The sequence below is a fragment of the Choloepus didactylus genome, chromosome 1 (assembly GCF_015220235.1).
Source record: "Choloepus didactylus isolate mChoDid1 chromosome 1, mChoDid1.pri, whole genome shotgun sequence".
Lineage (NCBI taxonomy): Eukaryota > Metazoa > Chordata > Mammalia > Pilosa > Megalonychidae > Choloepus > Choloepus didactylus.
The window spans coordinates 106,756,533-107,044,890 of NC_051307.1; the positions used below are offsets into that span (position 1 = coordinate 106,756,533).

The 288,358-nt window shown below is 38.3% G+C and overlaps 3 protein-coding genes across 6 annotated transcripts; 2 read left to right on the forward strand and 1 right to left on the reverse strand.

Moving 5' to 3' along the window:
* The first annotated feature begins 656 nt into the window (after positions 1-656).
* Positions 657-51,300, forward strand: LIPH (lipase H). Its single transcript, XM_037839034.1, has 10 exons — positions 657-757; positions 24,361-24,728; positions 25,011-25,119; positions 29,446-29,547; positions 31,154-31,243; positions 33,497-33,664; positions 35,592-35,687; positions 37,959-38,070; positions 48,598-48,771; positions 49,891-51,300. Exons 1-10 carry the CDS (start codon positions 709-711, stop codon positions 49,976-49,978), a joined length of 1,356 nt encoding a protein of 451 aa, XP_037694962.1. The 5' UTR covers positions 657-708; the 3' UTR covers positions 49,979-51,300.
* A 7,490-nt stretch (positions 51,301-58,790) lies between these two features.
* On the forward strand, positions 58,791-67,195 carry TMEM41A (transmembrane protein 41A). The gene is made up of 5 exons (XM_037839046.1): positions 58,791-58,993; positions 60,567-60,720; positions 62,786-62,947; positions 63,337-63,475; positions 66,149-67,195. Exons 1-5 carry the CDS (start codon positions 58,875-58,877, stop codon positions 66,367-66,369), a joined length of 795 nt encoding a protein of 264 aa, XP_037694974.1. The 5' UTR covers positions 58,791-58,874; the 3' UTR covers positions 66,370-67,195.
* Positions 67,196-68,440: 1,245 nt separating this feature from the next.
* MAP3K13 (mitogen-activated protein kinase kinase kinase 13) lies at positions 68,441-242,865 on the reverse strand. 4 transcript variants are annotated; one of them, XM_037838998.1, is made up of 14 exons: positions 242,794-242,865; positions 123,114-123,673; positions 109,661-109,844; positions 105,244-105,435; positions 99,118-99,276; positions 96,377-96,535; positions 95,699-95,807; positions 85,986-86,095; positions 85,033-85,149; positions 84,223-84,360; positions 79,997-80,783; positions 77,449-77,519; positions 74,941-75,238; positions 68,441-74,105 (listed from the first exon to the last, which is right to left on the reverse strand). In XM_037838998.1, exons 2-14 carry the CDS (start codon positions 123,586-123,588, stop codon positions 74,004-74,006), a joined length of 2,901 nt encoding a protein of 966 aa, XP_037694926.1. In that variant the 5' UTR covers positions 123,589-123,673; positions 242,794-242,865; the 3' UTR covers positions 68,441-74,003. The 4 variants fall into 4 exon arrangements, with proteins under 4 accessions (XP_037694926.1, XP_037694935.1, XP_037694943.1 ...); XM_037839007.1 differs by lacking the exon at positions 242,794-242,865 and adding an exon at positions 175,844-176,005; XM_037839015.1 differs by lacking the exon at positions 242,794-242,865 and adding an exon at positions 175,536-175,691.
* Between the last annotated feature and the right edge of the window lie 45,493 nt (positions 242,866-288,358).

The window sequence follows — 288,358 nt, forward strand, 5'->3', positions numbered from 1 at the left end:
AGCCATGGAGCACAAGTTTAGTTACTTCCAACACTATGCTAACATAGTTCTCTATTTAAGTTTTTGCATTTACTTTTCCTTTAAAAATGAAAAAGAAATAATATACAGATGAAAACACTGTATAGGAAGAAGTAAAAACAGAGATATGTAATACCTCCCAAAGCATCCTTTAATCTGAAGCATAGCTATATTTTGACAAATACAGGTTTATGATTGGACTTGAAACATTCTTAATAACATCTAAAGACTCCCTATGAGGGATGAGTGTGTGAATTTAAAAAAAAACGGTTTTGTATACATGGGCCAACAGAATACTAACTGGGCTTGTTATTTTATTCACAAGAACAAGAGGGTAAAAGATCTCAGATCACACCTGATTTCAACACACCAAGCCAAACAACTAATAAACCGCCCACAGAGAATGAAACTATTTTGAACTCAGCATTTTGCAAATACAAATTATAATATTAAGATATGCATAAAATTGTGTAAGGTAGAAAGTCCCCGGCCTTTTATTGAAAGGGGAGGAGTCAAAGATCCTGAAAGGGGTTGGGACCCGCCTGCAAGGGGTTGGGAACTTCCTGTTGTCACCACACCTTTGGATTAGTTATCTGAGCTCTTTCTGAGCAAAGCCCGCAGTGAAAATTTCAAGACTGAGAAGCAAATCATTCTTCCTTGTGAATACGACACACACTCTCCAGTTTCCATATGCTGAGATTATACTTCTTCATCCTTTTGATGGGCTTGGTGAGGTCAGGTAGGTCATTAATTGAATGGTTTTCTCAATTCCTTTAAAAAATTATTAGTATTGCTGTCATTTTGCATTTTATCTTGCCAGTTCCTTCAATGGGCGCAGTAAATTTCATACAGTCATTCTTGAGGAAAGAAGATATGAGTTAAACAGGCTTTCTAATCTTGAAAAAAATTATTTTCTCACTAATAAAAGAAGCTATTATTTCTTTGAATTAACTTGTTCTTATGTATAAAAATGAAATATGCTAAATATCTAGAATAGTGCTATTTTCTTTCGCAGTTAAATTTGCTGTGCCTTTCTAACTCTATGAAATGAGATCATTTATTTAAAATAATATCTAATATATAGTGGGTGACTTTTTAGCTTTCATGCATTGGGTTTATTTAAATTACTCATATAGAAAATGATGATCTTATACATATAAACCCCTTAAAATAGTAACTGGCATATTGATAACTTAAAAATTACTATAATAAAGAAATAAAAATCAAAACAGTAATGCAAGTAGTACGGCAGCAAAAATAAAGTGAAAAGATTTTTTTTTTTTTTAATCTTGACACATCTCAATCTTCCTGGGTGTCCAGTTTTTTTTTTCACAGAGCTTGTGATAATGAAGACTGGAACAATTTCTTTGAAGGGCAAGGGGGAAATTTGTTATTTATTAGACCCCATAAAAATTTTCATGCCCTTCGAACTAGTAAAATCATTGCTGGTAATTTATTCTAAAGAAATATCTTTTAAAAGAAAAAAAAAAGCCTCTTGCAGAGAGGGTTCAAACTATGCTCCTTATAATAACTTGAAACTAGATACAATAGAAATATTCCTACATATAGGAATGGATAAGGTGCAGTGTATCAACTTAAAAAAAGGTATAGCCTTTAAAATAATTCTGAAGCTATGCAGAAATGTACAAACATTTTTATAAAATAATGCTAAGTAGAAAAAGTGTGGAATGCAAATTTATAGATAAACTAAAATTACAACTATGTTAAAATCATGTATTATGCCTGTAAATAAAGTTTAGAAGGGAAAAGGAAAAATTAAAATGGTTGTATTAGGATTTCAGGCCTACAAATACATTTTCCTTAATTTATGCTTTTAAAGTTGATTTAACAAGTTAAAATTATATCTATGATGACATTTTAAATTTAGAAGTCAACATTTTAAAGTGTATGTTTATTACCTTTTTTTAAATTTAAAAAACAAACATAAAATTAGAAATATAATCTTATTACCCAAACCCTAAAACCTACTGATGATCTATGGGTACTTTCTTCCACTCTCCCATTATCTATCTCTATTTATAAAGTTGAAATTATGACAACTTAATTTTTTGTGACTTGCCTTGTTTCTTAACATTGTCTTATAAGTGAAGTCGTCTTAAATGATTCCAGACTATCACTGCTGCATGATAGCATCTAAGCAGATGGAGATACATCAATAAATGCAAGCAGCTGGGCAGAAGAAACAATATAGCTGTAAGCTAAATCTAGATTTCTCAGTATTTTCAAAACCATTAACTTGGAACTTTCTTGGGGTGGGTGTTGCATGTGAGAGCAGAAATTATTAATTACAAATACATCAACTTTTTGTTTTTCCATTCTTTGGCTTGCAGTCCAAAAATTAGCAAATATTAAGACGTGATTCAGAAATCCCAAGGCTATTAGGCATTCAGTTTCTGAGATTTTTGTTTTATTGTTCTAACATTTGTGAAATTATGATAGGAATGTTCGCAGGAATGTTCGCTATAATCTTATCAGGGAAGAAAGCAATGGCTAGCAAACTTTAGTGTGCACCTAGAATCACTTGGGGAGTTTGTTAAAAATGTAGAGGTCTTATCTCTCCCCCAAGCCCCACTGCCACCCCCAACCTCCTACCCCAGATCCAGATTCTGTGGGTGTGGCATGAGATCTTGGACTCTGTATTTTTGACAAGCCATCAAGGTTTTTCAGCTGCAGGTGGTCCAAGGAACACACTTTGAGAAACACTTGTTTGTCGTAAGTATTTTTAAAAGTTACTCTGCTATTAATATTTTGGCTTGGCAACTTGTGTAAAATTAGGTAGATATTTTCCTAGAAACAATAATTTAGTGCCAACAACAAACAGAATTATTTCCTCAGATATTGGAAATCCCCTCTAGGTGATTTATAACTGGGTGTGTGTTTAATTGACTCATTTTTCTCCGATGTGGAGGCAAGGTGAGTGAGGGAGTGTGAATGTGCATATTTTTGCATATGATTTAGCACTGAGAGTGAGAAAACCTGACATCTCATTTGTCTTCTGTGTTGCATCCTGAAGAAATACAGCTGATGGTTAAAAGCAGCATATCCTACCAATCAAGAGGGGGTTTTGCCCACGTTTCTTGCTTTCTCTGCTCAAGGGTCAAAGGGGAACAAGAGATATCCCACTAGGTTTGGCCCTGGCCAACCGTGAATGCTTCAAAATCTGGCTCAGGGTGAGTTTTTTTTTTTTTTTTTTTTTATTTATTTTTTTTTAATCATCATTTTATTGAGATATATTCACATACCACGCAGTCATATAAAACAAATTGTACTTTCGATTGTTTACAGTACCATTACATAGTTGTACATTCATCACCTAAATCAATCCCTGACACCTTCATTAGCACACACACAAAAATAACAAGAATAATAATTAGAGTGAAAAAGAGCAATTGAAGTAAAAAAGAACACTGGGTACCTTTGTCTGTTTGTTTGCTTCCCCTACTTTTCTACACATCCATCCATAAACTAGACAAAGTGGAGTTTGGTCCTTATGGCATTCCCAATCCCACTGTCACCCCTCATAAGCTACATTTTTATACAACTGTCTTCGAGATTCATGGGTTCTGGGTTGTAGTTTAATAGTATCAGGTATCCACCACCAGCTACCCAAATTCTTTAGAACCTAAAAAAGGTTGTCTAAAGTGTGCGTAAGAGTGCCCACCAGAGTGATCTCTCGGCTCGTTTTGGAATCTCTCTGCCACTGAAGCTTATTTCATTTCCTTTCACATCCCCCTTTTGGTCAAGAAGATGTTCTCCGTCCCACGATGCTGGGTCTACATTCCTCCCCGGGAGTCATATTCCACGTTGCCAGGGAGATTCACTTCCCTGGGTGTCTGATCCCACGTAGGGGGGAGGGCAGTGATTTCACCTTTCAAGTTGGCTTAGCCAGAGAGAGAGGGCCACATCTGAGCAACAAAGAGGCATTCAGGAGGAGACTCTTAGGCACAAATACAGGGAGGCCTAGCCTCTCCTTTGCAGCAACCGTCTTCCCAAGGGTAAAACCCATGGTAGAGGGCTCAACCCATCAAACCACCAGTCCCCCATGTCTGTGGTCATGTCAGCAACCATGAAGGTGGGGTAGGCAAATACCCCTGCATTCTCCACAGGCTCCTCAAGGGGGCACTACATCTTTTTTTTTTTTTTTTTTCCTTGTTTGTCTTTTTTCTTTCTTTTTTTTTTTTTTTTAATTTTCCCTTCTTTTTTAAATCAACTGTATGAAAAAAAAAGTTAAAAAGAAAACAAACATACAATAAAAGAACATTTCAAAGAGACCCTAACAAGGGAGTAAGAAAAAGACAACTAACCTAAGATAACTGCTTAACTTCCAACATGTTCCTACTTTACCCCAAGAAAGTTACATAATATAGCAACATTTCAGTGAACTTGTTCCTACTACATCCATCAGAAATTAACAGACCATAGTCATTTCTGGGCATCCCCAGAACGTTAAATAGCTTATCTGTTCTTCTTGGATTATTGTTCCCCCTTCCTTAATTGCTCTCTACTGCTAGTTCCCCTACATTCTACATTATAAACCATTTGTTTTACATTTTTCAAAGTTCACATTAGTGGTAGCATATAATATTTCTCTTTTTGTGCCTGGCTTATTTCGCTCAGCATTATGTCTTCAAGGTTCATCCATGTTGTCATATGTTTCACCAGATCGTTCCTTCTTACTGCCGCGTAGTATTCCATCGTGTGTATATACCACATTTTATTTATCCACTCATCTGTTGAAGGACATTTGGGTTGTTTCCATCTCTTGGCAATTGTGAATAATGCTGCTATGAACATTGGCGTGCAGATATCTGTTCGTGTCACTGCTTTCCGATCTTCCGGGTATATACCGAGAAGTGCAATCGCTGGATCGAATGGTAGCTCTATATCTAGTTTTCTAAGGAACTGCCAGACTGACTTCCAGAGTGGCTGAACCATTATACAGTCCCACCAACAATGAATAAGAGTTCCAATTTCACCACATCCCCTCCAGCATTTGTAGTTTCCTGTTTGTTTAATGGCAGCCATTCTAACCGGTGTTAGATGGTATCTCATTGTGGTCTTAATTTGCATCTCTCTAATAGCTAGTGAAGCTGAACATTTTTTCATGTGTTTCTTGGCCATTTGTATTTCCTCTTCAGAGAACTGTCTTTTCATATCTTTTGCCCATTTTATAATTGGGCTGTCTGTACTCTTGTCATTGAGTTGTAGGATTTCTTTGTATATGCAAGATATCAGTCTTTTGTCAGATACATGGTTTCCAAAAATTTTTTCCCATTGAGTTGGCTGCCTCTTTACCTTTTTGAGAAATTCCTTTGAGGTGCAGAAACTTCTAAGCTTGAGGAGTTCCCATTTATCTATTTTCTCTTTTGTTGCTTGTGCTTTGGGTGTAAAGTCTAGGAAGTGGCCTCCTAATACAAGGTCTTGAAGATGTTTTCCTACATTATCTTCTAGGAGTTTTATGGTACTTTCTTTTATATTGAGATCTTTGGTCCATTTTGAGTTAATTTTTGTGTAGGGGGTGAGGTAGGGGTCCTCTTTCATTCTTTTGGATATGGATATCCAACTCTCCCAGCCCCATTTGTTGAAAAGACCATTATGGCTCAGTTCGGTGACTTTGGGGGCCTTATCAAAGATCAGTCGGCCATAGATCTGAGGGTCTATCTCTGAATTCTCAATTCGATTCCATTGATCTATATGTCTATCTTTGTGCCAGTACCATGCTGTTTTGGCAACTGTGGCTTTATAATAAGCTTCAAAGTCAGGGAGTGTAAGTCCTCCCACTTCGTTTTTCTTTTTTAGAGTGTCTTTAGCAATTCGAGGCATCTTCCCTTTCCAAATAAATTTGATAACTAGCTTTTCCAAGTCTGCAAAGTAGGTTGTTGGAATTTTGATTGGGATTGCATTGAATCTGTAGATGAGTTTGGGTAGAATTGACATCTTAATGACATTTAGCCTTCCTATCCATGAACATGGAATATTTTTCCATCTTTTAAGGTCCCCTTCTATTTCTTTTAGTAGAGTTATGTAGTTTTCTTTGTATAGGTCTTTTACATCTTTGGTTAAGTTTATTCCTAGGTACTTGATTTTTTTAGTTGCTATTGAAAATGGTATCTTTTTCTTGAGTGTCTCTTCAGTTTGTTCATTTCTAGCATATAGAAACATTACTGACTTATGTGCATTAATCTTGTATCCTGCTACTTTGCTAAATTTGTTTATTAGTTCTAGTAGCTGTATCGTCGATTTCTCAGGGTTTTCCAGATATAAGATCATATCATCTGCAAACAATGACAGTTTTACTTCTTCTTTTCCAATTTGGATGCCTTTTATTTCTTTGTCTTGCCGGATTGCCCTGGCTAGCACTTCCAGAACAATGTTGAATAACAGTGGTGACAGCGGGCATCCTTGTCTTGTTCCTGATCTTAGAGGGAAGGCTTTCAGTCTCTCACCATTGAGTACTATGCTGGCTGTGGGTTTTTCATATATGCTCTTTATCATGTTGAGGAAGTTTCCTTCAATTCCTACCTTTTGAAGTGTTTTTATCAAAAAGGGATGTTGGATTTTGTCAAATGCTTTTTCAGCATCTATTGAGATGATCAATTGATTTTTCCCTTTCGAGTTTTTAATGTGTTGTAATACATTGATTGTTTTTCTTATGTTGAACCATCCTTGCATGCCTGGAATGAACCCCACTTGGTCATGGTGTATGATTTTTTTAATGTGTCTTTGGATTCGATTTGCAAGTATTTTGTTGAGGATTTTTGCATCTATATTCATTAGGGAGATTGGCCGGTAGTTTTCCTTTTTTGTAGCATCTTTGCCTGGTTTTGGTATTAGATTGATGTTAGCTTCATAAAATGAGTTAGGTAGTGTTCCATTTTTTTCAATGTTTTGAAAGAGTTTGAGTAAGATTGGTGTCAGTTCTTTCTGGAAAGTTTGGTAGAATTCCCCTGTGAAGCCATCTGGCCCTGGGCATTTATTTGTGGGAAGATTTTTGATGACTGATTGGATCTCTTTGCTTGTGATGGGTTGGTTGAGGTCTTCTATTTCTTCTCTGGTCAGTCTAGGTTGTTCATATGTTTCCAGGAAATTGTCCATTTCTTCTACATTATCCAGTTTGTTGCCATACAGTTGTTCATAATATCCTCTTATAATTTTTTTAATTTCTTCAGGATCTGCAGTTATGTCACCTTTTTCATTCATTATTTTGTTTATATGGGTCTTCTCTCTTTTTGATTTTGTCAGTCTAGCTAGGGGCTTGTCAATCTTGTTGATCTTCTCAAAGAACCAACTTTTGGTGATATTTATCCTTTCTATTGTTTTTTTGTTCTCTATGTCATTTATTTCTGCTTTAATCCTTGTTATTTCTTTTCTTGTACTTGGTTTAGGATTGGTTTGCTGTTCATTTTCTAGCTTCTTAAGTTGATCCATTAGTTCTTTGATTTTGGCTCTTTCTTCCTTTTTAATATATGCGTTTAGTGCTATAAATTTCCCCCTTAGCACTGCTTTTGCTGCATCCCATAGGTTTTGGTATGTTGTGTTCTCATTTTCATTCGTCTCTATATATTTAGCAATTTCTCTTGCTATTTCTTCTTTAACCCACTGATTGTTTAGGAGTGTGTTGTTTAACCTCCAGGTATTTGTGAATTTTCTAAGTCTCTGATGGTTATTGACTTCTAATTGTATTCCATTGTGGTCAGAGAATGTGCTTTGAATAATTTCAATCTTTTTAAATTTATTGAGGCTTGTTTTATGTCCCAGCATATGATCTATTCTGGAGAAAGTTCCGTGAGCACTAGAAAAGTATGTGTATCCTGGTGATTTGGGATGTAATGTCCTGTAGATGTCTGTTAAATCTAATTCATTTATCAGATTGTTTAGGTTTTCAATTTCCTTATTGGTCTTCTGTCTGGTTGATCTATCTATAGGAGAGAGTGATGTGTTGAAGTCTCCCACAATTATTGTGGAAACATCAATTGCTTCCTTTAGTTTTGCCAATGTTTCTCTCATGTATTTTGTGGCACCTTGATTGGGTGCATAGACATTTACGATTGTTATTTCTTCTTGCTGAATTGCCCCTTTTATTAGTATGTAGTGGCCTTCTTTGTCTCTCAAAACATCCCTGCATTTGAAGTCTATTTTATCTGAGATTAATATTGCTACACCTGCTTTCTTTTGGCTGTAGCTTGCATGAAATATTTTTTTCCATCCTTTCACTTTCAGTTTCTTTGTGTCCCTGTGTCTAAGATGAGTCTCTTGTATGCAACATATTGTTGGTTCATTTTTTTGATCCATTCTGCGAATCTATATCTTTTAATTGGGGAGTTTAATCCATTTACATTCAACGTTAAAACCGTGAAGGCATTTCTTGAATCGGCCATCTTATCCTTTGGATTATGTTTGCCATATTTTTCCCTCTCTCTATTAATATCCTTTATTGTACCCATACCGAATCTCTTTAGTACTGAACCTTTCTCCAGGTCTCTCTGTCCTGTCTTTGTTTCTCTGTCTGTAGGGCTCCCTTTAGTATCTCCAGTAGGGCAGGTCTCTTGTTAGCAAATTCTCTCAGCATTTCTTTGTCTGTGAAAAATTTAAGCTCTCCCTCAAATTTGAAGGAGAGCTTTGCTGGATAAAGTATTCTTGGCTGGAAATTCCTCTCACTCAGAATTTTAAATATATCGTGCCACTGCCTTCTTGCCTCCATGGTGGCTGCTGAGTAGTCACTACTTAGTCTTATGCTGTTTCCTTTGTATGTGGTGACTTGCTTTTCTCTTGCTGCTTTCAGAACTTGCTCCTTCTCTTCTATGTTTGACAGTGTGATCAGTATATGTCTCGGAGTGGGTTTTTTTGGATTTATTCTATTTGGAGTTCGCTGAGCATTTATGATTTGTGTATTTATGTTGTTTAGAAGATTTGGGAAGTTTTCCCCAACAATTTCCTTGAATACTCTTCCTAGACCTTTACCCTTTTCTTCCCCTTCTGGGACACCAATGAGTCTTATATTCGGACGTTTCATATTATCTATCATATCCCTGAGGTCCATTTCGAGTTTTTCAATTTTTTTCCCCATTCTTTCTTTTATGCTTTCATTTTCCATTCTGTCATCTTCCAGGTCACTGATTCGTTGTTCAACTTCCTCTAGTCTTGTACTATGAGTGTCCAGAATCTTTTTAATTTGGTCAACAGTTTCTTTAATTTCCATAAGATCATCCATTTTTTTATTTAGTCTTGCAATGTCTTCTTTATGCTCTTCTAGGGTCTTCTTGATTTCCTTCATATCCCGTACTAGGGTCTCATTGTTCATCTTTAGTTCTTTGAGTAGCTGCTCTAGGTGGTGTGTCTCTTCTGGTCTTTTGATTTGGGTGCTTGGGCTTGGGTTATCCATATCGTCTGGTTTTTTCATATGCTTTATAATTTTCTGTTGTTTTTGGCTTCGTGGCATTTGCTGAACTTGATAGGGTTCTTTTAGGGTTTGTAGACCAGTTGAAGTCCTTATCTCTAATTTATCAGATCTACAGCTTCGTGGAGTACACTTTCTCTAACTAACCAGCAGGTGGCGTCCACGAGCCACCTGTTCTCCACAAGCCAGGTCTCCCCTGCTTAGCCTTTTTGGTGAGTGGGGAAGTGAGTCTTGTGGGGCCCAATTGGTGTACCAAGCTTGCGTGTGTAGTTGGTGTTGCCTGCCCTGTATGTGGGGCGTGTTTCTGGGCAGTCAGGGAGGGGGGGTGGCCCTAACAATGAAATCTCCCTGATGATCCTAGAGTTTTAAAGCTGCTGCAATAGTCTAATCCTTCAGTTCAGTCCTGCCACAGTTTGTCTCTGCCTCTGACCCACAAGTCTTTGGTATTGGCGTATGGCTCCTGAGACTTGCAAGTGGGCCCCTCTTCCAGGCTGTGCACCCCGGGTCCTCTGTTGAGGGATGACTGTGCTATGTCACAGGTGAGTGCCGTCCCCCCAGGGCAGTTCTGGGCTGCTGGGCTGTGTTGGGAGGCTCCCAGTCTGCTCAAATGATGGCTGAATGGGGCTCTGTTAATTCACACTGCTCCCCCTTCCCAGCTCTGGGACATTCAGCTGAGGTTGCAGGGAAGGCTGATGTCCACGCCCAGTTTTGTGGTGTGTGCCTGTTATTTGAAGCACTTCCGTCACACTGGGTTGTCTGGGGCAGCTCTGGGCTATGGGGCTGGCGATGGGCAGGAGTGTTTCCTGTCCACCAGGATGGTGGCTGTGAGCGGACACCCCCCTTTTCTTGGGAAGTTGTGTTGTTTAGTGAATTTTCTCAGCCACTGGATTATTGCCTTTTGTCTCAGAGCTCTCTTAGTTCTGCTCTTGACTTGACGTGCCCAAATTTCAATTCTTTGAAGCTTTCTGTATTGAGCTTCTTAGAGTAAGTGTTTTAGAAAAAGCAAAAAGGATTTAAAAAAAAAAAAAAAAAAAAAAAAAAAAAAAAACGGCCCTCCTCAGAGATCTAATGGGTTATTGAAATGCTAATAGACAAAGCAACCAGGGCCATTAAGGAAAGGTTCACAGGGTAGAGAGATCAGCCTTGCTTCGGGATTTGCATATGCGCCTCAAGGCCTGATCTCCGCCCTTCCCCTTTCTGTGTTCACCAGAACTCGAAAAATCCTCTGCTTTTATTTTGGAGTTTTTCGTGTTGTTTTTTTTCTATGTCTGTCTCCTCTCTGCTGGGCTGGCTGCTCTCAGAGTCTCTGGTGTCTGGTCTCAGTCTATCTATGGTTGGAGTTTGAATCAGTAGAATGAGTTTCCGATAAGAGCAGCCACTGCAATTCTCCCTTCTTCCCGGAGCTGACAGCCCCTCCTCCCCCGGGACTGAGCCTGGCAGGGAGGGGCGCGGGTCCCCTGGCCGCAAAAACTTACAGATTTCGCTGATCTCAGCAGTTCCACGTTTTCATGAGTGTTGTATGAAGTATGCCCAAAGACAGATTGCTCTGTGGTGTCCAGTCCACGCAGTTCCTGGCTTTTTACCTACTTTCCTGGAGGAGTAACTAAAACATACAGCTCACCAGTCTGCCATCTTGCCCCGCCTTCTCAGGGTGAGTTTTTAATACCAAATTCAGTGTGGTTGTCCACAATATAAAAATATAAATTTAGTTACTTTAAAAATTTAAAACATTTAATAGATTTTCAAGGAAGGAACACCCTTCCCTTTATAAACAGGTATCCAATTCATTTTCTAATCTCTCCAAGACAAGTTTTTTGGCCTAAAAAGATTTTTATTTCTCAGATTTTTGGAAACTCCTTCAGAATAGGATTTTCAGGTAAGCATGAGTATGTGCTCAAGCTTCGGTTACCGTAAACATTCTGGCGTCATCAGTGAGCATGTATTTAGCGTGTGTCCCAGAAATCGAACTAGGCTCAATTGCTGAGCATGGGGAATATTCAAACATGTATCTCTTATCTTGATCTGAATCTCAGTAAAAATTTTCAGCAGCATAGTGTCAGTAAACCTGACTTGGACTTCTGTGCTAAGAAAGACGCTGCTAACATGTAACTTTGTCATGTTGGAGGTGGGAAAACGATAGCTTGAGTGCTTCTTGGAGCTCCAAAATTGAAATAAAAGGAATATGAGTCAGGGCCATGCCTGTTTTACTCAGATTGGACACCATGCACCAAGGTTAAAGTAGGTGGAATTTCACATCCATCACTTGGATTTGGAAATTAGTAGACTAGTGGATGAAGGGTAAATGTCACCTGCTATGGGCCTTTAACACACTGATGCCTTCATTTTCAGCCACACAGAGAGGTTTAATGTGAACCTCACCTTTTGCTTATTGACTCTTATAAAATCTTGGAAAGTTTTCTCCTCTTCCCATACTCAAAATTTCTTCATCAGTGGGTTATTCTGCCATTCCATCTTCTCTTGTTCACTGACAACTCTTTGAATGTGAATAAGGTGGCTCCTCTCCTTGAAGAAGTTTTCCCCCAATCAGAAATGTGAGAAATGGAATCAGTTCCTCTAAAAGCAGGTAGAAACTAAAAGCCAGAACTGAGTGTGATGTCGAAACAGCATGGGCAGCTTTATGTGTCTTTAGGGCAGACATGGAGTAAAAGGATCATGAAAGTTTCATCAGAAAGGGAGATGGGCTGGCAGTCATCAGTCTTGTTTCAGGGATCATGCTTTTCTACATGACTGGGGCTTGTATAAATAAGACAATCTAGGGAAACAGAAGTCTATCCAACCCAGTTTTCTTTTGCAAAAATAAAACAAAATGGCAGCTATATTTAGTTCCTAGGTCTGGGAATAAGAAATAAGAGTGGTTTATTTTGCCAGAAGCAGCTACAAAAACTCCCTCAACAGACTGACCAAGGTAGGGGACTTGATTTAACCTTCACCGGTAGAACATGGAAGTCCATCAGCCTCAGCCTCTTAGAGGAAAGGAAACGAATTGGGAAACTTGGAGCCAGTCTGGAATTTGAAAGAAAAAGTGAAACTTCTGCCATCAGTCACCTCCAAAACACTTCCCATCTTTTCATTCTGGTCTTTCCGTGAAATTGTAAAATTATAGAAACCATGCTTGTTATCTAAAGAGAATTTAGTTAGCCAAACACAAAAATGCTTCACATAAAGGTGACAGAGCATTCTATTATCAGAGTAAAGTATGGTTATTGTCAGGCCATAAATATTTTCATTTCTTGCTATACTTATTTTTATAGGTTTGGGTTATCTTTGGTTAGTATGACTGGCCTACAAATTTGTTTTCCTGAAAGGATTCCTCTTGTCCTTTCAAATCACCTCACTCTCAGACCTTAGAATTTAGTGTCCAAAAGCAATGCTCAAGTTTAGCTAAATATCTCTGGAATGAGGAACCAACACCTCATTTTAGTATGAGAAAAATGGTGGCCCTAGATAAGTACTTTCTTTTTCAACCTTTTTAATGACAGAGCCAGGACCAAATCCAGATCCCTGACTCCTAACCCAGTGCCCTGGTCAGAGAGAAGCAGGGTCGCCTTTATTCTGGCTAATAGAGCTTGAGGTATCCTTACTGGATTAAAGGAATTAAAAAATGGAAAGGAAGAAATTAATATTTATTGAGCACTGCTATATAGCAAATCCCATGTGGATTTACTCACATTATTTCATTTAGTTTTCATAACAACTCTATGAGGTAGATACTATTATCCTCATTTATCGTCATCATCAACAATTACTAATTTTTTAGCACCTACTATGTACCGTAGTGTTTTAGAAACATTATAGACATTAGCTCTAATTTTTGTAACAATCCTGACAAGCAGGGCCAGAATTGGGGTGAGGTGAGTAAGGCATTCACCAGGCTTGAAATTTAAGTGGGGAGGGGCACTGACAGCTCAGTAATCAAAATATTTAATGCAGTATTTTAAAAAATCAAAATCAAAGCCAAAAAATCCACTAGGAACAGAGTATCAAAATTTAAATGAGTGAGCCATGGTTAGTTTGACAACCTTGCATTGTTATGCAATGGGAAAACTTGTTTCCAATTGGCCTGCAATTCCTGGGCCCTTGCTGCCTTCACTTCCTTGCTAGGCAGTTTATGAGGGTTGACAGTGAGGCATCAACAGACTGAACAATGCAAGGTTTTAAACATAGTCATGTGTTTTTTGTTTGTTTTTTTAACTGTAGAGGTTTTCTTAACTTTTTCCACTTGGTTCAGAATATGGGAGGATATTTTGATAAGTGCAAACAGGGGCACAGCTTTTCATTTTCCCTCAGGCTCACACACGGCTCCTGGTGGTACTGCCTGACAGGTCAGCATTATTATTAATATCCTTTTGCAGAGGCAGAACTGAGGCACAGAGAGTTTAGGTAATTGCTAGGGGTCACAGAGCTAGTAGGCAATGGAGGTAGACCTCAAAACTAGGGCTGACTCCAAAATCTGTGCTCTTTCCAAAACAGTATTGCATTTTTTTAAAGACGTTAGATCAGGGTTGGCAAACTTTTTTTTTTAGGGGCCCAGCAGTAAATATTTTCAGTTTTGTGGGCAATTAGTCTCTGTCAATTTAACAGATGGAAGGCAATAAATGATAATCAGGACTGTTCTACATAGGACTTTTAATTATTCATAAAAGGGTTTGGAGACATCAACCATTCAATAGTAATTTTCCAGTCAACAGGAATGGCATTTTGGAGTAATTGAATTTTAAAGTAGTCTGAAAAGGAAAGGCAAAGTTTCTCTTGTTTCAAATAAGCTCTAAGAGAAGAGGCTAAGCTTTAGAAACCAGTTTAACATGTTCTGTGGTTACTTGCTGTGCTCTGTTGATACTACCTATAAGCAACCTGGACTTTGTAACAAAACATCAAAAATAACCCCAAAGAAGTTTGCTTTCTGAAAGCATACAAGCAGTTGATTACTTCAGAAATACCAAAATAAGTTAGAACTTAAAGAACTATATTTGGATGAAGCCATTTAAAAATTTTGCTATTCACAAATACCTAGTGCTTGCATGTTCTCTAATTTTCTGAGAATTTATAGTCCAACAAGAAGACAAGTTCCTATGCTAGGTGCTGGAGAAACAGTATCGGACAAAACAGACATTGTGCCGGCCCTCAAGGAGTGCTCAGTCACCGGCTGGGAGCAGCCTAGGGGAGCTGTGGTGTCAGTGAGTACTGGGGGCAGCTGGAGGCCCTCAGTTAACTCAGCTGTGCTCCCTGTGGCAGGTTCTCTTGAAGGCAGACCTGAGGGGCACTTCCACGGTTGTCACGCTCATTATCTGTTACACCAATAAATATCAGTGAGATAAACTCACCTTTTAAGAAAAAAAAACAAAACTCTCAAATTAGGTCATAAAATAAAGCCCAGCTGGGTACTGTATATGAGACCCCTCTAAAACAAAGGGATTCAAAGGTTTGTAAAGTTCAAAAGACATGCTAGGCAAATGCTACCAAAAAGCCGAGTTATGGTAATAATATCATTTGGTGGACTTTCAAGACAAAAGCGGTACATTAAAATGAAAAAGGATATAACACCTGAAACATTAAGTATAGGAAATAAAAGGAAAAATCTATGAAACTAAAGTTCAGTGGTTTGAGGAACTTGAACTTGCCCCTCAATGTGATATTATACTTTGCAAAAGGAATCCTCCATGATTCACATTTAGACACATTGTTTCCAGTTGATGTAAGAGAAAGAAGATTCCTTGATCCCCAGACCAGGCCAAATCCCCTATTTAAGTTCTCATTTTACACAATATCTCTTTTACAGGGCACTATTCACAGATTGCAATTTTATACTTTGTTTGTGTTTTATTTAATTAACTCCCAACTCCTCCTCTAAAATGCCTCTTAACACAGAACCTAGAATAGAATAAATTCTTGTGGAATGAATTATAAATATTCTCTGAGGATGAGAGGTAATATGTGTAAACTTATATAGTACCGAGAGAGAGGAACAAGGAAACCTGTTTGCCATTCAAAACTTGCAATGGACTTCTCTCAGGCACAGTGCTTTTACAAAAATAACCAAGACATTTAAAAAACATCTAAAGTCAGAGTGGTTCTATCATACGAAAAAAAAAATATCATTTTTTATGCCCCTCATTGCCCATCAACAACAGATTCAAGGGCTTCTAATGAAGATTCAGCAAGTAAAAAGGAGGCTGGTTTAACCATTCCAAAGATGTTAAAATTGGCAGTTGCTGCTGAAAATAGCTCTCATCCAAAACATCATGACTCCTCTCTGAACCTTCCAAGGACTCAGAAATGTGACTTATGACACACTGGTCTAATATTACTCATTTGGCTCAAAATGAATAGTTTTAGCAATTAAATAGTCCCCTTTTTTTGGATAAGGATCCCTGACTTCCCCAGGAAGAGCCCATTCATAATTATTCTCTGCAACATTCCTCTCTTGGGCACGTAGGTGGCAGGTGAACCATGACATAATTTCCCCAGGCTGTCAGGTGAGTCAGTAGCACAACCCAGCTCTACTGATAGCTAAGAGTGAGAGGCTCAGCCCTACCCCACGATACCTCCTGTTCAATAAAATGACTAATTAAACAGTTATCTGCTCTCGGACTTGCTGTATGAGCAGCCAGACAAGTTTTAGTTTGTGTTCTTCAGGAGCATACAACCCACAGAGAGAGACACGAAAGGTGCCAACAGATGGAGAAAATATTTACAATGTGCACCCGCCTCATTGCCTGTGCTTCCTACATGGTAAAGAGTAAAAGGAGGAATGTGTGAGGTTGGAACGCGATCAATATTAACCACCTCTTATATGGGGTGAGGGATTTCAAGGTCTCCTTGAAATATTTTAATGCAATTTTATTGAGATATATTCACATACCATAAAATCATCCAAAGTGTACAATCAGTTGTTCACAGTATCATCGTATAGTTGTGCATTCATCACCACAATCGTTATTGAACATTTTCATTACTCCAAGAAACAAAAATAAGAACAAAAATAGAAATAAAAGTAAAAAAGAACACCCAAAACATCTCATAGTCCATTTTCCCCCCTGTTATTCATTTACTTTTTTGTCCCCCTTTTTTCTACTCATTTGTCCATACACCGGATAAAGGGAGTGTTGGCCACAAGGTTTTCACAATCACACAGTCACACCTTATAAGCTATATAGCTATACGATCATCTTGAAGAATCAAGGATACTGGATTGTAGTTCAACAGTTTCAGGTATTTCCTTCTAGCTATTCTTTTTTTAAATGACTTTTTAAATTGAAATATTATTCACATACCATACAAACATCCAAAGTGTAAAACAATTGTTCACAGTATCATCATATAGTGGTGTATTTATCACTGCAATCAATTTTTGAACATTTTCATTACTCCAAAAAATAAAAATAAGAATAAAAATAAAAGTAAAAAGCACACCTAAAACATGCCATACCCCTACTCCCACATATTATTCATTTACTTTTTACCCATCCTTCTACTCATTTGTCCATACACAGGGCAAAGGGAGTGCACGATCACACGGTCACATCATATAAGCTATACAGTTATATGCTCGCCTTCAAGAATCAAGGATACTAGACTGCAGTTCAACAGTTTCAGATATTTCCTTCTAACTATTCTAATAAACTAAAAACTAAAAAGGGATATCTATATAAGGCATATGAGTTACCTCCAGAATGACCTCTCAACTCCATTTGAAATCTCTCAGCCACTAAAACTTTATTTTGTTTCATTTTTCTTCCCCCTTTTGGTCAAGTAGTGGGGAGGGCAGTGAGTTTACCAACCAACTGGGCTTAGAGAGAGACAGGCCACATTTGAGCAACAAGAGGTTCTATGGGAGTGACTCTTAGGCACAATTATAAGTAGAATTAGCCTCTCCTTTGCAGTAACAAGCTTCATAAGGGCAAGCCCCAATATCAAGGGATTGTCCTACTACAATGGTAGTCCCCAAAGCTTGCAAGAATATCAGGAATTCCCCAGGTGGGGAAGCTTAATATTTCCACATTTTCCCCAGTCCCTCAAGGGGGCTTTGCAAATACATTTTTATTCTCTGCCCAAATTACTCTGCGATGTATCGGGGCTTCATGCTAACCTGTACCAACCAACAAGATTTCACCACCTATTCAAGGTTCCATGTAATTATGGTGTTTGAATAAACTGATCATATATGTTAAATTATATAGTGTGCTACAGAAAATATAGATTTTCCACCAAGTAAACATCTCTTCCTTTGGTTTCACATAGAAGTTGAAGTTTTAAAACATAGTCAACATCATCCTTTATCCTTTAGTCTGGTTTACCTTAGTCCTAACCAAGTCCATTTTGTTCCCATGTCTAATTAAAGTCTGATCTCTTTTTCAGCTTCTTTAACATTTGCTTTATGGGTTAATGCTGACATTCATATCTGCTGAACTCTGGCTCTGAGTCTCAGGTGTCACACACATACCCGAAGTTCCAGGGTCCGACTAGGTTATACACGAACAGCTCATCATCTCAGAATTTAGAAATAACCATTACAACTCTTGAATAGATATGACTGCTGTAAGAGCTTACAATCTAGGAACCTTTACCATAAGCCTTCCCCTGATAACCTATGCTCTCAGATTCAGTTCTCAGAGTTTACACATTATAGTTAGTCTGTATTAGTGAGGTATTATAACATGTATCTTTTCGATTCTGGCTTATTTCACTCAACATACTGTTCTCAAGGTCCAGTCACCTAATTGCATACCTCACAACTTCATTTCTTCTTTCTGCTGCTCAATATTCTATTGTATGTATACACCAAAGTTCACCATTCTGCTTATCGGTTGATACCCTCAGGCCACCTTCATCTGTTGCAAATCATGAATACTGCCTCCATAAACACCTGTGTGCAATGTCCATTCATGTCCCTGCTCTCAGTTCTTCCAAGTATATACCCATAATAGTGTTCCAGAACCATATGGTAACTCCATAGTTAGCTTCCTGTGGAACCACCACACTGCCTCCCAGATGGCCTGCCCCATTCTACTTTCCTACCAGCGGTGAATAGGTACATCCCTCTCTTCACATTTTCTCTAGCACTTGTATCCCTCTATTTATTTTTTAAACAGTTTTATTCACACACCATACAATTCATTCTAAGTAAACAATCAATGATTTCTGGTATAATCACATAATTATGCACTCATCACCACAATCTATATGAGGACATTTCCATTTCTTCTGCAAAGAAGGGGGAAAAGGAGAAAAAAAATGAGGAATAAAAATATAAAAGAAGAAAAAGAAAATAAAATACAATGGAAAGGTCAGACAACAACACCACCAAAAATCCCGTATCGCTCTCTTACATATCCCCCTTTTATAGACATTTAGCTTTGGTATATTGTCTTTGTTACAATTAATGGAAGCTTCTTACAATGTTACTATTAACTATAGACTCGAATTTGCATTGATTGTATTTTTTCCCCTATACCATCCAATTTTCAACACCTTGCAATGTTGATATTCATTTGTTCTCCCTCTTTTAAAAACATTCTTATATTTGTACATTTAATCTCCATCATTTACCATTCCAGGTTTCACTAAGTTATACAATCCCAGTCTTTATCTTCTATCTTTCCTTCTGGTGTCCTACATGCCTCTAGCCTTCCACTTTCAACTATATTCACACTCATCTTTAATCAGAGTACTTACAATATTGTGCTACCATCACAGAGTATTATGCTATTCATTTCTGGATCTATACAATCAATTCTGTTGAACCTTATATACTCCTTCAGCATCAAATGCTCATTTTCTAACTTCTTTCTATCTGCTGACAGTCTGTGTTCTCAACTTTAACTCTCAAATTTCACTCATCAATGTGAGTTCATATTAGTGAATCCATAGAGTATCTGTCCTTTTGTTTCTGGCTAATTTCACTCAATGTGATGTCTACTGTCTACCATTTTGTCTTTTGGATTTTATATGTCATTTCTTATTTTTAATTTTTCTCTCTCTCTCTTTTTAGACTTACTGATAGTCTTCATTTCTACTCTCTTCTCCAAACCTCTCTCTCCTGTCTTTTCCTATCTGCCTGTAGTGCTCCCTTTAGTATTTCTGTAGAGCAGGTATCTTTTTCACAAACTCTCTCAGTGTCTATTTTAAACTCTCTCTCATTTTTGAAGGACAGTTTTGCCAGATATAGAATTCTTGATTGGCAGGTTTGTTTTTTTTTTCTCTTTCAGTATCTTAAATATATCATACCACTGCCTTCTTGCCTCCACGGTTTTTACTGAGAAATCCACACATAGTCTTATCAAGCTTCCTTTGTACATGATGGATCACTTTTCTCTTGTTGCTTTCAGAATTCTCTCTTTGTCTCTGACATTTGATAATCTGATTATTATGTGTCTTGGAGTAGGTGTCTTCAGATCTATTCTGTTTGGGGTATGCTGCACTTCTTGGATCTGCAATTTTATGTCTTTCATAAGAGATGGGAAATTTTAAGTGATTATTTCCTCCATTATTGTTTCTGTCCCTTTTCCCTTCTCTTCTCCTTCTGGGGCACCCATGACATGTATATTCATGAGCGTCATGTTGTCATTCAATTCCCTGAGACATTGCTCATATTTTTCCTTTCTTTTCCCTATCTGCTCTTTTCTGTGTAGGATTTCAGAGGCTGTGTTCCTCTAGTTCTTGAATCCTTTCTTCTGCCTCTTCAAATCTGCTGTTGTATGTCTCCATTGTGTTTTTCATCTCTTCTATCATGACTTTCATTCCCATAAGTTCTGCCAATTGTTTTTTCAAACTTTCAAGTTCTTCCTTATGTTTTCCCAATGTCTTATTTACATCCTCTGCCATATCTTCCCTCAACTTGTTGATTTGATTTAGCATATTTTTTGAAGATCTTTAATTAGTTGTTTCAACTCCTGTATCTCATTTGAAGTGTAAATTTGTTCCTTTGACTGGGCCATATCTTTGTTTTTTTCTACTGTGATTCATAATTTTTTGTTGTCTAGGAATCTGGTTTCCTTGATTACCCCAATCAGATTTTCCCAGACCAGATGGACCAAGGTCGCAGGAAGAGGGTGTAATCAGTATCAGGTTTCCCTGAGGATGAGACCCAGAAAGTTGTCAGACTATAGCTCCCCAAAGGTGCAAAGAGGTGCATTGCCCTTAATTCTCAGTAGACCCTGTCCCTGAGAAGCCAAGCTTAAGCGGTTTCTGTTTTTTTTTTTTTGCCCCCCCCCCACAGGCCCCAGGATCTGAATTCTCTGAGGGAGGTCAGTGGCTTGAACTTCGCCCCACCTCCCCTTTTTCTTAGGGAAGATATGGCCTTTCTTAGGGAAGATAAGCCCTTTAGGGATTTATCTTGTACACTTGACTTCTTCCTTTGATTCTCTGCATATCTTAACTCCACCCTTGCCTGGGTCAACACTGACAATTGAAAATGCCTGAGGCTTTCTCTAATGAGCTACTTAGAATGAGAGGAAAAAAAAGAAAAAAGAAAGAAATCCACTTTTCAGAGCCAGTCCTAAGTCCCCCAGTTAACAACCAAGAACTGGAGTTGGTGCCCAGTTTTATGTGCCCCTTTTCTTGGGACACTGCCCTTTTCCAGTATTCTGAGCTCAGCCAATTCAAAAGCCTCTGTTTTTATTTTTTATGTATTTTTTTCCATCAGCCCTACCTTGTCTCTGCCAGAAGAAACCTCTGGGTTCCTTTCCTGCTTGCTCTGGATTTATCTGTGCTTGTAGATTGTAGATAGTAGTCCAGATTTGTTAATTAAAACTACAGTTGGAGCTTGGTTGAGCTACCTTCCCTTCCTCCTGGTAGACTGCTTCTTTTTCCCACAGGGAAGTCTTCCAACTCAGCCTGCCATGCCAGTGTGGGAGGGGCACCAGTGCCACAGTTTGGAGAGGTTTACTTACAGTTCTTATGCTGCAATTTCAGCTCTTCCAACCATTCCAGACTGGTGTATGATATTTGTCCGGTCACAGATGTCTCCCAACAGTTGTTCCAGACTAGTTTCCAGCTATATGCTAGTTGGTCCAGAGGAGTAACTAAATTCCACACCTCCCTATGTCACCATCTTGCCCTGCATCTGCTCTCTCCTTAAATTTTAACCTTCTATTTGGGCTTCTTTTTCTCATTCTATTTCAGAACGTCACTCACTCCTGAATATCAGAGGCTTTGCAAGAAGTTTTAAATAACTGCACACATGAATGTGCCCAGGTTACTAAGGATAGGCAAGGACCTCGGGATGAAGGCTTCTCTGAGGCCCAGAAAGAAGGAGGATCAATTCCAAGATGTGCAAGTGTGGATCCACCCAGGGTAAATGGTCCCTGAATTCCCACTAGAGGAATTCTAACAACAGAATTGACGTTTCCCAGGGCACTCTTGTCTTCTGTTGGCCCATTGCAAGTTATGAGTCTCCTCTTTCTTTTCCTCCCCCCTAAGAATGGCCAAGTCATTGTAGTCTTTGTCTCCTCTCTTGAATATCCCAAAGGATCATCTCCAGCTTGGGGTTAGGGATGGCTGATTGCTCCAGTTCACCTCATTTATTTGGCTTTTCTCTCAGCCAGGCAGGGTGAGGGACAGTGAGTCACAGCACAGTTTTAAATCATTCTCATAATTCAAAATTATGCAGTCTTCCCCATCATTATTAGTATGTGTCTGGATAACAATACTCATTTAGAGATTTACTTTTAGCTTTCATTTGGTCATGGTTCTTGATCAAGGCCTTCCATAACATTGCAAACATAACACTCTGCCTCAATACCCAAGGATGCAAAGTCCTCCGTCATTCCTACCCATTCCTACCTACTCCTTTATCTTATAAATTGACCTTTAGTTTATTTTAAATCCCTGTTCCCTTTTGAGCAGAAGTCTTGAGCAGTCCTATCTTCTTTCATTTCCTGATATCAGACTTACAGCCTCCCTTCCTCTCTGTCTATCACTGATGTGGCTCTGTCCCACCTTTCTTCTTTCTATTTGAACTTTTTTGGAAATAATTTAAAACTTGCAGAAAAGCTACAAGAGTAAAAACAATACATAGAACATATAAATCCTTTACACTGATGGTTATTAACATTTTGCCACATGTGCTTTATCATTTGCTATCTATCCATCTATCCATAATAATTTTTTTCTGAACCATTTGAGAATAAGTTGCATTCATCATGGCCCTTTATCTGTAAATACTTCTATTATATTTCCTAAGAATTCGGATTTTCTCTTATATAACCAAGGTACAGTTTTCAACTTCAATGTAATATTAATATAATACTTTTATCTAATTCAGTGTCCATATCTTGATTTTGTTAAATGACAAAGACATTAATGTCTTACATAGCATTTTTTTCGTTTACCATTCAGGATCCAGTTTAGGACCAGGTATTGCATTTATTTATTGTGTCTGTTTAGTCTCATTTAATCTAGAACATTTCCATGTTTAGAAGTTTATGACATTGTTTTTTCTTTGTTTATGACTAACCTCTTTTAGAATATAGGTTTCTTTTTTAATAGAATGTTCCTCATTCTGTGTTTGTCTGACTTTTTCCTCATTGTTAGATTCAGGTGGTGCATTCCCCACAGGAATACTACATGGGTGACATTGTGTCCTTCTTGGTGCATTACACCTGGAGGCACATGATGCCCATCTGCCCCTCATTGGTGATGTTCATTTTTATTTTTTATTTTTTATTGTTACAAACAAATACTCCTAGTGATGTTAATTTTGATAACCTGATCAAGATGTTGTCTAGTTTTTCTACTGTATAGTCATTATTTTTTTCCCTAGTCACTAATAAGCAATCTGTGGAGACAATTTAAGACCACATAAATATCATGTTCTTCATCAAGGTTCCCCCACCACCAAGATTTACCATCCATTGATGATTCTTTCCTGGCCAGTCTATAGGTTGCAAAATGATTAGTTTCAACACCAGCATTACTTCCACTTTTACCAGTTGGTATTCAACATTATACTGTAAGCAAAAGCCTCCTCTCTCCTCCATTCATTTATTTCTTTTTCTATTTATTTTGTTATGGAATCATAGACTCCTAGGTTTTTCCAAAGGCCCATAATTCATCACTATCCTTAATTATTTTGGTGCTCAAGTTGTCCCAGACCCAACAAGTGGGAGCCCCTTCAAGCTGCCACTTGTGCCCCTGTGATGTAATTTAAAGCATTCCCTTACTTTCTTGCATAGCAAAATACTCCAGGCTCATCTTATCGTCCCTCCTCCCCTTTCCCTAAGGTTATCCTTAGAGCCTACTCAGCAGGATGGATGTTTGAAGGTGGTGCTTGAAGAGCAAAGAAGAAGAGAGTCCAAGGAAGGCCACAGTAGTCAACAGTTTCATACTACAGAAAGGCTCAGGGCAGAACACATTACTTTCTCCATTGCTGACCCAGGCAGGTGCTCTAGACAGGGAAAGAGGTACCTGCACAATGCAGTCTCATCCCACTATAGATATTTACTGAGTCCTCTATCATGTGCTGGGCACTGTGAGGGATACATGAGATTATAAGACACCATTTCATGGAGATTATGGTCTAGAAGGATAGATATGAAGGTACATATATATCCATAATACAACCCTGGAAGTGTTTTAATTGTACTGTTAAGGAGTTTGGGGAGTTCTGGGATGAAGCTGGGAGGGTTGGAGAATGCTTCATTGAGGTGACTTTTGGGTTAGATTTTGAAGGAGGATAGCATTGGGAAGAACGGTTTTCCTGGTGAAGGTAACATGTGTATGAAATGTCAGGGGTCAATACTTATAAGCTCCAAATTAGATATGACCTTGCAACATCATTCAACTGGATCCAGCCTCCTGCTTCTAAGGAAGATTAAAAAAAAGTCCAGTGAGTGTAGGAAAGCATTCTTGCCTGATTCTCAACCAAGGAAATAACTGTCATCATGCCATCCAATTTTTATTTTCAGACACAGATGAAGCATGTTCTGAGTTCACCAGACTGGGCTTTCACAGTGCAGTGGTTGGCACAGGACTGAACGTGAAACTGATGCTTTACACAAGGAAAAACCTGACCTGTGCACAAGCCATCAACTCCACAGCTTTCGGGAACTTAAATGTGACCAAGAAAACCACCTTCATCATCCATGGATTCAGGCCAACGGGCTCTGCTCCAGTTTGGATGGGGGACTTAGTAGAGGGGTTGCTCTTTATAGAAGACATGAACGTGGTTGTGGTTGACTGGAATCGAGGAGCTACAACTTTAATATATACCCATGCCTCCAAGAAGACGAGAAAAGTGGCACAAGTCTTGAAGGAATTTATTGACCAAATGTTGGTAAGAGAGACATTCTCTTAGATGACTGTAGGCCAAATTGAAACTGGCGAGCCTGGAGATTTTACAGCCAAGTGGTTTCTGCAATGAGCAGGGGGACCATTTTGCAAGTCTGAATAAGCCCCAGGGAGGGTGGGAGGAAAGACCTTGCAGGGGGGTCGTGACATTTAAATAAGATAATGGATGAATGGTGCTAAGAAATGCTTCTCCAAAGTCAGCAGCTAGGATATTTCTCCAAATGTCAATTTCTTGGCCCCTCACAATTTATAATGCTTGAAATTCCAGGCAGACGGCACTTCTCTGGACAACATTTACATGGTTGGAGTAAGTCTAGGAGCCCACATATCTGGGTTTGTTGGAGAAATGTACAATGGGCAACTGGGGAGAATTACAGGTAAGGTTCCTGTGACTGAACACGAGGTAGCCAGCCTGGGCAGAGTGTTGACTGGGGGAGCACTAAGCAGGCACTCCGTGTCCTTGGGTCCAAAGCCAGCACTTCCAATTACTTAACCTCTCTGAATGTGTATTCTCTTGGGCATACGGAGGATCATAATAATACTGACCTTGGGTTTCAGAAAACAAAATATGTACAAAGCACTTTGTAAAATGCCAAAGAAAAGATTGGTGGTGACTTCGTTTCTCCTAAGGCTTGGAAAAACAGTTGTGTCGCATGGGGATTTGATCTCTGTGCCCCAAGCAGATGGTCTTCCTCCTTTCATTTAATCTAGGACAGCTTTAACTACATACCCCATACCCTTCAGTCCCCAGGAATAACTGGAGTCTCATAAAAGGAAAATGAGATGGGGTTTTTTATGGTTGGGCTTTATTCTCTAACTATCAGCTTTCGGGCCAAAACTGAATGAAAACACTCAGAAACACAGCAGGTCAAACGCCATACAAAAGTTTCCTTGCTGGGTTCTCTTGCCTAATGCTTTAGTAACTTTCCACAGCTACAAACAAAGGGCTGAAGAAGGCTTTCTCTTTCAGAGACTGAAGGCTTCTCCCATTGATATCTTCCCTGGAATCCATCCTCCTATTGAGGTAGCTATTTTAAACCCAGGGAATCTAGAAGGTAGAAATAGATGGAGGGATGGGTGAGGTAAATGATTCAAACCTACCATAGTTGGAAGGTAAGCTTTAGGGCCATAAGTCTGAACATGCTGCTTAATATGACAGGTAGCAATAGGCAAGTCATTTGCTTCTCTCTCTCTCTCTTACACATACACACACACACACTCACGCATGCACGCATGCACACACACACACTACATTAGCTGGCATCTCCTCTAGTCCTGATGATTTTTTCTTTCACCCCAAAGACCAAGGCTGCCCTCATCTTATTTACCTGCCTACTATTTACCTGCAAAGTTCCTTTTAATTTTTGAAAGTATTATTATTATGTTTTAGAAAGCAATGTGTCCTTACTAGTTAAAAATCTCGTTTTCCCTCAAGCTTAAAGGAAACATAGCTTGAATCTCCCTTCTGTATTGGGAGTTCCTCTTATGGCAGATGAAACTATTCCCAGTAGTGTGCTGGAAAGCCAACTTGCTATCTAAATAAAAGCCTGGATCTGTAGCATTTGCTGATTTCTATGGTATAAAAACTTCCACCATGGCTGATTTTAAGCTACTAACCTCACATCACTGGCCAAGGAGATGAGCAAGATCGGCTCTCCATTGCCAGTGCTGGCAGGCTCCAGTCCATCACCGCCTTATTCTATCTGTGCCCCACTTTCGCCCCTTCCACACAGCTACTTTGGATGTGAACTGCATTGTATCCTGCTCTCTGACCACAGGCATTCCCCAGGCCAGCCTTCCTTCTACTCTGGGCCCATGTGGCCCTGCTTGTGGCCTGGACTCAGCCAATGTGCCAAGGCCTCAATTTTCTGCCTCTACTGACTTCTGCATATTTTTCTGAGTCCTCGTCCTCTGTGAGGCCCATAGTTAACCTCAACTGTCTCCTAGAGCAGCTTCATGGGTAAAGCATTTCCCCTCCCCACTTGCCTTCCACTGCCTAGCCTAGGTGGGCTCAGTGAGCGTGCCACCTCAACTCCCAAGAATTAGATGGTTCTGCCTGTTAATTATCTAAGCCTTAATGGTTGCTTCTTCTTGTCTGTTTCCCTTGTTTCCTCTGCCCATTCTTTTGCTCTTCCTCTCCTGAAACCTCTTCTGGCTTTACTTCTCATTAACTTCTTCAACAGAAGATGATTGAGGAGGAATGAATGGAAAAATATTTTGAGTACCTTGATCATCTGATATTACACTAAAATTTGATTCTCAAACTTAAGTGTGTATAAAAGTCACCCTGGAGTGCTGGTTACAATGCCAACTTTCTGAATTGGAATCTCCAGGGATGGGGTTGAGGAGTCTATATTTTTAACCAGAAGATGCACATGGTCTTACACCACCCTTTAAGAAATTTTAGAGCCACATTGTCCAATACAGAAGCCACTGGCCACAAGTGATTACTGAGCACTTGAAATGTGGCTGGTCCCAATTGAGATGTGGTATAAGAGCAAAATACACATAGGATTTCAAAGATTAAGTGCAAAAACACAGTGTAAAATATCTCAAATTTTAAATATTGATTACATGATTAAATGAGGATATGTTGGATATAGTGAGTTAAATAAAATGTAGTATTAAAATTAATTTTTCCTGTTTCATTTTACTATCTAAAGTGGCTGCTAGAAAATTTTAAGTTACATATGTGGCTCATGTTATAATTCTACTGAACAGCACTGCCTTAGAGAGTTCCTGGTGACTGGGGGGATGGGAATTAAGAGGCCCCTGAAATTGCATGCAAAATGTTGGATGCCTGTCCTGGGGAGAAGTCCACAGTTTTCATCAAATTTTCAAACTAGTTAATGCTGCCAAAAGGCCAAGGATTACTCTCTAGACACTTCTCTGGTGATCTTAGAGCAATAAGAGAGAGCTCCATTTGTCTATTTTTATTCTGTAATAATCATAATTTTTTTTATTCAGATTCAGGTGTCATTTTATAAGCCTCCTGAAGTAGGTGTTAATCTATCTCTATTTAATGGATAATGAAACTGAGCTTCAGAGAAGTAAAATAAACTGCCTAAGGTCACATGGCTGGTTAATACCAGATGTGGGACTTCACACCACATCAGTCTATCTCCAATGTGCTCTGTCCACACAGAGTATCCAGCTTTTTAGGGCACCTTATATGTAATTTTTGGCTGATATTGTAAGCTGATCATTTGCTATGGCTTGTCACTAAGGTGGTCATACATCTAAGTCTGCCTGCCTGTGTCTTTTGTCCTGGTATAATTATTAGTAGCACCCCCGTTACACTCAAGGTGGCCCTGGTTTGCACATTATGTAGCAAGCTGATTTATTGGCCATGTTTCTAGAGGCTGCTATCAATTGGGGCTCTCACTGTTAATTTTCTTTGGCAGGAGTGGTACTGTCTCATGTGGGGAGACAGAGGCTAACTCAGCAAATTCTTTCTGAAATTGCGAGTTTCTCCTGTTGTGTTGAGAATATCCTGTGGGCTTAGGTACTGGGTGTTGATCCACCTCCTCACACATCAGTTTCAGTTGGAAGTAGACAGAAGAGGAAGAAAGGCTCAGGAGGACACAGAAAAAGAAAGGAGGCAGATAAAGAAATGCCCCTAAGGAGACAAAAGAGTGTTGGGAGAGAAGAAATGGAAAGATAGAAGTTAGAAGCAGTAAAGTAAAGACAAAGATGCTGTCTCTCATATATATGAAACCAGGGGATGGGAGCTATCATCTAAAATGACATTCATAGATAAAAACTTCATGGGAGCCATTCCTTGAAAACTTCTTCACTCCAGCTAGGTCTCCATCACGCAAGATCTTTTTGAGCTTGTGGCTTTTTCATTTTTATTTTTACTTTAAAATTATTACTTTGTGTTACAACATCATGGGAGCTGCTCATCTGTTTTTCCAGCTGTTTCACAGTGAGGGTGAAGAATACCCAGCTAACACTGACCAAGGATAAGAAATCAGTGCAGGCATTTACGGGGTGGGTTGATTCCACAGGGACTGACACCCACTCTATTTCCCTTTTCGAAATCTGGCCTGCCTGGTGAGTTTTGCCCTTTCCTGCCAAGCTTGCCAAACTCAGTGGAGTGAAACCAAGAGCTCAACAGTAGAGGCGGCTGCATCGCGAGGCTTGTGGCTCTGGTCAAGATATTTCTTCTCCCTGAACCTCAGCTCATTTGTAAAATGGGAATAATAATAGCTACCTTGCCTCCCTTATAGGCTTGTGATGAGGATCAAATGAACTAGTCCTAAGAATAAGATTTAAAACCATAAAATGCCAAATGAACATAAAGGAGTTTGATTGGCACTAAGAAGAAAGGGCTGAGTGGGTTTTCTGGATCATCTAAAACGGGATAAAGATGAGTATAGCACCTCATGCACCCTTGGCTGCCTTTTCCCTGAGGGTAGTGTCCGCTGTCCGTCCTGCTCCCATATGTGTGTGCACACCCTGCTGTTATGCTCACACTGATACGCATCCTTTTGGGGTCTGGAGGTAGTTCTTAGTGGGCACTGCCAGGGCAGCCATCTCCACTGTGGGAAAAGGCTGCAGGGCCGTGGAAAGGAATCTTGACAAAGCAGGATGGGAACGTGAGTGCAGCCTGGGAGCCAGCCTCGTGGGGAGAGATCACAAGCTTGGCTGCAGGTGACTCATGGCGTGGGGCTGCCAGGCCAACTCCGTTTTCCTTCCAGGTCTCGACCCTGCAGGCCCTTTATTCAACGGGAGACCTCCCCAGGACAGATTAGATCCCGGCGACGCGCAGTTCGTGGACGTCATCCATTCCGACACTGACGGTAACATTCCTGTCCTTGTGGGTCAGTGACCTCCCAGACTCTTCCCCTGGGGGCATCGTCATGTAGGGGCACATCAGGCTCCTCCGGATTTCCACTTTTCCTACCGGGCAGGGCTCCAAATCTACAGAATTGTTGAAAGGAAGCTGGTTTAATGCAGGCACCCAGGAGTTCTTTTTGGAATGGGGATGATTTTCCCATCATCTAGTCTTATTTTTAAAATGACCACTGTGCCCAATCAGAACACGTTGATTTACACACCATGTGGACAAATGTTTCCATATGTGCAAATAGGTTGGGATGTTTGCCTTCCTGTTTTTGTTGGTTCTTTCTCATAATTTCTTTAAACTGAAAGACATATTCAAGTGTGTCTCTCCACACAGAGAAATTCTAGACCACCTATAGCTCTCTCTAGCTTTCTGAGGGTCTTCCTGGCCTTTTCTATCTTTCATGGTGCTGATTTCATATCTGGGGTTAGGTATAGGTCACAAGGTTTGGGGTGATGTTCAAGATGTCTGGGAGAAGAGCTGGAATAGCAAATTGAGGGCTGGGGGGACAGAGCAGTCATTTAATTGTACATCCTCTTCCTGATACAAATACCTGGAAAATGCTTGGGCACCTATCATGGGCCCTCTGGTGTTGTATTCAGCAATTGTTGGCCTTAGAAAAAACTTTCCCATGTGAAACAGTTGCAGTCTTACAATAGAGTTTGCAAAGCAGTATATTACTTAAATGCAGAATTACAAAGCCATTTCAATGCTTGATGGAACTGAGCAACTTATTTTTTTATTCTTGGAGAGAAAGTCTTAGTTTTGCAGTCAGGAGAATCAGGTTTTGCTCTTTCTAGTGGTGTCTTGTGAGCTCCTTAACTTGTCTGAGCCTCAGTATCTTCATTTTTAAGTTACTTCATCTGAACTTCCTGAAGGGCATTTACAGACATTGTGAAAGTCAGAAGGTGGGTAAAGCACCTAAGAATGTGCCCACAGACACATGTAGGTTCTCAAGATATAATAGCTATTACCATAATGTCATATAGATATATATACACATGTGTATTATGTGTATATGTAAATCATTTTTAATCAAGCATTTTACTGATTGTTTCAGTGTTACATGGTGAAAGAAAATAAGGAGTTATAAAATATATCATACTTTTTTTTTTTGAGATTCCATTTTTCAGAAGTGTTTCCAGTCTGTTTACCATCATGGATCCCAACTTTTAAAGATTTTTGCCTCTTAAGTAATTTTTATTTAAGTAAGAATTCATTTTTCCTGTTTCTTATTCATTAAAGATGTATAGAAATGCAATAAAAGGTTCAGGAAGGATTCCAGCCAAACATAAAGAAACATATCATTTTCTCAGCCTTGTAATGAATGAGTGATCAATCTCCCTTAAGTTTTTGGAAATAAATTCCATTAAAATCTTCATGGTCATGTTGGAAAGCATTGCTTTATAGCTACTAACTAGCTACGTAACTTTGGGAAAAACATTTAGGTAGGTATAACTGGAACAATAATAATATAATCCCTGCCTATATCCTAACGGTAAATGAGCTGTGAGATATGAAGAGTCCAAAGCAGTATGAAAGCATAGTGTGTTCTCTTTTAGCACTGGGCTACAAAGAACCATTAGGAAATATAGACTTCTACCCAAATGGAGGATTGGATCAACCTGGTTGCCCCAAAACAATATTTGGCGGTAAGTGCAGATACTTTATATTCTGTAAAATAGTTGTTTAAAACATGGCATATTTTAAAAATCTGTTATTATTCTACATGGAATGGTTTTATAAATAGAAAACAAAATTTCCTGAGAAGATAGAAATGATAATATAAAATATAAATTAAGAATTGTAAGTCAAATATTAACTTTTAAAAGCCATAACTATACAGCTAAAAGCTATTATGAATTATCACTCTCTCTCAAAAAGGTATGTCTTTTACCTAGAAATTTCACTTCCGGGAATCTCCCCTAGAGAAATAATGGAAAGCGTGGACAAGACTAAGTGTGTAGAGATGTTCAACAAACCATTATTTATAAGAAAGTTTTAGAAATAATCTAAATGTCCAAAAATAGGAAAATTATTAAATGAATTATGGTACATCTACGTGAAGGAATCTAATTATTAATGATTGTATTCTGTGACTTCAGGTGACCCTTCTGACACTACTTTAACTCTTCAAAGACCCCTCCTCCTTCTCTGGCTCTCAGGTCACAGGTCTGATTTTCTCTTCACAGTCTTTCTTCTTTAAATATTTTATCTACTTTTCTGACTTCAAATATCACCCTGAGAATAGGAGGGGAGAACTGACACCAATTCTAACTGACCTCATATGCAGTGGATTACGTCAAACAGTCCATACTCATTTAGAGAGTTCCTCACCCTTGGAGGTATACTTTTTTATGCAGCTGCTGTAAGGAGAAAGCAAATTTGGGATACTTGATTTGCCAAGTAATGAGTTTTTTTTAAAAAACCACAAAAATACATTTGTTGTCACCATCATTTCATAAAATAAAGGACAATTTTAACAAATATACACATACCAAAGAAAGGATATAAAGCCAGAACAGGAATAGCTTGAAATTCAATATGCTTAGCTTAATGAAAAACTCACTATTTCATCCATGTTTTTCTCAGTTTGCTGCAAATCAGTAAAAACTTTGTCACAGACCAGCACCATCCAGAAACAGCATTTGGGAGCCACAGGGCAGTGGAACTTTCCAATGGTGCCCTACATCTAGCAATTATGCCCCACATCTCCCTTGGTTGCCTGCCTGAGCTCTGTCCTGCCCCATACCCTGCTTTGACATGCGTGAAAAATGTGGCAGGAATCAGAAATTCTCTCTCTCTCGACCTTTGGCAGTCATTGAGATTATCAGTGCTGAACAGTAATACATTGAGGAAGTGCATAGTAACTAGACTCCTAGTTAAAGTCACAAGCAGAAAAAAAGACAGAGGGGTTTCAGCATACAGCAGAACTGGCTAGGGGTTGAATTTATTCATTCATTCAACAACTATTTATTAATAATCTGCCATGTGCCTGGCATTGTTCTGGGACTTGGAGCCACAGCAGTGAACAAGATAGGCAAAAAGAGAGTCAAAGTTACTCTACTTAACATAGAAGATAGTACTTGATTAGATTTAATGGTGCTATTTAACAGAGAATGGATATTTTATAAAAACACAAAGCTAGGGGGCAGGTGAAATAAGAACCGTGAGGTTGATAATAATTGAAGCAGGAGTGATATGTACATGAGGGTTCTTTATATACCATTCTCTCAACTTTTGTGTCATAATAAAGAGGAGTTAATTAATGATTGTGCTTTGCCATGGTGATAAAGAGTTCTGTGCTCCCTCATGATCATCCATGCCCCAGGGAAGTGAACTGTTTGGCTCAGACACCATCACCCCACAGGTGGCTGTCCATCTGACCAGCAGGCATATCACCCACTCAGTCTGCAAAATTAGACTAGGGGCTTCCAGGCTTTTATATGCTTCAGAATAACATGGTGGTGAGCATTTATCAGAATGCTGATTCCTGAGTTCCCTCAGAACTAGTGAACCGAAAGTCTCTGGGGGTGGACCTGAACTCTATTTTTACAGGCCTGATTATGATGCAGGTGATCTGGGGATCAAACACACTGGATGGCAATGAAAGACGCCTCAACTGCTAAAGGAACAATCAAGGCCTTTAATTAAAATGCATTTGCTTTCCTTCTTGCCACAATCCTAATCTGATTTCATCTTTTCTCCTGTCACTTGCCAGCATGAATTCGTAGCTATGGGTTTTTATAAGGATTAAATGAATCAAGAACACTGAAGACGTTCGCACTGGAAGTAGTGCCCAGCATATAGCAGTGATGAATTGTGTATGTGTGTACAAATATATGATGTACTATTATTAAATTCTTCAAATGCTCTACTCTTTAATCCTTCCTTTTACAACTAAGGAATGCAGTATTTTAAATGTGACCACCAGAGGTCCGTGTACCTGTACCTTTCTTCCCTGAGAGAAAGCTGTGCTATCACTGCATACCCCTGTGATTCCTACCGGGATTACAGGAACGGCAAGTGTGTCAGCTGCGGCATACCACAAAAGGAGTCCTGCCCCCTTCTTGGTAAGCCAACCATGAATCTCCCCCATTGTTGACCAAAGAGCATCTCAGCACCATTTCACTGTCTAAAAATGGACCTGGGTATTGTATGCTTTTTAAAAAATCTGTTAAGTCAACTTTTGCTAGCCAATTTCTTCGGTGAACTACTCTGGCATCTCCTAATAATAAATAGTGTTAGAGAGCAATCTGAATAGCATTTCATCCTGAAGGTAGTGCAACCTCCCTGGATACTCTATTCTAGCACAAAAAAGAAGTTTCCAGAAGAGTTTCCAAGCCGAGCCAGGCCTGTCACCCAACCTAACTGCTTCCATGAAAACTCACCCCTCTATATACACAATCTCTCTGCTTAGGGAGGGGCCGCAGTGAGCCAGAGATCCTCCTGCCTCCTTGAGCCTTGCAGAGTGATTCCCTTCCATCAAGCCACGACTGCAAATGCCCTCACTCCACACTCTGGCTGTTGTGCACTTATGGATTTGGGTGTGTAATAGATATTGTGGAGGTGGCTTGGATGGTTGCTAAGGGTTAGCAGAAATAGTCTAGGTGTTGAGGACTTTGAAATTGGATGGCCATGGAATTTTCTAGTGATTCCCAAAAGGAAACTGTACATTAACATCAGAGTGTGTTATAGACTAGTGAATCTATCGTGCATTAGACTCTCCAGGGGAGTTTTAAAGAATACTGATGCCTTGGACCCCACCACAGAGCAATTATATCAGAATCTGGAGGCCACTGTTGGGGGTCGGGGGTGGGGGACACAGAGAATAGGGAGAGGCCCCATGGGAATGCATCCAACTACATTTCCTGCAGGCACAGACAGGAAGAATGACATTCACATGCTTGGTGACATAGTCACATGGCAAGTCAGGTTCTCTGCTATTTAGGGGCCCAATTGTGGTTCTTCAAAAAGCACCATGCTTTGCAAGACTAATTTTAGGTATAACCCTGATCTGTTATAATTTAGAAAATGAATGTATTACTGAAAAACATCAGCCTTATTTTTAGAACATACTAGCATGTGCCACCACCCACTATTCCACCCCTGCAACAGAGAACAAGGGCTGGGTGATGTAATGTTAGTGGAAAGGGGGAAAAGCCATGGTGGGACCTTTGGCAAGCACCAGCAGGTAGAGTCAGCCAGAGAGATGTGGTAGGTGCTGGGGGTACACCTGCCTTGGTGGCCCTGTTGTTAATAACAGTTAAAATGAATGAACTAAAGGTGCATGTATTGTCTTGCAATAACCTCTGTAACATTACATTGAATTAACAAGCAAATTGCAGAAGAACAGGTTCACTTACAGAAATTAATACTCTATATAGTTCACAAAGAGTATAACAACTGGATGGGAAAGATATGTACCGGCCTTCATAAGGAAAGTTGAACTGTACCTATGATATATTTCTTTTAAAAATCTAAAGCAAAAAATATTAATGTGTCCACTTGTTGGATTTTGGCTCACTCATTTTTGGTGACATAGTAAATCTGCTGGAACAGATTGTGTTTAGAGAGGTTGGTCCTTGATGATAGAAATGTCTTATCCTGGAGCAGGGGCAAGGCATGACTTAATGATTGGGATGGATCTAGTATGCTGGGTAAATCTGGTCATGCACAAATGGGTGTTATTACTGGAAGCATAAGCTTAAGGGCAGGGTATGGGCTGGGTCAGAGAGAAAAAGGGTACAATAAAAGAATACTAAAATGGACTTTAAGGATAGCAAAGCAGGCTTAAAGTCTTTTTAAAATATGGCCACAAACAAATAAGCTATCAATTAAGAAGGAACAGTGAAACATCGTGGAGGATTGTGAGGGAGGCAGGGCCAGTTGTCTCAGTGTTGGTGGTTGTAGTTAACCTCACAGTTGTCACTATCTCCCCAATTGCTTTTACATTTACATAATACATGTTAATATTATACTTTTCCTTTTGTTTTATAGGCTATTATGCTGATAACTGGAAAGACTATTTAAGAGAGAAAGACCCTCCTGTGACTAAAGCATTCTTTGACACAGCTGAGGAGAAACCATACTGCAGTGAGTGGTGAATGTGGCTGTTTGCTTTTGCCCAGCTCTTCCTTTTGGGATGGCTGAGTCTCAGCTTCCTGGCAACTTCTTGGCAAATGAGGGCCATAGTGAAGCAGGGGCTTTGGAGCCAGACAGGCCTTGGTCGAATCCCCATTTTACCACATAATAGCTGGATGACCTTGGTTAAGCCATTTAACTCTTGGAGTCTCAATGTCCTGACTGATGAAATGGGGATAATAATGCCTATCTACTGACTTGTAGGTATTATAATCTCAAGAAATCATAGTTGTTACATCACTGAAAGGCCAGCCAAATCACTAAAATCTTGTGGGAAACTAGCTTGATCCCTGTTTCAGTTTGCTAAAGTGACGAAAATGAAATATACCAGAAATGGGTCAGTTTTTAACAGTGGGGATTTATTAGCTTACAAGTTACAACTCTAAGGCCATGAAAATGTCCAAATTAAGGCATCAACAGGATGATACCTTCTCTGAAGAAAGGCCACTGGCGTCCAGGGTTCCTCTGTCAGATAGCAAGGCACAAGGCCGGCATCAGCTGATCCTTTGCTCCTGGGTTTCTTTGCTTTCAGCTCCTGGTTCCAGTGGCCTCTTCTCTAAGCTTCTGTGGGTCCTCTCTTAGCTCCTCTGGGGCTTTTCTCTCTGAGCTCTCTGGGCTTTTTCTGCCTTTTATCCTCTCATAAAGGACTCTAATAAAGGGATTAAGACCCACCTTGGATGGGTTGGGTCACATCTCAATTGAAATAATCTAACCAAAAGGTACCACCTACAATAGGTCTACACCACAGGAATGGATTAAAAGAACATGGCCTTTTCTGGGGTACATAACGGCTTCAAAACAGCATAATCCCTAACAGACATGAGATTGGAGCTGGGAAAAATCAGGTATCCGTCACATCTATGGGTCTGTTCCATCTCCAAAGCAACCATGCTGACTTTCTAAAGACATTGAGAGGTTGGTTATTCCAAATGGAAGCTAAATGGAGGCAGCAGAGGATTACATGCCCTGGAAACAACTAGTAATTTTCCTGGGCAGATGTCTGTGTTGAAATCTTGTCCCACTTTTCACTTTTCTTGGGAGCAATCCTTAGAGAAGAGGTGGCAGGTCACTGGGTTCCCTCCTTCTTTGGAACCATGTATGGCAGCTCAGGATTTCTACATGGGGGGAAAGCCCCTGAGCAATAATGGACAATGAAATGGCAACTCCAGAGCTGACCTTATTCCTCCATGGGACTGTCAGCTTTTCTTTCCCCTTCCCTGAAAGTCTGACCAAGAGATAGGGAATCTGTCTACCATGATGGGATTCCCATCTCCCCTAAGCATCCTTGACCTTGGAGTGCAAAGAGCAGGGAGGAAGATAGTTCTCTGAACAAATCATGTGCTCTCATTTATTTAATAAGAATTTACTGGGTGTCTACAAGGTACCAGTGCTGGGATTTGGGAAAGGAATAATTACCTCTTCCAGTTACAGCTGCAGTATAATTTAGGCTTTTCTTTTCTTTTTTTTTTTTTTAACCCCACAAGACGTTATTCAAGCAGTAGTTGTATTACCACATATTTACCCCTTTTTTGATTTATCATCCTTTCCTACATTTTGTAAATACAATACACTGTGTGTTAGTAATGATGGGGGAAGCCCAAGCATGACTGGAACTCCAAGAAGGGAGACCTGACAGTCCAAGGGTCAGCAGGGAAGGCCTCCTTCCCTTCTCCTGGAGGAAGTGGCATTAAGTTGAAACCTGAAGGATATATTGGCACAGGACACACAGTAAGAGTGTCCCAGGCAAGGGGAACAAACAGGAGCAAGAGAAAGCTTGGCATTGCAGGCAGTACAGCCATTTAGCATGACTGAGGAAGAGATGCAGGAGGCTGAGTAGGCTGGTGGGCAGCTCCCAGATTGCAGAGGACATTGTCAGTCATGGAGGGTCTCCACATGGCCACCTGGTTGGTATATTCTAAAATGGGTAGGGATTGAAGTGAACCAGTCAAACTCAGCAATAGTCCATGGGACCCCAGTCAATAAGGTAGAAACACCAATTCAACCATGATCCCTAAACTTGGCTACTGGACACCACTGAACTCCGCTGTCACTCATGCCATCTTTACCAAAGAAAAGGGAAGAGAATATTAGAAAAATCTGCCCTGGATCTTTGCAGAGAAATAAGAGAGGAAGAGAAAAAGAGACTCAATTATTAGGCACTGACCCTTTAGGGAAGAAGTTGGGAGTACCTCTTTCTTACCATGTCCTCTCCCTGTTTTCTAGTATATCATTACCTTGTGGATATTATAACTTGGAATAAGAATGTAAGAAGAGGGTCCATTACAATCAAATTGAAAGACAAAGCTGGAAACATCACCGAATCCAAAATTGATCAGTAAGTTGGGTTGGGATAGTTTGCGGTTTGTCATTTCCCTTTTTGCTCAGTGAAACTGAATCCCAAATGTATCAATTTTCTTCTTTATAAGTTTACACTTTTCCTTGTTCTAAAAAGCTATGAGGGACAGATTGCTTGGTTGCTTTCTCTGGCTCTTGATCTCCCAGGCTCTTTAAGGGTTTTCTTTCCTTCCCTTCTCTCCGTTCTTCCCTTACTCGATCCTTCTCTTCTTCCCTTCCTCAGTTCCTCCCTTACTTCCTTTGACTAAATTGCGAAAGTCATCTAGGTTTTTTGCAAAGGATTTAAAGAATAAAGGAGCATGTAAATAAAAGTTCAAATTCATGCCCCTTCCCCCCCCAATCCTACCTTCAAAGACACCTATTCCCCTACACGTTTCATTTCTTTTATGGGCTCATACTATATTTATATATATATAAATTATATAATTAATAAATATATATGTTTCTGAAACTCGGAAAATGTTATTTGCAATAATAAAAAATTAGAAATACCCTTGGGTGTGTATATAGCTGTTTTTCTTTTCAGCTTCTACTTACTTTTCAATTTTCTATAATGAATGAATTTTTTTAATTTAAAAATATTTAATTAACAAAATTTCATTTCTTAATTTTAATCAAGAAAAAGGAAAAAAAAATCTTTAAGAGAAGGAATTTGAAGTTCACCTTATTCACTTACCCAGGAAGTTCCTGGACCCTATTCTCTATTGGGCAGTTGGGTTGTTTCCTGGCCTCACCCCTATAAAGGGCTAAGTAGAATGTCATGTGAAACTGGCAATAACCTATAGGTTCACTGTGTAGATGAATAGAGGAGGGTGGGTGGGTTGTTTGGAAATGACCTTTTTAATGCATCCTTGGATAATAATAGCCTTCATTTAAGGCTATTATTAAGCACTTAACACACATCAGCTCATGCAATTTATCACTAAATCCCTATAGACAGTATTATCAGCCCTATAATATATAAGAGGAAACTGAGACTCAGAGAGGCCAAATAATTTGTTTAAAATGACTTACACTGTACATAAGAGCACCTGGCAAGGGCTCCTGGGATGGTACAAATCAACACAAGAAAGAAGAAAATGAAAGAAAAAAAGATAAGATTGTTTAAAGTGTACAATTTGGTAGTTTTTAATATATTCACAAAATTGTGCAATCATCGTCACTAATTCCAGAACATTTTCATCAACTCAAAAAAGAAACCTCAATACCCATTAGTAATAATTTTCCATTCCTCTTTCCTCCCAGTCCCTGGAAACCATTAATCTACTTTCTGTCTCTATGGATTTGCTCATTCTGGGCATTTCATATAAATGGAATCATACAATATGTCACCTTTTGTGTCTGGATTCTTTTGCTTAGCATATTGTTTTCAAGCTTCAACCATTATGTAGCATGTATTGGTACTTCATTCCTGTTTTGTTTTTTTTTTAACCAAATAATATGCCATTTTATGGCTATACAATACTTTATTTATTGATCCATCAGTTGATGGACATTTGAGCTGTTTCCACTTTTTGACTATTATGAATAATGCTGCTATGAACACACATATACAAGTTTCTGTGTGGATATATGCTTTCTTTTTTCTTAGGTTTTACCAAGAAATGGAATTGCTGGGTCAAATGGTAACTCTGGTTTAACATTTTGAGGAACTGCTAAATGATTTCGCAAAGTGCTGTACCATTTTACTTTCTCATCAGCTATATATGAGGGTTCTAATTTCTCCCCTTGCTCACCAACACTTATTATTATCTATCTTTTTGATTAGAGCCAGTCTAGTGAGTGTGAAGTGGTATCTCACCTTGGTTTTTATTTGAATTTCCCTAATGATTAATGATAGTTGAACATCTTTTGTGTACTTATTGGCAATTTGTATATCTTTTTTGGAGAAATGTCTTTTCTGATCTATTGCCCAGTTTTTAAATTGGGTTATCTTTTTTATTATTGAGTTGTAAGAGTTCTTTATATATTCTGGATACAGTTCCTTTATATGAATTGTGAATAGTTTCATAGTGGGTTGTCTTCACTTTCTTAATGATACCATTTATAGCACAAAACTTCTTAATTTTGATGAATTCAATTTATCTATTTTTTTCTTTGGTGCTTGTGCTTTTGGTGTTGTATCTAAGAAACCATCACCTAATCCAAGGTCATGAAGATTTACCTGTTTGTTTTCTTCTAGGAGTTTTTAGTTTTAGATCTTACATTTAGGTTTGAGATTCATTTTGAGTTAATTTTTATATGTGGTGTGATGTCAGAGGTCATACTCCATTTTTTTGCTTGTGGATGTCCAGTTTTCCAGGCACCAATTGCTGAAAGACTATTCTTTCCTCATGAATTGTTTTGGCATCTTGATGAAAATCAACTGATCATAAATATAGGGGCTTATTTCTGGATTCTCAATTCTATTCCGTTGTTCTATATGTCTATCCTTATGCCTGAACCATACTGTCTTGAATAATGTAGATTTGTAGTAAATTTTGAAATTGGGATGTGTAAATCCCAACTTTGTGTAAATCTTCCAACTTTGTGTAAATCTTCCAACTTTTTTTTTTTTTTCCCTGGGTCTTTTGCATTTCCATATGAATTTTAGGATCAACTTGTCAATTTCTGTTTTAAAAAGGTAGCTGGGATTCCGATAGGGATTGTGTTGAATTTGTAGATGAATTTGGGGAGTATTGTCATCTTGACAAATATTAAGTCTTCCAATCCATGAACTTAATCTTTCATTTATATAGGCCTTCATTACTTTCTTTCAACTATGTTACATAGTTTCTATATGTCTTGCACGTTTGTTAAATTTATTTCTAAATACATGTTCTTTTTGCTCTATTGTAAATGGAATTGTTTTCTTAATGTCATATTTGTATTACTCATTGATAGTGTATAGAAATACAACTGATTTTGTATATTGACCTGCAACCTTGCGGAACTCATTTATTAGTTCTAATAATTTTTAGAGGATTCCTTGAGGTTTTTAATACACAAGATCATATTATCTGCAAGTAAAGATAATTTTATTTCTTCTTTTCCAATCCAGATACCTTTCATTTCTTTTTCTTGCCTACATGGCCTAGCTAGAATCTCCAGTTAACATTGAATAGGAGTGATAGCAGACATCTTTTCTTGTTCCTGATCTTAGGAAGAAAGCATTCAGTCTTTCACTATTAAGTATGATGTTAACGTTGGGTTTTTGGCAGATGATCTTTATCAGGTTGAGGAAGTCCCCTTCTATTTTTAGTTGGTTGAGTGTTTTTATATTGAAGGGTGTTGGATTTTGTCACATGCTTTTTCTGTGTCTTTTGGGATGATTAACAGAAAGGTATTTGTCCTTTATTGTATTGATATGGCATATTATATTAATTGATTTTTATTTATTAAATCCACTGTGCTTTTCTGGGATAAATCTCTCTTGGTTAAGCCATAAAATCATTTTTATTTGTTGCAGGATTAAGTCTGCTAGCATTTTATTGAGGAATTTTGCATCTATTTGTAAGGAATATTGATCTTTAGTTTTTATTTCCTGTGATATCTTTGCCTGGTGGGTATCAGGATAATACTGGTCTCATAGAATGAATTGGGAACTATTTCCTCCTCTTGTATTTTTTGCAAGAGTTTGAGAAGGAGTGGCGTGAATTCTTCTTTAAACATTTGGTAGAATTTGCCTGTGAAGCCAACTGGGCCTGGGCTTTTGGGGTCAAGTTTTTTTTGATGACTAATTCAATCTCTTTATTGTTATAGTTTGGTTTTGATTTTTTATTTCTTCTTGAGTCAATTTCAGTATTTCGTATCTTTCTAAAAACTTGCTTATTTCATCTAGTTTATCTAATTTGTTGGCATACAATTGTCCATAGTATTCTTTTATAATCCTTTTTATTTCTGTAAGATATCCCCTCATTTATCCTCATTTTAGTAATTGAAGCCTTCTCTTTTCCCCTTGATCAGTTAGCTAAAGGTTTGTTGATTTTGTTAATAATTTCTAAGAATGAATTTGGTTTTGTTGATTTTCTCTATTTTTCTATTCTCTATTTCATTTATTTCTGCTCTAGCTTTTATTATTTCCTTTATTCTGATTGCTTTGGGCTTAGTTTTTCTTTTTTTTATTCTTAAGATAAAAGGTTAGTGTGCCAGTTTGATACTATTATGGACCCCAGAAGAACTATGATCTTTTAATTTAATCTTGCTGGGTGGAACCTTTTGATTGAGTGTTTCCATGGAGATGTGACTTACCCAACTGTGGATGAGAACTTCGATTAAACTATTTCCATAGAGATGTGCCCCCACCCATTCCAGGTGGGTCTGGATTAGTTCACTGGAGTACTTAAGAGAGCTCAAGAGCCAACACAGACACTGATGGTTGGAGATGCTTGGTAATGCAGACAGAAGGATGTTTGGAGATGCTAAGCCCAGAGTTTGCCCCAGAGAAGGCAAGATAGGACTACCAGATGCTTCGAGAGAAATGCCTCAGGAGAACCACGCAGAGAGCTGAGAGAAACTGAGAGAGACAGAAAGCCAGAGACATTTTGGAGAAAGTCATTTTGAAACACAACCCAGGAGCAAATGACCAGGCCTTTCTTCTGTGAAGGTATCATCTTGTTGATGCCTTAGTTTGGACACCTTTATGGCCTTAGGACTGTGCATTTGTAGCCAAATAAACCCACTTGATAAAAGCCAATCCATTTCTGGTATTTTGCATAATGGCAGCTTAAGCAAACTGAAACAGATTTTGGTACCAGAGACATGGGGTGCTGCTGAGTTTGCAAATACCAGATATGTTGGAACAGCTTTTTAAATGGATAAGGGGACGATTCTGAAAGAATTGTGAGGAACTTGATAGAAAAGGTCTAGACTGCTTTGAAGAGACTGATGGTAGAAATATGGACTCTAAAGACACTTCCAATGAGGGCTTGAACAGAAATGATGAATGTGTCGTTACAGACTGGAAGAAAGGAGATCCTTATTTTAAAGGGGCAGAGAATTTGGCAAAATTGAGTCCTAGTGTCAGATGGAAGGCAGAATTTGAAAGCAATGAGCTGGGATACTTATCTGAGGAGATCTCCAAACTAAATGTCAAAAAAGCAGCCTGGCTTCTCCTTGCAGCTTATAGTAAAATGCGAGAGGAGAGAAATAAGCTGAGAACTGGACTCTTGGGTACAAAGAAACCAGAAATTGATGGTCTGGAAAACTCTGGGCTTCCAGAAAGTGAAACCCTGGAGGCTACAGCTCCATGTGAAGATTTAACGAAACCTGGAACCAGCCAGCCATTTCAGTACAAGCCAGGGTTGGAGATGGAGTTATCCAGAAAGGATCTGTGGAAAGTCCTATTGTCTGATGGTTTTGACCACTGTATACTGCATGCCAAGTCAACACATTTTTGCGAGATCTGTATAAATGGAACCACTGCCAGTCTGAACTAAAAGGGACAGTAAAGGGACAGATTGAAGGAAAAATTTCTTCAGAGAAGGCAGAACCATGGAAGTCAAGGTCTAGAGCCAAGAAATCTCAGGCCAGGAGAGCTGACCTACCCATGCACTTGGAAAGGGTGAGTTGCCCTGGAGGCAGAGTGTGGGCCTCTCTCCCACGCTCAGGAAGAGTGCTGCCACCCCAGGCCTCAGAGAGGGTGGAGCACATTCCCCAGGGATTGGGGAGAGCTGGGCCACCATCCCACTGTTCACAGAGGGTAGAGCCTTTGCCCTGGAGATGCAGAGTCCGGGTAGCATCCCGATGCCTAAGGAGGGTGGGGCTGAGAAGAAGGTGGTCTCCCCATTGTGTGGATATGTTGGAGCAATCACCCCAGCATTTGGAGAGCAAGGCTGCTGCATGAGCCTTTGGAAAGTGTGGGACTGCCGCTCTCTCAAGCCCCGAGGATAAAATGTCATTCTATAAATGACTCTCAAACTTTTAAATCTAATGGAGTTTGCCCTGCTGGTTTTTGGAACTGTTTTGGTCCCATGAACCCTGTTTTCTTTTCAATTTCTCCCTATGGCAATGGGAACGTTTATCCTATGACTGTTGCTCCTTTGTATATTGGAAGCAGATAACTTGTTCTGAAGTTTCACAGGTCCACAGCCAGAGAAGAATGTTGCCTGAGGACAAACCACACCTGTAACTGATTTTGTTAAGACTTTGTACTTATCTATACTGTGATGGAATGAATGTATTTTTGCATTTGGAAAGAACATGTCTTTCTGGGGTCCAGGGGGTGGAATGTGCTGGTTTGAAACTGTTATGGACCCCATAAGAGCCATGATCTTTTAAACTAATCTTGTTGGGTGGAACCTTTTGATTGAGTGTTTCCGTGGAGATGTGACTCACCTAACTGTGGGGGAGAACTTCGATTAAATTATTTCCATGGAGATGTGCCCCCGCCCATTCCAGGTGGGTCTTGATTTGTCCACTGGAGTATTTGAGAGCTCAAGAGCCAACACAGATGCTGACATTTTGAGATGCTTGGTAATGCAGACAGAAGGATGTTTGGAGATGCTAAGCCCAGAGTTTGCCTCAGAGAAGGTAAGATAGGACTACCAGATGCTTCGAGAGAAATGCCTCAGGAGAACCACACAGAGAGCTGGGAGAAACTGAGAGAGACAGAAGGGCAGAGACATTTTGGAGAAAGTCATTTTGAAACACAACCCAGGAGCAAATGACCAGGCCTTTCTTCTGTGAAGGTATCATCTTGTTGATGCCTTAGTTTGGACACTTTTGTGGCCTTGGAACTGTAAATTTGTAAACTAATAAGCCTGCTTTATAAAAGCCAATCCATTTCTGGTATTTTGCATAGCAGCAGTTCTAGCAAACCAAAACAGTTAGGTTATATTGATTTGAGGTCTTCTGTTTTAATACAGGTGTTTACAGCTAAAGATTTCTCTCTATTGCTTTATCTTCTCATAAGATGTATTATGTTTTCTTTCTTTCTTTCGCTAATCTCAGTGTTTCTAATTTCCATTGTGAATTCTTTGACTCATTGGTTATTTAGGAGTGTGTTGTTTAATTTCCATATGTTTGTAAATTTCCCAAACTTACTCCTGTCACTGATTTCTACTATCATTCCATTGCTATACATCTTTTAAAAATCACTTTCCTGAGGGGTTTTATCCTGGTAGCTTTTATTGGCTGTTATTTCGATACTGGAACAGGAGGGTTCAGGTTGAGTGTCCCCCGAGAAAAGAGAAAATGTGTGAACTTTCCTCATCATCACACAGTTGTCTAACTGAAACAGCAAATGACTCTTGGGCTGCAGCATCAGGGTGACAGTCCGGATCTTCTTCTGGAGGACCCTGTAGGAAGCTAAGCTGCTCAGGTCACATGTGAGCGATTTCCCCCTTCCCTAGAACAGGAGTATGTAGACTTCATTATACTCTGCTTTCATGGGCCATTACATTTTTTTTGCCTGATCCTTGATGTTTTCCCATCACGTCTTCTGCAGTTTGAAATCTCACGGTGAACACTTGGTTGAGAGTGGGCAAGTACTTGCCAGCAGGTACATTGCTTGCATGCAATAATCCACACATCATTTTTTTTTTTTTTTTTTTTTTTTTACATTTAAGCACATATTTGTAGGCTCTTGGACAATTCTGAGCCTTATTTGGTAGGTTTTATACTTTCTTGTTTTGCATTTTCCCCTATGTTTCTTCCGGCGGTAGCAATCCGAGTCCCATCAGGGTTCCGGGAGTCGCGGAGAGATGGCTGCCAAGTCCCCTGCCGCAGAGCAGGAGTTACTTGGGGTCTGTCCCGGGCCCCAAGCTCCGCTAGGAGGTTCGCCAGGCCGGTTCAAAGCCCCCAGACGCTCAGTCCTGCCTGTCACCGGGGTTCGTGGGACTCTCCCGACGCTCAGTCCTGCCTGTCACCGGGGTTCGTGGGACTCTCCCGACGCTCAGTCCTGCCTCTCACTGGGGTCTGTGGGACTTCCTGCCCGCACACCCCACCCGGCCGTGGCCTGGCTCAGGCCCAGGTAGCTCCTCCCTGCAGCTGCAGCACGTCGGAGAGCGGCGCACGGGCGGCTGCACCGCAGGAGCACTGGAGGGGCCGGGCCTCGGCTCCCACCGCGGGGCGGATTCTGGAGCGCCCGGTCTTGGGCGCCGACTGCATTTTCCGACCGCAGGCCACAAAATCTGAACCTAGCAATTTTTGTTTTGTTTTATATTTTTAAAATGTATTTATTTTGTTCTTTATGTGCGGGAATTCTTTGGAGCGTTGAGTAAATGTAGGATTTTTCCAGAGAGGATTTGTATTTGCCTCTGTCAGGTTCCTGGGGACAAGATGAGTTTGGGACCATTTTAATTTCTAAATCTGAGATTCTTCGGACCCTGGGTAGTTCGAATTTGAGCTGTTGAACCACATGAAGGGCAGCCTGCGTTACAGTTTCTTAGTGCCAGGGCCAAGATTTTGGGCCAGCAATTTTTCCGCGACCCTCCTACCTCCTCGCCCCAGGCGGTGTATGTGTGTGTATGTGGGGAGGGCGGAGGGTGTTCACATCGAAATCATTTTCAGTTCACCCTTCCGCAGCGAGGTCCTATTCAACTCCCCCTGCAATCCCAATCCCCGCTTCTCCGCGCATTTGAGTGGCCCGTAGACTTTGTTTCCTGTCCCACTGAACGGCAAAGCCATGAAAATTGAAGCTCAAGGTTACCAAGTGTCAAAAAAGGCAGACAAAATGTGATTTAAATATTCCTCTTATGTATTTGAAATTTTGCTTCCACTTATTTATTTTTTTGGCTTCTCAGTAAACTTTATTTTTTCCTTAGTGCATTTTAAAACGTTTTAATTGTATCTGTCATTATAAGTCAGTCTCAGAGTGTTTAGTGCTGGTTGCATTTGGTTGTCATATCTCTTTAGGCTTCTTTTCTCTGGAATAGTTCTTCAGTCTTTCTTTGACTTTCTTGACCTTGGCAATGTTGGAGATTACAGTTGTTTTTGTTTTTTTTGTTGTTGTTGTTGTTTGTTTGTTTTAAGAATGTGGCTCAATTTGGGTTTATCTGCTGTTTCCTAATGACCAGATTCAGTAATTATGTATCTTTGGCAGGAATATCACAGAAGTTATGCTGTGTTCTTCTCAGTGCTCCCATCAGGAGGCTCGTAACTTTGATTTCTCTAATTACTGGTGGTTAACTGATTAAGGTGGCTTCTGCCAAGTTTCTCCCCTTTGTAATTAATAAGTATTTTGTGGGGATGTACTTTGAGACCATGTAAATATTCCATTCCTCATCAAACTTTTACCAACTAGTTTTGACATTTTGTGGTTCATCATTACTACACTGGTGGCCAAATGGTGGTTTTTCTAATTCTACATTTAGGAAAACCTCTGTTCTCCCATTTATTTATTTACTTTTATCAATGTGGACTCCCAGATTTTCATCTTATTAATGGGCTATTATAATTTGTTCATTCATTCATTCATTCATTCATTCATTCAAATGGTCCCAAATTTGTCCAATGGGAACCCTTCAAACTGGCTCCTATATCCTTTTGATGTCTCCATCATTCTTTGAATACTCCCGTACTTTCCGACACAACAAGATGTTCCCAGATCATTTTGCACTTTCCCTGCCCTAATGGAACCAGCCATTTCTCCAGGGAGCTCTTGTTCCTTCTGGTGGAGAATGGTATTTAGAATCCAAAATCTGGGAACCCTTCAGATAAGTTTTACTTGTAGCACTTCTGCTCTTCATGGGACTTAGAAACGATTCCAGTAGGCATCCCACCTCCAAACTAAGGATTTATTTCCAGAGCAAGCCTACTGTTCCTGAACCTGGGGGAGAAAAGAGGGGAGAAGGGGGCTCCTTGATTCCTTATGGGCCTCTCCCAGCAACCCAGAGAGACATGGATGCAGCTGAACCTCTCCAGTGGATACACTTTGGGCACAATTTGGGTTTCCAAATACAGAAAGCATCTCCATACACTTGGAAAAAGTATTGGAACCTGAGACTTTGTTATCTTAAGAGGTAGAACTGAAAGAATATACACCTAAGCACAACTTCTCATTTAATATCTAGTTTGGTTAAAAAGATGTAAATAAATTTACCCCAATCTGTATCAGGGTACAGAAAACATATATGTGCACACAGCAATGCAGTTTAATGGCAAGACCATAACCATGAATTCAGCCAGAAGTGGATTAGAATCCCTGAACTGCTACATATAAACCCAGTGACCTGGGTGAACTTGATCTCTGTGAGCATCTGTTTTCTTGTCTGTAAATGAGGATAATAATACCCACTAATCAGTATTTTTCAGGGCATTGTAGAGATTTGTCAAGAGACAGGGACACCATCTGGCATTTAGCAGGCAGTCAGTAACACCATGCCTCTCTAATGTCACAGCATTCCATCAATCCAGGGGTTAGCAGCTTCATCGCAGTCCTTTGGAACCTAGTGGACTTTGCCCATGAAAGTTGGCTAGCAGAGGCTATGGATCAAGTGGTTACCTGCTATCAGCAATTTATGGACTACAAAATTGTTTTTTCATTAGCAATTTATATCTATTTTTAAATACTGTTTCTTCTTTCCAGTGAACCTGCAACATTTCAGAAATACCACCAAGTGAGTCTGCTTGCAAGATTTAACCAAGATCTGGATAAAGTGGCAGCAATTTCCTTGGTGTTCTCTACAGGAGCTATAACAGGCCCAAAGTACAAGCTCAGGATTCTCCGAATGAAGTTAAGGTCACTAGTCCATCCAGAGAGGTGAGCAGTAGGCAGGGTTTGATAAGCTCCTGTTTTTCAAAGATATTGTTGGATACTGTCTAACCTATTTGGCCTGAAAATTTAACAGAACTCCATCAATCACTATAAAGGAAGTGGTTTTATAAAAACAAGTAGCCCAGTCAGTAATCTATGAAAATTATACTTGTATATGCTTAAAGATAAATGGCCCAGTAATACAAGAAAATAATGTCGCTATTGCTTGCTCCCTAATTACTCACACTTTTTACAAGTTGATAATTTGTTGTACAAAAGAAAGTCTCATTTTATTAGGTAAACAGAGGCTAGTATAAAAAAAGTACAGAAAAACTGAAATATTTTATTCCATTGACATAGTATAAAATAACTGAATCAATGTTAAATATATTAAATTTGATAACTGTACTGAGAAGATCCTTGTTCTTAGGAAATAAACACTTAAATAATAAGGGGTAAACAGTTTTCTATCTTAAGGATATAATTCAGTTTACTAGAATGTGGGATTTTAATTCTCAAATGGTTCTGAAAAAATAATGTGTGTGGGGGGGTGGTTAAAAGTACAGAGCTGTGTTGTATGTATGTTTTGTGACAAATTCCACTTGACAATGCAGTTTATAATCTATGAACAGAGTCAGGAAGTGATGTAAGGAGTTAGTACTTTATGTTTATGAAATTTGTTTTTCTTGAAAGTTTAGGATACCCTAAAATATTTAATAATACAAGTTTCTTTTAAGAGGATAGTCATTACATCTCTAGACTGTGGGACTTATTTTTTTCATGATTATCAAGAGAATACATGTCATTTTATAAAACTGGAAGGTATAGAAAGTGTTAAATATTACCGATAATATTCTTCAGAGGCAACCACTGTATGTATTTGGTTAGTTCTTTCTAGTCTTCTTTCTATTATACTTTATTTAAAAACTTAGTTGAAGTTGTGAGGTAAATAAAAGTTTAAATCTTGCTTTTTTGTTGTTGTTTTGCTTATTTACCATAAGCATTTTCCTATATCATGACAAATAATTGCTAAATAATTTTCTATCCTAAGGATATAATACAATTTACTACAGTGTGGTATTTTTATCATTTTATTGATAAGAATATTTTTTCTTATTTTCACAGGCCCCAGTTGTGTCGGTATGATCTTGTACTGAAGGAAAATGTGGAAACAGTCTTTCAACCTATTCTTTGCCCAAAGTTGCTAATGTGACTTGTCAGAATACCAGCACACCAGGAACATCAAGGAAGCTACGATGACAGGCTTTTTCAAAGCTTCACCTCACTTTTTTCTTACGGCACAAAAAGTACAGGAAAGCCAAGGATTTTTTCACTACTGTCCTATGGATGTCACATTACAAAACATCAAATGGCCTTGTGATTATAAAATCATCCTGGGAAGGGAGCAACTAACTAGGGCAAGTCAGAAATTGCCAGGCTCCTGAAGGCACAGAGCTTTGTTCAGCTACATCCTGAGGCCTCGTTTGTTCTGGTCTGTCGATCCCGCTGCTCATCACAGGGGCTCTTCTGCTCACTGCAGCTGCGGGGCAGGTGTCTTAGAGGGAAGGACTAGCTGGAGCCTACACTTTGGACTCGACTCCACATTCCCTGTGCCAAATTCCTCCAGGTCCCGCATGCAGGAGAGAAAGGAAACTGACCTACCTCCCAGAGCTGTTGGGTTCAAGAAGCGAGTCTGTGAAGGGTTCTTTGAAACCCCGTGAGTGCCGCATCTGTGAAATGTCTGATAAATGTGAATATGCTTTTATTTATTTTGATATAGCTTTTCTAATAGGCAATGAGAAGGCTTCTCCTTATCAACACCAGCTTCTCTCCCAGGCCATGCTCTGGGAAGGCCAGAAAGTTGCACCCCTGGCTTCCTGCCTCTCTAAAGTCGTGCTGGTGCCACGAGGAGGTGGGGATGGTGGGGATGGAAAGGAGGCAGCTGTTGGCACTAGATAGTAAGTGGATGAGGGCGGAAGGGCAGAGGAAGCAGTGGAGCAGCCTTACAGAAGAGTGACAAAAAAAGGACTGAGAGGCAGGAGAGAAAAAGCAGAGCTTATTTTTCACTTAAGATGGAGAAAGAATCACTTTACAGGCAAACCTCATTTTAAGAAATCCTTTAAAAACATTTTTCCTTATTACCAATGTAATCCATGATTATTGAATGAAATTTTTAAAATGTATAGATGCAAAACAAAAAAGTACCATATGTAATCCTACCTGTTGGAGGTAATTAGCATTTTTGAAAGTCGTGGAGTAATTTGCTTTGCTAATGTGAATTCAAAGCATAGACCAACTTGCTCTCGGAGAATCTGAAGCCTCCAGTTTCAGGAAGCCTCAGCCTTCCCCAGAAGTAGGTGTGATCTGTACAACTGGAATGACAAGAGCAGCTGAGCCAAGAGGCCCTGGAGGGCCAAGGCCAGAGGAACGCGTTCATCCGTCCCACAGCTGTGGCCACTGCAGGATGGTTCCTGAGATTCCTGAGTGCCATGGATCTCCTCATCTGAGTGACTCCTCTACTGCTTTCTGTGAGAACAGCCCTTAATTTACAGAAATTAATATACTTATTAAATTTATATTAATACATTTAACAGTATGTAATTAAAATTTATATACTCTATGTTACAAAGTATTTTAATCTGTAATACATTCTTGTGTGGCACATCCTCTTATAGATTTACCCACGTATTAAGTACAGAGTCTATTTCACATAAGTAGGGGATGTCTACAGCGAATGACCAAACCCAGAATGGAATAAGGCTCAGCGATGCTCCTGCCCGCTTGGACGTCATATCACCCTTCCCCCCTTCTTCCCGAGTTTCCTCAGCAATTGTGGAGAGAGAGATCAATGTGCTGATAGGACCTGATTTCTTTTTAGCATTTTACTGGCCCTGTATTTTGATTAGCACAACAGTAATTTCTTTGCTCTTTCCTTTGCCTGTTGAGCAGAGGGTCACAACAATGGCAAGAAAATACCAGGAATAGCATCATTATCAACTGATAAACTCCTTGGGCCAGTGAGTCTTTCTCAATATCTTCTCTTGGTTCCTCTTGTCATAGTACCTGGCTCACTGTGCCCCCCAGATAAATTTCTATGGAATGGGTGGATGGATAGATGGATGAAAGAATAAACAAAGCAAGGATGAAGAAGAAGGGGAGGAGAGGAAGGAAGGAAAGGAGGGAGGGAGGGACGCAGGCAGGCAGGAAGTTAGTTCACTTGAGTGCAGATGAATATCAAGTGAGTTTCATATAACAGTGATCAGGAGAAATGAAGGTAGTTACAGGTGTGGCCACTGTCTTTTCAGAATCTTTCCCCCAAGGCCCTTGAAGCTTTTGGCTCTGTCTTCTTATCCTTGATTTTACTCCCTTCTTTTGGTCAGTACATCTCCCTGCATCCCAAATGCAAAATGTAATTAAATTTTACTACCTTCTTCCATCTCCTCTTCACCTGTTTACTCCTCATTCTTTGCCTCTTCAGGGGAGCCTTCTTGGACCTTGTTTCCCCACACAGCACTTTTTTTTAAAGTTGTAATTTTCTTTTACATTTAGTTCTGTGACTATTTCATTAATTTGTATGTCTTCTTGACTAGACTGCCAGCTCTGTGAGGCAGGGGCTGTGCACCTAGTATGGTGCCTAGCAGACAGTCCTGAACATAAGACATATTTACTGAATGAAAGTCTCCAGTATCTTCTGAGCTCTGTGGAACCACATTTGGTTGTAAACAAAGACATCCTCCCTCCCCCAAGTCCAATTCCATGAGGGCACCTACCTTCTCTCCCTTGCTGGGAAGAGTCTCCCCCAGACTTCTTCATTCCTAATGTCTTCATTCATCTCTGGAGGTCAATTCCCCATTTCCTAGGCTTCCTGGAAAAAAAGAGAGGTTGGCCCTTTTTTTCCCCACTCCTTATTGCATCTTCTAGATAGTCCCAACACCATTCCCCAGCAACCATGTCTAACCTGGAGATTTTACCCTCCTCCCATTTTAGCACCACTGCTAAAACCCTCCAGGACCCTCTCACATTACTGGACAACTCCAAGCCGTGGTTCAAAGTCCTCTCTCATGCTTTTCCACAGTTCTTCCTTCCACCACCTCCTTCACCAACGATGTTGTACATGCTTCCATTACTGTTTTTATTATACCATATTATAGTTTATATTATAATATTATAATATATTATATTACAAGTCTGTGTGCTCCACAACAGCAGGTGCTGTTTTCTTATCTTTGCCTCACTAGCAGCTAGTACAATGCTGGGCACGAAGCAGGTGCTCAATTGATGCCTGTTGAACACAATGGAATGGACCTCATCCTTAGGGACTCTTAGGGACTTGAGGGAGTTATCTCCACTCTGATTCAGACATCAACACACGTAACTGTTATTTCCAAAATCCTGACCTTAGAACTTCTTACCCTTGGACATCTGCCCTATGCTCTCATTCCTGTACAACCCTATCTTAGCCAAGGAGACTTTGCATTCCAGAAACAGAAACCCAAACTTTATGAGAGAGCTTATTGAGGGATAGAGAGAAGACTTATGGAAACCCAAGAAGAGATGAGCCATCAGAACTCAGGAAGGGCAGGGATGGGGCAGCCCTAGAGCCTTCAGCAACAAGAGTTCATGGACCTTCATTAACCTTAGTGCTCTGCCATGAATCTCTTCAGCTCAGCTCAGCTCCCTCCACAGGGCTGCTTCATTGGGTCCTCAGCCACTCACTGACTCAGCCACTAGGTGGCTCAATTCCAAAGTCTCAGGAGAGAACCAGCCCTTGGATCCTCTTCTTGGGTTAGGTGTCCATCCTATTCCCTTCAGTTAGGGTTGAGATGGGGTAGGGAAGCAAAATCATACGGTCCTCAGAGCTACTCCTTTCATTTGCTCTGGGCAAGTCCAACTGAGCCAGAAGAGAAGGTTGAGCACTATTGACAAAGAGCAATAGCGAAGTCTGGCTAATTTGCCCTCTGCTTCTTCTTCAGTCCCCCTTTTCTAAGCCATGGACACCTTCCTGTTTCCCTGTCCAGTGTGTGCACCAGTAGGGGGTTGTTGTTGCCTTCTGCCAGGCTGCATAGGCAAGTGCCATAAATGAGTGGATTCAGTGCTGGTTGTGCAGCCTGCGGGAGATGTGTTGGCTGGTTAGTTGGCTCTGTAGGTGTTGGGTTTGGTGCCAGGAGGGTTGTAGAGACTGAGATCAGGGTGGAAGTGGTTGGGGGTGGGGAGCACAGTCCAGGACTTCTTCCCCAAGCAGACAAGGTGAGCACGAACAATCAGAACAGGAGTCCAGGGAGCAGATCAGGCAGATGTTTGGTAATAGGTCTGCGGGAAATCAGGTTGTATCTACTGAAAGGGCTCTATCAAAGGTCCCTTACTGCCAAGTGTTAGCCAAATCCCATGACCCTCAGGTCCTCCTGCTGGATTTCTCCATGGATTTTGATACTGTTCACTGGTTGCTTTTGGAACCACCTCTCTTGGGCTCTCAAGACACTTTGTTCTCCTTTTTCTCATCCCACAACTCTGTTTTGGCCATCTTGTTCTCCTTCATTGGTTCCACTATTTCCTCATCAGGTTTCTGACCTTGGTCTTCTCTCTCAAAAAGACAGTGGAGAGTAAGAGATGAGGCTTCAGTGGTTGCTAGGTGTGACCTCTGTTGACTGACTTAGCTCCTCCCAAAGCTGTTTCCAGAATTATAAAATGGAGACTAAGAGTCCCTACTTCTTGGGTCTGTTAAAATGGATTAAATAAAATCATGCATATAAAATGCTAACTATGGGTCTGGAGTGCCAGCTGCTGTTACTTTCTCTCTCATGGCCTCCCTAGGAGACCTTTCCCTATCCCCTAGTTTTAACTGTCTCCTCTAGACAGATGACCTCCAAATCTATATGTTCAATCTGAGCTGCTTGTTGAGAGACAGTGTGGACCTGAGGAAAAAGCATGGGCTCAGGAAACAGCAGACATGGTCTTGAGTCCTGCTCAGTATCCACAGCTGTGGACTTTGAGCAAGTGACTTCATCTGAACACCTGTTCAGCCACCCATCAATAAGTTAGACAATGATACTTGTTTCACTGGAGTGGAGTAAACTTTGCCATGTCTAATTCCTCCATGGCACTTTGCACTGTAATTATCTGCTTTATTTCTTTACCTGTTTATTATAGCTCTCTCCAGGCTTTTCCCCAACCAAAGGGAGAGTAAGGTCCTTGAGATCAGAGGCCTGACTTTCCTGTTCACTATTCTATTCAGAGTCCCAGCATAGGCTCAGTAATGTTAGTTCTTCATCGGCTCTCTCTCCTCCTATATTCCTTTGGCATCTCGAAGTCAACATGTACCAAACCAACCAACTAATCATTTTCTTCACTAATCCTGACCCATCAATTTAACAAGCATTTATTAGGTGCTAATTAGAAGCCAAGCACAGGGTTAAGGGTTGGAAAAGACAGGCAGATAGATGAGGCATTCTCTCAGTTATGGAAATGTTCACTATCTACTGGAGAGACAGATGACGACCCTGGATCAGAGTATTTGCAATAACAGGAACGCAGACAGTCCTCGGGAAGCACCAAGCAGGGACAGCTGTTCTCACTCTGGGAGCTGGAGAAGGCTTTTCAGAGGAGGTGACAATGGGCCTGAGTGTTTACAGGAGAATGAGAATTTGCCAGGCAGAGAAGATTGCCAGATGGAGGGAAGTGTGTTGTCAGAAGCATGAACCAACACAGTGTGTTCAGGTTCCAGCCACAGCTGGAATGGAGGGTTTGAAGAGAGAAAATGAGAAAGGAAAGTTGAGATCATTTTCCCCCATTAAAAAAAAAAATGGATTATTTCGAACATATACAGAAAGAGAAAATGCTATAAAATCTACCTCCATGTACCTATATCCATAACTACTTAACCCTTGTCCCATTATTTTTTTTCAGTTCAGTTTTACTGAGATATAGTCATATACCATACAATCATCCAGTGTACAATCAGTTGTTCACAGTACCATCATATAGTTGTACATTCATCACCAAAATCAATTTTTTGAATATTTTCATTACTCCAAAAAAATTAAAATAAGAATAAAAATACAAGTAAAGAAGAACACCCAAAACATCCCATTCCCCCATCCCCCCTATTCATTTAATTTTTGTTCCCATTTTTTGACTTATTTGTCCATATACTGGATAAAGGGAGTGTGAGCCACAAGGTTTTCACAAGCACACAGTCACAGCATGTGTCATATCAGTGGGATTGAGAAAGTCTTCCTGACCAAAAGGGGGAAGAGAAATGAAACAAAATAAAGTTTCAGTGGCTGAGATTCCAAGTGAAGTCGAGAGGTCACTTTGGTGGGCATTCTTACGCACTATATAGATAACCCATTTTAGGTTTTAATGCATTGGAATAGCTAAAAGTAAATACTTGAAACTATCAAACTGCAGTAGCCTTGACTCTTGAAGACGATTGTACAGCAAGGTAGTTTACAAGGGCTGACAGTGTGATTGTGAAAACCTTGTGGATCACACTCCCTTTATCCAGTGTATGGATGGAGGAGTAGAAAAATGGGGACAAAAACTAAATGAAAAATAGGATGGGAGTGGGCAAGGGATGATTTGGGTGTTATTTTTTACTTTTATTTTTTATTCCTATTTTTACTTTCTCTGGTATAAGGGAACTGTTCAAACAATAGATTGGGGTGACAAATGCACCACTATATGATGGCACTGTGAACAGTTGATTATATACCACGGATGACTGTATAATGTGTAACTATATCTCAGTAAAACTGATTTTTTTATAAAAAGGACTCATAGTATACTCTAACACTGTCCTGCAACTTATTTTTTTAATCCTAGTCATCCATGTGGTCATTGCATCATATCAGAATTTACAGTGTTGCTTCCCTCTTACTATCACAAACAAAGCTGACAGAATACCCTTGAACATACATCTTTGCTACATGTGGGCGTATCTGTAAGTTGAGTTCCCAGACATAGAATCTTGTACACTTCTAATTCTGACCACTGCTCCCTATTTGGTCAACAAGGCACTCTGAGTGATACAACAAGGATGCATTCTCTCTGGTGTCCAGGCTTGTGACACACTGGAGTCCTCTCTGTCCCTTCCTCCATTAAAGTCATGTGTCCTACTAACTCAACTCCCCCCAACCTGTTTGTCTTCCTCCTCCATTCTACTGCTATAGTCCTGGCTCAGACCTGCTTCTGTTCTTTTAATGCAATTTTATTGAGACATATTTACACACCATATAATCTATCCAAAGTATACAACCAGTGGCTCACAGTATCATCATATAGTTGTGCATTCATCGCCACAATCAATTTTAGAACATTTTCATTACTACAAAATAAAGAAAAAAATAAAAATAAAAAAAGAACACCCAAAACATCCCATACCCCTTATCCTCTCAGTATTATTTATTTATATATTTGCCTTTATTTTATTACTCATCTGCCCATACACTGGATAAAGGGAGTGTCAGTCAAAAGGTTTTCACAATCACACAGTCACATGATAAAAGCTATATAGTTATACTGTCATCACCAAGAATCAAGTCTACTAGATTACAGTTCAACAGATTCAGGCATTTTCTTCTAGTTATTCTAATACACCAGAAATTAAAAAGGAATATCTAAATAATGCATAAGAATAACCTCCAAAATGAGCTCTTGACTCTATTTGAAATCTCTTAGCCACTGAAACTTTATTTTGTGTCATTTCTTTTCCCCCTTTTGGTCAAGAAGGCATTTCAAACCCACAGTGCCAAGGCCAGGCTCATCCCTTGGAGTCATGTCCCATGTTGGGGGTAGGGAGGAAGGGTAGTCAGTTTACTTGCAGAGTTGGCTGAGAGAGAGAGAGAGACTGGTCACATCTGAGCAACTAAAGCAGTTCTCTGGGGTTGACTCAGGAATAATTATAAGTAGGTTTAGCTTCTCTTTGCAGGAATAAGTTTCATAAGGGCAAGCCCCAAAATCCAGGGCTTGGGTTATTAAACTTGGAGTCCCTAATGCTTGAGAGAATACCAGGAATTCCCCAGGTGAGGAAGTTTAATATTTTCACATTTTCCTCAAGTCCCTCAAGGGGACTTTCTTGTTCCTGCAACCAGGACAGTTGCAGCTATCAGTATAGAACGTGTGCCAGAGTGAACATCCTAAAACTGGAACTGAATTTAAACACCTCTGTTGGCATCTCAATACTAAAAGAATCCAACTCCTAAGCCCACCCTTCTACGTTTTCCAGCCGGTCGCCAGTTTCTCACTCATTTCTCATATACCTTAGGCTCTGGTTCATTACTTGGACCTCCTGGCTCACGTTCTACCTCCTTTCTCTGCTTGTGGAAATCTTGCTCATTCTTTAAGGTTTTCTCCAATCCCGCTTCCGCTTCTCACCCCCCCCACACACACACACACACACAGCAAGGACCTTTAGTTTTGGATCCAAATTGGCTTGGATTCTAATTCTGGCTCTCCTTTGGGGGCATCTAATTTCTCTGAGAGTCAGATTTTTCATCTGTTAAGTAAATACAAAAATATCTACCTCACAAGACTGTTGTGAAGATTAAGAATAACTGGCATACAGTGGGTGCTCAAAAGGTAATTCTGATTATTTCCGTGGTAACTATTACTGTGCCGGCCCTTGACCTCCACCGCCCATATTGCAACTCTTGGCTCTACAGTGGTTGCCTTTGCCCTGTGTTACAGCGGGTGGTGGACAAGGCCGTCTTACCCCTTAGACCCGAAGCTCGCTGTGGGCAGGGCTCGTGATTCACCCTTGGGTCTCCCAGCGCCTGGCACACAGCCTGGCACTGTGGGCGCTGAATGCTGAGTAGATGGAGAAACGGGCAGAGATGAACGCATTAAAAGATACAAAGACAGACGGAAAAAGGACAGAAGCAGGCATAGAGTTGCTGGGAAAATGGGTTCTTCTAGGAGTCTTCGCCCAGAGGCACAGAGGTCGGCGCCCCGCCCGGGAGGGGAGGGGAGGGGCTAGGGGCGGGGCTTGGACGCGGACCCCGCCCCTGGTCCGTCAGCCATCGTGCTCCGCTGGCGCAGCCGGCGCGTAGCGTGGTCCCGGCAGTGCCACCAGGCTCTTCAGCGGCCCCGCGGGCGGGGTTGCGAGCGTCGATATGCGCCCCCTGCTCGGCCTCCTCCTGGTCTTCGCCGGCTGCACCTTCGCCCTGTACTTGCTGTCGACGCGACTGCCTCGCGGGCCGAGACTGGGTTCCGCCGAGGAGACTGACGGCAGGTCCGGGGCAGAGCGGTGACAATCTGGGTTCGGTTGAGAGGAAAGGAGTCACGTCCGAGAATGGGGTCTGGGAATCGAGATTCGGGTTCCCGGATTGGAGGCGTCGGGGGTCGGAATTTGATGGAGTTCCGTTCCGGGACCGAGGATTGGGGTGTGGTATCCCGGCCCGTGTCTACGCCTCCTCGGGCAGGCCGGGTGGATGGGAGCCTAGCCCGGCCCCGAGTGGGACCTGCCGAGTCCTGGCCGCGCGGGGTGTGCTGTCGTGGCGCGCGGCGGGTGCCTTTGGGGTGGTGATTTGCGGAGGAAAACGGGGCGCATCACCCGGGACGTTGCCTGCCGGAGCACCTCAGCCCTCGAGTCGAGCTCCCCTCCTTTTCCCAGTTCCAGCCCTGACTCCCATTTCAGGCCGACCCTCGCCCCTGAGTAGATCCCCAGCCATTCTTCACGGCCGCTCTCAGCCTCCCTCGGACCCCCTTCCTCACCCCACCCCACTTCTGTCAGGCCCGCCCTTGGCACTTTAAGACTTTCGGTTCTCAGGAGAAATATTTAAACCGTTCACCAGTTATTTGTCGGGTCTGCGCATCCTCCCGACTATCCCGACCTATCCCTTCTCTTGAACGACCGGGCGTGGCTGGAGGCGTAACAATACCTACCGGGCCGGTTTGTGGTGAGTGCTGCGCACCGTGTATGTTAAGTGCTGCCGACCATATGTATTAAGTGCCTGCAAGTGTGCCTGGCACACAGCATTGCGCCATCAAGGGATGTTACAGATATTTCAATATTAGGACAACTGTTTTGTTATTATATTCTTTTGCTCTAGCCAAGAGGGGTCTTTGGGTGTCAGACATACTAGGAGAAGCATTCTGATGAGAACCAGGAGGGTTCGCTCATAATTGCTCTTTGATGAATTTAAGGGCAGTTTAGATTGCAGAGGCAATGCGGCCTTTATAAACTGGCCTTTATAAACTTTGTGAACAGGATTCGGGGTGCAGTGAAGACCAGATTAAGAGCAGGATGAGAAACTAAGCTCTTTGAATGGGTTAGTTTCCAGCCTGACATATTCTCAAGAATATTTATGATGTGGGACAGATATGCTTTCCCAAAGAATCTTTAATTGGCCTAATAGCGAGTGATAAAACAGTCATTTTACCTGGTAACTCAGGAGCAGTATTAAGTCCGAATTGCTCTTGGCCTAAAGCTTGGGGTAGGGGACCCGCCCTTACAGGACGGTAAGTAGGATGTTTAGTACTCGCCTGGAAATTAATATATTTGCTTCTTAAGGATAGTTCATAAAATCTGAGAGCTAAAACTCAGATACTGTCACTTAATGATAGTAGCAGAGTTGGGATGCTGAGTCAGGTCTCTTTCTTCCAGACCTGGGCTCTTTTGTCTGCCCCTACTGTATTGTATCAGGTCAGCCATCACGTTAGGTTCAGCTTATGTATATATTTCCAGCAGACCAGATAATGGGCATATTTATAAACCTTATGTGGAAAGAAGACACAGCGAGTGACTTTCTTAGGTACTAAGCTGATCTGGATTCATGTTTCCATCTGCTTTTCCAAACCCTCAGGTTGGTGTGGTTCCCTTCAGACTTGGCGGAGCTGCGGGAGCTCTCCGAGGTCCTTCGAGAGTACAGGAAGGAGCACCAGGCTTATGTGTTCCTGCTTTTCTGCAGTGCCTACCTCTACAAACAGGCCTTTGCTATCCCCGGCTCCAGCTTCCTGGTCAGTGCCCTGCCATGCTTCTGTGCTTGCCAGGAAACTATCTTTGTAGGCTGCAAATCATATAGACCAGAGGACAGACCACTATAGTGACCATTTGTTGACAACTTCCCCGTATCAGGCACTGTCCTGGTTGCTTTACCTGAATGATGTTATCTAATCCTCAAAACAATCTTATAATAAGGCCATTATTATCCCCATTTTACAGATAAGGAAACAGTTGGGGAGAGGTTAAGTAACTGTCCAGGGTAACATGGTGAGTAGGGCACAAGGCGGGGGTTTGAACCCATGGCTTCATGGCTCCAGAGTCTGCATTTCCTTTCAGTTCGTTGTGTTTGTTTCTAAGACATTGATAGCTTTGGAAAGCTGACTTTGATACACACACAGACACAGACACACACACACACACACACAACAGGGCTGGGTGAACTCTTCTTCCTAAGAGCTTCTAAAATATTCTACATTTTGGTGCTATTATATATAATTAGTTTTCTCCACCAGTCCATGAGTTCCTTGAGGGCAGGCTCTGTTCCTTATTCTCAGCCTTTGTATTCCTTTGCCTGGTACACAGAAGTACCTCAATAAATGTTCCATTAACAAATGAATATTGTTCATCGTGATATTAGGCTGAAGAGGATTAGGAAGACTCCCAGGTGCAGAGGGGAGGCATTCTCATTTCCTAGCAGCCCCCACTGGTTCTCAGGAGCTGCAGCGTTAGACCCGGGCTTGTGCTCTGGCTGTCACCTATTTCTCTTCAGCCATCATCTCAGGTTATGCAGGAGAATCTATGCTTTCCTCCCTGAACATTTTAAGCTGTTTCATATGTGTGTTTATGTAAGATTGGGGTTTGGAGTGGATTTGAATCCCAGCTATGTGACCATGGTTAAGGACACTTAACTTCTCTGACCTAGTTTCCTCATCTGTAAAATGTAGAAATTCCTCTGTAACCCCTTAGGATTGTTCATGGGAGGATTAAATGAAATAATGGGTGTAGAGGGCCTGGCCTCAGCCCTTGTTGAATGATTGAATGACATACTCAGAAACCCTGAAAGCTTCCCTCTGTCTTGCTTCCCTGTCCTGCCCCAGTATCTTTTCTCTACTCCAGGCTCGGGCTGGATCCACTTAAGCAGTTTTTATTGGAAACTGGAAAAAAAAAAAAAAAATGTCCATGCCAAGAGAGACAGGGGAGGTGTGTGGTGCTTGCAATAAAGGACTGACTTCTGCATGCTTTCTTCCCTCTTGGGCTGATCCTTCTCCAGGGCAAAGAGCCAGCTGCTTCTCGGTGGGGGTTAGACACAGAATAAGGAGTGAATCCTGGCTCTTCCTTGCACAAGTGATCTCGGGCAAGATACTTAATCTCTCACCTGTAAAATGGGGTAATGAGAGTATCTATGATACAGGGGTGTAGAGAGAGTTAAAGGAGACATGTAGTCAAGCACATAACACATAGTAGATGCTCAGCAGAACTCACCCCATTTCCAAGACCTCCTTTTCACTTTCTCTCTTGGATCCCATGTTTGGCAGGATGATGTCTGTGAGACAAACTGCATTGACAAAGTATTAGTTCATTTTCCTATTTTTGGAAATCTAAGGCTTTTTTTTAACTGTCAGTAGAGCTCTGGTCAATGTGGAACCCGGGAGTTAGCATACCATATAGATGTTATTCCAACAACAATAACAAAAGACATTTATATAGCTTTTGTAGTCTTACCAAGGGAGAAGTCATGATTTGTGTTCATCATTTGAAATAGTAAAAATAACTTGTGAGTTTCATTTCTACCTCTTGGAGCCCCAGTGATTGCAGGACCTCCTATAGCCAATACAGCTGGCTGTGCTTTACATGTATTCTACTTAATTCTCTCCTGCCCTATGTAAGGTGTAGGAATCTGAGGTCAAGGTTATAGCTCCCAGCCATTCCATCACTTTTCATCTACCTCTTTAAAATGTGAGTTAGTTCTTGGCCAGAAAAACCACTGAAGAAGGAGAGAACTTACAACTCTCAGGCTCTGGGGCATGGTAGCTGGTGGCTGCCACATGTTCCATGGCTGAGGGTTTGTTTTCTTCGCAGAATGTTTTAGCTGGTGCCTTGTTTGGTCCATGGCTGGGGCTCCTGCTGTGCTGTCTGTTGACTTCTGTGGGTGCCACATGTTGCTACCTGCTCTCCAGTATTTTTGGCAAACAATTGGTGGTCTCCTACTTTCCTGCTAAAGTGACCCTCCTGCAGAGGAAGGTAAGGGGAGGAGCACATTGGCCTCCTAGACCCCCAGATTGTCACCTCATGTCCCTGAGCAGGGATTTCCCATGGGGCTTCACCCTGCCTTGGGAGGTGTTTTACAGACCAAGAAGCTTGGGTTCTAGGGGTTCTTTTGATGCCTCCAGGAGGCACAGATACAGGATCAAGCCTCAGTTCCACCATAACCAGCTCTGTGACTTTAGGCAACTTCCTGGCTTCTCTGAGGCTCAGGTATGTCCATTTTTAAAATGGAAAAAACAGCCTCTACTTGGGAGGAATTGGGGACTGAATATGTGAAGTGTTTAGAACAGTGCTTAGAACCAGCAAGTTTTCAATACATGGTGACTCTTTCTGCTTCTTACCGGCCGTGTCCTCTTTGGCTACAGGTGGAGGAGAACCGGAACAGCTTGTTTTTCTTCTTACTGTTTTTGAGACTTTTCCCCATGACACCAAACTGGTTCTTAAACCTCTCAGCCCCAATTCTGAACATTCCTATTGTGCAGTTCTTCTTCTCCGTTCTTATCGGTAAGACACTGGTGGGGGATGAGTTTGAGTCTTCAGAGCTGTCATGTTGTTAGACAACTACATGGGTGTGTGCCTGCCTTGGAGAGAACAGGCTACGAAGAGCATCTTCGAGCCTTAAGACTTAAAGTAATTATGCCTGATTGCAAATTGAAGCAGGCCTGAACACGAACACCTATAAAAATGATTTTGGAAGAAACTAGCATTTTTTAATTGTACTCAGTAGGCAATGAGTACCTACTGTGTGCCAAGCACTGCTGGGTACTGGGATTAGAAGAGAGAATCCATGTAAAGCACATGGCTTGGCATGCAGTAAGTGCTCAGCAAACACTACCGGGAAGAGCAGGGGTGGAGTGAGGGTGTGTGGGCAGCTTTTTGGGTGGAGGGCCAAAGAAAGGAGCAGAGCAAGGGGACTTCCTGTCTGGTTTTGGCCGCTTTTCTGACTAAAGTCTGCTTTAGAAAGAACTGGGAACTGGCCAGGTTCATTCTTGTCGCTTGACAATTGTATGACCTTCAGCAAGCCACTTACTTTCATGGGCCCCTTGGCCAGATAGGGGCTGGAACTAGAGCAGAGTTTATCAAAGTATGGGCCTGGAACACCTTTATCAGAATGGGAAGGTCAGGAGGCTTGTTAAGAATGTGGATTCTGGGGTCTGCCCCATATCTGCTGAATCTTGGGAATGAGACCTGGGAATATGCTTTTTCTTTAACTTTTAATTTTGAAATAATTTCTAACTTATAGGACAGTTGCAAAAATGATACAAATCCCATACAGAAGAACTCCAACATACCATCCCCCCACCCCCCAGATACCCACATCTACCAATTTTAACATTTTGGCATCTTTGTGGTTTCTTTCCTACTTTCTTTCTTTCCTTCTTTCTTCCCTCTCTTTCTCCCTCTCTCCCCCTTCCTTCCGTCCTTTCATCATCTATCTATCTTTCTATCTACCTACCTATCTATCTATCTTCTGAACATTTGAGAGCAGGCTGTACACATCATACTCCTTGAACACAATACTTCCATGTACATTTCCTGCAAACAAGGATATTCACTTATGTGATTACCTTAAGTGCAGTTATCAAGGTCAAGAAATTTAACATTGATATAAAGCTTACATTCTATAGTCCAGTTTTTTCTTGTGTCCCAATAATGTCCTTTTGAGCTTTTTCTCCCCCATTCTTAGATCCCATCCAATGTTGTTTATTGCAAATTATCATTACTTTTAGTTTCTCTCTTTTTTTAAATTGTGGAAACATGGAATATGCTTTTAAATCTGGTATCTAGACAGTGGTTCTAAAACTTTGGCACCTATTAAGAATCTCCTGGAGAGCTTTTAAAAATCTCTACACACACCAAGGACTCAGAAATTAGTATGTTTTAAAACATTTCCCAGATAGTTCCAGTGTCCAGTCAGGTTTAAGTAGCAAGTCCTAAAGAGGGATTCTGCTATATCCTGAGGTTTTCAGACCACTGAATTAGATGATATCTAAAGTTTCTCCCATTGCTAACTTTGTGAAAACAAAATGAAACAAAACAAAAAAAACAACTAGTTACCATCACTTTCTCCATGCTGGCAGTAGACCACCCTCTTTGAAGGATTGCCTTCTCTTAAACCTTCCCTAGAGCAAGGAGGGAAAGACAATTGAAGGCTTCTAGGTCAGACAACAAATCTGTGGTTGAGCAGCTGCTATTAATAGGGAATGCCTGAGAGAACTGAGATCTTAAATTGAAGCAGGATTTACCACAGATAATTCTGATCATATCTGCTTTCAGACAAAGTGCCTCAGCACCTCAATTAATGGGGGTCATCAGCTTGTAATGACCTAGGTGGCACTGGGCTTCGAAAGCCTCTGGAGACTCGGGTTCCTTCCATTTTACAAGTTGCGTGACCTTGAGTCTTCTGTGATCTTGAGGCTGCGTCTACTATAGAAGAAGAATAGATTCTTAAGGGGTTCCAAACCAATCAGAATCTCCTGTTGGGGGAGCATTAGATGGGAACTTTAAAAATACAGGATCCTGGGCTCCACCTTAGGCCAAGTTAACCAGACCCTTAGAGGTGGAGCCCAAGAATCTGTTTTAACATGTTTACCAGGGGATTATTATGCAACCAGCTTGTCCAACCACCAGTCAGACTTTTGGGATCCAGTAGATTTGGTGACCTCTTAGAGAAGGGAAGGGGCAGTGAAGGTCATGAAAAGCAGTACGTCTTCTAAGAAACTGATTTTAATCTTATGCACACTGAAAATCTCATGATGATGGTGTTTTCCTCTTTACTTTTGCTGCTGAAATGCTCAGAGCCAAATCTGGGGCCCATTTCTAGCAAATGGGTGAACCTTATGCATTTTTGTGCTAACTTTCCTCTCTGACTTATTTTATTCTTCTGTACTCATTTTGCTTTTTTTTTCCTGTCTTAAAATTTTTATCTTATTGTAGGGTATACATTTTTGTATACATTTGTGTAAACCCTCTAAGTCCTTTTTTTGAACAAGTCAGGTTATCTGGGAAGTGAGGAAAGGAGGGGAAAAGGTGGGAAAGGAGGAGGAAAGAAAGGAAAGAGGGAATATGTTTAGGGGTAAAGAGTTGGGCAAAAAATTGGAGTCACTATTTTTAATTCCTGGTGACATTTCTGAAAGGTTATTTTTCTTAATTTTTGTTTCCCTTTTCTTCCCCCAGGTTTGATCCCATACAATTTCATCTGTGTACAGACAGGCTCCATCCTATCAACCCTCACCTCTCTGGATGCTCTCTTCTCCTGGGAAACTGTCCTTAAGTTACTGGCCATTGCCCTAGTGGCCTTAGTTCCTGGGACCCTCATTAAAAAATTTAGCCAGAAACACCTGCATTTGAATGAAACAAGCAACTCTAATCATCTAAATAGTAAAAAAGGCACGTGATTTAGATTTTCTGATTGCCACATCCCTGGACTCCATTGCTTCTTTAAGCAATGGTTGTGGTTCTCTAAAGCCCTACACTGTTTTCTAGTTACCCTAAACAGATGATCGTACACTGTCTGTGGGCAGTGTCTTGTCGTAGAGGACACTGTGTTCTAGATGGTGAATTATATCAGGTTTGTTCTCAAACCAGCCCTGGTTTAGTAGGACACTCTGAGAAATGGAGGGCTTCCTAGAATATCCTGTTTAAATTTTCCTGAGTAACAGGGGGAATTCAGGATAGGCTATTATTATACTTGTCTCTTGCCAACTCCTGAGCTGCCATGGGAGAGGATGCTGATTGTCCTTCTCCAGAGTGCCTCTTTTTGCAAAATGACAGGCTGTTGTGACAGGTGTTCTCCTATTACCTCCCTAGTGGATGTTATTAATGTAAATGATGACATGTGAATCCATGGCACTAACATCAGTCTTCATTGTCTGTTAGTCTCTTGAAGAGTGTTTCCTTTGTTATTTTTTGCTAATCACCTACCTCTTCTATAAGCCAAGGGAAACAAGCTGACGAACTGCGTGGGACTTCCACACAGAGCTGAAATGCACAGCAATTTCTGTGATGCTGTTTGTGTTCAGACACACTGATGTTACCATGTTTATCAAACCTCCTTATAGTTGCATGTCCTGACAATTCAGCTGATTGCAAACAGACTATTAAATATGAATAGAGCAAACTCTGTATGTTTTGGATATGTTCTGGATAAATTCTTACCCATGGATGGGGACAGGGCTCTTGACTCACCTGAATCAAATAAACATCATTACATTTTTAAATCTGTCCTGTCTGTATGGGAAATCCCTTCTACCTGTTCCTGCTAGGAGGAAAGACTCAGCACACTAGGATATCCGAGTCAGTGTACCCCCTGAATGTTTTTCATTTTGTCATTTGCCAAGAAGAACTGAGGAATGATTTTCTTTTAATTCAAAGAGAAAAACTTGGCTTCTGATTATACTATGTTGTATTTTAATTACCCATATAGTTCTCATTGTTTCCTGCAGCTGCAGTATTGAATTGGCACAGACCTGTGTTAATGCTTCCAAGGACAGAAGGACCTTGGCAGCAAAAGTGACCAGCTCTGTGATCCTATACCCTACAAGAGTAGTTCACCATTACTTATTAGAACTGTTGTCCTTGGGCATCTTGCTGGGTTTTCATCTTGCCAAGAGCTTTAATCTAGACCTCTTGTTCTACATCAGTTCTTGGGAATACTCACGTTCAGTAGGAAGAATGAATTCCCAGACTGTTTTTTGTTTTTTTGATATCTTATAATCTTTTCACACCAAGGACTTCATTTTTAAAATGTGTTTCTTTAAAAGAAGGCTTGATAGCAAAAGTGGGGTGAGATCTGGAGTAGGGGGAAGGAAGGAGAAACAAGGAAGTTTTGCACACTTGCAAGTGTGTGCCCTTTGCCCTTTAGCAGGACCCTTAAGTTTTTCACATCCCCTCCCCCTAATTTTACAACAGTGTGCCTTATCACTTGTGAGTTTATAGGCAATTTCCCAAATGAATACAAATGTTCTGTGTGGTGCCTGTTTGTACATGTTGCTAACTTCAACTACCCTTGCCAAAAGGAATTAGGATTGGTTGAAAATCAGACAATCCAAAAATGATGTTTTAGCTTTCCAATGTCAGTAAGCTTCTTACCAGAATTATTCATTGGAAACCATATTTTTCATTTTCATCTTTTACTGCCTTATGCTTACTTTATCTCTGGGTCACTAAGAAGGGTGGAATAACTACAAGAGAGCAGCAGGGAAACCATAGGGAAAAAGCAGAAAGCCTGTGTAGACTATGACAGAATAACCAAGTGGAGGCTATAACAAAAGAGAACCATGGTTGTCCCTTTTGTCATTTTGTCTGAGTCACAGAAACCAGCATTCCCCCTCACCTGTTTCCCTGGCTTCAGGAAACCTAGTCATGTGAAGTCTTCTTTCTCTAAAGTTCTGACAAATTGAGACTCCACTAGTTGTTACAGCAGCTTTCAGGACACAACAGGACCTTCAGGAAAAGACAGGACCCCAAAACAGTGAAGTATTCTGTTTAATTCCATGCATTTGTTTGCTTTGATAGTTATTCTTGTTCCCATTGCTGTACAATTGTTCAATACAAAGAGGGCGTCGGCATCAGAAAACACAGGGAGCAAGGGAACTGATAGTACGGGATAGCAGGGGAGACATGAGGGCATTCAATTTTAGACTTAATCATGTAAAACAAATTAGTTTCTCCAAATTGATAGGAACTCGAGTTATTGCAATAAAAAATCAAAGTGGGCATTCCCACTTCCAGAGTCTTAAGAGTGGTCACTCTGGAGGAGGAGAGCCATCCGGGGGTGATACGGCCAATGTGGGCATCTTCCTAATAGCACACATTCTGGCTTGGGTTCCCCCTGGCCTGTAACCATTGTAAGATTCTCTTCATCTGGACAGTAGTCTGGGGCCAGGAGCCAGTGTTCCCCTGAGTGCTGTGAAGTGGCTCGAGAGCAGGCCTGAAATTCTGCCGGAAGCTACCTTACAGTGGTCTTGGCTCTGTGTAAAATCCTGCCAGCATGCCCTGGGCACGTGACAGTTAACAAAAGCCTTAACACAACTCCTTTGGGATAATCCTGTTTCACAGAGCAGTGATTTCAGAACTCCCCTCTTCTGCCACCTGTCCCTGAGATGTGTTCCAGCTTCCAAAAGGGTCCTCCACTTGACAGCCTAGTTCTTTCCAGTATAAACAGGCTTTTGCAGTATCACTTGGTAACATAAAAAACAAGCAGACTAACGTGATTGTTAAGTAACAGGATGTGAGGCTGGTAACTGGTGATGTGAGTATAACTAGGGCATTTATTCTATGAAATCAGCTAAGAAGAAAAATCTTGCTGCCTGGAAAGGCACTAAATTCATACTGACAGTACAAGTCAAAGTCTTGAAAAGAATGTCACATTGTTTCAGTGCCATTAGTCTCACAGAGTCTAAGGAAAAAGCAGGTAACTGGGACTTACATTAACTTTGTTTAAGGACGGTGAGCGAGGAACATGCTCATGCAACACAATGAAATGATGTGAATGAAGAGACATTTTGGCATTTGACCCATCAGTGTGCTTGGTGATTATCCCTAGGTGGCATCCATAAGGAGAACACTTGAGTGATCCTGTCATTTTACCATCAGGACTAACTCAAGATCTCAAACCATCTTTAGGAAATCAATTATGAGCTTAAAGCTGGGATGGCAAACATTTCCCCTTTACATCAATTCCAATCAAGTGGTAGTTGTTCCAGTGCTGGGTTGTGAGGGGTTGTGAGGCTATGTCCAGGCTTAGTAGGAAAGAATATGGTGATCAATAAATAATGTAGGTCTTGGGTGTTTCAGGTAGAGATGGTGGATGGCTGTAAATGGAAGTGTTTCAGTTTCTGGTTTAGAGAATTACATGGAGGCTAAATGAAAAAACAAAACAAAACATCCCAGGATAGTAATTCCTTGTACTTCAAATATTATGTTCTATTCTGGAATATTCTGTTCCAGGAAATTCAAGTACGAATGTTTGAAGAAAAGGGGAGCAATTGAGATGTGAAGACATGAGAAAAAGGAGAGTAAATCATTGGATCAATAAGGAGGCATTCATGCTGAAAGGCTGCCAGTGCTCCACATGGAGGGGTGAGGGCATTTGAAATAGTCTGGGCTGGTACCAGGAGAAACCCAAACCATCTATTGCTTGGGGTGGGAGAGGGGAAAATTTTTGCTCAATGAGTTCCTGAAATGATGTCCAGTACTTATTTAAATCCTACTAAAAATGTCCTTAATTTTAAAAGGTTGGACTTGTTGATACTAAAGTTTTTTATTATCTGACCTTCAAGTAGGCCATTCAAAATCATCTTGCAACAGAGCTAACATCTTTATCTTTCTGAGTAGATCGAACTTTGAATTCCCCATGATCTTAGAAACAGACTTATACTTTAGTGGTGATAAGGTCCATTATAACTTCAAAGTGGATGCAGGCTTTTCTGTCCCCCTGCTAAGCAATTTTAAGAGGAACTGTTCTTCAGAGGACATGATCTAGAAATAGATGGAAATCAGAACCAAATGGTTATTTGCAACACAAGTTAAAACTCATTATAGCAGTCAGTCAAAAACAGATGCTGTATGTCACATGTGGACATTCATCTCAAGGGGATTACACTTTCAATCACTGATGAAGCTTGAAATCAGTCTGATGAGGTTCTTTGAAGTACTGTTTGCATAATGCGAAGGTATGGCCTGTTCCAAGTGACATTTTGTCAGAACTGAAGAATTAGCTGTTAAATTCCCTGAGCTCTTGATTCAACACTTTAGATGACTGTTGAGTTGTTCCCCCCAAAAAACACACATCAATTCAAGATTTTTCTGGTTATTACAAGGCAGGCAGTGAAGGGCAAGGCTGGGATAGAGAAGATATTTCCTTTCTTACCTCAACTAATGGCACTGTTCTTTTCTGAAGCCTCTAGTTAGTTCTACTCAAAAAAGTAAAAATGTTCATGTGGAATTTTATTCAACTCTTGACCATACTATGAATGACTGAAGATATAATACTATCTACTACCCTAACATGCTCATAACGGTTAATCTGGATAAGGTATATGGATGGCATCATCATGACAGAGAGCCAAGACAGGAATTCAAAAAAACTGATCAAAATTATGAGGTACCAGGTGTGGGTTTTCTAGGAAGACAGTCACAGGAAACATAATATAGAAGTTGACCCTCATTTTCCTCTGCTGCCACTGAAGGTGGGCAAAAAGAACCACACAAACTGAAGTGTCAATGTTTTATGTTGGACAGAAAGAGGATTTACAACTTAAAAAGTTGTAGCTTCTCCATTCCTAGAGTAATGAATCCAAGTGCAATGCGTCTGAAGGCAGAGGGTGGAATATATGGCTTTCAAGGTACTTTTCCAGCCCTATGACTCTCTAAGTGACTAAGTCTCATTCTAGAATTCTTCTGTCTTGTTATGGGATGACATCACAGACATTTTATGTGATGCTCATATGTATATTTTTTCTTTTTTTAAATCTCCCTTCTACTCCCAACTAAGTTAAAAAAAAAAGTTGGTTTTGTGGGATCTGGCAGGGATTTTATGTAATCTGTATGACTACAAATTATGCTGTCAATTCCTGAAACTATGTAACCCATGCATCCCATGCAAAAACTTTCTACATCTGTTTCTCTCAGGGCATTAAATAATTCTTTTTTCTTCTAACATAGTCCCATGATTTTATTTCACTTACACACTTACTAAGAAAGTGTACAGCTTTTGAACTCTTTGTCTGTTCACTCAGTTACCTGCCCACCCAGGAGCTTTCATGATCAAGTCAAAATCACAATGTTTCCACTGGGCTCTAGGACAGAATTCATATCTTCAGATGATTGTTGTACAAAAAAAATTAGGGAATACCAGGGAGCTCCCAGATGGCAGTTCCATTTTCATTCCTTCATAAAAATCACATAATCCATGGTTAGCAATCAACATAATCATTGTGCTACACCATAAACCACACCTTCTGATCAACAGAAAATGAGAATGATAATAATTATTATAAAATAAAATAACAATAATGCCATAACTTAAGATCTTTCATGTAGTCCAGCTACAGGATTTATACAAAATGGAATAATTTAATGCAAACAATACTGCTCTCTGTATAAGTTAAACATTTTCCTTCATCCTACCTAAAAGCTATAAATTATAGACACTAAATTTTAAATCAAATGTCTCAACACAAAGTGTAAACAAATGGAGGGATCAAACAAGCAAAAGAAACTGCTCTAAATTCCCCCCCCCCCCTTTCCTTTTTGGCTGATGCAATCAGTGAAACCCAGAGGAAGGGCAACATTTTCATCTGCATTGAAATGGTTTAATACCTCTTTGTGCAAGTCCTTCTCTGTGTCAAACATGATGCAATGCCAAAGAGTCTAGTGGTCTTTTTCTGGTCTTGAGCCCAGAGAGGTTGCTTGACATTAATCTATCTTGGAGACAGAGAATGGAACTAAGCCAACATGTTTGTATATAAAATTCTAGAAAAAAAATTCCTTAAAGCCAAGGCACCATGAAATACCTTGGGATGCTTTTCGAACCCATGGCACTGGAGACAGGAAGGACAACATGTCTTTGACAACATAAAATCTTTCCAAGCTCTGCTTAGCATCATTCTTTCCCCAAAGTTCCAAATTCAATTATTTTAAACTACACTGCTGCTATGCACTACATATTATAGTGATTCAAACTGAAGTAAAATACATTTTACAAACAGCATTTAATAAAAATGCTATTGCGGCAGGAGATGGGTTGCCTTATATAAGTTGCTTATTTTGCCTTTATTCTGACAGTGGTAGCCAGTCATTAAAGCTTCCAAGATAGAATGAGTTATTGAAAAAAACAAGGGGATGACTTGGGATTGAACATTGGACAGGCTCACACACATCATAGCTGCCTTCAAAGTCTGTCCTCCTGTCATTGAATCAAATGACTCTAGCAGACAGACACCTGGCTCCAAAGAGGGGTGATCCCATTTCTCCACGTAGCTCAACTGAGATGTTCTGAAAGTGACTTTTACAAATTCCACATTTGCTTTTCTAACACTGTTGTAGATTTTTTCTCTTATCCTTCTCTTTTCCTCAGTAACCACCCACCATTTTATCCTTAAAGAACGTGGTCAACAGGTGGAAAGGAAATACGCTACAAGAAAATGTCTGAAAAATCAACACATTGGTCAAGGTAACACATCTGTCAAGGTAATGATAATGACAGCATTAAAGAGGGAAGTATTTGTGAAGGACAAGGTTTGATGCTATCTGTAAGTCTCACTACCTAATGCTGCTTAAAGTTTTAAAAATGCAATCAGCTTCCACATATACAGGTTTGTTTGTTTGTTTCCTCCTAGAGGAAGCACATGACCACAAAAACCTTGGGTGCAAGGATCTGGTTACCAAATGTTTCTAGGTCATTTCCATCATCCATCTGGAAAAAAGCTGGTTGAATTTAAAGTGATTTGTTCACAAGTTATCTGGAATTGCTTTTCTTCTGCTGTAACTTGTTTTCTAAAATACTCATAATATGTCTTGCTCTGGCTCTTCTTCAGTCACTTATGGCCAAAAGACCTGGTCCCCTGTTCAAGCAGCAATAACACCTCCGGGCTCCACAAATTCCCAAGGATGTTGTTCCTGAATTCCATTCTTTTTCTCTCTTTCTCTCATTCTTTCATTTTCTTTATTTCTTTTGCAACAAGTTTTTGTCTCTATATATCATATATAGTTCACTCTTTACAGTACAAAGTGTTAAAATGTCAAACAAAAATAAATATCAATGTTACAGTAGCTAGAATATTCAATAAAATAGATCCCTGCCATTCTTGATTGAAATGTTTGGTGAGACTTACTTCCATTTGGATGTTTTTTCCAGAGATTTGCAAAGCCTCATGTCCCTGTTATTGCAGCTCATTTCTAGGGGTAGTAAAGACGGGGCAGCTCTCTTCCCAGACAAAAAAGCAGGGAGAGAGTAAGAAGAGTCTGGGAGTGGGGTGGATATGAAATGCCAGTATAATCATGAGATCTTCAGCATGGTATTCTTTCATTACCAAGTAGCAGAGTTGTAGTGTTTATTGGTCCTAACTGTGGCATCAGAACACTCCCCATCTGAAGAGTCACAGTCCGATTCTTCAAACTGCATAGGATTCTGCAAAGCCAAGACAAAACAAAACCTTAATTCATTTCTGCAGTAACTCAGTAAACATGAATTGAACACCTCCCATGCAACAGGCACTGTGCTAGGAAAGTGGGATACGAAGATAAATGGGTTCTGTCCTTGTGGGGCTTGGGAAGAAACAAGACATAAAAAGATGAGGATGATGACAATTGTAACAATACCACTGAAACCCATTTACATAGCGTTTACTTTGTGCCAGGCACTGTTATTAAGTGCTTTACATCAATTAACCCATTTAATCCTCACAACAACCCTAGGAGATAGATCTTGTACTATACCTGTTTTACAGATAAGCAAACTGACCTACAGAGAGGTTAAATGGTTTGCCCAAGGTTGTACAGCAAGTAAGTGGGAAGGCTGGGCTTTGAATCTCTAGGCAGTTTGAGTCCAGGGTGTCTACTTTCAACCACTATGCTATCCTGCCTCTGAAAAGGCGGTACTGTATATGAAACAGGGTTACATGTGCTATGACAGCATAGTCCAGGGGATGGTGGGACATGGAGGATGAGGCATCATATCCTTAACTGAGTTGGGACATGGGGCGGCAGGAGGTGATGTTTGAGTTAAACCTTGAAATGGAGGGTTTCCTGAGCAGTTTGTGGTTTGTGCCTCATTTCAAAGCAACTGCCATCATTTCTGAGAGCTCTGTTGATCTTTGTACTTCTATCTACTTCATGGAGGCAGTTGATGTATCTTACACACTAAATGACAGCTGTAATGGTCACAAGGACTTTGAACATTTTCTAACCCAGAAGAGCTCCAGGAAGGGAACAGGGAAGAGAGGAGAAGGGAGGAGAAGCCCCACCTCATAGTTCCGTTCCTCCATACACAGTTTGCCCAGAGACATCTGTGTCTTCACGCGGCGCACGGCACACTCCTTGTCAGACAGCCCGTCCGAGTGTGAGGAAATCTCAAGGGGGATCTCCGGCGTCTGGGACAGCAGGTCCTCCAGCTTCTCCATGAGGCAGTCTTCAAGTTTGTCAGCTAACTCATCAGGGCTGTGTGAGTGATCACTGGTATTTCCCTCCTCTCCATCGGACACAGAGAAATTCTCAGAGCTGAAGGTTGAATATGACTGGCAGCTGCTGATACAGCGATGGGGCCTAAAACCACAAAGAAGCAGACGTGCTTAATCACAGGAACAACTGCTTCCCTTTCCTTATCTGTCACTCACAGCCGTGGTGAGAAATCATCTAGTTTTTTTCTTTTTTTCTCCTGCCCTTGAGGGAGACTCAAATCCAGATAGGTAGAAGGTATTCAATTTTTTTTTTTTTCAGTTTACAGATATATTTTATTTAACATGCCCAAGTTAAAAAAAGTATAACAATTAAACAGTAAAATGCACAGATCTTTAGTGTGTATTTAATGAAGTTTACTTGTTGAACGTGTACCAGTGTAACCACCACCCAAAGCAAGATACAGAACATTTCCATCATCCCGGAAAGTTCCCTCATTCCCCTTTCTAGTCAATTCCACACCCCTACCCCACTCATAGGCAACCATTTGCTAACTTTTATCACCATTTAAAAAAATTTGGCCATTTGATTTTAAAGCAATAATGAGGGATATTTGAATGTCCCTTTTCATTTGGTTTGTATGTTTGACTAAACACTACACTCCAAAGCTGATGGCTACCCTGGTCTTTGAAAAAAAAATCAGCTGATCTAAACACACTGTATGGAAATGCTCAAATTGAAATCATGTTTCTTATTCACAGAGGCATAGATTCTCACAGGTGAAACAGACTTTAGAGATCCAGATCAGAAAACTGAAGCCAGAGGGCAAGTGACTTGTTCAAGGCCACACCATTAGAGAAGGCAGAACTGAGGCTTGGGCCAGGTCTGCTCACATTCTGCTCAGTGTCCTCCCCAACATTCCCCCCGACCCTATCCCAATTACAGTTCCAGAGCCCAATGCCCGGGGGCATGGCCAAGTGCTTTCCACCATCCCTGTAGACCAAATGCCAACAGAAATGAGCCTGGAAGGAACACTCACTCTGCTGCTGGCACAGCCCAGCCAGTTAGTGACCCATTCCAGTTAACATCGGGGTTTAGTGCTAATGAGGCAAAGCTTCTGAGGGGAGAATTTGCAAAGGTTCTTTTTTCTTTCCCATTGTTTACAGATAGGGTAGTAAATAAGAACTCTTATTTACACTAATTTAAAAATCAATATAAAACAAATAGTAAAAACAAGACTGCCCTTTCCTTCTGCTGTTGTCTGGTCTTTTTGTATTTTTTAGTACAAAGTATTTTTGATGGTCAGACAAAGGAAGACTATGTGGGAAAAGAAAGTTAAAGTAAGATTCACACAACTTCAAAAGGCTATTAATCCAGGCGGGGAGACAGAGAGAAGAATGTTATAATATAAAGAGCAAAACTGTGAGATAAAAACAAATATAATTTGCAGTATAGCTAAAACGGAAAGTGGGAAGCCTTCAGATGGGTTGAGCTCATGTTGTGTCACTGGAACAGAAGCTAGAAGTAACATAATTGTGATGTCAGCAGAATGAGTTCAGAGACATATTTTACTGAGGCTGAATCTCACTGCAGTGGAGAAACAAACTATCAAGGAGACAATAAGCTAGCAAAAGCAATGTGGCAGGAATAGATCAGGGGATGAGAACATTTGTGCACAGCGTGGAAACCCAAAATACAATTTACCAAAGGAATTCCTTGGGTTGGAGAGAATTTCTGTCTTTGGGCAGGTACACAAATCTTCCTGGGAGATCCCTAGAGTCTCTTCAAGAATCAAATCTCTATTAGCACAAAAGGCCTCCTGGAAGGAAAATTACCTTCCCTACTTCTGCTTAAGGGAAGCTCATATTTTAGAAGTAGGGAGAAGTGATCCTTCTTTAATCCTACCACCAACATTATTATCCTTGGCTAAGCAAGAAGTTATTTCTAAGGCAGGATTGAATGAGGATTCATCTAGTCATACTTCACTTGAATGATAAAATCCAAGACATAAGGAGGTACACTAGAAAACAGTAAAATTACCCATAAGACAGCATGGCCAGCTCTCACAAACTTCTCACTCTATTCCCAATTGTAACCTTAAATCTCTAATTATGCACCGCAGCTTGAAGTTCCTATGAAATGAATTCTGATGAACTAGGATCTGCTATTACATAGCCAGCTGCCAAAATGTGGCAATGAGAAAACATGAATACAGTGAGTTCAAATTTCCCCATAAGGTGGCTGTCAGAAAGTGACCTCTGATTGAACAAGGTGTGTGGAAACCCAGGACATTACCCGATGGAAAGCACTCGGTGTTTGAAACACTGAAAGCAATTGTGTGTATTTGTTGGTTTTACCTCTGCCTACGTGGAAATTCAACTTCACTATCTACTTCCCCTTCTTCCTCTTCTGAGGAGTCATCTCCACTCTGAGGAGAACAAGAAGAAAACAGTTCAATTTATTTTAGTCTCTCTCTTTTGCTGTGTCACATACCATGCTTGCTGAGTGTCTTCAAACGTATATATCCTCATTCACTCATTTAGCAACTTTTCCTGGGTACCCATGATGACAGGCCCTGTAGTAAATCTGGAAGACACACAGAACTGAGTAAAACTTTATCTTATCCTCAGGAAGGTGACAGCTTCATCAAAGTGTCCAGAAGTGAGTGATGGAGAAGGAAAATGGGAGAAAAGGTCTTGGAGTTCGGAACGGCCTCTCGTAATCACTGTCACTAGGGGTTTCAGGCTTTCTGTCCTAGAGACTCCACCAAGAAGTGATCTTTCAGTTCTTCAAAGTCCAACAACTACATTTTTCCCCCTTTATGCACCAATTACTTTTTCACTAACATCATAGTTATTATGCTATGTCATCTCTACTACTAAGACAGAAATTATTTGAAGTTCAGACCATGTCTTAGTTGAACTGTGTGTCTCACTCCACTTTTAACACAATGCTGCATACAAAATAGGTGCTTAATAAACTTTTATTGAGTCAGAATGTTGGAGGGAGTTCTGGTTGGAGAAACTGCCAGTACTATGTGGTTGATCCGGAAGACTGGACAAGTGTCCTGCCTGAGAAGATGGTCTTCCTTTACAGAGAAAGATCCCATCTTGCCTCAAGGGCTTAAGAACAGCCACACTTAAGATCAACCATTCTTAACCACAGCATCATGATACACAGGAATACCACAATCCTCTGGGAGGATTAATTGTATCACAATTAATTGTATCAAAGATTGAGGATAATTTATCTTTTTAAAAGTAAGTTCCAAAATATTATCACTCTCACCCATTTGCACTCCAATATGCTTTCTTGAGTATAAAGACAGGGATGGAGTTATACTGACATTACCCTAGGAACACCTGTGGGGTTGTAGCTCAGGGAGGAGAAAGGGAGCTGCTCTGTGAGAGTGCATTTCTAACGAGGCCAAATGTACCAGGTGTGTGCTCCATGGCCTGTGGAGTCAGAGATGGCATCCCAACCTTGAAGTGAGTTCAAAAATGTGAGAATTGCAGGGAAGGGGGTACTGCTAAAGGGTGGGGTTTTTGGGGGTTTTAGTATATTCACAAAACTGTGCAACCATCACCACATTCTAAAATAGTGTGGTGATGGTTGCACAGTTTTGTGAATATACTAAAAAACCACTGAACTGGACACTTTACATGGGTGAGTTGTGTAGTATGTGAATTATATCTCAATAAAGCTGTTACCAAAAAAATACACATTATTGATCATAGGGGTAGGGAGAGCAGAGAATGATTTAGCCCAAACTACTGCACCATCCAAAACACAATTTAATTTCTAGGAATGCTTAGCAAGTAGCAGCCTTATATGTAGATGAAGAAATACAATTTTCAGACAATAGCCCTCCCTTCAACTAAATGTTTAGTTGACCGAAATATACTCATTTGCATTTCAGACATTTTCATACCTTCAACTCCTGATAGATGATGGTGATGATGAGACAGAAACAATACATAGCACTGAATGGGTGTTTACTGTGTGCTAAACACTTTTCAAACATAATCTTATTTTTAACTCATCAGAAAGAAAAGCTAACATTTTGGGGGAAGCATGCTATGTGCCAGGCCCTATTCTAAGTGCTTTATATATAGTAACTCTTTAAATCCTCCAAACTACCAATGGGGCAGAGCCCATTATTAACCCCATTTTATAAATGAGGAAACCGAGGTTCATAGAAGTTAACCAATTGGCCCAAAGTCATACAGGTACTAAGTAGAAGAGCCTGGCTTTGAACTCAGGTCTGTCTGACTCCCAAGCTCCTGTTCTTAACCACTAGTGCAGACTACCTACCAGCTAATGAACTCCAGTCAGCCAGAGAAAGGAGAGAAACAGGCTTCAACAATTGAGAATTGGCTGGGTAGTGATGGCTATGAATTAAAGTAATGTTTTCCAAAGTGTATTCTGAAAAAAGACTAGTTCATTGGGGGAATATAAAAAGGTGCTATCGTCAAATAATCAGAGGGAAATGCTAGATTAAACAAATTTACTGCATGATTTTTCAAAGCCTATAATTTGCTAATGTGAACCAGGAATCTCCAAATGGGACAGAGGACCTGTTTTCCAAACTTGTTTTACAGCGGTACCCTTTCTTCTTGCAACATCTCTCAGGACTAGGGTTCGTGGGTAGTAGTTTCTGATCTATTTTGATTACATATGCCCAATATATAGTGGTTTATTTATTTGGAAATTATATACATTTGAATCAGTTCCCCTGGGTCAGTATTTACCAAAGTGTATTCCCTAACTTTTCCCTTAAGCAGTGTAGAAAGCAAGCACTCAAATTTCTATTTGTTTTTGTTATCTCATCCTTTTATAAAATATATATTTTTGTGTATCTTTTATAGTGCACCTAATATGAAAGGCTCTGACATTAAACTTTACCTTCTGAAGAGGCCTTGTTTTTCGAGGTAGCACTGGGGGGGTTATATGCTGGGGGGTGCCGAGGGACGATGCAGACCTACAGCTGTTGAATTCATTTTCTTCCATTTTCTCAGAACCCTGGGCATCTTCTGAGCGGGAATTGTGTGCTGGTGACTTGGAAAGGTCAGGGCTTCTCCCTGCTGGCTCAGCAGAGGGTGTGGCTACGGACCCATGCTGTTCTGGCCTGCACTGGAGGCAAGGGTCATAAGGGTCAGCCTGACAACAGCCCCAAAGGTCAGCCTGGTCCTTGTCAGGCTCAGAACTTCTCCAGCAATCTGCTGCCATGGCTGTAGAAATGAGGTCAGGGCTAGAGCCAGGCATCTGTCTTTGAGCATGGTTGCTGAGTGGGCTCCTCAGGGCTGCTGCTGGGCCAAAATACCTCAGGTTGTTGGCACAGGTTGCAATGTCCTGTCCATGCATATTGAGTCTGGGGTGGTGACTCTGAGACGTGGCGGGAGGGGGTTGCTGGTATTGCTGCTGCAGAGGATTATGGTGATGGGGAGGAGGGTACTGGGATTGAGCTTGGTGCAGATATGTGGGATGGGACAAATTTTCCTGGGCTGGCTGGTTTTTCAAGATTGCTGCAAAGTCACTATGGCTGCCTCTGCTGTTTCCCCGTCGGTGGCGTGGTTTGCTTCGATACCGGCTCTTGCTGCTTGAGGTGGACATTTTGGGGCTTCCAGACAAAGGGGATGCATTGGGAGCCATATCTATGTTGGGGATACCTTCAGATCTCAACAGATCTGGCCTGGGAGAAAAGAACAGATAGGGTTTTAAACACATGAAAACTTATTCGAATTTCAGTAAATGTATCCCAAGCCTTAAAATATATATACTCTTTGAATCAGCTGTCACATTTACAGGGATTTATCCAATGGAGATAATGGGTTTGCACAAATATGTATGTTTAAAGATGTCATGCTACAGTATTGTTTATGATAGCATAAAGTTGAAAACAACTCCCATGTTCACTAATAGAGGAGTCCCTTTATTCCTACTGGATTTTATTCTGTGCCTGGCTAGCCTAGGTACTAAATCCCCTTTCAATTCCAAGCCTATCTTACAGGTTTCTTAATATCTTCCTCATAATCCCAGCTACAAGCTTGGTGCCAATATGCCAAGGTATGGGCAAGGATGTTTGCCCATGATCAGAAATATGTCTGATGATGGATCTGGGCAGATTCTGCAAGGGATCGCAAAGGAAAGAGGCCTGGTAGCAGAGAAGGAAATCTTAGGTTAATTAGACAAGAGGCTACATTCAGGAAGTTTGGCCCAAGCATGGTGTCCTTAAGGACTGGAACTATGTCATATGCATCTGTGTATGTGAAGGACCCTAGAAAGAGTCTTGCTCATTGCAGGTACTCAATCAATGTGTAAGGAAGGAAACGGGGTAGGGTTGGGGGGCAGAGAGGGGGAAACAAGAGAGTTCAGGAATTTGAGCAGGGCCAGTAAGGGAAGGATTAGTGAGGAGTGACACTGGCTTTATACTTTTTCTAATAGCAGAATCCTTTTCTCAAATGAATTATTATGAGAAATTCAGTATCTGAAACAGAAATGGAACTGATTGAAGAGAGGTGGGAAAGCAGAGGTCCTTTCTTGAAGCCCCCCCCCCCCTCCATTCTCTCTAATCCTGCAGCAGCCCAAGACATCTCTGTGGAAGTCACAGACTGTCCTCCTTGGAAACAGATACAGTCCTGCCTCCACCAAACGTGATGATGAACCCAAAGCCCAGCCCAAGTGGCTCATGGTTTAACAGCGGGTTAGTGACAGAACCCAGACAAGAAGTCTCTCCTGATTTCCAGTCTGGTTTACTGGACAGTCAGAATACAAACCTGAAGGTACATACAAATCACCTGTGGAGCTTATTAAAATGAAGATTCTGATTCAGTAGGTCTGGGGTGGGGCCTATGATTCTGCATTTTTAACAAACTCCCAGACGATGCTGGACTGAGGACCATACTTTGAATAGCCAGGCCTTAGAAGAAATCAGTAGTCATCAGACAGTGGGAAATGGGTTTTTCTTCTCTTCCGGAAGAAGTACAGTTAAAGGCTTGTTTTGGCACAGAAGTTCCAGGTGTTACTGGTTTATGAAAAGGTGGATAGTGCATTGTGCTGCTATCAGCAGCTCCCTGTGCCAGAAGTCAAAGTTCTATGGTCATCTGACCAACTTTTGCCACAGAAGGTATCTGGATTGAGGACGTTCTGGGGCTCTTGCTGAGGCAAGAGAGCCCTCTATGTGCAGTTAGAGGCATTTACTTGCACAGTAAATGAATCTGATGGGGCCTAAAAGAGAGCTGAAGTGAAAGCATCCTAAGTCAAGTGAAAGTTACTTTTATTGAAGCTGACAGTGCAAAAATTATAGCACTTTACAGTTTAAAAAGCACTTTATAGTATATAAGTACTTGCTTACTACTATACAATATCCATTTTACAGATAAGGGCATCAAGGACCAGAGAGGTTAGCTGGCTTGTGTCTATCAGAAGGCTAGTAAACAGCAGAACTTATGACTTGAACCCAAGTCTTCAGGCTCTAAAGCATAGGTTCTTCTTTCCCTATTCCAAACTTCTCCTTTAAATGAGGTATTTAGACCATCTTAGTGGGCTATACTCACTTGTAACAGGCTTGGTGGAGCCATAACTGAACTTTGACTCTCTTCTTTTTAGTCCCTAACCAAACAAAAATGGAAACCTAGGCTAAAGGATGGTGAATGGTTTCTCCTTTCTGACCACCTTGAAGGTCTCTGGACTTCTGATTTGATAATCATTGGGCTGTTAACATAATCTGAAATTTAAATCCTTTAAGAGACAATCAATGGAAAACACAAATATTCCCAGCTTTAATATCCACTTTGGGATGATGTCTTTGTGTTCAGCTACACTGTTGACTAAGTATCTATTGGTGAAGTCACTCTTTCAAATCTATTACAGCCAAAATAAAGGTAAATACGAGATCATATTTCAAAAAGTTAAACAATAGTGTTTTCTACCCCGACCATGCTCTTAATTTCAAATGTTGGCAGAATGCAGGGAGGGGCCAGCAGGTGAACACTGTCCTTACTTAGTACACTAAAAGAGATGCTGGAATTGCCCTGAAGGTTTTGCCAAGTCCATCTGGAAAGAATTCCTCAGAACTTGACCAGAAGATGATCGGGTAAGTAAAAGCAAAATTGGAATTAATCCATGTAGTTCCTCATTAGTCGTTTAGATTTATATTATGCATGCTATGGTAGAATGACCACCATTTCTGATAGCCTTAAAATGCATTCTTGGTTTGTGTTTTCTCATTACTTGCATTCTTACTGTCTTTCACTGGAGTTTCACTGTTAAGGGACATTTCTTTCCTTTATATTAACTTAGCTAGAAAAGAGACAATTTTCTGTTATAGGGGAGGAATGAGGCTCTAGCAGACATTGGTAATAAAAACTGACTGGAAGAGTATTCTTAGATTAAACTAATATAAGGAAAATGTGTTGTAATTAAAGGAAAGAGCAGTCCCTAAGTATTCAAAAACTCATTTTTCGAGCACCTATTTTGCCAGGTGCTTTCACATGTTATCTTATTTAGATGTCACAAAAATCCTATGTGGGGGTGGAATGAAGGGAACCATATGGTGAGGTATAGGTAATTATCAATGCTCCTACTTTTGTTTTTGGTGGTGGGTTCACAAGAACTTATTACCTTACTAAAAATAACTACCTACCTGAATAATCAAAGTGGGCCATGCATGGACCAATGTGACACAAATCAAGAATTACGATTAATCCAATTCTCTGCACTAGAAGTCATAAAAAGACTTATGATATGGTTATGATATAACCATAGCATTTGACTGTATTGGGAATGGCAGTTGAAGAGTTAAAGTGACACCCCAAATCACACAGCTTATAATAGGCAGAGCTGGGTTTTGAATCAAGGTCTTTCTGGCCCCCAGTTTATTTCTCTTTCCACTATTTCATGCTAAGACACAATAAATATCTATGCCTCAGAAAAAACAAGATTCCTAGAATCCACAACACACACACTTTTTCACCTTCCCATTCTGTTTCATCTGGAGACAAGCATGCTAATAAGGAGCTATGGGAGTGGCCACATTGGCCATCGTCTGACAATGCATCCCTAGGGGTTACCCTCCCATTCTCTGATCTCTCCTGTATTTATCTGAATATCAAGTCATACACGTGTCTCACCGTTTGGTCTGCATCCCAGGTTTGTGAGGCACGCCTTTCCTTTTCATAAGTTTCTCCATGGCATTAGGGTGGATTATTGGACGGACAGGGTGTCGTTTGTAGGTCCCAGGATACTTCTTTTCCACTGCTTGCTCACGCCTACAGGTTGAAAAGAAAAAGCCACTTCTCAGTCACTGCAGACAGAAAGGATGGGCAGAATGTTATCATAGGCTAATTCTATCCCCAGATTCTGGCCACACTTAACAGATAGAGGCTATTTGAATAACAAGGATGGCTATTCAGGTTAAAAAGGGGGGAAAGGATACTAAATTCAAACTAACCTGACTTGATTCTGCTCTTCAATTCACAGATGGACTCAGAGGCTGACCTTCCCTTCCCCAACACACCTCATGAGAGACCCAATACAATGGCAGAGGTCCTTCTTATTTTCAGTAGCTGCTTTTTTGGTCAGGATCCCAGGGTTTTCTTGCCACCATCAGGAATACCTTAAACCATTTTCAGCAGTCATATTGCTTCCCCAGGGGGCAATAAGCTCCTGCTGTTGCCCTTCTCTGAGCTACCCAGCAAGGTGAAATTGCAAACCTATCAAATGCATGTTTCCCTATAACCAGCATCAGCTCTGGGGCAACTCCACTTAACTTTAAGCCTCATGAGGGGCAGAGAACCATGCACAGCACATCCTTTAAGTAATACTGGATAAAAGAATAAAATATCTGCTAGTTCTGATTAGCAGCAACATGGAAGAGTAATTTATTTCTGCTTATTGATAGACCGAAATCAATTAGGACAGCCACCGATCTGGATACATACTTAATAAGCTCCTTCTCTCGCATTTCTAGCTGCAGCATGATCGCACTCAGTTCCATGTATAAATTATTAGCTCGCTCAAGTTTTCTCTCATAGTGTTCACGAATATCCAAAGCATGTCTATCAACGAAAACACAGGATCAGTGAGGAAGACCAACTTGGGGGAGAACGTCAGCTCTAATGAAATAAGAAATAGTATGGTTGATCTCAAAAGATTTACTCAAAGGCTCTTGAGAGCTAAGTCTCCCTTGTCTGATACAACAGACAAGATAGAGTGGAAGTGGCAGATGGGAAATCCAAGCTCTCCGTTTGGTTTATCTTTAAGAGTCACATACAGCCATACAGACTAGCCAGGAGGGCCAAGGACTAAACCGCAAAGTGATTTGTGTATAATTTGTAGCCTTTATCTGTGTAGTGTTGACAGGATCCACACTAATATTTTCAGCCTTGTTCACCAACCAAAGTAAAAACTTGGTATCAATATTTTAATAAGAATACAGTATATTTTAATGAAAATGTACAGTTAAAGCTGACATCATGATCATTTATACTTAATTCATGGCACAAATAATACCCTGTGTAATAGTGTGGTAATCTGTGAACATATCTGTGTCCCTTGACAGGTTATAAGCCTCTTGATGTCAGGGACTAAATCTTACACATTTCTGTCCTTCTGTAGCATTGAGGACCTTCCCTAGTTGAGTGAACAAGCAGTATTGCTCAAGGAAACTTTGTTACATAAATATAACAAAGGAGGATAACAAAGTTGGGGAGTGAGCATAAGAGACAGATATAAAGAAAGGCAAACATTTAGTGCAACTATTAAAGAGCATAACAATAAAAAAAAGGAGAGAAAGATAAATAGAAGGTCAAATGGTGATTCACAAAGAGGATTCCTATCAATATCTGAAGACTTGGGAATGAGAAGAGGTGGATAAGGAGACAGGTAAGCTGACCTGAGCTCTTCTCTGCGCCTTCGAATCAATTCTTCATCTAATCGGTGTATACAAGTCCCTTCACTTTTGATCTTCTCGAAGTGTTTTTTCACTTCTTCTCTCCATTCAGCCTAGGCAAGGACAAATTAGATTTTATTAATATTTTAGGAGTTTCAATTCCTGGTCTAACCCTGGGATGATGTAAGAGAGTTTTTTCTTGCATGTTTCTACTGAAGAGCCTTATTCAGAATAGGTGTTCAATAAATATTTGTTGATTGATAGAGAATAATCTCATGCTAGTGTATCTGCAAACCCCATAACATTTTTGCATTTCTAGTCCAATATGCAATGCTGTCTCTTTTCCAATTTTCCTACAGCACTGGCCACCAGAAACATCACAGTAACACACTGAACACATTTCTGGGGAAAGAAACTCAATTTAAGTCAAGATGGTAGCTGAAATAGCCTGGCCCTAAAGAACAGCTCTGATAACTACATGCTGCACATGTGTATCTATGAGAATATGATCATCTTTATCATGGGTACCAGAATTCCTCCTGGCTTTTATTTAGCAAAATATCTTGAGAAAATATTTGGAGTAGAAACCCCAGGGACATGAACAGCAGGAGATGGGAATAAAAATACAGGCAACTACACAGGAATTTGGGGACAAGTAAAAGAACAAGAAAGAGAGGAGGAAAGAGAGGGTATGGCCAAGGAATTTAGTAGCCCAACAAATTTTTAAAGACAGAGATGGATACTAATATGCAACTTAGGTTGTTTAAAATTGAAACCTCTTCCAATTTCCTAAACATTGAGTAAAATGTCCGATATCTACGTTGGCTTTGCATGAGTGTTTTTGTGTTTGTTTTGTTTTGTTTTTTCAGAAATTGAAGAAAGGTGCTGAATTTCACATTTGGGTTAATGACAGGACAGATAAAGGAGCAACCATAAGACTGGAGCAGGGAGGGGAAAACAAGAATTTAGGAAGGCAGAGTCAAAGTGGCCATGAAATTGTAAATCTTCCAGGAATTCACAGAAGTGCTAGGGTGGGCACTAGAATTTCCACAGAACCTGGCAATTCAAGCCAATTTTACATAAATCATAGGAGGGAGAAAAACTTCTGCTGGAATATGGACAACAAACAGTGTCTAGGAAAAGAACTAAAAGAATTTTTGTCATATTATGATAGACTACCATTCCAAGAAGATAATGAGATTAAGATAATTTCCAGTGAAGGTTAAATGTGTAACTAAATGTTCCCCTAGAACTATTCCATTATCTTTAGATTCATGTTAAAGTATCTGTCTGGATCATGGAAGAATTTATTCTCAAGTAATTGTGGCACCATACTTCTATAGTTTCATTTATATTCTCCTGTTTTATCCAAATCAGCTATTTCTTATTTGTTTTTATAGAGGAAATTATATTGTTAATTAGAAAATGACTATCCTGCTTATTGTTCATAACATGCTAGATCTTCATTTATATATTGTTCATATGTTGATCATTGGAAGAAAAGTTTCTATCATTGACTTTTAGGCATCAAAGCTACACAACTGTCTTCAGAAAGCCAAGATTGGAATGCACTACCCCCTTTATTTGATAACAGCTTTTGACAGCACCTAAGCACTAAGTGCAGGTTTGGTTGAGCTCCAGGTAATGCTGCTCTCTCAATCATTAGATCATTGTTAAGGAGTAAGAATTTAGAGGATTTGAGTTTTAAGAGACCAAATAATGACAAGCAAGAGTTGTTATTCCAAAAAAAAAGGATAAGGAAAGGGTCAAATTTGGGCCTTAAAGGGTCCTATTTTGTGCAAAAACATGTCAGTGGATCCTAGTAGAATACTTAGGATAAAGGAAGCCCCCCCCCCCCCAAAAAAAGGATACCTCCCTCTGGTGGTAAAGAATACGATATTACAGATCAGATTTTTCTTTTCTTTTTTTTCAATTCTGGAGGAAATAAACCTCCTAGAATACAGCTTATGAGAATCTCTTGAAGACTGAAACCTATAAGGAAGTAGACTTTCCAAAAGAAGTTTGTGGAAACACAGAAGGTTCCCTGGCTAGATAGGCTATACAGCGGGGCCACTTCCTAGCCTCGGAAGCCTGAAGGCGGGCACCAGGCTGGGGGAAGGCCAAAAGCTTTGCATGCCTGAAGGCAGGCAGCAATTTAGGTAAGGGAATAGTCGCTGGGCTCCTGCCGGGCTCCTTCCGTGCCCCTGTCTCCTGCTCCTGCTGTCTCCTGTCTAGCCCCAAAGACATTGTCCCTTGAGATCAAAGACATGCAATCACACCTTATGGCTTTAGAAAAAATGCACCCTCCCTGAAATACCTGAGAACAGTCACATAGGAGTCTACCTTGTATGCTATAAAAACATGTAGAAATGAGTAGAATAAAACTTTCGTTTGCATGAACACAGAGACAGAGAAGGCTCCCTTCTTTCACAATTGGTGCCCCATGTGAGGCGTTCCAGTCCTGACCACAATGTTTGGCAGCTGCGCAGTAAGTACAAGTGAGTCATCTCGCAGTGGGTCAGAAGTTTCAGCCACTCAACAATATGGGTCAGTCTCTCAGTGTTCCCCAGCACCGGTATGTGTTAATTTTACAACGGCTGCTGCAGGCTAGTGAAGCTTCTGTTTCAGAAGACAATTTGTACTCTTTATTGCATAATGTTGTTCAACATAACCCTTGGTTTCCTGAGGAAGGCACATTAAACTTAAATGTGTGGGAGCACATTGGACGAAATTTAAAGTGCCACTTTAAGCAAGGACAAAAAGTTTCCTCTAAAACATTTACTACATGGGCTCTTATTCTCACTGCCTGGCTCCTCTTCATATTGCTGAAACTGAGGCTTTGGAAAGTAAGGTACCTGAGAAAGAGACCGCCGCTCTCTCGGATAAAGGTCTCCGCCTCCCAAGCCCTTGGTCCCCATACCGCCAGCCGATAAAGGCGGTGGGGAAATGACTATAGCCTTGCTCCCTGCCTTTCCTCCTTTATTGCCACCACCGCTGCCTTCCCTCCCTAAAAGTGCCGCACCAATTTTGCAACACTGTCTTCACAAGGCAACATTAGCCGGGAATCTTGTTTACCCCATTATGCTTAACCAGTTGCCCAGAAATTTTTCCTAGAGTACCGGGACTAGGAAGTCCAGATGAAAGTGCCTGCCACAAACAAACATCAAATGCATCTGAGTTAAGGTAGCTTTGCAATTCAAACTTTCCCTGTACTGGGTAAGTGTGTAATTTTTTTTATTGTGTTCACTTTGCTTTCTTTTGTTTCAATTAGTCTATTGTGTAGTAAAGCTAATTAAGTTAATCCAAGAGTCATACATGCAAACTCAGTGGGTTTCAGCCCCACTAACTATAACCCCAAATTTGTAGTTCTCCTTTTAAATTTTGTGCAGTTTGCACAGTTTGCATTTGTGTGAAAAACCAGTGTCATATAATAATATCTCTACTAAGGAATCTAATAATGAGGACTTTAACTCCCTCTCTCTATAAAAAATGTTTTGTTTTAAATATTTAGCATCATTCTAACAAGTTTAATTTTGGTACTAATAGTATGTTGTATAAAAGGTATAAAAAATGTTTTTCTAATTAAGAAGAAAAGGAAAGTAGCTTTGTCCCAAATGACTGAGAATGTGAAATAAAGCCTGGATGAATAGGAATGTGGGATAAAGCCTAGATAAATACAAAAAGCTGTAAAAAGTTTGTAAAAACAATTTTTTCTGTAGTCAAAGTTAAAAAATGGTAAAAACTAGTAATAACACTGTTTAACAATAGAACCTCAAAGCTTAAAGAAAAAAGTGATTTTATAAAACTAAAACAAAATAGCATTAAATATTTTAACCACCACCCAAAGCAGTAATTACTATTCAATGTTGTGGGTATGTGCCTAATAATTCATAAAAATAAAACATTCCTCACTGTACTGCAAGCTCCTCATGTTACGGTCTCCTGCTGTTTTTATTAAGAAAAGGTTTCCTTAAATTATTAAGGTGTTATTTCTTGATAAAAGGTTATAGAAGTGTTTTTCTAAATAATCAGTATAGGATGCAAAAGGTTTCTTTTATCAAAATAACTTCTTGCACTCAACATACGTTAAATTTATCATGTCCTTGGTTGTTTAAAAATATTGTCTTCTCACTTTTAAAAAAGCTAAGTCTTTTCCTTAACTTTAAATTAAAAATAAATAAACTACTAAAAATAATTAAATTCATGTAGTATGTTATAAATCGCAAAAAACAAAGTTTAGACAATGTTATAAAAATTAAAAACTTCTAACCTTCTTTTGGTTACTAATGTGCATAACATCAAACAACAATGTAATACTGCTAATTATAATTTCAGTTATTTTTAAAAGGTTATTTGTCACAAAACAGCCCAATGGAACCTTGAAGCCCACCGTCCTGTTTCCCAGAGGACCAACGATGCTGCGCTATAACAACTGTACAAAAAAATACCTCCCAAAGCTGACTCCAGTGCGAATGGAACAGCCTAAGAAGATGTGGCACCCGTTCCCGGAACCCCCATGATATCCCTATGAATAAGTTTTATGTCACTACACCAAATTGTAATCATAATAAAAAGGGGGGAGATGTGGAGACACGGAAGTTTCCCTGGCTTGATAGGCTATACAGTGGGGCCACTTCCTAGCCTCGGAATCCTGAAGGCGGGCACCAGGCTGGGGGAAGGCCAAAAGCTTTGCATGCCTGAAGGCAGGCAGCAATTTAGATAAGGGAATAGTTGCTGGGCTCCTGCCGGGCTCCTTCTGTGCTCCTGTCTCCTGCTCCTGCTGTCTCCTGTCTAGCCCCAAAGACATTGTCCCTTGAGATCAAAGACATGCAATCACACCTTATGGCTTTAGAAAAAATGCACCCTCCCTGAAATACCTGAAAACAGTCACATAGGAGACTACCTTGTATGCTATAAAAACATGTAGAAATGAGTAGAATAAAACTTTCTTTTGCATGAACACAGAGACAGAGTAGGCTCCCTTCTTTCACAGAAGTTCTCTTCTGTGAAGAAGGAATAGGATATGTGGGAAAACACCAGGTACTGATTTAATAATGTGTTTTCCCCCAGGTATTGTGTTCCTGGTAAATATTAATTTTGCAATTAATTAATTAAAATTAATTAATGAATTTTGCAATTCAGACAAGTCTGGGCATATCAGAAAAACTGGAAGGTTGGCAGGCCTGAAGCCAATTTTCAAAGAGACTGCAAACCTCTCTGGAGAGAAAACACCATGAAGGAAGGAGTAGTTCTGCATGGGTTTGACCTATAACAAAGCCTCAGTCATAAGAGCAAAGAGGTATTTGGACTGTTTCACTAAAAAGCCCATAAAGCATTGTACCATAACCAGCATTGTTCTGTTACTTCAACAAAGTATAACTCCGCAGGGGAAAGAAGAGTTAGTTGCATAAACAGAACACTTGGCAGCTTGGGAATCTTGGGAACTCCAGAGCTTTAGTTGTAGCCAGAGATAGCAATTCCTGGTACACAATGGCAGTGCCTTAAGGACACGGCAGCATCCAGCAGGTGCCAGCTGTGGACAGTCTTGCAGCAGAAATGATCGCTAACCAATAAAGCCACACCCAGTAGATGCTAGGCAGGAGACTGCAGTATCTAGCCAGAGTCAGTAGAAAGCAGAGCGTATGCTAGCATGAGGCTGTCTGAGATCCCCACTCCTTGTTGGAGAGTCCCAGAAACAGGCATTATGTGTGTGAAGTGGGGGTATAGGGAGGGGAGCACTTAACACAGCACTTCAGTCCTGTGTAAGCAGGTCAGGGAAAATTCCAGTGACATTTGGCTTATTACCATTAATGTGATCCCCTTTATGTCCCAGGTAAGGCCTGAGAAAGCCAGTAACATTTGAAAGGTTTCTGTCTTCTCTCCAGTCATTCTATCAGCAGAGTGAAGCTCTCATACCCAAACCCTGCATCTTACATCTCCTAAAATATCTCAAGAAATGAAATTGAGTCAGTTCTAGCCTAGCATGAGGAACAGAAAAGATGGTGGTGAGAAATCACAGACTCTGAGTCAGAACAGCCTTAAAAGTCATCAAGTCCAACTCTCAATTGTCTCCCAAGGTATGAGTATCCAGCCTCTTCCTAAGCAGCTACTAACTCGAGGATATTACTCTTAAGGCAGGACAGTCTCTCCCTAAAGGAGTTGATATGTCTTCTCACCTCACAACCCCTGGATTTCTGGATGGTCACAGTGGCACTCTCAAAAACACAAGAGGAAACTAGAATGGTGCAAAGACAGAGGGTACTGGAAGGGCTTAAAAGCAGGGCACATGCCCCATCTAGCAGCTGGGATCTGGGATGGGACCAAAATGTTCTCTAAAGACAAGTATTAAAGGTAATTGAATACCAGGAGCAATAATTGCCTATTTGGAGAAATGGGTTATGGTCTAGGAATGAAGCAATAGCTTTGGCAGAATCTAATATTATACTGAGATTGGTTGCTTTGTTCATCTGCTCTATATGTGCTGCATCTTTATACATGTGCCATTGATGAGAAACAGATGAAGCATTTTCTCTCAGGAAGAAGTCAGCTGGGTTCTTGGCAGCATTCTTAACTGACAGCTTTGGTGGAAGGGGAGCCCAAGGGCTAATAACCACTGATTGATAACTGACCCTTCGAGGATCTTGTCAGCAGGCAGGAGAAGGTGAGGCCTCAGGTACAAAGCTGCTGTAGAAAAAGCAAAACCATGTGTGTGCTAAGAACCAGTTATTCCTCACTGGGGGAGGAAAGAGTAGTAAAAATACAATTAATAGGAGTTCCCTGGCTACCATCTTATCCATCTCAGGAAAGGCACCCAGAAAGTAATAACCCAAAAGGAGGCTTTTAAGGTTTTGCAGTAGGGTAAATAACCACATTTACAATTGAACAGTTCTTTATAGTTTACAATGTTAATTTTATTTTTATCATCTAATTTGAAGCTCACGGAAACTCTATAAGGAAGGGAAGGTATGATTATCTTCATTGTTTAGAAAAGTTAGCTGAGGTTTAGAAAATTTAGTGATATTATCTAAGATCTATGTGATCAAATTCTATGTGATCAAATGACAGGACAGGGGTTTATACTCAAGGTCGGTTGCTTTTCTTAGTACCTCATTAGCTAGTTCATAAATACTTCATCATCTCTCTCCAGAGATAGTCTCAATTTCAAACCCAGAGACAAAACAACTTTTTAAATACCTGAAAAATTCCAAGAACTGGCAAGGAATGTTTGGGGCTATTTAAGGAGAAGTGAAATTTTATGTTGGGAGAAAAATGTGGAAGAATTAATGACGATTAAAAGATGCCAAATGAACAAAGCATTTTCCTTCCCCTCCCCTCCCCTCCCCTCCCCTTCCCTCCCCTTCCTTTTCTTACTCCAAAAGAACATTTTCTGCTTTCAATTTTACACTACATGTCATCGATACTTGATAATAAAAAGTGACTTTTTGCAGTTGAGGATACTGACTATGGGTGTGTGTTGCCCTAAACGGTGCCTTGCATAAGGTAAGTTCTCAGAAAATCTTGCAACTGGCTTCAGAAGCCATATTCTGAGAACACTCAAGTAAAATCTATTTAGAATTTGAGTTTTCCAAATATATATAGTTACACAGTCTCAATGGCATGTGACTTAGTACCTTCAGCAAAAGATTGCTTTTCAAGACTGTGGAATGGATGTTTTTATTATAAAGGAAGCAAAGCTGCGATTACAAGCATATCAAGGAGCTTGAAAAATTTCCTAGAGAGTAGTCACTGTTATTCTGTTTCACTTCACAAAAGGGCTTAAGTCTTTTCTGAATACTAAGAGAAGATACTTGCAAGTTTTTTTATCCAGTGCCCCATACCTACATGTACTTGAGTAGACAGGCAACTGTTTTTTTAGTTCTAAGGTAATTTATCTGAATGCAGGTCAAAGAAAATAGGAAATGTTATGAAGTCATGCAATAATACATCTTCTTATTTTCTCTAAAGCGAACACTTTACTTACATAATAATTTCTCAGAAACACTAAAAAACTATAGGGACAAGCCTGACTATAATTAAAGATGCAGTCATGGGGAAAGCTAAGTTTGTGAATAATACAGAATATGTTGGAGCTTTGGGCAACAAGGCTAGAGTCTCTGATTTATCATTCCTCAGAAATGGCACACAGAAAAATTGTGCCTTTATTAAGATATTCTTCAATGTCTGATAGGCAGAGCATCTCTGTTTATTAGACACCAGGAAAGCAAGTATTCTGAGGTTCTACTGGGGAAGGTGGTAAAGTCTATTGGAGGACTTGTTTAATTTCCAGGGGTGATATCCATCCCAGCACTCTTTCAGCAGACACTTTCTTTGTAGGTAAACTCATCACCATCGGGTTTGAGGAACTATGAAGAATATGTTGAGACACCAATTGGTAACAAAAAGCCTTTTGTATAATGAATCTTTGTAATGATACAGCAAGTCAGTGGGGAGATGAAATTTACTACACGAAAATTCATTTTAGAAATATAATAACATTGAGACAAAGCTATATGAGAAATTAGAAATTAAGTAATATTATAGTTAAATTCTGTAAGCATAAGCTGTAATTCAAAATCATTACATTTATCTCAAAAGCCTATTTTATTTCATCCTATTTTATTTCATCCTATTTTATTCCTTTGGATATTGGCTGGGTCTGGTTACAATGACTCATTTACCCCATCACTCCCCATCCATACTGGTAGTGATTAGACTACCAACTCATATGATATTTGTAGCATTTTAAATATCTACAAAGTTTTCTCCATTCTATCCAAGCCTTACAATGTGATGTTGCAGATCCTCTTATCAAGAGGTAAAGTCTATTTCTCAATCCCCAGAATTTGGGTGGAATGTAAGTTGCTTTGGCCAATGGGACATAAGCAGCATTATTCAGAGAGGTTTTAAAGTCACTTGTGCACTGGGGCTTGTTCTTTTGCTTCATTTTTTACTCTGAGAACACCAGGTGAATGAGCCCAAGCTAGCCTGCTGGAGAATTAGAGGCGACATAAAGGAGAACTGAGGTGCTCTAGGTAATATCTAGGTGACCACCAGACTTGAGAGTGAAGCCATCTGGGACAAGCCAACCTCCCACCTGACCTCCCAACTGAGTATTCAGTTACAGCGAGTAGAAAAACCACCTAGCCCCAAACCCACCTAACCCAAATACCAACCCACAGAATCAAGAGCTATGTAAATGCTTACTGTTTTAAGCCAATATGTTCTGAGATGGTTTGTAATGCAATAAAGGCTAATAAACACATGGGATTATATTTTATTTTGTACTACTAGGTGACAGATTTAAAGTTAGAGAACAGGTTCTCTCTGGACCTAATTCTACCATGGCATCTCTCTGGTATTTAACTCCCCTCCTCTGTATTTCAGCTTTTCTAATTCAAGGAAAACAATACTTTTATGAAGGTCAGCAGAATATTATTCAAATGTATGTACACTGTGGTTTTTACATCCTCTTTCCCTCTTTTTCTATTCAACAATTGCACCAAATCCCACAATGAGAATGATATTCTGATACATGATCTTTCCAAATGAGATAATAACTTATGTTAAGTGCTTAATAAACTCCAAAATGTCATAGAGCATGAATAGAGCTATATAATTAATGATCAGAATGGTTTTCTTTTAAGAGTTACTCTTTCTCATTGAGAGTTCCCTGTCTGGCAGTTCAGTATCATCTGGTATAAAATATCCCAACTTACCTGAGACTTGAAGTAAGTCTCTTGTGGGGTGGCAAGTACATCGGCAGATGCAATATCTAAATGCATGAGTGTCTGCCGAAAAGAAGGTCTATTGCGAGGTTTACTCTGCCTAAAAGTAAAAAAAGACAGCTTGTACATTTCAGAAGTTATATCCAGGAGGGTGAGGATTTTATACTACCTTATGAAAAACATTTTTTGGCTCCATGTACTCTCCATGCATGGCTATATCTCAGACAGATAGAGCAAAAGGAAAATGCAATTATGAGATACCTCAAATGATGAAAAGGAAATCTCCAGGATCAGTCATCTGTTTGATAATAGTCCCTTAGGACTGGTAAAATAATAATAGCTGTCATTTATTAAGGCCTACATACTTTGAGATATTATACCAAATGCTTTGTTTATAAATTTTAATTTCTTATCACAACATAACAACTCTGGATAGGTGTTAGCCTATTTTACAGGTGAGAAGGTGATATGCCCAAAATTATAAGATAGAAAAACACAGAGCTAGCATTTGAACCCAAATTCCTCAAACTCAAAAGCTTCTAGTCTTTCCACTACCAGGTGATTCACTCCATAATAATTAGAGATCTTCCCTGCTATTTTAGAGACGTTTTATTTATGGGTTTGAGGCAGGCGTTAAAAAAGGAATACTGGGGGAAATACATATCTTACCAGGTCTGTTTCATAAGGATTTTGAATCCATCTGGGCAAGTGGAAGGAACTGGAAGGTGTAGGCTATTGCTTCCAACACCCCAAATTATGGCTGAAGAGTCCACATCTTTGTAAGGGATCTCTCCTGTCAGAAGCTCCCAAAGCACCACTCCAAAAGACCTACGGTAGTACCAGTAACACATACAGAAGATATTTTCAGAAACACTGATTTCATATTTTCATTCTTTTTACATTTTTAATTAAGTTAAGATATATTCCCAGTTTTAAAGTATCTAATACTGCATAAGACAAACAGCCAGGAAAACTCTGAAAATGAAAATCAGTGAGGGGTATTTGGTACTACCAGATATGAAGACATGTTTTAAAACCTGAATAATGAACTCTAGTGTATGAACAGCCAGCCAGACTAATGGAATGGAATGGATATCCAGAAATAGATCAAATACACATGGGAATTGAATATATGATAGAAGTGACATCTCAAACCAGTGGGGAAAAATTTGCTTAGTCAATAAATGCCACTGGGACAACTGGGTAGCTAACTGGGGAACTGTAAACAGAATATATATTCCACCTAACATTAAGATAAATTCCAAATGAATAATGTGAAAAATGAAACCATAAAAATCCTAGAAGAAAACATGGGAACAATTTTTAAAAATAATTTGGGAGTGCAGGCCTTTCTAACTATGAGATCTAGAAGCTATAAATGGAAAGACTGATAAATTAAATGGTATTAAACAAAAAACAAAATGAAAAACCTTCAGCATGGACAAAAACCCTACCATAAGCAAAAATAACAATGTGAAAAATATTTGCAATTCATATATTCAAGAGGCTAATCTCCTTAATATATAAAATACTTCTATAAATTGATAAGAATAAAGACAGAAAAATGGGCAAAGGGTATGAACAGTTCACAGACAAGAAATTATAAATGACTCTTAAATATATGAAAAGATGCATAACCTCACTTATAATAAGATGCCTGCAAATTAAAACTGCACCCAAGATACCATTTTTTACCTGATAGGCAAAAATCCAAAATTTTGCCGGTGAGACTGAGAAAACACTCATGTACAATTTTGGTGGGAACATAAATTAGCATAATTCCTAAAGGAAGACACTTGGCCAGTAATTAACAAAACTACAAATGATCTGACACTTCTACTTTATCCTATTTTCTCTGGTGCTATATACAATTTTAACATAGGCTGTTATTTTGGTTTTAAGCCTAAAGTTACTAGAAGCCAATTTTAAGGGTGGAATAAAAACAACTAGGAATTATACTGGTTACTATAAAAGATTTATAACCTCAGAGAAAAAGTTTATAAAGATTTAAGAAAAAAAGTCGCTCCCCCCTCCTCAAAAAAAAGCCAAGCCTTTTAAAAAGAAGGCAAATAGCCCTACACACCTCAAATAAGTCTAGAGCACATAATTGTATCACAGTAAAGCACATTGCTGATACATATAAAGATGATCTGAGCCCCCTTGAGGAGCCTGTGGAGAATGCAGGGGTATTCGCCTACCCCACCTCCATGGTTGCTAACATGCCCACAGACATAGGGGACTGGTGGTTTGATGGATTGAGCCCTCTGCCATGGAATTTGCCCTTGGGAAGACTGTTGCTGCAAAGGAGAGGCTAGGCCTCCCTATAATTGTGCCTAAGAGCCTCCTCCCGAGTGCCTCTTTGTTGCTCGGATGTGGCCCTCTCTCTCTTGCTAAGCCAACTTGAAAGGTGAAATCACTGTCCTCTCCCCTACATGGGATCAGACACCCAGGGGAGTGAATCTCCCTGGCAACGTGGAATATGACTCCCGGGGAGGAATGTAGACCCGGCATCGTGGGATGGAGAACATCTTCTTGACCAAAAGGGGGATGTGAAAGGAAATGAAATAAGCTTCAGTGGCAGAGAGATTCCAAAAGGAGCCGAGAGATCACTCTGGTGGGCCCTCTTATGCACAATATAGACAACCCTTTTTAGGTTCTAATGAATTGGGGTAGCTGGTGGTGGATACCTGAAACTATCAAACTACAACCCAGAACCCATGAATCTTGAAGACAATTGTATAAAAATGTGGCTTATGAGGGGGGACAGTGGGATTGGGGGGGCCATAGGGATCACACTCCCGTTTGTCTAGTTTGTGGATGGATGAGTGGAAAGGTGGGGGAAGGAAACAAACAAACAAGCAAACAGACAGGGGCGCCCAGTGTTCTTTTTTACTTTAGTTGCTCTTTTTCACTTTAATTATTATTCTGGTTATTTTTGTGTGTGTGGTAATGAGGGTGTCGGGGATTGATTTTGGTAATGAATGTACAACTATGTAATGGTACTGTGAACAATCAAATATATGATTTGTTTTGTAAAAAAAAAAAAAGATGATCTGAGTCATCAAGAATTTTACTCAACAAGGTAAGAATTACGTAATACATTTTAGAAAGAAGGCTATACTAAACAATTATTTGAAGTAAATTTGCAGTTTTCCAGAAAGTTCAGGATATTCTCTAAGGGTCCCAAAAACTAATGATTTACTGAATGGATAATTACCCTAATTCCCCTTCCAATTCTTCTTACCATATATAGTCATATGGGACAGTACCTCAGACAATATGAGAAAAATCAACCAGAAGTGATCATCACTAAAGAATATTCTAGGAAAGTAGAAGTGTTGAAGAAGAAAAATGCTAGTAGGTTGAAAGTGAGAAAAGGTTTTCTAGTTGGCACAGATGATGCCACTCACCATATATCTACTTTTTCAGAGACAGGTTCATTCCTTATCACTTCTGGTGCCATCCATGCTACTGTGCCAGCGAAAGACATCTTAGTACTTTTATCACTGAGTTCCTTAGATGTACCGAAATCTGAAATTTTTACTGCATCTGTGTGAGTCACTAGAACACTTTAAAAAGAAAGAAGAAAACATCCAGGTCGTTAGTTCTAATGAAAACCATGACTCTAAAAGGCAACAGAAGATTTTGTTTGCTGCTTTCTATCCTGTAGAATTCAGCTTGCAATTTCCATTCGTATTTGGGCAAGAAATACATACTCTACACAGCATCATTCACACTTGTGAGGCAGCATAATACAGACTTTCTTGTTTTTAATTTTTTATTTTGAAGTACTTTCGAACTTTACAAAAACAATACAAACCTCATACAGAGAATGCCAACATAACTTCCCCTCCCCCAGATACCTAGATCCACCAAATTTAACATTTTGCCACATTTGCCATATCATCTTATCTATCTATCTGTCTATTCATTCATCCATCCATCAATCAATACATCTTCTGAACACTTGAGTATAGGCTGTATACAGCCTGTTCTTTGAACATTTACTGTCCCCCAAACAAGGATATTCCTAAAAACAAGAATATTCACTTATATAACCACCTTAAGTACAGCTATCAGTTCAAGAAATTTAACATAGATATAAAGCTTACAGCCTATATTCCAATTTTTCACATGTCCCAATAATGTCCCTTTGAGCCTTTTCTCCTCCTTTGTTAGATCCCATCCAGGACCATATATTGCATTTAACTGTCATTGTCTCTTTAGCTGCTGTCTCCTCTCTCTCTCTCTCTCTCTCTCTCTCTCTCTCTCTCTCTCTCTGTGTGTCTCTCTCTCTCTTTTAGATTGTGGGAACAGATATACAACACGAATTTTTCCATCTCAACCACTCCCAATCAGTGGAATTAATCACATTCACAATATTGTGGTACCCTTACCATTTTCTATTATTAAAACTTTCCAAACTCCCCAAACAGAAGCCCTACACCCATTATGTATTAAGTCCCCATTCCCCCCAATTGCCACCCCTAGCAATCTGTACTTCAATTTCTGTCTCTATGAGCTTGCATATTCCTCAATATTTTCTTTGTAGTTACCATGGGACTGAAATTTAACAACCTAAATCTATGACAATCTTATTTGCTTTGATACCAACTTAACTTCAGCAGTACACAACACTATGGCTCCTATAGCCTTCCTTCCCCTCACCTTTAAGTAGTTCTTGATACAAATTACATGTTCATACATTGTGAGTACAAAACCCCCTCACAGGAGATCTTTACTTTTCATGCGGCTTTGATCTATTGTCTATTGTCCTTTCCCTTCAACTTGCAGAACTTTTTTGCCATCTCTTGTAGGGCCACTCTGGTGGTAACGAACTCCCTCAGCTTTTGTTCAGCTGGGAATGTATTAATCTCTCATTTTTGAAAGACAGTTTTGCTGGATATGGAATTCTTGGTTGGCAGTTTTTTGCTTTCAGCACTTTAAGTATGTCATCCAATTGCCTTCCTGTCTCCATGGTTTCCATGAGAAATTGGCATCTAATCTTATTAAGGCCCCCTTGCATCTAACACATTGCTTCTCTCTTCTGGCTTTCAGAATTCTCTCCTTGGCATTTGACAGTTTGATTACAATAGGCTGTGGCCTGGGTCTATTGGGTTTATCTTGTTTGGCATTTGTTGAGCATCTTGGATGTGTATATTCATGTCTTTTATTAAATTTGGGACATTTTCAGCCATTATTTCTTCGAAAATTCTCTTTGCCCCTTCCTTTCTTTCTTCTTCTGGAACTCCCACAATGCGTATATTGGTATGCTTGATGATGTCCCACAGGTTCCTTAGGCTCTGCTCAGTTTTTTCCATTTTCTTCTTTCTGCTCCTCAGACAGAATGGTTTAAATTGTTTTGTCTTCAAGTTCTCTGATTCTTTCTTCTGCCAGCTCATATCTGTTACCGTCGTCTTCAGCTCTGTTTGGTTCCTTTTCAAATTTCCATATTTCTAGTGATACTGTCTTGATGTTCAATTGTCATCTTCCTGATTTCCTTTAGTACTTTGTCAATATTTTCCTTTAGCCCTTTGAGCAAATTTAGGACTGTTTTTTTTTTTTTTTTAATTCTTTGTTTGAAATGTCCCAGGTCTGATCTTCATCATTGATGGCTTTTAATGCTTTAATCATCTCCTTTGCCTAGGCTATCACTTCCTGTTTCTTTGTATGTTTTGTAATCTTTTGTTAAAATCTGGATATTTTGATATTTTAATTTGGTATCACTGGAATTTAGACTCTGAGGTGTCTGTTCCTTAAGCTTGTATCCATCTCATGCTATGACAGGGCTTTCCTTAAATGCCAGGAGCTAACAAAAAAAAAAAAGAAGAAGAAGAAGAAGAGGAAGAAGAGGAGAAGAAGAGGAGGAGGAGGAGGAAGAAGGAAGAGGAGGAAGGAGGAGGAAGAGGTAGCAAAAAAAAGAAAACACCTGCCTTAGCCTTTGTAGATTGATCTGTTTAAGTACTCTGGTTTGGGGCTTATCTATACGATGAGTATGAAGAATAACTTCAGGCCAAAGTGTAGGGACCTCACTGATCCTCTCTGTACATGCTTTTTGTCTTGAGTATGCATGTGGGCCTCGGAATTTCCGCTTATAGGGTTCCCAATGTCCCCCTTTTCCTAGGAAAGTTTCCTCATAGTCCCAGTACTGTACTTTATGTCCTACAGCCAGCAATCACTTACTTGCCCCAGGCAAAATGACTTGACTGCTCTTCCACAGCATTCTATAGGAGAGCTCCGTGAGCCCCCTTCTACATGCAGAGCAAGTTCTGGGATGGTAAGTTCCTCAGGCCACCACCAGACAGACTGGGCTAGACACACATGCTTCCAATAGGTGCACAAGGGTTTCTCTACTCTCTCTGGAACTGGGACCAGGTACCTGTACTGGAAGTGTGGGCAGGCTCTGTGCCAAGCTGGTGAGGGGCTGGGGAATGGCCAGCCAGGGTGCCACAAGATCTTACTGCTTTAAAGTAGCCTTTTTCTTGATTTTGCACTCACCCTGTTACCGGAGTCCTTTAAGTCTTTTCTGGAACTTTAAGGAAGATGTTTCTGCCAGTTTTTGCCAGTTTTCTTCCATGGGGAAATAGAGCCCTAAAGCATCTCATTTTGCCGTCTTGCTCCGGGTGTATCAAGCCATAGTGGACTTTTTAAACCTGTGTTTATCCTGCCTCCAGGATAACTGTGTGACCTCCACCAAGTTACTTAACTCTTCTGAGCTTCTTTTCTCAGGAGAAGGTATCTTATGCACAATTCAGAAATGCAAAAAGATCTGAAAAGGTTTATAAATGTTTTTTCATATGTATAAAGCAAACTCATTTTATTAATCTCACTTCATGTGACTATCATAGATTTCACTATAGATATATTAACATGGCTGGTTACAGGCGTTGTTCCAGACTTCACTGGAAGTATAAAAATAACTGATTTTTCTGAAAGTATCTGGCTCTATGAGTTTTGGATACAGGATTATGGATCTGTAATAACCACATTATAGGATTTTAGTTTGAATTAAATGAGGTAAGATGTAAAGCATCTGTGATCAATAAATATTGGTTTCCATCTTTGCCAGTCTCAGCACCAATCCACAAAGAATAACATGTCTTTTAAAATTCTGTTTTAAAATGGCCAACTAAAATCATGAATGGGACCCTGACACTAGGAAGTCATTACATTAAAAGGCTAATACGTATGCTGGAATTCTACTAATGTTAATAGAGAAAATCAGGAATAAATGTAAGCTTAAGTAGGCACCATACAAGTAGTATTTTGCTTTTCACAGTAGGTATCTGAAATGTTATCTGGGGCAAATTGCTTTTGCTAGTCTTAAAGATGATTACAATCTGATGCCAGTCAAATTCAAAGTATTAAAATCCTCACACATTAGACTGAACTCATTTGAAATAATCTGTTCACAACTTTATAATGTTAATGAGTTAAGAGTGTCAGAGCTTTTTTAATGATAAAGGATCTATTTTTAATAAGAAGTCTTGATACTCAAATAGTATTCAAATTCAGAAAACTTCTGAACCTAAGCTTCTTCTCTATTTGAACCAGGTACCTCATATCTGTACCCCCAATGCTTAATGGCTCTCTATTTACCAAACAACTCAGTGTTTACAATTGCTTTAGAATACTTCTATCCATATCCTACCCCAGGTTTTGCACCTGATATGGAAAATTGACATAACTTAGGAGTTTGATTTAATGATGTTAGACTTGATGAAAATGCATAAAGGCTTAAAATATCATGGGATATCTGAAATAACTGGAGAATTGATAGTATCATGTACCATGAGAGTCAGAAAAGGTTTTTCTTTTCTAGGGGCTTCACCCCAAGAAAAGACAAACACCTGAAGCTTCTCTTCCATCCCTTCTTTGCTGCTCGTTATGGGACATGTTGACAAGACAACAGGGAAAGGTCTTGGGAGGAGACTAGAGAAGATATAATGTTGAAACTTAAGTGAAATCTTCTCTGAGACAAAGTTGGGCGGTCCCTGGTTACAGCAAACCAGACTGATCTTTGTCTTCTCAAAGTTAGCTTGAAACCCAAAGAGGCCAAGGCTGCTGGGGGTTGGGGACTGGTTTTGATAACAGAGGGAAAAACTTACTGGGTCACCAACTTATTACCCTACTCTTTAAATGACGAGACTTAAAGACTGGCATGTGATTTTATATATTCCAAGATTTCCTAACTCCCTGTAAAGTTAATTCTCAAGAACAAGTTAGTTATAAAGGATGCCATTTAGGGAGACCTTCAGCAAAGAAATCATGTAGTTTGTGTGTGCGTAATGGATGGCAAGAGCAGCAGTTGTTTTAAGACTGTGGATAGAATGAATGAACACCATGCAATAAAATTTATTTGCAAGTAAATCAAAGAGGAGATTGTTCAGTGAGCTGATCACTGTAATAAACAATGTTGAGAATTATGGTGACAAATCAGTGTTGCTTGGAAGTATATTATCAAGAACTGATTTATATCTTCCATGGAGAAGAGGCAGGATTCAATGTGAATCCTTTACTTTCACATGATAAGGTAGGATACAGTGGTCCTTGGACCAAAAGTTTTCTGTTCAAGTCCTAACTCTATGACTTTTAGGCTCTGGGTCCTAGTTTCTCTTATATAAAATAAAAATAATGGTATTTGATCCATTTTGCCCACATAATTTTTGTCAGGATCAAAGTAGATGTGAAAGTAGATATTTAGGAACATTGTAAACCATGAGAGCATTAAGCAAATATGCTTTTAAAAAGAGATTAATCCTTCTCTGTGTCTCTAAACCAAAATGTGATGATAAATAAAAATACTGCTTAAAAATAGGAGTTATTTTATCAATTCTTTTCTTTCCTTTGTGCAGTTTGGGGAATCGAATAAACGCTGTTCTTCAAGCAGTCACTGGGAGCCAAGGAATCATTTGGAAAACAGAAATTACTAGAAACATCTCTGCTTCTATTAAATAATCAGTTTGTATTTTTCTTACGGTCACCATGAACCCTGTAACTGCTTTCTTCCTCCTTTGGTTACACTCTAGGAAGCTCAAGACAGATTTGTGATCTACCTCTAATATCCATACAGAATCATATGGCATGCATTGTGAACAAATTTCAGTTCTAACATATTTTCTTTTTGCCTCTGTTTCTTATTTTCATCTGTTGAATTGTATACATTTCTGAAACTCAGTTTTAAAAAACAAAATTTGGGGGGAACAAGGTAGGAAAACAACAGATCAAGACTTCAGGTGGGGAAGTTTGGTGTTAATTATGATGGAAGATGAATACTTCAGATAATAATGAAAGTTTTTTCATAATTGTACAATTTAAAAGCAACAAAAGGGATGCCTAGTGTCAGGTACTTGGACATATCTGCCATATTGGTAAAGAAGTAGATCAACAATAACCCAAAAGACACGCAAATAGAATTACCCACGATGCTGAATTTAACCTGAACTGAAAGATGTCTGAAAACTTCAACTATGATTGATAAAATCCTTATTTCAGACAAAAAAACAAAACAAATAAAGAATTATCCCACAACTCACTTAGGTGACTTGAGATCACGATGAATAATTTTATGGAGGTGCAAATAATTCATCCCACTTGCAATTCCTGTGGACCAGTCTACCAGCAGTCGAGGGGTGATCTTCCTGCCAGCACGCAAAACCTCATAGAGTTGTCCGTGTGCACAATATTCCATGATGATACAGTAACAAGGCGCCTGGGTACAAACACCCCTTCCAAGAAAACACAAGCATGTATATAAATACACACATACAAACAGACATATATACATGTTGATACTTTAAGGATACTTAATAAAGACCAATTCACTATCCAAATTATTTTTGACATGCCCATAGATAATCTTTCCTGATTCTTTAATGAGCATTAAAACCACTCTACCCTGCAGGTTTCTCTATTATGCATACAGAAAAATCCAGTTTGTTTTGTTCAGTCCAGATATCCATGCTATATTGTATCCATGCTTTTCTTGTATGATCATTCCATTCAGAGACAAAGAACACTCTTTCTTGAGGTTTATATAGGTGGGCTATTGTGTTGCTTTAGAGCCTCAAGAATAATTTAAAATATCTTCCTTTTAAATTTAGAGTGCTCTAAATATATGGTGTACAGAAAGAGAAAATGCAAATAAACTATTACTGTTTTTATCAGAGAATTTCAAATTACTCAAATTTTAAATTAATTAACTAGACTGAGGGCAAAAATGAGCCAATTTTCTATATTATATAGTCTTTGAAAAGCTTTTTTTTTTGTTTAGGATAAAAATAACATTACACAATGCATTATGCATCTATGAAGCCTATATTTCCATCAATCCTTATTTCCTCTATGAAGCCTTTCCTGATTAATCCTGTTCTCTCTCTTTCTTCTCTCTCTAAATTCCTGTCATACAGAGCAGTCATTGGTTTTTATATGCATTTTTTTTTCTCTCCCCATATAGATTATAGGATTCTTGAAGGGAGAGGTCCTCAAGATCTTTTCTCTCTAACACCAAGGCCAAGAAGTTCACAGCAAGTCCGTGACAATTATTTCTTAACTTCACCTAAACTTTCTTTGCTGAAAAAATACCTCCATAAAAACATGTGCAGAGGCAGCGGGTAGGAGGAAGGGTACTAACATAAAAGACACCTTCTATTTGTCAGACACATTTACATGCTTATTTAATTGTCTTATTTAATCTGTCTTTCCTACCCCCAAACATTATAACATAGATATTTCCTTTTCCAGAGTCAGACAGGGAAAGTGACTTGTCCTAGGAAATATAGCTAACACATGGCAGACCTAGGATTCAAATCCAGTCTGACTTCAAAGCCCATGCAATTTCCACTCACTATAAGACACTGCCTCCCTTTTAGCTTCTGTATAGACAAGCATCCTGGGGATTCCTATATTAACACTATCAACTCAAAAAGTGGGAATAATCATATTAACTCTACTTCACAGTTTTGCTCTGAGGGTGAAACAAGAGAAGAAATATTACCATACGTAATTTTCTGTGTCCTATCTCTTAAGGGTACGTATGCTTGCCTTTGAAACTTCTTAGAGACATTAATAGATTATCCTCTCAACAAGACACCCAGTGAAAGTCCTGGACTAGATACCAATCTGTATCCTATCTCTTAGACTGCTGTAGGTGATGAAAGAATTTAGGGGCCATGGCTTGAGGCACCAGATCATGTGAAGCTCTTATAACAATAGCAGGTCATGAAGAAGTATAATTAGTTTGCATTTTCCCTGCCTTGATGTGTCCGTCACATGTCACAAAGCTATTTCTATTACTCTCCCATCATCTTCTTAGATACCCAAAGTTCTTATCATGGTTTTTAATGAAAAAATTTTTTCAAGTTTCTGTTTAACTTTTAGAAAAGCTCAGCACAGCACAAGCTGCACAGCAAATACAAACATAATTTAATTTTCATTATGGAGAAATGGCAGGAATTCTGTAATATCATTAAGAATATAAAAATAAATATTTGTTTGAAGGTACTCAGTATCCTGTTCAACTATGCTTTAACTCATCACACAAACATAGAAAAGGTCTAAGAGTGATATGTTAATGCATTTTTCATCTCTCTTGATGGACAGATGAGAAGCAATCATTCCATCAGCACAAGGCTTCTTTGTGGCTATAAATAACAGCTCTATAATAACTTCTAATTGCTACCTTTTCTTCTCCCTTGGCAGTGAATTCCATTAGGAACAGTCAGGTTTTGTTTTCTTAAAAGATTATTTGAAAAAAAATTGGAAGAAAAAAGAATATAGTATTCTTATCTTGCACCTCCCCTTCTGTTCATGGTTCTTACTAATTTCAAAAGAAGCTGAAGCATAAAATCAGTATCTAGAGAAATGTATTAAAATCTAAGCATGCCCTTTTATCTTCCAGACAGTCCTGAATATGGTCCATCAGCCAAGCAACACTTGGTACAGATGACAGCAAATGTAACACTGCACAATGCCCCAAGAGCATGGTGTAATGGGCCAGGGACACAGACTCATTATTGTTTTCCATGTAGAGGTTGACACTAGTCAAGCACCTTCAGCCTAAAGAGTTGGCCACTAGCATGGCAATGTTCGTCCAAAATGAGGAAAACTGTTTATGCAGGTAGGAGGGTCAGAAGAGTGAGGTGGGAGAAAGTCTGGAAGGAAAAGGAAGAAACAAAAGAGAAGAAAAAATAAATCTTCTCATATCCCCATTGTCTTGGGATACATTGCTACCTTCAGTTACCTAGGGCATCCTGCTGGAAAGCCTTCTTAACTGGGACACAAAACTTTGTTCATTTCAGGAGGCCAAAAAGCGGTGGTAATCTATAGAATAATTCTGTCTTAAACCCAACATCCTAGTGGTCTAAGTTTAAAAGTTCTTGGTCCTTCCTTCCAATTAGGAGGGTGTAGCATACTGAAAGCAATGATCCTGTCAGTGAGGTAAAATGAAGGAAAGAAATGGGTCTCAGTTGTCTGTTTAAAAATAATCCTCCCATCGTCTTTTCAAATTTATCATTTTTGGAAAGTTTATCATTGGTTTCTATAGCAGTTTGTTTTAGTCTCTACTAAGGCAACCCACTAGAGCAAGCAATGATAGAAATCACAGAAATTGATGTTCTCTCCCATGTTCTCTGCATGAGTATTCCTTCCACAGTGAAATAAATCCAAGCACTCCATTCACTCTCTCAGCATCCCAGTTGAATGCTTCTCTTCTTTTCACACTTCTTTCCTTTTTCATTAGGGGTCTTGTTTGGGAATCAAAACAACAATACTTATTTAAACTCATCCTACAAAACCCATATCCAAGATTTCTATTCCATGCTTTGGAGATGTGGATCTAATTAAAATTTACCTTATGATACTTCCAGCTTTATAACAAGAGTTTTATCAAGAAAGGATCTTTTTTTTGTGCTGGGAGAAGTCCTTCCTAGGTTAGGGAAGGGGGATTTGCAAGTTATTCCACTTTTATCTGTAGCTTCATTGGTCATACTATTTCCCAGGAATAAAAAATATAACAAATATAACAAGAAGCTCCAATTTCTAAACTTTCATCCCACCTAAAGGCTACTTCTCCTATTTTTCAACTTATTGCATCTAATCCTCCTCTAAAGCCATTCACCGTTCACTTGTTCAAGAATAGCACAAAATTTAAAGGCTGACAAGGGAGGGAACTTGAGTGAAGGGTATAGGAGGAAAATATTGCACATATTTAGATCTCTGCACTTATGAGTTTGGTGACTTTCCTCAAATTTACCTTTAACTTTCCTCCTTCTACCAGGGATCCCAGCCAATAATATGAAAATAATGGTTTATACTAGGGAGATACATTTATATACTCTTGAAAACAACCACAACCACTTTGTAAAATGAATATAACATAACTTACAATCATCAATGACTCTACTATCATTAGATTTGGAAATCTAAGTGTTCAGCATTACTTGAAAAGATATAAAGCAAAACCTGAGACAGAGAAAAATATTCTGAAGGTACTTCTATTACAAGTTAATATTTAAGAAGGAAAGCTAATAGAAACTAATATAAATATATATATATTACACAGGTACTAATTATTTTCTGATCACTTCAGATATGTAAGCTTTGTTTTCTTAACCGGAGTGTAGGATGTTCATGTTATCTGGAAGTGACCTCTGTCACCCCAGTGATAAATGAGGATGAATAAGCAGATCTGACTGTTTGGTGGGAATCTGTTTCCTTCCTCCCTGTCCTAGTTGCATCCCTTCCAAGCAGTGCATACTCGAGCAAAAAGAACTATTATATATAAAATCCCTAAGGTCATGACTCAAATTTAATCTGTACCCTCCCAAAGCACCTAGCATAGTTCTAAGTCTATACAGTACTCTTGACATGTCTTCGAAAATTGGAACTAATATGTGTATATTAGGGGAAAGTCTCTCTATTTCTTTAAAATAAAAAAAAAAAGCCTTGACCTACTTGAAAGCGATGATGTTAGGGTGCTTCAACTTCCTCAAATGCTTGATATCCGTCTCATTCTGTTCTCTCACTTTCTTGATGGCCACTTCCTCTGCTCGGAACTTGCCCAAGAAGACAGCTCCTTGGGCTCCACTACCCAGCCACTGCAGCTCTGAGATCTCCTCAAATGGCACTTCCCAAGTATCTAGGCACACAAGTGAAAAACAAGCTTGAAGAGATCTCAGAATTTACTCAGGAACCATTCTACAAGACCACCCCAAAGGTACCAACTTCACCATCACTCAGAATGACCTCTATCTTCTGTCTTCTACCTGGTAACTCACCAAAAGATGTAACCTTTCTATGGGCTTTGATACTATTGATCAGCTATTCATATGTATTAATTTGTATCAATTTTCAACTACCTAAATCAAGAAGATTGCAGATCTCCAATATACTGTCCTAGAAACAAAGCACATCCTGACACTCCTTCAGCCCCACTTCCATAACTCAAAGCTTGCATATTCGGTCATTTCACCTATCTATCCCTATACCACTACCCCCACCCCATCACCCATGATTGGTGTTGTTTTATTTCTCTTCGGATTTTAGTGCAGATGCTCAGTGAATTCTTGCTGAATGAATCTTCAGTGATACTTTCCTAAGAACTTAATTGTGCATAATACTTATGTTGGTATTTACCTTTTACTGGGTACTCACTACACGCCAGATACTAGGATAGTGCTTTACATATATCAAATGTTTAATCCTTACAACAGCTCTACAAGTCTGGCCTTTTAATGGTTATTCTAAAATGAGAAAACTAAAGCATAGGGTAGTTATGTAACTTACCCACAATCATATATTTGCGAAGTGGCAGAACTGGACCTAGAACCCTAGATATGGCTGACTCCAAGGACAGGGCTTTCTCCACTATACCACAGTGTTGCACATGAAGTAACTGGGAAGGCCCTTCCATAAGTCATGATGTCTTTGCCTATATAGCTGCAGTCTTTTCAACTTAAAATGTTATTTCTCTTTTCTTAAGTGATTTTTTTTTTACCAAAATGTTAGCAGGGTCATTTCTAAGTATTTGGTGAGTCATATTATTATCTTATCCTTTTCAGTATAATTTTTTTTTTACCATAAGCCTATATTACTTTTATAATGAATAAAATACTATTTTTGAAATAAAGCACTTCAAAAATCAAAAAGTGCTTTAATTTCATGAAGCTTAAAAAGAAGATTGTAATCATTTGCTCCTTCTCCTTGTCCCCTTTTTAACCAGTGCATTACAATAGGTAAGAAACATACGTCAAAGAGGTAAGAACCCCATGGAGTGAGGAGAAAGATGATAACAATCTGAAAGGTTATGAGATATTCTTGTCAGACCATTGATCATTAAAAGGCCACTGTTGGAAAACAGTGGAGTAGAGAGCTTCAGGGTTCATTCCTTCTCCAAGGATAGCTAGTAAACAGGTGAAACTGTCTGAAACAACTGCTCTGGGGCTCCGGAGGCCAGGGCAGCACCATGCAGCATGCAGGAAAAAGCAGACACAGAGACTGAGAAACTTTTTTATGGTTATTCTAAAATGAGAAAACTAGGGCATAGGGTAGTTAAGTAACTTACCCACAATCATATTATCTGTTAAGTGGCAGAATTGGGCCCAGAAAAAATGTGCAGTGAAAAAGCGTGAGTAACATGCTCTGTTATGGCTGCAGGTGTTCATCACCCACTCTGGAGGCAAGCAGCCTCAGGTACAGTCCCTGGCTGGCTGGCTGCTGCAGACAGAGAAGAACGTGGAAGCCCTCCTCCTCAAGAATGTGGGGGGAGGGGGCATGGCTAAGTGCAGATCACAGTTTCTGGTACACAACTTGAAACTGCTAGGTCCCGCTGTTTTAGCCTGCCCTGGACAAGAGCTGCCACACCATTGTTTTGTCCCCACCTCTGACAGGGGTGGAGCTGGAGGATGACTAAAAATACACTGCCTTCTTAGGGTGCCATCTGCTGGCAGGCCAAGAAAGTATAGCCTTGGGGAGGTGACATAAAGGTGTTTTGGTGTCTCTCCTGATCCTCTTCCCATGGCCTTTTGCAACTGGCCTGCATCATTTGGCTGGGAAATACTGATGAATCAAATGTCAAAAATCCTTGACACAAAACCCATCAACAAAACCCTAGACAAGAGAGAAACTGACCTTCAGAAATATCTCAAGATGATCAGATGCCTAGCCATCAGCAAAAAGTTACAAGCCATACTAAGAAACAGGAAGACATGGCCCAGTCAAGGGAAGAAATTTAAAAGTTGAAGGAGATACAGAAGTTGGAAAAACTAATTAAAGAAGTTGAAACAAATTTCTTAAATCAAGGAGATGAAGGAAAATATGGCTAAAGAGATAAAGGATATTAAGAGGACACTATATGAACATAAAGAAGAATTTGAAAGTATGAATAGAAAAATAACAGAATTTATGGGAAAGAAAGGCACAATAGAAGGGATTAAAAATACACTAGAGGCATACAACAGCAGATCTGAACCGGCAGAAGAAAGAATCAATGAACTGGAAAATAGGACATTCAAAATCTCACAGACAGAATAACAGAAAAGCAATTTGTCACATACAAGGAAACTGCAGTAAGAATAAGTACTGATTTCTCAGCAGAAACCATGGAGGTGAGAAGACAGTGGTATGATATATTTAAGGTGCTAAAAGAGAAAAACTGCCAGCCTAGAATTCTTTATCCAGCCAAACTGTCCTTCAAAAATGAAGGACAGTTTGAAATATTCAGAGATAGGAGTTAATCAACAAGAGACCTGCCTTAAAAAAAAAAAATACTAAAGGGAGTTATGCAGGCTACAAGAAAAGACAAGAGAGAGAGGCTTAGAGGAGAGTGTACAAACGAAGAGTATCAATAAGGGTAACTAAAATGGAAAAAGAGAGAGAAAAATAGGATGTGACATACAAAAACCAAAGGGTAAAATGGTTGACGTAAGTACTGCCTTTACAGTAATAACACTGAATGTTAATGGATTAAATTCCACAATCAAAAGACAGAGATTGGAGGAATGGATAAAAAGTATGGTTCATCTATATGCTGTCTACAAGAAACTCAACTTAGACTGAAGTACACAAATCGGTTGAAAGGTAAAGGTTGGAAAAAGATATTTCATGCAAACAGTAAATAAAAAGAGTGGGGGTAACTATACCAATATTGGATAAAATAGACTTTAATATTGGATAAAATACACTAAAAAACTGTTATAAGAGACAAAGAAGGACACTATATATTATTAAAAGGGGAAATCTACAAAGAAGAAGCAACAATTATAAATATTTATGCACTTAACCAGGGTGCCCCAAAATACATGACGCAAACACTGGCAAATGGAATGGGAAAAGACACATCGCTACAATATTAGTTGGAGACTTCAATACACCACTCTCATCAATAAATAGAACATCTAGACAGAGGATCAATAAGGAAACAGAGAACTTGAATAATATGACAAATTACTTAGACCTAACAGACATACACAGAATATTGCACCCCAGAACAGTAGGCTATACATTCTTCCCAGTGCTCACATATCTTTCTCCAGTATAGACCACACATTGGGACACAAAATAAGTCTCAATAAATTTAAAAATATTGATAGTATACACAGAACTTTCTCTGACCATAATGGAATGCAGCTGGAAATCAATATGTGGAGAACTGAAAAATTTACAAATATATGGAGGTTAAACAACACACTTAAAAAAAATCAGTTTTATTGAAATATATTCATATATCATATAATCATCTGTGGTGTACAATGAACTTGTTCATAGTACTATCATATAGTTGTGCATTCATCATCCCAATCTATTTTTTGAACATTTTCTTTATACCAGAAAAAGTAAAAATAAGAATAAAAAATAAAAGTAAAAAAAGAACACCCAAATCACCCCCCACCCTATTTTTCATTTAGTTTTTCTCCCAATTTTTCTACTCATCCATCCATACACTGGGTAAAGGGAGTGATCCACAAGGCTTTCACAATCACCTTGTCACCCCTTGTAAGCTACAATCATCTTCAAGAGAACAACACACTTTTAAACAATCAGTGAGTCAAAGAAGAAACTGCAAGAGAAATCAATAAATATTTTGAGATAAACGAAAACAAGAACACAACATATCAAAACTTGCGGGAAGCAGCAAAGGCAGTGCTGAGAGGGAATAAGAAAGAGCTAAAATCAATGACTAACTACACACCAGGAAGAACTAAAGAAAGAACAGCAAAGTAATCCCAAAGCAAGCAGAAGGAAAGGAGCAATAAAGATTAGAGCAGAAATAAATGAAACTGAGAACAAAAGAACCATAGAGAAAATCAACAAAACTAAAAGTTGGTTCTTTGAGCTGATCAAAAAAATTGACAAACCCTTAGCTAGACTGGCAAAAATTAAAAAAAGAGAGAGGATGCAATTAAATAAAATCAGAAATGAGAGGCGGCCATTACTACTGACCCTACAGAAATAAAAAGGAGCATAAGCAGATATTATGAACAACTGTTTGCCAACAATTTAGGCAACTAAGATGAAATGGATAAATTCCTAGAAACACATGAACAACCTACACTGACTTTAGAAGAAATTGAAAACCTCAAGAGACCAATTACAAGTAAAGAGATTGAATCAGTCATCAAAAATCTCCCAAGAAAGAAAAGTCCTGGATCAGATGGCTTCACAGGTGAATTCTACCAAACATTCCAAGAAGAATTAATACCAATCCTGCTCAAACTCTTCCAAAAAGCTGAGAGGAGGAAACATTACCTAAACTCATTCTGTGAAGCCAATATCACTCTAATATCAAAGCCAGATAAAGATACTACAAGAAAAGAAAATTAAAGACCAACTTCTCTATTGAATATAGATGCAAAAATCCTCAACATAGTACTTGCAAATCGAATCCAAGAGCACATAAAAGAATTACACACCACGATCAACTGGATTTATCCCAGGTATGCAAGGGTGGTTCAATATAAGAAAATCAATTAATGTAATACACCACATTAACAAATCAAAGAGGAAAAACCACATGATCATCTTGATCGATGCAGAAAAGGCATTTGACAAAATCCAGCATACTTTTTTGATAAATACACTTCAAAAGGTAAGAAGAGAAGGAAATTTCCTCAACATGATAAAGGGTATATATGAAAAACCCACAGCTAACATTGTACTTAATGGTGAAAGAGTGAACGCTTTTTCTCTAAGACCTGGAACAAGACAAGAATACCCACTGTCACCACTGTTATTCAACATTGTGCTAGAAGTTTGAGCTAGAGCAATTAGGGCAGAAAAAGAAATAAAAGGTATCCAGATTGGAATGGAAGGCATAAAACTTTCACTATTTGCAGATGACCATGATCCTATATATCGAAAGTCTCAAAAAATCTCCAAGGAAGCTATTAGAGCTAATAAATGACTGCAGCAAAGTGACAGAATACAAGAGCAACATGCAAAAATCAGTAGTGTTTCTATACACTAGTAATGAACAATCTGAAGAGGAAATCAAGAAAAAAAATTCCATTTACAATAGCAACTAAAAGAATCAAATATCTAGGAATAAATTTAACCAAGGATATAAAGGACCTGTACACAGAAAACTACAAAACATTGCTAAAGGAAATCAAAGAAGACCTAAATAAATGGAAGGACATTCCATGTCCATGGATTGGAAGACTAAATAATGTTAAGATATCTACTCTACCCTAACTGATTTACAGATTCAATGAAATCCGAATAAAAATTCCAATATCCTAGTTTGCAGAAAAGCCAATGATCAAATTTATTTGGAAAGGTTAGGGGACCTGGATAACCAAAAACATCTTGAAAATGAAGAACAAAGTTGGAGGACTCACACTTCCTAACTTTAAAGCATATTACAAAGCTACAGTGGTCAAAACAGCATGATACTGGCATAAAGACAGATTTATTGACCAATGTAATTGACTTGAGAGTTCAGAAATAGACCGTCACATCTATGATCAATTGATTTTTGACAAGGCTGCCAAGACCACTCATCTGAGACATCTCTTCAACAAAGTGTTGGGAGAACTGGATATCCATATCCAAAAGAATGAAAAAGGACCCCTGTCTCACATCTTATACAAAAGTTAACTCAAAATGGATCAAAGATTAACTATAAGAGCCAGGACAATAAACCTCCTAGAAGATAATGTAAGGAAACATATTAAAGATGTTTCTTAGACTTTAAACCCAAAGCACAAGCAACGAAAGAAAAAATAGACAAATGGGACCTCCTCAAAATTGAAAAGTTTTGGGCTTCAAAGGACTTCCTCATGAAAGTGAAAAGGCAGCCTAATCAACAGGAGAAAATATTAGGAAACCACATATCTGATAAGGGTTTAAAATGCAGAATATATAAAGAAATCCTTTATATGAAAAGAGGAACAACTCATTAAAAATGGGCAAAAGACCTGAACAGACATTTTTCCAAAGAGGAAATAAAAATGGCTAAAAAGCACATGAAAAGATGTTCAACATCACTAGGTATTAGGGAAATGCAAATGAAAACTCCAATGAGATATCATTTCACACTTACTAGAATGGACACTATCAAGAAAACAAAACTACAAGTGTTGGAGAAGATGTGGAGAAATAGGAACACTCCTTCACTGCTGGTGGGAACGTAAAATGGTGTAGCCGCTGTGGAAGACAGTTTGGCGATTCCTCAGGAAGCTAAGTATAGAACTGCCATATGGTCAGGCAATCCTGCTACTCAGTATCTATCCAGAAGAACTGAAAGCAGCAATGCGAACAGACCTTTGCACACCAATGTTTGTAGCGATGTTATTCACAATTGCCAAAAGACATAAGCAACCCAAGTGTCCATTAACTGAGGAATGGATAAACAAAATGTGGTATATGCATACAATGGAATATTATTCAGCTGTAAGAAGGAATGAAGCCCTGATGCATGTGACAACATGGATGAATCTTAAGGACATTATGTTGAAATAAGCCAGGCACAAAAGGACAAATATTGTATGATCTCACTAATATGAAGTAATTATATTAAGAAAACTCATAGAATTAGAATCTAGAATAGATGTTATCAGGAGATACAATGAAGGTAGAGAATGGGGAGCTGATGTTTAATTTGTACAGAATTTCTAATAAGGTTGATTATAAACATTTGGAAGTGGATGGAGGTGATGTTAGCACATTATTGTGAGTATAGTTAACAGTGCTGAATTGCGTGTGAATGTGGTTGAAAGGGGAAGTTTAGGGCCATGTATGTCACTAGGAGGAAAGCTAGAGGATAAAACATAGGACTTTATAACACAGTGAAACCTGTTGTGGATGATGACTGTGGTTAATAGCAATTATAAGAATGTTCTTTCATGAACTAGAACAAATATACATGACTATTACAAGATGTTAATAAAAGGGTGGTATATGGAAAAAATATACCTAATGCAAACTATGGACTATAGTCAACAGTAATGTTTCAATATTCTTTCATCGACTGTAACAAGGGTGCCACCCCAATTCTAAGTTTAAATAATAGGGGGTATAGGGGATACAGAATTTTTCTTTTTGGAGTAATGAAAATGCTCTAAAATTGATTGCAGTGAAGAATGCACTACTGTGTGATTTTTCTGAGAGCCACTGAGTGTACACTTTGGATGGACTGCATGGAGTGTGAATATATCTCAATAAATTTGCTTTTTTTTTAAAAAAAAGAGCCACTGTTTTGCAGAATACTGAACAAGGTAGTGTTGTGTTAGCTTTGAATATATTCTGGTGTTGAAAGCATAGCGACTCACTGTTCACTGTATCAATGAAGCAAGAGCAGGAAGAGTTCAACAGTTATCTAGAAGAAAGCTAATTTCCCTTTTTTTTTTTTTTTTAAGTTTTCTCTACCTTAAGGGAAAGAGATTCTGGAGATTCTTAATAAGATGTGGTTTCTCATTACAACAGTTAAAACACAACCTTCAAAATATAGCTACATAAAGCAAAAAAAAATTATATTTAGGATGGTTTATAGCCAGGCATTCATCCCATTCTCCTGACATAAGCAATATTAAAGGTTTCTGCTTTATTGAAATTGAATGGATTTTATATTAATGCAAATCTCTCTAAAATTTAATTAGCTCATAAATATCAAATTATTAAAGGAACAAATTATACCAAGTAAGATTTGGGAGCAAGTTGCAATTTGACTACTTTCAATATCTTTAGGGCTTCTATGACTGACAAGTATTAAGTGCAAGCAATCTCGCTTTCACCCTCACAGGTTTACTGATGCATATGGTGCGCAGACTTTGATGGTATTCTGTAAGAGAATTTTACTCATTAGGGGATCAAGTAAAGAACCCAAGCCACTAAAAACTGCCATTTTGACTATTCTGGAGGTTTAATAAAGTACTATTACTAGATCTTGGGACAAGAACAAAACTGAGCAGTATTTCTTCGAGTACCTTTAATACGATAACTACAAAAATTAGACCAATCTTTGGTTGTCCTTTATTTGCTTTTTATTCAATCTTTATTTGCCATTAAGTATTAAAAAGATTAGAAAATATTAGAAAAATCAGAAAACATATTTTATCTGTTATCTGTTATCCCACACCATATTCACTTTCCTTCTGGAACATACTTCTTTGCATGTTTACAGTTACGCAAAAATTGCAAACGTGATATATTGTTTTCCTCCTTTTTTCATGTATTATATATTCTCCATGTGTTTATAGTTTTCATCACAAGTTTCAATCACTGTTTACTGTACCCTCTTACTTTCTGTACTTTCAAAGCATTTACATCCTTTTGTTTTGCTAAATTAAATTTCATACTTTTTTCTTTCTTCTTTTGTATTATTTCCTCAGACTTAGTCCCTAGGTTAAAAACAGTTTTCTGGCTCTTGGTATACATTCCAAATTGCTATCTAAAAGGATTTTTCTAGTTTTTGATATCAGCAATGTCTGAAAATGTCAATTTCACCAGAAATTTCCAGTACTGAGTATTATTGTTTTTTTTCCTAATTTCATTAGGTATAAAAGAGTATTTTTCTGTTTTAAGTTTGAACTACTTTAATAGCCAGTGATTTAGATTATCTTCTCCACATTTGTGTAATACTCTTATCTGCTTTGTGTAAATTGTCAACACCCTTTATTCATGTATCTATTAGGGTCTTGTAGTTCTCATTAATTTCAAAGAGCTTTCTCTCTCTCTTTCTCTATAATATACATATGAAGAGAGTATTTTTACAAACCCTTTTCTTTTAATTTTACTACTTTATAACAAAGTATTTTATATAGTCAGCTGTCATTTCTTTTGTAATTTCTTCCACTGTCTAGTCTATCTACTAAGATATTCATATAGTTGATTTTAAAAACTGACCCTTTACATCCATCTGGTGTTTAATTTCGTGTATGGTGTGAAGACGGATGTAAATGAATTTTTTTCTATCTTCCTATTTAGATATTTCAAAACAATTTGTAAAATAAGCCTTTCTTTTCATATTGTTTTATAATGCCTACATAGTAATTTAATACATTTTAATAAATAATGTCCATTAAGTTAAAATGAAAAATGATAAATACATTTGGCACTCAAATACCAGGGGTTCAGAGTATTATAATAAAGAATAAAATTCTCCTCTACCAACAGTAGCTCATGCCTGTGCTATTCATCCAAGCCTTAATTATTCATGGAAAAATAAAGGGGATAGCATTGGTAATTCAAGAACATGGAGCATAAAATAAAGACAGTAATACTTCAACCACCTTTCCATAGATATTTTTACTAGAACTGATTACCAGAAGTAAGACTGATTAATATGAATTTAGTCCTTCTCTGTTCTATCCCAACACCCCTGTCAGTGTCTAGTAGGGAGCCAAGGAGCAGGAAAAGGGCAGACTATGAAAGTTAGGTAAGGATGTGCAAAATTGGGAGACTAATTGAAATGCAAGATTACTAACCCAAAAGATTACAGAACTGGCTATGCTCTCTCCAGAGTCAGTCCCAGACTTTTTGCTGCTTTTAAATCTGTCCCACTGGTATTCTCCCCCAGCTTTTATCTTCTCTCTCACTTATCACTATGACTACTATCTTTATTCCAATGTCCACCAGGATCCCTAAGACTGAGAAAAAGCCCCAGGCCTACCCATTTTAAGGCAGCCGTCCTACTTTGTTTATTCAGACATGACCATGGTAATACCGGCTTTGAGAATGGAAACTATTTGGTAATAAAAGATTTCAATGAAATGTACTACCTTACTTGGGCTTCACTACAAACATGCTAAAAGGGAGACGCCAATGTCATTAAATTTTTTAAAAATCTGGTGAGATTTCCTCATAAGTACCAAATGCAGGGACATTTGTGTTATATGTGCTATCCTGTGGCCAACTGCAATCCAGGATTAAAAATCAGATCCCTGATCCCACAGCCGACAAGGAAAACATGACATTTAGTTTCTGGCTAGCAAATTTTTTTGTGGCTCACAGCAACAACCGCCCAAAGTAGGATATCCTGTCATCTGCCGAGGAGTTAGGCAGCTGCTGTGCCTTGTGAGAATCTTAAGTTGACCACATTATTTCTTATTTATTCATGAAATAAGCCTTCCTGAGAGTCACATAATCAGCTGGAAGACAAATTAAATACAAGTTTGTACAACAATAAAAAAAAAATGTAAAAGGCTCCTTTTAACAAACACATAGGATGTGTCTGTTGCATCTCTTTATGAGTTTGAATCACAATGATGCATTTTCGATCCTGGGACCTTCAAATTACCACCAAAATATTTCAGACTGTATGACTCCTGGGGAGGAATCTTGACCCAGCATCATGGGATGGAGAACATCTTCTTGACCAAAAGAGGGATGTGAAAGGAAATGAAATAAGCTACAATGGCAGAGAGATTCCAAAATGAGCCGAGAGGTCACTCTGGTGGGCACTCTTTATGCACAATATAAACAACCATTTTAGGTTCTAATGAATTGGAATAGCTAGCAGTAAATACCTGAAACTATCAAACTACAACCCAGAACCCATGAATCTTGAAGATGATTGTATAAAAATGTAGCTTATGAGGGGTGACAATGTGATTGGGGAAGCCACATGGACCACACTCCCCTTTGTCTAGTTTCTGGATGGATGAGTAGAAAAATGGGGGAAGAAACAAACAAACAAACAAACAAACAAAAAGGCACCCAGTGTTCTTTTTTACTTTAATTGCTCTTTCTCACTTTAATTTTTATTTTTGTTATTTTTGTGTGTGTGGTAATCAAAATGTCAAAAATTAATTTTGGTGATGAATGCACAACTATATAATGGCACTATAAACAACTGAATGTACGCTTTGTTTTGTATGACTGCATGGTATGTGAATATATCTCAACAAAATAAATAAAAAAATAATTCAGGCTGGATGGTTTTATATTGTAAATGAAGACCCTAGAAATCAAATATAGTCTTTTATATAAGCAGATACTGTAAGATTCCTATCTAAGCAGAAACAGGGAAATTTTAAAAAATAATAAATTAAATGGCTATCTCTGGATTGTGGGGTGACAAGTGATTTTTATTTTCCTCTTTGTACTTATATTTATTCATAATTTTTAAAGTAATAATATTTGTTTATCACAGGAATCCCCATCCTTTCCGTGTCAAGGAACATCTTCTTGAAACCTTAAGATCATGGAGGGGAAAAGGGAATGGAATGTGTAGGGCATGGGAGTATTTATGAAAGAAAGAGAAAAAGACAGGCAGATACAAACACACACACATACACAAACCAGGAACAAATGCTGTGGTTGACAAATCTGCAAAGTACACCTGGAATTGACACATTTACTACTCAATCACAATACACTTATGGGGAAGGGAGGATTGCAGGGAGAGGTTGGTATTTTAGTTTAAGAGAAAGTATTTCAGAAACAGGAAAAATAGAATGCATGAGCAAAGTGGCTAACAGTGACTGATGTTGACTGGCTGTTGTGGAAAAGCTGTCAACAGTCTTGACTAAAAGAGATACACACACACACACACACACACACACACACACACGAACAGTATGGGTCACAAAGTCCAAAATTCAGTTACAAAATAAAACAGAATCTCACTTCTGGTCTATAATGTTTCTTTCTAGAATTTCTTAATGAGAACTCATCAAATCAGAATCATTTATATAAAGCTTTAAAATATGTATCAAAAGTTTAAAAACAACAAACTGTTTGAACCCAAAAATTCCACTTCTTATCCTAAGGAGCAATCAAAGATGTGTGCAAAAATAAATGAATAGATAGATGTTCATTGCAGTGTAGATTATAATTACTGAAAACAGCAAACAAATTAAGTGTCCATTAATAGAGGAGTGCTTAAATAAATACCGGCATGTCCATAAAATTAAATATTATGCAGCCATTAAAAATGCTGATAAAGAAATATATTTAATGATATAGGAAATGTTCACAATATGAAGTGGAAAATGTTTAAAAAAAACAGTATGACTTTTAAAAAAACATATACACATACAAAATAGACTATAATATATGTCAAAAACATTAATGGTGGTTATTATCAGGAAGCTGGTATAATAGATTATTTTAATTTGGGGGCAGTACTTACCTGTATTTTCTAAATTTTCTATACCTATTACTTTTGTTATCAGAAAAGAAATGTTCTTTTAAAGATTATGAATGAAGTCATAAAGAACACTAGGGCCATGTATTCTCTTTACTTCAAAAGGATAACACTTTAATTGGAATACATGAATATACATGTTACACAATGATGTAAGTTAAAAAACTTAGCTTTAAAAAAGCTGGGTGTGGAAGCTAGAAATAATAATCTGATACAGTGCTTCTCAAGATTGATCAGATATTTTGTTCTTTCCTGAAATGTGAACTTTCCCTGCCTTGACTGTAAGAAAGTAATTCATTTTCATCACAACCTAAGGCAGGCCTGCAAGCTTCAAGGGCAGTATCAAGGGGCTTCTGTCTGGCTTTGAATTAGTGTAGTAGTTCTCAGAGTTTTTCATTGTGTAACCTAACAAAAATTTTTTTTCAACATGCACCCACTATGTCAATTATTTACAAATTATATATCTGTGCAACAATATTAAGACATCAGGCATACCTTAAAATATGCATGAAAGTTTCTATTTAAAATGATGAGATAAAATAAACAGACACTCTAATTTTCTTCCTTTATCCCATGGATCATACTGAAAATATTCTACTTTAAACACCACAGAACTTGACAACTACAAAAGATGGGCTTCTACCAAAAAAAGACCCACTGCTTGTGAATCTGTTCCATTTCAGAAGGTCTATAGGAAATTGAAATGGGGTATTCATATGACACTAGTTCTTTAATTTACCCACAGTTCAAAGGTTGCCCAGGTAATGGTGGTAGTGGTGGGGTTACACAGGCAATATCTTCCAGGTCCATCGTTTAGCTTACCCTGCTGCTGCAGCTTGTAATCTGTAGAATATGCCTTTCCAATGATATTCCATACAGGCCTTAAACATCCAAATAATCCTTCAAGAAATCCACCAGTGCCGCTGCCCGACCTGCTGAACTGAATCTTGATGTCTTCAGTTCCACTCGGGCTCTCTTCATCCATGGTGTTGCTGTTCCCTTGAGATACAACCATCTCCAACTCATCTTGTTCCCTTAGCTGAAGAACACTATTCTCAAACTGGTCCCTGGAATCCTCGCTTACACTTGTCAACACTGTTGTGGTGATGGGGCTATTGATGCTCTCAATTAGTTCTGTTCGAACTACCCCCTTTTCCTGCAGGTCCTCAAATTGCTTGGGTGAAGTGCGGTTCCCCATAGATGCGAGTTCATCTTGTAGTCCATTGAAGGTTTTGTTTTCACTCAAGGGTAAGTGTGGAGAAGAGGAGCAGGTCAGCTGCTCCTGAGAGTTGGCCATTGTGCCATGAGTGTGCCCAAGGTCTTGAGATGACACTTAGAGGATTATTAGAACAGAGTTCAGATGCAAGAGAAGGCTCCCAAACCTGGGAAAAACAGAAGGATACACGAAATTACCCTTTCTTTAGTTATCCACACTAATATTTATAATAATAAAAACCATCAAAACAATGAGGGATGGGTTACACTGTGGTATATATCACATGATGAAATACTGTGCAGTGATTAAAAATCACATTGTAGAAGACTATTTACCAACATAAGAAAATATTCATGATATATTAATATTAAAAAGCAGGCTAGAGATAGAAAGTAGAGCACAGGTTACCAAAGGTGGGGAAGAGGGTGGGGATGGGGAGTTAATGCTTAATGGATATAGGGTTTCTGTTAGGGGTGATGGGAAAGTTCTGGTAATGGATGGCGGTGAGGGCAGTGCAACATTGTGAATGTGATCCTGCTGTATGATATACTTGGGAGTGGTAAAGATGGGGAAGCTTATGTTGTATATATGTTTCCACAATTAAGAAAAAAAGAGCAACTAAAAGAGAGAAGACAATCAAATGCAATCCACAATCCTGGACTGAATCCAAGAATGGAAGAGAAAATGCCCAAAAAGACATTATTGGGACATACAAAAAAACTGGAATATAGTCTGTAAGTTTTGTATCAATGTTACATTGCTTGAACTTGGTAAATCTATTTAAGGTGGTTACATAAGCGAATATCCTAGTTCTTAGGAAATATGCATGGAAATATTAAGTGTTCAAAGAGTATGATGTCTATAACTTAGTCTCAAATGTTTAGAAAATAGATAAATAAAAGAGAGAAAGATGGTAGATGAATAGACAGATAGAATGATATGGAAAATACAGCAAAATGTTAGAAGTTGGTGGATCTGGGTGTCTAGGTGGGGGGTTTGTTGGGGTTCTCTGTATGAGTTTGTATTATTTTTGCAACTGTCTATAGCCTTAAATTATTTAAAAATAAAATATTTTTCTAAAAAAACAGGCTAGAACAATATATACAATATGAACATTGTTTTAAATTAAATTCAGTTTTATTGAAATATATTCACATACCATACAATCATCCATGGTGTACAATCAACTGTTCACAGTATGATCATATAGTTAAACATTCATCACCGCAATCTATTTCTGAACATTTTCCTTACATCAGAAAGAATCAGAATAAGAATAAAAAATAAAAGTAAAAAAGAACACCCAAATCATCCCCCCCATCCCACCCGATTTTTCATTTAGTTTTTGTCCCCATTTTCTACTCATCCATCCATACACTAGATAAAGGGAGTGTGATCCACAAGGTTTTCACAATCACACTGTCACCCCTTGTAGTCCACATTGTTATACAATTGTCTGGAGTACAGACTACTGGGTTGGAGTTTGATAGTTTCAAGTATTTACTTCTAGCTATTCCAATACATTAAAACCTAAGAGGTGTTATCTATATAGTGCATACGAATGTCCACCAGAGAGACCTCTCAACTCCGTTTGAAATCTCTCAGCCACTGAAGCTTTATTTTGTTTCATTTTGCATCCCCCTTTTGGTCAAGAAGATATTCTCAATCCCATGATGTCAGGTCCAGATTCATCCCTGGGAGTCATATTCTGCATTGCCTGTGAGATTTACAACCCTGGGAGTCGGGTCCCACGTAGGGGGAGGGCAGTGAGTTCACCTGCCGAGGTGGCTCAGTTGTGGGGGCAGGGGTCACATCTGAGCAACAAAGAGCTATGCAGGGGGAGACTCTTAGGCACAATTATATGCAAGTTTAGCCTCTCCTTTGCAGTTACGAGCTTCATAAGGGCAAGTTCCATGATAGAGGGCTCAGCACATCAAACCGCCAGTCCTAATGTTTGTGACAACATCAATATCAGTCCAGGTGAGGAAGTTCAAAACTTCCACACTTTCCCCCAGCTCCTCAGGGGGCCCTGTAAATATATTTTTATTCTTTGCCCATGTTACTTTGAGATGTGTCCCTATTTCACTCTAACCTACACTACCCTACCACATCTCACTGCCTGTTTCAAGTTCCATGTAATTGTGGTGTTTGAACAAACCGACCATAGAGTTATACTGTTTAGAAAATAAAGATTCTGCACCAAATAGACATCTCTTCCCTTGGTCTCACATGGAAGTTGAAGGTTTAAAACACAGTGAGCTTTGACCTTTACCCTTTGGCCCAGCTTGCCCCAGTCTTAACCAGATCTGCTTCATTCATGTCACTAATTGAAGTCTGGGCTCTTTCTCAGCTTTTTTTTTTTTTTTTTTTAACAGTTGCTGTATGTGCTAATACTGACATTCATATCTACCAAGCTCAATATGAACATTCTTAATTTAAAAGATACATAAACACATATACAACAAAAAAGACTGGAAGGGTATATGCAAAGAATTAACAATAGTTAATTCTAGGTGGTTCAATTTTTAGATGGTTAGATTTGGGTGGAGGTGATGGACTTTTCAAGGTATTCCGAGCATTCTGTATTAATATGCATTATTTTTATAATTAGAAAAAAACTTGTTTCCCTTCCCAAAAGGAAAATTACATTTTTTGGAGAGATATGTATATATACATATATATATATATTTTTTCATTAGAAACCACTTCTTAAGTTTATAAACTGCTGCTCATCTTTTCTCTTTACTTTAATGTCTTATCCACTGGGGTGCTACTTCACTTTCTAAGGCATTCATTAAGCCGCATTGATAAATGTCTTGTGTATGTGGTAAGACAAATTCCTGAGATACAAAATTTGCTTTTAATATATTCCACCAAATTAATGGCAACAGAACTAAGCCCCAGACAGTGAATTGCACCAACCCTTTAAACATGTTCTTTGCTTCTTATATGCCCACTAGCCAATTTCTCAGGGCCAGCTAACCTCTGAAAATAAAGATATAGAATTGTTCTAGATTGGAAAGAACATGCAACGCTAGTCTTAAATTTATTCAAGGTATGCCTCGTCAGAAATTTAGTTTCTTTACAAATCTCTATGTATTAGTCCTTCTTTCCTTCACTTTGTATTAACCATCTAGAATGTGCTAGAGACTAGGGCATGAAGATGTCCTTGCTTTGCAGAGAAGGCAAAAGACATACCAACAAAGACTGGCAGAATAGTGCAACCAAGTGTTCTGGGAGTATAGAAGAGAGGGAGGGTGAGTTTCATGCACAGCTGCCCAGAGGTGGTAACTTTTGATCAGTTTGAAGGAAATGTAGGAATTCATCAAGCTAGTAGACAAGGGGTGAATGAAAGAAGAGTGACAGGGTATTACAGATGTGGGAGAAAACATAAACAAGGACATGGAGGGAAGAAATACTATGGAATCGAGAAATGTGATGTATCCGTGATGTAGGTTATGTATATGTGCACAGAGAAAGATACGGATGGAAAGGCAATTAGAGGCAAGATTGTAAGAAGCTTTGTATGAGAGCTTAGGACCTTATCCTGAAGGTGCTGGGAGTCATGGTATCCTATACTGGGATTCACAGATAAAAATGGATAATCATATTTTATTAATTTCTATTTTCACTACTGAGACCCACGTTTTAAGCCTTTTTTTCACTGCCATATCCTATGAACAGTTTGTGTGAGTGAACCAATGAAAATACCCTATTGTCAGAACTCTCATTCATTCATTCAACCATTTATTGAGCTCGTTACATGCCATTCAATGGGCTAGGCATTAATGAATGGTATATCGTTCCTACTCTTTAGGAATTCACAGTCTAGAAGGAAAGACAGATAGATAATAACAACCACATGGTTAGTGTTATAACACAGGTATGACAAAGCACTATGGGAGTTCAGAAAAATAAACATCAAATATGTCCAGAGAATGTCGTAGAGTCGAGTCTTGAAGGGCAAATCAGGGGTCACTAGGAAAGAGCCTGTGGGCATTCCGGGCATTGTTGGGGAGCATCAGCAGATAACGTGTAGAAAAGGTAGGCAAAGGTCAGATTAAGTGGACCTATATGACAAGCTAAAGCTTTTGGATTTTATCAAGACAACAGAGAGTCATTAAGGAATTTTAAGCAGGGGAGTGATTTGGTCAGATTTGTAATTTAAAAATCTTGTTGCCTATACAAGTAGAGGTTGGATTGAAGGAAAAAAGGCTGAAGGCCAAGATACCAGTTTGGAAGAAGAATTCAAGTAAGAAATGATGAGGGCCTGAACCAAGGCAGTAACAATGGCAGTGAAGAGGAGGGGATGGATTCCTAAATCCTACCTTCTAAGGTACAACTGGTACCACCTGGTGATTTATTAGACATGGGGACAGATGAGAAAAGGGGTGTAGAAGACTTTCAGATAACTCACTCCGGACAATGGATAGATGGGCAATGTCATTAACTGACATGAAATACTAGAAGAAAAGGTTTGGAAAGAAGATAATTAGCTCATTTACGGACACTGAGAGTTTAAGGCCTACTATGTGCCATGCACTGAGCTAGGCTTTTATATATGTTGTCTGACTTTAAAAAGACACTTTGTAAAAAGGAATTCAATGAAAAAAGGTCACGATGGGGACTCATTCACCTCAGGAGCAGAAAAAAAATAATGCAAGAGTAGACCTAAGTCAAATTTTAAAATATTTTTAAAATAGATAATAGGAGTTATGACATGAACTAGGCTAGGTTCTAGGGATAAAGAACACTACTCTTACCATTACTTCTTTTAATGATAAATAAGATAAAGTGCTTTACAATTTACAGAACGCTGTTTACATAATCAGAGCTGGTAAACCAGCTCTCCAGAAAAAAACAACAATCTAATTTACAGTGTTTACCAATTTCTTTGTTATAAATATGCCCACCAAGGCATATTTCATGCTAATAGTTTAACAATCTGCTTGCAATGTCTCTAAATATTCAACAATTGGCTCTCGCAAGTTGGCAAAAGCCAGCTCCAGCATACCACTATACATTTCATTTAATCCTTACCAATATCCTTGTAATGGTATCATTCCCATTTTACAGAGAAGTAACAAACTTTTGTAAGGTCATGTACTGAGTAAGTGGTAAAGCAGAAATTAAAATCTAACTCAAAATTCAGATTTCCAAATTCCCTTGCATTTTTTACAACACAGTGTACCTCAATGATAACCTCTCATTTTCTTAGAGTGCCTTACAGGTTTAAACGTGCTTTTATCTGTGATCATTTGATCTGAATATTTGGTCCCCTGTGTAAAGAAGCCAGAACATGGGATCATTATTGCTGTTTTTCACAGAAGGAATCTAAGGCCTCCAGAGAAGTTACGTAACATGCCAAAGGTCACAGAGTCAGGATTGAATACCAGGTTATTTTTCTTGGTGCAAGAACTCCCTCCTGCACCATGCATCTAAGACACAGTTCCTATCCTTTCAAAGCTTACAAACTACTTAAGAAGTTAAAATTAAATCGAGGGTATAACTTGCTCCTCCCTCCACTCAGAATGACAAATGTTCCATATTCCATTATACAAAGCTTTGAGCAAAGGGAAACAATAATGAGGGCAGGAGTAGTTAACACAGGCTGAATGAGAGATGTAGGACTTGAGAAGGACCTTGAAGGGAAGATGTGTTTGAGACTGACAAAGGAAAGGAAGTCATAGAAGAGTAAGAATGTTAGCAGAGGCAGGGAACCAGGAATGACAAGGACCTGTGTGAGAGGGTTGGTAACCCAGAAATAATGAACTAGCTGGCCAAAGGCAACTGCTGCCCTCACACAAGGCCACTGATAGCTCAAGGAAAAATGCAGATTATTCTTCCCTTTAAACAAATCAGAGCGATCACTTTAATTGGATCAGGTTAGGTTAAGAGGGACTTAAATTCTAGAGCATGGAGAAATCCAGGGGCTGAGAAGCTGCCTGGGAACACAGAATGGAAAAAGAAAGAAAGAAAGAAAAAAAGGTGGAGCCCTTTTTAAAGCAAGAGCTCTTTGGTCAATTGAACCCCCAAACCCTATCCCCCATTTTCCTCACTCTTGCCCCTTTTATGCTCATCTCTAAGCTTTGAGATTACCGATCCCCATCTTTTTGCTTTTTTGCTGATCTTCTGCCACAAATTTGAGCTGTCTCTTGCCTTTGGCCTCCCTGACCTTGCTCTGTCTGTCTTTTAAGATTGCTGACTTCATACAGTCTGACCTGGCCACTGCCTCAGCAGTTATTTCCAGTCTGCCTTTGTTGTTGGGACTCCTGGTCATCCTATACTGCACAGGGCATACATTGTGCTATTGGCTCATATCAAATTTGAGGATAATGCAAATACCCAAATGTATATGTGAATTTCAGTCAACCACCTCTTTCTGCAATATATTTTTTTAATCAAACCACAGGGTATTATATTAATTCCTGGTAAATTTCCACTTTGTTAACCTTTGTCCTGAGTTTCTGCCTTATGACATCTTATTGGAATGAGCTCATATACAAAAAGTTAGAAACATATTCATTTTCTAATCTCTTCCCACCTCCGAGAGGTTAATGGTTGAATAAATAATGTGAAGTGGACCTGTTCACAACTGACACTGGGAATGAATCTAAGGAAAGGAACTCCAGCACAATCACCACATTCAGTTTGATAAAGAGGAGATGAAAGCATTACAGAACCTCAGGGTTGAACTGTATTTTGTTTTACATTGAGAAGATCAGACTTGCTCAACACAACTAGCTGATGGCAGAGCTGGAATGAGACCTCCTTCCTCATTCTATGCTCTTTCCATTAGTCCAGTTGTTTACTCAGACAAAGAGAAACAAATTGCAATGATATTATGACCACTGATGACAAAAATAACAATAATAATTCACACTAAATAATAATAATAATTATTATTATTATTATAATGCACTAAAGCTGCTCCCAGGGAAGCACAAGTATCCACCTAGAGTGGTGACCTGCACTTATCAACTGGGCAGTGGGAGGCTGACCAGCTATTATTGGTGATTCAACTGCTCTGGGAGTGGGGGGAGTGAGGTAAGTGTCAAGTTGTGCATAAAGAGGTATAGTCAGGCTTCCCTCTTGCTTACCAAGAATACCAAGGCCAATCAAAACCAACTAAGGCAGAGAAATTGGGAGGCACAAGAACAAAGGGCAAGAAAAATCATCATCCTGACTATATTCAAATACAATCAGAGCTGATTTTACATTTAAGAAGGGTGTAGGAAGATAAAAATATCTCCATTTTACCTGTGTTTGTATGTACACCCACATGCCACCACTGCACAGTTGAAGCTAGCAAGTGGAAATTGAAGGAACACAAGAAACCCCACTATCTCTGCCTCTGTCTTCTACCTTCTTAGTTTCTCTCTGTGTGTCCAGATTTTGCTCAGGTATCTCCCTCATGGGTACTGACTGATTCTTTTAATTCATGAGAAATCAAAGCTAGTCTTTGTTAGAAGGGGACGGAAAGAAAATAAGGCAAGACTTTTAAATATTGAGAGTAGAATGTAAAAACACAGGGACAGCAGCGAGGCTGGAATATCTGTAGGCGAAATGGTACTGCAGCTCCCCTTACAAGGGCTCCTGAATAGGTAAGGGGCACAGGGTGCTGCTCCCATAACTGTCCTTGAGACACACTTCACCTGCCCTGTGAATTTCTTAGCCCCAAGAGGAGAAAGTGGTTTGTGCAAAATTAGTAGGCAAGATGTGGAGAAAGCAGCAGCTGCCCGTTTACCAGGGCAATGCCAATTTCTGGAAATTACCTTGGTTTTGTGCCAAGATCCCAGGAGGTAGCACAGAGAAAAAGAGGGATGGAAGAAGCATCATGGCCTAATGGCCCTAGAACTCTTGTATTTTTATTACACAACAGAATTTTTCCCACTTTGCTAATTGAAGATAATTTTATAATGGTTAGATTTTGAATTTTGTGTCATAAATATGCATAAATAAAAGACTTTGGAAAACTCAGCCCCCAAATAAAGTTTTCAGTATGACTAAAATCAAATAAAAACTCTAAATTAGGCAGTACTGCTATGAGATTTATTTGTTTATTTATTGGTGCTGCGCTCTTCCCAAGCTGTCTTCCTTTCCTTGGCACTACCTTGCCTATTCTTAAAACAAATGCTACCCTGCCATTTGGCCTTCTGGTCATTTCTCTAAAATACATATGGCAGTCATTAGAGCCTAAGAAAGATTTCTGCTCTTAAGGGCATCATTTCCATTTTAAAACTGGGATTATGGTACTTGTTCATAGTAATACTGTAAAATGATCTTCCCAGCCTAGACATCTGTCACCCAGATCCTGATTTGAACTTCAAAAAAAATTAGGTAGCTTTTTCAACTGGAATTTTTAAATTGTGAGATTTTTTTATCTGAGATAAAATCAGATAAAAAGAGTAGCCTACAACTGCACATTTAGCTCCACTTGCTTTCTTAACTATGAACCATCTACAGGAAGCTCCTGTTTGAATGGACAATAATGATCTTTTATCAACCAAATCTACTGACCTACTTCATTCCATCTTCTTTATAACATTTCATTCAAAAATATTTATTCAGTTCCTATCACATACTCATCTTTTTGGTTAAGATTATGAATGTTTAGTAAAATTGAAGCCACCAAAAAGTTAAAATTACAAAAAGGCAAACCCTCCATGATGACAGTAGGGATTACCTACCAATACCTATCCATACAAGCATGATTAAAGTTGAAAGAAGTTTAGAATGTAGGCTTTGAAATGAATAAAGATATATGATTTTCAGAGTTGTATGCTATAAACATATCAAGAAATAGAAACTTGTGAGGTTTTAAAAATGCCTTACATCAAAGGCTAAATATAGTATTTCTTGACCAAAGGAAAGGTTTCTCTATAATCTCCATAAGTCTTTAAGTATTATAAGTATTAATATTCCTGAATAGAATCAACATTTTCTGAACTAAATTCTATCTGCCATGTGAGGAATAAAATCAGTAACTGCATAAATTCACTTAAAATGTCTTAAAAAAAGATATATATGTGTTTAAATATAAATATTAATAAGTATAAAAATCATTATATAATCATTTTAAGAAAATAGGAAATAGGTTAAAAAGGCCTACCATGGTTATTAATGTTGTTCTTTATAATTTTCTATATTTTCCCAAATTTCTATCATTAGCATGCACTGTTTGTTTACTCAGAAGTTTTCAATCTAAAGCTTTGTTGCTTTAAACACACAGACTAAAAAAGCCAACTTTAACACATTTGCAAATATGGGAAATGATATGGAATGTTAAGGACATTGTCAGGAAATCTAATTGTCAGTTTGCCCTAAAGCTTGAAAATGGGCTTAAGAAAATTGAGAATTTCAGAGCAAAAAGAAAAAAGGAGTAAAAGGTAACAGATGACAATGAGGAAACAAAAGTTCACAACACCTATTTTGTTTTTATGTCTCCCATGAGTGGGAATCATATTTAAGCTAGGAAAGGTAGATTAATCGTGACTAAAACAACTGAAACTCAGGACAGATGAAGAGACAAAAAGAGAATATCTAAATGTTTGGATTATTTCCAATTTCTAAGGTCCAAATGAATTACATGCTAGGGTACTACAAATCTTGCATTTAGGAGAATGAAAACAACACTTTGTAAAGAATGGGGACTATGAGCAAGACAGTTATTCAAAGAAGAGTAGAAGACAGAGGAATACCCTAATTGTCTCTTTCCCTGAGAAAAGCATCAAGTATACAGTAAGTACCTCAATAAATGTTAGCCCCTTTTCTTCTTTTCCTTTCCCCATATTTTGTGCCTTTTCCCTTTCGTTTTAGAATTCCTCCTTAAGACAGTATAGGAAAACCAGGATTGAAATGACAATTGAAATTATTTAAAAATTAGCATTTGAAATTAAAGTTATTTTTGAAATTTGGGCTAGAATGCATCCTTTAAACTGTTTTCCCAATCAATCAGAATCTTACAAGTATTTCATCATAGTGTAAGGGGATAAAGAGACAAAGTGCAAGAGGGAAGGTGCTGAGGAAAAGACACCTAGATTCAAATCCTAATCATTAATTTGACCTTACTCTCTCTAAGTCTCAATTTCATTACCTATAATTGGTGATGATAACAGAAACCACTTCATGGAATAGTTGAGATAATCACATGAGAAAACGCATACACACATATCTGGTATTTAAGAGGAAGTCTCAATGCTTTAGCCATCCAAATCTTTAATTAGAAAAACTAAAATAAATAGATATATGTCATATGCTTCATATATATGTGAGTTTAAAGGGGACAGAAGGAAGGGCAAGAGAAAGACAATTATGCTTTTCTTAAGGAAAGCAAAAAGATGAGAAAAGGGGGCTAAAAAAGAGGGACTGATCAATTTATATAGAAATTGAGGCTAGTTTAGCTTGCAACAACATTCACTTGAAATTATAAATCAAAGCACAAGGAATCAATAAATAAAGAGATACCAGGCTAAAAGGGCAAAGGTAAGATGGAAAATAGGAAAGAAAAATCCCAAATGTATGCAACTTCTTTTTCATATTTAATTTCCTTTGTCTTTAATTACAGCAGTTATTTTTACATTCCAGGTTTTAATTAAACTGCAAACAAAAAGAAAAAAGGAAGGCTCTATGGAGTCAATCCTATGTAGTTCTAATATTTGGTAGAAAATAAATCAAATACCTTTTTTTTAATTCATTTTATTGAGATACATTCATATACCATGCAGTCATACAAAACAAAGCGTACATTCAATTGTTCACAGTATCACCACATAGTTGTGCATTCATCACCAAAATCAATCCCTGACACCTTCATTACCACACACACACAAATAACAAGAATAAAAATAAAAGTAAAAAAGAGCAAGTCCATGTGGCTTTCCCAATCACATTGTCACCCCTCATAAGCTACATTTTTATACAATCATCTTCAAGATTCATGGGTTCTGGGATCCTTTGGTTTTTAACACTGCTATATTATATGAGAAGATTTTACTGATTCAGGAAAATATCTGTTCAAAAAGGTTGTTTATGTTTTAAGCAAAAGAGCAATAAGAGTAGGGGACCATTGCAGAACCGTGTTCCCAAGGGAGACTGTGGAATTTTCTTCCCTAGAAACCCACATTTCCACAAATGAATGATTTGTGGAGGGATGAAACCTAAGTGCAGGGTCCTGATAGGGAGGGAGCCAGGAGGAATTAATATTGAACCCCAACCTCACTCTCCTGCTTACTCTGAGCACTTGCAAGTATCTCCTATTGGTTGTTCCCAAAAGAAAACCAGAAGGCAGGGAGCCCACTGATGCAGTCCATACAAGTCAATTTCCAGAAGTACAGAACAGGGTGCTTTAAGAAGGGCAGAGAGTGGACCCATCATACCATGGAGATCCTGTGGCTAAAGGCAGAGGCATCTTGGCCAAAGCTGGAAATGCAACCCTCAGTGCTGAGCCCCTGCCACTAAGAGTTCTACCTGTGACTTCTGAATCTTTCAGTTTGGTGAGAAAACTCTAACCCTGGGGTCAGTCATTGGCTCTGACTGGGTATCTATTGTACAATATTTTTTTCTGCCTGGGCTTAGGCAGGGGAATATTTTTCTCTCTAAATACATAAAATATAATTTATTACATTCAGGTCATCCATGAGTCTCAGCACCATGCAGTATGTTCCAAAAAAGCACTTCATAATAAATACTACATGATATCCATACTGTGATTAAATACTTTTAGTAGAGGCAGCTTCCTACACACGGGTTCTTAAAAATGAGGACAATAACCTTCCTCATAGGATGTTGTGAGGATTAAATGAGATACTGGACATAAAAGTGCTTTGCAAGCTATGAGGCAGTATCCTAGTAGTTGCTATTAAAATATATTCTAGCCACAGGAAGGTGTTGCATGGTGTGCTGATTAGTGAGAATTGGTGGGCTCTGCAGTCAGGAGCGTCTGTTCATGTCTCTAAGCCAGTGAGAGAAGAGGGAAAATTTTTTGAATGAAATTATTTTATAAAATTTCTCTTTTCCCATCCCATTCACTATTAGAATTTGGATTGTTTAGTTGGACAGTAAAATACAACTGAAGTAGAAATATGAACATAACACATTCTCCACTTATTTTATACTATATAAAATTAAAATCAAATGCTTCATTGACAGTTTGGTATAATAGAGCTATTGGTGAGCATCAGTAACAGTAACATCCAGCATTTCCCATGAAGCTGCAGATCCCACACACAGTTCCTGGGCAAATCCTACATGTACCGGTAGGTAAAAAGTCGTCAAAGTTCCTACTGCCATCCTTGCGTTACTTTTTCAGGTTTTTCTCAGGAATGACAGAATCAGAGATTGTTGGAATTGGAGGGAGCAGTGAGTGGGTTGTGTCTTCTGTTTTCCAGGAGAAATTCATTAGTTTGTGAACTCACTGAGGGTAGAACCCAAGTAGTATTTATCTCTGTACCCTGCCCCTCTTCCTTTCCTTCCTATCTTATCCCAGCACCTACTACAGGATGTGATATAATATGATGAATTTCATTTTTTGGATGAGAGAACTATATACACACACAGAGTAATGTGATAATATATTAATAACAATAGTTTTCAACTATTAATAGTAAATTAATATTTACTGAGATTATGTACCACTCACTGTTCTAAACACCTTTCTTGTATGAACTTACCTAGTCCTCAAATCAATACTTTGATAAAGGTACTATTATTATCCCTTATAATAACTGATGAAGAAACTGGGGCATAGAGAGTTTAAATAGCACACCTACAGCCACTAAGTTGTGAAGAAAGGATTTGCACTCCTCTTCCAGACCCCAAGCCCTTAGTTAACAACACTGTACTATCATATTATATTGGCCTTCTATTTTACTAAGAAAGGTACAAGTCAGAAAAATATGGAACAGGTTCACAGCTTACTTGGAGGTTAGATTCTAAATTTAGAAGGAAAGATAAAAATTCCTATCAACAAATAAAGATTAAATGGAGAATTCTAAACTATCCGTTTTGTTTTCACATTAAACCTCTATACCCACACTGTCCAATATAGTAGCTTCTAATCACGTGTGCCTATTCAAATTTAATTAAAATTAAATACAGTTAAAATCCATTTCCACATTTTCCCTAGTCATATTTCAAGTGCTCAGTAGCTACATGTGGCTAGTAGCACCCATATTTGACAGCACAAAATAGAACACTTCCATCATTGCAGAGAGTTCTATTTGGCAGCACTGTTCTGTACACTATTCATATTAATAGATTTGTTTTTTGTAAGGATTAATCAAGATTGTGGCTTCCCTTCACACATGGGGATGTGGTAAATGTGTAGAACTCCACTACCTTCTTTAAAATAACAGATTTTCAATTAAATTTTAGTAATACCTGTAAATGAAATGATTTACATATAACCTGTAATTATGGTTCATTAGGATCAAAATAAAGCAGAGATCTTTTATAGGATTTGCCAAAGGACCAAAGCCAGATGTCTAAAATCATTAGGGGAGCCAAAGGGATCATTTTCAAATACCTAAGTAGATTGAACTGTCATCTGTGGAGAAATTTTAAATTGAAATTTGATTACTGCTATTCTCATTACCTTTGATTGAATATTTCCATGGAGATGTGACCCACTCAACTGTGGGTGAGAACTTTGATTAAATTATTTCCATGGAGGTGTGGACCGTGCCCATTCAGGGTGGGTCTTGATTAATTCACTGGACTACTTAAGAGAGCTCAAGAACCAACACAGATGCTGACGCTTAGAGATGCTTGGAGATGCAGACAGAAAGACATTTGGAGATGCTAAGCTAAGAGATAGTCTAGGTGAAAGGGGAAAGGCAGAAAACTAGGGAAGGGCTAACGAAGGGAAGGGAGAATAGGACCAGAAACAGAAGTTTTTACCATATCACCAACAGCTCTTGACACTTCTCAGAGAAGGCTGGATTACAGATAACCAGGACAAAAACTCCAGGATGAGCAAGAAACCCTAGACTCCGGATCCAATGTCCAATTTCAACAGAGAAGTAATTAAAACCATATTAAGGAGGCGGGGCAAGATGGCAGACTGGTGAGCTGTATGTTTTAGTTACTCCTCCAGTAAAGTAGGTAAAAAGCCAGGAACTGCGTGGACTGGACACCACAGAGCAATCTGTCTTTGGGCATACTTCATACAACACTCATGAAAACGTGGAACTGCTGAGATCAGCGAAATCTGTAAGTTTTTGCGGCCAGGGGACCCGCGCCCCTCCCTGCCAGGCTCAGTCCCGGGGGAGGAGGGGCTGTCAGCTCCAGGAAGGAGAAGGGAGAATTGCAGTGGCTGCTCTCATCGGAAACTCATTCTACTGATTCAAACTCCAACCATAGATAGACTGAGGCCAGACACCAGAGACTCTGAGAGCAGCCAGCCCAGCAGAGAGGAGACGGGCATAGAAGGAAAACAACACGAGAAGCTCCAAAGTAAAAGCAGAGGATTTTTGGAGTTCTGGTGAACACAGAAAGGGGAAGGGCGGAGATCAGGCCTTGAGGCGCATATGCAAATCCCGAAGCAAGGCTGATCTCTCTGCCCAGGGCACCTTTCCTTAATGGCCCTGGTTGCTTTGTCTATTAGCATTTCAATAACCCATTAGATCTCTGAGGAGGGCCGTTTTTTTTTTTTTTTTTTTTTTTTTTTTTTTTAAATCCTTTTTGCTTTTTCTAAAACAATTACTCTAAGAAGCTCAATACAGAAAGCTTCAAAGAATTGAAATTTGGGCACGTCAAGTCAAGAGCAGAAATAAGAGAGCTCTGAGACAAAAGGCAATAATCCAGTGGCTGAGAAAATTCACTAAACAACACAACTTCCCAAGAAAAGGGGGGTGTCCGCTCACAGCCACCATCCTGGTGGACAGGAAACACTCCGGCCCATCGCCAGCCCCATAGCCCAGAGCTGCCCCAGACAACCCAGTGTGACGGAAGTGCTTCAAATAACAGGCACACACCACAAAACTGGGCGTGGACATTAGCCTTCCCTGAAACCTCAGCTGAATGTCCCAGAGCTGGGAAGGGGGAGCAGTGTGAATTAACAGAGCCCCAGTCAGCCATCATTTGAGCAGACTGGGAGCCTCCCAACACAGCCCAGCAGCCCAGAACTGCCCTGGGGGGACGGCACTCACCTGTGACATAGCACAGTCATCCCTCAACAGAGGACCCGGGGTGCACAGCCTGGAAGAGGGGCCCACTTGCAAGTCTCAGGAGCCATACGCCAATACCAAAGACTTGTGGGTCAGTGGCAGAGACAAACTGTGGCAGGACTGAACTGAAGGATTAGACTATTGCAGTAGCTTTAAAACTCTAGGATCATCAGGGAGATTTGATTGTTAGGGCCACCCCCCCTCCCCGACTGCCCAGAAACACGCCCCACATACAGGGCAGGCAACACCAACTACACACGCAAGCTTGGGACACCAATTGGGCCCCACAAGACTCACTCCCCCACTCACCAAAAAGGCTAAGCAGGGGAGATCTGGCTTGTGGAGAACAGGTGGCTCGTGGACGCCACCTGCTGGTTAGTTAGAGAAAGTGTACTCCACGAAGCTGTAGATCTGATAAATTAGAGATAAGGACTTCAACTGGTCTACAAACCCTAAAAGAACCCTATCAAGGACAGCAAATGCCACGAGGCCAAAAACAACAGAAAATTATAAAGCATATGAAAAAACCAGACGATATGGATAACCCAAGCCCAAGCACCCAAATCAAAAGACCAGAAGAGACACACCTAGAGCAGCTACTCAAAGAACTAAAGATGAACAATGAGACCCTAGTACGGGATATGAAGGAAATCAAGAAGACCCTAGAAGAGCATAAAGAAGACATTGCAAGACTAAATAAAAAAATGGATGATCTTATGGAAATTAAAGAAACTGTTGACCAAATTAAAAAGATTCTGGACACTCATAGTACAAGACTAGAGGAAGTTGAACAACGAATCAGTGACCTGGAAGATGACAGAATGGAAAATGAAAGCATAAAAGAAAGAATGGGGAAAAAAATTGAAAAACTCGAAATGGACCTCAGGGATATGATAGATAATATGAAGCGTCCGAATATAAGACTCATTGGTGTCCCAGAAGGGGAAGAAAAGGGTAAAGGTCTAGGAAGAGTATTCAAAGAAATTGTTGGGGAAAACTTCCCAAATCTTCTAAACAACATAAATACACAAATCATAAATGCTCAGCGAACTCCAAATAGAATAAATCCAAAAAAAACCCACTCCGAGACATATACTGATCACACTGTCAAACATAGAAGAGAAGGAGCAAGTTCTGAAAGCAGCAAGAGAAAAGCAATTCACCACATACAAAGGAAACAGCATAAGACTAAGTAGTGACTACTCAGCAGCCACCATGGAGGCGAGAAGGCAATGGCACGATATATTTAAAATTCTGAGAGAGAGGAATTTCCAGCCAAGAATACTTTATCCAGCAAAGCTCTCCTTCAAATTTGAGGGAGAGCTTAAATTTTTCACAGACAAAGAAATGCTGAGAGAATTTGCTAACAAGAGACCTGCCCTACTGGAGATACTAAAGGGAGCCCTACAGACAGAGAAACAAAGACAGGACAGAGAGATTTGGAGAAAGGTTCAGTACTAAAGAGATTCGGTATGGGTACAATAAAGGATATTAATAGAGAGAGGGAAAAATATGGCAAACATAACCCAAAGGATAAGATGGCCGATTCAAGAAATGCCTTCACGGTTTTAACGTTGAATGTAAATGGATTAAACTCCCCAATTAAAAGATATAGATTCGCAGAATGGATCAAAAAAAATGAACCATCAATATGTTGCATACAAGAGACTCATCTTAGACACAGGGACACAAAGAAATTGAAAGTGAAAGGATGGAAAAAAATATTTCATGCAAGCTACAGCCAAAAGAAAGCAGGTGTAGCAATATTAATCTCAGATAAAATAGACTTCAAATGCAGGGATGTTTTGAGAGACAAAGAAGGCCACTACATACTAATAAAAGGGGCAATTCAGCAAGAAGAAATAACAATCGTAAATGTCTATGCACCCAATCAAGGTGCCACAAAATACATGAGAGAAACATTGGCAAAACTAAAGGAAGCAATTGATGTTTCCACAATAATTGTGGGAGACTTCAACACATCACTCTCTCCTATAGATAGATCAACCAGACAGAAGACCAATAAGGAAATTGAAAACCTAAACAATCTGATAAATGAATTAGATTTAACAGACATCTACAGGACATTACATCCCAAATCACCAGGATACACATACTTTTCTAGTGCTCACGGAACTTTCTCCAGAATAGATCATATGCTGGGACATAAAACAAGCCTCAATAAATTTAAAAAGATTGAAATTATTCAAAGCACATTCTCTGACCACAATGGAATACAATTAGAAGTCAATAACCATCAGAGACTTAGAAAATTCACAAATACCTGGAGGTTAAACAACACACTCCTAAACAATCAGTGGGTTAAAGAAGAAATAGCAAGAGAAATTGCTAATATATAGAGACGAATGAAAATGAGAACACAACATACCAAAACCTATGGGATGCAGCAAAAGCAGTGCTAAGGGGGAAATTTATAGCACTAAACGCATATATTAAAAAGGAAGAAAGAGCCAAAATCAAAGAACTAATGGATCAACTGAAGAAGCTAGAAAATGAACAGCAAACCAATCCTAAACCAAGTAGAAGAAAAGAAATAACAAGGATTAAAGCAGAAATAAATGACATAGAGAACAAAAAAACAATAGAAAGGATAAATATCACCAAAAGTTGGTTCTTTGAGAAGATCAACAAGATTGACAAGCCCCTAGCTAGACTGACAAAATCAAAAAGAGAGAAGACCCATATAAACAAAATAATGAATGAAAAAGGTGACATAACTGCAGATCCTGAAGAAATTAAAAAAATTATAAGAGGATATTATGAACAACTGTATGGCAACAAACTGGATAATGTAGAAGAAATGGACAATTTCCTGGAAACATATGAACAACCTAGACTGACCAGAGAAGAAATAGAAGACCTCAACCAACCCATCACAAGCAAAGAGATCCAATCAGTCATCAAAAATCTTCCCACAAATAAATGCCCAGGGCCAGATGGCTTCACAGGGGAATTCTACCAAACTTTCCAGAAAGAACTGACACCAATCTTACTCAAACTCTTTCAAAACATTGAAAAAAAATGGAACACTACCTAACTCATTTTATGAAGCTAACATCAATCTAATACCAAAACCAGGCAAAGATGCTACAAAAAAGGAAAACTACCGGCCAATCTCCCTAATGAATATAGATGCAAAAATCCTCAACAAAATACTTGCAAATCGAATCCAAAGACACATTAAAAAAATCATACACCATGACCAAGTGGGGTTCATTCCAGGCATGCAAGGATGGTTCAACATCAGAAAAACAATCAATGTATTACAACACATTAAAAACTCGAAAGGGAAAAATCAATTGATCATCTCAATAGATGCTGAAAAAGCATTTGACAAAATCCAACATCCCTTTTTGATAAAAACACTTCAAAAGGTAGGAATTGAAGGAAACTTCCTCAACATGATAAAGAGCATATATGAAAAAACCCACAGCCAGCATAGTACTCAATGGTGAGAGACTGAAAGCCTTCCCTCTAAGATCAGGAACAAGACAAGGATGCCCGCTGTCACCACTGTTATTCAACATTGTGCTGGAAGTGCTAGCCAGGGCAATCCGGCAAGACAAAGAAATAAAAGGCATCCAAATTGGAAAAGAAGAAGTAAAACTGTCATTGTTTGCAGATGATATGATCTTATATCTAGAAAACCCTGAGAAATCAACGATACACCTACTAGAGCTAATAAACAAATTTAGCAAAGTAGCGGGATACAAGATTAATGCACATAAGTCAGTAATGTTTCTATATGCTAGAAATGAACAAACTGAAGAGACACTCAAGAAAAAGATACCATTTTCAATAGCAACTAAAAAAATCAAGTACCTAGGAATCAACTTAACCAAAGATGTAAAAGACCTATACAAAGAAAACTACATAACTCTACTAAAAGAAATAGAAGGGGACCTTAAAAGATGGAAAAATATTCCATGTACATGGATAGGAAGGCTAAATGTCATTAAGATGTCAATTCTACCCAAACTCATCTACAGATTCAATGCAATCCCAATCAAAATTCCAACAACCTACTTTGCAGACTTGGAAAAGCTAGTTATCAAATTTATTTGGAAAGGGAAGATGCCTCGAATTGCTAAAGACACTCTAAAAAAGAAAAACGAAGTGGGAGGACTTACACTCCCTGACTTTGAAGCTTATTATAAAGCCACAGTTGCCAAGACAGCATGGTACTGGCACAAAGATAGACATATAGATCAATGGAATCGAATTGAGAATTCAGAGATAGACCCTCAGATCTATGGCCGACTGATCTTTGATAAGGCCCCCAAAGTCACCGAACTGAGCCATAATGGTCTTTTCAACAAATGGGGCTGGGAGAGTTGGATATCCATATCCAAAAGAATGAAAGAGGACCCCTACCTCACCCCCTACACAAAAATTAACTCAAAATGGACCAAAGATCTCAATATAAAAGAAAGTACCATAAAACTCCTAGAAGATAATGTAGGAAAACATCTTCAAGACCTTGTATTAGGAGGCCACTTCCTAGACTTTACACCCAAAGCACAAGCAACAAAAGAGAAAATAGATAAATGGGAACTCCTCAAGCTTAGAAGTTTCTGCACCTCAAAGGAATTTCTCAAAAAGGTAAAGAGGCAGCCAACTCAATGGGAAAAAATTTTTGGAAACCATGTATCTGACAAAAGACTGATATCTTGCATATACAAAGAAATCCTACAACTCAATGACAATAGTACAGACAGCCCAATTATAAAATGGGCAAAAGATATGAAAAGACAGTTCTCTGAAGAGGAAATACAAATGACCAAGAAACACATGAAAAAATGTTCAGCTTCACTAGCTATTAGAGAGATGCAAATTAAGACCACAATGAGATACCATCTAACACCGGTTAGAATGGCTGCCATTAAACAAACAGGAAACTACAAATGCTGGAGGGGATGTGGAGAAATTGGAACTCTTATTCATTGTTGGTGGGACTGTATAATGGTTCAGCCACTCTGGAAGTCAGTCTGGCAGTTCCTTAGAAAACTAGATATAGAGCTACCATTCGATCCAGCGATTGCACTCCTCGGTATATACCCGGAAGATCGGAAAGCAGTGACACGAACAGATATCTGCACGCCAATGTTCATAGCAGCATTATTCACAATTGCCAAGAGATGGAAACAACCCAAATGTCCTTCAACAGATGAGTGGATAAATAAAATGTGGTATATACACACGATGGAATACTACGCGGCAGTAAGAAGGAACGATCTGGTGAAACATATGACAACATGGATGAACCTTGAAGACATAATGCTGAGCGAAATAAGCCAGGCACAAAAAGAGAAATATTATATGCTACCACTAATGTGAACTTTGAAAAATGTAAAACAAATGGTTTATAATGTAGAATGTAGGGGATCTAGCAGTAGAGAGCAATTAAGGAAGGGGGAACAATAATCCAGGAAGAACAGATAAGCTATTTAACGTTCTGGGGATGCCCAGAAATGACTATGGTCTGTTAATTTCTGATGGTTGTAGTAGGAACAAGTTCACTGAAATGTTGCTATATTATGTAACTTTCTTGGGGTAAAGTAGGAACATGTTGGAAGTTAAGCAGTTATCTTAGGTTAGTTGTCTTTTTCTTACTCCCTTGCTATGGTCTCTTTGAAATGCTCTTTTATTGTATGTTTGTTTTTTTTTAACTATTTTTTTCATACAGGTGATTTGAAAAAAGAAGGGAAAGTTAAAAAAAAAAAAAAAAGAAAAAAGAAAAAAAAGGGGAAAAAAAAAAAAAAAAAAAGATGTAGTGCCCCCTTGAGGAGCCTGTGGAGAATGCAGGGGTATTCGCCTACCCCACCTCCATGGTTGCTAACATGACCACAGACATAGGGGACTGGTGGTTTGATGGGTTGAGCCCTCTACCATAAGTTTTACCCTTGGGAAGACGGTTGCTGCAAAGGAGAGGCTAGGCCTCCCTGTATTTGTGCCTAAGAGTCTCCTCCTGAATGCCTCTTTGTTGCTCAGATGTGGCCCTCTCTCCCTGGCTAAGCCAACTTGAAAGGTGAAAGCACTGCCCTCCCCCCTACGTGGGATCAGACACCCAGGGAAGTGAATCTCCCTGGCAACGTGGAATATGACTCCCAGGGAGGAATGTAGACCTGGCACCGTGGGACGGAGAACATCTTCTTGACCAAAAGGGGGATGTGAAAGGAAATGAAATAAGCTTCAGTGGCAGAGAGATTCCAAAAGGAGCCAAGAGGTCACTCTGGTGGGCACTCTTATGCACACTTTAGACAACCCTTTTTAGGTTCTAAAGAATTGGGGTAGCTGGTGGTGGATACCTGAAACTATCAAACTACAACCCAGAACCCATGAATCTCGAAGACAGTTGTATAAAAATGTAGCTTATGAGGGGTGACAATGGGATTGGGAAAGCCATAAGGACCAAACACCACTTTGTCTAGTTTATGGATGGATGTGTAGAAAAGTAGGGGAAGGAAACAAACAGACAAAGGTACCCAGTGTTCTTTTTTACTTCAATTGCTCTTTTTCACTCTAATTATTATTCTTGTTATTTTTGTGTGTGTGCTAATGAAGGTGTCAGGGATTGATTTAGGTGATGAATGTACAACTATGTAATGGTACTGTAAACAATCGAAAGTACAATTTGTTTTGTAGGACTGCGTGGTATGTGAATATATCTCAATAAAATGATGATTTAAAAAAAAAAAAAAAAAAAAAAAAAAAAAAACCATATTAGTGAGAGATCCTATTGCTTTAGACTTATACACTTCTCCTTATTTAACATTGTTTTTGCTCACAGAAGCAGTCCTGAGTTTTAATTTGTTAAGCTAATGTTTCAATCAAGATGATAACCTGGAAAATGTACTATAGGACATTTTGAGTTTTATCAAGAATAAAAATTTAAAATTGGCACAGAGCAATCATTTTTCTCCTCTCTCATGTCACTGTTTTGGAATGTGAATTTGCCTTTGTGCTAAAGAGTAAGCCATACCCATTATTCAATTATTCATTGGGGTAATTTCTATTTCCATTCCTAATACATAGGTGAAATGTGCAGACTACTAAAGGTTCCTTGATAAGTTGTATCTGTCCAAGGTAAGGATGACAAGAAAAAACATCAGTAAATATTAAATATTTATTCTAAGTGCTATATACATATATATGACACAGTTCTAATGGAAAGCAAAATAAATATAGAATAATGAAATACTTGTGACAGAAAACAGCATGTAGCCCCTCAATACAAAGATTATATTATATGTAAAAGATGGAATTTAAAGACCTATTTTGTTGCCTCCCGTCAGATATTACCATTTGAACTCACTACGAGTATTTGTGTTTTCGACATACATTGTTATGTATTGAATCATTCCCCCCACAAAGACACATTCAAGTCCTGTGGGTATGAACCATTTGTAAATAGGATCTTTGAAGACACTATTGGTTAAGGTGAGGCCAAACTAAATCAAGATGGGCCTTAAACCAATATGACTGGAGTCCTTATAAGCAGGGGAAATTTGGACACAGTTGGTGAAGAGAGAAAAGGCCACGTGACAGAGGCAGAGATTGAGTTACAGATTGCTGGTGAGCCTCCACTGGAAAGAGAGCTACAGAATTTTCCTCCCTCATTTTCTGGGTTTTAGCTGTGTTTTAAATAACTGATTGGAAATTCACGTGTATGTATGTGTGCCGGTTTGGATATATTACGTCTGCCACAAAAGCCATGATCTTTTAATCCAATTTTGTTGGGTGGAAACTTTTGATTGAATGTTTCCATGGAGATGTGACCCACTCAACTGTGGGTGAGAACTTTGATTAAATTATTTCAGTGGTGGTGTGGACCCCACCCATTCAGGGTGGGTCTTGATTAATTCACTGGACTACTTAAGAGAGCTCAAGAGCTGACACAGACGCTGACACTTAAAGATGCTTGGAGATGCAGACAGAAGGACATTTGGAGATGCTAAGCTAAGAGATGAAGCCCAAAGTTTGCCCCAGAGAAGCTAAGAGAGGACCCCCACACATTTAGAGAGAAACACCCTGGGAGGAAGAAGCAAAATGCACAGGGGCTGAGAAAGAGAAAGGAACTAAGACAGAAGCCCAGAAACATTTTTGAGAAAGCCATTTTGAAATACAACCCAGGAACAGAGAACCAACAGACACCAGCCACGTGCCTTCCCAGTTGACAGAGGTGTTCTGGACGCCATTGGCCATTCTTCAGTGAAGGTAAATGCCTTTGTTTGGACACTTTTATGGCCTTAGGACTGTAAATTTGTAACTAAATAACCCCCCTTTATAAAAGCCAATCCATTTCTGGTATTTTGCATAAAGGCAGCATTAGCAAACCGGAACAGTATGTTTAGCCATTTTCGAAGCATAGAATACCTGAGTATTCCCAGTGAGGACAAGAAAAGACAACTTTTCCCTGAAGAACCTAGGAAACACCCTTTTAGCCTAATACTGTGCTTCTGACAATATCTTTAAAGGGGTCATAGTTGGCTTTTCAAGACTTCAATTTCCAAAAGAAATAGATATAAATAACTCTTGTTTCCCTTAATAATCCATTAAAGAATCTTATTCATGTGCTGAACTTATTTTTATATTAAACGTCAATACTATTATTCTAGCACTAAACTTAATAAATGATTGCTTTACATATTTCTCTTACTAGAAGACAAGCTTGTTAAGGGTAAGGACTACCTTATTAGTATTTTTCCTAGCATCTAGCATGGAACCTGGCATTAAAAAAAAAAGTTTTTATGAATTAATGAATCAAGGTAAAAATGCCTTCTTAAAATTGAGAAGTAACACATTTTAAAACGTGTCCCAAAACTCTTTCAAGTTTTGGTGGCTGTTTTTGAAGTCTAGAATTCCAGAATTTGTGCACACCATGATTTTATAAATAGTAATCTTTGTTCTTCAATACTGAGGGATCTTGAAAGTTTCAGCTGCAGCTCTAAGGCAAAACACATACTCCGTGATTCATTTCAATTGCCCTTGTCTGATCCATCTCCAACTCTACTCCATCTTTCTTAAGATTGCTACCCAGAATTATGTTCTAGGTGTCACTGCCCCTTGGTTATGGATGAAAGGGAGGATACTGTTTTCTGTTTCATGGCTAAGCCCCTTCCCCTTTCTGATGATGCCCAACATATTAGCGAGTTGGCCATCAACAGCACAGTGAGCAAATTTCATCAGTAAATAACTTATCATTACTGCAAGGTTCTTCCCAACACTATAATGAACCAGACCATAATGAAGTCCAGGTTATTATAAATAGTTGCTTCCTCCATGCTCATTACATTATGTTTATGATATGCTGTAATAGGAAAGAAGGTGGGTTTTCAAGTCAGAAAGACTATATTTGAATCCTAGCCCTGCCACTAACCAGCTGTGAAGTCTTCAACATGTTTATATATAAATATTCTGAATACTAGCTGCCTCTTCTGTACACTAGGGAGGATAATAAGCCTCCCTTTTGGGTTTTTGTAGATGCAGATCAAACTAACAGGCATTTTATTGAGTGCCTATTATAGACAAGAGCCTGAAATCTTCAAATGATTTCTCTTGGTTGGCTTCGCATTTCTCATACCAGATAAACTTAATTGCAACTGCAAAATGGAAGATTTTATTCTATACTTCCACTTTCTGATTTTTTCTAACACTGTCAAAAAAGATTTCTTGTTAAATGTGGCAGATTGACATAAACATTTATCTTTGTCCTCCCCTCAAACACCACTAAGATGACAGTAAAGTAACTAAAAAAAAAAAGATGTAACATGCAACTACATGGAAGAATCTCAAAAGAACAATGCTGAGAGAAAGAAACCAAACACCAAAGGTTATATACACTACGATTTCATTTATATGGCAGTCTAGAAAGGACAAAACTAAAAGGACAGAAAACAGACCAGTGGTTGCCAGGGGGAAGATGAGGGGTAGAGGGAACTGACTTGAGCCTTCCTTCCCCCTAATTCAGTGCTGAGATCTACAAAAGGTATTCTGAAGGCAAAGTTTCCAAGCCACGAGCAATGGCAGAATTGTTAGACTGCATTAACAGGCTTCTATGGACACTGACACTTTTCCTGGCACTTTTACTGGGGTGCCTTTAACAAAGACAAAGTCCATTTAGTTGTCTAAATTATAGCAAGCTTTGCTAAAATGAAATCACACTGTGTTACTTTCTGTTTGTGTGTATATTAAAATTAATTTTTATTTAAAATCCTTTAACACCCTTTGAGATAAAAAGGTACCTCTGAGTGTTTCTAAATGAAAGTTAATGATCATGAGTCTAAAGAATAAAATGAGATAAGAATTATGAGGTTACATGTCATTAAAAAACTGAAAGCCATGGGTGGAGCTTAAAGGAAAAGATTTCCTAGAGTTTCCCACCCACAAATCAGCACTGGTTAAAGGTAGAGGTAAAGATCCAGGGTCTGGTGTCAAGAAACAGTTAAGGAGGGAGCCATTACAAACAAAACACATAATCACTCTTTTCCTCACGTACCAAGGCAAGTCAGAGTGTCCTTCCCCACTTCCTTTTAAGGAACTTTTGAGTGTCATGTGTCTACCATAAACAATCTTTTACAATTTTCTTTCCTTTCCAAGAATGCTTTTAATATTAGTTTTTTAACCTTATTTCACACCCCACATCTCTTTCCACCCTATGATTTCTTTCATTTAAAAGATCTTTCCCATGGAACCCGTTTTTCCTTTCCCAGCACAAAAACATGTAGGTTTATTAGTGAGAATGGCTATTACCATGAGGGCATCCATTCAACCTCACTAAACTAAAATAAATTGAGCACCGACTTAAAAATATGAACATAAATCATTATTAAATACTTTTGGGGAATCATGAAGTCCTTCAACCCAGGCTATTAAATGGCCTTCCCATAGCCACTGAAATCAACATAAGGCTGGGATGATCCACCTTTTCTACCAGTAACCTAGAAAATGACCCCATTTACAATGTTGAGCCCATTTGGACAATCAAGGCTTTGGGATTAGCAGCTTTTCCTTTACCTTACACATGTCTAATTCCATGGAACAAAATTAAAAGTCAAGATTGGTTATGGTAATAAAGAAGCTCAAGAGTGAGTCTGATTATTTTTTAACCTCAATAGATTCAGATTCTGATTTATTTTCTCTTTTTCTCCCCTTACTATCTAGGCAGAATCAAGATAAAAGGCTCAAAGTTCACAATAGCTAGGATTTAGTTGCAGAGTTAAAGTGGTAGAATAAAAATGTTTTTAACCTATTCCTAAGTATGCCTGCCATATTCGTGGATTTATTTCAAACTTTTTGTTGGCATGACAGTATAATTTAATCAAGGAAGGTGCTACAAAAAGAAAACTTGAGAACTAAATTGCTGGCTAGGAACGGCTAAATTGAGAGGCAAGTGGTACTCTGGGTTTCCTGTTGTTCAGACTTCAAACTGTTTTGGTAATCTTTCTTGACATCTCTGAGGCCTCCAATCTTTAAAAAATATTCTCTGCTCCTGGAGTCTCACTGTTCTTTGACCTGTAGTCACTACATTATAAAAGTTTAAAGATCTCATTCCCACGAACAGCCTTGCTTTTATTATTTCTCTCTTGCACAAGTAATTTTCAAAGTCAAAACTATTTCCGAGAAGATCAAACTGGTATCAATTGGCTGTTTCATTTTAGGACATTACAACCCGTGCTTCCAAAACACAAGATAATACTGTAAAGGAACTAGAGTAGTCCAACCAATTCACTCACTTAGTAAACACATGTTAAGCATGTGCCAGTGTGTTATGATGCTATGGATGGTGGAATAGAGACAAATCAGACAGTCCCACCCTCAGGAAGCATACAGCCTACTGTGTCAGATAGGCCCATAAACAAGTAACTAGACTGCAGGGCAGGATTAAATGAGCCTTTGAGAGCAGTATGAGCCATAACACAGCAGAGGAAGTAGCAATTAACTCTGATTGAGAGTATCAGGGGAAAACTTTATAGAGGAAGAGATATTTGAAAATGAAGCAGGATGTTGAAGGAGGAATAAGAGTCACAGCAGCGGGGAAGGGGAGAAGGAGGTGAGGGTGCTCTTTGGAAGAAGGCATACATTTTTGGCAAAGGGAATTTCATGAAGAAAAGAATGGAGCACAAGAAAATAAATGGCATTTTTCAGTATAAGCAAACAGTCTGTAACAGCCGGGATACAAGGTACATGGAGAACAGTGGTAGGCAGTGCTGTGACTATAGGGTTGTGCCACCACACCATGAAAGGTTCTGAATGCTCTGATCAGTAGAATTTGGCCTCATGAAAACATTACTCATTACTTATGCAGTAATCAGAAAGCTTTCATTCCAGACCCCAGTAATTGGAATGAGGAAAGTATGTAGTTTCTGAAATCATGCTATTATATTAAATAATATTTATATACCTTGTTAGCAAAATAGCATTGTTTGCAGGCATAAAATTGTGGCAGAGTTTCTCTTAAGTCATTCATTGGCACAAACACATTCTTCAAAGCTACTTCTAGATATCTAACAGTAGCCAGGCAGGAACAAGTATGCTGGCCTTTGAGCAAAAAGAGGAAGGGCACAGGAAATGTTTGGTGTACGAAGATTCATTATTAGTGAGAATACCATCTCAGGGCTTATGAAGATTGTATACATTGCTAATGGGATTGGATACATAATTTGAGAGGCCCCTTGTTCAAAACTTAAGAACTTCAAGATGTAGATGGCAGAGCATTCAACCAAGTACAGCGCCCTGTGTAATTTTGCCCATGAAGCTGAACTATGAAGCTGGCCCTGAACCCTAACTCATGACAATCCACTTGGTTTTCACAGCCTGATATGTGCAAAGCAGCTCTCACATTCAAGTGTGAAATTCTGCAGCCAAATTAGCCCCAGAAGTTATCCCCTCCCCACCAGTGTGCTTTCCTCCCTGCCTTTGCTAACAGTGGGGACTACAAGAGAGTCCTCCTTAGAGAAGTCTAACCTCTTCCCCTGTTCTTATAATGCCATTCTTCTGTTCACTGAAAACTCAGATGCTTTCTCCTTCATCTTTTGCATTTAAAATTTCACCTCTTCATAGAATCTTCCCTAATAAGAGGTAAGGTAATAAATTTTCAACAACATAAGGAAGGCATTTAGTCTTAAATGGATGTATTATTTAGGCTACTATTTACGCAGAGTAGCAGTAAGTATGGTTGCTGCCACCGCCACTGCTGCTGATAATGTTGATGGTGGTGCCAATGAGGACCACCACTTGCTGAATACCTAGGCACTGTGCTGAGCATGTGACAGTCCTGAAAAATTCATCAGTCAATGATTCCATTCTTATCTGGTTTCCTTGTTCTTTATATTTTAGTCCTACTCCTCAGCATATTAACACCTTCCCCAAAGGAAAAACACAGGAATGAGAAAAAAAAATACTCAGGTCAGACAATTTGATTTGGTGAGAAAAAAGTGTTAATAACTTAAAAAAAAAGATTTAAAACAATTCACTTAATAACAGCTCTTTTATTATCTGTACATTTCATTTATCCTCCCTGACTTTCCTTAATGGATATATTGGTTATTAGGTTTATCCGTAACAATAAGTTAGCCATTTTAGATAATAAAATCATAGCAAGAAGATACTATGCCTTTTTAAATTGTTTTAATACAAACTACACGTAGGCTTAATTGTCAGTGGAAAAAACTTAGACAATTTACTGTAAATGTAAATTCTACTCAACCAATTAATAAGTATATATACTATCCTGAGTCTGGTGCTGCATGTTATATTAAAAAGGTTCAAGTTTTCATAATTATTAGTGTACCATCACCACTAAAGAACCTCAGACAATCCATCTTGTCCTGAATCAATCAAGGACATGTATTTGGTTCAGAGTGCTAAGTAGGATTAATTTCTTTAGACTTCACCAATTTCAGAACAGCAGTAGATCCAAAGTCAGATATTCTCAAATGAACTAAAACTCTTTTGCTCGATTATTCCTATTTGCTTTAGCTAGAAAGGGAATTATTTCAGTCTACCAACAATTCCCAAAGCACCGTATACATAGCGGAAGTTTAGCATACAGTTTTTCTTTACTTCCATTTTGCCTTCTTATTTTTGATTTGGAAGACTGTAGCTGTAAATTCTACTCAACCAATTAACAAGTATATATATTATCCTGTTCTCTGAATATAGGAGGAAGGTTTTTCTTTTTACATGCAGAAGACATATCTGGTACTTCAGGACATTTTGCCTCCTGAGCCACAGCTTAACAGCATTAGCAAAAGCAGTTCAGCCAGAGGGAAATCGAACAGCAGCTGAGTCAGTCTAATAATTTACACTGGGGAAAGCCCTTGGAATTCAGAGGCACATTGCCCAGCTGGAGAGACAAATCTAATCTCTGCTAATGATGTTTCTCTCTGTCTTTCCTATCAGGGCTGGGCTTTTTACACATGCGCACATAATTACATATGCACACTCAAAGTCCAATGAAGCCGAACAACGCAGCACCCAGGATTAAATTACACAGTAAGACTTCCAGGTGTCATCTGGCCTCTACATCCTGTCTAATAAATGCTGTTCATAGTTCACATTGTGGAGCCGTTAAACATCTCAGAGTTCAAAAACATATAACACTAAAATTCAAAGGTGACAATATTATGGTTTTAGTATAAGACTGAATATAATAAACTTGACTTCTTAAATAAATGTAAATAAACAAATAGACATTAAGAGTCAGACACACTGACTTTGTTCCAAAAAGAACTTAAGGCTGTTAACAAAAATGCTCACAGTACAATAGGTAAAGAGGTGAAGAGAAAATAAGAATAAAATGTCAAAAAAAAAAAAAAAGCCAAGATAAAAAATCAGTAGACAAAAATCATTTGTATGCTAACAATATTACAGATGGTTCACAAATTTGACCCAGAGCTTTATGTGGATTGAAGTAAAGAGAAAGGCACAATTAATTATCCAAGTAAAATAAAAACACACCAATTGTCCAGGAGAAGCAGTTTTGACTTGCATTAAGGCCTCAGGAGGCCTTTCTTCCATTGATCCTCACAAAATGAGGAAAATAAAACAGCCTTAACAATATTCTTACAGCAAATGCAGTAACAGTTTTCCTAGGACAGTTTTTGGAATCTCTCCGTACAAGTTGGGATTCCCAAGTATTCCAGAAAAGCAATACTTAACATTAAGCTGCTTTTTGAAAGTGTGATTTAATTCAGAAGGGCATGAACTACATCTTCTTCAGGAAAACCTCCTTGACCATTATTTTTCACACTCAAGGTTTTTTTTTTTAAAAAAAAAAAGAGTAGCTAAGAATTATAGGTCATATTCTCTGGCAGGAAACAGAAATGCAAATATTCTGGGTTTCCATTTCAAGGGGGATCCATAAGCTTTAGCAAACAAAGAGAAGAGAGAGCTGACACCCTCCTATGAAAATTCAGGAGGATGACCAGAATGTGTGCCTCAAAACCTCATCTCCATAAGGAGGTGGGCTAAGAAAGATAAGCCTGGCAGTGTGGTTGCTTATCTTTTTAATTACAACTCATAATGTTGTTCACATTCTGATGAAACTTTATTTTCAATGTTTTTATAAGTACAATTATTTTTATACAAAGCTCTCTGCAAATAGTATCAATTATTTTTAAAAGAGGGAAGCAATTTAATAGTTAATATGTGTGCTGCTTTCCTGAAGTAAACAAGGAGTGATGGGGAAGTGAGCCACCATCTGGGGCTATAAATTATAATCCTGCTACATGGTATTGGATGGAGGGCTGATCCCTGAAGCTCCCCTAGGAGAATCCATCTATCAGTGTGCTCGTCTACAGAAGGGGCTAAAGAGAAGGGTAGCTGCTGAGCATGGACAAGCGACTGTCTGCTAGGGCAGAAGGATACAGTGATGTCAGATTTCAAAAGCAACTCTCTGATACAATCCCCCCTCCTCCCATATACCAAATTCCCAAATTCAGGAAATTATAGGGAAAATTCTCACCCTCTAAATAATGGCAATTACAAGGACAGCTATGGACAAAAAACAAAACAAACAAAAACCCTGCCCTCAAGTGTGAGACAACAATGATAGGTTTAGGGTTGCTTCACTTATTTTTAATCAACTTGTAAATATCTCTTGAAAAGAAAATGATGGCATTATTTACCATAAAATGAAAACCACTAATGAGAAGTTAATCTAGCAAGAAGCTACAAGATTTTGCATGCATGTGCTTGAAGAAACTTGCAGAGCTGCTCAGCAAGGTACCCTATTCTTTTCTGCCTCTTATTGCAAGCTAAGGGCTTAGCTGCTTTGAACTGTCTCCCCAAAATATGAGAATTTTAAAGATAGTATAAACAAGAAAAAAAGAAAGCAGAAGATAGGAACAATCCTAAACAAGAAAGGAACAGAGGAGCAAATCAAGTTTATCAAAATAATCACAAAATTACAAGTCAAAGAAAAACTCACAGGTCTCAAATTAAGCCTTAAAGGGCACCTAAGTTCACTCTTAGAAAGAGAATGTTAAAATAACTGGATTTTTGGCATGCTGGTTGAGCATATTAAAATAACTGGATTTTTGGCATGCTGCTTAAATACCTAAAACTTAGACGTGACATGTCTTCTAAGACTTCAAGGACTTTTACAGATTTCTCCACATCAGTTCTCACCACAGCCATCTAAGAAAGGCACTCCTTAGAATTGCCATCCAAATCACAAGACTACATACACCTGAATAACTCCCATATCTGGAAGAAAAATGGTTACTTACCAAATATTTTCTATTCAGCTCATTCATTGATTCAACAAATGTTCTGCTAATCACCTACTGTGACAGCTCCTTTGTTTGGCAGTAATGATCATGCAAAGATGAGCAATACAGTGGAACCCTGCTCTGGAGGAGTTTAAAGTCTATTAGAGGAGAAATACATGAATAAATTATTATATAGTGTGAGAAGCTTTCTAAGGGAGACAGGTACAGATTTTTGAAGTGCCAAGAATGGAAAAGTGACTTCCAGGATGAACAGACAGAGGCATAAAGAGCATCAGCCAGAGGGGGACAGGCATGCACAAAGGCATAGAGATGTGAAAGAAATCATATGGTTATTTGGGAAAAGGGGAAGAGTTCAGTACGCTGGTACAAAGTGATGAGAGACATAGAAGACAAGGCTAGAAAGGTAGATTTGAGGGTTTTTATTTTCCTGTGGGCAGAGACTATGGAGAGGTGAAGGGAGGTGGCACAATTAGATTGGAAAGATGATTCTGTTTAAGGGTAGAAGAACATGGAGTGTGGGGAAAAGGTAGTAAAGAGAGAATTGAATGAATTTGAGAAATATTTAGAAGACAGAGTTGATAGTAGATAGTGACCGGCTGGATGTGATGGTGAGAGAGGACTTTCCAGTGTGAAAATCTAATCAAGGCAGAAAATAAAGAATAAGTGCCAGTTTGGGATCTGAAGTTAGGGTTTATACTTTCACATATTCTATCAGGCAATACAGTTGGAAACAGGGAACAAGGAAGCAGCTAAACTAAAATGGGGACAAAGAACTACAGATATTGTTGGGAAGAAAAATATAAGGAAAATGTTTCACATAATTATTATCCTCAGGTCAGGAAAGCTATGAATTTTATGGACCCACTTTATCCTTAGCTTGGTAATCAGTATTATCCCTTTCTCAAGGATAATATTATGTTTCCTTTGTCTATTTTATGATCCTCCTGAATCTACCAAGCCTCACCCTCCCCACAAATACCCAAACACAAATAATCTCCTCTTATCCTATCTTCAAAACCCCATCTTCCATGAACCACTTTTTAGGTCTTCCCAATAAATCAGTGATGGCTAAAGGATGTAACCATGAACACAAATAGCAAACTCCCTCTATCAAAGGCCAAATGCATATTCCCATTAGCTACTTATACTTCTATTGTTTCATTGCTTTATTTAAACTTTACATTTTCTAAATAGAACACTAAGTATAGCTGAATTCTAGTGACTATCAACAATTAGGATAGTGGACACCACTGTTCCAAAAGCCTTTCAGGACAGCTACTAATTCCATGAATATCAGAGTATATTTGTTCTGTCCCTGAGAGCTTAGGTCCCCCAGAGAAAATTATTCTGATTCCACATAATCTGCAAGGGATAGAAAGGATGACTGTACAAGTATAAGAAGGAAATCAGTACGGCAAGTCAATAAACCTTGACTGAGTACCTGCTATATGCTAGGTACTGTGCTTTCTTAGAAGCCATGTGGGGATATAAAGGTGAGAAGACAGCATTCACTTATCTTTTAGTGTGCCTAACATATTTCATGATTTAATTTAAAAAAAAAAAGACATGGTCCCTGCTCTTCAGAACTCAAATCTAGGAGGGAAGATAGCCACAAACACAAATAGTTCTAAATCAAGGCAGCCTGTGGTAAGAGTTTATAATAAAAGTACAAAGAACAATGGGATAACAAGAGATAGAGAGCTTAATCTTCCTACTGCGGGAGAATACAAGTCTAGTTAACTGTCTTCACAGGAATATGAAATCAAAAGTTTGAAATTTGGGGGAAAATATCTTTCTTGCTGATGCATCTGAATATTTCTGCATTTATGCCTAAAAAGACTAACCCATTGAATCACAGGCCCAAAGCTGCTGTCAGGTCCTCTTTCTAAGTCTCTTGGTTATTTCTCGGAACAGATAGTATCGCTTGTCAGTTCTTAGCACAACACTGTTTCCAATGTTCCACCCACCCCAGCCTGCCCATATTCCTCAAAATCCTCTGAGATCTATGAGTTTCTCTCATCTAGCCAATCAGTGTACTGCCCTCTCCTCACCATCCCCAACCCCAAAAACTACTGGGCAAGTTCCAGTGAGTAGTTCCAGAGGACAAAAGGTTGCAGATTCCCTTTAAGTACAGTCCTTCCAGAAGGCAGGGAGAGACCAGGCCACCTTTCAAAGTCTCCCTGGTATATGGGCAGGCTCCACTCTAGTCTCATCTGCACTGCCACTGACAGGCCTGGACCAAAGCCGGACAGGAATATAAAAAAGCCCCTGGTTCCACTCTACTTCATAAGCCCAATGTCAGGCAGAGAAATGTGTTTTGTGCATTATTTTTGGTCATACAACATCTTAGATATATTACAAGGGTCAGATTGATGACCTCTTTTTCTTCCTCCTAAAAAAAATGTAAAGAAATAAAAAGTCCTGTTAAAAGTAGGGAGTTTCTGGTAAAAGCTTTAAGGAACTCTTTGACAAAATTAAAAGGAAATATTTAGACTTTTTTCATCCAAATAAAATAAGTTTTTCTACACTGCAACATAAATATTTGCTATGTTAAAACATGCTGCATACTAAAGCATTTACATACTGCATAATAGCATATAATACTACTCAGTAATTTTATTTACAACTTCAGTAAGTTTGCAGTTGATGATTTGGAAAGAAGCTACTAGGAGTCAGGGGTCCCAGCTGTGTCATAAATTAGTTGCTTGGCCTTGGATAAGTCACCCAACCTCTCTAGAACTCAATTTCCTCATTTGTAAACGGAAGGAATTGAACTAGAGGATCTCTAAGGCCCCTTTCAGCAATTAAAAAAAATTCTGTGAATATAAGGAATCAGACGGATCCAACAATGGAATACAGTATTTCAAAACTGATTAGCTCCCCATCACTGGAAATGCTCAATGTGGGGCACACCTATCAGAGGTACAAGAGATCATTCTCTTTTAAAGAGAATTGAACCAAATGATCTCCCCCATGTCTTTTAGTTGTAAGATTCTCTCATTTTATGGATTAGTTCTACAGACCATAAAACAAGTAGAGAATGAAATTAATTTAATGATAAAAGCGAGGGGAGACTCTGTCTTCTAGTTACAGTAAATGTTTGCTGTTAGCAGAGCAATGACAGGTATAGCAAGTCACTGTGTAGTTAGTAGGGAGTGTTTGTCTTGGGCCAGGTTGCTGGGTGGTGTAAGTAACTCTGCAAACATAATACCCAGCAATGAAAAGGTCTAAATGCCTTCAGCCACTCCAGACTAAGTACATAGGGTTTCTTCACACAAAGCTTTCTGAATGCTAATCAGAAAAATTAAGAGGAGGAAGGAGGAAGATCACAACCAGCTCTCATTTGTTTGGGGCAAACAAGCATTCCCTATAGTGGGTATGCTCTATTGGCCGATGCCCTTAGGAATAAATATCAAAAAGAATGGGAAACTCAGCAGGTGAACTCACTGCCTTCCTCCCTACATGGGACCTGACTCCCAGGGGTGTAAATCTCCCTGGCAACGCAGGATATGACTCCCAGGGATGAATCTGGACCCGGCACCGTGGGAGTGAGAACATCTTCTTGACCAAAAGGGGGATGTGAAATGAAACAAAATAAAGTTTCAGTGGCTGAGAGATTTCAAATGGAGTCGAGAGATCACTCTGGTGGGCATTCTTATGCACTATATAAATATCCCTTTTTAGGTTTTAATGTACTGGAATAGCTAGAAAGAAATACCTGAAATTATCAAACTGCAACCCAGTAGCCTTGACTCTTGAAGACGACTGTATAACTATGTAGCTTACAAGGGATGACAGTGTGATTGTGAAAACCTTGTGGCTCACAGTCCCTTTATCCAGTGCATGGATGGATGAGTAGAAAAATGGGGACAAAAACTAAATGAAAAATAGGGTGGGATGGAGGGAATGATTTGGGTGTTCTTTACTTTTATTTTTTATTCTGATTCTGATTCTTTCTGGTGTAAGGAAAATGTTCAAAAATAGATGAATGCACAACTATATGATGGTACTGTAAACACTTGATTGTACACCATGGATGATTGTGTGATATGTGAATATATCTCAATAAAACTGAATTTAAAAAAAGAATGAAAATAATAAAATAATCTCTGAGTTATCATACAATTTTATATTGAGTTGGGTTTCCAAATTTATTTCATATATTTTAATCTTATTTCAGCTCATAATAGTCATATGAGGTGGGTAGAGCAGTTATTATTGACCCTTCTCTGAAGAAAATTGAGGTGTAAAGTTTAGGAAAGTTTCCTTTCCTCAATAGAGGAAAACTAATCAAATCCTTAGTATATCACTTTCCACTCCTTTAAATGCTTTGGTCACCAGAGGTCTGGAAGGATATAAGTACCTGTTTTGATTTCATTTTATTTGTATATACTCAGTAAATGGCAGTGAAATAAATTATTGTTATAGAATTTCAGAGAATACATTTTAAAAATGAAACCAAAAACAACAATCCTGAATTCTAACGGAGTTTTAAAAAGCTTAATTAGAAATAGACATTGAATTAGAAATGTCTGCTGCACCTGAGAAATTATAAAAGGGGAACAAAAATATGATAACAAACCCTCTTTAAGTTATAATTCAGCAATGGATTCTGGCAACATGTAATAGAAAGCATAATATATTAGGAAGAAAGAGCAAAGTCAGCAGACTGGGAAAAAAGAGAAAAATAGGTGGTAAACATATCAAGAAACAAAGATCTTTCTACAAAAATAATATTGAAAAAAATTTAGATTGATCAAGAATTAAACAAAGGCACCCACATCCCAACAAAGGTTTGATATAAAGTAAGCTTGCAAAAGCTTTAAGCCTTAGAAACAAAAGATGTTAATTTCTGTTAAGGTATCTATTGTACCTACACTTTTTATACACCTTATCTCATTTAATCTTTATCTCTTCATAAAGGTCAATATTACCATCATTTTATGGATGAGAAAAGGGAGGTCCAGGGAGATTAAATAACTTGTCCAGGGTTATACAGTTAGCAGATGGCTTGTTAGGTCTAAATGATTTCAAAGCCAAGGCCCTTCTACCAATTTATCTCTCCTTAGAAAAAGTTATAACTAAATTTTGCAGTTTTATTTCATTACCGGAAACATAAGAAATCAAGAAAAAAAAGTACTTTTTTTTCATCTCTAATAATCTGTAGACTGAAAATTCCATGAGATATTATAATGTCACTCATCTATTGTAGTGATATGATCGTAGTGATATCATAGTGATTCTCACCTTTAAGTAAGAATCCTGGAATTCTTACTTAAAGCACCTATATGCTCAAGGGTAAGCCACTTGATGTCTTTAAGTCATAATCCAATTTTTAGTCTTTCATTCTATATATTTAAGAACTATAATTGGCAGATTCATGCTATGTATCTCAGGGATAAAAGATGTACAAGATGTGATTCTCTGGCTCAGAGTTTATTTTCATTAAACTAATTTGGTTAAATCAAAATCACTTTCTACATTCCTAATAAACATCATTCTTTTACTCTTCTACTCCAAGCAAGCAGGTACCTAGGGACAAGGGCCCAGAATGACATGGGATAAATGAATAGTCTGAGGTAAGAGGCCACTGACCCCACAGATCAGGAGAGTACTGGGAACAATTCTTCAAAAACCTTGCAGAGAAATTAAAAACAAAACACCATTTGCATTAGCACCAAAAAAAAGGTATAAATTGAACAAAAAGATATACAAGATCTATATGAGGAAAACTATAAAACTCTGATGAAAGAAATCAAAGAAGACCTAAATAAATAGAGAGATATTTCATCTTTATGGATAGGAAGAGTCAATATCAGTTTTCCCAACTTGATCTACATATTCAATGCAATCTCAATCAAAATCCTACCAAGTAATTTTGTGGATACTAACAAACTGATTCTAAAATTTATATGTAAAGGTTAAAGACCCAGAATAGCCAACCCACCACTGAAGAAGAACAAAGTCAGAGAACGGACACTACCTGACTTCAAAACTCACTATAAAGCTACAGTAATCAAGACACTGTGGTATTAGTGAAAGAGTAGATAAATAGATCATTGGAACAGAATAGAGAGTCCAGAAATAGACCCACACAAATATAGTCAACTGAACTTTAACAAAAGAACAAAGGCAATTCAATAAAGGACAGCCTTTTTAACAAATGGTGTCGCAACAAATGGACATCCATATGCAAAAAAAAAAAAAAAAATGAATCTAGACACAGACCTTATACTTTTCAAAAAATTTGCTAAAATGGATCACAGTCCTAAATGTAAAACACAAAACTATAAAATTTCTGGAAGATAACACAGGAGAATATCTAGGTGATCTTGAGTTTGGTGACTTGGATTTCATTAAAATTTAAAACTTCTGTTCTGCAAAGGACACTGTTAAGAGAATGAAAAGACAAGCTACAGAGTGGGAGAAAATATTTATAAAATATATATCCATTAAAGGACTTGTACCCAAAATATACAAAGAACTCTTAAAACTCAACAATAAGAAAACAAAACCTGACTAAGAAATGGACAAAAGATATGAACAGACATCTACCAAAGAAGACATGCAAATGGAAAATAAGCATATGGATTGAGGCTGCACACTATTTGCCACTAGGGAATTGCAAATTAAAATGAGATACTACTATACACCTATTATAATGGCTAAAATCTAAAACACTGACAGTACCAAGTGCTGATGAGGATGTGGACAACAGAACTCTCATTCCCTATTGGTGGGAAGGCAAAATTGTACAGCCACTTTGGAAGACAGTCTGGCAGTTTCTTACAAAGTTAAATATAGTCTTACCATAGGATCCAGTCTCCTGATCCTAGGTACCTATTTGCCCAAGTGAGGTGAAAACTTATGTCTATCCAAAAACCTGAACATGACTGTTTATAGCAGCTTTATTCATAATTTCCAGAACTGGGAAGCAACCAACATGTCTTCCAGTAGGTGAAATGATAAGCTACGGTAAATCCACACAATGGAATATTTTTCAGTGATAAAAAGAAATGCACTATCAATCCAGGAAAAGACATGAACTTTAAATGTGTATTGTTAAGTGCAAGAAGCTAGCCTGAAAAGGCTACATTCTGTATGATTCCAAACATATGACACTCTGGAAAAGGCAAAAATAGATCAGTGGCTGCCAGGGGTTCAAGGTGAGGGAAGGAGGAATGAATAGGTGGTGCACAGAGGATTTTTAAGGCAAAAGATTCTCTATGATACTCTAATGGCGGATACATGACATTATGCATTTGTCAATACCCATAGCAATGTACAACACAAAGAGGGAACACTAATGTAAACTAAAGACTTCAGTTAATAATAATGTATCAACATTGGTTCATCAATTGTAACAAATATACCACATGAATATTAATCATAAGAGAGATAGGGGGTGGGGTGGTATATGAGAACTCTCTATACTTTCTGCTTGATTTTTCTGTAAACCTGCTCTAAAAAAGAAAGTTTACTAATTAAAGAAAAAAAAACCCACAAAACTAAAATCCTTGTAGCCAGTTAATCTCATTTTGCATCATATTCCTATTCTCCTTTGTTACTGCCCAAAATGTAGGTCTCCCTGGTTTACAGTCTCAATCCTATGCCTCTCTGTGTATCCTCTTACCTAACCCTACCTCCCATTCCTCCTCTCCCTCCAAAACCCTCCCATTATACCCTTCTGTTCCATCTTCAACATCTTGGCTGGATGCTCCCTCAATTTCCTTGAATGAGTGATAACACTTGACTTTTCTTTTCTGCCCCACAAACCATCACCACATCCAACTAATCACCAAAATCCTGTCAATATACTTTCGTCAGGAAAAACTGTGAAAGACATTGAAATGAGCAAAAAAAGATTACTGAATTTCCTTTTTAGGGCACTATTCCAATTTATCCAAGTCTTTCATTGTTTTTGAAATATTTACAGCTCTGTAAATTGTAGTAAATGGAAAGTACTGCAAATGATTCTTGTTTATAGAAATGCAAATGAACAGTGTCTAGTGGAATGCAATTGATTATTGCCCTGTAGATATTGACTTGTTCTACAACTAACTTCAAGTTCATTTCAGCATTCCTAACTGCTTGTATGTGTGTCTTCTTTGAATTTTCATTAAAACATCTTACCAGTTAGCTCATTAATTAATAAAATAAAATAAAATATTTGCCATATGTTCATTATATGTGTGCATGAATCATTAACTCCTTAAAAAAGTACCCTTTATATGACCACATGGGTCATATCATTATCAAACTGTTGAATGTCAGAGAGAAACACAAAGTCTAAAAACCACAAAAGAGAACTCTATCTATTTCTAATTGGAAACCATGGAGGTGAGAAGGCAGTGGAATGACATATTTAAAGTACTGAAAGCAAAAAATTGTCAACCAAGGATTCTATATCTGGCAAAACTGTCTTTCAAAAATGAGAGATTAAGACACTCCCAGAAAAACAAAAGCTGAGGGAGTTCATCACCACTAGACTGACTCCAAGAAATTTTAAAGGGAGTTCCTCAGATTGAAAGTAAAGGACTCCGGATGACTGAAGCCACATGAAGAAATAAAGATCTCTGGTAAAGGAACAAATGACATGGGAAAATATAAATGCCAGTACTACTGTATATTTCGTTTGGCACTCCACTTTTTACTTCCTACAGGATCTAAAAGGCAAATGCATAAAAAGTAATGATAAATCAATGGTTTTGGACTCATGATCTATAAATATGTAATTTGTGATAAGAACTACATAGGTGGGAAGGGTGGAGAGGTACAGAAACATTGTGACTACTATTGAAGTTAAATTGGTATCAAACCAAGTGAAACTGTTATAGATTTAGGAAGTTAAATTTAAGCCAATGGTAACCACAAAGAAAATATCTGAAAAATAAGCAAGAAAGGCAATGAGAAAGGATTCTAAAGGTCAAATATAGGCAGAAATAGAAGAATTGAGAGACAAAGAAGGATTTATACAACTGGAAAAAAACAAAGAGTAAAATGGCCGAAGAAAGTCCTGCATTATCAGTACAGGCATACCACATTTTATTATCCTTTGCTTTCTTGTATTTTGCAGATATTGTGTTTTTTACAAATTGAAAGTTTGTGGTACCCCGGAATTGAGCAAGTCTTCAGTGCCATTTTTCTAACAGTTGGTGCTCACTTTGTATATCTGTGTCACACTTTGGTAATTCTCATAATATTTCAAACTTTTTCATTATTATTACATCTACTATGGTGATCTGTAATCAGCGATTTTTAATTTTACTACTGTAATTGTTTTGGGGCACCACAAACCGCACCCAGGTAAGACAGTAAACAATCAATAAACGTTATGTGTTCTGACTGCTCCACCGACCCACTGTCCCCCCATCTCTCCTGTCTCTCTCTCTCCTTGGGCTTCCTATTCCTTGAGACACAGCAATATTGAAATCAAGCCAATTAATAACCCTACAATGGCCTCTAAGTATTCAAGTGAAAGAAAGAGTCCCATGTCTTGCACTTTAAATCAAAAGCTACAAATGATTAAGCTAAGTGAGGAAGGCATGTTGAAAGTAGAGCTAGACTGAAAGCTAGGCCTTTTGGGTCAAATTATTAGCCATGTTGTAAATGCAAAGGAAAAGTTCTTGAAGGAAATTTAAAGTGTTACTCAAGTGAACATACGAATGATATACATATATATAAAAAAAAGGTAAAACAGCTTTATTGCTGATATGGAGAAAGTTTTAGTGGTCTGGATAGAAGATCAAACCAGCCACAACATTCCCTTAAACCAAAGCCTAACTTTCTTCAATTTTGTAAAGGCTGAGGGAAGTGGGGAAACTGCCAAAGAAAAGTTTCAAGCTAGCAGAGGTTGGTTCATGAATTTTAAGAAACTATCTCCATAACATAAAGTGCAAGGTGAAGCAGCAGGTACTGATGTAGAAGCTGCAGCAAGTTATCCAGAAGCTCTAGCTAAGATCATTGATGAAGGTCGCTACACTAAACAACAGATTTCCAATGTAGACAAAACAGCCTTCTATTGGAAGATGCCATTTAGGGCATTCATAGCTAGACAGGTGAAACCAAGACTTGGCTTCAAAGCTTCAAAGGACAGGCTAACTCTCTTGTTAGGGGCTAATGCAGCTGGGGGCTTTAAGTTGAAGCCAATGCTCATTTACCATTCTGAAATTCCTAGGGCCCGTAAGAATTATGCTAAATCTACTCTGCTTGTACTTTACGTGGGACAACAAAGGCTGGATGGCAGCACATCTGTTTACAACATGGTTTACTGAATATGTTAAATCCACTGTTGAGACCTGCTGCTCAGAAAAAAAGGATTCCTTTCAAAACATTACTGTTCATTGACAACATACCTGATCACCCTCTGATGGAGATGTACAAGATTAATAATGTTTTCATGCCCACATCCATTCTGTAGCATGTGGATCAAGGAGAAATTTCAACCTTCAAGTCTTATTATTTAAGAAATACATTTGAAAAGTTATAGCTGCCATAGATAGTAGTTCCTCTGATTCCTCTGGGGAAAGTATTTGAAAAACTTCTTGAAAGGATTTACAATTCTAGATGTCATTAAGAATATTTATGGTTCATGAAAGGAGGTAAAAATATCAACATTCACAGGAGTTTGGAAGAAGTTGATTCCAACCCTCATGGATGACTTTGTGGGGCTCAAGACTTCAGTGGAGGAAGTAACTTCATATGTGGTGGAAATAGCAAGAGAACCAAAATTAGAAATGCAGCCTGAAGAGGTGACTGAATTGCTGCAATTTCACGACAAAATTTCACGGATGAGAAGTTGCTTCTTATGGATGAGCAAAGAAAGTGGTTTCTCGAGATGGAATCTATTCCTGGTGAAGAACTGGTGAAATGACAAGAAAGCATTTAGAATATCACATTGACTTTGTCAATAAAGCAGCAGCAGGGTTTGAGAGGATTGACTCCATTTTTGAAAGAAATTCCACTGTGGATAAAATGCTATTAAACAGCATCCCATGCTATAGAAAAATCTTTCATGAAAGAAACAGCCAATCGATGTAGCAAACTTCATTACTGTCTTATTTTAAGAAATTCCCACAGCCACCCCAACCTTCAGCAACCACCACCCTGACCAGTCAGCAGCCATCCAAATTGGGCAAGACCCTCCACCAGCAAAAAGGTGATGACTCAATGAAGGTTCATATGATGGCTAGCATTTTTAACAATAAAGCATTTTAATGAAGTTATGTACATTGTTTTTTGGACTTAATGCTATCATATACTTAATAGACTATAGTATAGTGTAAACATAACTTTTATATACACTGGGAAACAAAAAAATTCATGTGACTCTTTATTGTGATATTCGCTTTATTGTAGTGGTCTGGAACCAAACCTGTAATAACTCCAAGGTATGCTTATAGTTACTATAAAGGTAAATGAATTAAACTTACCAATCCCAAGGCAGAGATTGGCAGAATGATAAAAAGGCATTACCCAACTATATAATATTTATAAGAGATGCACTTTAAATTCAAAGACACAAACAGGATGAAAGTGAAAGGATGGAAAAAATATATTCTATGTAAATAGTAACCAACAAAGAGTGAGTGTGTTTATATTAATATAAGATAAAATAGAGTTTTAATCAAAAACTGTTAAACGGGACAAAGAAGGACACTATGTACTGTAAAAAAGGGTCAATTCATCAAGAATATATAAATGATTATAAACATATATGCACCAGACAACAGAGCTCCAAATTATATGAAGCAAACACTGACAGATTTAAAGGGAGAAACAGACATTTCTACATTAATAGGAGAATTCAATACACTAATTTCTGTAATGGATATAACATCTAGACAGAAAATCAATAAGGAAATAGAGGACTTGAATAATACTATAAACCAACTAGACCTAGGGAAGTATATAGAACACTTCATCAATCAACAGCAGAATACACGTTCTTCTCAAGTGCACATAGATCATTCTCTAGAATAGAACACATATTAGGGAACAAAACAAATTTCAGTAAATTTAAAAAGATTGAAATCATAGAAAATATCTTCTCTGACCAAAATGATGAAGCTATATATCAATGACAGAGGGAGAACTGAAAATATGCAAATATGTGTAAATTAAGCAATATACTCTTAAATAACCAACAGATCAAAGAAGAAACCACAAGGGAAATTATGAACTATCTTGAGATGAATGAAAATGAGAACAAAACATACAACAACATATGGAATGCAGCCCTAATGCAAATAGGACTCAGTGAAATTTATACCTATAAATGCTTACATTAAAAAAAGAAGATATCAAATCAGTAACCTAAACTCACATCTAGAGGAACTCAAAAAAGAAGAGCAAATGAAATCCAAAGTGAACAGAAGGAAGGAAATAATAAAGATTAGAGTGGAGATAAACAAGATAGAGAATAAAAAAATATAGAGAGAATCAATGAAACCAAAAGTTGATTTTTTAAAAAGACCAATAAAATTGATGAACCTTTAGCCTGAAAGAGGAAGAAAAAAAGAGAGAGGACACAAGTAACTAACATCAGGAATCAAAGTGGGGGCATTACTACCAACCTTACAGAAATAATAAGGATTATGTGTACTATGAACAATTATATGCCCACAAATTAGAAAACCTAGATGAAATGGACAAATCCCTAGAAACATAAAAATTACCTAAATTGATGCAAGGAGAAATTGAAAATCTCAACAGACTAGTAAAAAATAAAACGAATCAGTAATCAAAAACCTTCCAATAAAGAAAAGTCCATGACCAGATGAAATTTTACCAAACAAAGGAGATCCTATTAATATTAATCCTTCCTAAACTCTTCCAAACAACTGAAGGGAGGGGAATACTTCCTAATTCATTCTATGAGGCCAGCATCATTCTAATACCAAAGCCAGATAGCAACATCACAAGAAGAGAAAATTATAGACCAATATCCCTCATGAATATAGATTAATAAGTTCTCAAAAATATACAAGCACACTGAACCCAACTGCACCTTAAAGGGATTATATACGATGATGAAGTGGGATTCATCCCAGAAAGACAAGGGGTGCTACAATATAAAAAAATCAATCAATGAATACACCATATTTATAGAAAGAAAGAAAAAAATCATGTGATCATCTCAATAGATACAGAAAAAGGTGTTTGACAAAGTCTAGCATCCTTTTTTGTTAAAAACTCTTATAAAACTAGGAATAGAAGGGAACGTCCTCAACATGATAAAGGGCATATATGAAAAAACCATAGCTAATACCATACTCAATGGTGAAAGACTGAAAACTTTCCCTCTAAAGATCAGGAACAAGACAACAATGCCCATTATCACCACTGCTATTCAAAACTGTTTTGGAATTGCTAGCCAGAGCAATTAGGCAAAAAAAAAAAAAAAGAAAGAAAGAAAGAAAGAAAGAAAGAAAGAAAGAAAGAAAAGAAAAAGGCATCCAATTGAAAAGGAAAAAAAGTAAAACTCCACCTATTTGCAGATCACATGATCCTATACATAGAAAATCCCAAAGAATCTACAAGAAAGCTACTAGAGCTAATAACATAATTCAGCAAAGTAGTGGTATACACAAATACCAATGCTGTTTCTATACACTAGTGAGGAATGATCCAAAAAGGAAATCAAGAAAACAATTCCATTTACAATTAGCAACTAATTGAATAAAATATTTTGGAATAATCTATGAGAATCCAGCTGTCTTATATTAAGTCAGTCATTAAAGAGATTTGCAAAATCTCTTCTCACTATGCCACTCTTTTCACAAAAAAGTTGGAGGTTTGGAAAATATATCTTTTTTGGGAAAATATGTTTTTTATGTTAAAGTGTAATGGGTTTTATTATTTTTTTAAAATAAGTTAATAAATATTAAAATTTTTTTTCTCAGTTTTAATTTGGTAAATATAAAAGATGTAACTCACATAAATAGGGAAACTCTCTTCATTTTGTATTCATCAGTATGGATTTTTTCTTATATCTTTTCCATTTTGTTTAATAGCCCAGCAGAGAGGACTAATGTCTAGTCCTGACAGCTATAATAATTTCATATGGTGGTTCCTTTTAGTAACAATACTTACATGTGTAGCGGTGTGGTAAAAACAGCTTGCAAAAAAGCAATTGTGAGTCATTGGATAACCCTAAGAGAATGTGCAGGAAGTATACAGTTTTAATCATGTAAAAGTTCAAGGAAAAACCATGAGGGACTTCTACTGACAGATGGTGATTGTCTTTAAGGTGTTAATTTTTATTGAGAATTCCTGGGTTAGGGAATCAAACAGTACTAGGAGTGCATTTTAGTAAAATACTGTTTTTAAAAAAGGCCAGAGAACTGAAGAATGAGTTGGTTGAGGGTGAAGGTCTGAGGAAATAGCCCAAGAGTAAAGATTGGAGAAAGGTGATAGAAAAAAAGAACTTCAGGGTACTGTCAATGAGCTGAAGAGATGGGTACCTGCAGGGATAGCAGTTTGCAGCTTAAACGGAAGGGAGTGGATCTGGACCCAGGCTTTTTTAGGGTCCTAAAGGGGGCTGTCACAGTTGCCATACACTAAAGAGGGCTCAATTTGCAAAAGAAGCTCTCAAAAGCATTTTATTTCCCCTGGGGCACTGTGCCTGCATTTCTAGAAATAGGCCCCGCCTGCCTTTAATGGGACTCATTAGGCTATCTGCAGGCGTGGAGAATCATGGATAATTGAGACTAGCGAAATAAAACTTACAAAATACATAGCCACGATTCCTCCCCCACCCCCACCCTATGGGAAAATAACCTTTTGATTAAAATGAGATTAAGCATTTTACTAATTACTCACCAATTATTTCCTCTCACATAACAAATTCAAATGCATATACACACTAAAAAGAAACAGATGCAACAAACCTTTGGATATTTTCAGTCACTTCTAGACCTAAATTACAGACTCTAAATCTATGCTAAGCATAGAAACTCTTGGGAAATACCCACCTGATATTGCAGCTGCTAGGGCTCAAGAGCCAATTTGGAATGAAATTTTATTACTTTGCCAGGTTCTCCCTTCCCCCTTTTTTTCTGGCCATTTTTTTTTAGCAGAACCCCTTCCATCTGTTTGTCTAATCAAAAATAAGTGAACATTTTCTTTATACCACTTGTATTAATGACTGAGGCTAGGCCCTAATATAGTCCTTAAGCATTCTCAGAGATCTGGAGACCAAGTAACAAGGTTTTTTTTTTCTGGAGAAAGAAAAACAATCACATAATCCTTTATATTTTCTGTAATGATTTCTTTCTTCTAATCAGGGCTTCTGCCACAACACCTTGAAACAGGGCATGCTCCATATCACCTGTTCTCTTTTGAGAACGGTTATCTACATTGATAAGGATTTCTTTTAACTAAAGCTCATAACTATAATACTAGCTTTTGTCAAACTGCTTTTGCCACAGATTGTTTTATAAATAGGCTTTGTCTTTTTCTTGCTAAGCATTTAAAATGCCATGGAATGAAAGACAAAGAACTGCCACATGGGTTCTAAAAATTTGGACCAGATCTGGGAAGTGAAGAGAGATGATCAAGAGAATCTTATTATTAACATAGGACAAAGGGGGACTATTAAACAAAATGAAAAAGGATATAAGAAAGAAATACAGACTGATGAACACAAAATGCAAAGGGAGTTTTCTGTTGTGTAATTTTTTTATTTACCTTTAACTTTGACAAAATCTGCAAATTCAAAACATCAATTCATCAACCAATTTATATTGGAGAATTCTGAAAAGAATAATTTTCAAAAGCTAGCAATTATCATACAAAATTAAAAATCTGTTTTTTCAAAGACTGGCCATGCCACTTATGAATTTAGTGGGTTTTCATTTTGTTATTTACGACGACTTTCCTCTGCTTCAGCCTAAATTTGAGGATAATAGGAGGTAGTGAGAAATGGGTCTGATGTGTATATACTACCTGGTATCTTTGGTTGAGTCAGCAACCTCTCTGAGCCTGTTTTCTCATTTGTAAAATGTGGATAATAGTAGCTACTTCACATCATGAGGATTATATTTTCATGAAATAAAGTATGTGAAAGCTCCTAGCAGATATATGGGTATGTAGAAAGTACATAATAAATTTAAGTTCCTCCTCTTCCTTTTATTCAACGTACTTCACTAATTTCCAAGGATACCCTCTCTCTTTACAGATCATTGACTCCTATTTCACCAAGAAAATTTATGCTATGTAGGTATGAATCCTTTTAATTTCCCTCTCTTTCCTCCTTTCCATCTGGAATTCAATGTTCTCACTCATTCTCTCTCCTGATTCAGTAGCATCTCTCTTCTAAGTTTTCCACTCTGGCTACACATGAGAATCATCTGGGGAACTTTTTAAAAATGCAAGTGTCTGGGCCTTAACACAGGCCAAATACATACATACACCTAAAAGCAGGGATATGGCATCAATATTTTTTTTGAGTTCCCAGGTAGGGTGCTAAGACAATTCAATGTGGGAAAGCATAGTCTTTACAACAAACAATGCTGGAACTGGATACCCTCATCCAAAAGAATGAAGTTGGACTTCTTCCTTATACCATAGGAAAAAAATTAACTCAAAATGGGTATAGACCTAAATATATGATCTGAAACTACAAAACTCTTAGAAGAAAATTTAGGGAAAAATCTTCAGTATCTTGGGTTAGGCAAAGCCTTATTAAATATACCACCAAAAGGACAAGCAACAAAAGAAGAAAAAGATAAATTGAAATTTATCAAAATTAAAAACTGTTGTGCTGAAAATGATACCATTAAAAAAATAGACAACCTGCAGAATGAGAGAAAATATTTGCAAATCCTATATCTGCTAAAGGACTTGTATCCAGAATATAAAGAGAACTTACTCAAAAATAAAAATAAACTAAGTTTAAAAAGTGCAAAGGATATGAATAGACATTTCTCCAAAGAGATGGCCAATAAGCACATGAAATGACAGTCAACATCTTAGCCATTAGGGAAATGTAAATCAAAACCAAAATGAGATACCCTTTCATACCCACTAGTATGTCTAGAAACAAAAAATAGGCCCCGCCTGCCTTTAATGGGACTCATTAGGCTATCTGCAGGTGTGGAGAATCATGGATAATTGAGACTAACGAAATATAACTTACAAAATACATAGCCATAATTCCTCCCCATCTTGGGCTATTTCCTCAGACCTTCACCCTCAAGTAACTCATTCTTCAGTTCTCTAGCGGGGCCTTGACAAGGATGTGGAGAAACTAGAACCTTACATATTGCCAATGGGAATGTAAAATGATACGGCCACTTCAGGAAAAGGTTTGGCATTTCCTCAAAATGTTAAACACAGAGCTGCCATATGACCCAGCAATTCCACTCCTAGGTATATAACCAAGAGAAATGAAAACATATGTCCACACAAAAACTTGTACATGAATGTTCATAGCAGCATTATTCACAACAGTCAAAAAGTGGCAACAACCCAAATGTTCATCAACTGAAGACTGGGTAAGTAAAATGTGGTATATCCATACAATGGAATATTATTCAACAATAAAAATGAAGTGCTGATACATGTTACAATTTGGATAAACATTGAGAATATTATGCTAAGGGAAAGAAGCCAATCCTATAAGACCATATATTGTATGATTTTATCTATATGAAATGTCCAGAATAGGTAAATCTACACAGAGAGAAAGAAAATTAGTGGTTCCCTAAGACTGGGGGCATTGAGGAAAAATGAGGAGTGACTACTAATGGGCATGATGTTTGTTTTGCAGATGATGCAAATGTTCTAAAATTGATTGGAGTGATGGTTAACAACTCTGACTACACTAAAATCCACTGAATAATTTTAAACAGGAAAGAAAATGTTCCCCAAGTAATTCTAATGTTAAAGTCTATTCTAGAGACCAATTTCTGAACCACAACACCACATGTGCATCAACTTCTAGATTCCTTGAGAGGGCGGGGGTGGCGGAGGAGGGAACGCATCTTCTAAATCTTTGTCTCCTCCATATCCTTATGGCATAATAACCAATACAGAAAGAAGTGTACTATGTTTTGAGTGCCTTTTTTTTTTTAAAGTAGCAGAGTATTCTTAGGGAATGTTCTTTATTTTATTTAAAATTTCAAGAGTCAGCCTACCACCTGGCAGAATTGGTTATTTTTACTATCTTGATTCATTTGTACTCCCCAAGCAATTAATTCAGCTATAGCACATAGGGAGAGGGTAGATATACCGTGCAAACCAATCCAACCGGTTCTGCCATCTAAAGTATGGTTGTTGGGTCATATACCAGTGGATGTGGCCTCTGGCCCTTAGGAACCATTCTTTTTACAGTTTCCCCAGGACACAGCTCTGGTTCGACTGACTTTGTTTTCTAAATAAATTAATTCCTACTTCTGGAGTAGCTTCAAGTTTAAACAGAAAGCCATCTATTGACAGTCACTAATACACACGATTTTATTGTTTAATATTAAACAATTAAGAGTTATTGTTTTTTTTCCTACAAGTATCCTATACATGAAAATAAATATAATCTAGAATACAGCTACAGGGAGTGAGGAGAGAGAGGTATTCTATAGCCACTTTGTGCCTTAAAGGGATAGTTTTACTTTAATAAATTCAATGCCTAATACATCTCTTCCATGAAATAAAACTCTCGGCAAAATGTACATAAAAGACAGTCTGATGAACATTTCTTAAGATGAGTTTGATTATGCAAACACGGTTTTTTTTTTTAATTCCTAACAATTCAGTCTTTTGATCTATTAGACTACAATGATTTAAAATAACTTTGAAATTGCTACTTACAACAAAGTCTCTGAAGGTACATTAAAGAAGAAAATGCTGAAATAACTCAAGATGTTTATAAATATAGGGAATGGTGTCTAAAATGTTATCTCATTTGATCAACCCAGCAAATAAAAAAATAGTAAAATATGAAACCACAGTCATCTGAGTATAGGACAAAGATCTGATTTAGCAGAGGTTTTCACTTCTCGTATAACTTTAGTGAGTTCAAATGTGTTCAGAAAAACAAAATGAAAGCTAAGTGAGGGCAATCCAAGATGAGAGACATAAGAAAATTCCAAATCCTCAAGCATGATGATTTTGAAATTAAATATGAGTTTACAGTTGGAAGATTCATTAAAAATAATAATTCAAAAGATATTGCTTGATCCACAATTTAGAAGCCTTGCTTCATGAAAAAAAATTATACTATGAACTTTTCAGAACTAAATATTCATTATACAAGGTAAACATGACAAGAATGAATGATAAGAAATAATATGTATTTCGCTTTTTCTCTCACTGGAAAGAACAACCAGGTGCATGCTGTGGACTCATATGCAAATTACTCAAAGTAAGGCAGGTGGAAAATGATTAGATTATTTGGGTTAAGGAGTTGCCCCAGGGACAGAACATGTCACAGTGTCACATCCCTCTTCATTACTATCACAACTTTCATCAAAAGACACCAGAGCTTGGAAAACAAATTCAATCACAAATACTAGCTTTTGTTAAAAGCTACAAACTAACTATCAAACCAATTTAATACATAGAGCATATAAGAACTTATTCATGCTTCCCAAACACAGTGGAATAAACTGTTTTCAGTTGAAAGAATACCTCAGAAAAATACTCGGGTGCATTTCTATGCAATATAATTGTAGAACATAGTAAGAAATCACTTAGTTCTCATTAAAGGATACTTCAGAAGAATTAGAATTTTAAGGATAATTCCCCTTTGCCTCTGGTATAGACTTTCAGGTTTTTCCAGACACTGTAAGCAAAATGCATAGTGACATAAGGAAGAGCTACAAATGAGCATAAATATACCACTATAGCCATCATAATAAAAGCTTTTGGGAAAAAAAAAAAAAGGATTTAACAAGTATTCGTCTTCCCCAAATTGCAATCACAATATATTGATTATTACACAATTATGAAACAAAGGCAAGGTGAAGGGTGAGAAACGACAGAAAGGACAGCAGAAAGGAATACAAGTGCTCCGCGGGCTAGAACCTGCTCTGTCTAGCTGGCCCCGCTTTCCCCAGCACCTTTCTGGTCTTCTGGGCTTTTCCTTTGAAACCATCTTCCTCACCTCTCAGAGAAACGAGTCTCCCTTTAAGTAATGCCAAGCCAGCATCCGGAGGTAACGTGCAGACCCGTAAATGAAAAATGTCCACGTCTAGCAGGCAGACAAGCAAAGGAAAACCAGCTGTCAGTTTCAGAGGCTCCTAGCTGTAACGGGGTTTCGGGTTTCTCTCTGCCTCTGTCTCTGTCTGTCTGTCTCACTGTGTCTGCCTCAGTAATATCAGTTTTCTAATCACCTCAAATCACAAATACATTTTTCATCTGTCCTTGTGAAATAAATGCTGGTGAAACAGAAAAACAGAGTGCAATACTCACAACAATGAAGAATTCCTACACATGCTGTTCCATTTTCTTGCTTTAGAAGATGGAAGGTTAATTTAAAATTTAAAAAAAAAAAAAAAAAAAAGCCTTGCGGAATTAGAAAAATAAGGGGAAGGTGGATTCCACCCACATAATCCTCCAGCCCCACTGCAAAGGAGCCCAAACGCTTCCTGACGTCACAGATTCATGAATGGATGTAAACTGGGCTGGTTTAGGATTCCGCACAGACTTCGCTGTCGTGTGTGCCATGAAAAAGAAAGGGAGGGTCCAGAGAAGGCCTGGCCAATAGGCTTCAAGCAATCATGGCCTGCCTTCTTTTAGAAGGAATCTGGTAACAGAATAAACAGAGGCTGCTAATCAGGCATCTGCCCCTGTTTAAGACAGACGGGCAGCTTGAGGAGGGCGTGTGTGTGTGTGTGTGTGTGTGTGTGTGTGTGTGTGTGTGTGTGTGTGTGTTGTGTGTGTGTGTGTGTGTGTGTGTGTGTGTGTGGCAGTGATAGTCATGAAAACATTATTATTGCAATTGAATGACAGAATCAAAATAGAATTCCAGTGGAATCAATGCTATAAAAATGCATATAGAAGAAATCACATAATCTTTTATTCATTGGAGCTATTTTCTTTAACTCTTTGCTTGCTGTTCAGCAATGTGCCTGATGTGTCAAAAACAGTTAAGAAAATAGTTTCTAAAAGTGGTGACCTGTGGACATGCACACCCTAACATCAAGACTTATAAAAGCAAAATTGTATGGAAAGGGTGCATGGAAATAATGATCTAGTGACTAAGGAAATATAAATAAATAAATATAAGATGCTATTACATAAATGTAATTGTTTTGTGTATCAATAACATCTTGCTTATCTTTGTGATGCATCAAAACTGGGTGTGACATCCTAAAGTAATTTGGGTGGAGAATAAAAATATATTTTCAGGGCCCCCCTGAAGAGCTGGGGGAGAATGCAAAGGTGTTGGACTTCCTCACCTGGATTATTGCTGATGTTCTCACAAACATTGGGGAATGACAGCTTGATGTGCTGCACTCTCTGTCTTGGGCCTGGCCCCTATGAAGCTTGTTGCTGCAAGGAGAGGCTAAACCTGCTTATAATTGTGCCTAAGAGTCTCCCCTGAGTGCCTCTTTGTTGCTCAGATGTGGCCCTCTCTCTCTAACTAAGCCACCTTGGCAGGTGATCTCACTGCCCTCCCCACTACGTGGGACCTGACTCCCAGGGATGTAAATCTCCCTGGTAATGCAGGATACGACTCCCAGGGATAAATCTGGACCCAGCATTGTGGGATTAAGAACATCTTTGTGACCAAAAGGGGGATGCAAAATGAAACAAAATAAAAGCTTCAGTGGCTGAGAGATTTCAAATGGAGTCGAGAGGTCACTCTGGTGGACATTCTTATGCACTATATAGATAACACTTTTTAGGTTTTAATATATTAGAATAGCTAGAAGTAAATACCTGAATCTACCAAACTCCAACCCAGTAGCCTTGTCTCTTGAAGATGATTATATAACAATGTAGCTTACAAGGGGTGACAGTGTGATTGTGAAAACCCTGTGGATCGCATTCCCTTTATCCAGTGTATGGATGGATGAGTAGAAAAATGGGGACAAAACCCAAATGAAAAATAGGGTGGGATGGGGGGAGAGGTGATTTTGAGTGTTCTTTTTTAATTTTTTAATTTTTTATTTTTTATTCTGATTCTTTCTGGTGTATGGAAAATGTTCAAAAATAGATTGGGGTGATGAATGCACAACTATAAGACGGTACTGTGAACAGCTGATTGTACACCATGGATGATTGTATGGTACATGAGTATATCTCAATAAAACTGAATTTTAAAAAAACTGGGTTTGAAAGTGTAATTGACTGCTACATTTAAATAAGGTAGAACATTTCCTCGTTGGTTTATTTAACTTCTGACATTCGATTAAGACACAGCTCCAAAAGGGCTCTTAATTTGCTAAAGCAAATTTTCAAAGCTATGCAAAAGTGAAAGTTAATATAATTTACTGCCTCTGTACCTCAACATTTTGCTTCACAATAACCAATATTGTATTAATACTGATCACAACCTTTTTTAACTTGGGAAATGGTCTCAAATCCTTGAAATTAGCACAAAGTGGTTAATATAAGTCCTCAGTTATGAGGTGACAAATGACAGAGAACATTCTGAAAAGAAATCTGCTCTCTTTCAATCAGATTATTTTGTACAGTGAGAGAAGAAAAATGGTAGCCTGTTTCTTTGTGATTATAGAAGGTCCAAACCAGAGACTAATAGGTGCTACACATTGCTTAGCTCATTTGAAAAAATAAAACTTTCCAGGACATTTTACACACAGCAAAGACAAGTGCAATTTTCTATATACTCAAGCAATACAATATCATCAACAAACAACATATTCAACAAATTTCTCTAAAGGAGAATATTACTACAGAAAAGATAGACCCAAATAGGTTTTCCCAGGTAAGGTGGCAGTGCTCAAGACTTTGTAGTATTGATTCATTCTTAATATGCCTGAGAGTTCCACATACACCTGTATCAACATGTTCACATACCAAGATTATTTTAGAACCCACTGGAAAGAAGATGAAGAAAGTACATAGCTGTATCTTTTAACAGCAATCAATGCCATCCATAAAGACACACTAAAAGAATCATTTATAGAAAACATTTTTTCGTCCAAAATAATGTACTTTAACTAACAGAACCTCTTTGTAGAACATATTAATAAGACGGCAAAATCTGTTATAGAAGCTAACAAGTTTGCTGTAAGGTCAGACAGCAACATCATTACTAACAATAAGTCTATCTGGGGTGGAGGTCATCTCTGAAGCTATTCAACAAAACAGTACCTATAAATGCCCCTAATAATGGCCACCTAGATTGGCAAATAAAAGCTAGCGGGCTCTACGGACTTGCCAATTAAGTAAGATGAACTTGGTCTGGGTTAGCATGCTTCCCTGTACCATAGAAGTACCAACTGGGTGAACAAAAATTTCTCCATGTCAAGTATCACGGGAAATCTTTGGGAAGATAAATTATCTCCCCCAAACTCGAGAAGGTGTAGAGGTCATCCTCAGAGGAAGCCATTGTTGTTGGGGGACAGAGGGAAGTAGGGAGAGGAAGGGAATGAAAAATGTACATTCCAGAGCAGAAGAGCTCAAGAGACCTCTTGCGATGATGGGAATGTTCTATAATCTGCATTAATACAGTAGCCACATGTGGCTATTGAACATCTGCCATGTGGTTAGTGTGACTGAGATACTGAATTTTAAATTTTATTTAATTTTAATGAATTTAAATTTAAAAATAAATAACCATATGTGACTGGTGCCTACGGTATGGGATACTGCCACTCTGGAGATATCAAGCCAAGTTCCATCCTCACTAGTTATTTTTTATTTCAGCATTTGGGCATGCTCAGTATAGAGAACCAAAAGCCATTATCAAGGTGAGTAAGGTCTTTTAAGAAACAAGTGAAACACTTCAAATTTCAATAATGATTTGAAGATGACCTCGGTCTCATTACACAAGAAGAAATTCACAACTCATTATTAGATAAAAATCTAAGAATAGAAATTAAGGAAAAATTATTCTGCTATAAACATATGCACTATTCTTGTTTATGGTTTTTGGAAAAAAAATGTGGGTTTTTTCTCTTTTTTTAAGGGAAAATGACTCATTTGAGCCAGAACCTAAGAGAAGTCCAAAGTACCAGGACCCAGGGGCAATCTCTGACAGAAATGTCAGGAAAAAAAAACTGAGTATAGTGATATTATCCCTATAATGCTTTCTGAGTAACTGACCACAAATGCTAATGCATGAAGACTCATATTTCATTTATAGGCAACAGAGTGTAGCAGTGTAGCACACATCTATGGCCAATAGATTTTTAATGCAATTTTATTGAGATATAATCACATAACATACAATCATTCAAAGTGTACAATCAGTTGTTCATGGTGTCGTCATATAGTTGTGCTTTCATCACCACAATCAAACTTTGAAAATCATTACTCCAAAAAATAAAATAAAAATTAAAATAAAGAAGAACATCCAAAACATCCCAATCCCCTTCTCTTCCCATTGTTCATTTACTTTTTTTTAAATACAGTTTAATTGAGATCTATTCACACACCCTACAGTCAACCACAGTGTACCATCAATTATTCATAGCACCATCATACAGTTGTGCGTTCATCACCAGAATCAATTTTTGAACCTTTTCATTATTCCAAAATAAAAATAAAACCAAAAAAAGAACACCTAAATCTTTCCACCCCCTTCATCCCACCCTATTCTTCATCTAATTTTTGTCCCCATTTTCCCACTCATCTGTCCATACACTAGATAAAGGGAGTGCAAGCCACACAGTTTTCACAGTCACACAGTCACACTGTGCAAGCTACATAGTTACACAATCGTCTTCAAGAATCAAGGTCACTGGGTTGCAGTTTGACAGCTTCAGGTTATTTCCCTATAGCCATTCCAACACACTAAAACTAAAAAGTGATATCTATATAGTGCATAAGAATACACTCCAGAGTGACCTCTCGACTCCATTAGAAATCTCTCAGCCACTGGAACCTTATTTTGTTTCATCTCTTTTCCCCTTTTGGCAAGAAGATAGTCTCAATCCCACAGTCCTGGGTCTAGGCTCATCTCCAGGAGTCATTTCCCGTGTTGTCAGGGGGATTCACACCCCTGGGAGTCATGTCCCATGTCGGAGGGAGGGTAGTGAGTTCACCTGCCGAGTAGGCTTAGAGAGAGAGGGAGTCACATCTGAGCAACAAAGAGGATCTCTGGGGGGGACTCCCAGGCACAATTATAAGTGGGCTTAGTCTCTCCCTTGCAGCAATTAGCCTCACGGGGAAAGCCCCCAGATTGAGGGCTTGGCCCACTAAATTGGCAGTCCTCAATGTTTGCAGGAAAATCAGCAATAGCCCAGGTGGGGAAGTACAACATTTCCGCATTTCTCCCCAGTTCCTCAGGGGGCCCTGCAAATACACTTCTACTCTCAGATGTATCAGGATTTCACTCCAGCCTGTACAAACTCACCAAATCCCACTTCCCATTCACCACTCCCTGCATCTATGGTGTTCAAATAAACTGACCGTACAAGTTAAATTATCTAGTGTGCCACAGAAAATATAGATCCTGCACCAGATAAACATCTCCTCCCTTGGTCTCACACAAAAGTTGTAGTTTTAAAACACAGTCAGTATCATCCTTTACCCTTGGGCCTGATTTGCATTAGTCCTAACCAGATCCTCTTCATTCATGTCTCTAATTAAAGTCTGAATTTTTTTCCAGCTCTTTCAGCAGTTGCCATAAGATGTAATACTGACATTCGTAACTGCCAGGTTCTAGCTCCAAGTCTCATGTGTCACACAGATACTGAAAGTTCCAGAGACTGACCAGGTTATACACAAGGAGCTCAGCATCTCAGGATTTAGAGATAACCATTACAACTCAGGAATAGATGTGACTGCTTGCTGTAAGACCTTACAATCTAGGGACCATTACAATAAGTGTTCCTCTGATAAGCTGTGCCCTAAGATTCAGTTCTCAGAGTTTACACATTATAGTTAGTCCATATTAGTGAGGCATTATAATGTTTGTCCTCTCGTTTCCAGTGTACTTCACTCAAAATGCTGTACTCAAGATCCATTCACCTGGTTGTGTGTCACAGCTTCATTCCTTCTTGTAGCTGCTCAATGTTCTACTGTATACATACACCACCGTTCACCATTCTGTTCATCAGTCAATGTACTCTTAGGCCACCTCTGTTCATTGCAAATAGTGAACACTGCCACCATATATACCAATGAGTAAATGTCCACTCGTGTCCCTGCTCTGCGATCTTCCAAGTATATGCCCCATACTGAGGTTGCAGGACCTTGAAACCCCCACATACCTAGCTTCTTGTGGAACTACCATACTGTCCTTCAGAAAGGCTACATGATTTTACTTCCCCCCCAACAGTGAATACATATATCTCTCTCTCCAGCACTTGTTTTTTTTTCCCTGCAATTTTATAAGGATATATTCAAATACCATACAATCATCCACAGTGTACAATCGTTTACAGTATCATCATATGGTTGTGCATTTGTCACCACAATTGGCACTTACATATGTTCATTACTCAAAAAAAAAGAACTGAAACAAATGAATAATAAAAAGGATAAAAGGAAAAATAAAAATAAAATAAAATACAGCAATAAGGTGAGTCAACAACACCACTACCAAGAATCCCGTACCCCTCCCCTACACCCATCCCTCCTAGACATTCAGCTCTGGTATATTGTCCCTGTCACATTTAATGAGAGCATACTACAATGTTACTGTTAGCCTCTGACTCCAGTGGCATTGGTTATACTCTTTCTCCCCAATACCAACCCCTTTTCAACATCCTGCAAAGTTACCATTCATCTGTTCTCCCACATGTAAAAACATTTTTACATTTGTGTATTTAGTCACCATCACTGACCACTCTAGGTTTCACCAAGATACACAGTCCCAGTCTCTATTGTCCATCCTTCCCTCTGCTATCAGACATGCCCCAGCCCTCCTCCCTCAACCCTACTCACAGACATCCTTGGTCAGTGCACTTATAATACTATGCTATCATCACAGAGCACTGCACTCGCCATTTGTAGATCTACACAGTCAATCCTGTTGAACATTCTATAATCCTTCAGCATGAAGTACCTGATCTCTACCAACTTTCTATCTCCTGATAACCTGCGTTCTCAGCCTTAACTCTCAAAGTTTGTTCATTAATGTTAGTTCATATTAGTGAGACCATACAGTATTTGTCCTTTTGTTTCTGGCTAACTTTGCTCAACATAACGTCCTCAAGGTTCATCCACATTATTATATGTTCTGTGACTTTGTTCTGTCTTACAGCTGTGTAATACTCCATTGTGTATATATACCACAGTTTGTTTACCCACTCGTCCGTTGATGGACATCTGGGCTGTTTCCATCTCTTGGCAATCGTGAATAATGCTGCTATAAAAATCAGTTTACAAATGTCTGTTCATGTCTTAGCTTTCAGTTCCTCTGGGTATATACCTAGTAACGTAATTGCTGGCAATTCTATATTTAGCTTCCTGAGGTACCACCACACTGCCTTCCAGAGTGGCTGCACTATTCTACATTCCCACCAACAGTGAATAAGTGTGTATGGCCAACTGATTTTTGACAAGGTGCCAAGTCCACTCAGTGGGGAAAGAATAGTATCTTCAACAAAAGGTGCTGGGAAAACTAGATAGCTGCATGCAAAAGAATAAAAGTGGACCCCTACCCCACACCATATGTAAAAATGGGCTCAAAATGGATGAACGGACTAAAAATAAGAGCAAAAAAGCATACAACTTTTAGAAGAAAACATAGGGAAAAACAAAACAAAAGAAAAAACAGAAAAATTGGACTTCAACAAAATTAAAACTTCTGTGCATTATAAAGAAAGTGAAAAGTCAACCAACAGAATGGGAGAAAATAGGCAGAAACCATATATTTGATAAGGGTTTAAAATCCAAAATACATAAAAATCTCCTACAACTCAACAACAAAAAGACAAACAACCCAATTAAAAAATGGGCAAAGGGGAGAGGATCTAAGATGGCAGATTAGGAGACACAGAGCAAAATACTTCTCTGTGAAAAACACTAGATAAAAGACAGAAAGTGCTCCAGAATACCACTTCCAGGGTTGTACCAGCTTGACAAGGTCTGCTGCATCCACAGTAACTGTGCACTTGGTGAAACCGAAAATCTGCATTAGGAAATGAGTGAGTGAGGCTGCGGGGGAAATGTCAGCCACCCCACAGTGGGGAGAAAATTGGGGTTGGTGTTTGGAGACAGATGAGTTTAAAAACGCCAAAAGTGGCTGCAGATCCGGCAGTGAGAGCCACACAGTCAAGCGAGGTGGGGAATGCCTTCCACACCCCAGGCACCTGCCTCAGTATCCGGCATGAACAATAGCCTTTTACATACCCACAGCCAATTGTCCTGGAGCTAGGAAGGTGGAGGTCTGCAGAAGTGGGAAATTACTATGTCCCATACAGCCATCTTTTCAGTGGGCTGAGAATGCCCCTGCATGGCACCATGGCCAAGAGCTTCCCTTGGGGATTCCACTCACCTGTGATATTGCGCAGTCTTCCTTCACAGAGGCCCACGGAGGGCATGACTTGAAGGCGGGTTCCTGCACAGAAGACCAAAGGGCCCTACAGCAATCCCAGGGACTTGTGGGTCTGCAGCAGAGAGAGACTGGAGGGAGTCTGAGCTGAAGGGTTGGACTCGTGCAACAGCTTTAATTCTCCAGGAACGGTCAGGAGATTTGAGTCTTAAAGCCGTCTTCCCTCTCTAACTGCACAGGGCACAACCCCTCCCTTCAGGGCGGGCTGCACCAACTACACACGGAAATTTGGTGCACTGATTGGACCCCCACAAGATTTGAACCTCCACTTGCCACATAGATGAAGTTGGGGAGAACTGGCTTGAGGGTAATAGGTGGCTTGGGGTCACCATCTGCTGTTAAGTCAGGGAAAGTGCACTCCACAAAGCTGTAGCTCTGACAAATTATAGATAATTGTTCAAATAAGTCTGCATATCCTAAGAGAACACTGTCAAGATAAGCAAATGTGAAGAGACTAAAAACAACAGAAAATTTTAAAGCATATGAAGAAACCAGAAGATATGGATAACCCAAACCCAAACACCCAAATCAAAAAATCAGAGGAGACATAGTACATGAGGCAATTAATCAAAGAAGTAATCACAAACAACAAGATCATGGCACAGGACATAAAGGACATGAAGAAGACCCTAGAAAAACATAAAGAAAAATTTGCAAGAGTAAATTAAAAAAACAGACAATCTTACGGAAATAAAAGAAACTGTTGATCAAATTAAGAAGATTCTGGGTACACACAGTACTAGATCAGAGGAAGCTGAGGAAAGAATAAGTGAACTGGAAGAGTGTAGGCTGGAAAGTGTAAGTACAAAATAAAGAATGGAGAAAAAAATAAAATAAATAAAAATGGATCTCAAGGATATGATGGACAATATAAAGTGCACAAATATAAGAATCATTGGTGTTCTAGAAGGGGAAGCAAAGGGTAAAGGTCTAGGAAGAGTATTCAAAGATATTGTTAGGGAAAATTTCCCAGCCATTCTAAAGAGCATAAATACACAAATCATACATGCCCAACAAATTCCAAACAGAATAAATCCAAATAAACCCACTCTGAGACATATTCTGATCAAATTGTCAAATGCTAAAGAGAAGTAGCAAGTTCTGAAAGCAGCAAGAGAGAAGCAATTCACCACATACAAGGGAAAAAACATAAGACTAAGCAGTGACTACTCAGCAGCCACCATGGAGGCGAGAAGACGGTGTTATGAAATATTTAAAATTCTAAAAAAGAAAAATTGCTAACCAAAAATTTTTTATCCAGCAAAACTCTCCCTCAAATTTGAGGGAGAGCTTAAAATCTTCACAAACAAATGCTGAGAGAATTTGCTAACAAGAGACCTGCCCTACTTGAGATACTAAAGGGAGCCCTACGAGAAGAGAAACAAAGAAAGGAGAGAGAGGTATGGAGAAGGGTTCAGAACAAAAGAGAGTTAGTAAGGGTACGTTAAAATAAATAAAAAGAGAGAGGGAAAAATATATGTGACAAACAAAAACCAAAGGATAGGATGGCTGATTCAAGAAATGTCTCTACAGTAATAACATTGAATGTGAATGGATTAAACTTCACAATTAAAAGATATAGATTGGCAGAATGGATTAAAAAATATGAACCATCAATATGTTGCTTACAAGAGATTCATCTTAGATACAGAGACACAAAGAAATTGAAAGTGAAAGGATGGAAAAAAACTATTCCATGCAAGCTACAGCCAAAAGAAAGCAGGAGTAGCAATATTAATCTCAGATAAAATAGACTTTAAATGCCAGGATGTTATAAGAGACAAAGAAGGTCACTATACACTAATAAAAGGGACAATTCAACAAGAAAAAATAACAATCATACATGTCTATGCACCCAATCAAGGAGCCCCAAAATACATGAGACAAACATTGGCAAAACTGAAGGAAGCAATAGATGTTTCCACAATAATTGTGGGAGACTTCAGTACATCACTCCCTCCTATAGATAGATCAACCAGACAGAGGACCAATAAGGAAATTGAAAACCTAAACTATGTGTTAAATGAATTTCATTTAACAGACATATAAAGAGCATTTCATCCCAAATCACCAGGATGCACATTCTTCTCTAGTGCTCATGGGATTTTCTCCATGATAGATAATATGCTGGGGCATATAACAAGCCTTAATGTATTTAGAAAGACTGAAATTAGTCAATGCACATTCTTTGATCACAATGGAGTACAACTAGAAGCCAATAACCATCAAAGTTCTAGAACATTCACAAATATCTGGAGGTTAAATAACACACTCCTAAATAATCAGTGGGTTAAAGAAGAAATTGCAGGAGAAATTGCTAATTATATAGAGATGAATGAAAATGAGAACACAACATATCAACACTTATGGGATGCAGCAAAGGCGGTATTGAGGGGGAAATTTATAGCTCTAAATGCAAACATTAAAAAAGAAGAAAGAGCTAAAAACAAAGAACTAATGGAACAACCGAAGAAGCTAGAAAATGAACAGCAAACTAATCCTAAAACAAGTAGAAGAAAAGAAATGACAAGGATTAAAGCAGAAATAAATGACATAGAGAAAAAAAAAAGAGAGAGAGAGAATAAATAACACCAAAAGTTGGTTCTTTGAGAAGATCAACAAGATTGACAAGCCCCTAGCTAGACTGATAAAATAAAAGAAGACCAAAATAAACAAAATAATGAATGAGAGAGGTGAAATTACTGCAGATCCCAAAGAAATTTAAAAAATTATAAGAGGATACTATGAACAATTGTATGGCAACAAACTGGATGATGTGGAGGAAATGGACAATTTTCTGAAAACACATGAACAACCTAGACTGACCAGAGAAGAAATAGAAGACCTCAACCAACCAATCACAAGCAAAGAGATCTAATCAGTCATCAAAAAGCTTTCCACAAATAAATGCCCAGGGCCAGATGGCTTCACAGGGGAATTCTACCAAACTTTCCAAAAAGAACTGACACCAATTTTACTTAAACTCTTTCAAAACATTGAAGAAAATGGAACACTACCTAACTCATTTTATGAAGCTAACATCACTGTAATACCAAAACCAGCTAAAGTTGCTACAAGAAAGGAAAACTACAGGCCAATCTCCCCGATGTATATAGATGCAAAAATTTTCAACAAAATATTTGCAAAATCAAATCCAAAGACACATTGGAAAAATCATACACCATGACCAAGTGGGGTTCATTCCAGGCATGCAAGGATGGTTCAACATAAGAAAATCAACACTGTAATACAACACTTTAACAAATCAAAAGGGAAAAATCAAATGATCCTCTCAATAGATGCTGAAAAAGCATTTGACAAAATCCAGCATCCTTTTTGTATAAAAACACTTCAAAAGGTAGGAATTGAAGGAAACTTCCTCAATATGTTAAAGGGCATATATGAAAAACCCACAGCCAGCATAGTACTCAATGGCAAGAGACTGAAAGCCTTCCCTCTAAGATCAGGAATGAGACAAGGATGTCCGCTGTCACCACTATTATTCAACATTGTGCTAGAAGTGCTGGCCAGAGTAATCTGGCAAGACAAAGAAATAAAAGGCATCCAAATTGGAAAGGAAGAAGTAAAACTGTCATTATTTGCAGATGATATGATCTTATATCTGGAAAACCCTGAGAAATCAATGACACAGTTACTTGAGGTTATAAACAAATTTATCAGAGTGGGATACAAGATTAATGCACATAAGTCAGTAATGTTCCTATACACTAGAAATGACCTAACTAAAGAGACACTCAACAAAAAGATACCATTCTCAATAGCAACTAAGAAAATCAAGTATCTAGTAATAAACTTAACCAAGGATGTAAAAGTACTATATACAGAAAGCAACATAACTTCACTAAAAGAAATAGAAGGTAACCAGAAAAAAAAAATGGAAAAATATTCCTTGTCGTGGATAGGAAGGCTAAATGCCATTAAGATGTCAATTCTACCCAAACTCATCTACAGATTCAATGCAATTCCTATCAAAATTTCAACAACATACTTTGCAGACTTGGAAAAGCTAGCTATCAAATTTATTTGGAAGGGGAAGATGCCTCAAATTGCTAAAAACATTCTAAAAAGGAAAAACAAAGTGGGAGGACTTACACTCCCTGACTTTGAAGCTTATTATAAAGCCACAGTAGCCAAAACAGCATGGTACTGGCACAAAGATAGAAATATTGATCAATGGAATTGAATTGAGAATTTGGACCCCCAGATCTAAGGTCAATTGATCTTTGATAAGGCCCCCAAAACCACTGAACTGGTGGGACATAACAGTCAATTTAACAAATGGGCTGGGAGAGCTAGATATCCATATCCAGAAGAAGGAAAGAGGACCCCTACCTCACATCCTACATAAAAATTAACTCAAAATGGATTAAAGACCTCAGTATAGGAAACAGTACCATAAAACTCCTAGAATATAATGTAGGGAAACATCCTCAAGACTTTGTATTAGGAGGTCACTTCCCAGACCTTACACCCAAAGCATAAGCAACAAAAGAAAAAATAGATAAATGGGAACTCCTCAAACTTAAAATCTTCTGCACCTCAAAGGAATTTGTCAAAAAGGTGAAGAGGCAGACAACTCAATTGGAAAAAATATTTGGAAACCATGTATCTGACAAAAGACTGAGATCTTGCATATACAAAGAAATCCTACAACTCAACGACAATAGTACAGACAACCCAATTATAAAATCGGCAAAAGATATGAAAAGACAGTTCTCTGAAGAGGAAATACAAATGGCCAAAAAACATGAAAAATGTTCAGCTTCACTACCTATTAGGGAGATGCAAATTAAGACCACAACGAGGTATCTCACACCAATTAGATTGGCTGTCATTAAACAAAGAGGAAACTACAAATGCTGGAGAGGATGTGGAGAAATTGGAACTCTTATTCATTGTTGGTGGGACTGTATAATGGTACAGCCACTCTGGAAGACAGTCTGGCAGTTCCTTAGAAAACTAGATACAGAGTTACCCTTCGATCCAGCAATTGCACTTCTCAGTATATACAGAGAAGATCTGAAAGCAGTGACATGAACAGATATCTGCACGCCAATGTTCATAGCAGCAATATTCACAATTGCCAAGAGATGGAAACAACCCAAATGTCCTTCAACAGATGAGTGGATAAACAAAATGTGGTATATACACATGATGGACAGTAAGAAGGAACAATATCATGAAACATGACAACGTGGATGAACCTCGAAGACATAATGCTGAGCAAAATAAGCCAGGCAGAAAAAGAGAAATATTGTATGTTACTACTAATGTGTACACTGTGAAAAATGTAAAATAAATGGCTTATATTGTAGAATGTAAGGGACTTAGTGATAGACAGCAAACAGTGAAGGGGGAACAATAATCTAATAAGAACAGATAAGTTATGGAGGGTAAACTTAATGTTCTGGGAATGCTCAGAAATGACTACAGTCTGTTAATTTCTGGGAGGAACAAGTTTGCTGAAATGTAGTTATTTTAGGTTATTTGTTTTTCTTATTCCTTTTTTTGGTTATAGGCTGTTTATTTTCTTGGGGTAGGGTAGGAACATGTTGGAAGCAATGTAGTTATTTTAGGTTATTTGTTTTTTCTTATTCTTTTGTTTTGGTTTTGTTTGAAATGTTTTTTATTGTTTTTTTTTTTACTTTTTTGATAAGTTAAAAAAACAATGAATGAGTGTGAAAAAAAGTAAATGAACAATTGGGGGAGGAGGGGAATGGAATGTTTTGGATGTTCTTTTTTATTCTAATTTTTACTTTTTTGGAGTAATGAAAACGTTCAAAGATTGATTGTGGTGATCAATGCACAACTATGAACAACTGTACACTTTGAAGAATTGTATGTTATGCAAATATATCTCAATAAAATTGCAAAAAAATAGTGAAAAGGAGTTGAATAGACATTTCTCTAAAGAAGATATATAAATGGCCAATATGTACATGAAAAGACACTCAACATCATTATCTATTAGGGAAATGTTAAGCAAAACCACAAGAAGACACCACTTCAACACCCACTAGGGTAGCTATTATTAAAACAAAACAAAACAAAATAAAAAACAAAAAATAAGTATCAGCCAGTGTTTTAGTTTGCCAGAGCTGCTATGATACATACCACACAATAGGTTGGTTTAAGCAACAGGAATTTATTGTCTCACAGTTTTGGAGACTAGAAGTCCAACATCATCTGCTCAGTGACCCGAATTTCCTCAGGTCATAAGAATTTTAGCCATATTGGATTGAGGCCCACCCTCTTTCAGTTTGGTCTCATCTTAACAAATAGCATCTTCAAATGTCCTATTTACAATTGGGCTCACATCCACACCCTGACAAACCTTAACTTAACATATTCAAAGATAAAATTTACAAATGGTTTCACACCCACAGGACCAGGGGTTAGGATTTAAACACATCATTATGGGGGACATGATTCAATCCCTAATAGCAAAGATGCAGAGAAATAGGAACCATTGTACATTGTTGGTGCGGATGTAAAATGGACCTGTGGGAAACAGTTGGTGGGTCCTTAAACAGTTAAACAGAATTATCATATGACCCGGCAATTCCACTTCTAGGTATATACCCTAAAGAATTGAAAGCTGGGACTCAAAGAGCTATTTGTACACCAACATTCTAAGAAATTATTCACAATAGCCAAAAGGTAGAAACAACAGAAGTGTCCAACAACAGTTGAATGGATAAACAAAATGTGATGGACACACACACACACACACACACACACACACACACACAAAAACACACAATGGAATATTATTCAGCCATAAAAAAGAATGAAGTTCTGATACATGTTATAAAATGAATGAGTCTTGAAGATGTCATATTGAATGAAATAAGCCAGATACTAAAGGAAAAATATTGTATGACTTCACTTATATAAATACCTAGAATGAGCAAATTCCTAGAGAAATTACAGGTTATAGGGGTGGGGGTGAGAGGAGGAGAGAATGGAAAATTATTGCTAGGATAATGAAAACGTTTTGGTAATGGATGGTCATGATGGTAGCGATATTGTGAATGTAATTAATATCAGTGAATTGTAGACATGACAGGTTAAAATGGGAAATTTGGCATTGTATATAGGTTACCACAATAAAAATTTCTTTTTAAATGCTGGTAAAGTAATCTGGGTTCAAATACTGGCTCTGCCACTTTTTAGTTATGTAAGTTCAAGTAAACATGAGTTACAGTTTTTTCATTATTAAAATGGAGATTGTGCCAGTTTGTATATTTATGTCCCCCAGAAAAAGCCATATTCTTTAATGCATTCTTGTGTGGGCAGACATATTAGTATGGATTGGGTTGGAACCTATTAGTTCAGTGTCCATGGAGATGTGACCCACCCAAATGTAGGTGATAACTCTGATTGGATAATTTCCACAGAGGCATGGCCCTGCCCATTCAGCTCTGGCCTTGTTTAGTTTATTGAAGCACTATATAAGCTCAGACAGAAGGAGCTCACAGCTAGCTGGAGCTGAGACAAACATTTTGAAGATGGCCGTTGGAAGCTGATGCAGATATTGTGGAGAACACCATTTTGAAACGCAACCTGGGATCAAGCAGACACCAGCCACGTGCCTTCCCAGCTAACAGAAGCTTTCCAGATGCCATTGGCCATCCTCCAGTGAAAGTACCCTCTGTTCATGGACACTTTATGGCCTTAAGAATGTAACTGTGTAACCAAATAAACCCCCTTTTATAAAAGCCAATCCATTTCTGGTGTTTTACATTCCAGCAGCATTAGCAAACTAGAACAGAGATAATAATAGGCTCTTCCTACTATACAAAAGTGAAACAGTATAATGCATATAAAGAGTTTAGCACAGTACCTGCATATAAAAGTGCTCACTAAATGATAACAGTAGCTGTTTGTGCTTGCTTTGTGGTTGTTGTTGCTGTTATTCAAATACAATGGACCCTTTTACTCTCTCAAAAGGAAATTTCAATAACTGTGCAGAACCAGGAATCAAAACTTTAGGAAAGCCTTAACACACCATATACAAAAATCAACTTACAAATGGATCATAGACCTAAGCATAAGAACTAGAACTATCAAATTCCTAGAAAAAAATGTAGGGAAGCATCTTCAGGACTTTGTGTTAGGCAATTGTTTCTTACAGTTTACACCCAAAGCACAAGCAATAAAAGAAAAAAAATAGATAAATGGGACCTCATCTAAATTAAATATTTGGGGCCTTGTATTAGTCAGGGTTCTCTAGGGAACCAGAACCAACAGAAGATATCTGTAAACATGAGATTTATAAACGTGTCTCACACAACTATGGAGATGCATGAGTCCAAATTCTGTAGGGCAGAATGCATGAGTCCAAATATCGTAGGGCAGGCTGCAAGCTGGCAACTCTGATGAAGGTCTTTGATAAACTCCCCAGGAGAGGCTGGCTGGCTGAAGAAGAAATGAAAGTTCTCTCTTCTCCCTTAAAAGTCTTCAACAGATTGGACTAAATCCAACTGATTGTATTCTCTCATTGTGGAAGACATTCCTTTAGTTGATCAAAGATGTAATCAGCCACAGATGAAATCAATTGATTGAGGATTTAATAAACCAGTCTGCTGGTTTATTAACCAGCCATGAAATGCCTTGCAGTAAACACTTGGGCAAGTGTTTGCTGACAGCTCACCTGGGGCACCATCACTTTGCCAAGTTGACACATGGAACCTAACCATCACAGTCCCACCCCTTGTCAACTTGGCAGCTATACACATCACCTTAAACCATAACTAATCTCTAAATAGAACACAATAACAGACATATGTTTCACCTAACAATACTCAGCTGTCTGCCCTGCATACAACCAGAAATGCACTACATCTCTCCAGAATAGGGTCCAAGTCCTTGGATAATATTCACTCTTAATCTTGATATCCTATAAATTAAACATTATAATATGAACAATACAACTTATGTCATATGATAAGGGGATGAGACAGAGAAGAAAGTAAAGATATTTGCTTTATGTACAAATACAAACATACTCATAACAAAACAAGAAGGAAATATTCATACCCTTACAGTCTTCATTTCTATAACTGGTGATGTGGTTGTAGTTCACATTTATGACTACCTTCTTCCACTACCCATTCCATGTTCCCTTTACCCTCAGCAAACACTTCAGCTGGCCATGGTTCTATCCCTGGTGGGGTGACCCAAAACTTCATTCCTGAATTTTCTGGGCCATTGGTAGCCCTGCTGGATTGGGTTATTGCAGTTTTCCATCGACTTTAATCACAGAGCATGGTAGTACTAAGAGACACCCTAGGGGATCTCCCATATTCCAGGAAAACTCTTCTTTACCTTCATTGTATAGTTGCAGTCCTATTTCCCATTGATAGTCACGATCAGTCACCCCAGCTAGTACAGTAATCCCCTTCCTTGCCTGTTGATTCAAAGGCATGAAAAGCCAAAAGTGGCCAGGTGGCAGTCTTATTTTCCAGTTCAATGGAATTATTGTTGTGTATACTGGTGGGAGAACTGCTCCTTTTGGAACTAAGACCTGTTGACAAACAAAGCTTAAGGTTGCAGGGACGGGAAGCAAAAATTTTCCTAGTGGATCACTAGGGACGATAGCGAGTGGTGCCACTCCCATTTCCACCCCTTGATTCCTGGGCCTGTGAATCATGGCTGTGGGAGAAACAGCACCACAGAGTGGATGCTGAATCAGAGCATACACAGCTTCCTGGAGAACACTGCCCCAGTCCTGCAAGGTATTGACACCAAGTTGGCACTATAATCAAGTCTTCAAAAGGCCATTCCAACGTTCTATCAACCCAGCTGCTCTGGACGATGGGGAATATGGTAGGGCCAGACAATTCCATGAGCATGTGCCCATTCCTGAACTTCATTTGCAGTGAAGTAGGTTCCTTGATAAGAAATAATGCTGTGTTGAATACCATGATGGTGGATAAGGCATTCCATAAGTCCATGGAGAGTAGTTTTGGCAGAAGCATTGCAAGCAGGGAAGGCAAACCCATATCTGGAGTATGTGTCTATTCCAATTAGAAAAAATCATTGTTCCTTCTATGAGGGAAGTGGTCCAATGTAATCAACCTGCCACCAGGTAGCAGGCTGATCACCTCAGGGAATGGTGCCATATTGAGGACTGAGTGTGGGTCTCTGATACTGGCAGAATGGGCACTCAGTAGTGGCTGTAGCTAGGTTGGCCTTGATGAGTGGAAGTCCATGTTGCTGAGCCCATGTAACATCCATCCTACCACCATGACCACTTTGTTCATGAGCCCATTGGGCAACAACAGGAGTGGCTGGAGAAAGAGGCCAACTGGTATACATAGAACAGGTCATCTTATCCACTTGATTATTAAAACATTCCTCTGCTGAAGTCATCCTCTGGTGAGCATTCATATAGGACACAAATATCTTCACGTTTTTTGCTCATTCAGAAAGGTCTACCAACATACCTCTTCCCCAGACTTCTTTGTCACCAATTTTCCAATTATGCACCTTCCAAGCCCTGACCATCCAGCTAAACCATTAGCAACAGCCCATGAATCAGTATAGAAATGCAACTCTGGCGAGATCTTCTAAGCAAACTGAACAACCAGGTGAGCTGTTCAAAGTTCTGCCCACTGGGAGGATTTTGCCTCACTACTGTTCTTCAGGGACATCCTAGAAAGGGGCTGCCATGCAGCAGCTGTCTACTTTTGGGTGGTACCTGCATATTGTGCAGAACCACCTGTAAACCAGGTCTGAGTTTTCTCTTCATCAGTCAACTGATTATAAGGAAATCCCCAAGAGGTCATATCTCTGCTGGGAAAGAGAAGGTAATGTGGCAGGAGTGGAGGCCATGGGCCTTTGAGCCACTTCCTCAAGTAACTTACTTGTGCCTTCAGGACCCCTCAAGCCCTATCTCGTATATACCATTTCCGTTTTAAGATGGAATGCTGCTGTGCACACCCAACTTTGTGACTTGGAGGGTCAGAAAACACTCAGCTCATGATAGGCGACTCAGGTCTCATGGTAACTTGGTGGCTCATGGATAAGTGGTCTGTCTCTACTAAGACCCATAGCAGGCCAAAAGCTGTTACTCAATAGGAGAGTAGTTATCTGCAGAGAATGGCGAGGCTTTGCTCCAAAATCCTAAGGGTCTTCATTGTGATTCTCCTTTAGGGTCCTGTCCAAGGCTCCAAACAGCATCTTTATTTGCCACTGACACTTCCAGCACCATTGGGTTAGCTGAATCATATGTCCAAGTGGCAGAGCAGCTTGCATAGCAGCCTGGACATATCACAGAGCCTCCTCTTTCTCTAGTCCTGAATCAAAACAAGAAGCTTTTCCAGTCACTTGGTAAATGGATCAGAGTAGCACACCTAAATTAGGAATATGTTGTCTTGAAAGTCCAAAGAGGCCAACTAGGCATTGTGCCTTTTTTTGGTTATAGCAGGAGTCAGATACAACAGCTTATCCTTCACCTTAGAAGGGATATCTTGCCATGCCCCACACCCTGGACACCTAGAAATTTTACTGAGGTGGAAGGCCCCTGTTTTTTTGTTGGATTTATTTCCCATCCTCTGACATGCTAATGCCTTACCAATAAGTCTAAAGTAGTTGCTACTTCTTGCTCACTACATCTAATCAATATCACCAACATAATAGACCAGTGTGATGTCTTGTAGGAGGAAGAAATGATCAAGGTGTCTGTGGACATACGCATAAGCTTGGAGAGCTGATATAACCCTGAGGTACATCAGTGAAAGTATACTGCTGGCTTTGCCAGCTGAATGCAAACTGTTTCTGGTGGTCTTCACTAACAGCTAAGAAAAAAGCATTTTCCAGATCAATAGCTGCATGCCAGGTACCAGAGGATGTGTTGACTTGCTCAAGCAATGATACCACATCTGGAACAGCAGCTGCAATTGAAGTCACCACCTGAGTAGGTTGATGATAATCCACTGTCATCCTCCAAGACCCATCTGTTTTCTGCACAGGCCAAATAGGAGAGTTGAATGGAGATACGGTGGGAATCACCACCCCTGCATCCTTCAAGTCCCTAAAAGTGGCATTAATTTCTGCAGTCCCTCCAGGAATCTGGTAGAGCTTCTGGTTTACTATTTTGCTAGGCAGGGGCAGTTCTAGTGGCTTCCACTTGGCCTTTCCTACCCTAATACCCTTTACTCCATGAGCCAGGGAACCAATGTGGGGATCCTGCCAGTTGCTGTGTATGTCTATTCCAAGTATGCATTTTGGAACTTGGGAAATAACCACAGAGTGGGTCTAGGGACCTACTAGACACACTGTGAGATGGACCTGAGCTAAAACACCATTGATCATCTGACCTCCATAAGCCCCTTCTCTGACTGGTGGACAAAAGTGACATTTTGGGTCTCTTGGAATTAATGTCACTTCTGAGCCAGGGCCTAATAATCCCCCAAATATCTGATCATTTCCTTTTCCCCAATGCATGGTTACCCTGGTAAAAGGCCACAGGTACCCCTGAGGAAGGCTGGGAGGAAGAATAACAGTATAAATTTTTGGCAGTGTAACAGGGTCCTTCCCCAAGGGAACCCGGCCTTGCCCTCATCAAGGGGCTCTGGGTCTGTAAACTGTCTCAAGTTTGGAAATTATTAAGGGGCCATGTCTCTCTGTTTTGTAATTCAAGTTAGACTTTTGTTCACTTGACCTAGAATTCTGCTTATACAGATCAAACAAAAATTTAGTAGACTGTCTGTCTATTTTGCTTCTAGGTAACCCATAATCTACTAGCCAACACCATAAGTCTCTGCAAGTCAGATTATTTTGACTGCTGCTTTGAGTCTGCTGTCCATTATGGTAGCCATGCCCACCTTGTCTTTGGTGATTAACTGCTGCCACGTGGCTTCTGCCAACTCAGGATCTAATTATCCCCTGATTCCAGCTCAGTGACAGCAGTTCCCACAGTAATATCTGACCTATAGAGAAGGGTGACTACAGAGCAGTTCAGGGATGATGGAGCTAGTCTCGCAAATTTATTCCTCACAGTCCTGGTAAAAGTTGTGTCCTTTGGACATTCCTGGGGTGTGTGAGCAGGTCTTCCATGATAAATGCACTCCAGAGTTCCAATTTCTCTAAGTCTTTGGATCCTGCCTTCTACATTACACCAGGGAGATCTGGCATTTTGACCTCAGGTGATGTTGGCCAACTTTTGATCCATGTTTCAGCCAACCACCCAAACAGTTAATGCCCTTTCTAACATCTTGAGCTACAATAATGAATGCAGAATCTCTGTTTAGTGGGCCCATATCAATAAATTCAGCCTGATCCATCATTATACTCCTTCCACCATTATCCCACACCCATAATATCCATTCCAACATATATTCCCCTGATTTCTGTCTACATAAACTGGAAAACTCATGCTGTTATTTTAGAGTATAGAATACTTCCTCATGGGTCACACTTTGTACCTCACTTTTAGGGGCCTGTTGGGACTTTGGTCTAGTTATAGGTTTTAAAGAAAAGAGCAGTGGTGGGGGTGGGTCATGAAAAGAATTAGAAGTATCCTTCAAGCCAATTACCTCAGGGCATTCTGTTGCCATTTCATCTGATGAAACAGGATTAATCTCTCCAGAAAGAGGAGTGACGCCTGTCCCCAGGAGATGTGATTACAGGTTTAGCAGGTACTGAGGGTTAATCTCTTTAGGTGGAGGTTGGATGGCAGGCTCCTTAGGGCAGACTGGAGGTCAGGAAGCTGTTTCCTCAAGTCAGGTTGGAGATTGGGTAGCTGTCTCCTCAGGACAGGCTGGAGATTGGGTGACTCTTTCCTCAGTGCAGGCTGTTTCCTCAGGGCAGACCGTTACAGGTATCTAGCAAAAGCTCAGCAGAAACAAGAGTTCCAATGTCCCCACTGCCATCATTATTAACCCATATGTCTCATTCCAATTTTCAGGATCCCATTCTTTTCCATTCAATGCCTTCACTTTAACAGCAGACACCCTGTGAGTTTGAGATTTTAGTTTACGTTGTAAATCTGCTACTCACACAATGAGACTCTGGGTCTGGTTTTCAGAGATTTCAAGTCTGTAGCCACAGGAAATAAGATTTTCTTTTAGGGCACACACAGAAATCTTTACATCTTTCATACAGCATTTAAGTTGCAAATTTGAAGTCTTCAGGACATCCTTTTCTCTTGTAACTGTATCCAGCATTTCTAAGAACAACTAGCCACATCATTATACCTCTTAACTCCACAAAACTCTGTTAAGGTATCAAAAACACTTTCACCCAGAGCCTTGCCTCATGCAAGAGTATGATTAGGAGAATCAAATGGTGATATTTTGCATATCTCTACTGCCAACTCACATCATGGACTGTCAGGGCCAGCTTGATTATTGAAAATAGAGTCATTAATACATTTGAATCTAATCAGAGTAGAAAACCAATTGTAAAAGCCCATTTTAAAATTGTTTCTCAAGAACCACTCCTGATACCAAGCTGTATTAGTCAGGGTTCTATAGGGAAACAGAACCAACAGAAGATATCTGTAAATATAAGATTTATAAATGTGTCTCACACAACTGTGGAGATGCACAAGTCAAAATTCTGTAGCAGGATGCACAATTCCAAATTCTGTAGGGCAGGCTGCAAGCTAGCAACTCTGAAGGTCTTTGATGAATTCCCCAGGAGGCTGGCTGGTTGAAGAAATTAAAGGTCTCTCTTCTCCCTTAAAAGTCTTCAACTCATTGGATTAACTCCAACTCATTGTATTCTCTCATTGCAGAAGACAATCCTTCAGTTGATCATAGATGTAATCAGCCACAGATGCAATCAATTGACTGAGGATTTAATAAACCAGCCTGCTAGTTTATTAATCAGCCATGAAATGTTCTTGCAGTAATGGTTAGTGAGTATTTGCTTGACCAGAAAACTGTGCACCATCACCTTGTCAAGTTGACACATGGAATCTAACCATCCCAGGCCTCAAAGGACTTTTTGATGAAAGATTAAAGAAAAATACTCAATGGGAGAAAATATTTGGAAACCACATATCTGATAAGGGTTTAATATCCAGAACATATGAAGAAATACTACAACTCAAAAATAAAAAGGAAAAAGAACCCATTTTAAAAATGGTAAAAGCCAAATCTGCAAATAAATCCATTACCCTCCCCTATGTGGGACATGACTTCCAGGGATATAGGCCTCCTGGCAACATGGGACATACTTCCCAGGGATGAGCTTGGACCTAGCTTCATGGGATTGACAATTTCTTCCTGACCAAAATGGGGAAAATAAATGTAATAAAATAAGGTTTCAGCAGCTAAGAGATTTCAAATAGAGTTGAGAGGCTATTCTGGATGTTATCCTCATGCAAGCTTCAGCTAGATATTGCAAATTGCCAGGGTATGCCAAACCCCAACAAATAGTATTCCTGAAAACCCTAAAGAATACCCAGGGTTCTATCTAAGGCTCTATAAAAATGACACTCATCAGTTTATTTTTCAGAAACTTAAGACCCCCAGATTTTTCCTATGCCAGATAAGCCCTGAAACCCAGAGGCACCAGTCTCCAACTAGTTGCATCCCCTTACCCCATAATGTCCACACCCCTTTTCAATGTGAAGAAGTTAGAATGGTCATTGCCTAAATATCCATGAAGATGGAGAGAGGGATCAAATGAGAGGGAAGAGTTGTATAGAGAAGATAGGATTAACAAATGATTGCTACTACTGAATCATTATATTGATATTTCTTGTTAGTTTCTAGAATATTAGAACAGCTAGAAGGAAATATATAAAATTGTGGAACTTTAACCCATAACTTTGAAATTTGCTCTATAACTACTTGTTAAACTGTACTTTGAAATTTATTGCTTTTCTGCATATATGTTATATTTCACAATAAAAAATGATAAAAAAAAAAGGAGGGGGCAAAGGGACAAAGAACACATTTTAAAAAGAGGCAAAGACTTGCACAGACATTTCTCCAAAGAAGATATACAAGTGGCCAAAAGGCACATGAAAAGATGCTCAACATCATTAGCCATTAGGGAAAAGCAAATCAAAACCACACTGAAATACTATTTCATACCCACTAGAGTGGGTATTATATTTAAAATGGAAAATTACAAGTGTTTGAGAGAATGTGGAGAAATAGGAATATTCATTCATTGATTGTGGGAATGTAAAATGGTGCAACCACTGCAGAAGACAGTTTGGCAGCTCCTCAGAACTTAAGTATAGAGTTACCATATGATGCAGCAATTCCACTGCTAGGTATATACCCAAAAGAATTTAAGGCAGATAACTGAACAGATATTTGCATACCAATGTTCACTGTGACATTATTCACAATTGCCAAAAGTTGGAAGCAACCCAAGTGTCGATCAACCAATGAATGGATAAATAAAATGTGATACACATATAATAGAATATTATTCAGCCACAAAAAGGAATGAAGTCCTAACACACGCAACAACATGGGTGAACCTTGAAGACATCAGTTTGAATGAAACAAGCCAGACACAAAAGAATAAATATATGACCTCACTGATATGAAATAATTAGAATAAACAAACTCATAGAGATAGAATCTAGAATATAGGTACCAGGGGACAGGGTTGGGGGTAGAGAATGGGGAGTTACTGCTTAAATTGTACAGTTTCAATTTGGGTTAATCGTAAAGTTTTAAAGATGGATGATGGTGATGGTAACACAGCAGCACTGAATTATATACCTGAAAGTGGTTAAAACGGGAAATTTTAGATTGAATATATGTTACTAGAGTAAAAATTAAAAAAAACAAAAAGACATAGGGCTGTACAACAAACAGTTAACCCTGTTGTAAATGATGGATGTGCTGGTTTGGGTGTATTATGTCCCCATGTCACATTCTTTAATGCAATCTTAATAGCATTAATTAGGGTGGATCTTAATTAAATCACTGGAGCCATAAAAAAGAGCTGACAAAAAGAAGGAACTTAGTGCTGCAGCTAAGACAGACATTTTGGAAGACGGCCATTGAAAGCTGACATTTTGGAGAATGCCATTTTGAAACGCAGCGTGGGAGCAAGCAGACACCAGCCACATGCCTTCCCAGCTAACAGAGGTTTTCCAGATGCCAATGGCCTTTCTCCAGTGAAGGTACACTATTGTTGATGCCTTACCTTGGATACTTTATGGCCTTAAGACTGTGACTTTGTAACAAAATAAACCCCCTTTATAAAAGCCAATACATTTCTGGTATTTTGCATAACAGCAGTATTAGTAAACTGGAACAATGGACCACAGTTATTCATAAAATTATAAAAATGTTATTTCATAAATTGTAACAAGTGTGCCACACTAATGCAAACTGTTAATAATAGGGTAGTATATGGGAACTCTGTTTGATGCATGATGTTTCTGTATATCTTCAACTTCTCCAAAAAAAAAAAAAAAGAACCCCTCAGAAAAGAATACATGTTCCTCAGTTTGCTTATAAAAAAGCTTGAAAAGATCTTTTTGGGAAATTTTATAAATGTGTATTAATGACACATCTTCTAAAGAAAAGCTCAAGCAAATAATCTTCCTTCAAGAAGTTGGGAAATACTTTCTGAGGTTCTGAGTCTGAGGGGGAAAAGCCTCTCAGCTAGTTAACCCAGTTAAGCAAGAACTATCTTCACACACACACACACACACAAAAAGCTAAATTTTATACATACAGATGTAGTTTGAATAAAATGGCATGAACTAATATAGAAAACAATCTGTTAGGTGATAATATTGATCAGAATTCTTCACTTCCATATCAGAATTTTAACTCTAATTTGGCTTATTTCCAAAGCATATGGATCCTCAGTCAACAACTGAATGTTAATATTCAAAGACCTCAGCAGAATATTACTATAATTTTTTTTTTGTGCCCCAGCTCCCATTAAAAACCCATCTGAGTCCGACACCCAGGGGGTAAATCTCCCTGGCAACGTGGAATATGACTCCTGGGGAGGAATCTAGACCTGGCATCATGGGATGGAGAACATCTTCTTGACCAAAAGGGGGATGTGAAAGGAAAAGAAATAAGCTTCAGTGGCAGAGAGATTCCAAAAGGAACTGAGAGGTCACTCTGGTGGGAACTCTTACACACAATATAGACAACCCTTTTAGGTTCTAATGAATTGGAATAGCTAGAAGTAAATACCTGAAACTATCAAACTACAACCCAGAACCCATGAATCTTGAAGACGAGTGTACAAAAATGTAGCTTATGAGAGGTGACAATGTGATTGGGAAAGTCATATGGACCACACTCCCCTTTGTCCAGTGTATGGATGGATGAGTAGAAAAATGGGGGCAAAAAAAAAGAGGCACCCAGTGTTCTTTTTTACTTTAATTGTTCTTTTCCACTTTAATTTTTATTCTTATTATTTTTGTGTGTGGTAACGAAAATGTTCAAAAATTAATTTTGGTGATGAACGCACAACTATATAATGGTACTGTGAACAATTGAATGTATGCCTTGTATGATTGCATGGTATGTGAATATATCTCAATAAAATCGAATTTAAAAAACCCCATCTGAGGAAGATGGCAGCATAGAGAGGAGTGGAAGCTAGTTAGTCCCCCTGGAACAACTAATAAACAACCAGAAACAATTAGTAAATAATCTGGAATAACTGCTGGGGGACAAACGTGACTGTCCACACATCATACACTAACCTGGATTGGGAAGAATGCCTGAGATCACAGCATAAAATCTATAAGTAAAAACTGTGGACCCAAGCCAAGAGCCCCTCCCCCACAGCAGCAAAAACTGCAAAGTCTCACTGTGCTAGAGAGCAGCACTCTCTGAACAAGTGAATATACTTCAGCCCAGCTCAAAGTGAAGTTTTAATTAACAAATGTTGACTGTTCAATACAAGCTACAAATCCCCAACAAGCAGACAGAGGCTTTTGGTGACGACTGACCTTGGAGAGCTGGAGGACCTCTCTGGGAGGGAGGGGGAGTCAAGAGGACCAGGTGCTATCTCTGGCCGATGGGTGAAACTGAGGGTGGCCTCGAACTGGCCCTGAAGGAGGGCTTTCTGTCCCTTTTTTAGCTCAGTGGAGAAAACCTCAGCCATTTTCAGTTCCCAGTGCTCTGATCCAGAGAAGGGTGGAGATAGCAGAGTCAGAGAGACTATTCGAATGCAAATGATCTCTCCGCAGGGGGTGTATCTTCCCTAAGAGGAAAGAGGTGGTGCCAAGCTCTCCTACCTGCCTTTCATTTAGAACCAGACCCCAGAGCCTGGGGAAAACAGCCATGGGCCACACCTCCTTACACAAGTCTGGAGTGACAGGCTGACAGGCGCCACCTGCTGGGGAGAAAAGCAAGGTGGCTTGAGGCCTTAAAGTGTATATCAATCTTCTAAGACACATTGTCAGGGAGACCTGATACTATTGCCTCCTTCTGAAACCTGAGCCCATTCAGGTCTGGGAAAACCTGACTGGGGTAACCAAGAAAACCAAATGCCTAGACAATAAAAAACTATAACCTACACTAAGAAAAATGAAGTTATGGCCCAGTCAAAGGCACAAACTTACACTTCAACTGAGATACAGGAATTGAAACAACTAATGCTAAATCAATTGAAAAAGTTTAGGGAATATATGGTAAAAGAGAGGAAGTATATACTGAAAACACTGGGCGTACATAAGGTAGAAATCAAAACTTCAAAAAACAATTGGCAGAATCTATGGAAATGAAAGGCACAACACAAGAGATGAAAGACACAATGGAGACATACAATAGCAGATCTCAAGAGGCAGAAGAAAACTCCCAGGAACTGGACAACAAGGCATCTGAAAGCCTACACAAAAAAGAACAGATAGAGAAAAGAATGGAAAAATATGAGCAACATCTCCGGGAATTGAATGACAACATGAAATGCAGGAATGTATGTGTCCTTGGTGTCCCAGAAGGAGAAGAGAAGGGAAAAGGGGCAGAAGCAATAATAGAGGAAATAATCAATGAAAATTTCCCTTCTCTCATGAAAGACATAAATTACAGATCCAAGAAGCACAGCGTACCCCAAACAGAATAGATCTGAATAGGCCTATGCCAAGACACTTAATCAGATTATCAAACTCCAGAGATAGCCAGAAGAGAAAAGTGATCCACCAGACAGAAAGGAAGCTTGATAAGACCGTGCAGATTTCTCAATAGAAAACATGGAGGCAAGAAGGAAGTGGGGTGATATATTTAAGATACTGAAAGAGAAAAACCACCAACCAAGAATCCTATATCTAGCAAAACTGTTTTTAAAATATTCTCTGACAAACAGACAATGACAGAGATTGTGAACAAGATACTTGCTCTCCAGGAGACACTAAAAGGAGCAATGCAGACAGAAAGAAAAAGACAGGGGTGAGAGGTTTGGAACACAATTTTGGGAGATAGTAGCACAGCAATGTAAGCACACTGAACAAAGATGACTGTGAGTATGGTTGAAAGAGGAAGGTTAGGAGCATGTGGGACACCAAAAGGAAAGAGGAAAGATAAAGACTGGGACTGTATAACTCAATGAAACCTTGGGTGCTCAACGATTGTGATAAAAGGTACAAATATGTTTTTACATGCGGTAGAACAAATGAATGTCAACATTACAAGGTGTTAAAAATAGGGTGGGATTGGGGGGAAAACACAATCAATGCAAACTGGAGACTGTAATTAACAGAAACATTGTATTATGCTTCCTTTAATGTAACAAAGGCAATATACCAAAGCTAAATGCATATGGAGGGCATAGAGGAGGGGTATGGGACTCTTTGCATTGGTGATGTTGTCTGACTTTTTATTCTAATTTGGTTTCATGCTATCTTTCCTTTTGTTGCTTCCTAGTTGTCATGTTTTTTTTTCTCTTTCTTTCTTTTCTTTTGTCTCTCTACCTTCTTTGACTCTTCCTCCTGCTTTGTGGAAGAAATGGAGATGTCCTTATATAGATAGTGCTGATGGTGGCAAATACATAATATGTGACTATACAGGGAACCATAGATTGTTTACTTAGGACAAATGTATGGTGTGTGAACAAAACTGTCAAAAAAATGGGTTGATGAAGAAACTTGGGGGGCATTATATTGAGTGAAATAAGACAGACACATTGGGACAAATATTGCAGGGTCTCCCTGATATGAACTAGTTACAATATGTAAACTCATAAACATGAAATATAAGTTACCAGGATATTGTATGGGGCTAAAGAATGGGGAGTGGTTGCTTAGTATGAGCAGAATGTTCAACTAGGGTGAACTTAAACGTTTGTAAGTGGACAGAGGTGAGGTAGCATGTTGTGAGAATGACTAACAGTGCTGAATGGTCTATGAATGTGGTGGAAAGTGTAAGCTCAGAGTCATGTATGTCACCAGAAGGAAAGTTGGAGGTTAAAAGATGGGAATATATAAAACAGTGAATCTCGTGGTAGACAATGCCCGTGATTAACTGTACAAATATTAGAAATCTCTCTCGTGAACTGGAGCAAATATATGACACTATAACTAGAAGTTAATAATAGAGAGGCATATAGGAAAAAATATATACCTATTACGAACTATATACTACAGTTAGTAGTATTTTAACATTCTTCCGTCAATGGTAACAAATGTACTGTACTAATACTATGAATCACTAATGGAGGGGGGGTGGTTAGGGGTGTGGGAGGATTTGAGTTTCCTTTTTTTGTCTTTATTTATTTTCTGGAGTAATGAATATTTTCTAAAAATTGAAAAAAAATTAATTGTGGTAATGGATGCACAGCTATAAGATGGTACCATGGGCGATTGATTGTACACTTTGGATCATTGGATAATTGTATGGTTTGTGAACAATCTCAATTAAAAAAAACCACCATCTGAGCAAATAACTTTTAAGAAGTATCTAAAGAAAAACATACTTACTTAAGTATCAATGATCTCTATTATCTTATCAAGAGAGATCATCAGAAAGCCACACACCATCTAAGTATCATTAGTCTAGTGACCCTTAGCAGAACCATGATCATTGAGTTACAGTTTTATATTATTATAAAATAATTATATATTTTATATAATATAAATTACATTAAGAATATATAATATATATTCTTGCTTTTATCAATAATTATTATAAGGAACAGCCATACTGCTTTTGTGTGGTTCATCACCATGCTCTATGTCTCCCATGTAAGGAATTCACATAAGGAATGCATTTTAGAATTTAATATGAGGGAAAAGTTTTCTCTTCTTGGAGAATTATTAAGCATCCACCTTTAGATGATAACAATCTAATCCATTGTATTTCCTTTTTGTTTGTTGGGTTTGTTTGTTTGTTTGTTTTTCCTCTTGCTGCTGGAGCACTCAAAGCTAACTTTTATGTTCAACTATATATATTTTAGCTTATGTGGTTAGCATATTTGCTTTGTCTTCCATGTTTTGGCTTTGATATCCCTTTTGTTAACCTTATTGTATAAACATATTTCTTTCATGACAAGCTCTTAAATCCTTTTTGAAAAGGTAGAGTATAAATTAAAATTTATACTAAATACATATCTATTAACTTTAAAAAAGATGAAGGTTTCATGTTGGTAAATTCTAAAATCATCTTCATGATAAAAACCAGTAAAGGTACACACAATTATGGCAGACTTGGTAGTGTATTGCAAGTTAATTAGATTTGAAATCTTCAATATTTTTAATCAAAGAATAATAAAACATCTAGCCGGCTGGAGAAAAGTAATTGTTTAGAGATTTTATACGCTATTTAGAATAAATCTTAACAGTTTAATGGAGTTTTAATGTATTATCCCTGCCAAAAGGATGACTACAATAAGGGCTGTAAAAATTCTTTTCTGATTGATAATGCAAGTGCACTGAAATGAATCAAAAGCAAATGGATTTCTCAATTAATAAAATATTTAACATACCCAAAATATACCATTCTATAATTCACAAATTCTGGCAGGATTCCATAAATCAAACCTCTGTGGGACCTAAAAACAATATCTTGAGTTTTTAAAGGCACTTTACACATCAAAAGAGCAAAAGGAAACTTTATACATTACTCATTCACATAGAATTCAACTACTTGCTGAGAGCTCATGTGAAAAAATAAACCACATAACCATCTAACTTCTATTCTTCTGATCCTGTTTACTGTCCAAACCATTTTTTAGCTAGATACAAGTTTGTGTTTCTACTTTAATATCATAACACAGGCGGTGTAATTGAAGATCAAAATGTGAGAGTAGTGTACATCTCTTTCTCTCTCTCTTTTTTTTTAAGTTTGCCCTGCACTTTCTCCATTTGAGGGAGTTCTTTTTTCCCCCACTCTCAGTCCATTTGGTTCAAATGCGGCTGACCCACCTCAAGCTAGGGCTCCAAGAATGAACACGTGACCCAAGGCTGTTCAGTTCATCTCCTGGATTGTAATGATTAGTGGAATGTTAGATCTGTCACCCAAGTCAGCCAATGAGAGTCATTGAGTCATCCTCAGAATGTCTGCTACAGATGCCAGGAGGAAAAGGCACATTTGTTTCATCGGGATACCGATAATAAGGACAATGTAAGCAGAGAGCTGTCATCTTTGTTCATGAATAGCACAGAGGTAAGCAGACCTGAGAGATGAAGGGAAGACAGATTCCTGACAACAGTGCCTGAGCAGCTAGCCCCAGTCATGCCTGAACCCAGTTGCTCTGCTGGACCTCGCAATTACATAAGCCAACAAATCCCTTCTCACTGCCCACAACCCCTCCTCCTTTTTTTTTTTTTAGCTTAAACCAGTTTTATATGTCACTTGTAGCCAAAACAGTCCTCACTAATACAATATCATTAATTGATTTTCTTCAGTCAAACTCAAGAAACCCCAATTAATATCAGCTTCCCTGTACCATGAGATTTCTTTTTTTCTGGCACTAATAACTTCAGTACTTTGGTAAATTAACTTTTAACTTCTAACTCTCACATAGTGTTTGCACTTTCTCAACTGTACAACATTCTTAAGACCCAACATTTCCTCTCAATAGCAAACTCTTTGTCTTGATTTTTTTTTTATCTTCATTTTATTGAGATATATTCACATACCACGCAGTCATACAAAACAAATCGTACTTTCGATTGTTTACAGCACCATTACATAGTGGTACATTCATCACCTAAATCAATCCCTGACACCTTCATTAGCACACACACAAAAATAACAAGAATAATAATTAGAGTGAAAAAGAGCAATTGAAGTAAAAAGGAACACTGGGTACCTTTGTCTGTTTGTTTCCTTCCCCTATTTTTCTACTCATTCATCCATAAACTAGACAAAGTGGAGTGTGGTCCTTATGGCTTTCCCAATCCCATTGTCACCCCTCATAAGCTACATTTTTATACAACTGTCTTCGAGATTCATGGGTTCTGGGTTGTAGTTTGATAGTTTCATGTATCCACCACCAGCTACCCCAATTCTTTAGAACCTAAAAAGGGTTGTCTAAAGTGTGCGTAAGAGTGCCCACCAGAGTGACCTCTCGGCTCCTTTTGGGATCTCTCTGCCACTGAAGCTTATTTCATTTCCTTTCACATCCCCCTTTTGGTCAAGAAGATGTTCTCCGTCCCACGATGCCAGGTCTACATTCCTCCCCTGGAGTCATATTCCACGTTGCCAGGGAGATTCACTCCCCTGGGTGTCTGATCCCACGTAGGGGGGAGGGCAGTGATTTCACCTTTCAAGTTGGCTTAGCTAGAGAGACAGGGCCACATCCGAGCAACAAAGAGGCATTTGGGAGGAGGCTCTTAGGCACAACCATAGGGAAGCCTAGCCTCTCCTTTGCAGCAACCGTCTTCCCAAGGGTAAAACCTGTGGTAGAGGGCTCAACCCATCAAACCACCAGATCCCTATGTCTGTGGTCATGTTAGCAACCATGGAGGTGGGGTAGGCGAATACCCCTGCATTCTCCACAGGCTCCTCAAGGGGGCACTACATCTTTTTTTTTTCCTTGTTTTTCTTTCTTTTTTTTTTTTTTTTATCTTTCCCTTTTTTAAATCAACTGTATGAAAAAAAAGTTAAAAAGAAAACAAACATACAATAAAAGAACATTTTAAAGAGACCATAACAAGGGAGTAAGAAAAAGACAACTAACCTAAGATAACTGCTTAACTTCCAACATGTTCCTACTTTACCCCAAGAAAGTTACCTAATATAGCATTTCTGTGAACTTGCTCCTACTATATCCATCAGAAATTAACAGACCATAGTCATTCCTGGGCATCCCCAGAACGTTAAATAGCTTATCTGTTCTTCTTGGATTATTGTTTCCCCTTCCTTAATTGCTCTCTATTGCTAGTTCCCCTACCTTCTACATTATAAATCATTTGTTTTACATTTTTCAAAGTTCACATTAGTGGTAGCATATAATATTTCTCTTTTTGTGCCTGGCTTATTTCGCTCAGCATTATGTCTTCAAGGTTCATCCGTGTTGTCATATGTTTCACGAGATCGTTCCTTCTTAGTGCCGCGTAGTATTCCATCGTGTGTATATACCACGTTTTATTTATCCACTCATCTGTTGAAGGACATTTGGGTTGTTTCCATCTCTTGGCAATTGTGAATAATGCTGCTATGAACATTGGCGTGCAGATATCTGTTCGTGTCACTGCTTTCCGATCTTCCGGGTATATACCGAGAAGTGCAATCACTGGATCGAATGGTAACTCTATTTCTAGTTTTTTAAGGAACTGCCAGACTGACTTCCAGAGTGGCTGAACCATTATACAGTCCCACCAACAATGAATAAGAGTTCCAATTTCTCCACATCCCCTCCAGCATTTGTAGTTTCCTGTTTGTTTAATGGCAGCCATTCTAACCGGTGTTAGATGGTATCTCATTGTGGTCTTAATTTGCATCTCTCTAATAGCTAGTGAAGCTGAACATTTTTTCATGTGTTTCTTGGCCATTTGTATTTACTCTTCAGAGAACTGTCTTTTCATATCTTTTGCCCATTTTATAATTGGGCCGACTGTACTATTGTCATTGAGTTGTAGGATTTCTTTATATATGCAAGATATCAGTCTTTTGTCAGATACATGGTTTCCAAAAATTTTTTCCCATTGAGTTGGCTGCCTCTTTACCTTTTTGAGAAATTCCTTTGAGGTGCAGAAACTTCTAAGCTTGAGGAGTTCCCATTTATCTATTTTCTCTTTTGTTGCTTGTGCTTTGGGTGTAAAGTCTAGGAAGTGGCCGCCTAATACAAGGTCTTGAAGATGTTTTCCTACATTATCTTCTAGGAGTTTTATGGTACTTTCTTTTATATTGAGATCTTTGGTCCATTTTGAGTTAATTTTTGTGTAGGGGGTGAGGTAGGGGTCCTCTTTCATTCTTTTGGATATGGATATCCAACTCTCCCAGCCCCATTTGTTGAAAAGACCATTATGACTCAGTTCAGTGACTTTGGGGGCCTTATCAAAGATCAGTCAGCCATAGATCTGAGGGTCTATCTCTGAATTCTCAATTCGATTCCATTGATCTATATGTCTATCTTTGTGCCAGTACCATGCTGTTTTGGCAACTGTGGCTTTATAATAAGCTTCAAAGTCAGGGAGTGTAAGTCCTCCCACTTCGTTTTTCTTTTTTAGAGTGTCTTTAGCAATTCGAGGCATCTTCCCTTTCCAAATAAATTTGATAACTAGCTTTTCCAAGTCTGTAAAGTAGGTTGTTGGAATTTTGATTGGGATTGCATTGAATCTGTAGATGAGTTTGGGTAGAATTGACATCTTAATGACATTTAGTCTTCCTATCCATGAACATGGAATATTTTTCCATCTTTTAAGGTCCCCTTCTATTTCTTTTAGTAGAGTTATGAAGTTTTCTTTGTATAGGTCTTTTACATCTTTGGTTAAGTTTATTCCTAGGTACTTGATTTTTTTAGTTGCTATTGAAAATGGTATCTTTTTCTTGAGTGTCTCTTCAGTTTGTTCATTTCTAGCATATAGAAACATTACTGACTTATGTGCATTAATCTTGTATCCCGCTACTTTGCTAAATTTGTTTATTAGCTCTAGTAGCTGTATCGTCGATTTCTCAGGGTTTTCTAGATATAAGATCATATCATCTGCAAACAATGACAGTTTTACTTCTTCTTTTCCAATTTGGATGCCTTTTATTTCTTTGTCTTGCTGGATTGCCCTGGCTAGCACTTCCAGCACAATGTTGAATAACAGTGGTGACAGCGGGCATCCTTGTCTTGTTCCTGATCTTAGAGGGAAGGCTTTCAGTCTCTCACCATTGAGTACTATGCTGGCTGTGGGTTTTTCATATATGCTCTTTATCATGTTGAGGAAGTTTCCTTCAATTCCTACCTTTTGAAGTGTTTTTATCAAAAACGGATGTTGGATTTTGTCAAATGCTTTTTCAGCATCTATTGAGATGATCAATTGATTTTTCCCTTTTGACTTGTTAATGTGTTGTAATACATTGATTGATTTTCTTATGTTGAACCATCCTTGCATGCCTGGAATAAACCCCACTTGGTCATGGTGTATGATTTTTTTAATGTGTCTTTGGATTCGATTTGCAAGTATTTTGTTGAGGATTTTTGCATCTATATTCATTAGGGAGATTGGCCGGTAGTTTTCCTTTTTTGTAGCATCTTTGCCTGGTTTTGGTATTAGATTGATGTTAGCTTCATCAAATGAGTTAGGTAGTGTTCCATTTTCTTCAATGTTTTGAAAGAGTTTGAGTAAGATTGGTGTCAGTTCTTTCTGGAAAGTTTGGTAGAATTCCCCTGTGAAGCCATCTGGCCCTGGGCATTTATTTGTGGGAAGATTTTTGATGACTGATTGGATCTCTTTGCTTGTGATGGGTTGGTTGAGGTCTTCTATTTCTTCTCTGGTCAGTCTAGGTTGTTCATATCTTTCTAGGAAATTGTCCATTTCCTCTACATTATCCAGTTTGTTGCCATACAGCTGTTCATAGTATCCTCTTATAATTTTTTTAATTTCTTCAGGATCTGCAGTTATGTCACCTTTTTCATTCATTATTTTGTTTATATGGGTCTTCTCTCTTTTTGATTTTGTCAGTCTAGCTAGGGGCTTGTCAATCTTGTTGATCTTCTCAAACAACCAACTTTTGGTGATATTTATCCTCTCTTGTTTTTTTGTTCTCTATGTCATTTATTTCTGCTTTAATCCTTGTTATTTCTTTTCTTCTACTTGGTTTAGCATTGGTTTGCTGTTCATTTTCTAGCTTCTTCAGTTGATCCATTAGTTCTTTGATTTTGGCTCTTTCTTCCTTTTTAATATATGCGTTTAGTGCTATAAATTTCCCCCTTAGCACTGCTTTTGCTGCATCCCATAGGTTTTGGTATGTTGTGTTCTCATTTTCATTCGTCTCTATATATTTAGCAATTTCTCTTGCTATTTCTTCTTTAACCCACTGATTGTTTAGGAGTGTGTTGTTTAACCTCCAGGTATTTGTGAATTTTCTAAGTCTCTGATGGTTATTGACTTCTAATTGTATTCCATTGTGGTCAGAGAATGTGCTTTGAATAATTTCAATCTTTTTAAATTTATTGAGGCTTGTTTTATGTCCCAGCATATGATCTATTCTGGAGAAAGTTCCATGGGCACTAGAAAAGTATGTGTATCCTGGTGATTTGGGATGTAATGTCCTGTATATGTCTGTTAAATATAATTCATTTATCAGATTGTTTAGGTTTTCAATTTCCTTATTGGTCTTCTGTCTGGTTGATCTATCTATAGGAGAGAGTGATGTGTTGAAGTCTCCCACAATTATTGTGGAAACATCAATTGCTTCCTTTAGTTTTGCCAGTGTTTCTCTCATATATTTTGTGGCACCTTGATTGGGTGCATAGACATTTACGATTGTTATTTCTTCTTGCTGAATTGCCCCTTTTATTAGTATGTACTGGCCTTCTTTGTCTCTCAAAACATCCCTGCATTTGAAGTCTATTTTATCTGAGATTAATATTGCTACACCTGCTTTCTTTTGGCTGTAGCTTGCATGAAATATTTTTTTTCCATCCTTCACTTTCAGTTTCTTTGTGTCCCTGTTCTAAGATGAGTCTCTTGTATGCAACATATTGATGGTTCATTTTTTTTGATCCATTCTGCGAATCTATATCTTTTAATTGGGGAGTTTAATCCATTTACATTCAACGTTATAACCGTGAAGGCATTTCTTGAATCAGCCATCTTATCCTTTGGTTTATGTTTGTCATATTTTTCCCCTCTCTCTATTAATATCCTTTATTGTACCCATACCGAATCTCTTTAGTACTGAACCTTTCTCCAAGTCTCTCTGTCCTGTCTTTGTTTCTCTGTCTGTAGGGCTCCCTTGAGTATCTCCAGTAGGGCAGGTCTCTTGTTAGCAAATTCTCTCAGCATTTGTTTGTCTGTGAAAAATTTAAGCTCTCCCTCAAATTTGAAGGAGAGCTTTGCTGGATAAAGTATTCTTGGCTGGAAATTTTTCTCACTCAGAATTTTAAATATATCGTGCCACTGCCTTCTTGCCTCCATGGTGGCTGCTGAGTCGTCACTACTTAGTCTTATGCTGTTTCCTTTGTATGTGGTGAATTGCTTTTCTCTTGCTGCTTTCAGAACTTGCTCCTTCTCTTCTGTGTTTGACAGTGTGATCAGTATATGTCTCGGAGTGGGTTTATTTGGATTTATTCTATTTGGAGTTCGCTGAGCATTTATGATTTGTGTATTTATGTTGTTTAGAAGATTTGGGAAGTTTTCCCCAACAATTTCTTTGAATACTCTTCCTAGACCTTTACCCTTTTCTTCCCCTTCTGGGACACCAATGAGTCTTATATTTGGACGTTTCATATTATCTATCATATCCCTGAGGTCCATTTCAATTTTTTCAATTTTTTCCCCATTCTTTCTTTTATGCTTTCATTTTCCATTCTGTCATCTTCAAGGTCACTGATTCGTTGTTCAACTTCCTCTAGTCTTGTACTATGAGTGTCCAGAATCTTTTTAATTTGGTCAACAGTTTCTTTAATTTCCATAAGATCATCCATTTTTTTATTTAGTCTTGCAATGTCTTCTTTATGCTCTTCTAGGGTCTTCTTGATTTCCTTTGTCTCCCGTACTATGGTCTCATTGTTCATCTTTAGTTCTTTGAGTAGCTGCTCTAGGTGCTGTGTCTCTTCTGGTCTTTTGATTTGGGTGCTTGGGCTTGGGTTATCCATATCGTCTAGTTTTTTCATATGCTTTATAATTTTCTGTTGTTTTTGGCCTCGTGGCATTTGCTGAACTTGATAGGGTTCTTTTAGGATTTATAGACCAATTGAAGTCCTTATCTCTACTTTATCAGATCTACAGCTTCGTGGAGTACACTTTCTCTAACTAACCAGCAGGTGGCGTCCACGAGCCACCTGTTCTCCACAAGCCAGTTCTCCCCTGCTTAGCCTTTTTGGTGAGTGGGGGAGTGAGTCTTGTGGGGTCCAATTGGTGTACCAAGCTTGCGTGTGTAGTTGGTGTTGCCTGCCCTGTATATGGGGCGTGTTTCTGGGCAGTCAGGGAGGGGGGGGGTGGCTCTAACAATTAAATCTCCCTGGTGATCGTAGAGTTTTAAAGCTGCTGCAATAGTCTAATCTTTCAGTTCAGTCCTGCCACAGTTTGTCTCTGCCACTGACCCACAAGTCCTTGGTATTGGCGTATGGCTCCTGAGACTTGCAAGTGGGCCCCTCTTCCAGGCCGTGCACCCCGGGTCCTCTGTTGAGGGATGACTGTGCTATGTCACAGGTGAGTGCCGTCCCCCCAGGGCAGTTCTGGGCTGCTGGGCTGTGTAGGGAGGCTCCCAGTCTGCTGAAATGATGGCTGAATGGGGCTTTGTTAGTTCACACTGCTCTACCTTCCCAACTCTGGGACAATCAGCTGAGTTTGCAGGGAAGGCTAATGTCCACGCCCAGTTTTGTGGTGTGTGCCTGTTATTTGAAGCACTTCCATCACACTGGGTTGTCTGGGGCAGTTCTGGGCTAAGGGGCTGGCGATGGGCAGGAGGAGTGTTTCCTGTCCACCAGGATGATGGCTGTGAGCGGACACCCCCCTTTTCTTGGGAAGTTGTGGTGTTTAGTGAATTTTCTCAGCCACTGGATTATTGCGTTTTGTCTCAGAGCTCTCCTAGTTCTGCTCTTGACTTGACCTGCCCAAATTGTAAGTCTTTGAAGCTTTCTGTATTGGGCTTCTTAGAGTAATTGTTTTAGAAAAAGAAAAAAGGATTATAAAAAAAAAAAAAAAAAAAAAGGGCCCTCCTCAGAGATCTAATGGGTTATTGAAATGCTAAGAGACAAAGCAACCAGGGCCATTAAGGAAAGGTCCACAGGGCAGAGTGATCAGCTTTTCTTCGGGATTTGCATATGTGCCTCAGGGCCTGAGCTCTCTGCCCTTCCCCTTTCTATGTTCACCAGAACTCCAAAAATCCTCCGCTTCTATTTTGGAGTTTTTCGTGTTGTTTTTTTTCTATGCCTGTCTCCTCTCTGCTGGGCTGGCTGCTCTCAGATTCTCTGGTGTCTGGTCTCAGTCTATCTATGGTTGGAGTTTGGATCAGTAGAATGAGTTTCCGATAAGGGCTGCCACTGCAGTTCTCCCTTCTCCTTCCCAGAGCTGACAGCCCTTCCTCCCACGGGACTGAGCCTGACAGGGAGGGGCGCGGGTCCCCTGGCCGCAAAACTTACAGATTTCGCTGATCTCAGCAGTTCCACGTTTTCATGAGTGTTGTATGAAGTATGCCCAAAGTCAGATTGCTCTGTGGTGTCCAGTCCACGCAGTTCCTGGCTTTCTACCTACTTTCCTGGAGGAGTAACTAAAACATACAGCTCACCAGTCTGCCATCTTGCCCCGCCCTTGTCTTGATATTTTAAAGCCAATGACTTTCACAGAAATCTTATATACTGTTCAGGCTCTACTTAATCCAGGTTCTAAAATACATTAACTCTGAAACCCTGAGAAAGATACTTAATGCTCTGTGCCTCACTGTAAAATGGAGGTAATTGTAAGTTTAGCATAACAACACAATGTGGTAAATGGTCAGTGTTAGCTATATTACTCAACAACCTAAAAATCAAAGTCAGAACTAAACTTATCTTTTATATCTCTAACCTGCATACATATCCTCATTGGTTATTGCTATACATTGGTAGACAGAGTATAACTGAATCTCTTAAAGTACTTAGTATTTCTCTCTATTCAGAGATTATAAACACTTACTTTTCCTATGATCTACGCTTTTCCTGAATTTCATTTTAAAGTCAATTCTCAACTACTCTGTCTGAATATCCACTTTATGGGCTTCCTCCTTCTCTGATTAGTCTGTGTGTGTTGAAGGAATTTAAGCCCAAGCAAAAATATAAATAGAATGGAAAAGCTTCTGCCAAAGAACTTTTTTCCATGTGAAAAATTATTTTATCATTTACTAATTTGAATTATCTTTGTAATTAGTATTTCCATTAATGAAGATAAGCATCATTGTTGAGTACAATAATATATCTACAAATTATCAATACGTATTACATGTCAAACATTGTGCAAAGAGCCCCACAAAAACACCTCATTTAATCCATATAATGATATGAGAGAGGTACCTTAATCCTCATTTTAAAATGAGGAATGGTGAGGCATTGAAAGGCTAAATAATTTGCCAAGGTCACAAAGCCAATTAAAAAAAAAGTGACAGACTTCAGAATATATGCTCTTATTATGCTAAATGTTCTGTAAGACAAGATAGTTTAACTTAGGAGCCTCACACCAGAAGCATCCAAAAAATTGGATATGTTTTAGGGGAAATTTGTGTAACATCCATTTAAAAAGTTATACTATAGTAATTATTGAAGAAGCATGGTGAATTTTAAGGGTGTGACCCACAGGCCTGTAACTACCCAATAGGGGTATGTGGCAGTTGGCTCTATGTTAGCAGTAAGGATGGCAAATAGGCAAATGGGAAAGCAATCTTTAGAGCCTACTTAATGAAGTGAACTGTTCAGAACAACCCAGGTAGTCTATTCAAAAAACAAACAAACAAACAAAAAAGGCACCAAAGATATTTCTTTTGGATAAACTTTGATATTTGATATACTTGTTTTAAAGAATCAAAGTTGTCATTGTAGGGAAAATCAAGATGTTATGGAACTTCATTATCTATATACAGTTACTATCATGTTATCATTGTTATGATGATTTTTTTTCACTTTTTATTTTGAAATGATTTCAAATTGACAGGACAGTTGTAAAAATAATACAAAACCTACACAGAGAATTCCAACATATCCCTTCACCCAAATACCCAGGTCCACGAACTTTTAATATTTTGCCACATTTGCCATAACGTTTTATCTGCCTACCTACCTACCTGTCTGTCTGCACATTTGTCTGTCTGCCTATATATCTATTTTCTAAATATCTGAGAGTAGGTTTTTATACATCATGCTCCTTATATGCGTATTTCTGTATACATTTCCTAAGAACACAGATATTCACTTATTGTTTAGATAATTTTATCTTAATGTCTGGGTGACAGGAAATTTTTTTTTTTTTATAGTGTTTGGGGCCTGTAAAGGTCTTAATTCAATCTTAGATTTTTAAAAGTAATAATCTCATAAATTTATAGTACAAAAGCCATTGTCTCCTGAGCAGAAAGATAGACAGTCTGAAAGAGCAAAGCTCCGAAAGAGCCAGTTTCTTAAAATGTTAAAGATATACTAGCCACATAACCCAGCCATTTCACTCCTAAGTATTTATGCAAGGGAAATGAAAATATATATCCATACAAAACTGGACAAAAATGTTCATAGTTGCTTTATTAGTAATAGCCCCCAAATGAAAACAACCCAAAAATAAATCAAAAGGTGAATGAAAAACAAATCCTGAGTATAACAGTACAATGGAATACTAATCAGAAATAAAAAGAAATGTACTATTAATACATACAACAACATGGATGAATCTCAAAGTAATTATATTGAATAAAAGAACCCAGATTAAAGAGTACATACTCTGTGATTTCATTTATGTAAAATTCTAAGAAATGCAATACAATGTATTGTCACAGAAAGCAGATCAATGGTTGTCAGGTGCGGTGAAGGGTTGGCAGAAAGATATTACAAAGGGGCCTAAGGAAGCTTTTGGGGGAGCTGGATATGTTCATTATCTTCGATTGTATTGATGAGTTCAGGGGTACGTATCACGTCAAAACTTACCAAATTGTATTCTTTAAATCTGTGTAGTTTCTTTTATGTCAATTTTACCTCAATAAAGCTGTTTTTAAAATAGTTAAAAAAAAAAAACATGCAGATACACAGCCAAAAAGTAATTCTGCCACATACCCACCTGAGTGGCCACAGAGATCTCCCAATAAATTAAAATTTCATGCATTTCAAAAGTATTGCATGATGCTTTTTTGATATTTTTAAAAGAGTAAGCACTACAAATTCTAATTTTCAAGGTGACTAATAAGTAAAATAAGAGTTGTGTTCATATCCCTAAATATTTAGGGTTTATATAATATGCCTTTTCCATTCTAAAATGAACAAATTTTTGATAGATTAAAAAAGATGACAGAAAATACATTTAACTGACTCACATGATATATTTATATGAAATAAAGGGATTTTTTAAAAAAGTATTTTTCTAATTGCAGTTGCACTCCATTAACAGACTATGAAATCAATTTAGTGGATTATGATCAGCATTTTAAAAATGAAATAAAATAGAACAGAATAGAAAATAGTATATCCCATATGGTCAGGTAAAGTACATTGTTTCAGGAAACATCTGTTATAGATGTGTGTATACTTGGTCACTATGTAAATTGTATTTCATACTGTGGATTGTGGTACAAAAGTTAAAAAAAAAACACTGTTCTTTGATATATACATTTAATACATATCTATTTCTTTTTATTCTTTATGTCCCATATTATATACCAAGACTTCTATGCTAAAAGATGTATTTTTAAATATAATTGTGCTCTTTTGGAGTTTCAGATATCTAACTTAGAGAAATAACCTTAATCTGGAACAAATCTAGTCCTAGATATTCTTCATAAACAATCTTCGACTGCACTTTCCAGTTAACAGTTAAAGTAGGGTAGGTGTTAGTCCCATTTCATACGTGAAAAAATTAAGGCCCAGGTTGATTGGCTTATCTCATCTATCTCTATCTAAACTCTTAATCTATTGAAAACTGACTATACTTTTAAATTAATCCATTACCCTTGTTCCCCTCCCTTAAAGACCTGTGTTCAACAATCTACTGATTTAAAAATGATTCAAATGAATGTCAACCATGTCGAGTGTTGAAAGAGGGATGGTATTTGGGAAAAAACATTATCAAAGCAAACTGGAGTCTATGGTCAACAGTAACATTGTAATATATCTCCATTAAATGTAACAAAAGCAATACGTCAATTTCTAAGTGTATATGAGAGGGGGATACAGGGGAGGAATATGGGATTCTTGGTAGTGGTGTTATTTTCTGTCCTTACTATTATATTGTATTGTATGGCATGTTATTTTTCTTTTTATCATCTTTTTTATTATTGCTAAAAAAAAAAACAATTTTTCTTGTAGTAATCAGTATGTTCAAGTGCTGATTGTGGTGATAAATGTACAACTTTATGATGATACCATGAACAACTGATTGTACACTGTGGATGAATGTATGGTATGTGAATATAACTCTATAAAATTGTAGGAAAAATATATATATAGGAGTAAAAGTGTTGGAGAAAATATGGTGAGAGGGATGTACCTATTTACTGTTGATGAGCAGGTAGAATGGTGTAGCCTTTCTGAAGCTCAGTGTGGTGGTTCCACAAAAAGTTAAGTATGTAGGGTCCATAAGGTCCTGCAACCTCATTATGGGGTATGTCATTTGAAGATCTGAGAGCAGAGACATGAATGGACATTTGCAAACTGGTGTCCATGGAGGCAGTAATCATGATTTGCAATGGGTGGAGGGGACCTAAGGATACATAGACTGAGGAACAGAATGGTGAACTGTGGCATATGCATACAATAGAATATTGAGCAACTACGAGAAGGAGTGAAGCTGTGAGACACACAACGAGGTGAATGGATCCTGTACACAGTATTTGAGTGAAGTACACCAGAAGTAAAGACAAACACTATAATGCCTCATCAATATGAACTATCCACAATGTGAAAATTCAGATTGAATGTTAGAACATAGCCTAACATGTACATGATTATTGTAATGGTCCCTAGATTGTAAGCTCTTACAGCAGTCAACTCTATTCCTGAATTGCAATGCCTATCTCTAAAAAAAAAAAACAAAAAACAAAAAACAAAAAAAATGATTAAAAGGTGAATTTTTTTTTTAAGTGGCACCGCAAAGATGAAAAAGGAGCTTTAGTGAAATGAGTAACAACACAAAACAATATAAGTGCTAAATTAGTGAAGTAGACAGGTATGGTTTACTTGAAGTCGGAGGAGAACCACACCAGAAGGACACTGAGGGTGAGAATATTTTTCCATGAATGGGATTGTCCTGCACACAGCAAAATGTTTAGCAAACTTCTCTGCACCCATGCCCAAAATGGCCTAAGTGTTTGACAAAGCACTAGGGGATGGGAAAGCCCCACTTTGAGACGGACAGGCTAGGCTACAGCGTGGTGCTCTTTGCTGCCCTCTGTTGACGTAAAAAAGTAAGAGCAGGCCTTTAGCAGAAAAACTTAGGTCTTTCAGGGAAAAATACAAGACCCTTGGAGAAAAATTTACCAAGGATGAAAATGCCTGGCGTTGGGCCCAGGAATAGCACTCGAAATTGCAGGGCGAGGCTGAATAAAGCCTGCGAGCCTTTCTTCCTGATCTATACCTGCACCTGTAGCCAGTGTTTGCTGTTTGCTTGTCTTTGGCAAGCGTGCATGTTTGTAAAGGGAACACACCCTGTTCTTAAGCTGAAGTTTGCCCCACCATTCCAGGTTTGCACTATACCCTTTTACCCAGGGCTTGAATTAAGTCCTTCTTCTCTTTCTGATGGAATATGATCATTCTTTGCTGGGTGGTTACAGTCAGTTACAATAAGAAGGTAGACTGGACCTGGAGCTTGAAGAAGAAAGATCTAGGGAAACTGGATATGAGAGAACAGAGACAATTCTTCCAACGTAGTCCATATCAAACATAACATTGGTCACGTCCATACTAGTACTTTACATTCCAATATAAGATTACAGTATCAAAGTACAACAGATGAAGAACTGGAGGTCTGAGTGGATACGATGTTAATGATGAGTCAGTAAATTGTGGCCTCAGTTTTTAAAATTAGCCCCATACTAATAACCATAAACAGGCTCACACTATGTAGATACACACTCAGCACTATAGTCAGCTCTTTATTATCCACACTGATGAAAGGAACAGAGAAGACAAAACACAAAAATCTTTCAGGGAGAGAGCTGTTTTAGTTTATTCCTTAATATATGTAATGTTCAGGGAATACACTTAAAACTAAATAAAGAAGTTCTCAGTTTTCCATTACATGTAATCACCCCAGCTATGAATCAGTTTCTTCCGTGCAGACAACAATGCCCCACATTAGCTACAAAGTAATAAAACAGAAGGAGCCTTGGTCTTTCAATGTCTTAGAAGATCAGGGCTATCTCCTTTTCCTAGAATACCTGCCTATTTTAGGATCGTTAATAAAAAGAGAAATAGAAATTCTTCCCTTTTCGAGGAACCCAATTTTTTAAAACGCTCCCTTACTGTTGCTTAGAATGTATCCCAATTAATATATCCTGTTACTAGGTGGTATGTGGCTATGTTCTAAATGATTTTATTAAGTTATGATTGTTCTAGACATTTTGAAGAGAGATACTGACTCAGAGAATCAAGGAGCCGGAAGAAACCTTAAACTCAGTCTCTCTGTCTCCTTTTTCTTTTACATATGAAGAAACTGAGGCTCAGAGATTTGTCCAGTGTCTTGCAATTTGTGGCTGAGCCTGGAATTGATCCCAGATCTCTTGAGAGGTTTTTTGCATTAAATCCTGCCTATCTGTGAGTGACCACTAATGCTGCCTCTTTTTTAACTTGGCACAGTCAGTTAAGATTCACTCAGTAGTCCTGGGACACAAAACATTGCCCTTGGTTCTAAAGGAAAGCCAACAAGAATTTTAAAAATCATGTTTTGTCTCAAAGATATCTGCAGTCTAACAAAAGAGAATATACTAGCATAATTATATGGTATACACCTACCAAAACAAGGACAAACAAGAAATGTAGACCCAAGCAAATAAAGTTAGAGATCCAACAAGATATAGACATTCATAAAAGTGTTAGAGAAGCAGTATAGAGAAGCAGTATGTCTCCTGATAATGAAAGTGCTTTGGAAATACAGAAAACATGATTCAAGAATTCTTGAATCAATTCACAAATTCTATGTTGAAGCCTAATTGAACAAACCAGAGTGTGGAAGTATATTTTCAGTTCAAATAAAAATTCCTTCTTTTTCCTTAGCTTGGAAAGTTTTATACTTCAATCTCTAAAACCACCCCTGAATCCTTCAGCCAGGGGATCACTTTTGTATTTCTTCATCAGAAATCTCTCTTGCAGGCCATGTCCTTTCTAACCATATTGTACGCACACAGCCTGTTATAGAGTGCATGAAGAAAGGGACAATTTTAGGGAGACATGAAAGAAGACAATGAGAGAACAGGGTCACTATGAGGTGGTTAAATTCATTTTATTCATTAAAAAAAAAAAAAAAAAAAAAAAAAAAAAAAAAAAAACCAACTCTCTTAGCAGCCAGCATGTCAGAATGCAGTGACAAAGACTTAGTCTTTGCCCTGAACAAGCTTACAGTCTAGAGTTAGAAACTTCCCTTTCTTAATATATATTCACGTATATGGTTTGAGACGAGATGGAATTAAAAGGCGAAAGAATGCTTTACACACACACAAAAACTTAATCTCTGGAGTAGGGAAAAGCATTCCAGACCGCCTTCACTTTGTCCCTAAATCCCAATCTGTTTTTTCATTGTGAAGCAGTCTTAAGAAAGGGTAGATAAGAAGCCATTTCTTACAGTTCTGTATTTCTTACAGCCTCTGTTGCTCCTGGTTCAGAACAACCTGGTCTTTTCCCCACCAAAATCATCATTCATTTTCAATTGGCCATAGTAGCAACCCCCTTCCCGTCACCAGACCTGTCTTACAGCTAGCCCTCCTGGCCCAGGGGATGTGCTTTCCACCTGCCACTGTAGTTTGGAATAAAAGGCAGGTACATCCTAAGATACCCTGTGGTGGCACTGCTTGTCTCTGTCATGAATGGACCACAGACTGATTATATAACTTCAGTGGGAATATTATGATCCAAAGACAGCTATTACAAATAAATTTGTCCTGAATTTTAAAATCTGGAAAATGAAGCCCTATTGAAGACCATCCATATTGGAAGCAGTAGCATAAAAAGGCCACATTTTCTTAACATGTATTTCTGGTCTATTAAATTACTCAAAGCTCTAGTGTCCAATAATCATGTGGGAGCTACATTTCTGAAGTAGCCTCCATCACAAAACTCTTCACATTTAGCTCAAGTTTCTTTATATTGTCCCCCACAAAATGCCTGATTACATTGTGAACTGCATGCCTTCTGCTGCTGCCACCTACCGCAAACTCGAAAAATACGTTTGGGAAAAAAAAGAGAAAACTCAACACGCTAATATTCCTGAGGAATAATTTATAAGTCAGACAAGTGGACTAAGATAAATGTCATTATGCTTTCCTTTTAATTAAACTACTAATAATTCCAGAACCCTGAATGATCAATAGATTATATTGCATCAAGAAATAGGGTAGATAAGATACCCAGAACAGTATTCAGCGACTTTGTCAAGCTACAGTTGTTATATGATATTTATATATCATATATATATGTAGGATATATTTACATAAAATCTCTAGTCTATATTATATGCAAAAACCTCACTATCTTTCCTTCTGTTAAGAAAAACCTGACTCAGAGCTATCAGAAAAAGGAAGTACAGAGGAGGCGGGGCAAGATGGCAGACTGGTGAGCTGTATGTTTTAGTTACTCCTCCAGGAAAGTAGGTAAAAAGCCAGGAACTGCGTGGACTGGACACCACAGAGCAATCTGTCTTTGGGCATACTTCATACAACACTCATGAAAACGTGGAACTGCTGAGGTCAGTGAAATCTGTAAGTTTTTGCGGCCAGGGGACCCGCGCCCCTCCCTGCCAGGCTCAGTCCCAGGGGACGAAGGGCTGTCAGCTCCAGGAAGGAGAAGGGAGAATTGCAGTGGCTGCTCTTATCGGAAACTCATTCTACTGATTGAAACTCCAACCATAGATAGACTGAGACCAGACACCAGAGACTCTGAGAGCAGCCAGCCCAGCAGAGAGGAGACAGGCATAGAAAAAAAACAACACGAAAAACTCCAAAATAAAAGCAGAGGATTTTTGGAGTTCTGGTGAACACAGAAAGGGGAAGGGCGGAGATCAGGCCTTGAGGCGCATATGCAAATCCCGAAGCAAGGCTGATCTCTCTGCCCTGTGCACCTTTCCTTAATGGCCCTGGTTGCTTTGTCTATTAGCATTTCAATAACCCATTAGATCTCTGAGGAGGGCCGTTTTTTTTTTTTTTTTTTTTTTTAAATCCTTTTTGCTTTTTCTAAAACAATTACTCTAAGAAGCTCAATACAGAAAGCTTCAAAGAATTGAAATTTGGGCACGTCAAGTCAAGAGCAGAACTAAGAGAGCTCTGAGACAAAAGGCAATAATCCAGTGGCTGAGAAAATTCACTAAACAACACAACTTCCCAAGAAAAGGGGAGTGTCCGCTCACAGCCACCATCCTGGTGGACAGGAAACACTCCTGCCCCTCGCCAGCCCCATAGCCCAGAGCTGCCCCAGACAACCCAGTGTGACGGAAGTGCTTCAAATAACAGGCACACACCACAAAACTGGGCGTGGACATTAGCCTTCCCTGCAACCTCAGCTGAATGTCCCAGAGCTGGGAAGGGGGAGCAGTGTGAATTAACAGAGCCCCATTCAGCCATCATTTGAGCAGACTGGGAGCCTCCCAACACAGCCCAGCAGCCCAGAACTGCCCTGGGGGGATGGCACTCACCTGTGACATAGCACAGTCATCCCTCAACAGAGGACCCGGGGTGCACAGCCTGGAAGAGGGGCCCACTTGCAAGTCTCAGGAGCCATATGCCAATACCAAAGACTTGTGGGTCAGTGGCAGAGACAAACTGTGGCAGGACTGAACTGAAGGATTAGACTATTGCAGTAGCTTTAAAACTCTAGGATCATCAGGGAGATTTGATTGTTAGGGCCACCCCCCCTCCCCGACTGCCCAGAAACACGCCCCACATACAGGGCAGGCAACACCAACTACACACGCAAGCTTGGGACACCAATTGGGCCCCACAAGACTCACTCCCCCACTCACCAAAAAGGCTAAGCAGGGGAGATCTGGCTTGTGGAGAACAGGTGGCTCGTGGACGCCACCTGCTGGTTAGTTAGAGAAAGTGTACTCCAAGAAGCTGTAGATCTGATAAATTAGAGATAAGGACTTCAACCGGTCTACAAACCCTAAAAGAACCCTATCAAGTTCAGCAAATGCCACGAGGCCAAAAACAACAGAAAATTATAAAGCATATGAAAAAAACAGACGATATGGATAACCCAAGCCCAAGCACCCAAATCAAAAGACCAGAAGAGACACACCTAGAGCAGCTACTCAAAGAACTAAAGATGAACAATGAGACCATAGTACGGGATATGAAGGAAATCAAGAAGACCTAGAAGAGCATAAAGAAGACATTGCAAGACTAAATAAAAAAATGGATGATCTTATGGAAATTAAAGAAACTGTTGACCAAATTAAAAAGATTCTGGACACTCATAGTACAAGACTAGAGGAAGTTGAACAACGAATCAGTGACCTGGAAGATGACAGAATGGAAAATGAAAGCATAAAAGAAAGAATGGGGAAAAAAATTGAAAAAACTCGAAATGGACCTCAGGGATATGATAGATAATATGAAACGTCCGAATATAAGACTCATTGGTGTCCCAGAAGGGGAAGAAAAGGGTAAAGGTCTAGGAAGAGTATTCAAAGAAATTGTTGGGGAAAACTTCCCAAATCTTCTAAACAACATAAATACACAAATCATAAATGCTCAGCGAACTCCAAATAGAATAAATCCAAAAAAACCCACTCCGAGACATATACTGATCACACTGTCAAACATAGAAGAGAAGGAGCAAGTTCTGAAAGCAGCAAGAGAAAAGCAATTCACCACATACAAAGGAAACAGCATAAGACTAAGTAGTGACTACTCAGCAGCCACCATGGAGGCAAGAAGGCAGTGGCACGATATATTTAAAATTCTGAGTGAGAGGAATTTCCAGCCAAGAATACTTTATCCAGCAAAGCTCTCCTTCAAATTTGAGGGAGAGCTTAAATTTTTCACAGACAAAGAAATGCTGAGAGAATTTGCTAACAAGAGACCTGCCCTACTGGAGATACTAAAGGGAGCCCTAAAGACAGAGAAACAAAGACAGGACAGAGAGACTTGGAGAAAGGTTCAGTACTAAAGAGATTCGGTATGGGTACAATAAAGGATATTAATAGAGAGAGGGAAAAATATGGCAAACATAATCCAAAGGATAAGATGGCCGATTCAAGAAATGCCTTCACGGTTTTAATGTTGAATGTAAATGGATTAAACTCCCCAATTAAAAGATATAGATTCGCAGAATGGATCAAAAAAAATGAACCATCAATATGTTGCATACAAGAGACTCATCTTAGACACAGGGACACAAAGAAACTGAAAGTGAAAGGATGGAAAAAAATATTTCATGCAAGCTACAGCCAAAAGAAAGCAGGTGTAGCAATATTAATCTCAGATAAAATAGACTTCAAATGCAGGGATGTTTTGAGAGACAAAGAAGGCCACTACATACTAATAAAAGGGGAAATTCAGCAAGAAGAAATAACAATCGTAAATGTCTATGCACCCAATCAAGGTGCCACAAAATACATGAGAGAAACATTGGCAAAACTAAAGGAAGCAATTGATGTTTCCACAATAATTGTGGGAGACTTCAACACATCACTCTCTCCTATAGATAGATCAACCAGACAGAAGACCAATAAGGAAATTGAAAACCTAAACAATCTGATAAATGAATTAGATTTAACAGACATCTACAGGACATTACATCCCAAATCACCAGGATACACATACTTTTCTAGTGCTCACGGAACTTTCTCCAGAATAGATCATATGCTGGGACATAAAACAAGCCTCAATAAATTTAAAAAGATTGAAATTATTCAAAGCACATTCTCTGACCACAATGGAATACAATTAGAAGTCAATAACCATCAGAGACTTAGAAAATTCACAAATACCTGGAGGTTAAACAACACACTCCTAAACAATCAGTGGGTTAAAGAAGAAATAGCAAGAGAAATTGCTAAATATATAGAGACGAATGAAAATGAGAACACAACATACCAAAACCTATGGGATGCAGCAAAAGCAGTGCTAAGGGGGAAATTTATAGCACTAAACGCATATATTAAAAAGGAAGAAAGAGCCAAAATCAAAGAACTAATGGATCAACTGAAGAAGCTAGAAAATGAACAGCAAACCAATCCTAAACCAAGTACAAGAAAAGAAATAACAAGGATTAAAGCAGAAATAAATGACATAGAGAACAAAAAAACAATAGAAAGGATAAATATCACCAAAAGTTGGTTCTTTGAGAAGATCAACAAGATTGACAAGCCCCTAGCTAGACTGACAAAATCAAAAAGAGAGAAGACCCATATAAACAAAATAATGAATGAAAAAGGTGACATAACTGCAGATCCTGAAGAAATTAAAAAAATTATAAGAGGATATTATGAACAACTATATGGCAACAAACTGGATAATGTAGAAGAAATGGACAATTTCCTGGAAACATATGAACAACCTAGACTGACCAGAGAAGAAATAGAAGACCTCAACCAACCCATCACAAGCAAAGAGATCCAATCAGTCATCAAAAATCTTCCCACAAATAAATGCCCAGGGCCAGATGGCTTCACAGGGGAATTCTACCAAACTTTCCAGAAAGAACTGACACCAATCTTACTCAAACTCTTTCAAAACATTGAAGAAAATGGAACACTACCTAACTCATTTTATGAAGCTAACATCAATCTAATACCAAAACCAGGCAAAGATGCTACAAAAAAGGAAAACTACCGGCCAATCTCCCTAATGAATATAGATGCAAAAATCCTCAACAAAATACTTGCAAATCGAATCCAAAGACACATTAAAAAAATCATACACCATGACCAAGTGGGGTTCATTCCAGGCATGCAAGGATGGTTCAACATAAGAAAAACAATCAATGTATTACAACACATTAAAAACTCGAAAGGGAAAAATCAATTGATCATCTCAATAGATGCTGAAAAAGCATTTGACAAAATCCAACATCCGTTTTTGATAAAAACACTTCAAAAGGTAGGAATTGAAGGAAACTTCCTCAACATGATAAAGAGCATATATGAAAAACCCACAGCCAGCATAGTACTCAATGGTGAGAGACTGAAAGCCTTCCCTCAAAGATCAGGAACAAGACAAGAATGCCCGCTGTCACCACTGTTATTCAACATTGTGCTGGAAGTGCTAGCCAGGGCAATCCGGCAAGACAAAGATAAAAGGCATCCAAATTGGAAAAGAAGAAGTAAAACTGTCATTGTTTGCAGATGATATGATCTTATATCTAGAAAACCCTGAGAAATCAACGATACACCTACTAGAGCTAATAAACAAATTTAGCAAAGTAGCGGGATACAAGATTAATGCACATAAGTCAGTAATGTTTCTATATGCTAGAAATGAACAAACTGAAGAGACACTCAAGAAAAAGATACCATTTTCAATAGCAACTAAAAAAATCAAGTACCTAGGAATAAACTTAACCAAAGATGTAAAAGACCTATACAAAGAAAACTACATAACTCTACTAAAAGAAATAGAAGGGGACCTTAAAAGATGGAAAAATATTCCATGTTCATGGATAGGAAGGCTAAATGTCATTAAGATGTCAATTCTACCCAAACTCATCTACAGATTCAATGCAATCCCAATCAAAATTCCAACAACCTACTTTGCAGACTTGGAAAAGCTAGTTATCAAATTTATTTGGAAAGGGAAGATGCCTCGAATTGCTAAAGACACTCTAAAAAAGAAAAACGAAGTGGGAGGACTTACACTCCCTGACTTTGAAGCTTATTATAAAGCCACAGTTGCCAAGACAGCATGGTACTGGCACAAAGATAGACATATAGATCAATGGAATCGAATTGAGAATTCAGAGATAGACCCTCAGATCTATGGCCGACTGATCTTTGATAAGGCCCCCAAAGTCACCGAACTGAGCCATAATGGTCTTTTCAACAAATGGGGCTGGGAGAGTTGGATATCCATATCCAAAAGAATGAAAGAGGACCCCTACCTCACCCCCTACACAAAAATTAACTCAAAATGGACCAAAGATCTCAATATAAAAGAAAGTACCATAAAACTCCTAGAAGATAATGTAGGAAAACATCTTCAAGACCTTGTATTAGGAGGCCACTTCCTAGACTTTACACCCAAAGCACAAGCAACAAAAGAGAAAATAGATAAATGGGAACTCCTCAAGCTTAGAAGTTTCTGCACCTCAAAGGAATTTCTCAAAAAGGTAAAGAGGCAGCCAACTCAATGGGAAAAAATTTTTGGAAACCATGTATCTGACAAAAGACTGATATCTTGCATATACAAAGAAATCCTACAACTCAATGACAATAGTACAGACAGCCCAAGTATAAAATGGGCAAAAGATATGAAAAGACAGTTCTCTGAAGAGGAAATACAAATGGCCAAGAAACACATGAAAAAATGTTCAGCTTCACTAGCTATTAGAGAGATGCAAATTAAGACCACAATGAGATACCATCTAACACCGGTTAGAATGGCTGCCATTAAACAAACAGGAAACTACAAATGCTGGAGGGGATGTGGAGAAATTGGAACTCTTATTCATTGTTGGTGGGTCTGTATAATGGTTCAGCCACTCTGGAAGTCAGTCTGGCAGTTCCTTAGAAAACTAGATATAGAGCTACCATTCGATCCAGCGGTTGCACTTCTTGGTATATACCCGGAAGATCGGAAAGCAGTGACACGAACAGATATCTGCACGCCAATGTTCATAGCAGCACTATTCACAATTGCCAAGAGATGGAAACAACCCAAATGTCCTTCAACAGATGAGTGGATAAATAAAATGTGGTATATACACACGATGGAATACTACGCGGCAGTAAGAAGGAACGATCTGGTGAAACATATGACAACATGGATGAACCTTGAAGACATAATGCTGAGCGAAATAAGCCAGGCACAAAAAGAGAAATATTATATGCTACCGCTAATGTGAACTTTGAAAAATGTAAAACAAATGGTTTATAATGTAGAATGTAGGGGAACTAGCAGTAGAGAGCAATTAAGGAAGGGGGAACAATAATCCAAGAAGAACAGATAAGCTATTTAACGTTCTGGGGATGCCCAGAAATGACTATGGTCTGTTAATTTCTGATGGATGTAGTAGGAACAAGTTCACTGAAATGTTGCTATATTATGTAACTTTCTTGGGGTAAAGTAGGAACATGTTGGAAGTTAAGCAGTTATCTTAGGTTAGTTGTCTTTTTCTTACTCCCTTGCTATGGTCTCTTTGAAATGTTCTTTTATTGTATGTTTGTTTTCTTTTTAACTTTTTTTTTCATACAGTTGATTTGAAAAAAGAAGGGAAAGTTTAAAAAAAAAAAAAAAGAAAAGAAAAAAGACAAACAAGGAAAAAAAAAAAAAAAGATGTAGTGCCCCCTTGAGGAGCCTGTGGAGAATGCAGGGGTATTCGCCTACCCCACCTCCATGGTTGCTAACATGACCACAGACATAGGGGACTGGTGGTTTGATGGGTTGAGCCCTCTACCATAAGTTTTACCCTTGGGAAGACGGTTGCTGCAAAGGAGAGGCTAGGCCTCCCTGTATTTGTGCCTAAGAGTCTCCTCCTGAATGCCTCTTTGTTGCTCAGATGTGGCCCTCTCTCTCTGGCTAAGCCAACTTGAAAGGTGAAATCACTGCCCTCCCCCCTACGTGGGATCAGATACCCAGGGAAGTGAATCTCCCTGGCAACGTGGAATATGACTCCCGGGGAGGAATGTAGACCCGGCATCGTGGGATGGAGAACATCTTCTTGACCAAAAGGGGGATGTGAAAGGAAATGAAATAAGCTTCAGTGGCAGAGAGATTCCAAAACGAGCCGAGAGATCACTCTGGTGGGCACTCTTACGCACACTTTAGACAACCTTTTTTAGGTTCTAAAGAATTGGGGTAGCTGGTGGTGGATACCTGAAACTATTAAACTACAACCCAGAACCCATGAATCTCGAAGACAGTTGTATAAAAATGTAGCTTATGAGGGGTGACAGTGGGATTGGGAAAGCCATAAGGACCAAACTCCACTTTGTCTAGTTTATGGATGGATGTGTAGAAAAGTAGGGGAAGCAAACAAACAGACAAAGGTACCTAGTGTTCTTTTTTACTTCAATTGCTCTTTTTCACTCTAATTATTATTCTTGTTATTTTTGTGTGTGTGCTAATGAAGGTGTCAGGGATTGATTTAGGTGATGAATGTACAACTATGTAATGGTACTGTAAACAATCGAAAGTACAATTTGTTTTGTATGACTGCGTGGTATGTGAATATATCTCAATAAAATGATGATTAAAAAAATAAAAAAAAAATAAAAAAATAAAAAAAAAATAAAAAAAATAAATAAAAAAGGTTAACTTTAGTCCCTCCGTCCTTTCCTCCATTACTTCCTTCCTTTTGGCAATTACTTTTGCTGCTTTTATTTTATTTCACCTCTGGTTTTTATAATATTAGTCTTAGTCTTATGTGCTTATTGCTGATTTTCAATTTCTGAGCTCTTAAAAATTTTTACTTAGGTGATATATATTTTACCCTTTTCTTTTTGAGGAACTTAGTGTAATACAGTCTTCCCTATTAGTGCTTTTGAGGCTTTTCATATGTTATTAAATTCAAGCTCTGGTTTATAATATTTCTCAAGGTTATGTCTATTCATTTTCTTAATGTTATTTTTTGATGTTCAAAATTTTAAAAATTTGATGCAATCTAATTTATCAACTTTTATGTTTAGTGCTGCTGAGAAATCATTACATGCACCAGGGTCATGAAAATGTTCTCCTCTGTTTTCTTCTAGAAGCTTTGTTTCTGAGTTTTATTTTTAAATCTATGATACATCTTGAATTAATTTTTGTGCATAAAGTGAATTGGGTCAAGGTTCATTTTTTCCCCATCTAGATATCTAGTTGTTTCAGTAACGTTTGTTTAAAAAAACTTTTTTTCCGTTTGGATTGACTTGCCATGTGATCATAAATCAATTGGCCTTATATGTGTGGGCCCATTTCTATTCTACTCCACTGATCTATTTGTTTATCTTTACATCAATACACTGCCTTGATAACTGTAGCTTTATATTAAGTCCAGAAGATCTATTTGTTTATCTTTACATCAATACACTGACTTGATAACTGTAGCTTTATATTAAGTTCAAAGGTCAGATATTACAGTTTATTCAACTTTGTTGTTTTTCAAGTTTCTTCTCACTATTTCAGATCCTTTGCATTTCCATATATATTTCAGAATCAGATTGTCAACTCTTCAATAAAACCTGTTGGTATTTTTGATAGAGATTGTTGAATCTATAAATCAACTTGGGGAAAATAAATATTTTAATAATATTGAGCTTTCCAATACAAGTGCAACATATACATCTTTGTTTTTCTAGATCTTCTTTAATTTTCTAAGCAGGGTTTTGTAGTTTTCAGTATAGTTTTATACTATTTATTTATAGTTTAATTTCACTGTGGTCATTCAGCATACTCTGTAAGATTTCAGTCTATTGAGATTTCTTAAGAATTATTTTATAGTCCAGAATATGATCTATCTTGGTGAATGTTCCATGTAGTACTTAAGAATCTGTATTTTGTAAATGTTGGGAGGTGCATTCTATAAATGACAATTAAGTGAAAGTAGTTAATAGTGTTGTACAAATCTCTCTGCTAACTAGGTAGATATTTTATCTAGTTGTTCTATTTATTATTCAGAAACGGATATTAAAACCTCCAACTATGATTTTGATTTATCTATTTGTCCCTTTAGGGCCATCAGTTTTTGTTTCATGTGTTTTGAAGCTCTATTATTAGGTGCATACACATTGTAACATTTTCTTGAATAATTAAGCATTTCATCATTGTGAAATCTCCCTTTTTTTCTCTGGCAAAAGGCTTTGTTTTGAAGCCTACTTTGCATGTTGTTAATACAGTTATGCCAGCTTTCTTATGCTTAGTGTTGGCATGATGTGTTTATTTTCACCCTTTTAGTTCAAAACTTGTCTCTGTCTTTATATTTGAAGAGTGGTTCTTGCAAAACAGAGTATGTTAGGGCATAAGGGTCTTGCTTTTTTATTTGATCTGACAATCTCTGCTTTTTAATGGAGTGTTTAGACCATTTACATTTAACACAAATATTAATATGTTTGGTTTTAAGCCTACCAGCTTAGTATTTGTTTTCTATTTTCCCCATCAGTTTGTTTTCCCATTTGCTTCTCCTACTCTACTTGTGGTAAATTGAGTATAGGCAACTCTCACTGCATGGTTCCACAATCCCTCAACAAAACTACTATAACTAACAAATTTAAGTTACCATAGTATGTTAACTATGAATAATTACATAAAGTCCACATTTTGCTGCTAGCTCTTCATTGCACAAATCACCTATAAAATAACAAATGTGTGAAAATCATATCCCCTTTTTCAATGTCTGTCAGTGACTGGTCACTGTGCATCTATTATTCATTAAACAAAGAGACAGCAAAGCATGTAATTGTGTTGTTTCCTTGCCTCTCAGTGATAAATCCACATTACATTTTACAAAAATTGGCCACCAAAGGTAAAAGTGAAGAAAAGAAACAAAAAGTTTCTGCTGGAAGTGAAATATGAATCAGTGTAATAACAACAGTTGGCTGGTTGACCATAGGATATGGAGTGGGAAAATCACAGCACTTTGGGCAGAAGGATTTTCTTTTTTCTTGTTGTTGAAAGGAAACAGATTCAATTACATCAATTCACATCAAAGAGGGAGAAACTGATTAGTAACTTATCATAGCTCTCAAAAATAGAATGTTTTGAGAAGAGAACCAAAGCAACATTTCTCCATAGAGTATTCTGTGGCATACTCACTCCTGCATTTTAGTTCAATGTTCAAGATGAAAACAGGATTCTGTGGTCAAATGCTTTGGGAAATGCTGTCTGACCCTCTTACTAAAAACATTAACATATTAAAGGCCCTGAGAAGTTTTGCAGTAAGTTCATAAGCTCGTTTAATTTTAGTCAAGACAGAATTGCTCAAATTTACCTGGCCATAGAATCCTTTATAAGACATTTATTTATTTATTGCCAAACAGACTTTGGAAAATATCAAGCCAAAGGAATTATCATTTAATGGTGATATATATGTGACAGACTGGTAAAGAGATAATTCTGAGCCGATGCTATTTCTGGTTCTTCTTAAGTCCTGTTATATTAATGATCATATATGTCACCTATTACATCTGTCTTTGAACATATATTTAGTATCCACTACATGCTAGGTGGTTGTTTCTCAAAATACGACCTGGCAACACCTGTGGCTACCCACATTAGAATCTCCTGGAGGTGCTAATTAAAAATCTAGATACTCAGGCACTGCCCCCCCCCACCACCAGGTGTACATAATCCGTAACTTTGGAAACTGTTTTTGAGAAAGACCCCCACTAATTCCTGTAATGTAAATGGGATCACGTAATGTGTGCTCTTCTGTGCCTGGCCCTTTTGCTTAATAAAATGACTATGAAATTAGTCTATATTGCCCCAGGTAATAGGAGTTCATTCTTTGTTATTACTGAGTAGTATTACATTGTAGGAATATACCACAATTTGTTTATACATTCTTCTGTTGATAAGCATCTGGGTTGTTTCCAGTTTAGAGCTTTCATAAAAAAGGAGGCTATAAACATTTTTGTCTTTGTGTGTGAACATATCTTTTCATTTCTTTATAATAAATACCTAAGAGTGGAATTGCTTGGTCGTATGGTGAGTATATGCTTAACTTCATAATAATTTGCCAAACTGTGTTCCAATGTAGTTCAAACCATTTTACATTCCCATCTGCAACTATGAGAGTTCCAGAAGTGCCATGTCCTTGCCAATAGTTGTTGCTGGTGGTGTTTTTAGCCATTCTAGTAGGTGTGTTGTAGCATCTCATTATGGTGTGAATTCAGATTTACTTGATGATAGAGATATTAAACGTTTTCAGGTGCATATCATATCATATCATATCATATCATATCATCTCTTGTGAAGTGACTTACTCAAATCTTTCCCCATTTTAAAAATCAAGTTGCTTTTCTTATTACTGAGTTGTAAGAATTGTTTATTCTGGACACAGATCCTTTGTTGGCAAAAATGTAGGGTGAATATTTCTTGGTCAGTGGCTTGTCTTTTCATTTTCTTATCAAGGTCTTTCAAACAGAAGTTTTCAATTTTGATGAAATCTAATTTATCATTTGTTCCAGTTTGCTAATGCTGCCATTATGCAAAATACAAGAAATGGATTTGGCTTTTATAAAGAGGGTTTATTTGGTTACAAACTTACAGTCTGAAGGCCATGAACATGTCCAAAGGAAGGCATCAATACAAGCATACCTTCGCCAAAGGAAGGCCAATGGCATCTGGAAAACCTCTTTTAGCTGTGAAGGCACATGGCTGGCATCTGCTGATCCCAGGTTGTGTTCCAGCTCCTCTCTCAGCTCCTGTGCATTCTCCAAAATTTCTCTCTTTGCTGCAGCAGCAAGCTCCTTCTGTCTGTGTGTACTTTTAGGACCCCAGTGATTAAATCAAGACCACCCTGAATGGGTGGGGCCCATATCTCCATGGAAATAATCCAATCAAGCAGGTTGCCCACAGTTGATTGAGTCACATCTCCATGGAAACACTCAAAGGATTCCAACCTAATCAACACTAATACATCTGCCCCCACAAGACTGCATTAAAGAACATGGCATTTTGGCAGACATAATACATCCAAACCAGCACATCATTTTTCTCCTTTTTATGGCTTATGCATTCAGGGAAATCATTGCCTATCTCTAAATTTACAAAAATATTAAAGTATGTTTTCTTCTAGAAGCTTTATAGTTTCAGCTTTAACAGGTCTATAATCCATCTTAAATCAATTTTTATATACGGAATCAGAAAGGGTTGAATTTCAGGAACATTTATGGAAGAGACTTTTCCCATTGAATTGCCTTTGTGTCCCTGTTAAAAATTAATTCCACATATATTTGTGTGGGTCTATTTCTGGACTCTCTATTCTGTTCTACTGAACTACTTACCTTCCATGACTCTAAGTTCACACTGTCTTGAAATCAGGTGGCATATTCCTCCAACTTTTATCTCCTTTTTCTATTGTATTGGCTATTTTAGGGCCTTTGCTTTTAGACAGAAAGTTTTCAGTCAACATGTCAACTTCTATAAACAACTTGTTGAGATTTTACTGAGATTTCTTGAAGCTATGGATCAATTTGAGAAGATCTAATATCTTAACAACACTGAGGTTCCCAATCCACATATTTTGTAGTTTTCAATGTAAAAGTCTTGCTATTATAAATGGAATTAATAATTAATTCTCTAATTGTTTGCCGCTAGTATATAAAAACACAAGTGAATCTTGTATATTGACCTTGTAACCTCTGCAACCTTGCTAAATTCACTTATTAGTTCTAGTTGTTTCATAAATTCATCAGGGTGTTATACATCAACAAGTATGTCATCTGCAAATAAACACAGTTTTACTTTTTCTTTCCAATTTGTATGCCCTTTTCCTTGTCTCATTGTACTGGCTAGGATCTCCAGTACAGTTTTGTATAGAAGATTAGAAGTGGTAAGAATGAAAATCCTTGTCTTATTCCTGAAATCATTTAATACTCACCCTTAAGGGTATAGCTTTAGGGCTTTCATAGATGCTCTTCATCAGAATTAAGAAGTTTCCTCCTATTCCTAGTTGGCAGAGAGATTTTATCATGATGGATGTTGACTTTTGTCAAATCCTTATTCTCCTTCTATTGAGATTATCATATTTTTTTCCTTTTTATTCTGTTAATATAGTAAAATACACTGATTTTTGAACTTTAAATCAACCCTTTATTCCTTGGGCAAACCCCACTTGTTTATGACTGATCTATTTATATATATATATATATATATATATATTTATTTATTTATTTATTTCAGGATTTGATTTGCCAACTTAAGGATTTCGCATTCAAGTTCATGAGATACATTAGTTTATAGTTTTCTTTTCTTGCAATATTCTTGTCAGATTGTGATAGCAGGTTTATGCTTGCCTTGGAAAAAGAGTTGGGAAATGTCCTACCCTATTTCTGAAACAGCTTGAAAATAATTTGTATTATTTTTCCCTAAATATTTGATAGAAGTTATCAGTGAAATAATCTGGGCCTGTAGTTTTATCTGTGGGAAAGTTTTTGGTTTTAATTTTAGTTTTAGTTTTGACAATTTAATACTCCTGTGTAAACCCTCTCTCAAAACATTTTCATCACAACAGAATTAAACATGTTCATCAACAGAAAGTTCTCTCAGGTCCCTTTCTAATCAATTCTCCTTCTCTTCCCCAGAGCAACCACCTTAACATTTCTCTTACTATAGTTAAAGTTTGCCTGTTCTTTGACTTCATAAAGACACACACATGTATACACACATATATACACATACATAGTATATACTCTGAGTTTGATTTCTTTTACCTAAAACAATGTTTTTAAATTTCAGCCACCATGCTGCATGTATTGGTAGTTCTTTTTTATTGCTGAGTAGTATTTCATTGTATGAATATTCCACAGTTTGTTTATCCATCATCCTGTTGTTAGACACTTGTGTTGTTTCCAGCTTGGGGCTGTTACAAATAATGCTATGAAGATTTTTGTACATGTCTTTTGTGGAGATATGTTTTTGTTTCTCTTGGGAAATACTTTGGAGTATAATAGCTAAATTACAGGATAGGTATAGATTTACCTTTATAAGAAACTGCCAAACAGTAATAGTTCCACCAAGCAATGTAAGAGAGTTTCAGTTGCTCTGGAACTCCTCTGTCAGCTGGGAAGGCACGTGGCTGGCATCTGCTGTTCCTTTGCTCCCAGGTTGCATTTCAAAATGGCTTTGTCCAAAATGTCTCCGGGCTTGTCTCTCTTAGCTTCTTCAGTTTCTGTGCATCTAAGCATTGGGGTCCTCTCTTAGCTTCTCCAGAGCAAACTCTGGACTAGCAACTCCAAATGTCTCCAAACATCTCAAAGCATCAGCAAGCATCTCTCTAAAAGTCTCTCTCAGCTGCTATGAGCTCCTTCTGTTTGTGAGCTCTTTCATTTTTTTTTTATTAATCAATTCATTTTTAATACAATTTTATTGAGATATATTTACATACCATATAATCATCCAAAGTGTACAATCAATTGTTCACATTACCATCATATAGTTGTTCATTCATCACCCCGATCTATTTTTTGAACATTTTCCTTGTACCAGAAAAAGTAAAAATAAGAATTAAAAAAAAATAAGAGTAAAAAAAGAACACCCAAATCGTGCCCCTCGCCTCCTCCCTATTTTTCCTTTAGTTTTTTGTCCCCATTTTTCTACTCATCCATCCATTTACTGGATAAAGAGGAGCATGATCCACAAGGCTTTCACAATCACATTGTCACCCCTTGTAAGCTACATTGTTATACAATCATCTTCAAAAGTCAAGGCTACTGGGTGGGAGTTTGATAGTTTCAGGTATTTACTTCTAGGTATACCAATACATTAAAACCTAAAAAGGATTATCTATATAGTACATAACAGTGCCCACCAGAATGACCTCTCGACTCCATTTGGAATCTCTCAGCCACTGAAACTTTATTTCGTTTCATTTTGCATCCCCCTTTTGGTCAAGATGTTCTCAATCCTACGATGTTGAGTCCAGATTCATCCCCGGGAGTCATATCCCATGTTGTCAGGGAGATTTACACCCTGGGTGTCAGATCCCACATAGGAGGGAAGGCAGTGATTTCATCCGCCAAGTTGGCTTAGCTAGAGAGAGAGGGCCACAATCAAGCAACAAAGAGGTATTCAGGGAGAGACTCTGAGGCACAATTATAACCAGGTTTAGCCTCTCCTTTGCAGTAACAATGTGAGCTCTTTTATAGGACTCCAGTGATTAAATCAAGACCCACCCTGAATGGGTGGGGTCCACATCTCCATGGATAAAATTTAATCAAATGTTTCACCCATGGCTGATTGAGTTACGCCTCCATGGAAACACTCAATCAAAAGTTTCCAACCTAATCAACACTAATAGGCCTGCCCTCACAGGATTGCATTAAAGAATATGGTTTGGGGGGGGAACATGATATATCCAAACTGGCACATTCCTATTTTACAGATTAAAGAAGAAACTGAGGCTCAGCAAATTTCAATAACTTGCCCAATCAAGACTGCAAGGCTCTAATAGACCTAGAATTCAAATTCAGGCAGTCTTATTCTAGAGTTGGTACCTATAACCACTAGCTTATAAATTTGGAAAACTCAAAAGCACAAGAACAAAAAATCCATCAAATTAGTAATAGAAACAATCCCATTAACAGCAAAGAATATGGACAGTTCACAGGAAAAAAGCCAAGTTTCTCTTAAATATGAAAAGATGCTCAACCCCACTAAAATGAGAGAAATGCAAATACACAAATTAAAACTACACTGAAACCATTTTTAACCTATCAGACTGGCAAAAATTCAAAAGTCTGATAACACTCTCAATTGGCAAGGATATGGGCAACAGTACATCGTTGGGACAGTATAAATTGGTGCAATCCCTATGGAAGGCAATTAGGCAATATCTAGGATACTTTTTGATCCAGTAATTGTTACTTTGGGAATTTATCAAATAGATATACTGTAAGTATGTGTGAAAGGACATATATAAAATGTTATGAACTTCATGTTGACAACAGCAAGATACTGTAAACAACCAAAATGCCCATCACTAGGTGACTATTTAAATAAATTATAGCCAATCAATACAATGGAATACTATGCAGCTATTTTAAAATTTAGAAGATCTCTATGTACTGATATGGAAAAAGCTTCTATAGATATTATACCATAGAAGCAAAAAATTTAGAAGAGTATATACAACAACATGTGAAAAGAGGGGCAAAATAAGAATCTACTTACATGTTTATATTTTCGTACATATACTCCTTACAAGAAACTCCAGAAGGACACATGGAAAATAATAAATGTTGGGGGACACTGCACAGGAACTGAATAGATAGGGTACTGATGAGATGTGAAGACTTTCCATGTATACCCTTTGGTCTTTGAAAAATGTGAATATATCACCTATTCAAAAAATTGAATTAAAAATTTCTATGCTTAAAAATAAATTTTAATGGCACCACTTGACAATAATTTATTTATAAAATAAATGTTTACCAAGTGCCCACTAAATATCAAGTAGGCACCATTCTGGGCCTTGGTAATACAGCAATATAGAACTTTCATTCTAGTGGGGAAGACCAAATAAATACTATATGTGTATAATTTATTTATAAAAATAAATTAAATAATGAATAATCCCAGATAGCTATTTACAAAACGGTAAATCAGAATAAAGGGAAAAGTAGCGATGTGGTGGAAGTGGGGTAGTATGCTATTTTAGATGAGTAGTCTGGGAAGGCATCTCTGAGGAGAAGGCCTATGAGTAGAGACCCAAATGAGGTGAGGGAGGAAACAATGTAGGGGAAGAGCTTTCCAGGAAGCAAAGGCCCCAAGGCAGAACAAGCTTGATGCAATCCAGAAACAGCAGAAACACTTACATAGCTAAAGCAAAATGAGTGAGGAGAACAATGGAAGGCAACGGTATAAAACAAATGTCAGATGCCAGATCATGTGGGCTTTGTAGGACATTGGCAAGGATTTGAATGTAAGAAGCTATTGGAGGTTTAAAAAAAAAATATCCTAAAGGGTCTTGGTTAAAAATTGGCCAGTACAAACACCTGTTTGGCCTTCCACGTTGTCAGAAGACTGAAATATTGCAAATCTGGTTACCAAATAGCTGTTTCCCTGGTAAATAGTGTCACCTGCCATACTGATTCCTTTCCCAGCACCCCAGCACCAACACCACCTCTGTATTCCCACCCCACAAACTAACAACTAAATAAATAAGCTGACCCAGCAGAGGCTACTGAGTTGGGGAAATTAATCAGCTTAAGGACCTAGAACCATTGAAATTCAGCAATCTACAGGGTGAATAAAGGTTTTCCCTTTGTTACAATCCTAGAGCCTGCATAGGACTGCACGTCCTGGGCTTCCATCCCACCAAGAGTCAGTTGGGACCTAATAACCAGTGTCTGCACTCATGTTTGGTAAAGTACAAATAAGAAGCAAGTTAGCGAAATAGACTGGGTGTCCCTGAGGTCTGACATAAAGATAGAGGAAAGGGAAAATCCAATGAACTTCTACATAAATAATCTCTCTCCTCAGCATTCCCCAAGTGATTTTGAACTTTTGCATAAAATTTTAACACATCAAACTTTGTTTCTATGCTCAAACTCCGTAAAATATTTATTACCAAGGTTGTTTTTTTAAAAAAACATACATTAGAGCAATAGGGAAATAGAAAATAATCTTCCTAATACCAAATGCAACCTTACCATTCTCATAGTTGTGTTCAATATAATCAGTATGTTTGTGTAATAATGTGTATGCAGTTTCTGGGATCCTAATCTCCACATAGAACTACAATAGTGGAAACACAGCAACTCTAATTTCATATATGAAACTTGTCTTACACACTATATACTGGGAGCTCAATGTGGGATGACGTCAAAATCTTAACAGATTTCTCCAAAGTGGCATGAAATTTCTGATGCTATTTGCCACTTTGAACCATTTCACAAAGTTCCTGCTCTTTGAAAACACATTCTGCTGCTCTGAAATCTAGGATGCCAACATCTTATTACACCATATTTAGTTCTACTTCATTCTCATTCATTTAATTTCTTTGAACATCAAAATCTCCAGTTTAATTACCTAAATACTAAATATTTGTTAACATAAATTTGTAACATGAACCAAAACTAAAGGAAAAGCAACTGAAAAGAACATTGAGTAGAAATCCAAGCACTACTTAGAAACAATCAATCTCTGGGCACCAGATATACATTCACTCACGTTTATTTTCTGATTGTAAATACCTTCACTCAACAAAAGACAAGAGATTAAAAACCATTTAACGCAAGCAGGACCTGTTTTAGCAAGCAGGACCTGTTTTTCCGTGCTGGAAAAGTCATGGCTTTCTTTTTCATTCCTTTTAATAAAATTATTTATGAAATGTTGAAACTTTCTGTCAAGTAGGTCTAGTACACATGATTTAAGTCAGGTAGGACTGTGATTTCATATTAGATGGAAATTATTCTTCATCCTTTTTATATTAAAATGTCATAATATTTCAAGGAAAGAAAAAAAAGAAACCTACTACTTACACCACAGCAAGCCAAGATCCGGACAGACGGCATGAAACTACCAGCAGCCGCCTATTTCCTCACAGACTAAACTTTGTTCCCTTCCTGGCTGTTTTTGGATCTGATTCACACTGATACACATTTCAATGGCCTTGGAAGCTACCACCCAACAGAGCAAGGTGGGAGGGTTTGTTAATTTAACTCCGCTTGGTAACAGCTTATCAGTAACTTCTCAAAGGGCAAGTTAACATGTTTAAAGACACAAATTTAAGGAAGATTATAGAGAAAGCCTGAAAAATGTCATAATCTCTGTTGGCTGGACTTTGGTTTCAGAGGGGATTTCCCTCTCATATATTTCTCCTGAAGAAAACAAAACAAAACAAAAATGATAGTTATCTGAGCTTCCAAAATCTTACTTTCTTCCTTTTATAAAAGTTTTCCTTCCTCCTCAGAATCAGTACATTGTGCAATCATGGCAGAAAGAGACCAGAAATGTGCTTCTCTCTTACTGTCCCATCACCTCCATTCCTCCAAAATCTTACACTAGTTAGAGAAATAAAGTAGAGTTCTTGGTAAATGTATTGCTTTCTGATATTATTACCACCTATTGAGCTAATGTGGAGTGAGAATTTGGATCCCAAATTCTGTTCTTTGCAACGTAAAATGTTATCTTGTGTCATCTTTTTCCACATCCTAAGCATCTTCCCTTCTCAACCACTAAATTTCTGTAACTTGTACCATTAGCCTTTGAAGCAGCAAACCCTTATTATATATTTAATGTGCTAATCTCTTTATAAGCATTATCTCATTCTCTCCGAGTAATACATTTTGAGATCAATCATTTTTCAATTCTTCTTAGCTTGATTCACTGTATCCAATTTAGCTCCTTCAGCATCCAGTGATGTTTCACAATAGGCACTATGGTAGGCATAATAATGGCCCACCAAAGATGTCCATGCCCTAATCCCCAGAACCTGTGACCACATTATTGTACATGACAAAAGGAAATTTGCAGATATCATTAAGGTTAAAGACCTTGAGATGGAGAGATTATCCTAGAGTCACATGAACCCTTAAAAGGGGAGAACCTTTTCCAGCTGTGGTCAGAGAGAACTTCACCAGCTCTTGCTGGATGGCTTTTAAGATGGAAAGAGGGTGGCTATGAGTCAAGAAATGAACATAGCCTCTCAAAGTTGGAAAGGAAACAGATTCTCCTCTAGAGCCTCCAGAAAGGAATGTAGCCCTGCTGAATCCTTGGTTTTAGCCCAATGAAACCCTTGTTGGACTTTTGACCTACAGAACTGTAAGATAATAAATGTGTGTTAAATTTATGATAATTGGTTATGGCAGCCATAGAAAAGAAATAAAGGTACTTTAATTTCACAATGTTCCTTTTAAAATATTATACTCAGAGCTGAAGAGAATACTCCATATGAGATCTGATGAAAAGAATAGTAATGGTGTAACTAACCAACTATTAATCTGGATGATATACTCTTATAAATGTTTTAGATTTTTAGTTGCATTTTATTTGTCCCTTAGTGGACTCCCAAGTCTTTTTCACACAAACTGCCATCAATCCAGGTGCCCCACTGTACACCCTAAATCTCTTTTCAACTAATTTTGGAGTTGAAATGCAGACCTTTACATATAACCCTGTTAAATTTCACCTTACTAGTTTTAGCCCATCTTGTTAAAATCATTTTGAATTATGCCTCTATCCTCTGTTAGCGGAAGTATCCCTTTTAGCCTAACTGAATGTACTGAACTCCCATGATTTTATCAAAGTTATTAGTAAATAAACATTGAATAGTCAATATCAAGAACCTGTTATTAGAGACTTTTCTTCAGTATGACACCAATCCAGGGATCAATACTTTAGGGCACACGTGTTTGACCAGCTACAAAACCACCCACTCTCATACAGTTTATATTCTGTGGGCTCCTCAAACACATCAGGATAATAAGATGCCTGAATAAATAAAGATATGTCTACAGCATAACAATCCACTAGAACCCTACTGGAAATGGGAATATGGTTAGTTTGATATGAACAGGTTTTGGTTTGGTTTGGTTTGGTGTTGGTAATTTAGTGCTGGCTCTTAATGATTATCATTTTCTTTTAAGAGTTTAAAACTACCAGTTAATTATTCTTTCTAGAATTCTACTTGAGATTAAAGGGAAGTTTATATAATTGTACACAGTGACACTGATCTCTGTCTCAAAAGAGGAGATATAGGTGGAGGGGAAAAGAAGGGAAACACTATGAATGAAGGCATGGCAGAAGGAATCAGCACTGTGTGCCCGTGAGAGAGTGAGGAGACCAGACTAATTGGAGTGGTAGTGGTCTGTTGGAAAGGAGTATAAAACCAGAGTTGAATCCTATGATGTCAAGTGTTGAATGGGGGACTAAGACTTCAACTTAATTTATCAGGAAAGTAGGAAGAATTAGAAGATTTTAAAGCAAGAGAATAACATAATAAAAGGAATGTTTTAATAATAAAAAACATCACTGAAAAATGGGTAAAAGATATCAACACATAGTTCACAGAAGAAAAATTTAAATGGCTCTGAAATATGAAGACACTCAACCTCATCATTATAGGACAAATGCAAATTAAAAGTACAACAACCTTGTTTTAACCTATATTTTAGTTTATAAAATTGGCAAAGTTAAAAAAGCCACATAAGACAATGTTGATGAGGTTGTGGAGAAATAATGGGAGGATGGGCAGAACCTCTCTGAAGAACAAATAGGCAATCAAAGTTATAAATGTATATATTCTTTCACCTAGTGATAAAAAAAACACACACATGTAAATTTATATTAAATGAAAAAAGCAAGGTACAGAGTAGAATATTTAGAATGCAACTATTTGTGCGTGTGTGTGTGTGTTTAAAGAATGTGTGTGTGCTATCAGAGACCCTCTCTGGAAGAATACCCAAAAAACCAGTTAACAGAGGGTTGCTAGTAGGGAAAGAGACTGGACAGCTAGGGCTCAGGGGTAAGAAAAAGACATATATCATTTTGTCCTTTTTGAATTTTTACCAAGGCTTGGATTACCTATTTAAAAATAAATAAACATGCTAAGTGCCATGTGGTACCATGAATTAGATCCTTAAAGAGAAAAAGGACAGTAGTGGAAAAATGGTGAGAAGCAAATAAAGTCTGGAGTTTGCTTACTAGTCAAGTATTAATGTTAATTTATTAGTTTTGACAACTGAATCACAGTATATGAGATGTTAACATTAGGTGAAACTAGATGAAGGATACATAGGAACTTCCTTTACTATCTTTGTGACTTTTCTGTAAGTCAAAGATTTTTTTTATTTACAGTTTATTCAAAAAATAGAAAGTTATTAAAATGAATAAATAGACATTTGAAAAGTTATTAGGGCAGCTGGGAGAAAAATGGCTCAGGGAACGGAGAGATTAGAACCAAAGAGGGCAGATGGGAAACCATGGGCATAATCTTGGCATGAGGTGTGGAGGGCCTACATTAGGATAAAGGTCATGAAGATACAAAGAAAATAACTAATAAGGATATAAGATACACTTCAAAAGAAAAATATCAACAAAATGTTTGCAGTATTGGAGAGAGAAAAGAATTGTGGTACCAATTACAAACAGTGGCAATTAGAGGAAGGAGCTGGTTTGAAGTGAAATGAGATTCATTTAAGTCATTCATTCAACAAATATTTATTGGTACCTAGTATGGCAGGCACTTTGCAAGGGAATAAGGATGCAACGGGGAGTTTATAATGCGAAGTATGAAGTGACCCTGAAATGTCCTAGTAGATTTGTCCAAAAGCATCGAGATATACAAAAAGAGTTCCTATGAGAAGACAGAAGTGGGATAGCTGAGGTGATATGGAGTAAGGAGAGGCCAAAACTGAACTGTGGGACAATTAGGGGAAGAGAATAGTAGCAAAGAAGGCAAGGAAATAATGGCCAAAGATTTATGAAAAGGATATTATAAATTCCTAGAAACTAAGATAAAAGCAAGACCTAAGAAGAAAGGTTCTATCAAATGCACTGTCCAAGAAAATGAGGATATAAAAAAGACCACAAGACAGCTGGTTAAAAGAGAGATAGAGAAATCACTGATGGTAAAAGGGAGTCACACAAGAGACTCTTTGACTTTTGGTAAAGCCTAAATGGAACATGAATTACAGAAGTAAAAAATGTCTTTCAAGAAAGCATTTGGGAAATGGGATTCCATTTATTACCATGCTTCTCACACTGGGGTACTGAAGCCACAGGATGGGTCTTTTTGTGGTATCATCTTTATTTGGTGGAAAACAGTGAAACAGAGATACAACGCAAAATTTGCATAAGCTTTGAAGACAAATCCTGAGATTTTAAGCACATGGTTTCTTTAAGCCACCTCAGGTTTACCTCCCAACTTTTAGGGCTACAAATTCACTTTCTACATCCATAAGGGGATTCTTGGGTGGAAATTTGAGATTCGCTGACATAATTTAGGCTGGCTTTGTTGAAATATGTGTATGCTATTAAAATTCAGGATACTTATAATTTACAAAATAATTTTATGAACTATGGTCTCACACGGCAAATTACAAAAAGTACTTCACATACAAAGAAGAAAAGTAATGAACAAAGTATCTTGAATTTATTGTATTCATTTACCACTATTTGGCTATTGTGTCCCATTTATATAACCATATATCATTTATCCTATTATGTCTGTAGCTGGTGCTTAGCCTAACAAAGGAAAATCACAGACAATGTCAACTAAACTCATATGCTAAATCAATGAAATTTGATGATGAATATAAACTGAGTACTACCCAATATTATATACATACATGCAAATGTATATGTGTGTATGTGTGTATAAAAATATATACATACATACTGTAGACACAGATGCTAATACAAGAGTTAGTGCCTGTACTTCAAATTCTAATTTGTAAAAAAAATCTGAAACCTTGACTTACACATTGTACACAGTATACCAGTAAAATGGAAAAGCAATTTTCATCTGCAATTCTCTGCCAAGTAAATTAAAATAGTACTTTGGCATCAGATCTTCATAAACCAGGCTAAGCATAAGCTTGAAAGCTTTGCTCTGGGATTTTTCATTGAATTTTTAAAAAATAAATAAATTATTTATTTTTAGTTGTGGGAAAATATACAGAACATAAAAATCATTTTAACCATTTTAAGTGGACAACTGTTTGACATTAAGTACACTGACAATACACTGTCAACTTTCACCACTATCTATTTCCAGACTATTTTCATCATCCCAAACTAAAACTCAAACTCATTTAGTGATAACTCCCCAGTCCCTGCCACCCCCCATACCTGGTAGCCACTCTTGTGCTTTCTGTCTCTATGAATTTGCTTATTCTAAGTATTTCATATAAGATAAATCATACAATATTTGTCTTTTTGTGCCACTCAACATGATGTCTTCAAGGTTCATCCATGTGTAGCATGTACCAGCACTTGACTTCTTTTTACATCTAAATAATATTCCATTGTATGGAACAGGCTCTATCTAAAAGCCACAAGGCAAAACTGACATGAAATAAAGGTTTCTTTAAATCTCTTGTGTGAGAAAGCCATTAGAGCGGAAACAATGTAATACGTGGGAGCGTCTTAAAAATGCTATGGGAAAACTATGCAGGGCTAGGGATTTTTCTATAATCAACTGGCTAATCTGATGTCATTTGAATAGAGAAAATGTACCATCATTCATTACTCTAATATATTTTTGATACTTAGAGACTTTTACCATTTAAAAGAAAATCAATTTTAATTATAGTCCAAATAAATCAGCTTCTTGTCCAAATGTTTGGATTTCTAAGCTAAAACTCTTGAGACTAAGAAACAAAAAGCTAACGAGTACTAAACCTGGAAGACAGAATTATAGCTCTCATATCTAATTCATTCAGCTCAGGCTGTTGGCTTTCACAATAACAACTCTGGAGGTAAGTTGTCACTTTTTAATATCATCTAATGCCTACAGCTCTCTGCTGTCAAATTTCCAAGGAATTCTTAAGTCATCATATTTTAAGAAAGCAAATTTGAGCTGATATCCTAGGGAACAATGGATTATTTTCTTTTCCTACTTGACCATAATCATGATATTGGTAGAATTCTCAACGATTCCATTTTTGTTTTAAACATATATTCAGGGAATGTGAATTGATATAAGTAGTTGGATGTCTGTTAAATGGAGTAAGTAATACTAACATGCAATTAGGCATTACCTAGAAAAGTTGAAGAAGCATATACTTACAAACAGCAACTCAACTCCCAGACACATACCCTAGCAGAGCTTCCCAATTGCTATGCCAAAGCATCCTAGCATATAATGAACGGATTACAGGTGTGCCCAGATATGTATCCCCTCAGCCCTCCAGCCAAGTAAGAGCACCCTGGCCAGAGGCACAGCTTCATTCCTTTAACCCGTGTGTTGTACAAATATTATCTATCATTTTCTATGTGTGCTATGACATGAAAAAGTTGGTAAATATCATTAGAGAAGTTCTTACACATGTACCAGACACATAAATGTTCATAGGAGCAATGTTTGTAGTAAGTAAAAACTGGAACATCCCAAATGTCCATCAATAAATTCACCTATTAATAAATGCTGGAATACTCATAAAACAGAAAATTATACAGCAGTGAAAACTAAAGAGCAAAAGCTATACGCATTGACATGGATACAAATATGGACGTAATATTGAGTAAAAAAAGCAAGTTCTAGAAAAATACATTATGACATAATTCCATTTTTTCTAATATTCAAAAACATGCAAAATTAATCAATATACCATCTAAGGATATACAAATATTTAATAAAACCATTGAAAAAAAGTAAGAGAATTATTAACACAAAATTCATAACTTTGGTTACCTCTGAGGGAGCAAAATAAAAATAAGTATGAGATCAAGGAGCAGCACACGGGAGATATTAGAAGTACCAGTGATATCACTTTTCTTAAACTGGGCTATAGAAACACATATATTCTCTATATATTTATTCCATAAGCCTCACAGATGTCTTATAAATATTCTATATCAATATTTAATAAACATCTTTTCAAAAAGCTCTACTTTGTCCAAAGGTAGACAGCAAATGCATCTGCCATCTCTGCAACAGTATGAGGTACATGGACTAGGAGAGACAGAAAGCACCAAATTATACAGAACACTGCAGGTTAAACAATGAAACTTTCACAAAGACCCTACAGACTCATATATACAACTCCAACAATAAAGGATTTGAAAGCTACAAAATAATTCAAATTAAAACTCAATTCAACATTCCATCATTTTTTGATAACATTAACATCAAATGGAATACGGATTTTAAAAATCGGGACTGAATAAACTGCCAACCTATGAATGAAAACTTCTCTTGCTATTTCCTAAAAGTCAACATTTCATTTGGATTTAGACCACACAAAAGACATTTACAGAATGACAATACTTGAATTCATCATGTCTATCTAGCAATGTTTGCTTAGTCAAATGGCTATCTCTTGGTCAATGTCATTTAAGGACAGCTTTATAAAGCTTCAAGAGCAAGAACTGGGTCTGTTTCAACTGATGGAACTAACAAGGGAAAAAACAATGAAAACATTTTAAGTGTCCCTGCCTGTAATCTGTCTCTTTATATTTTATGGGCTAGACAGTGGAAAGCTATTTTTCTAAGCATTAGATATTCTGCCAATCCAGGAGAGCTATAATAGACCCAAGAAAATGAACTTAACTTCCAAATTAATTACATTTATTATTTTTAATTTAAAATGTAAAAGACATACATTTTTAGCTTTCCCTTTAATATTAAAAAAAAGCCACTGAAAACAGACGGGTTAATGTTTACACAAAGGCAAATTTTCCTTTGTTTTTTTTTCTTTAACTTTTCAATGGGTGAGTGACCTTGCTGGAATTCCCCTGTCAGTTCTGGAGTATCTATCTGGAAGTTTCAAACAGAAACTACTTTCACATGATACATCAGAATGATATGCCAAGTGGTTTCTGCCTCTGTACCTTGAACTTAGATATAATATCACAGATGAATCAGTAAACTTTACACAAAAAAAGAAAGGCTTTCTTTTCTTCTCAGGCCATTTAAGAAAAGATCAAATTTAAAAGTATTTGTTTCTGTTTGAAGTCATGGAAAAGTCTTGATAACAGGTGGTGGTAATGGTAGCACAACATTGTGATTGTAATTGATTTCATGGAAATGTACACTTAAGCATGGTTAAGACAGAAAATTTTGTGTATATCTACATTACCACAATAAAAAAAGAAACGCAAATGTACTTGACATTATATATTTATAGGGTCAATTTTACACAGAAAAACTTCACATACCCAGTTCAAGAAATTTATCCTTGATACAGCTTCAAACTATCAAAGACAGACCCATTTTGGAGTATGTCAAGACCTGAATATACCATGCAAAAGTGAGAATCTGAGCCCATATTTAATTCCTGTTACAATAGCATAACTATCTAAAAACTCAGATAATATAAAGGCTTCATTGTTTTGCTTTATTTCATAATTTCTAAATTATCTATTTTGATTGAGAGGAACTTACTTCAGGTTTACTGTGAAAAAGCTTATGGGTAACCTGTCCTTTCCAGTGGGAGGCAGTTACGGAATTAACCCTAAACCACTGAAAATCAATACAGTCATAAGTAACAGTGGGAATGATTTAGAGTAGAAACAAAATATTTTCCCGATCAAGGCCACACCTCCAGTTTCACCCTTGGCACTTCTCTCCCTCATTTTTAGAAGGTGAAAGTACAATAAGTATTGCACTGGAATTTTAGCAAAGTCATCTATCTTGCTTTCAAAAGCTGTTTTCTGGGCAGAAAAAAATTAACATTTCACAATCTGAGTTTCTCAAACAACAGGATACAGCATATATTGGGGTTTTAGAAGTTGAGAAGCAGGGGTCATAAGAGTAAATAGGGAAAGATTAGAATATCAGCAGAAGGAGCACTACTTTTCAAAATTTTTCCTTGAATTCCTCAACACACTGTTTTATAATAGTAGCTGGAATCTTCTTGAATATTATAGGTCTTTTAAACAAAATTGTTAAACCATTAGTGTGACATCACACAAATTGCAGGATAGAATTAAAGGCCTGGCTATTGTCCTCCATGCCTATGCTCATGATGCGTCCAGTTCCTATTGCCTTCAATATTCCATACATCATTGCAATCTGGATTTTTCAAATAAAGCTGGAATAAAAATGCAAAGGTTGGGGCAAGGGATAGAGGAAAATTAGATAATCAAGGTGCTTTCCTCAAAGAATTCCTTCTCCCTTCCATCCCCACCTCCCAACCACTATCCAGTCAGCACAAGGGAAAAAAAAACTTTTGATATGATTTTGGAAATACTAATAAAATATTTAACATAAAGAATTCATAATCATTTTCTGCCCTTTAGTTCTCCAAATACTTTCTTTAAAAGCTATGCTAACAGAAGCTTTGAACAACCAGCAAGAACTGACAGAAACATCTTTCAAAAAGTTCCAGAAAACAGGTAAGAGACTAGTAACAAGGCAAGCACCAAATAAAGAAAAAGGCTTCTTAAAAGAGATAGGATCCACACTAATAAAAAATGTTAAAAACGGAGACAGGTATATGGGAACTTGGTATTTTGTGCATGATCTTTCTGTTAATCTACAACTTCTCTAATGAAAAAAAAAGTGGTAGAATTTCTGGTGACCTGGCTGGCCCCTCACTTACCCCTCGGCAGCTTGGTAAGGAGCCAGCCCACACTACCAGTGTGGATCCCTGGTCCTGGTTCCAGAGGGAGCAGAGCGGTGCTCATGCACATATGGGGAGCATGTATGTCTGGCCCAATCTGCCTGGTGGTGGCCTGAGGGACTAGCTACTCCAGAATGTGCCCCGTTTACAGAAAGCAGCTCTGAGAACTCTCCTACAGAATACTGAGGGAAAGCAGTCAAGTCATGCTGCCTGGGGCAAGGGATTGCTGGCTGTAGGAAATATAGCACAGTGTCCAGGACAATAAGGAAACTATTTCCTAGGGAGGAGACATTTGTAAACAAATAAATGGGGGAATTTCTAGGGCCACATATGCATGCCCAGACAAGACAAGTGCAGAAAGGTCCAGGGAGGCCCTTATACTTAGGCCTGGAGCTATTCTCCAAACTTATTATATGGATAAGCCCTAAAGGAGAGCACTTGTTCAGGACATCTGCAAAGACTGGGAAATGTGTTTTTTGTTTGTTTGTTTGTTTTATTTTGTTTTGTTTTGTTGGGCCTTCTTTTTTTGTGTTAGCTCCTGGCATTTAAGGAAAACTCACTCATAACGCTAGATACAAACTTCAAGAATGATGCCACAGAGTTTCAATTTCTGTAGTAATGCATTAAAATATCAATATGTCCAGGTTTCAATAAAATGTCTCAAAATATACAAACAAACAGGAAGTGAAGACCTAGGCAAAGGAGAAGATTAAAGCCTTAGAAGCATCAACAGGGAGGACCAGATCTGAGGCAGACCAGACAAAAACTTTGAAAAAACCATCCTAAATATGCTCAACGAGCTAAAGGAAAACATGGATGAACAACTAAAGAAAATCAGGAAAATGACAGGTGAACATAAAGAGAACATCAATAGAGAGATGGAAATTATGAAAAGGAACCAAACAGAGCTGAAGACCACAGTAACAGAAATTAAAACTTCCCTAGAGTGGTTCAACAGCAGATTGGAGCTGGCAGAAGAAAGAATCAGAGAAATTGAAGATAACACAATTGAAATCATTCAGTCTAAGGATCAGAAAGAAGAAAGAATGAAGAAAAGTGAGCAGAGCCTAAGGAATCTGTTGGGCACCATAAAGCTTAACAGTATATGCATTGTGGGAGTTCCAGAAGGAGAAGAAAGAGAGAAAGGGATAGGGAGAATATTCAAAGAAATAATGGCTGAAAACTTCACAAATTTAATGAAAAACATGAGTAAATACATCCAAGATGCTCAATGAACTCCAAATAGCATAAAACCAGATAGACGCACACTATGGCATATTATAATCAGACCACCAAATGTCAAAGATAAAGAGAGAATTTTGAAAGCCACAAGAGTAGCAAATATCATGTACAAGGGAGCCTCAATATGATTATGTTCCAATTTCTTAGAAACCATGGAGACAAGCAGGCAGTGGGATTACATATGTAAAGTGTCAAGAGCAAAAACACGACATCCAAAAATTCTAGATCTGGAAAAACTCTCCTTCAAAACTGAGGAAAAGATTAAGACATTCTCAGGTAAATAAAAGAGAATTCCGTAGGTTGAAAGCAAAGGACAATAGATAATAGACTGAAGCTGCATGAAGAAATAAAGATCTGCAGTAACAATAATGACAAGGCAAATATAAATGCCAGTACTATTGTATTTTTGATTTGTAACACTACTTTTTACTTCTTACAGGATCTAAAGGGCAAATGAATAAAATGTAATGATTAATCAGTGGTTTTGGACTCATAATGGATAAATATGTAATTTGTGACAAGATTTACTTAAAGGTGGGGGCGGAAGAGAAATCAACATTCAGAATAAACCCATTAAGATAATCAGGTGACCAGATAACAGTAAAAAATCACAAGTCATACTAAAACTCAATAAGAAATGGCTCAGTCAAAGGAACAGGTCAAAAAGTCAGAGGAGACACAGAATCTGGGACAACTAATCAAAGATGTGCAAATAAGTCTCCTGAATCAATTCAAAGAAATGAAGAGAAAAGTGTATAAAGAGATAAAGGCTATTCAGTAGACACTAGATGAGCATAAAGAAGAATTTGGAAGAATACATAGAAAAATAACAGACATTATGGAAATAAAAGATACCATAGATGAAATTTCTTAAAAACTGGAAAAACACAACAGCAGATTTGAAGAGGCAGAAGACAGAATCAGTAACCTAGAAGACAGATGAACCAAATTTGAACAGACAAAAGAACAAATGGAGAAAAAAATGGAAAAACTTGAGCAGGGTCTCAGGGAAACAATTAACAACATAAAGGACACACAAATATGTGTATTACGGATGTCCCAGGAGGATAAGAGAAGGAAAAGGGCCAGGAAGAATATTCAAAGAAATAATGGCTGAAATTTTCCCAGCCCTTAAAAAAGACGTAAATATGCAAATCCAAGAAGCCCAACATACTTCAAACAGAATAAATCTGAATAGACCCACTCCAAGACAGCAATCAGATTATCAAACGCTGAATAGAAGGAGAAGCTTCTGAAAGCAGCAAGAGAAAAGTGATTAATCACAAACAAGGAAAGCAAAATAAGACTAAGTACTGAATTCTCTTCAGACACCATGGAAGTGAGAAGGCAGTGGTACAATATATTTAAGGCACTGAAAGAGAAAAAAAGTGGCTAAGAATTTTCAATGGAGCAAAGCTATCCTTCAAAAATGAGAGTAAGCTTAAAATATTCAAAGATAAACAGAAGCTGAGAGAGTCTGTAAATAAGAGATCAGCCCTACGAGAACTACTAAAGGGAGTTCTGCTAGCTGAAAAGAAAAAACATGGGAGAGAGGTCTAGAGGAAGGTAAAGAATTAAAGAATATGTAACTTAAAGGATAAAATGAGAGAGAAAAAATAGATTTGACAAATCTAAACCAAAGGATAAGATGGTTGAATCAAGAACTGTCTTTATAGTAATAACTTTGAATGTTAATGGATTAAACTCCCCAGTCAAAAGAAACAGACTGGCAGAATGGATTAAAAAATATGATCTACCTGGGAAACACCTGTGCGCTGTGCACATACAGACCAAGCAGGGCAGTGACCATTCAAGAGGGGCCAGAGTATGCCCGGGACCATGGTTTCAGAGGGTGAGCAGTGGAAACATGGCACCTTGAAGGATGGGGTGAATTTGTTTGGCTGGGACCAAACAGGGCAGGCAGCGGCAAGACGGCTGCTGGGCAAGGGAATGAGCAGTGATTCTCCACTCCTGTGCACCCATCTTAACAATTAACTGGTGACATAATCCTACACAGCTACATGGCTGAGAATTTCTGTGAGGGAACCCAGGAGGCAGCGGACAACTATTGACTGCATATAACTCTCCCCCAATGGAAGACTGGGGGCTGCATGACCAAGAAGCTGGGATAGGAGAGGGCTCCACACAGAAGCACCAGGAGCTCCTTCCATACCCCATAGGCTCATGGGTGCATGGCAGACAGGGAGTGGGGCATGTCTGAGTTGGAGGGTGCCCTTGACCAGATTCCCTACTGAACCACACAGGGCCCACATTGCACCCCCAGTGCATGCAGTCCCCAGTGCACATGGAGAACTAGTACACTGATAGGATTCCCACCCACTTTGGACCCCACCCAGTGAACAGGTGAAGTTGGGGGAAACCTGGCTTGAGAGTAAGAGGTGGTTCAAGAGCTCCATCTGTTGGTAGGACAGGGAAAGTGCACTCCAGCAAGCTGTAGCTCTGCCAAATTATATACAAATGCTCAAATAATTCTGAATTTCACAAAACAATCTTACCACAATAAACAAATGCCCCAAAGCCAAAAGAAAATCATAAAGCACTTGAAAAACCAAGAATATATGGACAAGCTGAAGGAACAAATTAAAAAATCAGAAAAGACACAAAATTCAGAGCAATTAAAGAAGTACACACAACTTCCAAAACAACTTCATCAAGATGGCTAAAGACATAGAGGAAATCAAGAAGACTCTAGAAGAGCACAGAGAAGAATTTGAAAGAGCCAATTAAAAATAGCAGATCTTATAGAAAAAAAAGATACTGTTGAACAAATTAAAAATATACTAGAGATACACAATAGCAGATTTGAAGAGGCAGAAGAAAGGACAAGTGAACAAGCAGACAGGGCAACTGAATGCGAATACACAAAATAAAAATATGGGAAAAATTGAAAAATATAAAATAGACCTCAGGGAAATTATGGACAACATGAAGCACACAAATATAAGCATAACTGTTCAAGAAGGAGAAGAGTAAAGGGCTAGGAAGAATGTTTCAACACATAGTTGAGGAAAACATCCCAACCCTTCTAAACAATATAAATATGCAAATCAAAGATGCCCGATGAACTCCAAATAGAATAAATCCAAATAAACCCACTCTGAGACATATTGATCAGATTGTCAAATGCTGAGGAGAAGGAGAAAGCAAGAGAGAAGCAATTCACCACAAACAATGAAAAAACATAAGACTAAGCACTGACTACTCAGCAGCCACCATGAAGGCAAGAAGGAAGTGGTATGGCATATTTCAGATTCTGAAAGAAAAAAAATTGCAAGCCAAGAATTCTGTATCCTGCAAAGCTCTCCTTCAAACTTGAAGAAGAGCCGAGAGAATTGTTAACAAGAGACCTGCTCTGCAAGAAGTACTAAAGAGAGCCCTACCAGCTGAGAAAAAAAGAAAGGAGACAGAGGTCTGGAAAAGGGCACAGAACTGAAGAGTCTTAGTAAGGGAAACAAAGGAAAAAAGAGAGAGGGGGGGAAATAGATCTGACAACTGAAAACCAAAGGATAAGATGGTTGGTTCAGAACTCCCTTCAAAGTAATAACTTTGAAAATGAATGGATTAAACTCTCCAATTAAAAATATATAGACTGGTAAAATCGATTAAAAAGTATGACCCGACTCCCAGGGCTGTAAATCTCCCTAGCAATGCAGAATATGACTCCCAGGGATGAATGTGGACCTGGCATCGTGGGACTGAGAGTATCTTCTTGACCAAAAGGGGGATGCAAAATGAGACGAAATAGTTTAAGAGGCTGAGAGATTTCAAATGGAGTCGAGAGGTCACTCTGGTGGACATTCTTATGCACTATATAGATGACACCTCTTAGGTTTTAATGTATTGGAATAGCTAGAAGTAAATACCTGAAACTACCAAACTCCAACCCAGCAGTCTGGACTCCTGAAGACAATTATATAATAATGTAGATTACAAGGGGTGACAGTGTGATTGTGAAGACCTTGTGGATCACACACCCCTTTGTCTAGTGTATGGATGAGTAGAAAAATGGGGATAAAAACTAAAGGACAAATGGGGTGGGATGGGGGGATGATTTGGGTGTTCTTTTTTCACTTTTATTTTTTATTCTTGTTCTGGTTCTTTCTGATGTAAGGAAAATGTTCAGAGATAGATTGTGGTGATGAACGCATAACTATGCTATCATACTGTGGACAGTGGATTGTATACCATGGATGATTGTATGGTGTGTGAATGTATTTCAATAAAACTGAATTTAATAAAAAAAAAAAGTATGACCCATCAACAGACTGTTTACAAGAGACTCATCTTAAACCCTGCAAAACAAAGAGACTGAAAGTGAAAGAAGAATGAAAAAAAATATTCTACACAAGCTACAAACAAAAGAAAGCAGGGTAGCTATATTAATATCAGAAAAAAATAGACTTTAAACACAAAAAGGTCATAAGAGACAAAGAAGGACACTATATATGAATAAGAAGGACAATTCACCAAGAAGAAATGACAATCATGAATGTTTATGCACCCAATCAAGTTGCTCCAAAGGACATGAGACAAATATTGGCTAAACTGAACGGAGATTGAAATTATTCAAAGCACATTCTCTGACCATAATGGAATGCAACCAGAAATCAACAATCACCAAAGAACCAGATCTTACACAAATATATGGAGGTTAAACAACAAACTCCTTACAACAAGTGGGTTAAAGAAGAAATTGCAAAATTCAGCATCCCTTTTGGATAAAAACACTTCAAAGTAGGAATTGAAGGAAGCTTCCTCAATATGATAAAGGGCATATATGAAAAACCCACAGCCAACATAGTACTCAATGATAAGAGACTGAGAGCCTTCCCCCTAAGATTAGGAACAAGACAAGGATGCCCACTGTCACCACTATTATTCAAGACTGTGCTAGAAGTTCTAGCTAGAGCAATTTGCCAAAATAAGGAAATGAAAGGTATCCAAATTGGAAAGGAAGTAAAACTGTCATTATTTGCAGATGACATGATCTTATACTTGGAAAATCCTGAGAAACTGACGACAAAGCTACTTGAGCTAATAACCAAATTCATCAGAGTGCTGGGATACAAGATTAATGCACATAAGTCAATAATATTCCTATACACTAGTAATGACCTAACTGAAGAGGCAATTTTTTTAAAATTCCATTCACAATAGCAAATAAAAACATTAAGTACTGAGGACTTATCTAAGATAGCAGCATAGAGAGGAGTAGAAGCTAGTTAGTCCCCCAGGAACAACCAATAAACTACCAGGAACAACTAGCAACTAATCCAGAATAACTGCGGGGGGACAAACGTGACTGTCCACTCATCATACACCAGCATGAATCTGGAGGAACGCCCAAGATTGCAGCATAAAATCTGTAAGTAAAAACTGTGGATCCAAGCTGGGAGCCCCTTCCCCCCATGGCCGGAGCTGCAAAGCCTCATGGTGCTAGAGAGCAGCTCTCTCTGAGCAAGTGAATACAGCTCAGCTGAGCTCCAACTGGGGTTTTAATTAACAAAAGTGGACTGCTCAGTACAAGCTACGAATCTCCAAGAAGCAGAAAGAGGCTTTGGGTGATGACTGACCTTGGAGAGCTGGAGGGTGGCCGCAGACTGATCCTGAAGGGGGCTTTCTGTCCCTGTTTTGGCTCAGTGAAGAAAGCCTCAGCAATTTTCAATTCCCAGCTCTCTGACCCAGACAAGGGTGGAGACTGTACCGGCAGAGAGAGTCTATTCAAATGCTAATGACCTCTCCCTAGGGGGTCTACCTTCCCTAAGAGGGAAGAGGTGAGGCCCAGCTCTATTACCTGCCTTCCATTCAGAACCAGACCCCAAAGTCTGGGGGAAACAGCCATGGGCCATACCTCCTTACATGAGCCTAACGTTACAGGCTGACCAGCACCACCTGCTGGGCAGAAAAGCACAGTGACCTGAGGCCTCACAGGCTGTACCAATTTTCTAAGACACACCCTCTGGGAAACTGGATACTGAATAGTTTCCTATTCTGGTCTGGGAAAACCTGATTGCAGTAACCAAGGAAACCATGTCTAGACAACAGAAAATTACAACCTACACTAAGAAAAACAAAGTTATGGCCCAGTCAAAGAACAAATTTACACTTCAGCTGAGATACAGGAATTTAAACAACTAATACTAAGTCAACCCAAAAAGTTTAGTGGGGGAGAACCCAAGATGGCAGCTAGGTAAGACAGGGTAAAAAAACACCTCCATGAAAAATACTAGATAAAAGCCAGAAAGTGACCCAGAACACCAGTTCCAGAGATGCACCAGCCAGACAAGGTCTGCTAAATCCACAGGGACAGTGCATTTGGTGAAACTGGGACTCTGCATTCTGAAAGGAGTGAGTGAGCCAGCTGAAAGTCTGCCGGCCATGCGAAACCATGGGTTGGCGTTTGGAGACAGACTAGTTCTTTAAAAAAAAAAAAATAACTGGGACTGACTGGTGAGAACCGTGCAGTGAAGCATGACAGGAGCGGACTCTCCCAATGCCTCAGTGTCTGGCATGGAGGATACCACTACCCACACCCGCTGCTGAATGTCTTGGGGCCAGGGGGGCAGAGGATAGCCAAAAGGAGAAAGAAACTACACCCCTTGCAACCATCTCCCCAGCGGGCTGGGGACGCTCCCACCCGGGGCCAGACCCACAGCCCGGAGCCGCGCCAAGAAACCCAGTGTGACGGGAAGTGTTTCCCGCAGCTCTGCGCACATGCCACAATATTGGCAGTGGACAGTGGCCTTTACGGCACCCACAGCTAATTGTCCCAGAGCTGGGAAGGCGGAGCTGTGCAAAGAGGGGGAACTTAACACGCCCCATTCAACCATCTTTACAGCAGGCTGGGAATGCCCCTGGATGGCCCAGTGGCCCAGGGCTTCCCTGGAGGGCTGGCGCAAACTTGTGACATGGAGCAGCCTTCCCTAGGCAGGGGTCCTGGAAGAGCACAGCAGAGAAGGGGGACCCACTCAGAAATCCCAGGGACCCTACGCCAGTGCCAGGGACTTGTGGGTCAGCAGCAGAGACAATCTGTGGTGGGACTGAGGTGAAGGCTTGGGCTCTTGCAACAGCCTTAAATCTCCAGGAACACCTAGGAGGTTTGATTATTAAAGCTGCCCTGCCTCTCTAACTGCTCAGAAACAAGCCCCACATTCAGGACAGACAACACCAACAATACACCCAAACTTGGTGCAACAATTGAACCCCACAAGAATCAGACCCCCACACAACACAAAGACAAAGTTGGGGAGAACTGACTTGAGGGGAAAGGTGACTCGCAGACACCATCTGCTGGTTAGTTAGAGAAAGTGTACGCCACCAAGCTGTAGATCTGATAAATTAGAGATTGGTATTTTATAGACCCTGAAAGAACCCTGTCAAGAAAAGCAAATGCCAAGAGGCAAAAACAACAGAAAATCTTAAAGCATATGATAAAACCAGACGATATGGAAAACCCAAACCCAAACACCCAAATCATAAGATCAGAAGAGACACAGTACTTGGAGCAATTAATCAAAGAACTAAAGTCAAACAATGAGAGCATGGTACAGGATTTAAAGGACATAAAGAAGACCCTAGAAGAGCATAAAGAAGAAATTGCAAGAATAAATAAAAAAATAGACGATCTTATGGAAATAAAAGAAACTGTTGGCCAAATTAAAAAGACATTGGATATTCATAATACAAGATTAGAGGAAGATGAACAATGACTCAGCATCCTTGAGGACCACAGAATGGAAAATGAAAGAACAAAAGAAAGAATGGGAAAAAAAATAGAAAAAAATTGAAATGGATCTCAGGGATAAGATAGATAAAATAAAACATCCAAATTTAAGACTCATTGGTGTCCCAGAAGGGGAAGAGAAGGGTAAAGGTCTAGAAAGAATATTCCAAGAAATTGTTGGGGAAAACTTCCCCAACCTTCTACACAATATAAATACACAAAGCATAAATGCCCAGCGAACTCCAAATAGAATAAATCCAAATAAACCCACTCTGAGACATATTCTGATCCGACTGTCAAATACTGAAGAGAAGGAGCAAGTTCTGAAAGCAGCAAGAGAAAAGCAATTCACCACATACAAAGGAAACAACATAAGACTAAGTAGTGACTACTCAGTGGCCACCATGGAGGTGAGAAGGCAGTGGCATGACACATTTAAAATTCTGAGAGAGAAAAATTTCCAACCAAGAATACTTTATCCAGCAAAACTCTCCTTCAAATTTGAGGGAGAGCTTAAATTTTTCACAAACAAATGCTGAGAGATTTGGCTAATAAAAGACCTGCCCTACAGATACTAAAGGGAGCTCTACTGACAGAGAAACAGAGAAAGGAGAGACAGAGATAGAGAAATTTAACAGACATATATGGAACATTACATCCCAAATCACCAGGAGACACATTCTTCTATAGTGATCATGGATCTTTCTCCAGAATAGACCATATGCTGGGACATAAAACAAGCCTCAATAAATTTAAAAAAAAATTGAATTTATTCAAATCACATTCAATAACTATCGGAGACTTAGAAAATTCAAAAACACCTGGAGTGTAAAAATGAGGGGGATATGAAAACATTCCCGGACAATCAAAAGCTGAGGGACTTCATCACCAGTAGATCAGTCCTATAAGAAATGCTAAAGGGAATTGAGCAGGCTGAAAGGAAGGGACAGTAAACAATTGACTGAAACCACATGAAGAAATAAAGATTTTCAGTAAAGATCACATGGTAAATATAAATACCAATACTACTGTATTTTTGATTTGTAGCTCCACTATTTACTTCTTACAGGATCTAAAATACATAAACTGTAATGATAAATCAGTGGTTTTGGACTCAATGTAAAATATGTAATTTTTGACAAGAACTCCATAAAGGTGGGGGAATGGAGGAGTAAAGGAACATAGTTTATGTGTCCTATTGAAGTTAAGTTGGTATCAAAGAAAAACAAGATTGTTATCGACTTAAGAGGTTAAATTTAAGCCCCACAGTAAACACAAAGAAAGTATCAGAGAATATGACCATAGATATGAAAAATGGAGTATGAGTTATGAGAAGTGGGGGAAAGGGCAATGGGGAGTTAAGAAAGGAGTGTAGCGTTTCTGTTTGGGGTGAAGGGAAATTTCTAGTAATGGATGGTGGGAAGGTGATATCATTGCAACATTCTAAATGTGGTTAATCCCACTAATGGAATGCTAGGGAGGGGTTGGAATGGGAAGATTTAGGCCGTATATATGTTTCTGCAAGTGAAAAAAAAGAAAAAGACAGTCTAAATAGATAATGACAATTAAATGCCAAGGATGATCCTGGATGGGATCTGAGGATGGAGGAGAGGAGGCTCAAAGGGACACAGCTGGGACATAAGAAAAAAAAAAGGAAATATAGAATATAAGCTTTGTAACAATGTTGAATTTCTTGAACTTCTTAGCTGCGCTTAATGGGAATGCATAAAAGAATGTTCTTGTTCATGGGAAATGTATATGTGAATTATATTGTTTGTTCAAGGATGTGTGCAGCCTGCTCTCATATGTTCAGAAGACAGAGCAATAGATGATGGATGATAGATAAGGAGGGAGGGAGGGAACGAAAGAAAGAAATGGTGGTGTGACAGGATGTTAAAGCTGGTGGATCCGGGTATCGGGGGAGGGGGTCGGGGTATGCTGGAGTTCTGTGTATGGGGTTTGTATTGTTTTTGAAACTCTTCCTGTAAGTTTGAATTTATTTCAAAAAAAAAAAAAAAAAAAAAAGAATCACTGGTAGATTGTCCCAAACCTCCCAGATATTAAAAAAAAATTAAAAAAAAAGTTTAGGGAAGATATGGCGAAAGAGATGAACCATATAATGAAAACACTGGGCATACATAAGGTAGAAATTGAAAGTTCGAAAAACCAACTGGCAGAATCTATGGAAATGAAAGGCACAACACAGGAGATGAAAGTCACAATGGAAACATACAACAGCAGATGTCAAGAGGCAGAAGAAAACATTCAGGAACTGGAGAACAAGGCACCTGAAAGCCTACACACAAAAGAACAGATAGAGAAAAGAATGGAAAAATATGAACAATGTCTCCAGGAACTTAAGGACAAAAAGAAAAGCAGGATGTATGTGTCATTGGTGTCCCAGAAGAGAAGAGAAAAGGGGCAGAAACAGTAATAGAGGAAATAATCAATGAAAATCCCATCTCTTATGAAAGACATAAAATTACGGATCCAAGAAGTGCAGTGTACCCCAAACAGAATAGATCTGAATAGGCCTATGCCAAGACACTTAATAATCAGATTATCAAACATCAAAGATAAAGAGAGAGTCCTGAAAGCAGCAAGAGAAAAGCAATCCATCACATACAAAGGAAGCTTGATAAGACTGTGTGTGGATTTCTCAATAGAAACCATGGAGGCAAGAAGGAAGTGGGTGATATATTTAAGACAATGAAAGAGAAAAATCACCAAGAATCCTATATCTGGCAAAACTGTCCTTCAAATATGAGGGAGAGCTTAAACTATTCTTTGACAAACAGACAATGACAGAGTTCGTGGACAAGATACCTGTTCTACAGGAAACACTAAAGGAAGCACTGCAGACAGAAAGGAAAAGACAGGAATGAGAGGTTTGGAAAACAATTTGGGGAGATAGTAGCACAGCAATGTAAGTACACTGAACAAAGATGACCGTGAGCAAGGTTGAAAGAGGAAGTTTAGGAACATGTGGGACACCAGAACAAATGATGATGGATAAAGACTGGGACTGTGTCACTCAGGGAAACCTAGGGTGCTCAACGATTGTGATAAAAGGCACAAATATGTTTCGACATGAGGTAGAACAAATGAATGTCAACATTGCAAGGTGTTAAAAATAGGGTAGGATTGGGGGGAAAATACAATCAATGTAAACTACAGACTATAATTAGTGGAAATATTACATTATGCTTCCATTAATGTAACAAAGGCAATATACCAAAGTTAATGCATATGGGGTGGGGGAATAGGGAAAGGATATGCAACTCCTGGCATTGATGATGTTGTCTTACTCAATTCTACTTTAGGTTAATGCTATATTTCCTTTTGTTGCTTTCTAGCTGTCATGTTTTTTTTTCTCTCTCTCTCTCTTTATTTTTCTTTTGTCTCTCTGCCTTCTTTGACTCTTCCTCCTTTGTGGAAGAAATGGAGATGTCCTTATACAGATAGCAGCACTGGTGCTGAATACATAAGTATGTGACTATACAAGGAACCAATGATTGTTTATTTAGGATGGAATGCATGGTGTGTGAACAAAACCATCTTAAAAGAAATGGGTTGATGAAGAAAACTTGAGGGCACTATATTGAGTGAAATAAGACAGAAACATAAAGGCAAATATTGCAGGGTCTCACTGATATGAACTAATTATAATATGTAAACTTATAGACATGAAATATAAGTTACCAGGATATAGAATGAGGCTAAAGAATGGGGAGCGGTTGCTTATTATGAGCAGAATGTTCAACTAGGGTGAACTTAAACATTTGGAAATGGACAGAGGTGATTGTAGCATGTTGCAAGAATAACAGTGCTGAAAGGTATGAAGGTGGTGGAACGGGTAAGCTCAGAGTCACATATGTCACCAGAAGGAAAGTTGGAGGTTAAAATATGGGAATGTATAAAGCAGTGAATCTTGTGGTGGACAATATCCATGATTAACTATACAAATATTAGAAATCTCTCCCACCAACTAGAACAAATGTATGGTACTATAACTAGAAGTTAATAATAGAGAGGCATATAGGAAAAAAATATATACCTACTGCAAACTATATACTACAGTTAGCAGTATTTTAACATTCTTTTATCAACATTAACACATGTACTATACCAATACTATGAATCAATAATGGAGGGGGGGTGGTTAGGGGTATAGGAGGATTTGAGTTTCCTTTTTTTGTCTTTATTTCTTTTCTGGAGTAATGAAAATGTTCTAAAAATTGAAAAAAAATTAATTGTGGTGATGGATGCACAGCTGTATGATGGTACCATGGGCAACTGATTGTACGCTTTGGATCTTTGGATAGTTGTATGGTATGTGAACAATCTCAATTGAAAAAAAATATATATATATATATAATTAACTCAAAATGGATAAAAAACCTAAATGTAAGAGCTAAAAGTATAAAAATCTTAGAAGAAAACAGTTGTAATTCTTCATGACCTTGGATTAAGCAATGGTTTCTTAGGTAAGACACCAAAAGCACAAATGACCAAAAAAAATAGATAAATTGGACTTCATCAAAATTCAAAATGTTTGTACTACAAGCAATACCTTCAAGAAAGTGAAAAGGAAACCTAAAGAATGAGAGAAAATGTTTCAAAATTATATATCTGATAAGGGACTTGTACCTAGAATATATAAATAACTACTATTACAACTCAGTAATAAAAAGCAAATAGCTCAATTAAAAAATGGACCAAGGACTTGAATAGGTATTTCTCCACAGATGCTATGCAAATGGCCAATAAGCTCAAAAAAATATTTAACATCATTAGCCCCCGGGGAAATGCAAATCAAAAGCACAATGAGATACAACTTCACATCCTCCGAGAAAGGGTATAACAGAAAAGGTACAGAACAAATGTGGGTGAGGATGTGGAAAAATAAGAACCTTCATATATGGCTGGTGGAGATGTAAGATGGCACAGTCTCTACAGAAAACAGTCTGACAGTTCCTCAAAAGGTTAAACTTGAGTTACCATGTCTCTCAGCAATTCTACTCCTAAAGAGAACTTAAAACATTAGCCACACAAAAACTTTTACATGAGTGTTCAGAGCAGCATTATTTATAATAGCCAAAAAGTGGAAATAACCCAAATGTCCATCATCTGAGGAATGAGTAAATAAAATGTGGTCTATCCATACAATGCAGTATTATTTTGCAATTAAAAAAAATGAAGTACTCACTGAAGTGTATACTTAAAAATGGTTAAAATGGCAAGTTTCATGTTTTATATAGATATGTATTTTTTACAATTTTTTAAAAATGATGTATTGATACATGTTACAACATGGATGAATCTTGAAAACATTATGCTAAGTGAAAGAAGCCAGTCTCAAAGAACCACATATTGTATGATTCCATTTACATGAAGTATCTTAGAATAGGCAAATCCATAGAAAAAGGAAGTAGATTAGTGGTTGCCTAGAGCTGGGGGCTGAGGGTATTGAGAGTTGATGGCTTAGAGGTGTGGGGTTTCTTGGGGTAATGAAAATGTTCTAAAATTGATTGTGTGATGGATGCACAGTTCTGTGACTATACTAAAAGCCACTGAATTGTGTGCATTAATTGAAAGGTGAATTTGTATGGTGTGTGAATTATATCTCAATAAAGCTATTTAAGAAAGAAAAAACATTAAGTACCTAGGAATAGATTTAACCAAGGATGTAAAAGACCTCTACAGAGAAAATTACAAATTTTTATTAAAAGAAATCAAAGGGGACCTAAAGAGGTGGAAAGATATTCCGTGTTCATGGACAGGAAAGCTAAACGTCATTAAGATGTCAATTCTACCCAAACTGATCTACAGATTCAACGTAATTCCAATCAAAATTCCAACAACCACTTGCAGACCTGGAAAAACTAGTTATCAAATTCATTTGGAAGGGAAAGGGGCCTTGAATTGTTAAAAACAAAGTAGGTGGACTTACACTTCCAGACTTTGAAGACTACTACAAAGCCACAGTGGTCAAAACAGCAGAGTATTGGCACAAAGATAGACATATTGATCACAGGAATCAAATTGAGAGATCAGAAATAGATACCCAGATCTACGATCGACTGATTTTTGATAAGGCCCCCAAATCCACTGAACTGGGACAGAATAGTCTCTTCAACAAATGGGGCTGGGAGAACTGGATATCCATATCCAAAAGAATGAGAGAGGAACCCTATTTCACACCCTACATAAAATTAACTCAAAGTGGATCAAAGACCTCAATATAATAGACAACAAAATAAAACTCCTATAAGATAATATAGGGAAACATCTTCAAGACCTATTAATAGGAGGTAGCTTCTTAGACCTTACACCCAAATCACAAGCAACAACAAAAAAAAATAGATAAATGGGAACTCTTCAAAATCAAAAACTTCTGTGCCTCAAAAGACTGTGTCGAAAAGGTGAAGAGGCAAACAACACAATGGGAGAAAATATTTGGAAACCATATATCTGATGAGACTTATATCCTGCATATATAAAGAAATCCTACAACCCTACAACAATAGTACAAACAACCCAATTATAAAATGGGCAAAAGATATGAAAAGACATTTTTCTGAAGAGGAAATACAAATGGCTAAAAAAAACATGAAAAAAAAATGTTCATTTTCACTAGCTATTAGAGAAATGCAAATCAAAACCACAATGAGATACCATCTCACACCAATAAGAATTGCTGCCATTAAACAAACAGAAAACAACAAATGCTGGAGAGGATGTGGAGAAATTGGAACTCTTATTGCTGGTGGGAATGTATAACGGTACAGACTCTGTGGAAAACAGTTTGCCAGTTTCTCAGAAAACTAGATATCAAATTATCCTATGATCCAGCAATTCCATTTCTTGGTATATACCCAGAAGATATGAAAACAGTGACATGAACAGACATTTGTACACCGATGATCATAGCAGCATTGTTCACACTTGCCAAGAGATGGAAACAATCCAAGTGTCCTTCAACAGATGAGTAGATAAACAAAATGTGATATACACATACAATGGAATATTATGCAGCAGTAAGAAGGAACAAGGTCCTGAAACATATAGCAACATGGATGAACTTGAAGATATAATGCTGAGTGAAATAATTCAGACACAAAAGGATAGATATTGTATGTTACCACTACCAAGAACTCCCTGAACAATGTAAAATCAATTTCTTATAATATAGAATATTGGGGACTTAGAAATAGACAGAAGCTAGTGAAGGGAGAATGATAACCTGATATGTTCAGCTATGTTAATGAGGGTGAGTTTAAACATATAGGAATGGATATGGATGATGATTGTTAATGGGATTAAAAGAATAACAGCTGCATTGAAGGTGAACAGGATTGAAAGAGTTTGTTTAAAGGCATGTCTCCCACAGATCAGCACTACAGATAAGTGCTTGCATGACATACTTCTAAGGTATGACACTGGTACAGAGAGTTGACAACAGAGTTGTATATGGGAAAAATCTACCTGTTGCTTACTAGGGACTATAATTAATTGGAATACCTTACTAGTACCACACAAATACTAGGGACAAATAATTAAGGGCTGAAAAGAGCTGTGGGGTGTTTGGGGGTCATGAAAATTCTTTAAAATAGAGAGAGATGAGGATTGTACAACTAAGTGATGATAATGTGAGATATTGATTGATTATCATGGACAGAACATATGCTATGTGAAATTAGGAACCCCTACTTTATAAGCAGGCTTGCTGTTGTGAAATTTGTGCTTATAAACGGGAGGCTAAGCCCCCTTATAATTTTGCCTAGGAGTCACCTCCAGAGAATCTCTTTTGTGCTTAAATGTGGACTTTCTCTCTCTTAGCCCAACTCTGTAAATAAATTCATCACCCTCCCTCCAATGTGCGAAAGGATCCACCAGGTGAGTGAGTCTTCCTGGTGATGTGGGACATGGATTCTGGAAATGCGTCTGACCCTGACATTGAGGGGTTGAGAATGCCTTTTTGACTACAAGGGGGGAAAGAAAGATACCAAAATAAGGTTTCAGTGGCTAAGAAATTTCAAATAGAGTCAAGAGGCTGTTCTGAAGGTTACTCCTATGCAAGTTTCAGCTAGATATCCCACATGGCCACAGTATGATAAGCCCAAGTCCACAGTAGTTCTGAATCACCCTAAAGAATACCCAGATCCCTATCTGAGACTCTATAAAAAGTTTCACTCAGTGTATTCCTCAGAAACTTAAATCTTCCAGAGAGCTCCTATGCCAATTAAGTCCCAAAACCCAGAGGCAACAGCCTCTTCAAGAAAATCAACCAGCTGCATCCCTTTTCCCATAATGTCAACACTCCTTTTCAACATGAACAATTTAGGGTGGTCACTGCCTAGACATCCCTGAAGATAGGGAAAGTGATTAAACTAGAGGAAGGGGTATCAACAGACAAGATCGAATTTTAAAATGGATTATGAATACTGAATCTCTGTACAATTTTCTTTTTTCCTTAGTTGCTAGGGTATTAGAATAGCTAGAAGGAAAGAACTGAAAAGGTGTAACTGTAACCCATAACATTCTTTGAAATTTGCTATATAGCTACTTGTTAAATTGTAATTTGAAAGTGATCACCTTTTTGTCTACATGTTATGTTTCACAGGAAATAACTGAAACCATGGAACTGTAACCCATAACATTTGTTCTGGTTTGCCAATGCTGCCAGTATGCAAAATACCAGAAATGGATTGGCTTTTACAAAGGGGGTTTATTTGGTTACAAAGTTACAGTCTTAAGGCCATAAAGTGTCCAAGGTAAGGCATCATCAACTGGGTACCTTCACTGAAGGATGGCCTTTGGCATCCAGAAAACCTCTGTTAACTCAGAAGACATGTGGCTGGCATCCACTTGTTCCTAGCTTGCGTTTCAAAATGATGTTTTCTAAAATGTTGCTCTTGGGGCGTTTTGCCCTCTCTTGGCTGCAGCTCCTCTTCAAAATGTCACTGTCAGTTGCTCTACAAAATGTCACTCTTAGCTGCTCTGTTCCTTCTGTCTGTGAACTCCTTTATACTACTCCAGTAATCCAATTAACACCCACCCTGAATGGGCAGGGCAACATAATGGATGGAAATTATCCAATCAAATATTTCACTCACAGTTGATTGAATCACATCTCCATGGAAATAATCAAAGGAGTCCAATCTAATCAACACTAATACATCTGCCCCCACAAAACTGCATCAAAGAGAATGGCATTTTGGGGGACATAATATATCTAAACTGGCACAACATTCTTTGAAACTTGCTAACTACTTGTTAAATTGCATTTGGGAAGTTATCACTTCTATGTAAATATGTTGTATTCCACAATAAAAAAAAAAAAAAAAGTACTATGGATCTAAGGGCTTGAAGGGACAGGAAGTAACTGGTAAGGAGGGGAGTAATGGGGGTTTCTCTGCTGCTAGCTAAGCTGCTTCTTAACCTGCATGTGGTTATACAGGATTGTTCACTTTGTAATGGTTCATCAACCTGTCCATTTATCATTTGTGCCCTTTTCTGTACATGATACTTTATTAAAAGTGTATTCTTAAGAAATGATCCATCTATATCCTACATTCAAAAGACTCATCTTAGACCCAAAGACACAACAATGTTGAAAGTGAAAGGATGGGAAAAGATATTTCATGCAAGTAGTAACCAAAAGAAAGCTGAGGTAAAGGATGATATTGACTGTATTTTAAAACTTTAACTTCTATGTGAGACCAAAGGAACTGATGTTTATTTGGTGGAAAATCTATATATTCTGTAGCACACTATATAATTTAACTTGTATAGTCAGTTTATTCAAACACCATAATTACATGGAACCTTGAATAGGGGGTGAGATTTGATTGATTCATACAGGTTAGCATGAAGCCCCTATACATCCCAGAGCAATTTGGGCAGAGAATAAAAATGTATTTGGAATGCCCCTTTGAGGGACCGGGGAAAAATTGGAAATACTAAACTTCCCCACCTGGGTAATTTCTAATATTCTCAGAAGCATTGGGACTACCATTGTATGAGGCCAAGCTGTCGATCTTGGGGCTTGCCCTTATGAAGCTTGCTACTGCAAAGTAGAGGCTAAGCCTACTTATAACTGTGTCTAAGAGTCACCTCAGAGAACCCGTTTCATTGCTCAAATGTGGCCTCTCTCTCTAATCCAACACTGCAGGTAAACTCACTGCCTTCCCCCCCTACATGGGACATGACTCCCTGGGATGTAAATCTCCCTGGCACTGTGGGACTTGACTCCTGGGGATGAGCCTGGGCCCAGCATCATGGGATTGAGAAAGATTTCTGAACCAAAAAGTGGAAAAGAAATGAAACAAAATAAAGTTTCAGTGACTGAGAGATTTTAAATGGAGTTGAGAGGTAATTCTGGATGTTATTCTTGTGCATTTTATAGATATCCCTTTTTAGTTATTAGTATTTTTAGAATAGTTAGAAGGAAATACTTGAAACTGTTGAACTGCTATCCAGTATCCTGATTCTTGAAGATGACTTTATAATTATATAGCTTATACGGGATGACTGTGTGATTATGAAAACCTTGTGGCTCCCACTCCCTTTATCCATTGTGTGGAGATACATGAGTAGAAAAAAGGGGGACAAAAAGTAAATGAATAATAGGAGGGAAAAGGAGTATGAGATGCTTTGGGTGTTCTTTCATACTTTTTTAAAATTTTTATTCTTTTCATTTTTATTTCTTAGAGTAATGAAAATGTTCAAAATTGATTGTGGTGAATGCACAACTATATGATGACACTGTGAACAACGGATTGTACACTTTGGATGACTGTATGGTATGTAAATATATGTCAATAAAAATTGCATTAAAAAAAGAGATAAGTAAACAACAACAACAAAATCAATGGCGTTTCTATCTGGTCAACTGATTTTTTTTTTTTTTTTTTTTTTTAATCATCATTTTATTGAGATATATTCACATACCACGCAGTCATACAAAACAAATTGTACTTTCGATTGTTTACAGTACCATTACATAGTTGTACATTCATCACCTAAATCAATCCCTGACACCTTCATTAGCACACACACAAAAATAACAAGAATAATAATTAGAGTGAAAAAGAGCAATTGAAGTAAAAAAGAACACTAGGTACCTTTGTCTGTTTGTTTGCTTCCCCTACTTTTCTACACATCGATCCATAAACTAGACAAAGTGGAGTTTGGTCCTTATGGCATTCCCAATCCCACTGTCACCCCTCATAAGCTACATTTTTATACAACTGTCTTCGAGATTCATGGGTTCTGGGTTGTAGTTTAATAGTTTCAGGTATCCACCACCAGCTACCCCAATTCTTTAGAACCTAAAAAAGGTTGTCTAAAGTGTGCGTAAGAGTGCCCACCAGAGTGATCTCTCGGCTCGTTTTGGAATCTCTCTGCCACTGAAGCTTATTTCATTTCCTTTCACATCCCCCTTTTGGTCAAGAAGATGTTCTCCATCCCACGATGCCGGGTCTACATTCCTCCCCGGGAGTCATATTCCACGTTGCCAGGGAGATTCACTTCCCTGGGTGTCTGATCCCACGTAGGGGGGAGGGCAGTGATTTCACCTTTCAAGTTGGCTTAGCCAGAGAGAGAGGGCCACATCTGAGCAACAAAGAGGCATTCAGGAGGAGACTCTTAGGCACAAATACAGGGAGGCCTAGCCTCTCCTTTGCAGCAACCGTCTTCCCAAGGGTAAAACTTATGGTAGAGGGCTCAACCCATCAAACCACCAGTCCCCTATGTCTGTGGTCATGTTAGCAACCATGGAGGTGGGGTAGGCGAATACCCCTGCATTCTCCACAGGCTCCTCAAGGGGGCACTACATCGTTTTTTTTTTTGTTTTTTTTTTTTTTCCTTGTTTGTCTTTTTTCTTTTTTTTTTTTTTTTTAACTTTCCCTTCTTTTTTCAAATCAACTGTATGAAAAAAAAAGTTAAAAAGAAAACAAACATACAATAAAAGAACATTTCAAAGAGACCATAGCAAGGGAGTAAGAAAAAGACAACTAACCTAAGATAACTGCTTAACTTCCAACATGTTCCTACTTTACCCCAAGAAAGTTACATACTATAGCAACATTTCAGTGAACTTGTTCCTACTACATCCATCAGAAATTAACAGACCATAGTCATTTCTGGGCATCCCCAGAACGTTAAATAGCTTATCTGTTCTTCTTGGATTATTGTTCCCCCTTCCTTAATTGCTCTCTACTGCTAGTTCCCCTACATTCTACATTATAAACCATTTGTTTTACATTTTTCAAAGTTCACATTAGTGGTAGCATATAATATTTCTCTTTTTGTGCCTGGCTTATTTCGCTCAGCATTATGTCTTCAAGGTTCATCCATGTTGTCATATGTTTCACCAGATCATTCCTTCTTACTGCCGCGTAGTATTCCATCGTGTGTATATACCACATTTTATTTATCCACTCATCTGTTGATGGACATTTGGGTTGTTTCCATCTCTTGGCAATTGTGAATAATGCTGCTATGAACATTGGCGTGCAGATATCTGTTCGTGTCACTGCTTTCCGATCTTCCGGGTATATCCCGAGAAGTGCAATCGCTGGATCGAATGGTAGCTCTATCTCTAGTTTTCTAAGGAACTGCCAGACTGACTTCCAGAGTGGCTGAACCATTATACAGTCCCACCAACAATGAATAAGAGTTCCAATTTCTCCACATCCCCTCCAGCATTTGTAGTTTCCTGTTTGTTTAATGGCAGCCATTCTAACCGGTGTTAGATGGTATCTCATTGTGGTCTTAATTTGCATCTCTCTAATAGCTAGTGAAGCTGAACATTTTTTCATGTGTTTCTTGGCCATTTGTATTTCCTCTTCAGAGAACTGTCTTTTCATATCTTTTGCCCATTTTATAATTGGGCTGTCTGTACTATTGTCATTGAGTTGTAGGATTTCTTTGTATATGCAAGATATCAGTCTTTTGTCAGATACATGGTTTCCAAAAATTTTTTCCCATTGAGTTGGCTGCCTCTTTACCTTTTTGAGAAATTCCTTGGAGGTGCAGAAACTTCTAAGCTTGAGGAGTTCCCATTTATCTATTTTCTCTTTTGTTGCTTGTGCTTTGGGTGTAAAGTCTAGGAAGTGGCCTCCTAATACAAGGTCTTGAAGATGTTTTCCTACATTATCTTCTAGGAGTTTAATGGTACTTTCTTTTATATTGAGATCTTTGGTCCATTTTGAGTTAATTTTTGTGTAGGGGGTGAGGTAGGGGTCCTCTTTCATTCTTTTGGATATGGATATCCAACTCTCCCAGCCCCATTTGTTGAAAAGACCATTATGGCTCAGTTCGGTGACTTTGGGGGCCTTATCAAAGATCAGTCGGCCATAGATCTGAGGGTCTATCTCTGAATTCTCAATTCGATTCCATTGATCTATATGTCTATCTTTGTGCCAGTACCATGCTGTTTTGGCAACTGTGGCTTTATAATAAGCTTCAAAGTCAGGGAGTGTAAGTCCTCCCACTTCGTTTTTCTTTTTTAGAGTGTCTTTAGCAATTCGAGGCATCTTCCCTTTCCAAATATATCTGATAACTAGCTTTTCCAAGTCTGCAAAGTAGGTTGTTGGAATTTTGATTGGGATTGCATTGAATCTGTAGATGAGTTTGGGTAGAATTGACATCTTAATGACATTTAGCCTTCCTATCCATGAACATGGAATATTTTTCCATCTTTTAAGGTCCCCTTCTATTTCTTTTAGTAGAGTTATGTAGTTTTCTTTGTATAGGTCTTTTACATCTTTGGTTAAGTTGATTCCTAGGTACTTGATTTTTTTAGTTGCTATTGAAAATGGTATCTTTTTCTTGAGTGTCTCTTCAGTTTGTTCATTTCTAGCATATAGAAACATTACTGACTTATGTGCATTAATCTTGTATCCCGCTACTTTGCTAAATCAACTGATTTTTTATAAGGCTCCCCAGTCCACTCAACTGGAACAGAACAGTCTCTTCAATAAATAGTGTTGGAGAACTAGATATCCCTATCCAAAAGAGAATCCCTATCTCACACCCTATTCAAAAATTAACTCAAAATAGATCAAAGACCTAGATATAAGAACCCATACCATAAGACTCCTAGAAGAAAATGTAGGGAAACACCTTCAAGATCTAATGATAGGCGGTAGTTTCTTAGGCTTTACACCCAAAGCACAAGCAACAAAAGAAAAATAGATAAATGGGAACTCCTCAAAACTGATTACTTCAGTGCTTCAAAGGACTTTGTCAAAGGGTGAAAAGGCAGCTGACTCAATGGGAAAAATATTTGGAAACCACATATCTGATAAGGGTTTGATATCCAGTATATATAAAGAAATCCTACAACTCAATAATTAAACGGCAAACAACCCAATTTTTTTTAAATGGGCAAAAGGCATGAATAGACATTTTTTCAAAGAGGAAATACAGATGGTTAAAAAGCACATGAAAAAAATGCTCAGCTTCACCAGCTATTAGGGAAATGCAAACCAAACACACAATGAGGTATCATCTCACACCTACTAGAATGGACGCTATTAAACAACAGGAAACTACAAGTATTGGAGAGGATGTGGAGAAACTGGAACACTTATTCACTGCTGGTGTGAAAATAACATGGTACAGCTGCTATGGAGGATGGTTTGGGGAGTGGTTGCTTAATATGCACAGAATATTTAACTAGATTGAACTTAAATGTTTGGAAATGGACAGAGGTGATGGCAGCATGTTATTGTGAGATTAACAGTGCTGAATGGTGTGTGAATGTGGTGGAAGGAGGAAGTTTAGAGTCATGTACATCAACAGAAGGAAAGTTGGAGGTTAAAACATGGGAATATGTAACACAGTGAATCTTGTGGTGGACAATGTCTGTACAAATATAAAAAAGTTCTTTCCATGAATTAGAACAAATGTATAACACTATTACAAGGAGTTAATAATAGATTGCAAAGTATGGACTACAGTTAACAGTAATATTTTATTATTGCAAAGTATGGACAATAGTTAACAGTAATATTTTAATAATCCTTCATCAAAAGTAACAAATTTACTGCACCGATACTATGGGTCAATAATGGGGGGGACAAGGGGTGAAGGAGGATTTGGGTCTTCTTTTTTATTTTTATTTCTTTTCTGGAGTAATGAAAATGTTCTAATTTTGATCATGGGGATGTATGCACAACTATGAGATGATACTGTGAGCCAGTGATTATATCCTTCAGATGGTGTGCCAGTTTGAATGTATTATGTCCCCCAAATGCCATTATCTTTGATGTAATCTTGTATGGGCAGACGTTATCAGTGTTGATCAGACTGTAATTCTTTGAGTGTTTCTTTGGAATGCACCCCACCCAGCTGTGGGTGATGACTCTGACTGGGTAATTTCCATGGAGGTGTTGCTCCACCCATCCAGGGTGGGTTTAAGTTGATCAGTGGAGCCATATAAATGAGCTGACATAACAGAAGGAACTCAGTGCAGCTGTGAGTGACGTTTTGAAGAGGAGCAAGCTTGCTAGAGAGGAATGTCCTGGGAGAAAGCCATTTTGAAACCAGAACTTTGGAGCAGACGCCAGCCATGTACCTTCCCAGCTAACAGAGGTTTTCCAGATGCCATTGGCCATCCTCCAGTGAAGGTACCCGATTACTGTTGTGTTACCTTGGACACTTTATGGCCTTAAGACTATGACTGTGTAGCAAAATAAACCCCCTTTTTATAAAAGCCAATCCATCTCTGGTGTTTTGCATTCCACAGCATTAGCAAACTAAAACAGATGGTTTCTATGGTGTGTGACTATATCTCAATAAAATTGCATTAAAAATAATACATGAAGCAAGCAGCAGAGTGCCTGTCATGGGTAGACTCTCAATAAAGGTCAGTTGGTTTTCTGCAAAAAGAAAAAAAAAAAAAAAAAAAGAGCAACTAAAAAGACAATGACAATTAAAGGCAATACTTGATCCTACCAGATGGCATCTAATGAGTGCAAAGAGAAGGCTCAAAACCCTAATATAACCATGGACCATAGTTAATAGTACAATTATAATAATATTCTTTCATCAACTGCAGCAAATGTACCACACTAATGTAAGGTATTAGTAATAGGGGGAGTATATGGAAACCCTGAATTTTCTGCATCAAATACAGAAAATTTCTGTAAACCTACAACTTCTCTAATTAAAAAAAAAAAAAATGAACATTATTGGGATACATGAAAAAAAGGAATATAGACTGTTTCAGTTTCTTGGCTGTTAAAACAAATACCATACAATGGCTCAAATGATGGAAATTCACTGGCTCACGGCCTTGAGCTTGGGAGAAGTCCAAAATCAAGGTGTCATCAAGGCAATGCTTTCTCCCAGCAGACTGTAGAGTACTGGGGTTGGATACCAGTGATCCTTGGTTCTTGGCTTCTCTGTTCACATGGCAAAGCACATGGTGGCCTGTCCTGGCTTTTCAGTTCGTTTGACTTCCAGCTTCTTTCTGGCTGTTCCCTTTGTCTTTATCTATGTGACCTTCCCTATAAGGCCTTCAGTATTAATATTAAGACCCATCCTGATTCAGTTGGGCCACACCTTAACTACTCTCATCAAAAGTCCGATTTACAAGAGGTAAAAGTGCTGAAGAAAACATGGAGAGACGGATGTACCTATTTACTGTTGATAAGGAAGCAGAATGGTGTAGCCTTTCTGTAGGTCACTGTGGTGGTTCCACAAGAAGCTAAGTATGTGGGGGCCACAAGGTCCTGCAACCTCACTATGGGGTATGTACTTGGAAGATCTGAGAGCAGAGACATGAATGGACATTTGCACATTGGTGTTTATGGAGGCAGTATTCATGATTTGCAGTGAGTGGAGGTGGCCTAAGGGTACACTGACTGAGGAACAGAATGGTGAACTGTGGTGTATGCATGCAATAGAATATTGAGCAATTATGAGAAGGAGTGAAGTTGTGAGACACGCAACGAGGTGAATGGATCCTGTGGACAGCATTTTGAGTGAAGTACACCAGAAACAAGGGCAAACACTATAACGCCTCACCAATATGGACTGACTACAATGTGTAAACTCAGAATTGAATCTTAGAGCACAGTCTAAGAGGGAAATGATTATTGTAATGGTCCCTGGATTGTGAGCTCTTACAGCAGTCAAATCTATTCCTGAATTGTAAAAAAAAAAAAAAAAAAAAAAAAAAAAAGTCCTATTTACAGGGGTTCACAGCCACAAGAATGGATTAAATTTAAAAATATGTTTTTCTGGGGTACAGAGCTCCAAGCCACCATATAGACAGCAAGCTTTATGTCAATGTTAAATTTCTTGAACTTGATAATTGTATTTAAGGTGGATATCTAAATAAATTTATCCTTAGTCTTAGTAAATGTATATGCCAGTATGAAGTGTTCAAAGAACACAATGTATGTACACAACCTACATTCAAGTGTTCAGAAAATGGATTAACAGATAGATGGATAGATAGATGGATAGACTGATGGGCAGATACATAAAATGTCATTTTGCAAATGTTGCAAAAGGTTAAAATTGGTGGATTTGGGTATCTGCGGGGAGGTAGAGGCATGTTGAGCTCTCTCATGGGGTTGTATTATTTTTGTAACTATCTTGTAAGTTTGGAAGTATTTCAAAATGAAAAGTTTTTTTTTGAAAAAAAGCTGTGCAGTATAGAGAAGATATTAACAAAAACGACATCTCATGGAGATGGGGAAGGGTGGTTGTGGAATTCAAAACATCTCTCCTTTTATGATATTTTATATATTTTGACTCAAATATATTTGTAACCAAGAAAACCCCAATAAAGTTACTATTTTGGAAAATAAAAAATAAGCTATTAAACACAAAGATTTTTTATGCAAACTTATCAAACAATAAGCTCTCAAATGCAAAAACAAGAGGAGAAAGTCATTAGGATATGAGAGGCCAATAAGACAAATCCCTGGGATCAAAAAAAGGCACTGAACATATTTTTCCTTATTTGTGAAAATGAAATTGTATCTTAGAAGTCAAAACACCTCATCTTTGCATTCAAGTTGATTGTTTGATATATAACTTCACATAAAAATCTTTGCATTAAATAGCTTATATTTTTATTTTCCAAAATGAAAATAACTCTATTAGGGTTATACAACCACCCACCTCCCCACCCCCATGAAATGTCATTGTTCTTAAAAATTCCCTCAAGACATCTCTCTATACTGCATAGATTTTTTTTTCAACTTTTTATTTTTAAATACTTACAAACTTACAGGACAGTTACAAAAACAATAGGATCCTATGTTCTTTTTCAGGATTTTTCTAATGCAGTGGTTCTTAATGTGTGACCTCTGGACCTGCAGTATCAGCATCACCTAGGAACTTGTTAGAAATGCAAATTCTTAGGCCCTAACCAGACTTATTGAATCAGAAACTCTAGGGTAAGGCCCAGCAATCTGTACTTGTGTTAAATACACACATGCACACATGCATCTCTTAAAAGGATACACTCACATTCATCCCATATTTATTAAGCACCTACTATGTGCCAGAGAAAGAGGGCTTGAAGAACTAATAGTCTGATAAGAGAGACAGAAACTCCACTAATTACAATGCCAGTAGGTACATGCAATGATAGAGATATGTACAGGATGCTGAGGAGGGGACAAACTGCAGTAGGGTAAGGACCATGCCCTGACCTCTTGGGAACTGCTACCAGCCCACTGCACACTTTTGAGAGTGCCAACCTAGCCTGCTGCCCTGACCAAGGGATCCAAGCCCAAAACAGGAGCTTTGCAATTGCAGCACTCCCTGTCATATAGTAATTAACAAATTTGGTAAGATAATTCCTCCTTGGTTACAGTTCAGAGGCTGTGAGAGGGAAGTAGAGAGGGTAATCAGTCTCTGAAGCTGCCTGTTTCTGAAGAGCATTCCAATTCTAGTCCACAAGTAACTTTACAATAATTCACCTTTTTCCTACTACTAATTCATGTTTTTCACTACTGTGTCAGGTATTTTCCAAAAAACAAACCTTTTGGAACCCTTTGTTTTCTTCCAAAGTCACGTTCTCCTCTCTAATTCTTAGACTTAATCACTGTTGTGAAACTGGTGTTTATCATCCAGAAGAATATGTACTATTTTTCATTTTTATAAAAATAAATAAGATGCTTCTGAAACTTGCTATATTTAACATTATGTTTCTTGAGATTGATCCACATTGATAGGAGCTCTACAATTCATTGTTGAATTTTATTTCAATGAATGTCGAGTCCACTAAAACTCATTCATCCATTCTCCTGAGGGAGATTCAAGATGTTTCTTTTTTTTCCTTTTAAAACAGTGACACAATATACATTCTTACAGATTACTTGAGCAAATATGAAAGACCACCACATTAAAAAAAAAAAAAAAAACTGTTCATCAACCAAAAATGCAGAAACTCTTCAAAATACCTGAATGAGGAGGGAAAGAGGTCAAGACAATAAGCAGAGGGTTTACATGACAATTTGGGAGACTGAGGACACTGAGAGGTCAGGGAAGACTTCTGGAACCCTGATGGGCTTGAGGACCTCCCTAGGCTACCAAGAAAATGAGTAAAGATGATTCTGGAGCTGACAGAAAATACCTGACAATGAAGAACTAACATTTTCAAACAGAGAAGGGAGGAGACAAAGGGTACTACAACTTGAAATAAGGATGTCCTTAAGACATTAATTCTTTTTTTTTTTTTTTTTCATTTATTTTTCCTCATTACAAGAGTAATACTTGCTCAGTTTAGAGGACTTGGAAAATACAGAAAAACATATGGAAACAAATAAAGTCATTGGTAATCCTGGCAGCCAGATAATCACTACAGTTTGGTACATTTCCTTCTAGCAATTTCTGTGTATACATATGAATTTCGGTTAAAGAAAATCAAGAGCATAATGTACATAAGTTTGTCTCCTTTTTTTCACTTAATATTTTATGGGCATTTCTTCACCTCTATTCTTTTTTTTTTTTTTAATCTTCATTTTATTGAGATATATTCACATACCACGCAGTCATACAAAACAAATCGTACATTCGACTGTTCACAGTACCATTACATAGCTGTACATTCATCACCTAAATCAATCCCTGACACCTTCATCAGCACACACACAAAAATAACAAGAATAATAATTAAAGTGAAAAAGAGCAATTAAAGTAAAAAAGAACACTGGGTACCTTTGTCTGTTTGTTTGTTTGTTTCCTTCCCCTATTTTTCTACTCATCCATCCATAAACTAGACAAAGTGGAGTGTGGTCCTTATGGCTTTCCCAATCCCATTGTCACCCCTCATAAGATACATTTTTATACAATTGTCTTCGAGATTCATGGGTTCTGGGTTGTAGTTTGATAGTTTCAGGTATCCACCACCAGCTACCCCAACTCTTCAGAACCTAAAAAGGGTTGTCTAAATTGTGCATAAGAGTGCCCACCAGAGTGACCTCTTGGCTCCTTTTGGAATCTCTCTGCCACTGAAGCTCATTTCATTTCCTTTCACATCCCCCTTTTGGTCAAGAAGACGTTCTCCGTCCCACGATGCCAGGTCCACATTCCTCCCCGGGAGTCATATTCCACGTTGCCAGGGAGATTCACTCCCCTGGGTGTCTGATCCCACGTACAGGGGAGGGCAGTGATCTCACCTTTCAAGTTGGCTTAGCTAGAGAGAGAGGGCAACATCCAAGCAACAAAGAGGCACTCGGGAGGAGGCTCTTAGGCACAATTATAGGGAGGCCTAGCCTCTCCTTTGCAGCAACCATCTTCCCAAGGGTAAAACCTATGGTAGAGGGCCCAACCCATCAAACCACCAGCCCCTATGTCTGTGGTCATGTTAGCAACCATCGAGGTGGGGTAGGCCAATACCCCTGCATTCTCCACAGACTCCTCAAGGGGGCTCTACATATTTTTTTCCTTGTTTTTTTTTCTTTTTTAACTTTTTCTCTTTTTTTTAAACAACTGTATGAAAAAGAAAATTAAAAAAAAAAAAAACATACACTAAAAGAACATTTCAAAGAGACCATAACAAGGGAGTAAGAAAAAGACAACTAACCTAAGATAACTGCTTTACTTCCAACATGTTCCTACTTTACCCCAAGAAAGTTACCTAATATAGCAACATTTCTGTGAACTTGTTCCAACTATATCCATCAGAAATTAACAGACCATAGTCATTCCTGGGCATCCCCAGAACATTAAATAGCTTATCTGTTCTTCTTGGATTATTGTTCCCCCTTCCTTAATTGCTCTCTATTGCTAGTTCCCCTACATTCTACATTATAAACCATTTGTTTTACATTTTTCAAAGTTCACATTTGTGGTAGCATATTTCTCTTTTTGTGCCTGGCTTATTTCGCTCAGCATTATGTCTTCAAGGTTCATCCATGTTGTCATATGTTTCACGAGATCATTCCTTCTTACTGCTGTGTAGTATTCCATCGTGTGTATATACCACATTTTTTTTATCCACTCATCTGTTGAAGGACATTTGGGTTGTTTCCATCTCTTGGCAACTGTGAATAATGCTGCTATGAACATTGGCGTGCAGATATCTCTTCATGTCACTGCTTTCCAATCTTCTGGGTATATACCGAGAAGTGCTATCGCTGGATCAAATGGTAACTCTGTATCTAGTTTTCTAAGGAGCTGCCAGACTGACTTCCAGAGTGGCTGAACCATTATACAATCCCACCAACAATGAATAAGAGTTCCAATTTCTCCACATCCCCTCCAGCATTTGTAGTTTCCTGTTTGTTTAATGGCAGCCATTCTAATCGGTGTTAGATGGTATCTCATTGTGGTCTTAATTTGCATCTCTCTAATAGCTAGTGAAGCTGAACATTTTTTCATGTGTTTCTTGGCCATTTGTATTTCCTCTTCAGAGAAGTCTTTTCATATCTTTTGCCCATTTTATAATTGGGCTGTCTGTACTATTGTCATTGAGTTGTAGGATTTCTTTATATATACAAGATATCAGTCTTTTGTCAGATACATGGTTTCCAAAAATTTTTTCCCATTGAGTTGGCTGCCTCTTTACCTTTTTGAGAAATTTCTTTGAGGTGCAGAAACTTCTAAGCTTGAGGAGTTCCCATTTATCTATTTTCTCTTTTGTTGCTTGTGCTTTGGGTGTAAAGTCTAGGAAGTGGCCGCCTAATACAAGGTCTTGAAGATGTTTTCCTACATTATCTTCTAGGAGTTTTATGGTACTTTCTTTTATATTGAGATCTTTGGTCCATTTTGAGTTAATTTTTGTGTAGGGGGTGAGGTAGGGGTCCTCTATCATTCTTTTGGATATGGATATCCAACTCTCCCAGCCCCATTTGTTGAAAAGACCATTATGACTCAGTTCAGTGACTTTGGGGGCCTTATCAAAGATCAGTCGGCCATAGATCTGAGGGTCTATCTCTGAATTCTCAATTCGATTCCATTGATCTATATGTCTATCTTTGTGCCAGTACCATGCTGTTTTGACAACTGTGACTTTATAATAAGCTTCAAAGTCAGGGAGTGTAAGTCCTCCCACTTCGTTTTCCTTTTTTAGAGTAAGACATTAATTCTTAAATAGGAGAAAACCAAGGGACCAGGCATACCAACATATCATTGGTTTGAACTCCTTAGAGACATATCATTTTGAGAAGCACAAAAGCATTTAATTCAAAATGCCTTCAGATTCAACTCCTGGGAAGTTGTCTTAAGTTATACCAAAAGAACCTGGCTTTCTTCTGTGAAGTGGGATGTAGCCTTCCCTCACCACTGTGAATATCAAAACCAGAAAGCAGCAAGAATAAAGAAGCACTAAGGAATGTAGTAATGAAGGAAGAAAAATGACAATGATAGCAGTAGTGGCACGGGCTGGCTCCCTCTTTCCATCAATAGAAATAGCTAGATAGATTGAAAAGTTAGACTATAATTTTTTCATTACTTCTTTTTTCTTCCCACATCACTCTTTTTCCTCTCCATGTCACTCTTCTTTTCCCTTCTTTGTGTTTCAGTTTGGATCATTTCTATTGACATGTTTTCAAGTCCACATATTCCTTCTTCCTCAGCTGCACTCAGTCTGTCAATAAGCCTATCAAAGGAAACTTCATCTCTGATATCAAGTTAACTTCTAAATTTCTAGTATGTCCAATACACTCTTTTCATAGTTTACATTCTCTTCTAAAATTCCCCATCTGTTTATGTAGATGGTCCATCTTTTCCACTAGATCCTTTAACACATTAATTATAATTAAAGTCCCTGTCTGCTAGTTTCTGATTCATGTCTAGGTTTGGTTTTGTTGATTACTCATCTCTTGAAAATGGGTTCTTGGATTTTTGTTTGTTTACTTGCTTGCTTTTCCATGTATTCTGCAATTTTTTATTGAATGCCAGACATTATATATAGACTAACAAGAGGAACTGATGAGAAAAATATTTACTCCTGAAAATGGGCATTGTATGTTCTTCTGTCAGGTAACAAGGTAAAATGAAATTCCAAGGAGGGACAATCTAGTTAACAGTTCAGCTGAGTTTGTTTTCTCATTGTTGTTATAATCACCTTCTGCCTCTTTTTCCAGCAGTGGGCAGCTGCTACCTTATGCTTAGTATGGAGCCTGAGGTGCTGACAGTTTTTCCCAGTATTCCTGCTCCTTGCTCATCTTTCAGCAGTCATAGCATGCCTATGCCATACAGAGATTCTCTCTCCACATTCTTGCCCCTTCTTCAGTGGTAGACTGCTGTTTTTGTTACTTGGTGCTCAAGGTTCTTGGTTCTTCTGGTTTAGCCTTAGTCTTAGGCAGGCTCTGTGCACCTAAGTCTTGAGCATCAGACTATGTGCTCCTCAGCTGACCCTGGGGCAGCCAAACTGTGCCTTGTATCTATGAGGGAACACTTGAGAAAATCCATCCAACATCCCAGACCCCACACTAAGCAAAAGATAGCAGCAGCCACTGCAGAGCATTTCCTGTCCCTCCCCCAAAGCTGCCAGGTTTTGCTTCTACCATAACCCCAGAATCAGTGGGTCTTTTCTGGGCCCTGAGGGTTGTGATGGTGGAAGGGTTTCCTGTCCCTCCCCAAGTGACTTAAAGTTTTTCTTCATATTGAGAGAAAGGCTGATAAACATGGACAAGGTTTTGTGATTGTGAATCACTGAAAAGTAGCTCTCTCCAATCTCCTATTCTACCCCCAGTCTTTTTTTGATCACCAGTTGAGACACACAGAAAAGATGTTGCAAGTGAGTGCAGACCACCTTGGTGTCTGGGGCTCCCAATTATTCTAAACTGTCACCCATAGCTCATACTCGGCCTTTAAGAATTCATTAACATTTTAGCTGCTTTCTTCCTACCCACTTTTATGGGGGCTCCTTCTTCCTATCACACTTTGCCAAAGTGAAACAGTTCTTGTGTCTCATCTCTCTTTCAGAGGGGCTTGTTTCTCTTTGAAATTTCTCCTGGTTGCTTTATGAGCTCAACTCTCTAATGGACTCAAGAAGTTATAATTTTGTAGATTATCAGGCTTTTCTCACTATTAGGGTAGGAGTTCTCCTGCAACTTTCTACATCCTAAATGGAAGTGAAACTCTCTAATCTAATATGGACATTTTTTAGATTTGCGAGTCTTCATATATTAACTGAAAATGTTTCTTGATTAAAAAATCACATGGTCTAGGAAATACATTGTCTCTTTTATTTGCTCTGTTTATTATTAATGGCTTTTAATTTTTTCTTTTTTGGCATAAGCTGCATATAATCTAAGAAAATGCTATTACACTATGATATTCCATGCTTATCATTAAACATCTCTAAACAAATTGATTTCATAAATCTTTTAAATCTTGGTATTTGTTTCAGTTTTTATTTTTCTTCATTCTATACTTTAACCTGCAATACATATATTAGTATAATTACTCCTGAATTTGTGTATATGCCAACTTCTGATTCATGGGTTAGTTTCTTTAAAAAAATATATTAATAACCTTTATTGACTCTTTTAAAAAATAATTCTCTTAATACAGATGAATCTAATACTGGGTTTTCAAGTTTGCACCTTAAATATTTTGATTTATTTCTGTACTAACACTCATGGTTATAAGAGCAGTTGCATCACAGCACAATAAAAATTTGGAAGTCAGTCCTTTCATTTCTTGTGCTTTCTTTAGTGATTTTTCTATTTTTATGTCTTCATTTATTTTCCCTAAATAAAATTAGCTGCCATTTTATGTACATCTATTTATTTATTTTGTCTTTTTAAAATTCAATTTTATTGAGATATTTTCACAAACCATACAATCATCCATAGTGTACAGTCAATTTTCACAGTACCATTATTTGGTTGTACATTCATCACCACAAACAATTAAAGTAAAAAAGAACACCCCAAACATCCCATACCCCCAATCCCTCCTTATTATTCATTTACTTTTTGTCCTCATCGTTCTACTCATCTGTCCATACAGTGGATAAAGGGAGTGTGAGCCACAAGGTTTTCACAATCACATGGTCACACAGAGTAAGCTATATAGTTATACAATCATCTTCAAGAATCAAGGCTACTGGGATGCAGTTCAACAGTTTCAGGTATTTCCTCCTAGCTATCCCAATACACTAAAAACTAAAAAGGGTTATCTATAAAATGCATAAGAATAACCTCCAGAATGACCTCTTGACTCTGAAATCTCTTAGTCACTGAAACTTTATTTCATTTCACTTCCCCCTTTTGGTCCCAGAAGGCTTTCTCAATCCCAAGCTCATCCCCACAAGTCATGTCACACATTGCCAGGGAGATTTACACCCCTGGAGTCACGTCTCACATAGTGGGGAGGGCAGTGAGTTTACCTGCAGAGTTGGCCTAGAGAGATAGGCCACATCTGAGCAACCAAAGAGGTTCTCTGGGGGTGACTCTTAGGCACAGTTATAAGTAGGCTTAGCCTCTCCTTTGCAGTAGCAAGCTTCATAAGGGCAAGCTTCCAAGATTGAGGGCTCAGCCTTCTAAACTGATAGTCCCCAATGCTTGTGAGAACATCAGTAATTCCCCAGGTGGGAAAGTTTAATATTTCCACATTTTCCCCCAGTCCCTCAAAGGGGCTTTGCAAATACATTTTTATTCTCTGCCCAAATTACTCTGGGATGTTAGATCTATTTTTAAAAGCTATGGAAGTTTCAGGAAAAGCCACTATGTTGACTATATTTGTTTTACCCATTCAAGAGGAATTTGCTGAATTTTAACTTGCTTAAAGCATTAATATTTCTTCATTCCATATTGATAGCATATCTGAAAATAGCAAGTGTTCAATAAATATTATTTGAATGAAAGAGTGCAAATGAATACTGACATTCTGAGGAATTTCCAGTTTAAAAGGGGATTTTTGGATAAATGAAATCTTTATTTCCTATTCAACTGTATTAACACAATTAAACAATATAATATTCAGCTACCTTAACATAATTAAAGAATTCCATACATGCTTGATTCATTACTTAATTCAACAAATATTTATGTGGTACCTTCTATGAACCTGACCCTGTTCCAGGCACTAGGGGTACAACAGTGAACAACAAAAAAACAAAACAAACCACCCTGCTCTCATGCAGCTTACATTTTAGTGTTGCAAGAAAGAAATAAAAAGATAAATAAGGAAAATGTATAAAATGTTACTAGTAGGAAGTCCTAAGTAGACAAAGAAAGCATGAAAAGGGAATGGGAAGTGCGGAAAGGAGAAGGAGAGAGTATGGCTAATGAAGAGTTCACTGAGGAACTGGCTTCTGAGTCAAGACCTGAAGGAGGTGAGGGAATGTGCCACATGGTATCTAGTAGAGCATTCTTTCAGGCAGAGGCAACAGTGGCA

Coding starts and splice junctions, on each gene's coding strand:
- LIPH (XM_037839034.1), top strand. CDS start 709: ATGCTGAGATTATACTTCTTCATCCTTTTGATGGGCTTGGTGAGGTCA. Junction 25,120..29,445: donor GCAACTGGGGAGAATTACAG/GTAAGGTTCCTG, acceptor TTTTCCTTCCAG/GTCTCGACCCTGCAGGCCCT. Junction 38,071..48,597: donor ACCGAATCCAAAATTGATCA/GTAAGTTGGGTT, acceptor TCTTCTTTCCAG/TGAACCTGCAACATTTCAGA.
- TMEM41A (XM_037839046.1), top strand. CDS start 58,875: ATGCGCCCCCTGCTCGGCCTCCTCCTGGTCTTCGCCGGCTGCACCTTC. Junction 58,994..60,566: donor GCCGAGGAGACTGACGGCAG/GTCCGGGGCAGA, acceptor CCAAACCCTCAG/GTTGGTGTGGTTCCCTTCAG. Junction 63,476..66,148: donor CTTCTTCTCCGTTCTTATCG/GTAAGACACTGG, acceptor TTCTTCCCCCAG/GTTTGATCCCATACAATTTC.
- MAP3K13 (XM_037838998.1), bottom strand. CDS start 123,588: ATGGCCAACTCTCAGGAGCAGCTGACCTGCTCCTCTTCTCCACACTTA. Junction 75,239..77,448: donor GAATTTCCACGTAGGCAGAG/GTAAAACCAACA, acceptor TTGTGGTTTTAG/GCCCCATCGCTGTATCAGCA. Junction 74,106..74,940: donor TGGAGGAACGGAACTATGAG/GTGGGGCTTCTC, acceptor TTGGCTTTGCAG/AATCCTATGCAGTTTGAAGA.